Source organism: Hyla sarda, chromosome 2 (assembly GCF_029499605.1).
Source record: "Hyla sarda isolate aHylSar1 chromosome 2, aHylSar1.hap1, whole genome shotgun sequence".
In the NCBI taxonomy this organism is placed as follows: Eukaryota; Metazoa; Chordata; class Amphibia; order Anura; family Hylidae; genus Hyla; species Hyla sarda.
This window is the reverse complement of record NC_079190.1, coordinates 490,963,129-491,208,504: the sequence shown is the minus strand read 5'-3', so window position 1 is coordinate 491,208,504 and position 245,376 is coordinate 490,963,129. Positions and strand designations below refer to the sequence as shown.

Below are 245,376 nucleotides of genomic sequence, written 5' to 3'. Positions count from 1 at the left end.
GCAGCGGAGAGGAGTCTGGGTAATACATGCCGGGAGTTGGCATTTTTCCAGCACATCCCTAATGAGGAATCTCTTCTCGCTCCTTCTAACTTGAGCGAACTTACAGTAAATTCGATTCGTCACGAACTTCTCGGCTCGGCAGTTGATAACTTATCCTGCATAAATTAGTTCAGCTTTCCGGTCGGCTGGAAAAGGTGGATACAGTCCTAGGAAAGAGTCTCCTAGGACTGTATCCACCTTTTCCAGCCCACGGGAGCACCTGAAAGCTGAACTAATTTATGTAGGATAAGTCAACTGCCGAGCCGAGAAGTTCGTGACGAATCAAATTTACTGTAAGTTGGCTCGTCTCTACTTCTAACCACAGGCAGCATTGCTTGACGCCAGATTAAGCCCCGTTATAATGCGACATAACTGCACCTCCGCACTCCCAGCCAAAAGATCCGCAAATCATTCTTTTTTTTTTTATTTTATGCAACATTAAAAGCCGAATATAACGGAGAATTAGGTTTGCTCTGCTGGCGGAGAGGTCCTGGGATGTCTTATTGTTGGGACGTCTGCCCAGTAACCCCTTATTAACTGAACCAGATTTACACCTCAGTGGCCGTGTCTCATTTCTGTGATTTTAGTATCTGAGATTTAATACAATTATTTTATTTTGTTTTGTTTTTTTTACACGTAGTTTCCAAACTTGGGGCAGCCATATTAGGAGTACTCACTTTCTTCATGTATTGTCTATATAGCTCAGTGTTTCCCAGCCAGGGTGCCTCCAGCTGTTGCAAAACTACAACTCCCAGCATGCCCGGACAGCCAAAGGCTGTCCGGGTATGCTGGGAGTTGTAGTTTTGCAACAGCTGGAAGCACCCCTTGTTGGGAATCACTGACCTATACTGTATACTACTACATAGTCCAACATACTGGGAGCTGTAGTTTGGCAGCAGCTGGAGGCACACTGGTTGGGAAACACCGATATAGACATTCATACAGCCAACGGCCATCCAGTCATGCTGGGAGTTGTAGTTTTGCAACAGCTGGAGGCACCCCTGACTGGGAAACACTGACCTATACTATATACTACTATATAGTCCAACATGCTGGGAGTAGTAGTTTTGCAACAGCTGGAGGCACCCTGGTTGGGAAACACTGACCTATACTATATACTACTATAAAGTCCAACATGCTGGGAGTTGTAGTTTTGCAACTGCTGGAGGCACCCTTGACTGGGAAACACTGACCTATACTATATACTACTATATAGTCCAAAATACTGGAAGTTGAAGTTTTGCAACAGCTGGAGGCACCCCTGGTTGGGAAACACTGACCTATACTATATACTACTATATAGTCCAACATGCTGGGAGTAGTAGTTTTGCAACAGCTGGAGGCACCCTGGTTGGGAAACACTGACCTATACTATATACTGCTATAAAGTCCAACATGCTGGGAGTTGTAGTTTTGCAGCAGCTGGAGGCACACTGGTTGGGAAACACCGATATAGACATTCATACAGCCAACGGCCATCCAGGCATGCTGGGAGTTGTAGTTTTGCAACAGCTGGAGGCACCCCTGGTTGGGAAACACTGACCTATACTATATACTACTATACAGCCCAACATGCTGGAAGTTGTAGTTTTGCAGCAGCTGAAGGCACCCTGGTTGGGAATCACTGACCTATACTATATACTACTATATAGTCCAACATGCTGGGAGTAGTAGTTTTGCAACAGCTGGAGGAACCCTGGTTGGGAAACACTGACCTATACTATATACTACTATAAAGTCCAACATGCTGGGAGTTGTAGTTTTGCAACAGCTGGAGGCACCCCTGGTTGGGAAACACCGATATAGACATTCATACAGCCAACTGCCATCCAGGCATGCTGGGAGTAGTAGTTTTGCAACAGCTGGAGGCACCCCTGGTTGGGAAACACTGACCTATACTATATACTACTATATAGTCCAACATGCTGGGAGTAGTAGTTTTGCAACAGCTGGAGGCACTTCTGGTTGGGAAACACTGACCTATACTATATACTACTATACAGCCCAACATGCTGGAAGTTGTAGTTTTGCAGCAGCTGGAGGCACACTGGTTGGGAAACACCGATATAGACATTCATACAGCCAACGGCCATCCAGGCATGCTGGGAGTTGTAGTTTTGCAACAGCTGGAGGCACCCCTGGTTGGGAAACACTGACCTATACTATATACTACTATATAGTCCAACATGCTGGGAGTAGTAGTTTTGCAACAGCTGGAGGCACCCTGGTTGGGAAACACTGACCTATACTATATACTACTATAAAGTCCAACATGCTGGGAGTTGTATTTTTGCAGCAGCTGGAGGCACACTGGTTGGGAAACACCGATATAGACATTCATACAGCCAACGGCCATCCAGGCATGCTGGGAGTTGTAGTTTTGCAACAGCTGGAGGCACCCCTTGTTGGGAATCACTGACCTATACTATATACTACTATATAGTCCAACGTACTGGGAGTTGTAGTTTTGCAGCAGCTGGAGGCACACTGGTTGGGAAACACTGATATAGCCATTCGTACATGCTTTAGGTGAGGGCTACATGGTGACTTTTCGTAAGGCTACAATATTGATTTAACTATTGAGTGACAGCTGTAGACCACAAGATTGTATAGAGCTTAATAAATAGCTTTATACTGCAGCTGTTGCTGACATAAAATCAGCCTACGAAAGGTTGCAGTGTAGCCCGGGCCTGATGGGAATTGTGTTGAAAGTGACATAGTGCGACTGTGACTGCGATAGTGGCACAAAACTTTGATGGATTTGATGCAAGACTTTCCCACCATTGACCCCAGAGCAAGTCTCGCGCAGGTCGCGGCTGTCGCACAAAATATAATTGTGATGTGACATGTTGCCGTGTAGCTCTAGCTTTAACCCCTTAAGGACTCAGGGTTTTTCCGTTTTTGCACTTTCGTTTTTTCCTCCTTACCTTTTAAAAATCATAGCCCTTTAAATTTTCCACCTAAAAATCCATATTATGGCTTATTTTTTGCGTCGCCAATTCTACTTTGCAGTGACATTAGTCATTTTACCCAAAAATGCACGGCGAAACGGAAAAAAAAATCATTGTGCGACAAAATTAAAAAAAAAAACACCATTTTGTAACATTTGGGGGCTTCCGTTTCTACGCAGTGCATATTTCGGTAAAAATTACACCTTATCATTATTCTGTAGGTCCATACGGTTAAAATGATCCCCTACTTCTATAGGTTTGATTTTGTCGTACTTCTGGAAAAAATCATAACTACATGCAGTTTAAAAATGTCATCTTCTGACCTCTATAACTTTTTTATTTTTCCACGTACGGGGCAGTATGAGGACTCATTTTTTGCGCCGTGATCTGAAGTTTTTATCGGTATGATTTTTGTTTTGATCGGACTTTTTGATCACTTTTTATTCATTTTTTAATGGTATAAAAAGTGACCAAAATACGCTTTTTTGGACTTTGTACGCCATTGACCGTGCGGTTTAATTAATGATATATTTTTATAGTTCGGACATTTACGCACGCGGCGATACCACATATGTTTTTTTTTTGTTTTTTTTTTTACACTGTTTTATTTTTTTTATGGGAAAAGGGGGGTGATTCAAACTTTTATTAGGGAAGGGGTTAAATGACCTTTATTAACACTTTTTTAACATTTTTTTTGCAGTGTTATAGGTCCCATAGGGACCTATAACACTGCACACACTGATCTCTCATCCTGATCACAGGCGTGTATTAGCACGCATGTGATCAGTGTTATCGGCGCTTGACTGCTCCTGCCTGGATCTCAGGCACGGAGCAGTCATTCGTCGATCGGACACCGAGGAGGCAGGTAAGGGCCCTCCCAGTGTCCTGCCAGCTGTTCGGGACGCCGCGATTTCACCGCGGTGGTCCCGAACAGCCCGACTGAGCAGCCGGGTCACTTTCACTTTCACTTTAGAAGCGGCGGTCAGCTTTGACCGCCGCTTCTAAAGGATTAATACCGCACATCGCCGCGATCGGTGATGTGTGGTATTAGCCGCGGGTCCCGGCCGTTGATGAGCGCCGGGACCGGCGCGATCCCGCTTCATATCGCGGGAGCCGGCGCAGGACGTAAATATTAAAGGGGTACTCCGCCCCTAGACATCTTATTCCCTATCCAAACGCGATCTCGGCTGTGGCACCTCAGACATCCGATTCATGGAGCGAACTTTTTGGGCCGGGCGAAGGGTCGTGATGTCACGGCCACGCCCCCTCAATGCAAGTCTATGGGAGGGGGCGTGACGGAGGGGGCGTGACGAGATAGACTTGCATTGAGGGGCATGGCCGTGACATCACAAGCATGGCGTGGCCGTGATGTCATGAGCTTCTGGCACTGCACCCGATGCTCTATATGTCCGTCACGCCCCCTCCCATAGACTTACATTGAGGGGCGTGGCCTTTACGTCACAAGCCTCCGGCGCTGCACCCGACACTCTAAACGAACGCCGGGTGCAGCAGGGAGATCGCGGGGGTCCCCAGCGGCAGGACTCCCGCGATCAGACATCTTTTCCTTTGGAAAACTTTTTTTTTTTAAATCAACTGGTGCCAGAAAGTTAAACAGATTTGTAAATTACTTCTATTAAAAAATCTTAATCCTTCCAGTACTTTTTAGGGGCTGTATACTAAAGAGAAATCCAAAAAAAGAAATGCATTTCCTCTGATGTCATGTCCACTGTGCTCTCTGCTGACTTCTGCTGTCCATTTTAGGAACTGTCCAGAGCAGGAGAAAATCCCCATAGCAAACATATGCTGCTCTGGACAGTTCCTAAAATGGACAGCAGAGGTCAGCAGAGAGCACTGTGGACATGACATCAGAGGAAATGCATTTCTTTTTTGGATTTCTCTTTAGTATACAGCCCCTAAAAAGTACTGAAAGGATTAAGATTTTGTTTATAGAAGTGATTTACAAATCTGTTTAACTTTCTGGCACCAGTTGATAAAAAAAAAAAAAAGTTTTCCACAGGAGTACCCCTATAATAGTCAGAAAAGTGTTCACAAAAACAGTGTGCCTCCAGCTGTCACAAAACTACCAGTCCCAGCATGCCCGGACAGCCTTTGTCTATAGTTAAAAGGTCAATATCTGGATGACCCCAGAGAAGAGTAATCTTGTGAAAGATCTTCTGATTAAAGCATCATTCCCCTGGGTCTATAGTATGCTGACCCAAAATTTCTGCCTGTACATCTTCTGTCCCCCGTAGTTGGGGGCGGCAATTGAGTTATCACGTTTCTCTGTTCACCTTAAGATTTTCTTTCACCTTCAAGATTCCTGGAAGAAGTGAGGTCCCACCTGAGCTCCCCATCCTGAAAGACTTTCGTCTGTGGTCATTAAAGAGTACCTCTCATGATCTTGTTAAATGTAATACTCCTCCCAGGTCACTGCCCCCATCATGATAAACCACCCCCTGCCTTTATTTTTATTATTTTTTCGTTTTCTACCTTGATATTGCTCTGTATTTTCTGCTCAGTCTCAGTCAGATTCACAGACTGGGAAGGGGCGTTCCCCAGCAGGCGTGACATCATCTGAAGCCATACAGGGGAGAACTTCCTCCCTCACTCTGCTACACACAGCCCAGAGCAGTTCAGTGTGAGATGAGCTATGATTGGATAAGTCTCAGCATTTCCTGCTTTTGGACTGTTTCCAGGCCAGCAGAAGTCCAAAGTTTGTGCAAAAAAATGGGGGAAAATGCGCTCTGGACAGGTAGGTAGACACCTAGTGGCAGCTTTTTCAAACACAAATAAAACATTGAAAATTTCTTTTTTTTTTAAACAAAGTACATTAGAAAGATTTTTTTTTTATTTACCATAAGGATTGCAATAGCAAACATTAGTGTTAATGAGAGTGCCCATTTAATGTTCTTGGATGAGACACCCAGTGGACTTTCTTTTGATAGATTCCATGTGTTCAGCCACAGGTTAGAGATTTTCTTGACAGCAGTCATCGGTCTGTCCCAAGTTGATAGGATTTGTCTCTGTAAAAGCCTTGAATGGGCCTGACTCCATGGGACTGTCGGAATGCCCAGAACGGACATGGCCTCTCTTAGTCGGCAGAATTTTTTCTGAAGCTTTTTATCTTTTGATAAGATTCTTTTCTCTTCTGGCGAGAAAGACATCTGTATCTCTGCAGTCCGCTGAATGCCAAGGAAGATCTTTGGGTGAGATTGGATTAGATCTGACTTGTCCTTGTCGATAAACCAACCTAGAAAGGTCAGTAACTCGCACGTTCTTTAAAGAGTACCTCTCTTGTCAAATGTTATAATCCTCCCAGTTCACTGCCCCAATCATGATAAACCACCCCCTGCCTTTATTTTTATTATTTATTTAGTTTTCGACCTTGATATTGCTCTGTATTTTCTGCTCAGTCTCAGTCAGATTCACAGACTGGGAAGGGGCGTTCCCCAGCAGGTGTGACATCATCTGAAGCCAATACGGGGGAGAACTTCCTCCCTCACTCAGCTACACACAGCCCAGAGCAGTTCAGTGTGAGATGAGCTATGATTGGCCAAGGCTGCACACACACCCCCCCCCTCAGCAACTCCAGACTGCATTTCCTGATTTTGGACTTCTGACAGACCAGCAGGAGTCCAAAGTCTGTGCAAGAGATAAGGGAAATGTGCTCTGTACAAGTAGGGAGACACCTAGTGGCAGCTTTTTGACACATAAGACACACAAAACTTCATAATTTTTTTTTTTAAGCAAAGTACATTAGATTTTTTTTATTTACCATAAGGAGTGCAATAACAAAAATTAGTTTTAATGAGAGTGCCTATTTAAATATAGCTGGCAAGAAGAATGTAACAGCCGGCACTACTAGTACTAAGCCGTGAAGAGGAACAGAGAGATGCAGCAGAAACGGAGCCGGATCTATTAATCCTGTGGCGGTGGTGCTCAGCCCAAAAACAACGATGATAAAACCAGAAGAAATGAGACGTCACATCCGGCTAGAGGAAGTGCGCATAGCGCACAAAACAATTTGTCCCGGTGAACCCTCCTCCCCCGCCTGCACCTTGTTTGATGTCACCACCGAGTGAATAAGAAGCTAGCCTGAATGGTGAGTGTTGTTTTTTCTCATTTCTTCTTGTTTTATTACCTATTTAAATATATTGTTCTACTTGAGTAGCGGATTCTGCAGCGAGGAGCCGATCATCTAAATATGGCACTATACTGACCCTCTGGAGGTGAAGATGAGATATTGACCTTGCTAAAGATCCTCGGTGTTGATGAAATCCCAACCGGGAGAGCAGAGAACTGGTAGTGGTCTACGTTTTTGTCTTCCATGATAGCGGATCTTTCTGACAGTCAGGATATATTGGAATGTGATAGACGTCACTGTGGTCCAAGGTATCCATGACCACCATTTTCTGTATAAGGGGAATGGTAGACTGAATAGATTCCATATTGAACAGACTGCATTTGATGTACTTGTTTAAAGGGGTACTCCGGTGGAAAAACAATTTTCTTTCTTTCTTAAATCAACTGGTGCCAGAAGGTTAAACATATTTATAAATTACTTCTATTAAAAAATCTTAATCCTTCCAGTACTTATTAGCTGCTGAATGCTACAGAGGAAATTCCTTTCTTTTTGGAACACTGATGACATCACGACCACAGTGCTCTCTGCTGACATCTCTGTCCATTTTAGCAACCGTGCATAGCAGGTGTATGCTAAGGGCAGCATGGTGGCTTAGTGGTTAGCACTGCTGCCTTGCAGCATTGAGGCCTTGGGTTCAAATCCCACTAAGGACAACAATAAATAAATAAAGACTTATTATTATTATTATATTAACGTCAGCAGAGAGCAGTGTGTTTGTGACGTCATCAGAGAGCATTCCAAAAAGAAAAGAATTTCCTCTGTAGTATTTAGCAGCTAATAAATACAGGAAGGATTAAGATTTTTTAATAGAAGTAATTTACAAATATGGTTAACTTTCTGGCACCAGTTGATTTAAAAAAGAAAAAAAAATGTTTTTCCACCGGCGTACCCCCTTTAATGGTTTTAGATTTATAATCAGATAAAATTTCCCATTGAGTTTCTTCACAAGAAAGAAAGGTGAGATGAAAATTCGATCCTGTACCCTTCTTGGGCTATGTTAAAGGGGTATTCCAGGATTTTTTTTTATTTTACTAGGCTACAGTAGCTGTAAAGTTAGTGTAGTTCATAATATAGTGTCTGTACCTGTGTGTGACGGTTTTATCACAATTTTTATGTGATTTTCACCCCACTATTTATTTCTACCAGCATACAAAAGGACTGCTGTCTCAGATTTTTCCCAGCTTGCAATGCGGCCGAGACCTGACTCACTAGTCATCTGATGACAGGGAGCCTGTCTGCTTCAATGGGTGAAGCAATTGCTTGGTGGGAGGGGGGGATCAATCTGCAACTAATGCAACAGCTGTAGGCACCCCGATTGAAAACCACAGGTCTTTTCAATGGATGCAGCTCATTTATGTTTCAATGGGTGGGGTGGCTGATGTGTGGGAGGGAGGAAAATGGAATTGTGGGATTTGTAGTCAAAAAAATTAAAGTCAAACAGGAAATACCAGTTTACAAAAAAAGCTAGCCACAGTGTTCTGGTAATCTCACAACATAGCCATTTAGCCCTAAGACAAGCGCAGATCCTTCCTAAGCCATGTCCATTACTGTCTGCCAGGTACGTACTAAAATCACCTTATGCTGGATAACCCCTTTAAGGATACATGGATTCTGGGTTATTCTTCAGGCTTCCAAATTACCCCAAATTCTCCCCTCAACCTAGACACCATCACTTGGGTCCCCTGTCTTTGGGTGAAGATGTTTTTTTTTCTGCCCCTTTGGCGTAGCACCAGCAACCCCCTTTTCTTTTAACTCTGTATTGTATTGGTTTCAAGGTTGGCAGAAGGGCTCCGTCCTTTTGAACAATTTGCTTTCTAGAAAAAAAATTCTTCTTGTCAGAAGATTTTTTTAAAGACTTTTCTCCGAAGACATACTGACCCCTTAAAAAGGGCTGTCAAATAGATTTTACCTTGGAGATTGTATCCCCTGAACACATTTTCAGCCATAAGGTTCTTCTAGCAGCATAAGTGAGTGCCGCAGACCCTGCAGGGGCGTCCGCTAGGAACCCTGTGTCTTGTCGTAATAGAGAGATTGATGAAATTATCTGTTTCTAAGGAGTCTTCTCTTTTAGATGCAAATTTAGATGGTTTATTTATACATGGACCTTGGTACACAAGTTGCCACAATGTTATTCTTTAAAGGGGTACTTGGGTGGAAAACATTTTATTTTTATTTTTTTCAAATCAACTAGTGCCAGAAAGTTATACAGACTTAATTACTTATATTTAAAATTCCTAATCCTTCCAGTACTTATCAGCTGCTGTATGCTCTAGAGGAAGTTGTGAAGTTCTTCCAATCTGACCACAGTGCTCTCTGCTGACATCTCTGTCCATGTCAGGAACTGTCAAGAGCAGGATAGGTTTGCTATGTGGATTTGCTCCTACTCTGGACAGTTCCTGGCATGGACAGAGGTGTCAGCAGAGAGCACTGTGGTCAGACTGAAAAGCACTCCAGTGTGTTACCTCAAACTGAAGGGTGAAACCAATTCCTAAGGGGCGTAATTTGGGTTTAATGGAATTGGGGGTGACTAGAGCCAAAGGGTGTCTGGGCATGCTGGGAGTTGTAGCTTTGCAGCAGTTGGAGGCACGCTGGATGGGGAAACACTGCCATAGCCTAAACAATGCCATAGACTAAAGCCCCATTTACAGCCGTTAGGTGTCCAGACATGCTGGGAGTTGTAGTTTTGCAAAAGCTGGAGGCACACTGGCTGGGGAAACACTGCCATAGACTAAAGCCCCATTTACACAGTGGAATCTGGCCAAAAAATTCTTCTCAGAAATACCGTCGCAGCAGATAAGATTCTGCTGCACACCGTGCACGTGGCGGAATTTCCAGTGCAAAAATTCCGATTCCACGCTGCACGGGGGTTGTCGTTTCGCAACAGCTGCAGGCACGCTGGTGGGGGAAACTCTCCTCTAAGCATATTTCACCTAAATACAATTTAGCAGGAATAAATGATGTTAAGAAGCAGGTGAAAACTGTTCTCGAAAGGGCGAAAGAGAGGAAAGCGGCAGCGGCAAAATGGTAATTAATCTTGCAGCGCGACAGCTATTCCAGCAAGAGTGCAAATATTATTGCCAGGGGCCGTAATTACCCTGCACTTAACCGTAAATGGCAAAGCTCGCACAAAGGGCAGCACCGAGCGGCTTCTCAGCAGTCGAGAGAGACACTGACTTCAGCCCCGTAAGCTGGTAATTACCGCATCGTCTACATACGAAAAGAGTGCAGATCAAACCACCTTTTGTGTGTCCCAAAATAGCGGCACAATAAGTAGGGATCAATTCACATTAGCCTAAATATAGAACGTATACACAAAAATTACCATTATGTTAAGTATTATTTAACACCAAATGTTTCCTTTCCAAAGCGGTAAACTCTGAGCCGCGTCACTTGTCACATATCCCCCCCGTCACATATACTAAAATGGTAACTATCCATACGACAAACTTTCCATAAAGCAAATATGAGAAACAATGTGATATCTCTGATTTAGAGAAAAATGACTCTATCCTTATCAGGCTCCTTTCCTGCTTCCCCCTCCTAAATTCATCATTCACTGTAAAAAGATGCAAAGTGCACGGAGGGAAAAGGTTACAGCTGCCCATATAAGTCTATGGTGAGAGGAGCCGGAGACAGATACTGCAGATGCTTATAGTGCATATTCACTGCACTATAATGTTTTCCACCCTGCTGCTTCTAAGATTCATAGCAGAAGTATAAGAAGAACAGTTCTACTTATAGGACTAAGCGCATTTAACATAAAACGAGTGTTTTGTTGCACCTGTACATGTTCCCCGCTGTATGTCGATTCCTGAATAAAGCAGGACATTTAGGACTCCACTCCATAGTGCGGGACAATCCTGAATGTTATGTTTCTGCTGCTTCTAATGTTGTGCTATAGAGATATAGGGGAACAGGATCTTGTGTGAGCGCAGTATATGGGAGACATTGTAGAAATTAAACTCCGCCCAATAGCTCAGAAAGAACTGGAAATTAGAGATTGGACCTGCCAAGGGGAAAACTGGTGAAAAATACTATATACAAGCTATATAATGACAAGAAATAGTTCTGCCTAAAATCACCTGAAAGAGCAGATATGCTTAACCGTATTTTTGGCCCTATAGGACGCACCGGCGTATAAGACGCACCCAATTTATAGGTGCAAAATCTAAAAAAATTTAGATTTTGAACCCAATAGTGGTCTTCAACCTGCGGACCTCCAGATGTTGCAAAACTACAACTCCCAGCATGCCCGGATACCGTTGCAAAACTACAACTCCCAGCATGCCCGGGCAGCATGCTGGGAGTTGTAGTTTTGCAACATCTGGAGGTCTGCAGATTGAAGACCACTGCATAGGAGGTAATACTCACGTGTCCCCGCCGCTCCGGACCCGGCACCGCTGCCCTGGATGTCGCTCCATCGCTGTCGCCGTGTCCCCGTCACTCCGGAACGTCTCTGCTGCCGGCCGGGTATCCTCGCTCTCCGTCGCCGCCATCACGTCGTTACGCACGCTGACGCACGTACGCGACGACATGATGACGTGGAAGGAGAGCGCCGGCCATACAAGGGATCCCTGAACGGAGAAGACACCGAGGAGGCAGGTAAGGTCCTTCCAGGTGTCCTGTAAGCACTAACCCGGCTATTCAGTCGGGATGTTCAGGACCGCCGCGGTGAAATCGCGGCGGTCCCGAAAAGCCCGACTGAACAGCCGGATTAGTGTCACTTTCCCTTCAGACGCGGCGGTCAGCTTTGATCACCGCATCTGAAGGGTTAATACAGGGCATCACCGCGATCGGTGATGTCCTGTATTAGCCGCGGGTCCCGGCCGTTGATGGCCGCAGGGACCGCCGCGATAGGGGTGTATTCACCGTATAAGACGCACCGACTTTCCCCCCCCCAGTTTTGGGGAAGAAAAAGTGCGTCTTATTTGGTGAAAAATAGGGTAATTAAAATGCTGCTGTATGAGGGCTTGATGTTGCAGGAGGAGTTGTATTTTTAATGCCACTTACAGGGATACTCGGCCCCTGCGATATCCGGACAACACCCTGGCAATCTGAACATTTTTGTTCAGAACCCTGGGTTTAGGCAGCCTTGGTCTTGACGTCATGCCTCCCTCCATTCATGTCTACGGGAGGGAGCTTGACGAGCGACCACAGCTTTTACACCCCCCTTCTATAGACATGAATGGAGGGGGCGTGGCTTTACATCATGACCACCCAAACCCAGCGTTCAAAAATGTTCATAATGCTGGGGTGCCACTTCGAGATCACGGTGGGTCCCAGCAGCCACTTCTCAGACATCTTATCCCCTTGGATAAGATGTCTAGGGGCAGAGTACCCCTTTAAATTGGGGTACCAATGAATTATATAACTTTTATTAAAATATATAATACATTTATCAAAACCAATTCCACCATAGTTTTTTTTTTGGGGGGGGGGGTTGGGGTTGTTATAATTACTGCAATAGTACAAAAGAAAATGAGGAAAAAAAATACATATTGATATACTTCTCACCCCCCCCCCCTTTTTTTTTTCTTCTTCTTTTGAGCTAGGATATTTGTTTTTAAGGGATTTTCCAATTGATAGGCCCTTTTTATAATTACTGCAATAGTAAGCTTAGATACTTTTTGGGAATAATTTACTAAGACTTTTATTTCACAGGCTCGGTGACATCTGATTTGCCGTCTAATTTATTAAGAGGTGCACGCTTCAGAATAAATCAGGGACTACAGCGGCTGCCCATGCACCTGTATTTAAAATTTAAAGCGCACCCGTCATGTCATAGAAAAAAAAATTATGCTTTAATAAGTTACTCACTGGGTCATGCAGATGTTTACGTGTCTAGCTTCTGTATTTGTCTAACAAATCCCTCTGTTCTGCTGCTCACTTATTCGTCTAATGAATCTAATGCTCCGGAAGGGGCATATCTGGGGCAAGCACTGAGCCCGCCCTCACTCACTATGCAATCACTTCCTCCCTGAGTCTGCTGTGCTGGGTCTCTTCATCCAATCACTGCAGACTGCTTTGTAACCCCCTCCCCTCTGTTTTCATGCTGCAGTTTGATAGGATAGGAGTGAGCATAGAGAAGAGAAGATGATGCTGCAGCCGAAAAGGATTATGTTCTGGATGGTATGGGGACCCCTAGGGGTCTTTTTCATAAGCCATGATTTCTATAAAAAGGAGAACATTTTTTTATGAAGTATATTAGAAAGATTTATTCTGTGTACAATATATTCTGACAGTGCCCATTTAATGCTGGCTCTGATCTTGCATAATGTAACTAATGTAATGCAAAAAGAATAAGCAAACAGCTATAATTTAGTCTTAACTTCTTTTTTAATCCACTAAATCGTGGGGAGGCTTTCTTAGACGCATCTAAAGCGCTCAGAGGCAACAGCAATCATTTTGTACATGACGACGCACTTCATCCGGCCTACATTGGGATGAAGTCCGTCACGGCTGCTGTTGCCTCTGAGTGCCCTAGATGAGTCTTAGAAAGCTCCCCCCACCACACAGTGGATTAAAGGGGTACTCCCACCCTAGACATCTTATCCCCTATCCAAAGGATAGGGGATAAGATGTCTGATCGCGGGGGTCCCGCCGCTGGGGACCCCCGCATTATTGCTTGCGGCACCCAACTGTGTTCTCACAAGAACCGCTGGAGGGTCTGAGTCAGGACTCCGCCCCCGTGTGACGTCATTTAGATCGCAGGGGGTCCTAGCACTGGGGACCTCCACGATCTCCTGTTTGGAACCCAGTACTCCATCACAGGAGCGTGTCATGACCCCCACCCGAAGCAGGAGCCGCCACACCCCCTCCATATAGCTCTAAGATGTTCAGCAATCTTCATCTCTCCCATAGAGCTTTATGGAGGGGGTGTGGTGGCCTCCGCTTTGGGAGGGGGTCGTGATGCGCCCCTGTGCCTGATGAAGCGGAACTTCTGCGAAACACATTGCATTGTGGGAATAAAGAATCATTACTTTTATCCTGGTCTCAGCACTTTCATTACTCTGCTGGTTTTTGGAGGACTTCTGGTTTTATCGTTATTCTTTGGTGCAGAGCAGCTCCAGAGACCTCCTCCATTCTATCCACACACTCAGATCCATGGTTGTACTTGGAAAGGAGTGCAACCTTATCTGGTAAGCACAATTCACACTGTTGCGTTTGTCCCCCTGACCATAAGATCTCACACTACGGAGCGCATTCCCTTGTTTTTCTTTTTATTTGCTCAGGGTGATAGGCAGTGTTGGGTTTAGGCTTCACAGTACCTCTCATCTGGCCAGAGGACCTTCTTCCAAGTTTGAGGATGCCCATATTGCTTGTGGTAAGCTTTTCAAACTCTTCTGGCTCACTTTCACCTGCTTTCTTTTTACCACTCTTGCATAAAAGGCCAGATTTTTCATATACAAGGAAAAGTTGTCCTCTGGCCAGATTCTCCCAGTTTAGCTGCTGATCTTTGCAGCTTCTCCAGAGTTACCATTGGCCTCTTGGTAGCGTCTCTGAATATCTCCTTGCTCAACGTGTCAGCTTGGGCAGGCAATTTTGTCTTTGTAGGTTTGCAGTTGTGTTATATACTTTCCATTTTCTGATGAAGGTTTTTCTTTCTGGTGCTCCATGGGCTATCCAAAGCTTTTTAACACCTAACCTTGCTTTTTACTTCTCCTTTATCCCTGACCTGCTTGGTGAGCTCCTTGGTCTTCATGCTGCTGTATGTTCAGTAATGCTCTCTAACACACTTTGAGGGGGAAGAGTTATCAAAACCTGTGCAAAAAAAAAAAAAAAGTTGCCCAGAGCTACCAATCAGATCGCCTCTTTCATTTTTCAGTGACCTTGTTAAAAATGAAAGAGGCAATCTGATTGGCTGCTATGGGCAACTTTTCTCTACACAGGTCTTGATAAATCTCCCAAGGTCTTCACAGAAGAGGTATATTTGTACAGAGATTAAATCACAGACAAGTGGAGCCTATTTACGTCACGTGCAAAGGAAATTGGTTGTACTGCATCAGAATAAAGGGGTGAAGGAGCTCAGTTTTCAGATTGTTATTTGTATATCATTTTGAATTCCATGTTATTTTATCCCCCTCAAATGATGTACTACTATGTGTTGGTCCAATACATAAAATTTCAAAATTTGCATCTGTATTTATACCATGACAAAATATAAAAAAGTCCCAGGGGCTAAATACTTCGGCAAAGCACTGTATGTGAAAAATGGGAATTATCTTGAATCATCACATCAGCACCACACGAGATTGCCCCCAATGATCCTAAAGGAACAGGAAGCACAAAGAGGTTAAAAGGCCCCTCCTCGGACAACCCTTCAGTGTTTACAAATTACTAAGAAGCACACATATACATAAATAAAACATACATACACTACTTAGGGAAGGATTAAAAAGGGTGCTGATGTGATGATTCAAGAAAACAGAATTATCAGTAAGTCATAACTCCCATTTTTCACTTCATCACCACATCAGCACCACACAAGACATACCAGATAAATGATGTATAGGGAGGGACTACCGCTTCCAGCACTTTCTGTCCAAAGGCCAAATCTTGAGACAAGGCTACATCCAATTTGTAGTGTTTAAAGAAGGTGTGCGGAGTAGACAGTCGCTGCACTGCAAATCTGCTCTAATGAAGCAGACAACTTTTCAGCCCAGGAGACTGCCATTGCTCTGGTTGAATGAGCTCTTAGATGTTCCAGAACTTGATTCCCTGATCTTCTGTAAGCTTCAGAAATAGACAACTTCACCCATTTGGCAATAGAAGCTTTCTTCCCTTTGTTAGGGCACTGGAACTGAACAAATAGATTTAGATTTTTCCTCCAATCCTTGGTTTGTTGCAAAGAAAGAATAGTTCTTCTCATGTCCAATGAGTGAAACATTTCTTTCCTATTTTTTGGAGAATTGCAAAAGGTGGGTAGGATGATGTCTTGAGACCTCTGGAAGTCTGTCACTACTTTTGATAGGAAAACTGGATTTAATTTCAGAATAATTCTGTCTTCAAGTACAGTTAGGTAAGGTTCTTCAATTGATAACTGTTGAATTTCACTCACCCTTCTTGCTGTCGTGATGTTAAGACTGCTTTACAGCTTAGAAATGTTATGTAAGAGTCCGAAAGTGGTTCAAAAGGTTCTTTAGTAGGACTAGTGAGGACTAAATTTAGATCCCAAGGCGGCGAGGGGTTTGTTATCCTGGGTTTCAGTCTTGCCACAGCACCAAAGAATCTTTTAATCCACTTATGGTCTGCTATACCCAAAGATGCTGTATGTACTTTTAAAGTACTGATGGATAAAACCTTTGTTAGTCTTGAAGAAAATTGAGGATTTGAGGGATATTAGAGTTCAAGGGATTCGGAGGACAAGAGCCGCACCAAGAGAGAAACTATCAGTAACCCGTCTGATTTAAAATTGACCGCTCAAAAGCCAGGCTGTCAACTGCAGACTTGATAGATCATTGAAGAATAGCGGGCCCTGCAACAGAACATCTTCTCTTACGAGAAGAGGATAAGGGTGATCTATGGACAGTTGCTGAACCAGGGTGTACCACCCCCTTTTTGGCCACCTTCGAGCTATGAATATAACCTTGGCTTTTCCTATACAGATATTCTGCAGAGTCCTGCTGATCAGAGGGAATGGAGGGAACGCATATAGACTTTTCAACTTTGTTGAAGAGCATCTACTCCATCTGGGAGGTTGCCTGGAAACAGGGAAAATAATTAGTTTACCTCCCGCTTTTTTCGGGTGGCGAATAGATCTAATTCTGGTACTCCCCACTTCAAGACCAGCTCCCGAAAAACTTGTGGATTGAGTTCCCATTCTCCTGGATTGATCTGGTGTCGGTTTAGGTAATCTGCCTGAATATTCTCGCTTCCCTTGAGAGGTATAGCAGAAATTGGCAGTAGCTGGTCCTCCGCCCAAGAAGGGATTTTTTCTGTCAATGCTTGTAGGAAACTGTCTTGTTCCCCTTTGATGGTTTAGAAAAGCTACTACAGTAGCATTGTCTGTGTAAATCTTCATATGATGATTCTGAATGAGATGTTCTGACGCCTTCAACACAGCTTTTAGTTCTCGGAAATTGGAAGAGCGGAGGAGAGTGTCCTCTGACCAGTTGCCCTGGAGAAAAAGATCCTGAACATGTGCTCCCCAACCTTTTTTGGTTGGCATCTGCTGTAATTGTAACTGACGGAAGGGGAACCCAGGATACCCCTTCTTTAGATTTTGCCTTTTTATCCACCATTTGAGAGATTTCTTGACAGTCAGAGGATTCACCATCTTCTTTTCCAGAGAACACTGGGAACGATCCCAGATTTTGAGGACTTGTTTCTGAAGACTTCTGGAATGTCTTTGGCTCCATGGAACCGCTGGAATACATGAGGTCATGGAACTTAACAGGGACATTGCATTTCTGATGGTAGTAGAGTCTGCTTGATAGAGGATTTTGATTTTCTGGATTAGCGCTGAGACCTTTTCCTCTGGCAGGAAAGTCATTTGCTTGTTTGAGTCCAAGATCATTCCTAAACAATTTTTTTGTCTTGCAGAAAGGAGATTTGACTTTAGGAAGTTTATGATCCTGCCTAAATTCTGTAGACAGAGAATTGTTATATTGACATGCTGGGACAAGAGCACTTTGGACTGAGCAATGACCAGAAGATCATCCAGATATGGAATAATTAAAATTCCTTTTTGTCTCAAGGATGCTACTACTACTATCATGACTTTGGTAAAGATCCTTGGGGCCGAGGATATCCCGAATGGTAGTGCCTTGAATTGATAGTGGTAGGTCAGATGGTTTTGTGTTACAGCAAATCTCAGGAATTTTTGATGTGTTGGAAAAAATGGGTATGTGGAAATAAGAGTACCTTAAATCTATTGTTGCCATCCAGGCATTCTGAGGTATTAAAGGAAAAGCTGTTTTGAGTGTTTCCATCTTGACACGATTGTAAGTTATAACGGTTCAGATGTTTTAGATTTATTATTGTCCTGAAAGGACTATTCAGTTAGGGTACAAGAAAAAGGCAAGAATAGTGGCCATGTTCTTGTTCCTCCAAGGGGACAGGAATGATTGCTCCCAGAGCTAGTAGATCCTAAACCCCCTGAAATAACAGTTTGTTTAGACAATCGGAACTCAGATTTGTTGTGTAAAAGGTTTGAGGTGGAGAGGAGACAAACTATCTTGAACCCATTCTTGATAGAATAAACTGGTTTCTTGTTATATCCTTCCACTGATGGTAGAATAGAGTTAGGCTAGGTTCAGACTACGGAATCTCCGTGCAGAAAATTTCTGCCCGGAGATTCCGAGTGCGGCCAGCGCCAACTGAATCAGTCGGCGCTAGGCCCGCGCGGACACTGCAGTTTCCAATAGACTGCAATGTGTTCCGCGAGCATTTCCGCCTGAAGAAAGAGCAACACCATTCTTCAGGCAGAAATTTCCAAGCAGATTTTCTGTTCGAAGTGTGAATTTGTGAACAGAAACCCATTCACTACACTATACATTTTAGGAAGCGGAATTTCCACCAGCGATTTCAAAAACAGAATTGCAGGAGGAAATTCCGTAGTCTGAACCTAGCCTTAGTCTCTCCTCCACCGGAGAAAAGTCACTGCTTTTTGTCTGAATTGTTAACGTTGAGTAAGAAATCTTGCCCCTTACTTCCTCTTTAGGGTAACTCCACCTTCCAGAATTTCCTTTACCTTTATATTCTCGGTTTATTCTTGAACGGACAAAAAATCTTTTTGGGCTTTGTACCCTTCTCCTTGTTGTCTGCTGCTTGCTGTAAAATGTTATCTAATACAGAGCCAAACACCAGTTTACCTTCAAAAGGAATAGAAGTTTAGTTCCCGAGACAGAATGACCCTGCCAATTCCTCAACCACAGGGCTCTTCGGGCAGAGTTGGATAATGCTGCAGATTTTGCTGCCATCCTGACGGATTCAGCTGATACGTCAACCAAAAAGGCAGTGCCGAGTTTTAACATAGGAATAGAATAAAGTAGTTAATCTCTGGGCATTTTATTTTCCATGTGGTTTTCCAGTTGTCCCAGCCATAGAAAGAGAGATCTTGCAACACTTGTGGCTACAATATTAGGATTTAATAATGCAAATGAAGCATCCCAATTTTTCCTAAGTATACCCTCCATTTTTCTATCCATAGGGTCCTATAATTGAGAAGAATCCTCAAATGGGAGAGACTTCTTTTTACTATTTTAGCCACCTGGATGTCTATTTTAGGAGCTTTGCACCATAAATCCCTATCTTTACGATTGAATTGGAAACTTGCTCTGAATTCTTTAGCGATCATGAGCTTTCTATCAAGATTTCCATTCATCCAAGATCAGACCTAAGGTTCTCATAAATAGTGAACATATTTGGTTTCCTAGGTTTTTACCCTGCAAACATTTCGTCTTGTACTGAAAGGGTAACCTGGGGATCTTCTATATTCATAGTACTTTTTACGGCACTTAGAAAGGTATCTGTATCTTCAGCCAAGAAATAGTATCTTTTCTCTTCTAATTTCCTGGAAGTAGAAGGAATATCTTCTTCCGAATCAAAGTTAGAAGAAAAAGCATTCATCTCAGAATCTGAATCCACATGAAAGGTTGGCTTAGATTTTATTTATTTTTTAGCAGGAGGAGGATTACAAGTAGTTGGCGTAGGCAGAGCAGCTGCCACAGAGGCCTGGACCTGTTAACTGATCATTGATCTTAATTCATCCATTAAGGACTGAGTCTCCTGCTGAACAATCCTAGCCTTGCAAGAAGTTCATAGGGATTTCAGCTGCCCTTCAGGGAACTTAAAGCATAAAGCACATTTCTTAGGCTTGGCCTTAGGTTTTTTCAGGGTCTCCTAGTCTCCCTAAAAAGGAGAGAAGGAACACCCATGAAATAAGGGGGGAAAAAAACCCACAAGATCAAGTAAATGAAACCCCAAAGGGTCAGATACTCACTGGGCTGATAAACTTCCCCAGCTCCACAGATTCAGAGCGGATTGAAGAAGCAGCCTCCATTCTGAAAATAGACAGAATAAGGAGGTCTTACCTTTAAATAGCCCAGTTGTTTGAATTGGGCGCCTTTCCAGCGGCATCCGCGTGCAGCGCCGCCCCCGATGATTTTCTAAATTACTGCTGCATGAGGCAGAAGAGGGTCCAGAGAGGCACGGTACAAAGAGCGCACGACCCTGAGCGGCATTAGAGAGGGGGAAATCATGGGAACTGACCTCTACCGCCTGGCTTGGTCCGCACCGATCCTGTCACCAGCCCCATGACTAGGAGATAAAACCTTAATGCTTCCCAAAAGGAACAGGAAACACTGAGGGGTTGTCCGGGGAAGGGTCTTTTAACCTCTGTGCTTCCTGTTCCTTTAGGATCATTGGGGGCAATCTAATTTGTGGTGCTGATGTGATGAGGTGAAAAGGCTTTTTCTTATTTACTGGTGCCAATGGAGAGTGTTTTACCCACGGCATGTTTTTCACTTGTGTGTTTTGCTCACTGCCATCTCTTCCTCCAGCTGCATGAACCACAGCTTCTTGTGGAAGGCAGCGTGATATCATTTTACTTATCCTACAGAAAAGAAGGAAAAAAAAAAAAAAAAAAACTCCAAAAAATTATTTTTAGTTTCAGGTCTACACACATGGGGGCTTGTTTCACATGAAAAAAAATGACATCATTCTGCTTTCCAGGTCATAGCGCTTTATGTACACTCTGCGAGGTCAAGGAGTAGTGAAGAAAACACAGTTGAGGGATAAACTGTACACTTATTTATTAAGCTGCGTTTATATACAGATTAAAAGGGAGTATGACAAAATACATTTTGTGGTGAACGTAATCCTTAAATCTACAGTAAAGAATACAAAAATATGCCACTTTCAGAGGCAAACTAATTGCCACTCAATTCCATTCCAAGGATTACAAAGTAGTAACTTGATAAAGTTTTTTCTTTTTAGACACCAAAAATTAACAAAAAAAACGAAAAAAAAATATAAAAATCTATAACCTCCAATTTAGGACACCTGCAAAAAAGTATTGAACTCTGATGCAGCAGACTAAATCTACAACACCTTTTGTAATTTTTAGTTTTTTTTAAGTAGCATTATAAACTTTTGGCAGGGAAAATTACCCCCCCCCCCCCCCCCTTATCTTACAAAATACGATATTACTCAGCTTTTCTATGGTCGGAGTATATGGGAAAACTATATATATATATATATAAAAAATAAAATAAAATAAAAAGGCAGGTTCTTGTAATGAGGGATCCTAACATGCCAGAAAATCAGAAGTGCCCTAGACACATCCGAGTGCTCAGTGTGAATTGTAACAATAGCAAATAATCAATTCATACAGTAACATTGAAGTAAAGCTGGCTTTGGCATTCAATATACATTTTATATATTTATATATATATGTGAACTAAGAAATATATTCTTTTACTTTAGGTCTCATTTCTGATGAGCAAAATATACGCTGTATATATTGTTACTTTGTATAAATATATTTCAGGATTTTTATTTTTTTTTCAAACAAAAAAAGGGCACGTTGCTAAAAACCTACTTTTGTGAAACTAATGCTAAGTCGACTTTCCGTAAGGCCAAAAAAAAAAAAAAGGCAAACTGAGCCAGCGTCCCCCCCTGCCCTCTATAGCTAAGATCGGACCATTCCTACTAAACGGCACTGAAACCGTCAAAACCTATCAAGGCCTTCACTGAGCAACTTAAGTTAAAGGCATTTGTGAGTCATCTAAGTGACAGAGCGAGTCCCTTGAAATGTAGGTGAACAAGACAACTCCCGGAAAAAAAAAAAAAAAATTAAAAATAAAATTAAATAATTGTTTTAGTCCCAATACATCTTCACCGGAAGTGGAAAAAATTATATGTACATAATTCAGAAAGTAAAAAAAATAAAAAATCATGCCCCTTTGACATGTCGCATGATAGTGTCACTACACATACACTCTACAAAATCTTGCAGAAAAAAATTAAATGCATAGAAAACTGCAAATTTCAAATTCTGTATTTTTCATAAATTAAAAGGAAAAAAAAAAAAAAGAAAAGCAAAAAGTAAAGAGTCTGAGCAGAAATTATTCAACTGTTTATCATACATAAGACTGCATGACTATAATACAAAGGGCGTTTTCTTTCTTTTTTGTCATTTAACGTTACAATATACACAGCAAGTCCGGACTAGATCGTACAATCTGAACACAGGTATAGGTACCTTTTTTTTTTTTTAAATGTTTTTTATTTTTCCCATGCTGTTTCTTTACAATGCACAGACGTCCTGTAACCAAACTGTGTAGAAAAGCAGACAAAACTGGACTGTACTATGATGAAGCTGGTGGTTCTATTTTGTGTGACATTTAGGGGGAAAAAATAAAATAAATGGAAGAGTTGTCATAGGGTACAGACTTTTCAATATATATACCATATGAGGAAATATTAGTGGCCATCACATGGGTAAATTCAGAGTAACAACCTCAAGATCCATTGGAGACTGTATGGAAAAGATTGATCTTTGCGTCAAATTTAGGAAATGTTTTTGTACACTGCAGAAGGCTTTTTTTTTTTTAAATAAATAATTTAATATAGCTATAGCCATTATAGTATAAAATAACCAAAGTAGAAAATCTGATCCTCTTCCCCCTTTAAATGCATGTTAGGCTTTACTCGAAACAACTTTTTTCTAAGATATGGGATCAGGAGTTACTGTCTAAAGAGTCATATCAATAGTAAAAATATTTTCTTAATCCTACCATTTCCCCTTCCCTTTGTTTTACTTTATATTTTATTTTTCCTACCTTTTACTTTCATTTTTATACTGTTTTACTATAATGTAAAACAAAAAAGTAAAAAATAAAAGGTAAAAATATTTAACTGAATTTCCTATTACTTGGTTTCCTACTTTTTCGCTTAAATTATATTTTTATACTTTGTGTTACCAAATATAATATATTTTAAAACAAAAGTAAAACTTAAAAAAAGTTAAAAGATGTAGGAAATTATAAAGTAAATGTTTTACTTTAATTTATATTTAAATTTATATTTTTTACATTTACTTTAAATTGTATTTTTAACTGTTTTAAAAAAAAAAACTATAAAGTAAAACAAAAAAAATTAAATATACTGTAAAATGTAGCCATGCAGAGATTATATTACATGGATAGCCAAAAATCTCAAATTTTTAGCATTTTAAGAGATCAATCTTTTGAATACCTGGAACCAAAAAATAAATAAAAAAAATCTAAAGATTTTTTGTAGAGACCGGTGCCGCCCTGATGTAATGGAAGAGCAGACTTTAGAAAAGTCAAAGATTTTTCTGAACTGAATCAAGGCCTTTGATAGAACATTAAAAAACAGGTAATATAAAATCCAATCATAAGGCTAGTAACCCAAAGTCATTGAATAAAATAAACTGAAAAAAACTACACTTTTAACCTTTTTGTTTAAAAGCGTAACTGTGACATTAGTCTGGCTGCAGGACACCCGTTTAAGTCCCCCGACAACTTAGCCCAAAAGGGACTTCCAGCAAGTCTGATCGCTTTAGTCTTGGGCCAAGACGTTGTACGGAGATTTAAAGGGGTATTTCAGTCATAGACCTCTTATCCATCCAAAGAATAGGGGATAATATGTATGGTCGGAATACCCCTTTAAACTGGTATCCTGTTGCCTGAGTGTGTGTGTTTGGAGTTAAGTACAGTGAAACAATTTAAAGAAATGAAAGATGTAACAAATAGTATGACCGAATGACCCATTAAGAACTTTCAATTAGTCACCAAATCCAGCTGCCTTGAGGTATGTTCACACAGCATTTTTGCAGCTTTATATTTTTTAAACACACTAGTCCTTAAAGTAAAATACTCGTCAAGATCATTGGAAAGCACAGCTGAGATTAAGGCTATGTTCACACAGGCAAAAAAATTGAGGAATGTTGGCACAAAAAACTGGTGCGGACATTCCGCACATTTGACTAACCTGTGGGCACTAGGACGGCACGGAAATGTGCCGTTTTATAGATGCCAATGCATTTCCTTGCTGTATCCGCAGAAAGATTAGACATGTCTATTCGTTCTGTGTGCATCGAAATAAGAATTTCTGCGCTAGAAACATCTGGCAAAATCTGCCGTGTGAACAACGCAGCAGAATCCCATTAAAATCAATGTTGCCGCAGAATGTCCATGCGGAATATTCATGCGGAATTTCACCCGGACATTCTTCTGTGTGAACATAGCCTAAGGCGTCTGTGACACCCAATGACAAAAGTGAGAGAATAAAAATAAAAAACAATATGGTGGTGGTGAACATACTTTTGAGAGGATTACCAAAACCCTCAAATCTAGCTATGCATGATTCTGGCCAGATCTGCTGACCATGTGAAGGATATGGCAGCCTACTGAAAAAACTATTTTTATCGCATCAAATGTAGCGTAGTCATCATGTGCTGTATCCTGAAGAAAAGATACCAATATTACTGGGCAGCCAAAGTGTTCACACACAACTCAAATATTCCTTGTAACCTAGATATGCCCAGAAATACTTGCCCCATTGTGTTAACACACAGAAGGCCCTCCTTGTCCACCACCTTTGTATAACATTTTATGTGCTGGATCCTATCCTGGGGTTATGCACAAACACAGATGTAAAAGTATATTGTATAAAACTGTATTACACTTTAAAATAAACAATAAAAATATAAAAAACTCAATTCACATGAACCCAAATCTCGGGCTAAAAGCAACTCGGGTCTATATGTAACATTCTTTAATTTTTTTTAGTTTTTTTTTTTTTTATAAAAAAAAAAAAAAAAATTGGAAGCCAAGCAATTCCCTTAAAACCTTTAAAAATGATAGAAAACTTTTAATACTCATGAATAATCGCTTTATACCTCTGACAGCCTGAATATTTCGGATGATTGCGTGAGACACTAAGACAAGGTTCATTCAATGTTCGGTACAGAAATTACTGCAGAAATTTCGCTAATCGGTTTTGACAACAGTTCCAGTTTTGTTGAAGCTATAATACAGCCAGAATAGTCAAACTGAAGGGAAAAAAAATGCTCTAATGTACGCCTTGTGTCAAAGTGCGATACTGCTACATTATTGGTTACAGACATCTATGTGCTATAAAAACAGCTTTGGTAACAATAAATTATCAAAAAAAAAAAAAAAACAAAAAAAAAAAAAACATTTTTTGTAAAATTCACAGCATAATTGTGAGGCAAAAAATAAGCAGTCACATAAAATTCTGCATTTCTTTTTTGTCATTTTGTTTTTTAAAAACATTTAAGATGAACAGAAGACATCTTTGTGCAGAAGTAATGGTGGAGATACCACGTGCTTAAAAAAGAAAAAAAAAAAAAGCAAGTCGTTAAACAAAACAAAGGAAACCCCAATTTAAATAAAATGGAGAGAGAGAGAGAGAGAGAGAGAGAGAGAGAGAGAGAGAGAGAGAGAGAGAGAGAGAGAAAAAAAAAGGCAGGAAACGACACGTGTAGCTATTTCCATCGAATGCAAACCACTAGTTATCTGATCCTTTGACCATTGAGGAAGTCAGCTTTATGACACACGCAAAGTGACCTTAGAGGAAAAAAAAATATATATAAAAAAATAAAACAAAAAACCCTCTTCAATTAGTGGGTCACAAAAGTCTATTTTTTATTTTTATATATTTTTTTTTTTATTTTTTTTTTAAAGAAAGGCCTCTTGAATTACCCCATTCTGTGTTTCAGCATTAAGGACTGTCTGCAAAAACATGTCCGAGAGTGATTGCATCTGAAATGGCAGGCTCTTAAAACTTAGAGTCCAATTCCATAAGGCCAAAGGTTATACCAACACTTAGACCTCCCCATGACCGACCGGCTGATTGCTTTTCAGTGCACCTTAAAAAAACATAACAAGACAGGTTGACTTTTTTGTTTTTTAGCTGACTGGACTTCTAATCACACGACCCATGTATTCCCATGTAAAATGGCTGCTTTCTGTTTCCAGATTCGCACTAGGAGACGCTCATAACCGCCAGTTTGCATGTAGACTGTTCAGCGCAACAATTTAACCGTCCCTATGGATTTTGCAGAAGGTCCTTCCTTACAGTACTGCATCTGTCTGCGACCATCTTTTTGTTGGACATGTAAAGAAGGGGTTGTGTGGGTTGGGGGGATACATTAGTTTTATAACGCTTTTTTTAATTTATTTATTTTTAAATCATGTTGGCAACTGACTATGTTCAGTATAACTTACTATGGTTAAAATATACAAATACATATATGTATGTACAAATACATATATAATTTTTTTTTTTTTTTTTATAAAATAATTGCAATGTGTACAGAGTTAAATGGGAGGAGGGGGGTATAGGGAGCAAAAGGAGAGGCGGTAACCTCGGAGCTTTTCCAATAAGGTGGATTTGGACACAGCTCTTAAAAAAATAAAAATTGTTTCAGCTTCATTGTCCCTTTGCAATCATTTCAAGTTTAAAAAAATAGTCAGCTTTTCCCTGTTGTAGCGGTTAAGTGTGTTTATCTCCTTCTGATTAAAGCAGCTTTTGCACTTTGTTTTTTTTTCTCTTTTGTTTTTTTTTATGGAAAAACAAAAAAAAAAAAAAAAGACGCAAAAACAAAAAAAAATTTACACCACTAAAAAGTAAATAAAATGAAAGGAGAAAAAAATAAAAATAAACCACACAAAAAACAAACCTAAATTGAATTTAGTCACGAGCTAGCCACAGGACTTTGCTGAACACAAACTCCTGTCATGGGAGACTCTTCTCTATCAATTCCTTGCCTCATTGTCAGATGTCCCTCATTTACATAGTGGGCAGGGCCTGTATTCGCAGAATATTGGTACGTCGGATGGCTAGCAATGCCAGTCTCTTGGCGAGGATTGGAATAGACTGTTAAATTAACATCCATAGTTCCATTCTGTCCAAAGTCCAAGGTATTAGCAGCCATGGGGCGATTTTGGTAGGCCTGATTGCCTTGGTTGCCAGTAGACGAGGAAGATGTTGAGGAAGAAGTAGTTGAGGAAGACAAAGATGTCATGGAGTGGTGGCTGTGCCCAACATCCATAGAATCTTGGGTGGAGGAGCTATTCGAAGGAGAGTTGTAGATCCTGGACCTCGTCCGGCTACCCAAAGATTGCTGTCCATGATGGTGGTGGGGGTGGTGATGATGGTGGTGGTGATGGGCACTATTCCCATGATGATGTGGTACATTTTGCTGTGAAGGGGGGACATGAAATGTGGTTTCTTGGACTGGGTGGGTTTCAATGGTAACTTGTGTGGGGGCTTCAGTGACAGTCCAACCCACCGGTGGAGGAAACGGTTGTCGAACCTGAAAAAGCAAAAGGGTACAGTGGTTACATTGTAATTCTCTGTAGCCAAATCTTTGCATACCGCCTGAAAGTAATATTGGGGGAATAGGATTTGGACTTTTATGAAGGTTACAGATAATTATAGACTAAATTGAAGTTGAGTACAAGATTATGGGGAAAATGTATCATTCTGTACACCAGTGAAAAATTGCACATTTTATATTTGCTTTTGAAAACTGCCATTTTGAAAATAAATAAATCTATATACCTATCTAGCTATACACAGAAAATCAGCAGCACTCCAGGAACAATTCAAAAGTGATTTATTGTCCCATGCAAAAACAGTGATACAACGTTTCACCGGTCTCTCACCGGCTTTCTCAAGCATCTCAATCATGCATCTCAATCATTTTCTATGTATGCATTGTCTGGAAGGGCTGTGACCGGGCCCTCTCCGCTGGCACCCACTCCCCACCACCTGCATTTTTGGGTTGTGCTGCCAACTACAAATTTTGTGTGGATATTTATCTATCTATCTGCACTGGCGCAGGGAATGATAAGTTTCCTCCTATGTTCATACTTTATTGTTACTTCAACAAAGTATCAACTGAATAGCTAAGCATCAACAGAGGTTAAAACAATTCGTACTACCTGTCTGTATCAGTGCCAGCGCATACCCCCTGTTGTTCTAGGAGCAGAGTTTGTTAGACATGACTGTTCAAATAAATTATTCATCCAAGTGTGACCACCAAGTGTGTTGGGTACAATACTGGTAGATGCAGAAAGTGGAAGAAGCGTTATGTTGCCATCTAGTGTTTAAATATAGTCAATCTGCAAGTTCCTTGCTTGCTTCCTAACTAACTGCTTATACTAGGTCAGTGTTTCCCAACCAGGGTGCTGCCAGCTGTTGCAAAACTACAACTCCAAGCATGCCCGGACAGCCTTTGGCTGTCCGGGCATGCTGGGAGTTGTAGTTTTGCAACAGCTGGCAGCAGCCTGGTTGGGAAAAACTGTAATATGTGAAGAACAGAATTGTATAGATCCAAATTCTCTGCTACTACTACAATTGTTCTAGACCAGTGTTTCCCAACCAGCTGTTGCAAAAATATAACTCCCAGCCTGTCCAGACAGCAGTTTGCTGGGCATGCTGGGAGCTGTAGGGCATTATGGGAGTTGCAGTTTTGCGACAGCTGGAGAGCCACAGGTTAGGGGAACGCTGATTTATAATATTTTACTGTATTTAACTTAACAACATGTACATCTTAGGCTTGGTCGGCGCGTGGTGAGCACTCACCTGAGGACTGTGTGTCTCACAATCCATAGCTTGTACAGCAGCAGTAAAATGCCCTCCGCTATGTCTGTGCTGATGAGTCGGATCAGACCTCGCTCTTCCACTGTTACTTGTCCCAGAAGAGCCACCTGGTAACCAAAAGGAAATATTCTGGATCAGTCTAAGGGAATGTAAGGAACTCGTTTACACCATCTCCTCCGTCATCTGCATAAAGAGCTTAAAGATCATTAGAATCATCATTTTTTTCCCCCTTTCAGATCAGAACTGCACAATGGAGTACACTACCCTGCCCGTCAATAAGCAGAAATCTGACGGGACCAAGCCTCGTGCCAACTCATGGCACAAAAATCCCACTGACTTCAAAGCAGAAGTTATGTGATCACAGCGTTCCAAAATTAATTCTGGAAAATAAATAATATGCACCAACACATAGGACATGAGATAAATAATGCATCATTAACAAAAATTACAAACCCAGTCCAATAGTTTTTCAAGTGTTTCTCTATATTTACATTCAGGGCTGCTTGGGTCTGACTGGGTCCAGAGACCAGAGTCGTCAAAATTATTTTTGGCATTGGTCAGGTTGATGTCACTCAGTATATATTTTATTACTATTTATTTTACTATTTATTATTTAATTACTATATATTCTTTATTTTATAATTTATTTACTATGCTGTACAGAGAAGTGCAGGTTGCACTTTTCTACACAACTGCTGCAACAGATAGTCATACGATTTTTTTTTTTTGCATAGGGGCCAATGGATTACATATGTCAACCTACAAAATACAGTGGCATATTTCTGGGCTTGGTGTTAAATAGAATGATCAAGCCGCAGCGTATCTAAAGACTGGGTTTACACTAGTGTGACACAGATGCATTTTTTAATCCATATTGTAGCTGTTAGTCCCAGCCTGATTGTTGGTCTGTATATTTTGTGACCAATTTTGCTGCTGCGTATTTTTCTACCCAATTAAGGTCAATGAGTAGCAGAATCAGCTGCAGAAAATATGCAACAGATACTCTATGTGGGAACAGACCCTTAGGGTATTTTGGACAGGAAGAATAAGAGCAGGCCGCAGTACTATTGTTCTAGACAAAAATACTGTTAACTCCCAATTGGAACAATCTCCAATACAAGTGAACGGGGTCCACCAGAAGGTGTCAATGAGGAGATTTATCAAAACCTGTGCAAAGGAAAAGTTGTCCATAGCAACCAATCAGATCGCTTCTTTCATTTTTTAACAAGGCCTCTGCAAAATGTGAGAAGCGATCTGATTGGTTGCTATAGACAACTTTTCCTCTGGACAGGTTTCGATAAATCTCCCCCAATAGCTTTTTATAACAGATTGACTCTGTCCAGGAGAGGGACGGGTAAGGGCTGGAGACTATCTTCCATGCAGATTTAGGAGCACATCAAACCTTTATAAATTAAATATTTCTGGCTTTGGGTACATTGATTTACAAGAATAAAAAACGCTGCATAATACACACATGTGAAAATACCTTAAAAGACCCTTCTACACAACGGAATATTTCCCCAGAGAAATTCTGGACAGACATTCCATGTGCAGCAGGTGCAACCGTGACCAACCTGCTCTAGAACTACACGGACACGCATCAGCTAAATTGTCTGCAAGTTTTCCTGTGGATGATCTTCAGCAGAAATTCTACAGTAAATCCACTTGTGTGAATGAACCCTAATACCTACAGTATTTTCTTTGTTGAAACAGGTCATACCTTTTAAAAAAAAAAAAAAAAAATGTCCGCTATGTGAAGAAGGATATAAGGATATTGCTTCTCACAAAGGCCTAGATCAGTCCTGGTCATTGCTGGGATTTGCTGCAGTCACAACAGTACAGAGAGACGAGATTGAACACTCAGGAAGTGAGTGGATCAATATATTATCGTGGGGTAAAAAATTCAGTATAACTAGTTATTTCTTGATGTGACCCTTGCTGTGGGCAGCCGACATATTCAATGTAACTGGTTTCCTCAGAGCGACACAGACTTGTAAATAGGACATGAGCATCTATTTCACCAAATTGCACAGACTGATATCAACACAACTGAAATATGAAAGTTACAAGAAAAAAATTCTGTTAAGTAATGTGCTTTGCCTTAACTCTGTTTTCAAACAAGTGTGCCTTCAGCTGTTGCCAAACTACTGACCGGGCATGCTGGGAGTTGTTTTGCAACAGCTTTAAAAAGGAAAACTGTCAGATATTTTCTCCTACCTTACCCGGATCCGCCCGGCCATTCACCCGCAATTGTAGTTTCATTCTATGTGTATATCTTGCTGTAACTGGCACGGGCGGGGCTTCTGCAGGTTAACTGGCACGGACGTCAGCACCGCTTATGAATTTTTCTCTATCGGCTCCATTGGGGGACACAGACCATGGGTGTATGCTGCTGTCACTAGGAGGTTTGACACTATGGCAACTAAAAAAGTTGGCTTCTCCCAGCAGGATACACCCGCCTCCAGGCCCTGAGCTAATCAGTTTTAGCTTCGTGTCTGAAGGAGGTGGACATGGTCTGGAGTTCTCTCCAGACCAGGTCTTATGTTTTATTATTTTCCTAGTTAGGGATGTGTTTGTTTTTTATTCCTTTTTCTTTCATGTTTTCAGGTGGGGACTCAGGAACCGTGGCTCACTGTTTCCCCATTGTGATTGAGGGGGCACAGACATTGCGTATATGTGCTGTTAACCCCCTCTCGCCAACGGTCAGCGCCTAGGGTTGTACCTCATGGGTCCGGGTCCCCCTATTCCCTGCTCACCTCGCTCGCACATGGTAGCTCGGTGTGATGCAGGTGACAGAAAGCTGACTGAAGACCTCACAGAAGACTCCATTAGGTAAGTTCTTCTGACTGAGGTGAGTATATTTTCCTCCTTCCTCCTTTAGGTGCTGACTTGCAACCTCTGGAGACCCTCAGTTTTTGGCACACCTTTCAGGGTCTAATGGAGTTGGCCTGGACAAGGGGCTTTATCTTTATTTCTGAGGCGAGCAGTGGCATTTTTTGGATGAAGGGGCTCAGTTATTCACATTCACTTAAGTTGTGTATGTTGGGCTTGTACTTATGTGGCTGACAACCGCAGCGTTTATACTGTGCGGGCTTACAAAGCGCCGACTTACTTTCACTTTCTGCAGCAGACTGCTGCCGGGGAATATGAGTCTCGCCCGCTCACTTCTCCGCGAGCGCATATGCGGACGACATGTGCGCTCGGGGCAAGGAGCGGGCGCCATTACTGTGTTTCTTCGGCGGCCCGGGGGGCTTTAGCTCCGCCCACAGGGCCGGAGCTTACTGGAGGCGCAAATTGTCCTCCAATCAGCGCTGTGCGCGCGATTGTAGGTGGCAGGGGTCAATCAGCAGTGCCCCTACCCCTGGCACGCCCCTCTCTGGCTATTGGCTGTTTTTTTTCTCCCTCTGTATCTACACTAGAGCGGAGTTCTCCTCACAGCAGCTGCCATGGAGACACAGACGTGACTCAAGTCTCCCGTGACGTGGTGTCTGCCTTGAAGAGAGCTGCCCTCTAAAGGGTCCCGCTCCTCTTCTCCACATGCTTCACGCTCTCACAAGCGTACTAGGGGTGCTTCTTCTGACTCTTCCATTGAGTCTTCAAGTAGACGTCACGTGGGTGCTCCCCTCATGGGTCCCGCCCCCCCCCCCCCCCCCGTGTCATCTGGTCACAAATGTCGCTCCTCCAGAGGACGTCCCCGGAGTCGCCGCTCTGCCTCCACTCATTCGCATTCTACTGGTGAACTGGCAGATGAGGCTTCCGACTCGGCATCTGACTCAGAGGACCGCTCTGATACAGTTGAAACTGTGATCTCATTGGTTGCGGCCATAAGAGACACCTTTCACTTAGAGGACCCAGGATCTCCGGATGTGACTCCTGAAGTATCCTTTCATCGTGCTAAACCAGCACCTCAAATGTTCAGCTCTCACGCTGAATTTTACACCCTTCTGGAATCTGCATGGAGACATCCGGACAAGAGGTTCCCGGGAATGAAGAAGGTTCAAGCGTGTTACCTATTCACCAAGGACCTTGGTGGATCCACCAGTTCTCTGTGGATCCACCAGTTTCCCGCCTCTCTAAGGCTACTACACTGCCGCTAGCAGACGCGGCTGCCTTCAAGTATCCAACGGACAAGGTGGTGGAGTCTTTAGCGAAGTTTGCCTCTGAAGCAGCAGGCTCTTCTCTGCTTCCCACTTTCGCCTCTGCATGGGTGTCAAAGGCCCTATAGGTGTGGTGCTCACGACTCCGTCAGGGTATTCTGGCGGGATCCTCCCCAGAGGATCTGTCTGCTTTGGTTCTCCAATGCTCTAAAGCTCATAATATGCAAAGCAAAGTATCTGGCATATGCTGTGATCTGTATATCTGGAGCATTTTTATGTATTGAAAACAAAACACCCATTATAAAAAATCCCAGTAAATCCCTTTATTCCGTTCGTACAGGGAAGGGCCAACCTAGACTTATACAACATGTCCAGGAGAGACATGATGGTAATTCACAATGCTTACAATTCATAGCCCTGCAATGTGTACAGACTTCAGTAGTAGGAGGCGATCAAAGAAAACTGCTATTTCTCAAGAAGACCCAGCTGATCCCAAGAACACGGGAGCTAGGACCACAGTCTGAGTGATCGAGCAACCTTTGTGCTCTATGTTGTGAAAATTTGATACATGTTTTTGTTTCCAGTCTTAGAAACATTGTAATTTGGTAATAATAACCATAGCAAATACTAATATTTATAGGAGTGCACTACTCATTCCCCTGATAATAGTTAGAAGTTGTTTTTAGTACATTTTCGATTCTATTCTATGTCTATGTATGTATAATAAAATGTATTTAAAGGGGTACTCCACTGGGCAGCGTTCGGAAAATTTAGTTCCAAACCCTGTGTGCGCGCTGCGGGGGTCGGCCACACCTCCTCGTGACATACCACACCCCCTCAATGCAAGTCCATGGGAGGGGAAATGTTCCGAACGCTGGACATTGGAGTACCCCTTTAAAAAGAAGGAATGGTATAAGGAACAGAAGGACTTGAAGCAGTGTGCGCGTCAAGAAACGGCTGTCTCTTTCCACTGCTCATGCCCATGGCTTAGGGTGCATTCACACCAGGTTTTTGCAATACAGTCCCCGTATCAGTTTTTGATGAAAAACGGATTCCTCAAAATATGACTAAACTGTATCAAAACGTGTGTAAAAATTTCAACCAGTACACAGTTAAAAACTGTATGCGGATTGAAAAATGATATCCGGTTGCATCAGTTTTTTAAGAAAAAAAAAAGTATACTTTTTAACTTTTCACTCCATTTTGAATAAAGTTTCACTTGTTTGATTGAAATTCCAAGAAAATAAAAACTGTGCAAAGTAAAAAAAAAAACGTATGGTGAAAACCAAATGGGACCGTATGCACAGTGCGGTTCCCATTGACTCCAATGTTTTAAAAAAACGTATATGGTTTAATACAGTTTTTCACCCCGACCAAAAAACATGGTAGACTATGGTTTTGGGTACGGGAAAAAAAATACTGACATAACCGTACAGGATGCAAAATTGACACAACCTGACATCACAACACATCGTTTGGCATACGGTTTTCAATGGAGAGTCAATGCATACGGTTTTTAATACGGTTCCGTACGGTTTTCCCATTGAAAACGTATACGGGAACTGTATTGCAAAAACGTGGTGTGAATGCAGCCTTAACTGCAAATATACATTTAATTGTGGATTATATATTACATATAAAAACAAAAGTCTGCTGTGGATTTTCACTCCTTATGCCGCTGTTTTAGAGACAGATTTTAACTCCTTAAGGACCAATACAAATAAACCTGTACGCCCCTGAAAGACCAGGCCTGTTTTTTCAAATCGGGGATGTCTGTCTTTATTAGAGAATAACTCTGGTAATGTTTTGCCAATCACGATAATTCTGACATTGTTTTTTTGTCACAAGTTGTCCTTCATGTACATAGTAAAAGTAAGCCGATATCATTTGTAGTTTTTTTTTTACAATGTAAAAAATCATGACATTTTTACAAAAAATTATGATTTTTTTGCTATTTTAACACTAATAGGTTGCATATATTTATACTTTCTGACCAAATAGTTTATGAAACTTCTACTTTCAGATGTCTACTTTAATTTGACGTCATTTTTTTGTTTTTAATTAACATTTTAAATTAGTTAGAAGCCTAACAATTTAACTTGAAATTTTGAAAATTTGAAAAGTACATCTTTTTTTATGTGCTATGCAAGGTTTGCAGAAATTAAAAGCTAGTAGAACATAGGAACACCCCCCAATTGACCCCATTTTAAAAACTAGACCCCTAAAGGTATTCGCTAGGGGGTACAGTGAGTATTTTAACACCATAGTTTATTGGCAGGAATTATTACAAAGTCAGTGTTGAAAATTCGAAATTTGCAATTTTTCACAAATGCATCATTTGGGGGGCATATTTTTAGTACATCACTTCTAATATTGAAAGAAATGCACCCTATATTTTATTTAGCTGCTTGTCCCATGTTCGGAAATACCCCCGCTTTGGCCATGTTTGGTTCCTTGGCTGCGTGGTAGGACTCAGAAGGAGAGGAGCGCCATTTGGCTTTCAGGGCAGAACAGTACCCCCCCCCACAAGTGACCCCATTTATATACCGCAAAATTGATTTTTAGCAGTAGAAATTCTCGACACAGGCCTGTGCCATGTGAATTCATTTTAAGACTCTGTTCACATTGGACTTTGCAGTTAATGTGTTTTAACCCCTTGGGGACGGAGCCCATTATAACCCTAAGGACGGGAGCATTTTTTGCAAATCTGACCACTGTCACTTTAAGCATTAATAACTCTGGGATGCTTATGCTTATAAATTTGATTCAGAGATGTTTTTTTGTGACATATTCTACTTTATGGTAGTGGTAAATTTTTGTCGATACTTGCATAATTTCTTGGTGAAAAATTCCAAAATTTGATGAAAAATTTTAAAATTTTGCATTTTTCTAACTTCGAAGCTCTCTGCTTGTAAGGAAAATGGATATTCCAAATAAATTATATATTGATTCACATATACAATATGTCTACTTTATATTTGCATCATAAAGTTGATGAGTTTTTACATTTAGAAGACACCAGAGGGCTTCAAAGTTCAGCAGCAATTTTCTAATTTTTTACAAAATTTTCAAAATCTGAATTTTTCAGGGACCAGTTCAGGTTTGAAGTGGATTTGAAGGGTCTTCCTATTAGAAAAACCCAACAAATGACCCAATTATAAAAACTGCACCCCTCAAAGTATCCAAAAGGACATTCAGTAAGTGTGTTAACCCTTTAGGTGTTTCACAGGAATAGCAGCAAAGTGAAGGAGAAAATTCAAAATCTTCATTTTTTACACTCGCATGTTCTTGTAGACCCAGTTTTTGAATTTTTACAAGTGGTAATAGGAGAAAAAGCCTCCAAAAATGTGTAACCCAATTTCTCTCCAGTAAGGAAATACCTCATAGGTGGATGACAAGTGTTCGGCGGGCGCAGTAGAGGGCTCAGAAGGGAAGGAGCAACAATGGGATTTTGGAGAGTGAATTTTGCTGAAATGGTTTTTGGGGGGCATGTCACATTTAGGAAGCCCCTATGGTGCCAGAACAGCAGAAAACCCCACATGGCATACCATTTTGGAAACTACCCCACTCAAGGCACATAACAAGGGGTCCAGTGAGCCTTAACACCAAGCAGGTGTAGTTTCCAAAATGGGGTCACATGTGGGGGGGGTCCATTGTTCTGGCACTATGGGGGCTTTGTAAACTCATGTGGCCTTCAATTACGGACACATTTTCTCTTCAAAATCCCAATGGCGCTCCTTCTCTTCTGAGCATTGTAGTGCGCCCGCCGAGCACTTTACATCCACATATGGGGTATGTTCTTACTCAGAGGGTTACAAATTTTGGGGGGCTTTTTTCCTATTTTCCCTTGTGAAAATGAAAAATTTAGGATAACACCAGCATTTTAGTGAAAACATTTTCAGACTTCTCAGACTGTAGCCCTCCAGATGTTGCTAGGCAACTCACCAGCTTCCGTAGGATCCAGGGAGCCGTCTTCTTCTACCGCCTGCGCCGATCTCAGTCACCCGCAGCCTCCGGAGGGGTAAGTGGACCGTCGGCGTTCGGTCCCCGTCCTGCCCGCCTATTGTGGGTGGGCAGAACGGGGAAAACGAAAGTAAACCCCTCCGCCCCCGATCTGCTATTGGTGGTCGCGTCTAGACCACCAATAGCAGGCATAGGAGGGGTGGCACCCCTGCCACTTCACTTCTATCGCTTCAGGGAGATCATAGTTGTCTTAGACAACCGCGATCCCCTTCTATTCCGGGTCACCATAGACCCGTAATCGGCGCAAATCGCAAGTGTGAATTCACTTGCGATTTGCGCCGATCGCCGACATGGGGGGGTCTAATGACCCCCCTGGGCATTTGCACAGGGTGCCTGCTGATAGATATCAGCAGTCACCCCGGTACGGTCTCCGCCCGGCGGGGACCGAAATTGGAATGGCCGTATGGATACGCCCTTCATCCTTAAGTACCAGGACGCAAGGGCGTATGCATATGCCCTTCGTCCCCAACAGGTTAATGTACGCATTTTTAGATGTTAAAAATATAACATAAGTTAAACGCTGAAAATTTATATTTTATGCCATAGGGTAGATTCCATTTGCCTTTTGGGGCTGCTATTTTAGTGTAAGTTTAATGCATAGCCTGTGGATTTGATGCTGTGTTTAGCTACTTATTTATATCGAATTACACATAATAAAAATCACTGCATCAAATCTGCATCAGTACACAACATTTGCAAACACACAGTCCATTCTAGATCAGCGGGGTTCTCAGTGGTTGGACCACCACCAATCCACAAGTTTAGCCCCTATTTTGTGCCCAAATGAGAATATCCCTTTAACTTACTAAAGGAAAAGAGAAGGGAAGTGTGGCCTAAATGCACCCATACCCAGCAACATTTTGGTGCACAATTCTGATATGAAGTAAGCTAATAGTTGACCTATACCTTGACAAGACAGTCTACAGATTTATTAACTAGCCTGACAATCTGTTCACCTAAATTTGATATCTTTAGTAAACCTGGGCTACTATCTTTGTTTTAGCCAAAGATATAAACTTTCTACTTCTGTTACACACCTGAAATAATAATAATAATAATAAAAAGCAGTTGTTGCAGCATCAGGTTACCTGAGCTAGATGATGTGCTTGAGGTGGTTCCTGACGATTGGGACTGTTCCATAGCTGGACTTGTAGATACACTATTACTTGTGTTTGTACCTTCGTCAGCAGTCTTCTTAAAGAAACTATGTTGCAGAGCATAGTATGGTTGAATCCGTGTCTTAGGATCATAATCTAGCATCCTTAAAATTAGGTCTTTAAACTTCAAGTAGTCCGCTACAGTGTGACCCGATTCCCCTGCACGTCGACCTCCTGGTCCTCCAGTTTCCACTCCAAGGATATTATGAAGTTTCCGGGATCCTGGTGATTTGTATTCCTATAAAGGAAATGCAAGAACAATGCTGATTTTAGTTACTAAGGAAACAAAAACAAGCAAGAGAATTCTGAAATTATCAGCTCTATCACTGGATATCCAGATTTTACGAAGTAGTGAAGCCGCTTTGAAAAAATACATAGAGCAGGGCAGTTCTATTACTAGGTTGTCATTGAATTCATGTAGCAACAATGGAAAAATACACAGAATAATGAATCTAGTAGTTGTTGAAGGAAAGCTGCTTTATTTAATTCTTTTTTATTTTTTTAATAGGGAAAAAGTTATCAGCTTTCCTACTAGTGACTTCAAACTGAACGTACTGACCTGATAACTAGGGTTACAAAGCACACTGCAGTTTATAATAATCTATAGTTGTAGTTTTCCAACAAGGGTGCCTCCAGTTGTTGCAAAACTTCAACTCCCAGCATGCCCGGACAGCACGAACATGCTGTGGATTTGTAATCTGTTGCAAGCTAGTTATTTCTCGCAGAAAACGTCTTCTACATATAATAACGTTTACAGAACCCTTTTCAGCATCACAAATCTGCCATGTCTGAAGGGACCCCAAAAGGGAACTAGCGATCAGGTCTGCTTACCTTTTTTCCGTCTTTGGTCTTCTTTAAGTTCCAAATGCCGTCTGGCATCTTTTCAAAGAACTTTCTGGCTTTTGGTGCTTGGTCGAGGATGTGAGCAGGTGGTATTCCCAAGACTTCCACAATTTTATTCATCTGGTCGACCTAATGAGAGAAGTGCAATTATGGTAAAACGCAAAGTTACAGGACAGTTCTGCCTAGGCAGACACGTTATCCCATATACAAAGGATAGGGGGTAACATGTCTAGGGGCAGAGTACCCCTTTATATAGCATACATAGTCTTAATACCCTTATTTTTCTTGTACCCAAACTTATAAGAAAAAGTATTAATAAACGTTATGTTGTATCATTCCTTGTCATGGATAATTACGGTATTAGCCCATCTGGGTAATTTATTGTATACAGATTATTATAGTATACTCCTATGTATTCTTGGACATAAAATGTGTTGTTTTTGAGGTCACTTGAATAGGACACTGATGCAATTCCTTGCACTCCCACTTTTCACAGGCTCTCGGCAAATCAGCATCACTGACATGGAAACAAGTAGGGCTTCCTACACCTTGCCCCTTCCATGCAACAATTTCTGCTAGAAGCATGTAACAGGGCATAGACCCTTAAACTTTCGCGACTACATAATTCTTCATCCTTGTAGCAATAAAACTTCCTAATTTATATTTTTCTTGATGTCAGTAAGAAGAAATATTCAAATTCAAAGTCTGATTACTCTGTTCTGACTAGTTACTTTCCACTCAGGTAGAAAGACCTCTATCTTGTTATTAGAACCATAGCAGGAGGGTTCTCAAGAACACTTCCATTCATAAACAGCAAGCAGAGATCCTTGTACATGGGGAGGAAAATAAGACCATAAAATAAAATTATTAATAAAATAAGCTTTATTTACCATAACACACTAGAAAATCTTTTTAACCCCATTAAAGACAAAGCTAATTTTTTTTTCCTCCTTGCTTTTTGCCATAACTAGGCTCTAGGACCACAATGCATAGTACAGTGTGCTCAGTGCTCTATTGGTACAGCCTGGCTCTGCCAGCCTTGCATCATGGAAGTGATCATCTGGCAGCAGCAGGCTGGGAGTATGATGAGCACGCTGAGCTAAAAGACGCTTGTAATTAATGCTTTTAGACACAGCGATCTTTGACAAAGGCGTCTAAAGAGTTAATGACTGGCAGTATAGCCGCTGCCCATCATTAGTGGTGAGTGCTCGACTACTGGGAGTAGGCATCACTCGCCTCAAAAAAAGTCACCACTTCATAGTCTCTAAACGCTCCAGAGCGTACACGTTTGCCCCTTCATAGTCGTTAAACGCTCCATGGCATACACATTCGCCCTTGGTCGCAAGTCCCAGATGGCAAAGGCATACAGGTATGGCAAATGCAGTCTAGGGGGTTAAGGTGTGCCAATTCCTTACATGTCAGTTTTGTGGGCTGAATGCGTTTCTTATGGTTGTTGCACAATAATTCACTAGATAGCAAAGCTTTCACCTACAGGGATACATATAATAATATAATTTCTCTTACTTCGTTGGCTCCACTGAAGAGGGGCTCTCCGGTATGCATTTCAACTAAAATGCAACCGAGGGACCACATGTCAATCGCAAGGTCATAAGGCATTCCCAGTAAAACCTCTGGAGACCGGTAAAAACGAGACTGAATATATTGGTATATCTGTGGGCAGGAAAAAAAAAGGAAAAAAGACATCCGATATTATTAAAGCTTTGTCTAATGCTTTAATAGAACATTAAGATATTTTAAGAAGCACTTACCCTTTGCCCTAGCTGGCACGAGCTTCCAAAATCAACAATCTTAATGGCGCTTCGCTTGGGATTACAGAGCAGGATATTTTCAGGCTTTAGGTCACAGTGAATGATACTAAGTTCAGGAGTAGCCAGGAATAGTAGTGCAGTGCACATCTGCTGTGCAAACTTTCGCGTCAGGTTCAAAGAAACACCTCGGAAGTTGGTGTTACGTAGTAAGTCGTAGAGGTTGTATGAAAGCATTTCGAACACGAGGCAGAGGTGGTTTCGGAACATAAAATGACGCTTTAAATGCACTAAAAAAGGGCAGAAAGGAAATATATTGTCAGGAAAAACTCAAAAGGCAATATAAATATCCAACATTATGAACATTAAAGATTCTAGTTCTGTACAGAAGTAAAGGGGTTGTCAACGATTTACAAAAAGGGACTGTTGTTCTCCACCAAGATCACACATTTGTCTAAAGGTCATGTCTAGCATAGTAACTGCATTACCAGAAAACCACTGTAAGGTTTGGCACCCTATTTTCATAATTGGTGGGCATCCCAAAGGTTAGATTGCCACCGATCAGACACATCCCCTATCCCATGGTTCAGAAGAAATGGTTCAGGGGAAATACCCCATATGTGGACGTAAAGTGCTCTGCGGGCGCACAACAAGGCTCAGAAGAGAAGGAGCGCCATTGAGCTTTTGGAGAGAGAATTTGTTTGGAATTAAAGTTGGGGGCCATGTGCGTTTACAAATACCCCCATGTTACCCCATTTATGAAACTACTCCCTAACAGAATTTAATAAGTGGTGCAGTGAGCATTTACACCCCAATGGCGTTTGACAGATCTTTGGAACAGTGGGCTGTGCAAAATAAATTTCATTTTTCATTTTCACAGACCACTGTTTCAAAAAAAATCTGTCAGATACCTGTGGGGTGTGAATGCTCTCTGCACCCCTTGTTACATTCCGTGAGGGGTTTTGTTTCCAAAATGGGGTTATATGTGGGAGGGTCCACTGTTCTGGCACCATGGGGGCTTTGTAAACACACATTGCCTTCAATTCCAGACACATTCTCTCTTTAAAAGCCCAATGGCACTCCTCCTCTTCTGAGACCTATAGTGCGCCCGCAGAGCACTTTACATCCACATATGGTGTGTGTTCTTACTCAGAAGAAATGGGGTTACAAATTTTGGGGGGCTATTTTCCCTTGTGAAAATGAAAAATTTTAGTTAAATTTTTTTTAAATTTTTTTTTTTTAATAATTTTCACATCCAACTTTAACAGAAATTCGTATGGGGCAACACCAACATGTTAGTGTACATTTTTTTTGCTGGTGTAGACCCCAACTTTACCTTTTCATAAGGGGTAAAAGGAGAAAAAGACCCTCAAAATTTGTAACGCAATTTCTCCCGAGTACAGAAAAACCCCATATGTGGCCCTAAACTGTTGCCTTGAAATACGACAGGGCATGCCATGCGCATTTGAGGCCTAAATTAGGAATTTGCAATAGAGACAGACCCGGATGCAAGAATTGCACTTGCCTCTGATACCAAAACCACTACAGCAGTGTTTCCCCAAACAGGGTGCCTCCAGTTGTTGCAAAACTCCCTGCAGTGCCTGGACAGTTAATGGCTGTCCGGCAATACTGTGAGTTGATGTTTTGCAACAGTTGGAGGCTCCATTTTGGAAACAGTGCCATACGAGGGGCAAACCTCCAGCTGTTGCAAAACTACAACTCCCAGCATGCACTGACAGACCATACATGCTGAGAGCTGTAGTTACGCAAGAGCTGGAGGCACACTGGCAGCAAAACACTGAGCTTGTTACTTAACTCAGTGTTCCGCAACCAGTGTGCCTCCAGCTGTTGCAAAACTACAACTCCAAGGATGTTCGGTCTGTTAGTGCATGCTGGGAGTTGTAGTTTTGCAAAAGCTGGAGGCACACTGGTTGTGAAACACTGAATTAGGTAACAAACTCAGTGTTTTGCAACCAGTGTGTCTACAGCTGTTGCAAAACTACAACTCTCAACATGCACGGAAAGCTGAAGGGCATGCTGGCAGTTGTAGTTATGCAACAGCTGGAGGCACATTACTACAACTCCCAGCATGCCCTTTGGCTGTCCATGCATGTTGAGAGTTGTAGTTATGCAACAGCTGGGGGCACACTTCATAGAGAAAAAAAATAAGCCTCCAGCTGTTGCATAACTATAACTCCCAGCATACCCTTTGGCTGTCTGTGCATGCTGGGAGTTATACTTATGCAACAGCTGGAGGTGCATTTGTAGTTGTGCCTCCAGCTGTGCATGCTGGGAGTTGTTGATTAGCAACAGCAGGAGGCAAACAGGCCTCACCTCCTGCTGTATCCTGCGGCCTCCACTGCTCCTGCCACTGCCTGAGGGGACCCCTGCTGATCTATGCCAAAGTAAGGCCCTGATCACCAGTGACCAGCACACAGCAGGACAGTGATTGGTCGGTCATTCCGACCGACTGATCACATGATCATGAGGTGGCACCTGTGATCACATGATCGTGAGGTGGCACCCTCACTCCTGCTGGTAAAGGGTGATAGGAGCAGTCTCGGACGCAACCGGAGACCCGAAATCGCCGGTCAGGACCCCCCAGGGGTTTCCACGGGGTGCCTACTGAATGATTTTGAGCAGGCGGCAGGGACCAGAATTTTACCAGGACATCAGGGTGTACCTGTGAGTCCTGTGTCCTTAAGGGGTTGTTAAAAAAAAAAAAAAAAAAAAAAGACACACTGGGGGTCCCTGCACAATCCAGATCAGAATACTGAAAGGCTGAAGCATAATCTTTGTCCCAGCTGAAGGACAGGCAGTTAGGGTGGGACTAGCACTACTCTGTGCTCACTTCTGTCATATCAGACTTCAGCATGAAAATGAGGAGGGGGTTACAGAGCAGCCTGCACTGATTGGGGAGACCCAGCACAGACCAGACCCAGCACAGAAGACTCTGAAAAAAGGAAGAGGAGTCATGCCGAGTGAATGACACACCCCCTTGGTGAAAAACCAAGTGAGCACCAAAACGAAGGTATTTGTGACAGAAATATAGGTGCCAGACACACACAAATTATTATATTATATTTTTTAACATGGGATATTACAGGTACTCTAATCAAGACGTGCTGAAAAGTTAACACATTTTTCCCTTAAAAGTCTGACCCGGAATCCCACTAATCCTTAGATTCCTGATCTGTCAAAGATGTATGAATGTATGAAGTAGGGACGAGTATGCTTTGCTCCTGCGCCATATAACTTCCTGTCTACAGTGAACACAATGATGGGTATGGATAGAGGAAGGAGGTACCTTTTGCTAGCAATTTTGAGGCCCAAGCAATCCGATTGCACATTAATGTAACATTTATTATGAATGCTGCAGATAAATAGATGACCATGGTTAGAATACCCTTTGAAATGAGACACTATCAGTATAGACAGTGTTTCCCAACCAGCGTGCCTGCAGCTTTTGCAAAACTACAAATCCCAGCATGCTTGGACAGCCGTTGGCATGATGGAAGTTGCCGTACTACAACAACTGGAGACACAATGGTTGGGGAAACACAGGTATACGACAATGAAAAGTTTAAGAAAGTAAACTGAGGTATACAACCATCTTGCAGGGGTGCATCATCCAGGCTCCTGGCAGCTACATAAACATTTTACCTGACGGAAGGCACGAAAACAGGTCTTTAACAGTGCAAGTGAAAACATGGATGGCATATAATGTGTCTATTTCCAAATATTTGCTTTGATGTTATAACCTGCAGCTGCCAAATCAGCCAAACAACCAGCATAGCATGCATATTAACCCCCTGGAGCCATATCCTGTAGACTCCAGCCTATGGGAGCAGATGATCAGAAGAAAGAAGGATGATACATGAAAGCAGCTTTACCTATGTAGTATTTCATCTCAGTGTCATGTTTGTTCATCAGCTCGAGAAGTCGTACTTCAATCTGGGCTTGATTTAGGAAAGCTTTCTTGTTCTTAATGATTTTAATAGCCACCCACTCCTGCTCCACGCGGTCGTATGCCTTCACAACCTAGAACAGATGAGAACACTGTGAGGCTGTGGCAATGCACCGGTGTGCTGTTAGAAGTTAACATTCAGTCCCTTCACAAGTTTAAGTATAGACTGTTCCCATTTCTCTTTAGCCAGGTCTGCAAAATTAATTGCTGAAGTAGCTTTACGTGGCTTGGGCTCTGTTCACATCATGTTTTGGAGTCTACAATCTTAATATATACACAATAATGTATCCTGCTGTACAGGCATAAAGAGATATACCGCAGCATATGCAAACTTAAGGCTCTAAACTTGACAAATGATTAGGAAAATAAAAAAATAAGTGCAAAACAATTCTGCTATAAGCTTTAGTTACAGAAGCTACAAAATCCCTTTAACATCACAATTCCCAGCAATGCACTATGCAGAAACAAAAAGCAAATACATAAAATGTGTCAAACTCTGCACTTTTTAACATGAAGCTTTTACTGTAGCAAAAAGCAAATGCATCATAAAATGCAATCAGAACTGAACCATGTTGGGTCAAAATAACATAGAAAAGTGCAGTTGCAAATAAAGGCATAAAAGATCTTAGAGGCTCAATACAAGAAAAATAATACAATAAATGTACTAAAATCACTGCCGACTCTGCAGTTTGTCTCGTGTATAGTTTACTGATACACAAAACGAAAACAGGTACTATGTGCACAGTCTTTGGGGGATTTATCAATCTGGTTTATGTGGGCAACAGCTCCTGTGGACAAGGTTTGAAAAATCTGCCCCCTTGAGTCCAATCTTTACCTGGCCAAAGGAACCTTTTCCAATCAAAGAGTCTATTTCATAGCGATCCATCCACTTCTCGCCATTTTTCACAATGTAGTCATAGTTGTCGTCGTCGTAACCATCATTGTAAACCTTTCTTTCCTTCTTGTGACTGGAGTCATCGCCTTGTCCTTGTTGATGCCGCCGCTTCTTTTTTGCATAGTAGACCTTGAGGAAAACCACAAAGCAATAAAAAAGTGAAACTCAAGCAAAAGGAGGAAACTAGAAGAAACACAAAAGTTGCGGTGTAAATGAAAGACATGCAGGGGGAAGTATGAAAGATAGCTCTAAACTTTAAATACTAATAAATACAAATAAAATGGGGTACACTTTAGAACTGCTTGAATATCCCCATAAGTTGAGATATTTGTGACACTGACTGAATGACAACTTTACAATAATTTGCTGGTTTATAAAAGAACTGGGATTTACAGGGACTTGCACATTTGCTCTCAGGTAAGCATTCAGAATATTCCATGCAGCCAAAAGCCACTTGACCCACCAATCTGCAGAACCATGAGTTAGGGTACTGAATGACAAATTGCAGTAATGTTATTCTGCCAATTTGTAGCAAGTATGAAGAGTAAGTGGAGCTAGTGGATAGTGCATATGAGAAGCTCTTTTTCGAATGCACTTTGAATGGAGCGCATATCATGCAAATTTGAGATTTTTGCTAATTTTTTAATTCAGTGCATCTTGAACCCCTTAATACAAAGCAATGCACATGCTCTGGAGCTATTCTGTATGTGGCATTCATCATACACACCACCTGCTGATCTACAAGACTCAAATCCCAAAATTAGATAAAATGCTTAGCATGCAGCAATGAAAATGTAAAAAAGCTAATTGCTGTGTCCTAAAAATGTTATTGTCATTTGAAAAAAACTTTTGATAAGTGGCCCAGAAGTCAATAGTTCATTTCGCAATAAGTCTCAGTCCTGCCGGCTCTCTTCACTCCCCGGCCGGCCACCTGATCGGACTTTCTCACTCCATAGACTATTAAAGTGAAAGAGTGGGATTTGATTGACAACTGGGGAGTAAAGCACCCGTGGGCATGTACTTTACCGGCTTATAACTCGCAATCGATGAGGATCTCAGGACTGAGTCACGATGCAAACTACAGTTTTGACATGTTTGGACAACAAGTCAAAAGTTTTTTCAAATTACAGCAATGCTTTAAGATCCTAACTAGTGACCCCCCCCCCCCCCCCCCAAATAAATAAATAAATAAAATAAAACGCTTCCCAAGACATTCACTGCACAGTTGTTGCCATGTTGGGTCTTACCTCATTTATATGTTTGTAAGTTTTGATCAAGTCAACTGACAGTTTCCTCAATGGCGCTGCAGTTGGATCACGAAAGTTTTGGGGCATCCGTCGCTGCAGAAAGACAAAAGAAAAGACTTTACTTAAAAAGTGTACACAGAAAAGAAAAGGCTTTGTACACAGAAGCAAAACTGTACTGGATGCACCATTTCCTACAGAACTAGTATCATCTGGTATAACCCCCTGGGAAAATTATTCTATCTGCCAGACCAGACTATCAAAAGGCAAATGGAAGCTTTGCCCTTAATGTCTTTATATTAACTTGTCAACACATAGAACACTGAAGATTTACATGCAATTCGGCACATTAAACAAACACAATTGAGTTTAAGAACTTGGTGCTCTATTAAATTTTACACTATCATGTTTGCACATATAGCTAATTGATACATAGGTTAGGCATGCATTCATTAATAAGCTGTCCCTGTAAGGGCCCATTCACACTACAATATTTCTGAACAGAACAATTACGCTCATATTCCGATGCAGCAGCCTCCCATTGCTTTTATACTGCTGCACATGCACACAGCAAAAATCAAATTCTGGACTCTGTCGAAAGAATAAACATGTTCATTCTTCCGGTGAAATTTGACACAGTATGTCCACTTTCACTGACTGATTTGGGCGGCACCCGCTGCATACGAAATAGCTGCCCAGGATTTCTCTGGATGGATATTCCATAGTATGAATGGGCCCTAAAGATGCAAATTACAGAAACCTTAACAAAGATTATAGACACATTGCAAATATAAATCTCTCTTCCTGGGAGGCACATTGTTTGCTTCCACCATTCTGGCAAAGACCTCCATTACTAGTTGCTAATTATCTGACAGAGTGTAATCCCATTTATGAAGATTTTGTACATAATCATCTACAGTTTGATCCAAGCATGCAGTGGGAGCTTTGTATCAAAATGCAAGTACTTATAGACACCAATTAGCGAAAAAATTTTGTGTGTTTTTCATCATTGTCACGTGGTAGCAGAGACTTTAGACTTTGAGAAGCCTTAAGCGAAAGTCAAACATGAGACCCTCACTGACACATTATTAAGATATGATCCCAGTAGTTGGGTAGGGAATTCCCCCTATTAAGTAGAAGCCCTCAGATAGATAAGGAAACCTCTCCTTTTAGGTAGAAGCCCCCAGAGGATAGGTAAGAAGGGGATCCCACTATTAGGTTGAAGCCTCCCGTAGGTAGGGAACCCTTCCCTTTTAGGTAGAAGCCCCCATAGTTAGGCATTTTCCCCCAATAAGTCCTCCTCAAAAGGGGAAAAAAAAACACAAGCAAAAACCTTCCTACCTTTGCTCCTACAATGAGGCCTCTCCATTCTCGGCACAGTTAGTGGTGCAGGACATTCTACTTCATTCAGTTATCTGAGATGGAGCAGGACCTGCTGCGCAGTGCAATGACCACATTTCATTACGCAGGAGGTTCTGCTACACTACGAATAACCAGCGAAAGATGGAGACCAGCTCTGTTTACCTATTCCTGGCCAACTCATTTAAAAAGTGCTACACCCAAGATTAAATCTTATCTATTAACAGAATATGTGATAGGCAGCTGATCAATAGGGGGCCTGATCCCTGGGAGCCCTCACCTATGACAGATGGGTCTCTTGTCCGCCAAGTGAATGAAGCAGTGGTTCAGCACGCTTGCTTGCTATGGGACTGCCAATGATACCCAAACTGTGTACTCTGCTATCTTTACCAGTCTCATAGCAAGTGAATACAGCAGCAAGTAATGTGGTATAATTTTGGTATAAACCCTTTAACAGACAGGGATCTCACCTGGTTAGCCAACGGTTGCTGAATCTGGTCATTGTAAGATAAGGCAGATGCTTGTTGGTCATTTAAGTTCTGCTGACGCCGGTCACTGTACTGCTGATGAGAGTGTGGCATTTGTCCAGCCATCTGTAGACCCGCAGCATGGAATGAAAATGAGGGTGCAAGCCGGACAGATGACGGTTTGCATGCTGAAGTCTCTCCTCCTGAAAAGATAGCAAAAAGAAATCAAGTTAAGCATTCATTTATTTCTATAAAAACTACCAATGTTTGCATTAGGAAGAACTTGACACATGTATACAAAAGTCACATGGGTTATTACCACGCTATTTAGTGGAAAGGCAGCAAACATCTTTTCAGCTCTCACAGATCACTGGGTAAACTATGAAAACACACTGATAATTCCAGACTAATAGTGCTTCGACAGTAGTTTTATGGAGAGCTCTGACTGGATTGCAGTTTACTAAGCAGACACTAGATGGCGCTACAGGTCATCTTATTGAAAATCTGCAGCAAGTAGTTAAAGTATGGCAACACAGAGCTATAAGACCTGGCAGACAACTTGTTATAAAGTAACAATGATAGCAGCAACTCTATAGCATGTATACAAATAGTTCTAAAATAATACATAACACTTTGCATCCATAAACATATCATGATGTCTACATGTAAATGCATGTAATCATGAAAAAATTAAAGTGCGAGTCTAGGACAAAATAGCTCCATAGTACTGGCTATGAATAAATCATAGTTTTCCCAAATTATTGATATTTCACAATAGTATAGGGGGCACAAGGACACATTGGATATGCTACAACAGTAGTCTCCAAACTGTACTGCAAATTGGCACCGGGCATGCTGGGAGTTGTAGTTTTGCTGCATATGGAGGTCCACAGTTTGGAGACTACTGCACTAAAGTCTAAAGAGACATCTTACGAGACATATTGATACACAGCAGCCCTGAGCATGAGAATCAAAGCTTACAAAGAAAGGGAACAATGAAGATTTATGCTGTCGACAACTCACACACCAAAGTTCTAATATACAGATTAGAGATGAGCGAACTTACAGTAAATTCGATTCGTCACGAACTTCTCGGCTCGGCAGTTGATGACTTATCCTGCGTAAATTAGTTCAGCCTTCAGGTGCTCCGGTGGGCTGGAAAAGGTGGATACAGTCCTAGAAAAGAGTCTCCTAGGACTGTATCCACCTTTTCCAGCCCACGGGAGCACCTGAAAGCTGAACTCATTTATGCAGGAAAAGTCATCAACTGCCGAGACGAGAAGTTCGTGACGAATCGAATTTACTGTAAGTTCGCTCATCTCTAATACAGATCATACAAATATTCAGAAGTTTAAAACAAATAGACTGAAAAAAACTAAATATACTACATTTATTTTTATCTGTCTGTGCCAGGACACTAATCACAGACACAATTGTTTATCCAGTCAGCTCCGTGCAGGAAGTCCCTATAGTTTTGAGTGACTCCAGATTGATACATTTTGTAACAAACAGGACAGTAGAGACACTTTAATCTGACATCTATGAGGAGTATTAGGGCTGCACAGGTTTTCTAAATTGCCCCAATCACAAAGAATACAGAGATCTTGAAAAATACTACAAGTTGCAGAATTGTAAATCACTCAAATATCATTACGGCTTCTAAACTATCATATTTCTAATTCATTATGGGGATAGGTCAAACATCTTAAGGGTACGTTCACACGCGCTGATTTTTTTTTGCGGGTTTTCCGCTGCGTATTTGAAAGGGGGTGGGCTCTTCTCGACTGTCCGCAGCAGATTTTCCGAGGCGGAATGTACACTGCGGAAAATACGCCGCAAGCCCCATTGAAGTCAGTAGGGACTGTGGCGGATTTTCCGCAGCGTGAATTCCGCCGCGGAAAATCTGAAGAGCCCGCCCACTTTCAAATACGCAGCGGAAAACCCGCTAAAAAATTAACGTACCCTAAACCAGTGTTTTCCAACCAGGGTGCCAGTCCGGACATGCTGGGAGTTTTAGTTTTGCAACAGCTGGAGGCACACTGATTGGGAAACACTGGTCTAAAATCTTACAACAATTAGGATTTTATGGTTACAATCATGCACGCCGCCACTCCATTTATTCTCTATGGGTGCACAATGTTCAACTACCATAGAGAATGAATGGAGTGACTAGTAATAATTACCTGTCGTGTAGACGGGGAGGGGGGGGGGGGGGGGGGACAACTTTACGAGATGGCACAATAAGGCTATTTAGGGTTGAATGTTGATGTAAGGGAAAGCTACTTCCAGTAGGTGGCCGAGGAGAGCACTTTTTTCCTCTTCTGGAAAGCTACTTGGCATACGTCTTTTTTCCCCATAAAGCATTGCATGGCTTATAAGCCTCAGTATACCTGTTTGGTGGTCTCTTCAAGGAGACTCAATTCTGTAAAGTTAATAGAGTGTTTCTAAACCAGTGTACCTCCAGCAGTTGCAACAACTACAATTCCCCAGGCATGCTAGGCATTATATTTGTGCTACTGGTGGACTGTTTTAGGGCGCTTTAAAAAGTACAGTGATCCCTCAACTTACAATGGCCTCAACATACAATAGTTTCAACATACAATGGTCTATTCTGGACCATTGTAAGTTGAAACCAGACTCAACATACAATGTATGGACAGTTCAGATCTGTAAAACGTGTGGAAGAACTGACCAATCAGAATGGGCATTCACTGGTAAACCCCTGTATTACTGAAGTGTATGCACTGACTGGTGTCTGGTAGCGCCCCCTACAGTACAGGGAGGTATTACATGTTCTGTACTCTTTACCTGTCCCAGGGTTACCTGCTCCTTTGGACACCAGGTGAGGGCGACTCCATTACTTTTTTAGGACATTGTGTGTACTGTACAGGACCCTGAAGAAGCTCCTGTCCTCTACATAGACCAGTGTTTCCCAAGCAGGGTGCCCCAAGCTGTTGCAAAACTACAACACCCAGCATGCCCGGACAGCCTTTGGCTGTCCGGGCACGCTGGGAGATGTAGTTTTGCAACAGCTGGAGGCTCCCTGCTTGGGAAACACTGACATAGACAGTGATTACAGCTCCCAGCAGATCTTTATTACTTTTATATGTAGGATTTGCTTTATCTATATTAGTTATCTACTTATTTTTCTTTAATCCTCACTTTTTACTATTCTTGGATGACATTTTGGTGCCTTTAGAACAAAGTACCAGGTTTTCATAGAGTTATGGTCTCAACATACAATGGTTTCAACATACAATGGTCGTCCTGGAACCAATATTGTAACTTGAGGGACCACTGTACAGCAAACACTCAAATAAGCAGTAACATGACTTTCTGCGTGACCTGGTCACATCCTTTAGTTCTCGCGGTACCCGTGACCTCGCATGCCCTTTGGGTACACCACATCCACCCGCACGGGCTGAATACACAGATCTGCCGACACCAACAATGATGACAACTGAAAAGAAGGACCAGAAGAAGCGGATAGGAAACATTTTCTAGTGTATTTCAGTAGACAGTGAGGTAACTGGGACAAAGATCAGAGCCGATACCAGTATACATTCACCTGCTCCAAGGATATGCATTAGTCACTGACTAGGGATCGACCAATATTGTTTTTTTAGGGCCGATACCGATAATCTGTGGCCTTTCATGCAAATAGCTTATACCGATATTCCGGTATAAGTTATCGGCTATATCTCCACCCCCTCAAGAAGCCGCTGCAGATCACTGATTTAAAGGGGGCACTTTAAATCAATGAACTGCAGCGGCTTTAGCTGAATCAGAGACCACCACCGCCGCTAGCTTCTCTCCCCCTGCCTGTCCGGGGGTCCTCCCAACCACCGCCACTGCCCCCCACCCATCCCCTCCCTACCCCCGCACCACACACCGCCGCTGCCCCCCAGCCACCACCCCTACCCGCACACTGCCGCTATACCCCCTACCCCTGCCCCGCACCGCACACCGCCGCCCCATTGCCACCCTCCGAGGTCCGCATTACTTCTGGCTCCCGTCCTGAGCCGTCACTGTGCGCTCTGACTGTGACGTCACTGCGTTGCGCAGAGCACAGCGTAACGCAGGACACAGCAGGAGCTAGAAGTAGTGTGGGCCCCAGACCCCGGGAACAGGTAATTATAAAACCGAGGATAGTGGAGGCAGTGGGAAGGGGGGGGGGGGGGGGGGCGGCGTGCGGTGCAGTGTGGGGGGGGGGTTGTGTCAGCATGCGGTGGGGGCGGCGTACGGTGGGGGGCGGTGCACGTTGGGGGCTGGACATTATCGTATTATTGGCAAGGTAATTGCAGATACCGATAACGTCAAAAATCGTGAATATCGGACGATAATATCGGCCAAACCGATAATCGGTCGATCCCTATCACTGACCATCCTAAAGCTGCACAGCACAAGACAGTAGAGGGACTATGGCAGTGGTCTCCAACCTGCAGACCTCCAGATGTTGCAAAACTACAACTCCCAGCATGCCCGGACAGCCGTTGGCTGTCCGGGCATGCTGGGAGTTGTAGTTTTGCAACATCCGGAGGTCCGCAGGTTGGAGACCACTGGACTATGGTATCCTGTCCCAACAGATTCATCTTACAATATCTGCTCCATTCACTACAAAGTTACATACAATCTAGTGTTCCCTGTTATTAGACATTTTCACTGAAGAACATTAGTCAGGACACCCACATTATTGTCCTGATAATCTCTAAATTCTTCCACATCTTCAGAGCAGAAATCCTAAACATAATACATCTATACACATAGTAAAGAGCCACTTCACATTTTAATGCAGAGTAAAAGCTATTTTCAACATTAAACAGGTTATCCATACATTGCATTATCCAAGAGCTGCACTCGTAATTCGGCTAAATTATTCGAGGCAGCCAGAAATGCTTAACAGCTTCGCTGAGCTTCTAAAATGTAGAGGGACAGCGCAAATTTCCTGCATAATATTATTTTATAGTGCAAATCACCAAGGCAAAATATGTGCAAACAACCATAATACTAGGACCACTGAGGACATTTTACTCACAAACCTGCAGATGAGATACAGGATATAACTCAGGATCAGTACAGGATAAGTAATGTAATGTATGTACACAGTGACCCCACCAGCAGAATAGTGAGTACAGCTCTGGAGTATAATACAGGATATAACTCAGGATCAGTACAGGATAAGTAATGTAATGTATGTACACAGTGACCTCACCAGCAGAATAGTGAGTACAGCTCTGGAGTATAATACAGGATATAACTCAGGATCAGTACAGGATAAGTAATGTAATGTATGTACACAGTGACCTCACCAGCAGAATAGTGAGTACAGCTCTGGGATATAATACAGGATATAACTCAGGATCAGTACAGGATAAGTAATGTAATGTATGTACACAGTGACCTCACCAGCAGAATAGTGAGTACAGCTCTGGAGTATAATACAGGATATAACTCAGGATCAGTACAGGATAAGTAATGTAATGTATGTACACAGTGATCCCATCAGCAGAATAGTGAGTGCAGCTCTGGAGCAAAGTACAGGATATAACTCAGGATCAGTACAGGATAAGTAATGTAATGTATGTACGCAGTGACCCCACCAGCAGAATAGTGAGTGCAGCTGTGGAGTATAATACAGGATATACAGTCAGGGCCATAAATATTGGGACATCGACACAGTTTTAATATTTTTGGCTCTATACATCACCACCACAATGGATTTGAAATGAAAAACCAAAATGTGCTTTAACTGCACACCGTTCGCTTTAAATTGAGGGTATTTACATCCAAATCAGATGAACAGTGTAGGAATTACAACAGTTTGCATATGTGCCTCCCACTTCTTAAGGGACCAAAAGTAATGGGACATTTGGCTTCTCAGCTGTTCCATGGCCAGGTGTGTGTTATTCCCTCATTATCCAAATTACAATGAGCAGAAAAGGTCCAGAGTTCAGTTCAAGTGCACTCTTTGCATTTGGAATCTGTTGCTGTCAACTCAGTGAAGCCATTATTAGGTTGAAAAACAAAACAAACCTGTCAAGAGAGATAGCCAAAACATTAGTCGTGACCAAAACAACTATTTGGAACATGTTTTAAAAGAAGGAACGCACCAGTGAGCTCAGCAACACCAAAAGACCAGGAAGACCAAGGAAAACAACTGTGGTGGATGAGTGATGAATTCTTTCCCTGGTGAAGAAAACCCCTTCACAAGAGTTGTCCAGATGAAGAACACTCTCCAAGAGGTAGGTGTATGTGTGTCAAAGTCAACAATCAAGAGAAGACTTCACCAGAGAGAATACAGAGTGTTCACCACAAAATGGAAACCATTGGGGAGCCTCAAAAGCACAAAGGCCAGATTAGTTTGCCAAACTACATGTAAAAAAGCCTTCACAGTTCTGGAACAACATCCTATGGACAGATGAGGCCAAGATCAACTTGTACCAGAGGGAGAAGAAGAGTATGGAGAAGGAACATGATCCTAAGCATACACCTCATCAGTGAAGCATGGTGGTGGTAGTGTCATGGCATAGTGGGCATGTATGGTGCCAACGGAACGGCTTCTCTTTTATTTATTGATGAAGTGACAAAAGCAGCAGGATGAATTCTGAAGTGTTTCGGGCATTATTATCTACTCATTCAGCAAATTGCTTCAGAACTCATTGGACGACGCTTCACAGTGCAGATGGACAATGACCCAAAGCATACTGCAAAAGCAACCAAAGAGTTTATTAAGGGAAAGAAGTGGAATGTTATGCAATGGCCAAGTCAATCACCTGACCTGAATGCCATTGAGCATTTCACTTTCTGAAGACAAAGGTGAAGGGAAAATGTCCCAAGAACAAGCAGGAACTCAAGACAGTTGCAGTAGAGTCGGCAGAGCATCACCAGGGATGAAACCCAGCAATGTCTGCTGATGTCTATGCGTTATAGACTTCAGGCTGTAATTGACTGCAAAGGATTTTCAACCAAGTACTAAACATTGAAAGTTTGATTTCTGATTATTATGTCCCATTACTTTTGGTCCCTTAACAAGTGGGAGGCACATATGCAAACTGTTTTAATTCCTACACCGTACATCTTGTTCGTTTCATTTCAAATCCATTGTGGTGGTGGAGAGACAAAAATGTTAGAATTGTTTCGATGTCCCGACATTTATGGACCTGACTTTAACTCAGGATCAGTACAGGATAAGTAATGTAATGTATGTACACAGTGACCTCACCAGCAGAATAGTGAGTACAGCTCTGGAGTATAATACAGGATATAACTCAGGATCAGTACAGGATAAGTAATGTAATGTATATACACAGTGACCCCACCAGCAGAATAGTGAGTACAGCTCTGGAGTATAATACAGGATATAACTCAGGATCAGTACAGGATCAGTAATGTAATGTATGTACACAGTGACCTCACCAGCAGAAAAGTGAGTACAGATCTGGGTATAATACAGGATATAACTCAGGATCAGTACAGGATAAGTAATGTAATGTATGTACACAGTGACCTCACCAGCAGAATAGTGAGTGCAGTTCTAGAATATAATACAGGATAGAACTCAGGATCAGTACAGGATAAGACATGTATCTGCATAGTGACTAACTTCCTGTACATTGAACATCTGACCCAAACATATAGCTAAATAAAGCAGTAAAATCCTACGCAAGTCATTACAGCACATTCCAAAGCCGATAGAAGTCCTTGTGCCTTATTCACCTTACAATACAGCTCTGTTCATTCATAAACAAGGGGATGATGCTTTTTATGGAAAAAAAAAAAAAAATGTTCTGAACCACTTTAATCCTGTACAAACACAATAGGCACTTTCTGCACTTGATATCGGTGTCAGAGATGCACCATGTGTCCTTGGAAGTGGTGTATACAGTGTAGGCAGGCAGCCTCCAAACCACGTCACCGACTGACAAACAAAAGATTTTAAACATTAACCCTCTGTCCTCTGTGGATAAACTGGCATACCACTTCATAGATCACCAAAACCTTCTCAAGTCTCCACGAGTTGTATAGCAGCAGTACAGGACAATATAAGCCAAGCCAAAGAATTGTTACAGAATGTGCAGAGGTTACGATCCCAAGAGCGTCCTTGATGTACACTCCAAAACCACCATGGTAGGAGAGGACAATCGCCCTGGGAGGTATACTGCATAAGTTAGAGCAGTGTTCTCAAACCAGTGTGCCTCCAGCTGTTGCAAAAATAGTGTCTGGGTATGTTGGGAGTTGTATTTTGCAACAACTCCCATAGAGAATGAATGGAGTGGCGGCATGCATAAGTGTAACCATGAAACAAGGGTTGCAAGAGTTTAGACCAGTGTTTCCCGACCAGTGTGCCTCCAGCTGTTGCAAAACTACAACTCCTGGCATGCTGGGAGTTGAAGTTTAGCAAAAGCAGGGGGCACACGGGTATGGAAACACTGACTAAGGCTGCATTCACGTCTCGTTATTGCAATACTGTTGCCATATCCAGTTTCTGTTAAAAATACGTATGTCACCGAACCGTACCGAAACATATGAAAACGTATGCAACCGTATATGCCTCCTCACGTTTTTAAACTGTATACGGTTTAAAAACGGATATACGTTTGCATACATTTTAATACGTTTTTCTTGAAAAAAAATAAATATACGGTTTTAAAATTTGTCAACATTTTAAATAAAGTTCTTCTTTTTAATGTACAGTATAGCACATTTTTACCCCTTTGTAGCATTTTTGGTTCAGGGCTTGTTTCCCAAAAGCACAGCATGCTTAAAGGGGTTATCTGGAATAAGAAAAACAGAGCAGATTATTTTAAAAAAGGAGGAAAAAAAACAGAGCTACACCTGTCTTCAGGTTGTGTGTGGATTGCAGCTAAGGTTGAATGGCGCCAGGTTGTAGTGCCAATACCACACAGAACTTAAAGGGTAGTCCAGTGGTGAAAAACTTATCCCCTATCCTAAGGATAGGGGATAAGTTTGAGATCGCGGGGGGGGGCGACCGCTGTGGCCCCCTGCGATCTCTCTGTACAGGGCCCCGGCTCTCCGGCCAGATCGCGGGTGTCGACCCCCGCACGAAGCGGCGGCCGACACGCCCCCTCAATACATCTCTATGGCAGAGCCGGAGATTGCCGAAGGCAGCTCTTCGGCTCTGCCATAGATTTGTATTGAGGGGGCGTGTCTGCCGCCGCTTCGTGCGGAGGTCGACAAGCCCCCTTCCCGCGGGCTGTCGGGGCTCTGTACAGGAGATCACAGGGGGCCCCAGCGGTCGATCCCCCAGCGATCTGCAACTTATCCCCTATCCTTAAGATAGGGGATAAGTTGTTCACCACTGAGTCACCACTGGACTACTCCTTTAAGGAAAGCTGAGGTGCTGTTTGTTATCTATTTATTGATAACCCCTTTAAGGTATAGTGTTTTAGGAAAATCTTGGCATTTTTCTATCAAAAGAAAGGAAAAGGTCAATCTGGATGTCAAATTTGGGTTGAATCCCCCCCGCCTAATTCTTCAGTATGAACCACATGATGGAAAAAAAAAAAAAAATGCAGGGGATAAAATGCCTATAACAAAACCCACCAAGTTTGAGAGTGAAAAAAACCCTACATCTTGGGAGTAAATTTTTGGGGGGCTTTTTTCAGGTTACAATAAAAATTAAATAATGGCACACAAAAGTTGAGTGGACAGGGGGATAAGATGTTAAATCGCAGGGGTTCTACCGCTGGGAAAACCCGCGATCTCCAGGCGGCAGCATATGGAACACGGAAGCTTGCAACTTCTGTGTTCGCCACGCCCCCTCCATTCATGTCTATGGGAGGGGGCGTGACAGTCCATAGCAGTCATTCCTCCTCCCCTAGACTTGAATGGTGGGGTAGTGGCGGCTGGCATCACCAGTCATCGGACAGGGAGCGGAGTTCGCTCCGTGCACCGAATGACCGGGGTGCCGCAGCGGAGATCGCGGGGTCCTTTGGATAGGGGAGAAAATATTTTCAGTGGAGTATCGCTTTAAACTGCAAAATGAGGTGCATGCTGTAAACAGAGAATAGAATTAAGCTAAAATTACATTTTACTGTATGTTACAAACTACACTGCTCAAAAAAATAAAGGGAACACTTAAAGAACACAATGTAACTCCAAGTCAATGACACTTCTGTGAAATCACACTGTCCACTCAGGAAGCAACACTGATTGACAATCAATTTCACATGCTGTTGTGCAAATGAAACAGACAACAGGTGGAAATTATAGGCAATTAGCAAGAAACCCCCAATAAAGGAGTGGTTATGTAGGTGGTGACCACAGACCACTTCCCTATGCTTCCTGGCTGAAGTTTTGGTCCCTTTTGAATGCTGTCGGTGCATTCACTCTAGTGGTAGCATGAGACGGAGTCTACAACCCACACAAGTAGCTCAGGTAGTGCAGCTCATCCAGGATGGCACATCAATGCGAGCTGTGGCAAGAAGGTTTGCTGTGTCTGTCAGCGTAGTGTCCAGAGCATGGAGGTGCTACCAGGAGACAGGCCAGTACATCAGGAGACGTGGAGGAGGCCATAGGAGGGCAACAACCTAGCAGCAGGACCGCTATCTCAGCCTTTCTGCAAGGAGGAGCAGGAGGAACACTGCCAGAGCCCTGCAATATGACCTCCAGCAGGACACAAATGTGCATGTGTCCTCTCAAACAGTCAGAAACAGACTCCATGAGGGTGGTATGATGGCCCAACGTCCACAGGTGGGGGTTGTGATTACAGCCCAACACCGTACAGGAAGTTTGGCATTTGCCAGAGAACACTAATATTGGCAAATTCACCACTGGCACCCTGTGCTCTTCACAGATGAAAGAAGGTTCACATTGAGCACATGTGACAGACGTGACAGAGTCTGGAGACGCCGTGGAGAATGTTCTACTGCCTGCAGCATCCTCCAGCATGACCAGTTTGGTGGTGGGTCCGTAATTGTGTGGGGTGGCATTTCTTTGGGGGGCCGCACATCCCTCCACGAGCTTGCCAGAGGTAGCCTGACTGCCATTAGGTACAGAGGTGAGATCCTCAGAGCCATTGTGAGACCATATGCTGGTGCAATTGGCCCTGAGTTCCTCCTAATGCAAGACAATGCTAGACCTCATGTGGCTGGAATGTGTTAGCAGTGCCTGCAAGAGGAAGGCATTGATGCTATGGACTGGCCCGCCCATTCCCCAGAACTGGAACCGATCAAGCACATCTGGGACATAAGGTCTTGCTCCATCCACCAATGCCAGAGTCTGCCAGGAGTTGGCGGATGCTTTAGCCCAGGCCTGGGAGGACATCCCTCAGGAGACCATCCTCCACCTCATCAGGAGCATGCGCAGGTGTTGTAGGGAGGTCATACTGGCACGTGGAGGCCACACACACTACTGAGCCTCATTTTGACTTGTTTTAAGGACATTACATAAAGTTGGATCAGCCTGTAGTGTGGTTTTCCCCTATGATTTGAGTGTGACTCCATATCCAGACCTCCATGGGTTGATACATTTTATTTCCATTGATCATTTTTTTGTGATTTTGTTGTCAGCGCATTCAACTATGTAAAGACGAAAGTATTTCATATAATTAATTAATTCATTAAGATCTAGGATGTGTTATCTTAGTGATCCCTTTATTTTTTTGAGCAGCGTATAAGGTCAAGCTTCACTTCAAAATAAAGATCTCCCTTAAAAAATCAATTAAAATAAACCAAGTATTTTCTTATAACACTATTCTTTCGTGGAGGTTCTTATAACCTAAGCAATAATTTCACAAGTGCTTCCCTGCAAGGAGGGGGTCCTCCAGTACAAAAGAACATAAAATATATAGGGGGAGATTTATAAAAACCTGTCCAGAGGAAGAGTTGCCCGGTTGCGCATAGCAACCAATCAGATCGCTTCTTTCATTTTGCAGAGGCCTGGTTAAAAAAGAAAGAAGCGATCTGATTGGTTACTATGGGCAACCGAGCAACTTTTCCTCTGCAGAGGTTTTGATAAATCTCCCCTATAAAGAGCATTAATAACACTGGCAACTCTTATGTCGACATTTACAGTCATGGCCGTAAATGTTGGCACCCTGAAATTTTTCAAGAAAATTAAAGTAAAGAAAAGTATTTCTCACAGAAAAGGATTGTAGTAACACATGTTTTGCTATACACATGTTTATTCCCTTTGTGTGTATTGGAAATAAACCAAAAAAGGGAGAAAAGAAGCAAATTTGACATATAATGTCACCAAACTCCAAAAATGGGCTGGACAAAATTATTGGCCCTCTTTCAAAATTGCAGATAAATAAGATTGTTTCAAGCATGTGATGATCCATTAAACTCACCTAAAGCAAGTAAAAGGTGTGGGCAATATAAAAATCACATCTGAAAGCAGATAAAAAGGAGAGAAGTTCACTCAGTCTTTGCAATGTGATTCAGTGTGTGCCACACTAAGCATGGACAACAGAAAGAGGAGAAGAGAACTGTCTGAGGACTTGAGAACCAAAATTGTGGAAAAATATCAGCAATCTCAAGGTTACAAGTCCATCTCCAGAGATCTAGATTTGCCTTTATCGACAGTATGCAACATAATCAAGAAGTTTGCAATCCATGACACTGTAGATAATCTCCCTGTGCGTGGATGGAAGAGAAAAATGTATGAAAAGTGTCAACGCAGGATAGTCCGAATGGTGGATAAGCAGCCCCAAACAAGTTCCAAAGATATTAAAGCTGTCCTGCAGGCTCAGGGAGCATCAGTGTCAGCGCAAACTATCAATCGACATTTAAATGAAATGTAACGCTATGGAGGAGACCCAGGAGGACCCCACTGCTGACACAGACATAATTTTGGCAAAATGTAGTCTTGCTTTTTTACCTTGAGTAACCAAAATCCTTCTGGGAAAACATCTTGTGGACAGATGAGAACAAGATAGAGCTTTTTGGTAAAGCCCATCATTCTACTGTTTACCGAAAATGGAATGAGGCCTACAAAGAAAAGAACACCGTACCTACAGTGAAATATGGTGGAGGTTCAATGATGTTTTGGGGTTGTTTTGCTGCCTCTGGCACTGGGGGCCTTGAATGTGTACAAGGCATCATGAAATCTGAGGATAACCAACGAATTTTGGGTCACACTGTACAGCCCAGTGTCAGAAAGCTGGGTTTGCGTCCGAGATCTTAGGTCTTCCACCAGGACAATGATCCAAAACATATGTAGGGATCGACACATTATCAGTTTGGCCGATATTCACGATTTTGGACGTTATCGGTATTGGCAATTACCTTGCCGATAATGTCCCGCCCCCCGCACCGCCCAGCAGATTATCGGTATCGGCCGTAAAAATCGATATCGGTCGATCCCTATCAAAAAGCCCCCAGAAATGGATGTTAAAGCGCTGGAGAGTTCTGAAGTGCTCTATGATGACACGTGTCTCTGGCACCACCCAGTTTAGAAGAAAATCCCCATAGCAAACCTCTTCTAAACTGGGCGGTTCCCGAGACACGTGTCATCAGAGAGCACTTAGACAGAAAAGAGCAACCTTAACTTCAGAAGCTCATAAGTACTGAAAGGATTAAGATTTTAGAATAGAAGTAATTTACTAATCTGTTTAACTTTCTGGAGCCAGTTGATATTTAAAAAAAAAAGTTTTTTCCTGGAATACCCCTTTAAGTTACCGTATATACTCGAGTATAGGCCGAGTTTTTCAGCACGATTTTTCGTGCTGAAAACACCCCCCTCGGCTTATACTCGAGTGAACTCCCCCACCCGCAGTGGTCTTCAACCTGCGGACCTCCAGAGGTTTCAAAACTACAACTCCCAGCAAGCCCGGGCAGCCATCGGCTGTCCGGGCTTGCTGGGAGTTGCAGTTTTGAAACCTCCGGAGGTCCGCAGGTTGAAGACCACTGCGGCCTTCAACATCATCCAGCCCCCTCTCACCCCCTTTAGTTCTGAGTTCTCACCTCCGCTCGGCGCTGGTCCGGTCCTGCAGGACTGTCCGGTGAGGAGGTGGTCCGGTGGGATAGTGTTCCGGGCTGCTATCTTCACCGGGGAGGCCTCTTCTAAGCGCTTCGGGCCCGGCCTCAGAATAGTCACGTTGCAGTGACAACGACGCAGAGGTGCGTTCATTGCCAACGTACTTCTGCGTCATTGTCAAGGCAACGCCTCTATTCCGGGCCGGAAGCGCGGAGAAGAGGCGCCCACGGTGAAGATAGCAGCCCGGAACCACTATCCCACCGGACCACCTCCTTACCGGACAGCCCTGCAGGACCGGACCAGCGCCGAGCGGAGGTGAGTACTCAGAACTAAAGGGGGTGAGAGGGGGGCTGGATGATGTTGAAGGCCGCAGTGGTCTTCAACCTGCGGACCTCCGGAGGTTTCAAAACTACAACTCCCAGCAAGCCCGGACAGCCGATGGCTGCCCGGGCTTGCTGGGAGTTGTAGTTTTGAAACCTCTGGAGGTCCGCAGGTTGAAGACCAGAGGGCGAATGATGAGAAGAGGATGATGAAGGGGGGGTGTGGGGATGATGAAGGGGGGGGGGTGTGGGATGATAAGGGGATGATGAAGGGGGGATGTGTGGGATGATAAGGGGATGATGAAGGGGGGATGTGCGGGATGATGACAAGGGGATGATGAAGGGGGGATGTGTGGGATGATAAGGGGATGATGAAGGGGGGGATGTGTGGGATGATAAGGGGATGATGAAGGGGGGGATGTGTGGGATGATAAGGGGATGATGAAGGGGGGGATGTGTGGGATGATGATGAGGATGTTAATGACGGGTCTGGATGATGACAGGGGGGGGGGTGAGGTATTTCCCACCCTAGGCTTATACTCGAGTCAATAACTTTTCCTGGGATTTTGGGTTGAAATTAGGGGTCTCGGCTTATACTCGGGTCGGCTTATACTCGAGTATATACGGTAATAATTTTGTCCAGCCCATGTTTGGAGTTTGGTGTGACATTATGTCCAATTTGCTTTTTTTCCTCCTTTTTTAGTTTAGTTCCAACACACACAAAGGGAATAAACATGTGTATAGCAAAACATGTGTTACTGCCATCCTTTTCTGTGAGAAATACTTCACTTTCTTGAAAAATTTGAGGGGTGCCAACATTTACGGCCATGACTGTATGTTATGTGTAGGATACAAACAAGAAAAATAATTGGCAGGGAATCCCCGCCAAAGCAAGGGAAACCATGACACATTACTTCGTTTCTAAGTCAGGGAGAAAGAAATGACATCGGGGGTAGCAGCAACATTTGTATTGTTGATACACACGATATGTACAATTCGCGATACGAGGAGTGTGTCACCAACATAAAAGTTTGGAAAGCTTTGTCCTAAGGGCACATTCACACACAATGGTAACTGTGCAAGAGAAACTGAGCAAATAAAGCAGTCATGATTCTTACGTACAATACAAAACTGTGACAGCAGCAAGAGGAAAAACAAAAAATGAATGTAAACACAAGCTATGTCTTCCCATTACAGCTGCATGCCCCTGTATTCCCATATGACTGTCCAGATGTGTTGGATAATTTTCAGCATCAGACAGAGTGCGCTGCAAGGACAAGAACCACATGGGCAAAACTGCACATAGTTTACCACAAAAAGGGATCAGCTGACGTGCAAATAGTATGTGCAATACCCTCAATCTGCAAAGTGTGAACCCAGGCTTATCTCTATGAAACTCAAAAAGATGTTGCATAACCACAACTTCTAACATACCTGGACAGCAGTCAGCTGTAGAAGGAGATAAACTACCCCAGAATGACTACTTACCCCAGAACAGCAGCTCTAAAGTCTTGGCCAATAGGTTTCATCCTTCCCTGCAAACTGAATATAATATATATATATATAATATATATATATATATATATATATATATATATATATATATATATATATATATATATTTATATATATATATATATTTATATATATATATATATTTATATATATATATATATTTATATATATATATATATTTATATATATATATATATATATATATATATATATATATTTATATTTATATATATATTTATATATATTTATATATATATTTATATTTATATTTATATATATATTTATATTTTATATATATATATATATATATATATATATATATATATATATATATATATATATATATATATATATATATAGCCTGTTAGGGGAAATCCATCTCTAGTACAAGACAGAACAAGACAGGATTGCAGAAAAGAACCTGACTTAGGCTGGGTTCCCATTACGTTTTCCCCCATACGGGAGCGCATATGGCAGGGGAGAGCTAAAAACTTGGGCTCCCGTATGTCATTCATTTCAATGAGCCGACCGCAGTGAAACGTTCGGTCCGTTCGGCTCATTTTTGCCCCGTATGCGCTTTTACAACTGGACCTAAAACCGTGGTCGACCACGGTTTTAGGTCCGGTTGTAAAAGCACATACGGGGCAAAAATGAGCCGACCAAACTTTTCACTGTGGTCGGATCATTGAAATGAATTACATACGGGAGTGCATAGAAAGAAAGGCATACAGGAGCACAAGGTTTTAGCTCCCCCTGCCGTATGCGCTCCCGTATGGGGGAAAACGTATGGGAACCAGCCTTAGGTACATGCAAAACCCGTCTGTCTCCTCCATAAGGGCTATGCTTTGCCTGAATGATAAAATCAAGAATTTCCTCCTCTCTAAACCCCAACAAAAGTTCTGGACAGCTGCCCCTTGTGTAATCACTTGTGTGCACAGTGTTGCTTCTGGAAAGTACAGCCCTCTGCTCCCTTTCTTTAGTTTATCACAGCAGTATTTCACTTTTGTAATGTAACCCCTTCCTTGCTGTGATCCTTTCTGCTTACATAGCACCTTGAAACCCAAATGCATAAATAACCACCTTCACCTACAATATTGGACTACGTAAAAATCCCCAACACAGTGCAGCCTGTTCAGTCCAATGCACTTTCTCCACCTTCATGTCAAGGCATAAGAGAGGAGTTGGTAATGTGCTGTGATTGGCGAAACAAGTAAGCAAAAGGATGTTTAAGTGTGTGCTGGCAAACAGCCACAGCTCTGGTCCTGCCCCCCTAAAAAGGTAAAGAATAATAACTGCACACCATGGATAAGGGCTCAATAAAAGCAAAGAGAGCACTAAAATGACCTTTTTGTTACTCTGAAGGGTTGATCTAAAAATTCATGATCGTTTTTAAAAATCCTTTGAAAAAGCTACACAAATTATATTTTATTAAGGGCACAAATAAGGTTTACTGGGTCGTCACGCCCCCAGGAGGAGGCGTGGCGTCACATCCCCAGTCCCGGAATTTTCCGAAAGTGGAGATTCAGCACCTGCATAGAATGCGGGTGCTGCAGGGAGATCGCGGGGGGGGGGGGGGGGTAGGTGTCTCAGCAGCGGGGCCCCCCGCGATCAGATATCTTATCCCCTATTCTTTGGATAGGGGATAAAATGTTTTTGCCCGGAATACCCCTGTATGAAACCCTTTAGCACAGAGATTTCTATTACATAAAGGAGGAGAGAAGCTTGTACACATGACCAGTGCTAGCTCTGACCAATCACATGCACCAGCTCTCAGAAGTTTATACGACTGGCCAATCAGCGGTCAGCTTGCTGAGCAGTCTGATAAATAATGTATCAGTGTTTCCCATCATTTGTGAGTTTGGAGACCACTGCTGTAGTGTATCCAAAGGGTGTGGGAAGGAAAAATCGTACAGATCTGAGCAGCCATTTTTCAACATTACAGATCAAGTTTGAGAGCATCACAATATAAAAGTCATAGAATAACCATCATATAACAAAACCTAAATTTAGTATATCATCCTAAAACTATGCTTCCCTGGTGAACAGCTGGTAACAGCGGACCCACTGGCTGAAACATTCTGGGTTTGTCCTTGTCAGAAATCACTTTACGACACATATTACAGTATAATAATACTGTATAATAGGAACAATTAAGAACTCAGCAGGTGCCAGATTATCAAGCATTCCGGATTACTGAATGGTCATTAAAAAAAATATATAAAAAAAAATAGCCACACAATACACATTAGATATATGCTTGTGGATGACGACGACCATCTAATATTGTAAAGGGTCTTCTGATTATTCTCTGATGGCAGAAGATGTCGAGGGGACAGGAGGATCGGCAATGTTGGACTTAAAGTTAAAATAAAAATAAATAAAATATGTTTTTTTTTTATTAGAAATTGATGATAGACATGTGAAAAGTTTTCATCGGTTGGGGGTCTCAGTGCGAAGGCTCCCACCAATCAAGAGAAGAGGGGGGGAATGGACTAATATGCGTTTCAGTCCCAGGCCCAATAGTCTTATAATGGAAAAAAAGTTTTTGCTTTTCTTTAATTATTTTTAGTATAAAAAAAATAAAATAAAATAAAAAACAACACACTTTCAGCTCTTGGGGACAGGGTTTACTCTGTTTAAAATAAGAACAAAAAAATAAAAAAAATAAAAAATAAATAAAACAAAAAAGGGTCTACACTGCCACCTATAGGACGCTATCCTGTGAGTCAATGTTTATATTCGGTTATGTTCACACTACGTAATTCCCGCTGAATTCCATGAGCAGAATGCCGCGAACGGAATTACGTGCTGTGAACATAAACATCAGTGTGAATGGGTTTCCGCGAGACCCGTTCACACTGCGGAATTTCAGCGGCGGACAATTCTGCTGCTGAAATTGTTCAGCGCAAAGAAAGAACATGTTCATTCTGTGCGCTGAAGTCCACGAACACTGCATAGCTGTCAATGGTGACGGCGCAGTGCCATGCGGTCCTACCGCCGAAGTATTGCGGCGGCCGCCAGAATGGAATCTCCGCTCGAGGAATTCTGCGAGTGGAGATTCCGTTCATTATCCGTAGTGTGAACATACCCTCATACTCGTTTGTCTGCATGTATTTCTATGGCATCACCCTGACGGCAGCGCTAGCCGCAGTATCAGCTGTTTGGGACTTGCACTTTCACAACAGCTGCAGGTTTGTACGTTGGATACCACCGCCATACATTTATAACTCTTGATAACTGCATAATGCATTTTCTCCTTCATGCGCTAAAAACTTTAACTTCCGTGGATGTTGTGCTGATCCTGCACAACCAAATGCTGGGGCATGATGAGATCTGTAGTCTCTAACTTTTGGAGACTACTACCACCAGGCATATATAAAAGTCAGCATGTAGTGGTCTTCCTCACCATAAGGGGAAAACTTTGACTTCCTGGGACACACGGACTACCTGCAAACAACTACTCCCAGCATGCAATCTGTAGTTCCCCAACCAGTGTGGTTCAAGCTGTTGAAAAACTACAACTCCCAGCATGCCCGGAAAGCCGAAGGCTTTCCGGGCATGCTGGGAGCTGTAGTTTTTGCAACAGCTGGAGGCACCTTTGCTATGAAATACTGGTCCGGACAATGATCAGCTGCCTACAAATTACTACTCCCAGCACGAAAACTGTAATTCCCCACCACTAAGCAGTGTTGTCTGGGCATGCACAAAGTTGTAGATTTTGCAACAGCTGGAGGCACACTGGTTGGAAAACACTGAACTAGAGCCTATTCATAATAGCTATAACCTCCCCGACTACTCTGATTAACTTGCAGAGGGAGAACATAAAAATTTAAAAAATGCTGCTGCAAGTTCCTTGTTTGCTTCCTAACCAACTGCTTATACTAGGTCAGTGTTTCCCAACCAGGGTGCCGCTAGCTGTTGCTAAACTACAACTCCCAGCATGCCCGGACAGCCTTTGGCTGTCCGGGCATGCTGGGAGTTGTAGTTCTGCAACAGCAGGGAGCACTCTTTTGGGAAACACTGGCCTGGACAATGACCGGCAACCTGTAAAACTACCACTCCCAGAATGCAACCTGTAGCTCCCCGCCACTAAGCAGTTTTTCCCAAGCAGGGTGCCTCCAGCTGTTGCAAAACTACAACTTTCAGCATGCCCAGACAGCCAGGGAAACATTGGCCCCGATTTTAACCAGCTACCTGCAAACTACTACTCCCAGCACGAAAACTGTAATTCCCCACCACTAAGCAGTGTTGTCTGGGAATGCACAAAGTTGTAGATTTTGCAACAGCTGGAGGCACACTGGTTGGAAAACACTGAACTAGAGCCTATTCATAATAGCTATAACCTCCCTGACTACTCTGATTAACCTTGGTTAACTTGCATAAAAATAAAAAATAAATGGTGCACATTGGACTGTCCGGGCATGATGGGAGTTGTAGTTTTGCAAGAGCAGGGGGCACCCTGGCTGGGAAACACTGGCCCCAGACAATGACCGGCAACCTGTAAAACTATGCAACCTGTAACTCCCCGTCACTAAGCAGTTTTTCCCCAACCAGTGTGCCTCCAGCTGTTGCAAAACTACAACTTTCAGCATGCCCAGACAGCCAAGGAAACACTGGCCCAGATTTTGACCTGCTACCTGAAAACTACTACTCCCAGCATGCAACTTGTTCCCTGCCACAAAGCAGTGTTTCCCCAACCAGTGTGCCTCCAGCTGTTGCAAAATCTACAACTCTGGGCATGCTGGGAGTTGTAGTTTTTGCAACAGCTGGAGGCACCCTGGTTGGGAAACACTGGCCTGGGTAATGACCGGCAACCTGTAAAACTACCACTCCCAGAATGCAACCTGTAACTCCCCCGCCACTAAGCAGTTTTTCCCCAACCAGTGTGCCTCCAGCTGTTGCAAAACTCCAGCTTTCAGCATGCCCAGACAGCCAGGGAAACACTGGCCCAGATTTTGACCATCTACCTGCAAACTACTACTCCCAGCATGCAACTTGTAGTTCCCTGCCACAAAGCGGTGTTTCCCACAAAATCTACAACTCCGGGCATGCTGGGAGTTGTAGTTTTCACAACAGCTGGAGGCACCCTGGTTGGGAGCCTATTCATAATAGATACCCCCTTCTTACTAAACTGATGGGGGTTAAGAGGGGGAGAACATAAAATAAATGTAAAAAAAAAATGGCGCTGATTGGGCGGACAAAAAAAAAAAAAAAAAATCATGTGACTGCAGAACTAAAATTATCTGCTGGAGTCAACCCTGGTGCCCACCTGTTGCTACCACACATACCCATGCCTGGGCGGTATTTTTAGTTGCATGCCACTAAGGCTGGTGGTGCTAGTGCTGCATGGGTGGTGGTGAACACAGCATTAACCCTCTGCAGAACAGGTCCAGCAATCTTTGGTGACATTTAAGGGGGGGTGTTAAGGTATTTTAGGAGGGGGGGGGGTTCCCCATTTAAATAAAGCTTTATTTGTAGTTTTGTTGGCCGGGGATGCAGTGATCGGTTAAAAAAAAAAAATGAAAAAAAAACTGCTGCAGATCATTAAATCCTCGTTTATCAACGTCTCCCTCTCTCTCTCGCCAGGCAACACACACACACACACACATACACACACACAATGCAGGAGAGCAGCACGCGCGCACGGGCACCCCAGCAACAGCGGCTAATTAACATAGCCTGCCACTCCGACGGCGCGCCCTGATTGGACGAGCCCAGGCGCCAGGCGAGCCAATCCGGAGCAGGCTATGCAAATCGACTTTGCTCCAGTTGCCAGGGCAGAGCCGCTTTGCCGGCTGCCCAATAGGAAAACAAACAATAAACAAGAAATGAAAAAAAAAAAAAAAAAGGAGAAAAAAAAAAACCCGAGCAGCATTGCATTGTTGTCACCGCTTCCTCCCAAGTTTTGCCGTTTAACACTTTCAAGATTGATCTGGGAACATACAGATTTAAAGAAAGGGGGGGGGGGGTGCAGCTGCAAGTCGCGTTGCAATTCATTAGCGGCAGGGCAGGGCAATGCAGTGCGATCATACTAGAGGGGGGGATTTACACTGCTGCAATGAAGATGATGCCCACACGACACATGCATGTCCCATGCCCCCCTTCTCACACCAGGGATCTGCCCACACCGGTGCACTCTACACTTCTTCCTCGGGTATACAGTGATCGTCCAGGAGTAAACAAATCACATATAACGAACCTCCCCATAACGGTTTTCGAACGTTCAGTTATATTTATAAAAAAAAATTAAATACATTGATTTGCACCAACTGTAAAAGAAAAAGAAAAGAAAAATAACGGTCATAGCACAGCTATCACAGTGCAGCTTTTAGGTTGCTAGGGGCAACAAATACACGTTTATAAAAAAAAAAAGTGTCTGCGGGAGATTTCAGAGGGTAACGTTTAGCACCCTGGGGTGGGGGCATGAGATTGGATGCCTACAGAGATGCCCCCCATGTGAAGGGAGGTAGAGGGGCACATCTGAGACAGGTCATAAGCCCTCCAGGTGTTGCAAAACTACAATTCCCAGCATGACCGGAAAGCCTACAGTGGACAGTTCTGCGAGTGTAGATATCATCACAGTGATGGGGGCATCAGAGTCTAAGGACCACAACAAGTGCAGATGTCAGTTCTCTAGTGATGGTGATGGGGGTCAGGGAGGAGCCCCCCACAAGTGCAGATGTCAGCTCTCCAGTCATAGTGATGGGGGTCAGGGAGGAGCCCCCCCCCCACAAGTGCAGATGTCAGCTCTCCAGTCATAGTGATGGGGGTCAGGGAGGAGCCCCCCAACAAGTGCAGATGTCAGCTCTCCAGTAATAGTGATGGGGGTCAGGGAGGAGCCCCCAACAAGTGCAGATGTCAGCTCTCCAGTCATAGTGATGGGGGTCAGGGAGGAGCCCCCCAACAAGTGCAGATGTCAGCTCTCCAGTCAGTGATGGGGGTCAGGGAGGAGCCCCCCACAAGTGCAGATGTCAGCTCTCTAGTGATAGTGATGGGGGTCAGGGAGGAGCCCCCCAACAAGTGCAGATGTCAGTTCTCTTGTCATAGTGATGGGGGTCAGGGAGGAGCCCCCCAACAAGTGCAGATGTCAGCTCTACAGTCATAGTGATGGGGGTCCGGAAGGAGCCCCCCACAAGTGCAGATGTCAGTTCTCCAGTCATAGTGATGGGGGTCAGGGAGGAGCCCCCCAACAAGTGCAGATGTCAGCTCTCCAGTCAGTGATGGGGGTCAGGGAGGAGCCCCCCAACAAGTGCAGATGTCAGCTCTCCAGTCAGTGATGGGGGTCAGGGAGGAGCCCCCCAACAAGTGCAGATGTCAGCTCTCCAGTCAGTGATGGGGGTCAGGGAGGAGCCCCCAACAAGTGCAGATGTCAGTTCTCTTGTCATAGTGATGGGGGTCAGGGAGGAGCCCCCCAACAAGTGCAGATGTCAGTTCTCCAGTCAGTGATGGGGGTCAGGGAGGAGCCCCCAACAAGTGCAGATGTCAGCTCTCCAGTCAGTGATGGGGGTCAGGGAGGAGCCCCCAACAAGTGCAGATGTCAGCTCTCCAGTCATAGTGATGGGGGTCAGGGAGGAGCCCCCCAACAAGTGCAGATGTCAGTTCTCCAGTCAGTGATGGGGGTCAGGGAGGAGCCCCCCACAAGTGCAGATGTCAGCTCTCTAGTGATAGTGATGGGGGTCAGGAAGGAGCCCCCCAACAAGTGCAGATGTCAGTTCTCCAGTCATAGTGATGGGGGTCAGGGAGAAGCCCCCACAAGTGCAGATGTCAGCTCTCCAGTAATAGTGATGGGGGTCAGGGAGAAGCCCCCAACAAGTGCAGAAGTCAGTTCTCCAGTCATAGTGATGGGGGTCAGGGAGGAGCCCCCCAACAAGTGCAGATGTCAGCTCTCCAGTCATAGTGATGGGGGTCAGGGAGGAGCCCCCCAACAAGTGCAGATGTCAGCTCTCCAGTAATAGTGATGGGGGTCAGGGAGAAGCCCCCAACAAGTGCAGAAGTCAGTTCTCCAGTCATAGTGATGGGGGTCAGGGAGGAGCCCCCCAACAAGTGCAGATGTCAGCTCTCCAGTCATAGTGATGGGGGTCAGGGAGGAGCCCCCCAACAAGTGCAGATGTCAGCTCTCCAGTCATAGTGATGGGGGTCAGGGAGAAGCCCCCCACAAGTGCAGATGTCAGCTCTACAGTAATAGTGATGGGCGCATCATAGCCTATGGAGAAACCACCAACTGCAATAGGATTTTGTCATTTGCACTGGTCATTGGTCCATAGGCTCTGGTGCCCCCATCATTGTGCCTGGAGAATGTGACAGAGTTCATCGACTTCCTACTTGTTTTTTTGGTTCAGGGACACAACAGGTTATAAGACTAGGGACTGACCCAGAAACTCTAATGCAGTGTTTTCCAATCAAGGTCCCTCTAGCTGATTGAAAACTACAACTCCCAGCATGCTTGGAAAGCCTTTGCCTGTCCAGGCATGCTGGAAGTTGATGTTTTGCAACAGCTGGAGGCAACCTGGTTGGAAAACCCTGCAGTTAAGGCGCCAAAGACCCCTGCAGAGAACATGTAGTATCATATGCTTGATAGGACAGATGCACTAAAGTGGGAGCTCACACTTGGTAACCCTCCCTGACTAACTGGAGAGCTGGTCCCCTTTAAATCAGAACAGAGGGAGAAGGGGCAGACCAAAGGAGCAGTCAGCCTGGTCATACTGATCCTAAGCCAGTGCTGCATCACAGGCTGTGGGCACCATGGTAGAGTCTCTGATGTCTTCAAGCACTGAGGGCAACAAGGGTTCTGTCACTGTATGGGCACCATAGACATTTCTAATGATGGATACTGCAGACTGTGGTCTATGGCGACACGTACATTAGGAGTCATACTTTAGGGATACATACGAGGCCCCTAACAGACGATAAATAGCAAAACCCATAGCAAAGCAATTCCCACCTGGTGCCAGTGGCTTCTACCTGACCGACCCATCAGGGATCAATCCACATCAGTCAGTGAGAAGCCATTGAGATCACCACGAGGGGCTAGCACAGCCTGCGCTTTGTCGCCAAGGTCACGCAGATGCTGGCAGGCAAAGAGTTAAGCATCCAGCCAACACCAGCGTAATGCAAATAAGGGGGCCGCTTTCATCGCTGTCATCAATAAGACATTTAAAAAAAAAAAAAAAAAAAAAAAAAAAAAAAAGGGGGGGGGGGGGGGGGGGGGGGAAAGAGAGAGAGATTTGAGATTGTGCGGCTTTGGAAATGCTTTGGAGCGCTGTTTTCCTCAAACAGCTGACAGACACAGATTCCCTGCTGCTTGCAAGAGAGGAAACCCAACAGCTGGTGAATGAGGAATGCCCCAGCTCAGATCTGACCCATCAAAGTTATCCTGGTGGAGCTCAGCGTCTCCGGGTGGGGATTGGGGGGGGCTGAGAGCCTTCTTTATGCAGTCACTTGCTAAATCTCACATCCACCTTTGTCCTAATTTACACTTTGGACAGTAGAGGAGACCTGAAGAGTCAATGTGACAGCGGACTTCACAACATGAAGACATCAGACCTATAGACCTAAGCAGTGACGCAGAAGTCCTTATAGACCTGTATGCACAACATGCTGTCGCCTAGTAGCAGAAAGTAAAGTACCTCCATAATATGACATGCATTGAAGAACATTAGGATTTATCTTACAATAAGAATTTGGGGACACACACACACAGACAGTCCGCTTCTGAGATGTAAACAGCTACATATGTATATAGAAAAATAGGCTACAAACAACTACAGTGATCCCTCAACTTACAATGGCCTCAACATACAATAGTTTCAACATACAATGGTCTTTTCTGGGCCATCGTAAGTTGAAACCAGACTCAACATACAATGCTATGGACAGCCCAGATCTGTGAAACGTGTCAATGGCCGGAAGAACTGACCAATCAGAATGGACATTTTACTGGTAAAACCCCTGTATTACTGAAGTGTATGCACTGACTGGTGTCTGGTAGCGCCCCCTACAGTACAGGGAGGTATTACATGTTCTGTACTCTTTACCTGTACCAGGGTTAGCTGCTCCTTTGGACACCAGGTGAGGGCGGCTCCATGTTACTTTTTTTTAGGACATTGTGTACTGTACAGGACCCTGAAGAAGCTCCTGTCCTCTACATAGACCAGTGTTTCCCAAGCAGGGTGCTGCCAGCTGTTGCAAAACTACAACTCCCAGCATGCCGGGACAGCCTTTGGCTGTCTGGGCATGCTGGGAGTTGTAGTTTTGCAACAGCTGGAGGCTCCCTGCTTGGGAAACACTGACATAGACAGTGATTTACAGCTCCCAGCAGCTCTTTCTTACTTTTATATGTAAGGATTTGCTTTATCTATATTAGTTATCTACTTATTTTTCTTTAATCCTCACTTTTTCCTATTTTTGGATGACGTTTTGGTGCCTTTAGAACCAATTACCAGGTTTCCATAGAGTTCTGGTCTCAACATACAATGGTTTCAACATACAATGGTCGTCCTGGAACCGATAAATATTGTAACTTGAGGGACCACTGTAGAAAGGAGACCAAACAACTAACAAAGAACTAAAAGAAGCTAGTAGTGAAAAATAAAATAAAAAATGACTTTTTGGCAATGTAAATATCACAGCAAGGCTGCATCCATACCTGCCTAACATCCTTATGTGACTGTTTAAAGGGGTATTCCAGGCAAAACCTTTTTTTTTTTTTTTTTTTTTTTTTTTTTATTTATTGATTTTTTTTTTTTTTTTAATAAAGATCAACTGGCTCCAGAAAGTTAAACAGATTTGTAAATTACTTCTATTAAAAAATCTTAATCCTTCCAATAGTTATTAGCTTCTGAAGTTTTCTGTCTAACTGCTCAATGATGAGGTCACGTCCCGGGAGCTGTGCATGATGGGAGAATATCCCCATAGGAACTGCACAGCTCCCGGAACGTGAGTCATCAGAGAGCAGTTAAGACAGAAAACAACAACTCAACTTAAGAAGCTAATAACTATTGGAAGGATAAAGATTTTTTAATAGAAGTGATTTACAAATCTGTTTAACTTTACAGAGCCAGTTGATATATAAAAAAAAAGTTTGGGCCTGGAATACCCCTTTAAGTTCCAGATAAAGTGTCTGGGCTCATTCGCACTACGAAAAATGAAAGCAGAATTTCCCTTGCAGCACACTCCCATTGGCTTCATTGGATTTCAGCAACTCTGCAAATTGAGAAATTCCCTCAAGGACATTTCTGTTGATAATCCGGAAGTAAAAGGATCTTTAGGTCAATGTGCAAAATTGTGAACTAACTTTCATGTATCCTATAAAGAGCCAAATACAATGGAATGTTTTTAGAGTTTCCATTTTTTACTCAATATATGTTATACTGTTTTTTTTTTCCATAATAAAGCACTTATTGATTTTCTTTGTTAAAGTTAAATTCATTAAAAGAAAAAAAAATATATATATATAAATATTATATCTATATATATATTAAAAAAAACTGTATGTGGCTTCTTTCCCTTACAATCGCCATAAAGGACATATTTATCCTAAAGAGGATGGGCAGTAACAAAGTTGCAGAGGACAGTAAGCCAAGTATCATCCCGTAATGGTAACATTAGAGCTTGATGCCAACATAAGTAGGTAAAGTAAACAGTCAATGAAATATTAGGCTGGGTTCACACTACGGAATTGCAGAGAGGAATTTAAGAGCAAAAATTTAAAGCTAAATTCCTGAGCATTGCTGTCAATGGGATCCCGCTGCACAGTGCACACTGTGGAATTTCAGCGGCTGAAAGAATAAGCTTTTTACATTCTTCTGGTGAAATACATTGCCGTCTATGTGAATCGGCAATGTCCGCTCAGTCTTCGTGTCAACTGATTAGTTGGCACCGGTCAGCCACGTGCTTAAATCTCCGTTCAAAGATTCCATACTGAGAACCCAACCTAAATAATTCCCACTGATATCAATGGTTCCTAGAAGACTGTAAGTGTCATTTCCGGCAGCCTTTGACAGTGGATGATGACCTGCAGTGGTCCCTAAACTTACATCCTAGGCCATTCCAATGAGAAATCATGTTAAATGCCTTTCCATTTTCCATTAACTTAAAAGAGCAGCAAAGAGGGAAACATAAGAAGTGATTGGAGAGCCAAAAAGCTGCAAACCCTTCCCAAGCACTTACTACAAGAATATTGGATCTCACCCAGTGCTTTGCAGCTTAGACTGCTCAATACTGCTCTATGTCCATCATGCTGCTGCTTCTAAGGGTGTGATCTAGACATAGGGGAGCAGGATTTCCACTTCTGCCACAATGGCTCTGAGACCACTAAGGCTAGGTTTCACACTACGGGATCTCTGGGCAGAATTTCTGCTGGAGATTTAGCCAGCGGCACTAAGACCGCATGGACTGCATTGCCGTCCCCATAGACTGCAATGTATTTTTGGGTAGATCTTTTGGGAGATCTGCTCAGAAATGCATTGACATCTATGGGGACGTCATAGTGCCGCCATCCTAGTGCTGCCATCTTGATCTCCAGCAGAAATTCCACAGTGTGAACCCAGCCTAAAAAGCACAGAGGGGTCCTGCAGAGCAGAAATCTGACAGATTGCTGTATAAAAAGTTATATAATGGACATAAATAATGGTACACCTCATGTACACATACAATAGCTTATACCAAAAAGCAATTAAAATTCCAACAAAAACAAAATCCCACTGTAGTGAATTTTAGCGGTACACAGGTGACATTACTGGATCTACAAGTTCTTGTGGTGAGCCAGTGTTCTCATTCACATTAGCAATATGTTCACACATGTTGGCTACGTTTCATGTAGTTTGTTAAAGATTTTTATAGGGTTACTCTGCTACCCAGCGTCCGGAACAGAGTTCAGAATGATGTGCGCGGTCTTCCATGTTCACACCCGCCCCCTTGTGACATCACACACACCCCCCCCCCCTCAATGCAAGTCTATGGGAGGGGGCGTGGCGGCTGTCATGCCCCTTCCCCTAGATTTTCATTGAGGGGGCGGGATGTGACGTCACGAGGGGGGAAGGTGTGAACACGGAAGACCGCACACAGCATTTCGAACTCAATGTTCCGGACACTGGGGAGCGGAGTAACCCTTTAAGGGATTATCCAGTAGATAAAATGCAGAGAGCAGAGTGGTCAGACTGGAAATTGTCACATGACCAAGGCTAATATCAGTGAACGTAAACAAGCAAACTTCTTACTGATAAATGTTACCATAATCATGGATTAAACCCTGTAAAAGAGCAATCAATGACTAAGCAAAACCCCTCAGATTTAGCTACTTTGGGCCTCCTTTATTATCTGTTTTATACTTCACTATATTATATTTGGGCGAACCAGATGGACCATGTGGGCTTCATCCTGCTCTAACTTCTATGTTTCTCTGGAACATTCCCCATGAAACATGTTAGAATACACAGACTAGAGCATCACAAGAAGTTTTTTGTTGTCACCGACTTCCTAAGTTTAGCAATACAACTGAAACCTAAACATCATAAGACCGTATAGAAACAGAAAGTGAAGGCAGCACCGCACAATTTGATGTACATAAATACTGTACACCAATAGTTCACAATCCAACAAATCACAGAATGAAAAGGTAAGTCGTACAATACAACAGCTGAACAGTCACACAAATACTTGCAACTCGCTGATGATCCTGTTTTTTTTTTATTTTATTTTTTTAATCAAGCTTAGGTGTCTTGCTAAACTACTGGTACCAAGTCCATATAATCGGCATGGGAGGACATCCTTTTTTTTACCCCGATACTGGTGCGTCATTCACATCTCACTAAAATGTCACCATACATGTCAGACATGTGTCATTCCAACCAGTCTATTCTGAAGAGACCAGCCGGCCATCTGAGGCGTACAGGGCAGCTATCCTATGTGAGTGGTCTGATTGGAGGGTTATTTTAAGAAAAAGTTGTTCCTCTCTATAGCAGTGTTTCCCAACCCAGTCCTCAAGGCACACAAACATTCCAGGATTTTAATTTTTCCCTGTTCTATTCCAATGGAGTAACTGAAAAAACCCGGAATGTTGGTGTGCCTTGAGGACTGGGTTGGGAAGCACTGCTCTATAGGACTGGCAGACCGCAACCGTCTGAACGCAGGGACCTTTACCAAATCACAATAATGGAGGTCAACTATCCCAAGTAAAGGAGTAGTTATGCACATACTAGGCCACCACTCCATTAACTATATGGGAACAATGAACATTGCTAATTACTGAGTGTTCAGAAGCCCTATAGACAGTGAATGCAGAGGAGGGAGCATGTGCACTGCCGCTCAATTTATTTAGGCTACAACTGACCTCGGTGTTCGTAATCTATGGACCCCCTGTGGTAGGACCCCCACCAGACTGTTCTCTCCTATGTGAAAATAAGTAATCTCGAGATAGGTTCCCTTGAATGGGTTTGTCAGCATGCTGCCTGACGACAGATCTTTCCCAGTACACCTAAACAGGGGGGAGATCAATCAAGGCTGTTCGGATAGATAAGTCTTCCAGGGACCACCCTAAGCACCAGTGATTCGGGCAGCATGAAAATAATGTACTGTTCCCTTTCAGTCCTTTTGAAAAAAAAGGCATTTGAGAGCTGTCAGTTCAGTGCGCTCCTCCGATCAGTGGTCCCATATATATATTGCGGGGATACATAACACCCCTGAAGTCAGCTCTATGCACCTCATAGATTTATTTTATTTTCAATGAACTACAGAACAAACACAAACAATTGCATAGATCTGAACTATTTAGCTATTATTAAAGAAAATGCACTTTTAGGATACATTTGAGCGAAGTACAAATGATGGCCGGCATTTATTGTTGTAGGTGTAAGTGAAGAATTTTTCTACACTTTTTTTTTATGTGCTGGTAATGTGTAGGAGCAACAATTTTATTAATAGGTAGCAGAACATTTGATAAATTTGGTGCAGGTCGCATTTTCTGAAATTTCTCTCTACACATACACCAAAAAGCTAAGCTAAGTCTGGGCTGGTGTAGTTTTAGAGACTTTTTAGTGGCTCTGTGCCTTTTCACAAAAAGGCGCAGTTGATAAAACCCGTCCATATCAGGTGTATTGCCAAAAATCTGTGGATTGCAACTCAAAATCAGCAGAAAAGTGTAAACGACAAGGCGCAAAAGAGGCGCAAATAAACTCTGCTTGCGCTTTTTTTTTTAGACACAAAAACAGGCTAAAGACAATGATAAATATCGGCCGACGTACGGGGTAAAAATGACTTCGTTTACACAAACAATGATAAATTACATTGTACAGTGTACACTGGCAACTGTAGCGACCCTGGGACAGGGCATCACAGGGGATACAAACTAGCTTCGTATGCTCAGATGTTGCAAGTATTTGGTTCATATAGTGCCAATAGCCAAAGGCTGTCCGGGCAGGCTGGGAGTTGTAGTTTTGCAAAATCTGAAGGCACCCTGGTTGGGAAAAATCTCAGCAAAAGACAAGACAAGTCGGCTCACCTCTCCATACTGTGTAAAGCAGCCATGATGCCAGATTAGTCCAGTTGCTTCCATAGACAAGGAACTGATAGAAGAAAACTGCTCACTAGGAGCGATGGTCCCCCAGCACTTCCAGACACGATTATGGATAAAACACAAACTTATTTCTTCCTTAAAACATCAAGGTGGCAAAAATAGATAACAAAGGCCATCGCGTTTCGCCAATGCAGCCAGGTCCTTGAAAAAGGCTACATAGCCGAAACGCGTCGGTCTTTGTTCTCATCTATTTTTGCCACCTTGATGTCTTTATTAAAGGGGTACTCCGGTGGAAAAACTATTTTTTTTTTCTTTTTTAAATCAACTGATGCCAGAAAGTTAAACATATTTGTAAATTACTTCTATTAAAAAATCTTAATCCTTCCAGTATTTAATAGCTGCTGAATGCTACAGAGGAAATTCCTTTCTTTTTGGAACACTGATGACATCACGACCACAGTGCTCTCTGCTGACATCTCTTTCCATTTTAGCGACCGTGCATAGCAGATGTATGCTAAGGGCAGCATGGTGGCTTAGTGGTTAGCACTGCTGCCTTGCAGTGCTGGGGCATTGGGTTCAAATCCCACTAAGGACAACAATAAATAAAGACTTATTATTATTATAATAACGTCAGCAGAGAGCAGTGTGTTCGTGATGTCATCAGAGAGCATTCCAAAAAGAAAAGAATTTCCTCTGTAGTATTCAGCAGCTAATAAATACAGGAAGGATTAAGATTTTTTAATATAAGCAACTTACAAATATGTTTAACTTTCTGGCACCAGTTGATTTAAAAAAGAAAAAAAAATAGTTTTTCCACCGGAGTACCCCTTTAAGGAAGAAATAAAAGTTTGCGTTTTATCCATAATCGTGTCTGGTAGTGCTGGGGGACCATCGCTCCTAGTGAGAAGTTTTCTTCTACATGGTTGGGAAACACTGGCCTAGGCACTTGTACACACACACACACATATTCATACCGAATACTGAACTTTTTTGGTCCCCACATCATGTCACCTGCAAACGCTCCTCCGCTCATCCTCCCATGAGTTGCGGGTCGCCGGCGCTAGAAATTTGTACTGTACTACAAATAACGTTGCCCGGGCTGCAAAAACAAAATAAACTTTAACTCACCTTCCGACGTTCCCCCGTTACCGGCCTCACGGTCCCTTCGCTGCAGTCCTGGGGATGGGAACGTCACAGAGCAGTCAGCCTATCACCGCCCGCAGCGATGTCCCGCCCCGGCAGATGATAGGCTGAGCCCACTGTCATGTAAGGGAGCAGGCCGACTTCATACATGACCGTGCACTCAGCCTATCACTGGCTGCAGCGATGTCCCGCCCCGGCAGATGATAGGATAGCGGCTCTGTGACTTTCCCGTCCCAAGGAAAAAGCAAGATAACCACAGCGCAGGACAGTGAAGACGGTAAAAGAGCAACGGGGGAACATAGGCAGGTTACTTAAAGTTTATTTTGTTTATTTTTGCAGCCCGGGAAACTTTATTTGTAGTACAGTACAGATTTCTAGCGCCGGTGGCCCGCAACTCATAGGAGGATGAGCATAGGAGCGCTTGCAGGAGACATGATGTGGGGACAGCGCAGCTGATAATTCATTGGGGGGGGTTGAGAGAGGACACATGGAAGGGGGAGGAATACCGTTAAATACCGTGGAACCGCCATCACTTACAAAAATACCATGATACACGTTATTGCTCATACCGCCCAGCTCTACACACATGCTACGCTTGTATTCTTTTCTTTCAGGCTCTCTCGAAGGCTGTCCGAGCATGCTGGGAGTTGTAGTTTTGCAACAGCTGGAGGCGCCCTGGTTGGGAAACACTGATATAGTGCTTCATTTTTGTATGTCAACACAGACGCTTCTATGTACTGACAACAAGCAGACTTGCACAACTACAACTTTCAGCTTGGGGCATGCTGGGAGTAGTGGTTTTACAAGAACTGGAGAGCCTCAAATTGGACACCCTTGATCAAGTGGTTATTCGTTCCTTACCAGCTCAGATACAGGTAACCCCTGCCAGTCCTCTCTAGTGTCACTCATTTTGTATAGGTTACTGCCTATAAAGGAAGATGCGGTGATGTCCTGATACCCCAATAGCCCCGGAACACTCACACCCAGACGCGTCACTCACATCCCTTACCAGACACATGATATTCGCAGTCACATGTGAGACAGCGCACTCTGCCCAACAATTGGGCTATATATAGAAGTTCTATTCCCGTTTCAGCTATTTCTGTGCGACTCACAACAGCGTGAAGACACAGAAGCGTGAACACTCACTTTTTTTTTTTTTTTTTTTTTTTAAACAAAACTCCAGGTTCACATACATAAACAGACGCTAGAAAAAGCAGAAGCACCATAGCTTCCAGTGAACACTTACATAGTGTATCCATCTACCTACAGCCTGGAAGTGAATGCAACGTAAACACTGCACATGGACCCCCTGAAACCATGGTGACACCTTAGGTTGTGTTTACAATGGGGGTGGGGTGTAGAGACACCCAGGGAATTCTTCCATGTAATGGGGCAGCCAGAGGAATAAGGAATTTACAGGTAAAATGCACCAGAAACAGTACGGACTCACTATCCAGAAACATGAACTTAAAAGGGGTACGCCACTGGAAAACATTTTTTTAAATCAACTGGTGCCAGAAATTTAAAACAGATTTGTAAATTACTTCTATTTAAAAATCCTAATCCTTCCAGTACTTATCAGCTGCTGTATGCTACAGAGGAAGTTCTTTTCTTTTTGAATTTCCTTTCTGTCTGATCACAGTGCTCTCTGCTGACACCTCTGTCCATGTCAGGAACTGTCCAGAGTAAGAGCAAATCCCCATAGCAAACCTCTCCTGCTCTGGACAATTCCTTAAACGGCCAGGTGTCAGCAGAGAGACGTGTGATGAGACAAAAAGAAAATGGCTTCCTCTGTAGTAAAGAGCAGCTGATAAGTACTATAAGGATTAAGATTTTTAAGGGGGGAGGGGGTGACAGACCCTAACGCCAAGAAGAGTAACCAAATGAGGCAGTTTTTTTTTTTTTTTTTTTTTTTTTTACTAGACCCCAATTCTAAAATTTGTTCTATTTGTTGATCTTTATTTTCTGATCATTATTATGGTAACCGCCATCATGCATTAGCAGTTTTTAACATCATTTAGTGATCTGCTTTACAGCAAGACCCATGAAAAAAAGACCCTATTCTTTGTATGGGGCAGGCTTGTAAGCATGCTTTGTGACCTGTGCATAGGTCATTCTACAGGGGAGGGGGGAGACTGACCTCCTATTGTCTTCTCTATCTACTAGTGGCACCTTCTCACTGTAATGCTGTACAGGTCACATTCCAGTAGCGTCCTCCTTTTCAGACAGAAAAGGAAGTCACAGCTTAGTTTTAGGCATAGTTGAGAGAATGAAACGTGCAAGATTTTAGGACTCACCTGTCGCCTCTATCCTGGTGTCCCGGTATCTCGCTATGGCCAGCCGAGGTACCAGGGAACCGGGGGAGTGGCGGCAGATAAGCCCTTGTTTTATTTGCAGGTAGCCCGAGCATTTTGGAAAAAAATGTTCTACGCGAGGCTGTGATATAAAAACTTTATTTCAAAACAATAGTTTTAATTTTAAAATCATGGCAAGAGACTCTGGCCGACACAACCCCTCCAATGTATCTCTATGTGAGAAATGCATAGAGGGGGCGGTGTCAACCACAGCTTCAGGCCGTGGTCAACAAACTTCATGACACTTAATATAAAGGAGGATATAATTAATATATATATATATATATATATATATATATATATATATATATATATATATATATATATATATATATTTATTATCTGCAACATTTTATGATTTGCATAATTTTGTAATACCTTTTTTATTGGACTAACAGCATTTTGTAGAGACAAGCTTTCGGGATTCCTCCCTTTCGGGAGGAATCCCGAAAGCTTGTCTCTACAAAATGCTGTTAGTCCAATAAAAAAGGTATTACAAGATACTGCAACATTTTATGATTTGCATCACTGGACTAATATGGCTACTCAAATTTACTATATGTATGTGTATATATATATGTGTGTGTATGTATGTATATATATATATATATATATATATATATATATATATATATATATATATATATACACACACACACACATACACATATACATACACACACATACACACATATACATACATATATATACACACACACACATGCATATATATATATATATATATATATATATATATATATATATATATATATACATACACACACACACACACACACACACACATATATACACACACACACACACACACACACACACATATATACACACACACACACACACACACATATATACACACACACACACACACACACACACACACACACACAGGATAACTTAACTCCTTTAAGGACAAAAGATTTGATATTTTTGCACTTTTGTTTTTCCCTCCTCACTATACAATAGCCATAAATGACGCTTTAAATTTTCTACCTGCAGACCCATATGAAGGCTTGTTTTTTTGTGCCATCTACTTTGTAATTGCATAAACTTATTTACCACTAAAACTATTGTAAAGCCAAAAAATTGTTTGTGGGGCAAATTTGAAGAAAAAAAAATTATAATTCCATTTTAAAACTTGATGGCTTTCATTCCTATGCCGTGCACGTTTTGGCAAAAATGACACTCCAAAGGTTCAAGTGATTAAAGCGAAAATCTTTTATATAGGTTTTTCTTTTAACCTACTAATTTAAAAAAATATATATCCTTTTTTGTACAAGAATTAGTATGCCTAAAATTGATAAACTCTTCTGACCCCATAACACTTAAGTTTCATTTTTTTGTGCTATATTCTGTAGAAGTTTTTATTGGTACCAGTTTTGTTCTGAACATAAAAAAAACATTTGTTTTAAGTTAGTGTAAACTAAGCCTAATATTGAAAATGGCCAGTGCTCCCCAACCTGAGGCTTCTTTAGTGCAAAGCTGCACTTACAGATCGGTGCGGAGAGATGCAGCCGACTATGGGCAGTAAAGATACTGAAGCAGCAGTACAGAACCCAACGAATTCCATTCATGAGCCCTTTTCTGATGAACAGGATTGGTGCACGAAACTCTGTGGCCGCTGTACGGCTGCCTCCGCAACTATACCGCCAATAGTCAGCTGAGTCGCTTCACATCGATGTGCAGATCGGAGAGCAGCTTTACATTCCCTTTACCGCTACAGGGATGAGTGATGTAGCAATTAGAGATGAGCGAACTTACAGTAAATTCGATTCGTCACGAACTTCTCGGCTCGGCAGTTGATGACTTTTCCTGCATAAATTAGTTCAGCTTTCCGGTGCTCCGGTGGGCTGGAAAAGGTGGATACATCTCCTAGGACTGTATCCACCTTTTCCAGCCCACGGAAGCACCTGAAAGCTGAACTAATTTATGCAGGATAAGACATCAACTGCCGAGCCGAGAAGTTCGTGACGAATCGAATTTACTGTAAGTTCGCTCATCTCTAGTAGCAATGTTCCTAAGCCAAGTACCTCTTACATAAAGCGACCCGAGAACTACAATCATACATGGTCCTCCACATTTAAAAGCATATCGTAAGTACAGTGCTAGTTTATTAAGCTACAGATTATTGGAAAACTGCCTAAACAGCAATTCCTGAATAATACAAAGTATTTATCAAACGATTTATGAGGGAGGTTTATGAGAGCCTGTTAAGAGGAAAAGTTGCTGAGTTGCCCATAGCAACCAATCAGATTGCTTCTTTCATTTTTGAAAAGGCCTCTGAAAAATGAAAGAAGTGATCTGATTGGTTGCTATGGGCAACTGGTCAACTTTTCCTCTGGACATCTTTTCATAAATCTCCCCTTATGTGTTTTTTTTCCACGTAACTTTGGTGCAATACTTTGGCGCAGTGTCTTTTTGCACCAAAGTTTGGCGCATCTTCTCCACTGTCATTTTTTACAACTTTCTCAAAATCACACGGTCCTGTATAATGATTTTAACTTTAGTCAGTAATTCATTATTTGCGGCAATCGATCTTTGGCGCAATTTTGGCGCAATTCCCGCCAAGAAATTTTGCACATGGAAAACACACTTGGTAATGTTAGAAAATGTAAAAGGTGTAAAAATACATTAAAGGAGAACTACGGGATTGAAAATTTTATCCCCTATCCTAAGGATAGGGGATAAGTTTCAGATCGCGGGGCGTCCGACCGCTGGGGCCCCCCCACGATCTCCCGTACGGGGCCGCGGCTCTCTGCATAGAGAGCGCGTGTCGACCACCGCACGAGGCGGCAGCAGACACGCGCCCTCCATTTACCGCTATGGGAGAGCCAAAGCGCTGCCTTCGGGAATTTCCGGCGCTCCCATAGAAGTGTATGGAGGGTGCGTGTCTGCCGCTGCTTCGTGCGGTGGTTGATACGCATTCTCTCTGCAGAGAGCCGGGGGCCCCGTACGGGAGATCGCGGGGGGCCCCCAGCGGACGGACCCCCACGCAAACTGAAACTTATCCCCTAATCCTTAGGATAGGGGATACATTTTTCAATCCCGTAATTCTCCTTTAAAAAAAAAGTTTTTTTTGTGAAAGCAGCGACGCCTCCCGGAGCTGCTCAATACTAATCCTGCGACATAGTTGTCTCTGAGGAACCTTCGCCCTCCGTTGAGCCAGCATTGGACATGGCCGCACAGGTTCTCTAAAGGTAAAGCACTAAAGCAGTGGTCTCCAACCTGCGGACCTCCAGATGTAGCAAAACTACAACTCCCAGCATGCCCGGACAGCCAACGGCTGTCCGGGCATGCTGGGAATTGTAGTTTTGTAACATCTGGAGGTCCGTAGGTTGGAGACCACTGCACTAAAGTAAAAAAAATAAAAAAATAAAAAAAACTACCCAAGTTGAAAATAAAATCCATTTCACATGGTGACTATAAACCCCACAAAAGAAAATAACTCATGTCGCTTGCTGATAACTGCAGGAGGGACTCCGAAATGGCTGCACAAGGGGTAAAATACGCGTCCTCTGTGGCGGTAAGTTCTGTGTAAAAGGCGCTGTGAACAGCTCATTTCAACATTTGCGCCAAAATTACTAACAACTTGCACCAAATGATAAATTTGGTGCATGTCCACAAAAACCAAAGTGAAAAAAAAAAGGGGTAAAAAGAAACAGTCAACAGGCAAAATTGATAAATACCCCCCAATATCTTTATAGTATACCTTCAAATTGAGTTTGTGCTATGGGCAGCAATAAAGCGATAAGACCTCTAACTTTGACATCTTGTGGAATGGTTCTCCCAACAATATCATCATAGAGAAGAATTGTAATTCCACAAATACTTCCTTTCCATTTGTATGTGTAGCAGGACTAGAAATCCCACTAAGGCTGGGTTCACACCACATTTTTGAAATACGGTAACCGTATACGATTTTCCGCAAAAAAACATATACGACCGTATCCGAAACCGTATGCATAGAGAATGCATTGTAAACCGTATTCCAAATGTTGTGTACGGTTGCATCCGTTTTGCCTCGGATACGGTTTTGCCGATTTTTCAACCGTAGGCAAAAACGCTGTCGACCACGTTTTTGCCTCCGGTTGGAAAACCTTATGCGGTTCTTTTAACATTGTTGTCTATGAGAACCATACACAGAATTTCAGAATACGGTTGCACACGGTTTTTCTAATCCGTTTTTGGAGTCGACACATGCGCAGATTGGAATTTCAATAGAACAATAGTAACTTTATTAAATTGTTGGAAAACTCATTCCAACAAAATAGCAAAATCGTTGGCAAAAACTGATGCAAACGGATAGAACCGTATGTGGAAAAACCGTATATGTTTTAATTTGGAGTCATACGGTTGTATACGGTTTTTGCCATACGTTTTTTTAGCGGAAAACTGTATACGGTAACCGTATTTGAAAAACGTGGTGTGAACCCAGCCTTACAAGATTTTGAGATTGATCCATAGTACAGCCTCCCAGTCACAGATGCTTGTCGTAGATTCTTTCAACTCTTCATGTGGGACGTTGTATGAAGTGCCAGAAGGTGATGGGTGCAGATGGGAATTTAGGAGGGTGAAGGTGCTTGTCTCCTGTTACCAAGCCTGGGGGGGTGAATGAAAGCAAACAACTCAGGGCACCTACACAGATATGGGTTCTGCCTATGTTAGGTCTCAATATTTATTGCAAATCCCATGGTCCATTCTAGTAATGTGGCTGATTCCTAAATCAGTCACCAATGCATCACAGACAAGGATTTGCTGTGCACCCAGGCAGATCCCGGACCAATAAGTGATCTAGCAAAAGGACTTCTAGAATGGCGGTTCTACTTTTGATACATTATCCAGTAGTCCGCAATACCCTGGGGCAAATAACGACAAATAAGATGTTTTTATTGTTTCTTTGCAATATCAGAAATGTTTATCCAAGAATCTTTATCCGGACAAATTCTGACATCTATGGTGACTTCTTATTTTGAGAAAAGCTCTTTGGTTTTGCATCAGGTGTGAAAACTTCAGGGAGTCTTGCATCATCCAGCAGCATTTCTCGGATCTTGTGCATTATTGTTAACCAAGCTCAAGACTGTTTTTTGTGGAACCTTTTACACTCTCGCCAACTAGTTTTACTTTATGGTAGTTGCTCCAAAAGCTTTAAGAGCGCTAATATTGACACAGCAATAACCAAACAACATAAAAGCAATACAAAGTGTGCGTCACAAACAGAGCTGACTATACATGTTCTTACTCATCCGAATCACACCGGCTACAGACGTGTGCCGTCTAGTTGCGCGATGCCAATATAAATCATAGTATTTTATAGTACGGCACCCACTCTTACTGTGGGAAGAGTATGGTCCTACAGTGCGGTGGTCTCCTGTGGATGGTGTGGGTCTTTTTTTGCCTCAAATTATCCCCTATAAATCAATATTATGGCCTCAGCATTGAACCAAACAGATGACTTTAGAGGTTTAGGTCAGTTTGGTTCAGTGATTAGGACATAGACTGGTAGGGGGGGGGTATTTAACATTAGCGCAGATTTTTGTTTAATAAGAAACCTGAAATGCAAGTGTTTACTTTTGACAGCTACTGCGCAAAATAGCCAGGTTACTCCGTACACCACTATATCAGGAACACATAGCCGCTTATATCAAAAAGCACAATTGAATTTCCAGACAAGTTGGAGAGCGATTATCTGTAAACGTCATCTACTTCCAGCGACAGACCTCCACCACCTGACCTCTCCCTCCTTAGGCCCGCCGTGATCTTACCCCCGGCCAGCCGGACAGCAAGGAGGAGACCGGCTTGAACTTATGACAGGTAAGTGCGAGAGCTATGTGGGATCTCCATCGGGTGAGCAGCGCACACCTATTACACTAACTGTATGCATAGCATAACTTATTCCACACTTTTAAAGATCAGCGCATCGGGTGAACAGCGTGAGCAGCGTACACCTAATAATGTAAAGCATAACTTTTTTACTATACGCATAAGGACTAGAGCATCAGGTGAGCAGCGCGCACCCATCACACTAATTATATGCATAAACATTCTCTCCCTACTCATAAGGAACGGCACATGGCGCCGATGCCATCACCTCATCAGAAGACGGGAATTTATTGTACTTTCACTCCACAGCATTTCTGGAGTTGGCATACAATGCCATATGACTTTCCTAATTTACAGGCTTAGTGTACCTTAATGTGCACACACATTCTTAACCCCGTAAGGACTTGGGGTTTTTCCACTAATTTTTTTCCTCCTTACCTTTAAAAAAAAAAAAAAAAAAAAAAAAAATCATAATTCTTTGAATTTTGCACCTAAAAATCCATATGATGGCTTATTTTTTTGCACCACTAATTCTACTTTGTAATGACATAATATAATAATCGTGTGACAAAATTGAAAAAAAAAATGCCATTTTGTAACTTCTGGGGGCTTCCGTTTCTACACAGTAAATTTTTCAGTAAAAATGACACATTCTCACACAGCCTATAACTATTTTTTCATGTACGGGGCAGTATGAGGGCTCATTTCTTGTGTCGTGATCAGAAGTTTTTATCGGTACCATTTTTGGATTGATCGGATTTTTTGATCACTTTTTATTCATTTTTTCATTATATAAAAAGTTACCAAAAATACGCTATTTTGGACTTTGGATATTTTTTGCGCGTAACCCATTGACTGTGCGGTTTAACAATATATTTTTATAATTGGCACATTTCCGCATGCTGCAATACCACACGTTTGTTTTTATTTACACTTTTTTTTTGTTTTATTTAAATGGGAAAAGGGGAGCGATTCAAACTTTTATTAGGGAAGGGGTTAAATTAACTTTTTTTTTTCTTTTTGCAGTGTTATAGCTCCCCTCTTTTACATCGATCTTTGTTATCTCATTAATGGATGATTCTGGTGCTTGACTGCTCATGCCTGGATCTCAGGCACTGAGCAGTCATTCAGCTATAGGCGACGCAGGAGGCAGGTAAGGACCCTCCTTCTGTCTGACAGCTGTTCAAGATGCCGCTATTTCGCAGGGCGGTCTCGAACAGCCCACTGAGTTAACAGTTAGAACTTTCACTTTAACCCCTTAACGACGCAGGACGTATATTTACGTCCTGCGCCGGCTCCCGCGATATGAAGCGGGATCGCGCCGCGATCGCGCATCATATCGCGTCGGTCCCGGCGCTAATCAACGGCCGGGACCCGCGGCTAATACCACACATCGCCGATCGCGGCGCTGTGCGGTATTAACCCTTTAGAAGCGGCGGTCAAAGCTGACTGCCGCTTCTAAAGTGAAAGTGAAAGTGACCCGGCTGCTCAGTCGGGCTGTTCGGGACCGCCGCGGTGAAATCGCGGCATCCCGAACAGCTGATCGGACACCGGGAGGGCTCTTACATGCCTCCCCGGTGTCCGATCGACGAATGACTGCTCCGTGCCTGAGATCCAGGCAGGAGCAGTCAAGCGCCGATAATGCTGATCACAGGCGTGTTAATGCACGCCAGTGATCAGCATTAGAGATCAGTGTGTGCAGTGTTATAGGTCCCTATGGGACCTATAACACTGCAAAAAAAATGTAAAAAAAAAGTGTTAATAAAGGTCATTTAAGCCCTTCCCTAATAAAAGTTTGAATCACCCCCCTTTTCCCATAAAAAAAATAAAAGTGTAAAAAAAATAAAAAATAAACATGTGGTATCGCCGCGTGCGTAAATGTCCGAACTATAAAAATATATCATTAATTAAGCCGTACGGTCAATGGCGTACGCGCAAAAAAATTCCAAATTCCAAAAATGCGTATTTTGGTCACTTTTTATATCATTAAAAAATGAATAAAAAGTGATCAAAAAGTCCGATCAAAACAAAAATCATACCGATAAAAACTTCAGATCACGGCGCAAAAAATGAGTCCTCATACCACCCCATACGTGGAAAAATAAAAAAGTTATAGGGATCGGAAGATGACATTTTTAAACGTATAAATTTTCCTGCATGTAGTTATGATTTTTTCCAGAAGTGCGACAAAATCAAACCTATATAAGTAGGGGATCATTTTAACCGTATGGACCTACAGAATAAAGATAAGGTGTAATTTTTACCGAAATATGCACTGCGTAGAAACGAAAGCCCCCAAAAGTTACAAAATGGCGTTTTTTTTCGATTTTGTCGCACAATGATTTTTTTTTTCCGTTTCGCCGTGCATTTTTGGGTAAAATGACTAATGTCACTGCAAAGTAGAATTGGCGACGCAAAAAATAAGCCATAATATGGATTTTTAGGTGGAAAATTGAAAGGGTTATGATTTTTAAAAGGTAAGGAGGAAAAAACGAAAGTGCAAAAACGGAAAAACCCTGAGTCCTTAAGGGGTTAAACGCGGCGATCCACTTTGAATGCCGCGTCTAAATGGTTAATAGTGTGCGGCACCACGATCAGAGCTGCCCGCTATTAGCCACGGGTCCCGGCCGTTGTTAGAGGCTAGGACTGACCGGCGTGGCCCTGTGTTATAGAAAGGGAGCGGACTCAGGGCGTACAGGTACGCTCTGAGTCCTTAAGTGGTTTAGCAACCTCAAAGCCATCTTCCATTTTTGCCGACACCAGGACTTATAACATATAGCTCCTTCTGGGTAAACAATTTGCTGACACAATATAATTGTCATCCTGAATGTTGGCACAACAAATGAGGTTTATATACTACATATTTTACCTGTACATTTAAATCTGCTAACCACCAGTAGCCACATAAACGGCAAAACAAACACTGTACACATTGGTATACAAAACTCCACAACATATACCCATTGCGGCAGCCTGCCGGAAGTGAAGTTTCGTCCCCAGCAGAAAGCCGCGGCAGACAATTCCGGCAGACAATAATTTTGCACTATAGATGTCCTTTAAGAACTTTTATTGTACAGTGCATTGTGGGTGATCTGCATGGGCGCTGCAGACACCACACATAAAGCACTGATGTATGTGCATTTTTTATGAAATAATAAATATAAAAATTTTTTAACTCATTTCTTTAGCATTCATTGCCCTAACCATTCTCACCAACACATGCACACATTTACAGGATTTAGCTTGAGAACAGTAATACACTTTTCTGCTACGCAAAATAGATTATGTTGCGCACAACACATCAAAAAAAATTTGTGCAAATTAAAAGGACACCCCTGGATAGTACAGGAAAAATAAAGAAAGAAAGTGAAAAGCTCACCAATTGTAGGTCAGCTGGTCACTGGAGTACATTTGTGGAAAAAAAAATTTGCGCAAGTGATAAATTCAGCGCATTTTGCTAACCACACCCCCTGGAAGCACAACAAGGAAAATGACCAAACCAACGCAGACATAAATAACATTAAAAAAGTAACAAACATGAAAACAGTGCAAAATCAGATAATTTTGAAGAAAGTCAATGTGCAAAATAAAAACACACTGGAGGGGAATTTTTCATTTGCGTAGATTTTTACAGTTGCTGCGCAAAATGTATTATATGACACGCGTCACTTAATAAATTTGCGCAAATTACAGGAAGCCCTTGGATGGTGACAAAAAGGGTGAAAAGCTTCCACACATGCCAATGCCAGCTTGTCACTGGAGTAAATTTGCGCAAACCAGTGCATCTGCTAACTGGGCCCCTGGAAGTGCACAACAAGGAAAATGATTAAAGGGGTACTCCGGTGATAACCTTTTTTCTTTTAAATCAACTGGTGGCAGAAAGTTAAACATATTTGTAAATTACTTCTATTAAAAAATCTTAATCCTTCCAGTACTTATTAGCTGCTGAATGCTACAGAGGAAATTCCTTTCTTTTTGGAACACTGATGACATCACGAGCACAGTGCTCTCTGCTGACATCTCTGTCCATTTTAGCAACCGTGCATAGCAGATGTATGCTAAGGGCAGCATGGTGGCTCAGTGGTTAGCACTGCTGCCTTGCAGTGTTGGGGACTTGGGTTCAAATCCCACTAAGGACAACAATAAATAAAGCGTTATTATTATAATAACGTCAGCAGAGAGCACTGTGCTCGTGATTTCATCAGAGAACATTCCAAAAAGAAAATAATTTCCTCTGTAGAATTCAGCAGCTAATAAGTACAGGAAGGATTAAGATTTTTTAATAGAAGTAATTTACAAATATGTTTAACTTTCTGCCACCAGTTGATTTAAAAGAAAAAAGGTTTTCACCGGAGTACCCCTTTAAGCCAATGCAAACAACAACAAAATAACACAAAATTGGATAATTTTGGCAAAAGTCAATACATACAGTGCGCACAATTTTGCAGATGTACACCAGTTGATTAATTCCCCTCAGAGTCTACACAGAATATATCATAAGGCATACACAGTCAATCTATTGCTGTCAATAAATGTTATACGAATACAGTTTTGCCAGAGCGCATGTCAATCAGATAAGTTCCAGTGGGTTACAAGTCTTTGATGGAATTTCCCACCCAGTGTGTCTCCAGCTGCTGCAAAACTACAAATCCAAGCAAGCTGCCAAAGGCTGTCCCCGCCATGCTGAGTTGTAGTTTTGCAACAGCAGGAGGCACCTTGGCAGGGACACTGCTCTAGAGCAGTGTTTCCCAACCAGGGTGCCTCCAGATGTTGCAAAACTACAACTCCCAGCATGCCCGGACAGCCTACGGCTGTCCGGGCATGCTGGGAGTTGCAGTTTTGAAACAGCTGGAGGCTCCCTGGTTGGGAAACACTGCTCTAGAGTGACGACTGGTCAAACCTTGGGACACTGCTGAATGCCCTTATATCTCGTGCTCCTTAAAAATCCTCAACTAACCAACCAACAAAATTTGTAAAAAGTAAAACATTTCTGAAAATCGGAAATCGCTAGCAGCTACATGACATACAGGAGAAACAGATTTCACTGCTAACAATTCCAAATTTGCCAGTCAAAATTGAAGATGAAGTTCCATGCGTGACAGATGTAGCGGGTGGGAGGCGGCTCACCACAGACACACATTCAGATTGGTGTAAAAAACCCAACAGATTAAGAACGTGAACGCAAAGCCAAAAAATGTTAACCTGTTATATGTATTGTACTGTAGGACTCTGTCTCTGCTTAGACCGAGGCAAACGTTGCGAGTGACCAAACTGCCTCGCCACAGTTCGCAACTGGCCATCATCGCAATAGCCAGCAGGTATGGAGAGTCACACTATGCAGCCATGGTACTATACAAGGAGAGTACAATTAAAGCAAACCAGAAAACACTACATGGTTCTCAAGTGCTGTGAACAACTCCCAGAAAAGGACACAACATTTCCAAATTATGGACACTCGCCATCACTAGCCCTACTGCGCAAACTGTTTCAGTCTGAACCACAGATAAACACAGTGCTTAAAGGAGTACTCCACCCATAGACATCTTATTCCCTCTAAGAATAGGGGTTAAGATGTCTTGTTGCAGAGTACCCATTTAACGTTTCAGAGGAAGTGGTTAGTCCTGGATCAGCTGACTTACTGCCAACTATAGGAGGACATCGCAAATCGGATCTCTTCCGGCTGCTCCCAGACTCCTCCCCTCCCAGCTCTATCTGTATACTGCTGCTATCTCTAGGGGGATCAGGATGTATAGTAGATAAACACCTCCCTCCATCTCTATCTGTATACTGTTGCTGCTTTTTCTCTATGGGATCAGGATATATGGTAGTTATACACCTCACATCCATCTCTATCTGTATACTGCTGATCTCTCTATGGGATCAGGATATATAGTAGTTCTACACATCGCCTCCAGCTATTTCTGTATACTGCTGCTGCTTTCTCTCCAGGACCAGAAGCCTAAATGACAAGGTGCAATCAGGATTTACAGAAAATGTAGACAACATTGGGAAATCATTTCAGTGATGGAATTGGAATCTGTATGGCTGCAAACCCATGCCTGCCACATCATATAAAACTGGTAAGCACAAGGCATATACAAGAACCTACAAATTATTCTCTGATAATACTATGCTGCCTGAGTCTCCTGTCAGTGAAGAACAAAAGGATTGCGCCATTAAAGTCCAACATGCCTGATCCTTGTTGGAGAGGACATAAAACCCATTGGATTGTTGACAGCCATAAAACAAGTAACACAGCAGTCTTCTCCAATCTTGTTGTCCCCTGAAATGTTGTAAAAGGACAACTCTCAGCATGTCCAGGAATGCTGGGAGTTGTGGTTTAGCATTATAAAGGGGGGGGGGGGGGGGGGGGTCACAGTTTGGAGACCACTTTAATAGAGAACATAAATCCTGACATAGGGATCTTTTAACCTAACGCAAAATCTGCAACCCCCAACAACATACAGAAGGAGCAAGTGATGAAGCTTTGTTCTCCGATAACCATAGCAGAGGTGAACAGAATAAGCACTCTCTCCGCATTACAATCCAGAAATGTTACAAGGAATCCGATGGGGCTGAAGCTGTGCAATGACACAACAGGTATATCCTTAGGCCTGTAGATTTACCTGTATGCATCGTCTTCTTTCAAGTCTCATATCCTGTGAATGGAGGGGAGAGTCCAGCAGCAAACCGCAACACTGAAAATAAAATAAAAACACTCAATTAGAAACATTGTATCCCACACTGTACATTGTTCAGTTTTTATATTATATTCTATGCAGATGGCAGTTTTGTAAACACAATATAAAACAATCCTTTTATTGGACCTGAGTTAGCGCCTCTATAAAAACTCAGATCACTCACAATATTGGTGGTTGATAATGGAGACTCAACAGGATTGTTGTCAGACCAGACCCTGCTATCTTATTACCAATGACTTCTCATATTAGACACCACAGAACCTGCCTAACTTGGTTACTGGGAAGGAAAACTACCAAAGCCTCCTACATCATATCACTGACTGGTGTGAAGACGACCCTTCCCAGAATACTAATCACCAGAGCAAACAAACGAGATGCTGGGAAATATACATCAGAGCTGAATTTACAGAGTTGAATTTGGCGCTCTGGAGTATAATAGATATAACTCAGGATCAGTACAGGATAAGTAATGTAATGTATGTACACAGTGACCTCACCAGCAGAATAGTGAGTACAGCTCTGGAGTATAATACAGAATATAACTCAGAATCAGTACAGGATAATTAACGTAATGTATGTACACAGTGACCCCACCAGCAGAATAGTGAGTACAGCTCTGGAGTATAATACAGGATATAACTAAGGATCAGTACAGGATAAGTAACGTAATGTATATACACAGTGACCTCACCAGCAGAATAGTGAGTACAGCTCTGGAGTATAATACAGGCTATAACTCAGGATCAGTACAGGATAAGTAACGTAATGTATGTACACAGTGACCTCACCAGCAGAATAGTGAGTACAGCTCTGGAGTATAATACAGTATATAACTCAGGATCAGTACAGGATAAGTAACGTAATGTATGTACACAGCGATCTCACCAGCAGAATAGTGAGTACAGCTCTGGAGTATAATACAGGATATAACTCGGGATCAGTACAGGATAAGTAATGTAATGTATGTACACAGTGACCTCACCAGCAGAATAGTGAGTACAGCTCTGGAGTATAATACAGGATATAACTCAGGATCAGTACAGGATAAGTAATGTAATGTATGTTCACAGTGACCTCACCAGCAGAATAGTGAGTACAGCTCTGGAGTATAATACAGGATATAACTCAGGATCAGTACAAGATAAGTAATGTAATGTATGTACACAGTGACCTCACCAGCAGAATAGTGAGTACAGCTCTGGAGTATAATACAGGATATCACACAGGATCAGTACAAGATAAGTAATGTAATGTATGTACACAGTGACCTCACCAGCAGAATAGTGAGTACAGCTCTGGGGTATAATACAGGATATAACTCAGGATCAGTACAGGATAAGTAATGTATGTACACAGTGACCTCACCAGCAGAATAGTGAGTACAGCTCTGGAGTATAATACAGGATATAACTCAGGATCAGTACAGGATAAGTAATGTAATGTATGTACACAGTGATCCCACCAGCAGAATAGTGAGTACAGCTCTGGAGTATAATACAGGATATAACTCAGGATCAGTACAGGATAAGTAATGTAATGTATGTACACAGTGATCCCACCAGCAGAATAGTGAGTACAGCTCTGGAGTATAATACAGGATATAACTCAGGATCAGTACAGGATAAGTAATGTATGTGCACAATGGGGGAGATTTATCAATGTCAGTGTGAGGTAGAAATCATTTAAACCCTGTCAGTGCTTTCTATGTTTTGCATGTCTGTGCAAAATTTATCAACTGTGCGCAAGCTTGTTGATAAATTTTGCTCAAACATAGACATTCCTTCATGTTTCTACTGTCTGACACATTGGTACGTGTACTCCTCAGTGTTCTCTATTTGCGCAAAATCTGTTGCCTTTGCACAAAGTTTAAATATCTAAACAAAAAATGCACAATAGTAAATTAGTGTGAAAAGCATTTTTCTTTCTACGGTACATGAGCAGTTAGAGAACATTGGAATATATTCTATCAAAAAAGACGCACATAAAAAGACGCAATGAAAGTCACTTCGCAAATTTTTGCGCAAAAAAAAAATACACAAGAAAAAGGGGTAAACTCAATGATAAATCTCTCCCAGTGAATTCATATACAATACAAGATGTTACTCAGGATCAGTACAAGATAAGTAATGTATGTATTTCTATTGCCAACAGAATAGTGAATACAGCTCCGGAGTATAAACACTTAAAGGGGTACTCCGGTGGAACACTTTTTTTTAAATCAACTGGTTCCAGAAAGTTAAACATATTTGTAAATGACTTCTATTAAAAAATCTTTACCCTTCCATACGCTACAGAGGAAATTCTTTGCTTTATGAATTTCTTTTTTGTCTTGGCTTTATTAAACACTGCTATACAGTTGACATCTAGAAGTAATCTCCATACAAGGTTGAGAAGCTTTGTAAATATATTAAAGGGGTACTCCGGTGGAAATCAACTGGTGCCAGAAAGTTAAACAGATTTGTAAATTACTTCTATTAAAAAAATCTTTACCCTTCCAGTACTTATTAGCAGCTGTATGCTACAGATGAAATTCTTTGCTTTTTTGAATTGCTTTTTTGAATTTCTTTTTTGTCTTGTCCACAGTGCTCTCTGCTCACACCTGATGCCCGTATCAGGAACTGTCCAGAGCAGCAGAAAGTCCCCATTGCAAACCTATGCTACTCTGGACAGTTCCTGACACTGACAGAGGTGTCAGCAGAGAGCACTGTGGACAAGACAAAAAATAAATTAAAAAAAGCAAAGAATTTCATCTGTAGCATACAGCTGCTAAAAAGTACTGGAAGGGTAAAGATTTTTTTTAATAGAAGTAATTTACAAATCTGTTTAACTTTCTGGCACCAGTTGATTTCCACCGGAGTACCCCTTTAATATATTTACAAAGCTTCTCAACCTTGTATGGAGATTACTTCTAGATGTCAACTGTATAGCAGTGTTCATTATTAAAGCAGAGGGAATTGTTTAGGAGAACTACTTCCTTGCTAAAGAAAAAAAAAGTAGAATTGCAAGTTGCATTGGATTACCTACAATGACATTATGCATGCGTGCAAGGATGGCAACCAAACAATTGAATGTACTTTCCATGAACTTGATAAACATACAAATCATTTTGCTTTGTCAATTTCAATTTGTTTGAATCATACAGTTCACAGAGCTACATGGGCTGCCCACCGGCTGAAACTGTCCTCTTGGCTCACATGTAGCACACAGCGAAATGATTCCACTCATACGATCCACAGAGGATCGGATATCGCTCCTCCACATAACACCAGCCCATAGCTCAGATTCTAGGAAAGGGAGACAGACACAAACCTACAAAAACCACACAGTAGTAATGTCTCACACACACACACACACACACACACACACACGAAGATCTCTTCTATTGCCTGCACTGAAACGTGAGCGTGATTTTACTTCTATGAACTCACAGCAATTTTTGGTAAAATTTATGGTATAGTTTGGCTAGAACAAAAATATAAAAGCTCACAAAAAAGTCCGGTTATGTCAGATACTTTGGGATGGGGATCGACCGATATCGATTTTTTAGGGCCGATACCGATAATCTGCGACCTTTCAGGCAGATAGCCGATAACTTATACCGATATTCCGGTATACGGTAAGTTATCGGCTACTTCCTAGTAGCTAGAGATGAGCGAAGTTAAAACAGATTTGAAAATTACTTCTATTAAAAAATCTTAATCCTTCCAGTACTTATTAGCTGCTGAATACTACAAAGGAAATTCTTTTCTTTTTGGAACACAGAGCTCTCTGCTGACATCTCTGTCCATTTTAGGAACTGTCCAGAGCAGCATATATGTTTTCTATGGGGATTTTCTCCGACTCTGGACAGTTCTTAAAATGTACAAAGATGTCAGCAGAGAGCACTGTGCTCGTGATGTCAGAACAGAAAGAATGGCAGCACTGTATCACAGCACCCAATCGGGAGTCCTGAATGGTAAATCTGCCTAGAAGAGCAGTGATTAGAGATGAGCGAACTTACAGTAAATTCGATTCGTCACGAACTTCTCGGCTCGGCAGTTGATGACTTTTCCTGCATAAATTAGTTCCGCTTTCCGGTGCTCCGGAGGGCTGGAAAAGGTGGATACAGTCCTAGGAGACTCTTTCCTAGGACTGTATCCACCTTTTCCAGCCCACCAGGGCACCGGAAGTCATCGACCGCCGAGCCGAGAAGTTCGTGACGAATCGAATTTACTGCAAGTTCGCTCATCTCTACTAGTAGCGCGGATGCCCGGGCCCCGAGAACAGGTAATTATAAAACCGGGGATGGGGGAGGCAATGGGGCAGCGGCGTCGGCGGTGGTGGTCTCCAGCCGAGAAGGCAGGGCATTATCGGCAAGGTAATTGCCGATACCGATAATGTCCAAAATCGCGAATATCGGCCAAACCGATAATCGGTCGATCCCTACTTTGGGATACCTGTAAGCTCCAGGAAGTCAAACATTTAGTTCTGAACACTGGGTGCGAGCTGCAGGGGTCGTGACGTCACAGCCACGCTCCCTCAATGCAAGTGTATGGGAGGGGGCGTGGCGGCCGCCACGCCCCCTCCCATACACTTGCATTGAGGGGGCATGGCCAAGACGTCGAAGCCCGCACCCACGTTTGGAACTAGTGACTAGCAGCATAGGCCATATTCAAATTCCCGATATTTCGCGAATATTTGGACAAATATTCATCCTGTATTCGTGAATTTCGCATAATGGCTATGTTCCCTTTTTTTTCCCCATGCGAAAATTTGAAATGAAATTCGCATAGTGCGCATGCGCAATTATATCTTTCACCTAAAAGAAGGGAGGGAACAGTGTCCAGTCTGGAAGTTACCAATATTCGCATAAATATGTGCATAAAAAAAAAAAAAACACAATACTTGTCATTACAAATAAATATCTATATTCTAAATGTTCGTGGAATCGTGAAGTGCTGATATTCCCGGTAAAAATTTGCATTTCAAAATATTCGCACTCAACACTATACGGAACTAAATGTTCTGTATGCTGGGGCAGCGGAGTACTCCTTTAAAGGGGTATTACAGTTTCAATTTCTTTTTATTTCTTTTTTTTTTTTATACAGGTTTCCGATCTACAATCTACAACCTATGCAGATAAATTGGTGACCCGCAATGACTCTTATTTGCTGTGGATTTTGAATGAAAACGCAAATATTTAGTCTCACTAATGACAATGGCGCCTGTGGCAGAAATCTCAGGGTCAGCTTTGGATCACTACCATGAAAATGCACGTTGACTTATTATGAAAAGTGTGCAGGATAAGTCATCATCTGCCAAGCAGAGAAGTTCGTGACGAATCGAATTTACTGTAAGTTCGCTCATCTCTAGTTATAATAGCTTTGTTATGTAACTGTAAGGAATATAGATTGTTCCTTAATTGCTACATATTAGAATCTAGATATAAAAAAATAAATAAATAGAAAATAATTCTCCCAGCATGTAAACAGGGTTGTATTGTAGAAACCCTGTCAGTCCCATAGACCGTGAAAGGATCTGCAGTGGTCATGCATGTGCACTACCACTCAACTCACACAAGGAATTGGGGGACTTTCTAAATTGAAAGTGGGAATCCTGGTGATCACAGATCCTGTGGATAGGTGTTTGTCATCCACCCCTTTGGGGCATGTTCACACAGCGGAAAGTATGCCGGGAAAGATTCCAAGGTGGACATTCCACCGGCAGAACATGCTGGCCACTCGGAAATGCGCCATCTTCAGAAAGATTCGGCAAAAATAATAGCCAAGTCTATTCATTTTTCAGACAGCTGAGACACCTGACGTGGAAAGTATACAGTGTGCACAGTGCAGCAGAATATCATTTAAAAAAAAAAAACAATGGAACTCTGCTGCAGCAGAATGTCCATGTGGAAATTTTTTGCAGACATTCCGTTGTGTGAACACGGCCTTACTGGGACTGGGTCTGCATTTTGAAGCCATAAAGACTACTGAAAGCCCGATATGGAGTGCAATGAAACCTGGTTTGTCAGTCACGCGGCTTAAAATTGAATTAATTATAGAATCAATGTATGAGGGTGTGTTCAGACGCTATTACTATCAGCGGGTTTCCCACTGCAAGTTACGCTAACATTGATTTAAATGGGTCCACAGACAGTCCGCGATAGTGTCAGATTTGCGGACCTATTCAAATGAATGGTAGCGTAACTTGCAGCGAGTTTCCCACAGCGGGAAACCCGCTGCTAATTACTAGTGTGTGAACGCACCCTTAAAGGGGTTATGCAGGATTAGAGTTCTTCCAAAAACAGCACCATCCCTTGTCCTCAGGTTGAGTGTGGTATTGCAGTAAATATTGAAGTAAATGGAGCCAAGATTTAACACTACACACAACCTGTGGACAGGTGTGGTGCTGTTTTTGAAATAAGATTGCTGTTTTTCTATTTCTGGGTAACCCCTTTTATGCTGTCTCCTAAAGGGTTATAGGCTGAACTTGTAGTTTTACAACAGTTGTCCGCATGTTGGAAACAGTCAACTCCCAACTTCAGCAGTCAGAGAATGTTGAAAATTGTAGTTTTGCTACAGTTGGAGATCCAAAAGGTTGGCAATCAAGGCATTATATAATAGAAAAACAAAGCTAATTTCTTTTGTAAACTGCACCATGCCTGTTCTCAGTGGTTGGCCCGACCACCATAAATTTTACTAAACTTGATAACCCCTTTAAAAGGGGTACTCCAGGGGAAATTTTTTTTTAAATCAACTGGTGCCAGAAAGATAAAACCGATTTGAAAATTACTTCTATTAAAAAATCTTAATCCTTCCGGTACTTATTAGCTGCTGAATACTACAAAGGAAATTCTTTTCTTTTTGGAACACAGAGCTCTCTGCTGACATCTCTGTCCATTTTAGGAACTGTCCAGAGCAGCATATGTTTTCTATGGGGATTTTCTCCTACTCTGGACAGTTCTTAAAACGGACAGAGATGTCAGCAGAGAGCACTGTGCTCGTGATGTCAGAACAGAAAGAATGGCAGCACTGTATCACAGCACCCAATCGGGAGTCCTGAATGGTAAATCTGCCTAGAAGAGCAGTGATTAGAGATGAGCGAACTTACAGTAAATTCGATAAGTCACAAACTTCTCGGCTCGGCAGTTGATGACTTTACCTGCATAAATTAGTTCAGCTTTCAGGTGCTCCCGTGGGCTGGAAAAGGTGGATACAGTCCTAGGAGACTCTTTCCTAGGACTGTATCCACCTTTTCAAGCGCCCCGGAGCACCTGAAGGCTGAACTAATTTACGCAGGAAAAGTAATCAACTGCCGAGCGGAGAAGTTAGTGACTAATCGAATTTACTGTAAGTTCGCTCATCTCTAGTATCCACCTTTTCCAGCCCACCGGAGCACCTAAAAGCTGAACTAATTTATGCAGGAAAAGTAATCAACTGCCGAGCCGAGAAGTTCGTGACGAATTGAATTTACTGTAAGTTCGCTCATCTCTAGCATTGATTGTAGTATAAAATATCAATTGTGTGTTAAATTTTCCTACTGAAAAAATATATATTAATAAAATAAATTGAATGAATGACTGAATGAATAAATAAATAAATATAAATAAAATAAAAAATCTGGCAATAATGATTACCCTTATGAGGTTTATAGATAAAATACAAAGCAGTCTTTCCCAGCCAGCGTGCCTCCTGCTGTTGCAAAACTACAACTCCCAGCATGCCCGGACAGCCTTCGGCTGTCCGGGCATGCTGAGAGTTGTAGTTTTGCAACTGCTGGAGGCACCCTGGCCGGGAAACACCGACACGGACAATGACAAAAATTTTTATAATGCTTAGCAAAGCACACATGTAGCCGGCAGAGAAAGTTCCCTCACTGGAGCCATAGCTGGCAGTGTACATGCGGCCTGCATCCTAAATATGCCAGTCATGCCTATGTTATGTCAGCAGTGCGGAAACATTCCTGGCCTTCAACACCTCACCCCGGTCCCATTTACCCACCGTTTTAATAGAACGGCACATGGGACAAAAACCTGATACGGCCGGCACTTGTTGGCGAACAAACCCTCCACCCCCAGAACTGTGTAACCAAACCCTTAGCTGTGTGAACAAGGATTAGAAAATGGGTTACCTGCTGACCTAGTTATACACTGGTGTTTTTGGGATGAGATGGTGGGTGATTTTTTTTTTTTATCTGCCTCTGTTCACATTAGGGGTTATTTAATTATATAAACTTATATGGTTAAGTAGAAAGACTGAATTCTCATCACGACTTTAGCATCAGTCAAGTTTATACGATTCGATCCTTTAAAATCATACAAAATCGTATATACCAGATGGATCAACTGACGTCTATTGACAAATTGTATCCAACATGTGCATCAGTTTACGTTTATTGTCAAGATCGGAAAACTGCCCAGACACCTTACAGCGCTCTCTCCACCTGCCCCACTATCATGCATGGTGCCTATACACCTTACAGCAGTGTTTCCCAACCAGGGTGCCTCCAGCTGTTGCAAAACTATAACTCCCAGCATACCTGGACAGAGCTGTAGTTTTGCAACAGCTGGATGTACCCTGGTTGGGAAACACTGCCTTAAGCATTCTCCCCCCACCTGCCCCACTATCATGCATGGTGCCCATACACCTTAAAGCGCTCACTCCCCCACCATCATGCATGGTGCCCATACACCTTACAGCACTCTCGCCACCTGCCCCGCTATCATGCATGGTGCCCATACACCTTACAGCAGTGTTTCCCAACCAGGGTGCCTCCAGCTGTTGCAAAACTACATCTCCCCCCAGCATGCCTGGACAGCCTTTGAATGTCCAGGTATGCTGGGAGTTGTAGTTTTGCAAAAGCTGGAGGCACCCTGCTTGGGAAACACTGCCTTACAGAGTTCTCTGCCCACCTGCCCCACTATCATGCATGGCACCCATACACCTTAAAGCGCCCTCTCCCCCACTATTATGCATGGTGTCCATACATCATACAGCACTCTCCCCCACCTGGCCCCATCTGCCTTTGGCTGTCCGGGTATGCTGAAAGTTGTAGTTCTGTAACAGCTAGAGACACCTTAGTTGGAACACTAGGCTAACCAGTTGAAACTAACTGCAAAACTGGGGAGACTACAATCAACGCAACCTTCCAATTGCAAAATCAATAGGAAAAAAATGCATTGATGAACCCTGATTTAAAGGGGGTACTCCGGCACTAAGACATCTTATCCCCCCCTCCATAAACTTGCATTAAGGGAGCGGAGCGAGACGTCACACAGGGGGTGGCGTAGCCGTGATGTGGCCATGCTCCGTCCCCGTGATCGCCAGTAATCAGACCCGGAGCGCGCACGCTCCAGGGGCTGATTCTAACGGGGTGCTGCGTGGAAGATCACGGGGGTCCCCAGCAGCGGGGATACGATGCCTGATTGCAGGGATCCCGCCGATGGGGACCCCCGTGATCTTCCAAGCCGCACCCTGTTAGAATCAGCCCCCAGAGCGTGCTCGCTCCGGGTCTGATTACTGGCGATCACAGGGGACGGAGCATGGCTGCGCGCCCCCCCCCCCCCCCCCCCTGTGTGTGTGACGTCACGCTCCGCTCCCTCAATGCAAGCCTATGGAGGGGGGATAAGATGTCTTAGCGCCGAAGTACCCCTTTAAACCTAGTCAGGATGCCCATAAATGGAATTTTTATATATATATATATATATATATATATATATATATATATATATATATATATATATATATATATATATATGTATATATATATACACATATATATATATATATACACACACACACACACACACACACACACACACACCATATATTAAATGTATTCATCAAGCCAGCACCTGTACTTGTAATAATATGAGGGGGTTGGTCTTTACTGGCAATTAACCAGTACAGCTGCCACCAAGCTAGAATCCCCCTACATGCCATGGCAGCCTCTGACTTGCACAGCATGATGGGACTTGTAATTCCATGACACCTGGAGAGCCACAGGCTGCTAGATCCGTTATACAGTATTATGATAAAAATGTATATACGTCTATAGACTTCTCTCCAAACGCGCACACACACGCACGCACGCACGCACGCACGCACGCACACACACACACCAGGTGTAGGTGGAAATAGAGTCCCACGGATTGGCTGGCGCACAGGAGAATGGCTGCAATACAGGTGATGAATAGTCTGTGAATCATCACTTGTCTCCCTCCAATAGGTGACCTATATAAAAGACACACAACCACTTCAAATGCACAGAATCACAAAAACGCTGCTACGATGGATCTCGGTCCAACAGTGACACAGCATTAAAGGGACAGGATGGTTACAGTGAAATGTAGTCCTGGACTTCATTCCCAACACTACGTACGGTAGACGCTTTTGCGATCAGGATTGAAGGTAAATGTTTTAATGTGCGGTTTACAGGAAGACGTAACAGAGGAACGAGGATACAGTAGTCCCTCAAGTTACAATATTAATTGGTTCCAGGACGACCATTGTATGTTGAAACCATTGTATGTTGAGACCATAACTCTATGGAAACCTGGTAATTGGTTCTAAAGCCACCAAAATGTCATCCAAAAATACGAAAAGATGAGGATTAAAGAAAAATAAGTAGATAACTAATATAATATAAATATAATATAAAAGATAAAGCAAATCCTTATATATAAAAGTAAGAAAGATCTGCTGGGAGCTGTAATCCCTGTCTTTCAGTGTTTCCCAACCAGGGTGCCTCCAGCTGTTGCAAAACTACAACTTCCAGCACTGTCCGGGCATGCTGGGAGTTGTAGTTTTGCAACAACTGGAGGCACCCTGGTTGGGAAACAATGGTTTATGTAGAGGACAGGAGCTTCTTCGGGGTCCTATACAGTACACAGTGTCCCAAATGGAGCCGCCATTACTTGGTGTCCAAAAGAGCAGCTAACCCTGGCACAGGTAAGGAGTAGTACAGAACTTGTAGTTCCTCCCTGTACTGTAGGGGGCGCTGCCAGACAGCCAGTCAGTGCTTGCACTTCAGTAATAGAGGTGATTTACCAGTAAAATGCCCATTCTGATTGGTCAGTTCCTCCAGTTGTGACACGTTTCACAGATCTGGGCTGTCTGTACATTGTATGTTGAGTCTGGTTTCAAGTTACGATGGTCCAGAAAAAAACATTGTATGTTGAAACTATTGTATGTTGAGGCCATTGTAAGTTGAGGGATCAATGTATACAGAATGCTACAGTGCACTGTTCTACACCAAATGTATTTAATATAAAAGCGGGCGGCAGCAGTAACAACCTATTCGGTCTCCATAGCAGAACCTGACTTTACCAATATATACTGATTAGAAGCGGATATTGTTTCTATTTTCTGTTTTTATTTATTTATTATTTTATTACTACATCATTTTGTTATATATAATTATGGGGGCTAAGCTGTTTTTAAAGAATACCTGTCATGATCTTGTAAAAAATTTTATAATCCTCCCAGGTCACTGCCGCCAATCATGATAAACCTCCCCCTGCATTTATTTTTATATTTTTTAGTTTTCTACCTTGATATTGCTCTGTATTTTCTGCTCAGTCTCTGTCAGATTCACAGACTGGGAAGGGGCGTTCTCCAGCAGGCGTGACATCATCTGAAGCCATACAGGGGAGAACTTCCTCCCTCACTCTGCTACACACAGCCCAGAGCAGTTCTGTGTGAGATGAGCTATGATTGGCTAAGACTGCACACACCCGCCTCAGCACTCCAGACTGTGTTTCCTGATTGCGGACTTATGCCAGGCCAGCAGGAGTCCAAAGACTGTGCAAAAGATGGGGGATGTTCTCTGGACAAGTAGCGAGATACCTAGTAGCAGCTTTTTCAAACACAAGTAAAAACATAGAAAACTTCATTTTTTGTTTAAACAAAGTACATTAGTAAGATTTTATTTACCATAAAAGGAGTGCCCATTTAACAGTATTAAAGGAGCAGTGTAGTGAAAAGTAACCTATCCCCTATATATCCCCTTAGATCGCGGGGGGGGGGCAGTAGTCTGCCGAAAGTGGCCTTTCCGACTCCTGCAGATGCCGCTGCAGTCACACCCCCCTCCATGTATTCTCTATGGGATACAGTGAGGGGGGGGGGGGGTGTCAGCCGGTGCTTCGTGCAGCAGAATGCCAGGGCCCAGTTCAGGAGATCATGGGGGGGTCCCAGCAATCGGACATACCGCGATCTATAACTTATCCACTATCCTTTCACTACACTACTCCTTTAAGTGATCTGCTTTACAGCAAGCCCCATGGACATAGGCAACAATAGACAGGACCTGATCCATTCACATTATTTGGAAATATTACAGATCAAGCTCTGTGTCCTCTGCAAAGGTCATTCTACAGTAGGGGAAAGCTGAGCTGTGAGCTTAATCTATTGTCTCAATCTATTTACTAGTGCATTTGGCTGTTTAGGCATGCTGGGAGTTGCAGTTCTGCAACAGCTGGAGGCACAATAGTTGAAGAGCACTGAGGTAGTACAACATTAGGCAAGAAAAGGCTGGAAAACACTGGCCTACGCTTAACAGACCCCTTCAATCCAATGGGAGTACAGGCAACATTGCCAGAGAGATGCAACAAATTATGGCCTTACAATCTCATGATTTCCCCCCCACCCCTCCAAATTGTTGCCCTAAATAGAACACAGAAGATGAGGGTGTGTGGAAGGGTTAGGACTCGTTTTCGAGCTTCATATTGGTTGGGGGGGGTAACCATATTCGGGCTCCCTACCAATAAGGTCATGTGTGACATCTGGCATAACACCCATGTAAGTGCAAATGGGGCGATTCATTAATGTATGTCTGTATGCAGCCACTTCACAGACTTTTTTTGCTGTGTTTTTGGCTTGTGTGCGCCAAATTTATCAAAAAAGGCGCAAGAATTACATTTTGCACAAATGAAAAATCACCTAAGAACTAGCTGTAGGATATCATTTTTCTAAGCCAAGGCAAAAGTGGTACGCATTTTGCACCTTTTTAAAAAGGCGCAGTTAATAAATCTCATCCACTGCATAGTCAAGAGTGAAACACTGCATTTCAAAGGCAATTTTGCCAAAGTTGTCAATTTTGAAATTGCGCAAAAACTAACCGCAAAAAAATAGCACCCAATTTCAGACAATAAAATTTCTGGAAGGCAATGATAAATCTATCCCAAAATCCTTTACTAAATTATATATTTATTATATATATATATATATATATATATATATATATATATATATATATATATATATATATATTTTTTTTTTTTTTTTTTTTTTAAATAAAAATAAATAAAAAAAAACAATTCACTGAATAGTTGCAACCAAAACAAAAAGTTAAGTACAGTATGTCGTGTCAATTCATTACAGATATTAGGGGCCAATAAAGCTGCCCATGCACATTAGATTAACATCATAAGGACACACTGGTATTGGCTAACCATCTAATTTGTATGGTGGCCTCTTGACTCTTCCCCAGATGGCAGCCATGGGAAAAGAGGGTCAGACATGTTGGAAATAAATATATGCCGATCATTTCATTCACGCTCAAGCAAGCCAAGTGTTAAGCAAACTGCTCTCCTGGCATGCTGGGAGTTGTAGTTTTGCAAAATTTGGAGGTCCACAGTTTAAAATGTGCACTGTCAGATGCAAAAACTTTTTATAATGTTGTGCATCTTGGCAAAACATTAATCGTGTGGTTTTTTTCTTTTTTAATGGGAAAGTTTTTTTTTCATAAGAGAAAGGGCTTTTATTAAAAATATATTTAAATGTTATCTTTATTGTGAAGGGGTTAATTCCCTTTTTTTTTTTTTAAACACACTTTCACTTTTTTAGTCCCCATAAGGTACTATTACATGCAATCTGTAGATTGCATACTGATCAATGATATGCCATAGCATAGATCAGTGTTATCGGCACTCCTTTACTAATGCCTGCCATGGCTGGCAGCAGAAATGGAGCGAAGATCGGACGCACTGAGCATGGTAAGGGACCTCCAGCCGTCCTCACAGCTGATCGGGACACAGTGATTACACCGCGGTGATCCCGATCAGCATCCCTGATCTAACTGTCCGTTAACCAAGACTTTTAGATGCCGCGATCAACTGATTGCGGTGTCTAAAGGGTTAATGCGGGTCCCAGTTATGATGTGCGCTCAGCTGCTGAGCGCATTGCTCGAGAGTGGAGGGTGCAGGCAGCTTACCGCACCTCCGTGATACCTGCCAGCGGGACGCCCGTCGGCAGGTATCGGGGACATTTGCACGAGTACAAGTACTCAGGAAAATAACCAGTATCTGTCCCAATACAGTATCAGGACATCCCTATTTCTAATATACAGTACTTAATAAAAAATATGTGGTTATTTCCTTTTTATAGAAATCATGGCTTTGTCCAAGCTGAAGCACAAAGTCCAGTAAGTGGCTAGCACTCCTCTGTGCTCTTTCATTCTGATAGGACAGAAGAGCACAGAAGAGTACTATCAGACCAGAGAGAGCACAGAGGAGCGCCATTAGACCAGAGAGAGCACAGAGGAGCGCCATCAGACAGGAGAGAGCACAGAGGAGTCCTATCAGACAGGAGAGAGCACAGAGGAGTCCTATCAGACAGGAGAGAGCACAGAGGAGTCCTATCAGACAGGAGAGAGCACAGAGGAGTCCTATCAGACCGGAGAGAGCACAGAGGAGTCCTATCAGACCAGAGAGCACAGAGGAGTACTATCAGACCAGAGAGCACAGAGGAGTGCTATCAAACCAGAGAGCGCACAGAGGAGTACTATCAGACCAGAGAGCACAGAGGAGCGCTAGCCCACTCTCAATTACTGGACTTGGTCCATGCCTGTGCTTCAGCTCGGACAAAGCCATGATTTCTATAAAAAAGGACTTTGCCAAGATGTACCTCATTTAAACCAAGTGGTGAAAATATACTGGTTTCCACAGATTTTTCTTTAAGGCATAATTCAGACAAGCGTTTCACATGTAAGTGGATTAAACTCACAGTTAGGCGTATTCTTGTTAGAAATTCTATTTATTTTTCAATCATAACATTTTCAGATCAATTTCAAACAGCAGCAACGCTGCATCACCGCCTTTCTTATAGAGATTCATGGGAAGGGCCACGGTGTCACGCTGCGGCCAACACGCCTCGGCAGAGCCAGGGCCCCGTACAGGAGATTGCAGGGGGTCCCAGCATTGGGACCCGACCCACGGATAGGGGATAAGCGTCTATGGCTGCAGATCTCCTTTAAGCAAAACAACGCTATTTGAAAGGGATATTCCAAAAATACTATAAATGAAAAATAAGAAGAAGAATTTCTAACAATACTCCTAACTGAGTTTAATCCACTTACATGTGAAACACTTGTCTGAATTATGCCTTAAAGAAAACAGTGTGAAAACCAGTATATATATTTTTTTACCACTTGGTTTAAATGAGATGCTGAAAGACCTCTGTCCAAGAGTATATAAATTCTTCCTAAAAGCAGGAAAGAGTTGTGACCACACATTATTTTAATATAAGTTGCCAAGATGTACAACATATAAAACGTTTTGGTATCCGACAGTGCCCATTTAAAGACCACTGCAGTAGGGTACATACTGTATCATGCAGAGAATGATTTAAAAGGGGTGGCTAGGAAGATGACTGCTGAAATCATAGAAAGTTGGCGAGTGAAATTTTGGATGACAAAGTTTCAACATTATAAAAATACTACAACCAAATATAACACTACTAACTATTAACAGCACCGCACTTGTCTAAAAGGTTCTGCAATGGTATTACACCCAAGTACTTAAAGGAGTACTCCAGTGGTGAACAACGTATCCCCTATCCTAAGGATAGGGGATAAGTTGCAGATCGCGGGGGGTCCGACCCCTGGGGCCCCCCATGATCTCCTGTACAGAGCTCCGACAGCCTGCAGGAAGGGGGCATGTCGACCTCCGCACAAAGCGGTGGCCGACACGCCCCCTCAATACAACTCTAAGGCGGAGCTACATTGAGAATTAACTCCAGATAAAGGAATACATGTAAGCAGTCAATTAAACTAGTAACCAAGAACGGTGTTAATCCTATTCACCACACTAGCCCAGTCCCAAAAAAAATAAAATAAAAAAAAAATATATCAATTTTTCTATCTAACAGGGAGATGATAATATAAGCTGGTCTGAGGTGATGATATCGATCAGGGGGTGGGGCTTGAGCTCAAAGACTAGGTCAGTGTTTTCCCAGCTGTTGCAAAACTACAACTTCCAGCATTCCCCGATTCATATCGCGGGAGCCGGCGCAGGAATTAAATATATGTCGCGCGTCGTTAAGGGGTTAAAATTTAAAAAAATAAAAAAAAGTTTTTTTTAAGCCTCCAAATACTATCTTGCTGAAATAATACTTTTTGTGCTTCATAAAAAAAATAATAAAATAAAAATAAAAATCCAGAAAGGTCACAAATGGATGGAATGACTCGGCTGACTCACCCACCCCCGGAAGTGAGTCACACCGTACGTAGATGGGAGCGGGAACAGCAACATCTTTACATCTCATCACAACACGCTGCAGGTTACTCCAGATCATGTGCTGCTCGGGATCTAGCAGAAAGCACATTATCACTCGGATAGAAGAATATACAGCTAAATAAGCCATTTCCCGATAGGATGTATGCTCGTGCCAATACTTATACAGTGCTCCCTCAAGTTACAATATTAACTGGTTCCAGGACGACCATTGTATGTTGAAATCATTGTATGTTGAGACCAGAACTCTATGGAAACCTGGTAATTGGTTCTGAAGCCACCAAAATGTCATCCAAAAATAGGAAAAAGTGAGGATTAAAGAAAAATAAGTAGATAACTAATATAGATAAAGCAAATCCGCACATATAAAAGTATAAATGATCTGCTGGAAGCTGTAATCACTGTCTATGTCAGTGTTTCCCAAGCAGGGAGCCTCCAACTGTTGCAAAACTACAACTCCCAGCATGCCCGGACAGCCTTCGGCTGTCCGAGCATGCTGGGAGTTGTAGTTTTGCAACAGCTGGGGGCACCCTGCTTGGGAAACACTGGTCTATGTAGAGGACAGGATCTTCTTCGGGGTCCTGTACAGCACACAGTGTCCTAAAAAAGTAACATGGAGTCTCTCTTACCTGGTGTCCAAAGGAGCAGGTAACCCTGGTACAGGTAAAGTCTACAGAACATGTAATACCTCTCTGAACTGTAGGGGGCACTACCAGACACCAGTCAGTGCATGCACTTCAGTAATACAGGTAAAGTGTACAGAACATGTAATACCTCCCTGTACTGTAGGGGGAGCTACCAGACAGTCAGTGCATACGCTTCAGTAATACAGGGGTTTTACCAGTGAATGCCCATTCTGATTGGTCAGATCTTCCAGCCATTGACAGGTATCACAGATCTGGACTGTCTGTAGCATTGTATGTCGAGTCTGGTTTCAACTTACAATGGTCCAGAAAAGACCATTGTATGTTGAAACCATTGTATGTTGAGGCCATTGTAAGTTGAGGGATCACTGTATACATAACCTGAGGCTGCCTTGTAGGACAAAAACAAGAAAAAAAACCAGACGAAAAGACAGGTTTAGATGAGCACCAAAGCACTTGTAGAATACCATCAACTGCTCCCAGTTATCAGCCATAATGGCTGGCGAGAGGCAGACTGTTATGTTCTTAAAGGGGTACTCCGCTGGAATAAAGTGTTCCGAACGCTGGAGCCGGGAGCTCGTGACGTCATAGCCCAACCCCCTCAGTGCAAGTCTATGGGAGGGGGCGTCACGCCCCCTCCCATAGAGTTGCATTGAGGGGGCGGGACGCAACATCATGAAGGGGCTATGACGTCACGAGCTCCCGGCACAGGCTCCAGCGTTCAGGACAGTTTGTTCCAAACGCTGAGCAGCATAGTACCCCTTTAATGGCATAACAGATAGAACCTACATAAACATTGAAGGGTATTTACAGAATTGTTTTGCATTTATATTAAAGGCATCGGTCAGAGGCATACAAAAAGTTATTTTCCTATCCAGCTTGTCTCCAGCTGTTGAACTACTACAACTTCCAGCATGCCCAGACAGCTGTAGACATGCTGGGAGTTTTAGTTTTGCAAGACCTAGACGCACCCGGGTTGGGAAACACTGTACTAGTAGATACCCCTGCCTTACACTGCAAAATCAATTAGGATGTACCCTCAGAAAAACATGGCTGCTATTTTCTATTAACAGCACCGCACTTGTCTAAAAGGTTCTGCATGGTATTACACCCAAGTACTTAAAGGAGTAGTCCAGTGGTGAACAACTTATCCCCTATCCTAAGGATAGGGGATAAGTTTGAGATCGCGGGGGGTCCGACTGCTGGGGCCCCCCTGCGATCTCCTGTACGGAGCCCCGACAGCCCGCGGGAAGGGGGCGTGTCGACCTCCGCACAAAGCGGCGGCCAACACGCCCCCTCAATACAACTCTATGGCAGAGCCGAAGCGCTGCCTTCGGCAATCTCCGGCTCTGCCATAGAGATGTATTGAGGGGGCGTGTCGGCCGCCGCTTTGTGCGTTGGTCGACACCCGCTATCTAGCCGGAGAGCCCGGGCCCTGTACAGAGAGATTGCAGGGGACCCCTGCGGTCGGACCCCCCGCGATCTCAAACTTATCCCCTATCCTTAGGATAGGGGATACGTTTTTCACCACTAGACTACCCCTTTAAATACAGCTGGGTGCAGACCAGAAACGAGAGAGGCACAGATTCTGGAAGAACATAGCCATGATTATTTCAAACCTGCAACATATCCTGCACATATTTGATGCTGCATATTTTAATATAAACTAAATGACTTTCAGTCTGCAGCATCAGAAAAGCACAGGATACTGTACATGTGAATAGACCCTTAAATGTTGTTTCCCAATAATTTTATTTATTTTACTGATTAGAGACAGATAATGAGACATGTTCTTTTTTTCCTAGTCTATATTTTCTTAATTTATTTATTTACATTTTTTTGTACATTGTTGTTACTGGGGGCGGCCATCTTGACCAAGTTTTTTTTTTTTTTAACCCCTTAAGGACTCAGACATTTTAATTTTTACGTTTTCATTTTTTCCTCCTCGCCTTCTAAAAATCATAACTCTTATATTTTCATCCACTGACTAGTATGAGGGCTTGTTTTTGGCGCGACCAGTTGTCCTTTGTAATGACATAACTCATATCAAAATGTATGGCGCAACCAAAAAAACACTATTTTTGTGGGGAAATTAAAAAGGAAAACGCAATTTTGCTAATTTTGGAAGGTTTCGTTTTCAGGCCGTACAATTTATGGTAAAAATGACGTGTGTTCTTTATTCTGAGGGTCAATACGATTAAAATGATACCCATTATTATATACTTTTATATTATTGTTGCGCTTAAAAAAAAAAAATCACAAACTTTTTAACCAAATTAGTACGTTTATAATCCCTTTATTTGGATGACCTATAACTTTTTTATTTTTCCGTATAAGCGGCGGTGTGAGGGCTCATTTTTTGCGCCATGATCTGTACTTTTTTTTTGATACCACATTTGCATATAAAAAACTTTTAATACATTTTTTATAATTTTTTTATAAAATGTAAAAAAAAGTAGCAATTTTGGACTTTTTTTTTTTTTTTTACGTTCACGCCGTTCACCGTACGGGATAATTAACATTTTATTTTAATAGTTCGGACATTTACGCACGCGGCGATACCAAATAGGTCTATAAAATATAATTTTTTGCGCTTTTTGGGGGTAAAATAGGAAAAAAAAAAACGGACGTTTTACTTTTTTATTGGGGGAGGGGATTTTTCACTTTTTTTTTACTTCTACATTTTTTTTTTTTACACTTGAATAGTCCCCATAGGGGACTATTCATAGCAATACCATGATTGCTAATACTGATCTGTTCTATGTGTAGGACATAGAACAGATCAGTGTTATCGGTCATCTTCTGCTCTGGTCTGCTCGATCTCAGACCAGAGCAGGAGACGCCGGGAGCCGGAAGCAGGAAGGTGAGGGGACCTCCGTGCGGCGTTCTGAATGATCGGATCCCCTGCGGGCGATCCGATCGTTCATTTAAATCGCGCACTGCCGCAGATGCCGGGATCTGTATTGATCCCGGCACCTGAGGGGTTAATGGCGGACGCCCGCGATCATTGCCGGCGGGTCCCTGGCTGTGATCAGCAGCCGGGATCAGCCGCGCATGACACGGGCATCACTCCGATGCCCGCGGTTATGCACAGGACGTAAATGTACGTCCTGGTGCGTTAAGTACCACCTCACCAGGACATACTTTTACGACCTGCGTCCTTAAGGGGTTAAAGGGTTGCTCAGGTGGAAAACTAATTTTTTCTTTTTTTTTTTTTTAAATCAACTGGTGCCAGAAAGTTAGACAGATTTGTAAATTACTTCTATTAAAAAATCTTAATCCTTCCAGTACTTTTTACGGTCTGTATACTACAGAGGAAAATTATTTTCTTTTTGGAACACAAGGCTCTCTGCTGACATCATGAGCACAGTGCTCTCTGCTGACATCTCTGTCCATTTTAGGAACTGTCCAGAGCAGCATATGTTTGCTATGAGGATTTTCTCCTAATCTGGACAGTTCTTAAAATGGACAGAGGTGTCAGCAGAGAGCTTTGTGTTCCATTCCCTCTGTACTATTCAACAGCTAATAAGTACTGGAAGGATTAAGATTTTTTTTAATAGAAGTAATTTACAAATCTTTTTACTTTCTGGCACAAGTTGATTTAAAAAAATAAATAAATTAAAAAAAAGTTTTCCATGGGAGTACCCCTTTAACAGCATTTAGAGATCTGCCTTACAGAAAGCTCCATGAACATAGGCAACATCAGACTGAAGCTGTCTCATTGACAAGAATAGGAAAGGAGTCTGAGTGTGCTCCGTGACCTTTGCAGGTCATTCTAGAGGGAGGGGAGGCTGATCTGTGAACATCATCTGTTCATGTATATACCAATGTTACCTTACACTGTACTACTGTCTGTGATTATAAGGAGGAGACTGCTGGGAAGTGATCTATACAGAACAGAAAGTCTCAGCTTAGTTTTAGGCCTGATGGCCAGAATGGGAGTTGTGAGATTCCAGGATTAATTTTAAAAATACATAGTAAGATGGAGAAAAAGAAAATCAGCAAATATTCTATAAAATGTTTAGCATAGAAACTTAATTTCAACAATAAGTCATTTTCTGAGGACACATTCTTCGACAGTGAATACAATGAGATTTAGACTTCAGTTTTACTTTTATAATACTGAAACTTTAAAAAAAAAGAATTACTTTCCACCTAATCAACTGGTGCCAAAAAGTTACAGATTTGTAAATGACTTCTATATAAAAATCTTAATCCTTCCAGTACTCATCAGCTGCTGTATGCTCCACAGTAAGTTGTGTAGTTCTTTCCAGTCTGACCACAGTGCTTTCTGCTGACACCTGTTTGTGTTGGGATTAGAGATGAGCGAATTTACAGTAAATTTGATTCGTCGCAAACTTCTCAGCTCGGCAGTTGATGTCTTTTCCTGCGTAAATTCATTCAGCTTTCAGGTGCTCCTGTGGGCTGGAAAAGGTGGATACAGTCCTAGGAGACTCTTTCCTAGGACTGTGTCCACCTTTTCTAGCCGCCCGGAGCACCTGAAAGCCGAACTAATTTATGCAGGATAAGTCATCAACTGCCGAGCCGAGAAGTTCGTGACGAATCGAATTTACTGTAAGTTCGCTCATCTCTAGTTGGGATCTTTCCAGAAAACAAGCAAATCTCCATAACAAACCTCTCCTGCTCTGGACAGTTCCAGACACGGACATTTATTATTTTTAAGATGACCTGTCTGGGGAGAAACGTGATAAAAAACTTGGTGCAACGTACTAGTAGCATCACTTTTTCTTAAATACCCCATGACTGACAATTTACAGCTCGATGTCATACAACACAGACAAATTATTAAATTGGAACACATCATTAATAAATTAAACACAATTTACAATGCCGCCAAGCCACACCCCCTTTCGTATTACAACCACATGTGCTTGACTGACCATGGATCTGATGACCCAGACTTACAACCCCATGACGATTTTATAAGGGCCCATGCACACTACAGAAATTCTGTTAGCGCCGCCTGGAATCCGGGTAAATGTCGCACTGAATTTGCAGCAGAATTAACCCCTGCAATATACAGCGACATTGGGATTTTCCAGACAGAATTCCACCAAAAGAATAGAAATGTTTATTTTTTTGGCAGAATCCTTACTTACCCTGCAAGTTCTGCTACAAAACCTGCAGTACAGTGGTCCCTCAACATACGATGGTAATCCGTTCCAAATGGACCATCGTTTGTTAAAACCATCGCATGTTGAGGGATCCGTGCAATGTAAAGTATAGGACAGCGGTCTACAACCTGCGGACCTCCAGATGTTGCAAAACTACAATACCCAGCATGCCCGGACAGCCGTTGGCTGTCCGGGCATGCTGGGTGTTGTAGTTTTGCAACATCTGGAGGTCCGCAGGTTGTAGCCTGCTGTTAGAGGAAGTTGTACTCATGTGTTCCCGCCGCTCCGGACCGTCACCGCTGCCCGGGATGTCGCCGTCCATCGCTGTCGCCGCGTCCCCGACGCTCCGGCAAGGCCTCTGCTTCCCTGGCATCCTCGCTCTCCGTCACCGCCATGGCGTCGCTACGCACGCCGCTCCTATTGGATGACGGGACGACGTGCGCAGCAACGTGATGCCGACGATGGAGAGCGCCGACGATCCAGGGGATCCCGAAGAGGATGCGCCGGAGCCCCGAGGACAGGTAAGAGACCTCACGGGGCACCGTAAACGGCTATCCGGTGGCAGCTGAAGCAGTCTGCGCTGCCGGATAGCCGTTTATGCGATGGCCCTGACATTAAAAAGCATTGTATGTTGATGCTGCCTTCTGAGAGGCCATCGCATGTTGAAATTATCGTATGTCGGGGCCATCGTAGGTCGAGGGGGTCACTGTAGTGTGCACTGGAGCAGAAACCCACTGATGTCATTAGGATTCTGCTACAAGTCAATAGTGTGCATGGGCCCTAACACAGTCAGTTTGGCCCTCCAGACGTGAGGTCGAGGTAGGACTTGCAGCTGAAAGGTGAACGCAAAAATGCAGCTGTTATGTTGGTGTAAATCTGGCATTACACATTAAATTCAAATCATCTTGTAATATACTCAAAAGTATATGACCATTATCTCCAAACTGTGTACCTCCAGATGAGCTATACACAGGCATGCCGGGAGTTGCTGTTTTGCTACATCTGGAGGTACACAGTTTGGAGACCACCGGTATATGGAGAAGATCACAATGTAAATCACGCAGAACCAAAAATACAAATGTATTAGAGGCTCTCTAAAAAAGGGGGTGCACCCTGAAGAATCCTTTCCCCTCCATTCCAAACAAGGGAACTTTTCCCCCTTGCTGCAAATTGCTCACATGTACTGAGGCGACAGCGGAACTGATGGGAAAGCGGTGTATGTTTCCATGGCAACATAAGATCAGGATGCCACTGGTACACACAAAGATTACCACTATGTACATGGCTGCACCAGTACAGAAACTGGGGGAGCTTTGTCCTGCACCTGCAGAAACCATTTTCAGCAAAATATAACCTAACATTGTGATTGAAAATAAACATATAAACCACACACAACGCCAGAGACCTGGTCAATACAAAATTTAACTACTTGCCTTCAATAGACCGAAGAGTCTGTATGGTTAACCACTATAGGCAGTGGTGACAGTCACACCCCCCCCCCCCCCCCCCAAAACTTACATATGTTGGGAAATCTTTGCATTCAATAATAAAGGGGATTTTCCAAGATAGGATAAAGGATAAGTGTATGAATGTGTGGGTCCGACCACTGGGATCCCCCTGCAATCTCCAGAACGCCTATTAGCTTCCCGCAGCATGGAGCGCAGGACTGGCACGTGCACCATATTGAACATACAGAGCGCATGAAGCGCATGCAGAGCCCACACTCCCGTTTTAGAGATTGTGCAGGAATCCCAAAGGTCAGACCCCACTGCGATCAGACATTTATCCCCAATACTGTGCATATGTTTTTCAACAGTGGAGTACCCCTTTAAACCATATAAACAATGAGGTGGTCGCTAAGCTCAAGAGCATAAGACCCCTTAAACAGCTCATCAGTATGGGGTGCTGAAAGTCTCCCCACCTACAATCTGGTAAGGATAGACCATCAATAGGTCCTACAAAACGACAGATAAAAAGCAAGTGAGTTCAGTTTGTAAAACAGAATAATAGAAAAGTAAAGCTCAATACTGCAGACACCCAAAATAAATAAATCTATATCTATACACACACCCATCTATCTTTATGTATACACATCTGTGTGTGTGTGTGTACACGAGTCTGTACAACCCTATCATTTGCATCATGTTGCTTCTTGGTAAAAGCGGCTTTAGATCTGAACGTATAAGAAGGTACACACAAGGTTTGTCAATACCACTATTCATCAAGCCAATTTCTTCAAAGAACCCAGACAGACAAGGCACAGAGTTCCTACAAGAAAACAAAGGCTTTATAAAAGGTGCAACAAATCTATACGATGAAGACAATAATGATACAGGCTATAATGTAGTATTTGAGAGGATGAAGATATGGCTGACGCACAGCAATGTGGATTGCCAACAAATATCCTTTAGTTAGCAATGTAGTCTTTAAAACAAGCAATTGTTTCCCAACCAGGGTGCCTTCTGTCAGTGGCCTCGGCAAGAATGCTGCTGGTCACGTGACACCGAAGCGCAGACCGAAGACATCAGGCACTGTACACCGAAGCGCGGACCGAAGGCATCAGGTACTGTACACTGGAGAACTGCCCAAAGGCATCAGGCACTGTACACCGGAGCACTGCCCAAAGGCATCAGGCACTGTACACCGGAGCACTGCCCGAAGGCATCAGGCACTGTACACCGGAGCACTGCCCGAAGGCATCAGGCACTGTACACCGGAGCACTGCCCGAAGGCATCAGGCACTGTACACCGAAGCGCGGACCGAAGGCATCAGGTACTGTACACTGGAGAACTGCCCAAAGGCATCAGGCACTGTACACCGGAGCACTGCCCGAAGGCATCAGGCACTGTACACCGGAGCACTGACCGAAGGCACCAGGCACTGTACACCGGAGCACTGCCCAAAGGCATCAGGCACTGTACACCGGAGCACTGCCCAAAGGCATCAGGCACTGTACACCGGAGCACTGCCCAAAGGCATCAGGCACTGTACACCGGAGCACTGCCCAAAGGCATCAGGCACTGTACACCGGAGCACTGCCCAAAGGCATCAGGCACTGTACACCGGAGCACTGCCCGAAGGCATCAGGCACTGTACACCGGAGCACTGCCCGAAGGCATCAGGCACTGTACACCGGAGCACTGACCGAGAGCATCAGGCACTGTACACCGGAGCACTGCCCAAAGGCATCAGGCACTGTACACCGGAGCACTGCCCAAAGGCATCAGGCACTGTACACCGGAGCACTGACCGAGAGCATCAGGCACTGTACACCGGAGCACTGCCCAAAGGCATCAGGCACTGTACACCGGAGCACTGCCCAAAGGCATCAGGCACTGTACACCGGAGCACTGCCCAAAGGCATCAGGCACTGTACACCGGAGCACTGCCCAAAGGCATCAGGCACTGTACACCGGAGCACTGCCCAAAGGCATCAGGCACTGTACACCGGAGCACTGCCCAAAGGCATCAGGTACTGTACACCGGAGCACTGCCCGAAGGCATCAGGCACTGTACACCGGAGCACTGCCCGAAGGCATCAGGCACTGTACACCGGAGCACTGCCCAAAGGCATCAGACACTGTACACCGGAGCACTGACCGAAGGCATCAGGCACTGTACACCGGAGCACTGACCGAAGGCATCAGGCACTGTACACCGGAGCACTGACCGAAGGCATCAGGCACTGTACACCGGAGCGCTGCCCGAAGGCATCAGGCACTGTACACCGGAGCGCTGCCCGAAGGCATCAGGCACTGTACACTGGAGCGCTGCACGTAGACATCAGGCACTGTACACTGGAGCACTGACCGAAGGCATCAGGCACTGTACACCGGAGCGCTGCCCGAACACATCAGATGCTGACCAACGGAGGCAGAACAGGGGATCAGTGTGGGAACGGAGGGGGAGACAAGTATAACAGTGCTAGTGACACTTATGACTGACATACACGGGGGGGGGGGGGGGGGGTCATTAATAGCTGACACACACTGGGGAGCAGGGGACAGTAATTGACACAGGGAGATGAGGGGACAGTAATAACTGACACACTGTGGTGAGCAGGGGACAGTAATAAGTGACACACATGGGGAGATGAGAGGACAGCAAACCACTAACATGGGTGAGATGAGGGGATATTAATAACTGACACACGGGGGGGGGGGGGGTGAGGACAGTAAACCACTAACATAGGTGAGATGAGGGGATAGTGATAACAGCCACAGGGGAAGATGATGGGACATGAATGACTTCTGTCACATAACGTAGTGACATGTTACATGCTTGCTCCTAGATTCATAAATTTGTCAAGCCCAGACCCAATTGCCTCCATATCTTTTTAGCAATCACATGAATCCACACAAAAATATAAATTGCTAAAAACTTCCAACTAGGACCCCAGGGGCGATCCCCCCCCCCCCCTACAATAAAAGGCTTTATATAGTGTAGTCCACCTGCATCTATCAGCGAGTACACAGGCAGCTATAAAACAGGCTGCATTTGCTGACAAAGTTGGTTCAGCCGGGGTATCAGCTTTTACAATGCAGCCCATAGTGCTGAACTCACAGTGAGCTTGGTCAGTGTTTACCAACACTGCGGCCATGTGGGTGATCCAGCGCTGACCCAAGGAGCCCACAGTCATAGGGAATGATCGCACCACACGTATAGTAAGTATAGGTATAGTAAGATAGAAAAAATAAATAAATATATATATATATATATATATATATATATATATATATATATATATACATACACACACACACACCAAGTGTTATTCCATTTTATATACCCTGTGAAGCAGTGCTTCCCATACAGGGTGCCTCCAGCTGTTGCTAAACTACAATTCCTAGCATGCCCGGAAAGTCTTTGGCTGTCCGGTCATGCTAGGAATTGTAGTTTAGCACAGGGTGTCTCTGCTCCACAGCATCCGGAACATTGAGCTCCGAACGCTGTGTTCACGCTCGCCCCCTTGTGACGTCACGGCCTGCCCCCTCAATGAAAGTCTATAGTAAAGGGGCACGATGGCTATCACACCCCCTCCCATAGACTTGCATCGAGGGGGTGGGACGTGACGTCACAAGGGGGCGGGCGTGAACATGGAAGCCCTCACACAGCGTTCGGAACTAAACCCTTTAATGCCAGGTATTTCCTCACAGAATACAGCTGATCACTGGGATCCATAGCAATATCACACTTCTGAAGAGTAGGGATTGTCCAGAAAGTGCAGCCTCTTTAGCAACGATATAAGCAGAGGGCCCAGAGATAAGCAAGAATAAAACATTGGTATAAAAGAATAGACAAGTAACCAGGTAGAATGGATTCCCTTGGAAGGTAGAATTTGTTACTGAAATGATAAAGCACTGATATAAAGAGAGAGTACCATTATTCCCCTCCCCCTAGTGTTTACCCTTTGTAGTTAATACATGGTTTCTAGAGTAGACAAAGTTCACTCATAGTAATGATACTTTCTAACTGGCAACAAAACTACCTTTAAATACTATAATGTTTTTTTTTAGATGTTATCTGTGACAGACCACATCCTTGTACACTGTGTGACATTTGCACTGTAATGTACATAGGTGATAGACCATTTACCTTAAATGGTCACTGTCAGATACAAAAACCTTTGATACGTTATAAAGCATGTATAACCAATAGGTTTTGCAATTGCTTTCATTAGAAAATTCAGTATTTCATACTGAAAAAGCCAGTCAAACAACTGCCCCCCTGCCTGCTTGGACACATACTAGTCCTGCTGTGTCCATGCGTCATCACCTATGTCATGGACACACACTTCCTTGATTGACAGCTTTGAGTGCAGGGCTCACACCTGGAAGAATAATCCTCCCACTGTCAGCTTGTGTCCCGCTACTGTCAGTGAGGACAAGCTGGGAGTTGTAGTTTTGCTAATGCCAGGGGAGATGTGAGCAGATAGTATACTGAGGGAGGGGGCGGAGACCTGCACAGTGAGGCCACGCCCCCTCCCTTTGAGAGGAATTCAGACTAGTGAGCTAAATTAAAAGTGTAACAAAAAAACAAAAAAACAACGGGTGCTAGACACAAGAATGACATGTACATGGTCAGGATTAGGTACGGAGTGATATATTTTAAAAAAATGTTTTGTTGTTGGATCCGACAGGTACGCTTTAAGCTCTTAAGAGAAAATAAAGTATATAGATAATAGAGGATATAACATAGGATCAGTACAGGATAAGTAATGTACATAGTGACCCCACCATCAGAATAGTGGGGGACATTTATCATTGTCTTTAAACCACTTCAATGTTCTAAATGTCCCTGCAAATTCTGCGCAATATTCGGTAGAACATCTCTCAAAGTTGTCTGTTTGGTGCACTGTACCCCACTTTATGTAGGAGCTGTATTTATTATTTGCACAAACCTACACCACCTAATAGGACACGTACAAAAGTGTCAGCTGCCGGAGCACAAAGTTTAAACCAATCTCCGCAGTTCACTGGTTTCTATACTTGCACAAAATTTAGCAAGAGCTTTGCATCTTTTTGGTAAATTTTGAGCAACTGTGCAAACAATACACCAAGCAAACAGGAAAAATCCTTACTACCTTACACCAACATTGATAAATGTCCCCCAGTGAGTACAGCTCTGGAGTATAATACAGGATATAACTCAGGATCAGTAAAGGATAAGTAATGTATGTACACAGTGACCTCACCAGCAGAATAGTGAGTACAGCTCTGGAGTATAATACAGGATATAACTCAGGATCAGTAAAGGATAAGTAATGTATGTACACAGTGACCTCACCAGCAGAATAGTGAGTACAGCTCTGGAGTATAATACAGGATATAACTCAGGATCAGTAAAGGATAAGTAATATATGTACACAGTGACCTCACCAGCAGAATAGTGAGTACAGCTCTGGAGTATAATACAGGATATAAGTCGGGATCAGTACAGGATAAGTAATGTAATGTATGTACTCAGTGACCCCACCAGCAGAATAGTGAGTACAGCTCTGGAGTATAATACAGGATATAACTCAGGATCAGTACAGGATAAGTAATGTGATGTATGTGAACAGTGACCTCACCAGCAGAATAGTGAGTACAGCTCTGGAGTATAATACAGGATATAACTCAGGATCAGTACAGGATAAGTAATGTATGTACACAGTGACCTCACCAGCAGAATAGTGAGTACGGCTCTGGAGTATAATACAGGATATAACTCAGGATCAGTACAGGATAAGTAATGTAATGTATGTACACAGTGACCCCACCAGCAGAATAGTGAGTACAGCTCTGGAGTATAATACAGGATAAGTAATGTAGGAGATTTATTAAACCTGTGTAGAGAAAGATTGGGGCAGTTGCCTATAGCAACCAATCAGATTGCTTCTTTCATTGAAGCTTGGGAAAAATGAAATAAGCAATTTGATTGGTTGCTATGGGCAAATGGTCAGCTCTTCCTCTCCACAGGTTTTGATAAATCTCCCCCAGTGACTCCACCAGGAGAATAGTAGGGGGGCAATGCTAATGCGAATATATTTTCTGGGCTCCAGAGGAGAGACTGATCTCTGCTTAGTTGCAGCAGAAGGATACATTACTTGATGATGACTACATATTACCTACAACAGGATAAGATACTTCACCTGGAAGTGGACCATATAAAGCTAGATCACTAAATTCTTGCTCTCCCCAATTCTCTTACAATGCATATTCATGGCATGTAGGGTTTTACACCCATGTGCTCAGATCTCCTGACTTCCCTATACCATATGCATGCCTGGCTGTGTCGAGCATACATGTCTTTTCAACAGGAAAAAAAAAAACCGAACAAGCATGTCCGAATCTTTATTCTTTTATAGTTGCAAAAAGTGTGTAAATGTACATCTTATGTGCATTACCCCCCTAAAAGACCTACAACAAAACATGGGAAATCTACACAAATTTTACAGCAATTGATGGAAACAAGAGCAAAGTCTGAGTTCAATGATAAAACATAATGACTTATGCAGCATTTACAACACTGCATGTAAGAGGTTTACAGTACAGTGGTCCCTCAAGTTACAATATTAATTGGTTCCAGGACGACCATTGTATGTTGAAACCATCGTATGTTGAGACCAGAACTCTATGGAAACCTGGTAATTGGTTCTGAAGCCACCAAAATGTCATCCAAAAATAGGAAAAAGTGAGAATTAAAGAAAAATAAGTAGATAAGTAATACAGATAAAGCAAGTTCTTACATATAAAAGTAATAAAGATCTGCTGGGAGCTGTAATCACTGTCTATTTCAGTGTTTTTCAACCAGGGTGCCTCCAGCTGTTGCAAAACTACAACTCCCAGCATGCCCGGACAGCCAAAGGCTGTCCGGGCATGCTGGGAGTTGTAGTTTTGCAACAGCTGGAGGCAACCTCTTTGGGAAACACTGGTCTATGTAGAGGACAGACGCTTCTTCAGGGTCCTGTACAGAACACGTAATGTCCTAAAAAAAGGAAAATGGAGCCGCCCTCACCTGGTGTCCAAAGGAGCAGGTAACCATGGTACAGGTAAAGAGTACAGAACATGTAATACCTCCCTGTACTGTAGGGGGCGCTACCAGACACCAGTCAGTGTATGCACAGGTGTTTTACCAGTGAAATATCCATTCTGATTGGTCGGTTCTTCCAGCCATTGACATGTTTTGCAGATTCCAAAGCATTGTATGTTGTGTATGGTTTCAAGTTACTATGGTCCAGAAAAGACCATTGTATGTTGAAACTATTGTATGTTGAGGCCATTGTAAGTTGAAGGATCACTGTAGTAATGTCCTCCCCGCCTTATGTCAAATTATATTGCTCCCTGCCTAAGTGACCCAGCACTTCTCAGAGCAATGGCAGACCCCAATGGCCACCTAATGACTGGGATTATAGACCAACAGTGGATTTTATTGTGTCTCTCTAGTAGGAGCAATGCTAGGAGCTCCCAGCAGCATCTCACAAGTCTTGACGTAAAACTAGGTTTCCTACTAGCAAATCTAAAAAGAAAGCAGACTGTGTTAAAACACCCTGTACAAATGTGCCTCCAGCTGTTACAAAACTAAAAAGGCTGTCCAGGCATGCTGGCAGTTGTACTTTTGCAACATCTGGAGGTGCACAGTTTGGAGACAATGGCAATAGACCCTGACCCCTATCTAAACAAATGGGAAGAAACAAAAAAAAAAAACATTAAAACTGACTTATGTGCATTAGTAGCCAATCAGAGCTCAAGTTTTATATCCTAACAAGCGCTGGTAAAAAGCATGCACTGTGATTGGTTCATATGGGAAAGCAAGTCAGTTTTGCTGTGTCAGACTTTATTTTCCCCAATATGCCATAGAATTTAAGGGGTATCCAAGGAAGAAAATTTTTTTTCTTTTTTTTTTTTTGGATCAACTGGCTCCAGAAATGTGAACAGATTTGTAAATTACTTCTATTAAAAAATCTTAATCCTTCCAATAGTTATCATCTGCTAAAGTTGAGTTGTCTATCAACAGTGCTCTCTGCTGACACCTGTCAGTCTCAGGAACTGTCTGGAGCATAAGAGGTTTGCTATGGGGATTTGTTCCTACTCTGGAAGCTCACGAGACAGGTGTCATCAGAGAGCACTTAGACAGAAAAGAACAACTCAACTTCAGCAGCTGATAAGCATTGGAAGAATTAATTTTTTTTTTAATAGAAGTAATTTACAAATCTGTTTAACTTTCTGGAGCCAGTTGATAAAAAAAAAAAATAATAATAATAATTGAAGGTTTTTCCTGGAATACCCCTTTATAAGTTTTTATCCATCTTTGCAACCATTTTTGTCCCTATTCAACTAAAACACAACAAATGAAATAACTTTGCAGGTAATCTTGATGACAAAACGACCCGCCGTTGTATTAATGCAGCTCTGATGCATACCTTGGGGGGTCTCTATGGTAACAGGATAAAGCCCTGTGTACTATATGCCTGCAGTCATACTTTCTTCTCTGTACCCCTCTTCGGCTGGGTTCACATCACGTTTTTACCAATACGGGACCGCATACGGCTTGGGGGGGGGGGGGGGGGGAGCTAAAACCTTGTGGTCCCTTATCCCTGCCGTATGTAATTCATTTCAATGAGCCGACCGGAGTGAAACGCTGACTGCAGTCGGCTAATTTTTACCCCCTATGCGGTTTTCTACCGGACCTCAAACCGTGGTCAACTACGGTTTTCGGTGCGGTGGGAAAACCACATACGGGGCAAAAATGAGCCGACTGCAGTCAGCGTTGACTCCGGTCGGCTCATTGAAATGAATTATATACGGCAGGGATACGGGACCACAAGGTTTTAGTTCCCCCCCAGCCATATGCGGTCCCGTATCGGTAAAAACGTGATGTGAACCCAGCCCTATTGGAAGACACCAAATTGTGAACAGACTGCAGGATCAGCCTATAACGGGTAGGTTTGCTGTGTTACCATGGAAACACATAGGTCTGCATAGAAGCTGTAGACCCAACACAACATTTTTCAATAAGACCTGAAGCAAAAGTTTCTTTAAATAGTTCATAGCCTTTAGGTGACTACAAATCAAGTGTCAAGACCTCTTGAGCGTTTTAGTTCCCCCAAAATAGCTGGAGAGCTATAATATGGGGATTTTGCAACAGCTGAAGGTCCACAGTTTGGAGACCACTGATATAAAAGGAACTATCAAATGCAATATTATGCCCAGATACTGGAAATGCCCCTTAAAGAAACGTTCACAATGGATTAGAGGAGGGGTGATGCTTTATCTACAAATGAACTTTAAAAAAGGTGCCCAATATCTCTCTACTTGCGAATGAAACTTTCTGCAAAAGTTCAACTCTAGGTAACAAAGTAACAACCAAGATGTAACATCCGCAATAACTCACCCACCTCATGCTGTATCCAATACTTTATTAAAGGGGTATTCCAGTAAAAAAAAAAAAATATATCACCTGGATTTGTAAATTACTTCTATTAAAAAATCTTAATCCTTCCAATAATTATCAGCTGCTGAAGTTGAGTTTTTCTTTTCTATCTGGCATCTGCTGACATCTCTGCTTGTCTCGGGAACTGCACAGAGTAGAAGAGGTTTGCTATGGGGATTTGCTTCTACACTGGACAGTTCCCAAGACAGGTGTCATCAGAGAGCACTTGGATAGAAAAGAGTATCTCAACTTCAGCAGCTCATAAGTACTGAAAGGATAAAGTTTTTTTTTTTTTTATAGAAGTAATTTACAAATCTGTTTAACTTTCTGGAGCCAGTTGATATATAAAAAAAAAAGTTTTTTCCTGGATAACCCCTTTAAAGGTTTAGGTTTGCAGCACAAACAATATACCAGGGACCAGCCTCAAAGACACCAGGTAAATCAAGATTTATACACATACATAAGCTGGACAACACAAGGGTCTATTCGCCATCAGAGATATAGGTTGAAAGTAGAGATGAGCGAACTTACAGTAAATTCGATTAGTCACGAACTTCTCGGCTCGGCGGTTGCTGACTTTTCCTGCATAAATTAGTTCAGCTTTCCGGTACTCCGGTGGGCTGGAAAAGGTGGATATAGTCCTAGGAAAGAGTCTCCTAGGACTGTATCCACCTTTTACAGCCCACCGGAGCACCGGAAAGCTGAACTAATTTATGCAGGAAAAGTCATCAACTGCCGAGCCGAGAAGTTCGTGACGAATCGAATTTACTGTAAGTTCGCTCATCTCTAGTTGAAAGGATTCCTTGACAAATGCCTTCCATATAGGCAAATTTTATAGGTACACAAGTGGTAAAAAAACATATACCGCACTGTATTACTGGATGAAAGTATCGAGTAGCACAGAAGGTGTATAATACTGTATAAACTTTATTTAAAAAGGTATACTGACACAAACCAGACTGACAAAGGCCCAAATTGACCCGTCAGTCATTAAAGGGGTAGTCCAGTGGTGAAAAACTTAGGATAGGAGATAAGTTTGAGATTGCGGGGGGTCCGGGGCCCCGTACAGAGAGATCGCAGCAGGCCCCAGCTCTCGGCCCAGATAGCGGGTGTCGACACCCGCACGAAGCGGCGGCTGACACGCCCCCTCAATACATCTCTATGGCAGAGCCGGAGATTGCCGAAGGCAGCGCTTCGGCTCTGCCATAGAGTTGTATTGAGGGGGCGTGTTGGCCACCGCTTTGTGCGGAGGTCGACACGTCCCCTTCCTGCGGGCTGTCGGGGCTCCGTACAGGAGATCGCAGGGGGCCCCAGCGGTCGGACCCCCGCGATCTGCAACTTATCCCCTATCCTTAGGATAGGGGATAAGTTGCTCACCACTGGACTACTCCTTTAATGAAAAAATAAAAATAAAAAATAAATAAAATAAAAAGTTGTCTGTGGGTGCATTGACTACTAGGTTTCCTACCACCTGGCCAAGACCCAGTGAGCCATGTATAGCATATAGGGCAGTGATCTCAAACTGTGGCCCTCCAGATGTTGCAAAAATTCAACTCCCAGCATGCCCGGACAGCCGTTGGCTGTCCGGGCATGCTGGGAGTTGAAGTTTTGCAACATCTGGAGGGCCACAGTTTGAGATCACTGCTATAGTGGGAGATTTATCAAAACCTTTGCAAAGGAACGTTGCCCATAGCAACCGGTCAGATCGCTTCTTTCATTTTGCAGAGGCCTTGTTAAAAATGAAAGCAGTGTTCTGATTGGTTGCTATGGGCAAATGGGCAACTTGTCCTCTGGAATGTTTTGGATAAATCTCCCCCATAAAGAATATGTAAACAACTGCTTCTTAAAATGCGCTGGCGAAAAAAAAAAGAAAAAAAAAAGTAGTTAACAGAAAGTTCCACATCATAATCCACACCGAAGATTTTTAGAGCCACTAGTTCCACAGCAAAAGTGTTCACAGAACTTTAAATGGGCACTGTCAGATACAAAAACTTTTGATATGTTGTAAAGCATGTATAACCAATAGGTTTGGCAATTGCTTTCATTAGAACATTTTCAGTATTTCATACTAAAAAAAAAAAAAAAAAGAGTCAAACAACTGTCCCCCCTGCCTGCTTGAACACATACTAGTCCTGCTGTGTCCATGCGTCATCACCTATGTCATGGACACACTTCCTTGATTGACAGCTGTGAGTGCAGGGCTCACACCTGGAGGAAAAATCCTCCCACTGTCAGCCTGTGTCCCGCTTCTGTCAGTGAGGACAAGCTGGGAGTTGTAGTTTTGCAAATGCTAGGGGAGATGTGATCAGACAGCATACTGAGGGAGGGGGCGGAGAACTGCACAGTGAGGCCACGCCCCCTCCCTTAGAGAGGAATTCAGACTAGTGAGCTAAATTAAAAGTGTGATAAAAAAAATATGTAAATAAATAAAGGTGCTAGACAGAAAAATTAGATGTAAATGGTCAGGATTAGGTACTGTGTGATATATTATTAAAAAAATAAAAAAAATAAAATTTTGGTGTCTGATGGTACCCAGTAAACAATGGGAGGTGCTCAAAGTTATTTTTCAGATCCCTGGATACAGCCCTATCCCGTACAGATACAAGCTGATAACACATTACAAGACTCAAGCCCTGTCCAGACAGTGAGAGAATAATACTGGAACTTTTACATTTTGACACTTCTTACAAAAACTTTTTAAAACTCTTGTAAACTTTCCTTCTCTGTAGACATGGATAAGGGTAAACCTGGCCTGTGGGCCATACAGTTCTACTCTCACTCCAGTTCACAAGAAGGTTTCTCTGGCTTTATGGGGAAAAAAAATAATAATTTTAAAACTTTAGGTTCCTTATGTTTCAATACTCCCAACTGTGGCTGCCCTGGCATGCTCCGAGTTGTAGTTTTGCAACAGCTGGAGGCACACTTATTGGAATACACAGAGCTAAGCTGACAGATGTTCAGGAAAGTAGGATTGGGCATGTGGGATTTCATCATGTCTCATTCTTTTGTAGAAGTCAGTTTCCCAACCAGGGTGCCTCCAGCTGTTGCAAAACTACAACTCCCAGCATGCCTGGACAGCCAAAGACTTTCGGGGTATGCTGGGAATTCTAGTTTTGCAACAGCTGGATGCACCCTGGTTTGGAAACTCTGGTATAGGTCAATAGTGTCTAACTGGTGATGGTCCGACAACTGGGACCCCTACCCAAACTGAAGTCCCTTGTGTTCCGATTGAACAGATGAGCAATGTGCATGCTTAAAGTGGTACTCCGGTGCTTGCACATCTTATCCCCTATCCAAAAGGATAAGGGATAAGATGCCTGATCGCGGGAGTCCCGCCGCTGCACCCAGTTTGTAATCAGTCCCCGGAGCGTGTTTGCTCCGGGACTGTTTACCGGCGACCACAGGGCGGGCGGCGTGTGATTACCGGCGACCACAGGGCGGGCGGCGTGTGACGCCACGTCCCCTCCCGTAGGCTTGCATTGAGGGGCGGAGCGTGACGTCACACGGGGCGGAGGCGTGACGTCACACGCCGCCAACCCGATGGTCACCGGTAATCAGACCCGGAGCGAACATGCTCCGGGGACTGATTACAAACGGGGTGCTGCGTGCAAGATCCCGGGGGTCCCCAGCAGCGGGATTCCCGCGATCAGGCATCTTATCCCCTATGCTTTGGATAGTGGATAAGATGTGTAAGCACCGGAGAACCCCTTTAACCACCACACCATTTGCTTGCTACATGACTGCTGAAGATAGCCCAGTACAAGGCTCACCTATCTTCGGCTGTCCATAGCAAGTAAAGGAAGCACAGGACAAGTACCTTCTGTACATGTGGTCAGTGGTGGGCCCAGCAGCTGGACACCAGATAAATTATAATCTTGGGATAACTCACAGCTAGTCTCATCTCATTGTGATGGTGAATCGCTAGGTTGGGCCTATCATTTTATTATTGTTGGAGGTCTGAATGATCATAAGAATAAAGGGGGGCCAACGCTGATTTAATGTTGTGCCGGGCCCTATTCACTTGAATAGAGCTGTTCTGTAATTTGTGCAGGTGGCCTGGCACTGAGGCCATAGGTCTGAACCAAATCATCTCCCTTCTTTCCCAGAATAAGTGGGCGATCCCAAAGTTAGGACACCCCCTCCAATCAAAAAGTAATGCCATATCCAAGCTCTTTGGGAGATTGGAACATCCCTCTAAGGCACAAGTATATAAAACATCAGAAACATAGAACATTAAATTGCTGGTCTCATGTGAACATGTCCCACTAATTTGCAGGTGAAGAGGAGGTCATTTATGCAGATGTTGCATTTCTTCACCCATCAATCCCCTTTTCTGAACGATTCTGCATCCAAAATATACTAAACATATAGCCTGGAATACAATTTATAGTTGACTAAAAAGAAACTGGAACGCCAGCACATCTTACAGCAAGGAACACCCAGAATCTCATACCACTGTGCTGCCCCTTCAACAATACAATCATAATACAATACATGCCCCAGCGCATACGAGATTCCCAGACTGGTGCCCATTGCATACTGTACATAAGTGTTTCCCAACAAGAAAGCCTATGGCTGTCGCAAACTAGTGCTCATGTAAGACCCCCACAGACTAGTGCCCACTGCACACTGTATATAGGACAAGACACCATTAGATCTCATGTGGGATCCCCAGACTAGTGCCAACTGCAATACACTACCAGAGGTCATGTGGGATCACTAGACTGGTGCCCACACACTGTATATACAGTGATCCCTCAACTTACAATGGCCCCAACATACAATAGTTTCAACATACAATGGTCTTTTCTGGACAATTGTCACTTAAAACTAGACTCACCATACAATGTACAGACAGTCCAGACCTGTGAGACATGTCAAAGGCCGGAAGAACTGACCAATCAGAATTGGCATTTTCACTGGTAAAACCCCTGTATTAGGCTGGGTTTGCACTACATTTTGTCCCATACGGGAGCGCATACGGCAGGGGGGAGCTAAAACCTTGCGCTCCCGTATGCCTTCGTATGCGCTCCCGTATGTCATTCATTTCAATGAGCCGGCCAGAGTGAAACGTTCGGTCGGCTCATTTTTGCGCCGTATGCGCTTTTACAACCGGACCTAAAACTGTGGTCAACCACGTTTTGAGGTCCGGTCGTAAAAGCGCATACGGCGCAAAAATGAGCCGACCGGACAGAACGTTTCACTCCGGCCGGCTCATTGAAATGAATGACATACGGGAGCGCATACGAAGGCATACGGGAGCGCGAGGTTTTAGCTCCCCCCTGCCGTATGCGCTCCCGTATGGGAGAAAACGTAGTGTGAACCCAGCCTTACTGAAGCGTATGCACTGAATTCCTGTCTGGGAGCGCCCCCTACAGTACAGGGAGGTATTACATGTTCTGTACTACTATTTACCTTTGCCAGGGTTAGCTGCTCCTTTGGATACCAAGTAAGGACTGGATACCATGTTACTTTTTTTGGGACATTGGGGGAGATTTATCAAAGCCTGTGCAGAGGTAAAGTTGTCCAGTTGCCCATAGTAACCAATCAGATCGCTTCTTTCATTTTTCACAGGCCTTTCTAAAAAGGAAAGAAGCATGCTGATTGGTTGCCTTGGCAACTGGGCAAGTTTTACTTTGCACAGGTTATGATAAATCTCCCCCATTGTGTGTACTGTACAGAACCCTGAAGAAGCTCCTGTCCTCTGCATAGACAGTGATTACAGCTCCCTGCAGATCTTTATTACTTTTATATGTAAGGATTTGCTTTACCTGCATTAGTTATCTGTTTATTTTTGCTTAATCCTCACTTTTTCCTATTTTTGGATGACATTTTGGGGCTTCAGAACCAATTAGCAGTTTCCAAAGAGTTGTGGTCTCAACATACAATGGTCGTCCTGGAACCAATTAATATTGTAATTTGAGGGACCCCTTTGTAGACAATAGACTACGAGAGCCCATCTGAGACCCCTGGTCCAGTGCCCACCCATACAGCATCTAGATTTCCACAGCTTGTTTGAGACCCCCAGCCCGTTGCGCACCCCATACTGTACATAGACAATACAATAACACAGCTCATGTAAGATCCCCAGACAGGTGCCCACTACATACAGTATATGAGTTGAGTTTCCCAACCAGTGTGCATCTAGCTGTTTCAACATAGACAATATACATCAGAACTGATGCGAGACCCCCAGACCGATGTTCATCTATACTGTGTATAAACAACACACCCTACCAGAGCTCATGTGAGACCCCCAGACCGATGTTCATCTATGATGTATATAAACAACACACACTACCAGAGCTCATGTGAGACCCCCAGACCGATGTTCATCTATACTGTATATAAACAACACACCCTACCAGAGCTCATGTGAGACCCCCAAACCGATGTTCATCTATACTGTGTATAAACAACACACACTACCAGAGCTCATGTGAGACCCCCAGACCGATGTTCATCAATACTGTATATCAACAACACACACTACCAGAGCTCATGTGAGACCCCCAGACCGATGTTCATCTATACTGTATATAAACATCACACACTACCAGGGTTCATGTGAGACCCCCAGACCGATGTTCATCTATGATGTATATAAACAACACACACTACCAGAGCTCATGTGAGACCCCCAGACCGATGTTCATCTATGATGTATATAAACAACACACACTACCAGAGCTCATGTGAGACCCCCAGACCGATGTTCATCTATACTGTATATAAACAACACACCCTACCAGAGCTCATGTGAGACCCCCAAACCGATGTTCATCTATACTGTGTATAAACAACACACACTACCAGAGCTCATGTGAGACCCCCAGACCGATGTTCATCAATACTGTATATCAACAACACACACTACCAGAGCTCATGTGAGACCCCCAGACCGATGTTCATCTATGATTTATATAAACAACACACTACCAGGGTTCATGTGAGACCCCCAGACCGATGTTCATCTATACTGTGTATAAACAACACACACTACCAGGGTTCATGTGAGACCCCCAGACCGATGTTCATCTATACTGTGTATAAACAACACACACTACCAGAGCTCATGTGAGACCCCCAGACCGATGTTCATCTATACTGTATATAAACAACACACACTACCAGAGCTCATGTGAGCCCCCAGACCGATGTTCATCTATACTGTATATAAACATCACACACTACCAGGGTTCATGTGAGACCCCCAGACAGATGTTCATCTATACTGTATGTAAACACTACAAGAGCTCATGTGAGACCCCCAGCACAGTGACCACTCCATACATGTGTCCCTAAACCTGTGTTTCTCCAGCTCTAACAAATCTACAACTCCCTTTATGCCCTGACATCCTTATAACAAATGATTAAATTGTGAGTACCCTGTATACAGATACACAAGCACGGATAAGATGGGACCCACTGCGTGCAACAGTATTGTCCAACCAGAGACAAAACTAAAACTACCACCACCAAGTACTGACAACCTTCAGCTGTAAGAACATGACATAAGTCAAAGCTTCTGCCACAGCGAATAGGCTGAGGAACATTGCCATACGGTACTAAATGCTATACACAACCAGAGCTCATACGAGACTCCCATTATGAAGACCACTCCATACAGCAGTGTTTCTGAACCTATAGGGTTTACAGATCTACAAAAACTACAAATGCCATCATGGGTGTGATGGGAGCTGTAGTTTTGGGTTGGGGAATAGTGCCACACAGTATGTAACATGAATCCAACTCCATACTGTATATATATATATATATATATATATATATATATATATATATATATATATACATGCAATAGGCTACTACAGCTGACCTAGGAGCCTCAGCACGTGCTCAGTCTATACTGTATATCAATATAATACACTACCACAGCACACGTGGGACCCACAATACGGTGCCTACTCCATACGTCAGTATTCATTGACCAGTGGTTCTTCAGCTATTGCAAAACTATAACTCCCATCGCGCCCCGACAGCTATCGGCAGATGGAACTGGAAGTTACAAGAAAACGTAGGACAGTCTTCTCTATCCTGGGGTCCTCTGGCTACTAGGGTGTAATTGGCAAGAGCCCACAGATTGGCGCACATTGCCATAGATACACTACAACAGCGCACGCAAAACCCCCAGCTCGGTGCTAACTGCATACGGTATACAGATTCCATACACTACTAAAGCACACGTGGGACCCAAGAACGTGCCGACTCGTGTGTGTGTGATATAGATTAATATATATATATATATATATATATATATATATATATATATATATATATATATATATATATATATATATATTATATACACACACACACACACACAAAGCTCAGATCAGACCTTGAAGCACAAGCAGCATTCCCAAAACTGTGGCTCTCCGGCTACTGCAAAACTACAACTCCAAGCATGCCCTGACAGCCTACGGCTGTCAGGGCATGCTTGGAGTTGTAGTTTTGCAATAGCTGGAGACCCCCAACACGTGCCGACTTTATACTGTATATAAATATACGCTAGCATAGCTCACATGGGAACAATCACCATAGATCAGCGTTTCCTAACCTATGACTCTCCAGCTAGTGTAATACTACAACTCCCATCGTCCCCTAACGGTGAAAGCTTGTCGTCAAGGCATGTTGAAAGTTGTAGTTTTGCAACAGCCCACCGGGTGACAAACACTGCCATACCGTAAATAGATAACAGACTACCGCAGCTGTGACGCTACAGAAAAACTACAACCCCCATCATGGGCTATCAGGGCATGATAGGAGTTCTACCTGCATAGGCTAATGAACATTGCCATACTGTATTTAGATACCATACACTACCACAGCTCACGTGGGAGACCCCACATAGAAAACAGTGCACGTGCCAATCCCAAACTGTACATAGATAACGCCAGTGCACGTGGAACCCTTGGCACTCAGTGCCCACTCCATACTGTACATAAATAAGCGAACGAGGGACCCCCAAAAGTGCCAACTCCATACTGTACACAAATAAGTGAACGAGGGACCCCCAAAAGTGCCCACTCCATACTGTACATAAAGTGAACGAGGGACCCCTCAACAGTGCCCACTCCATAGTGTGCCTAAGTAAACAAGAGACCCCCAGTGCCCACTCCATACTGTACATAAAGTGAACGAGGGATCCCAACAGTGCCCACTCCATACTGTACATAAGTAAATAAGGGAACCCCAACAGTGGTCACTCCATACATAAAAGTGCATGTAGAACCCTCGGCACAGAGTGCCCACACCATACCGTATATAGATAACGGTGCACGTGGGACCCTGAGAACACAGTACAGACCCCATGCTGTACATAGATACTGCACGAGTGACCCGACAGTGTCAACCCTATACTGTACATAATTAAGTGCACGAGGGACCACCAACACAGTGCTCACCCAATACTGTACATAAATAAGTGCACGAGGGACCACCGACACAGTGCTCACCCAATACTGTACATAATTAAGTGCACAAGGGACCACCGACACAGTGCTCACCCTATACTGTACATAATTAAGTGCACGAGGGACCACCGACAGTGCTCACCCAATACTGTACATAAATAAGTGCACGAGGGACCACCGACAGTGCTCACCCAATACTGTACATAAATAAGTGCATGAGGGACCACCGACACAGTGCTCACCCAATACTGTACATAATTAAGTGCACGAGGGACCACCGACAGTGCTCACCCAATACTGTACATAAATAAGTGGCCGACGGACCCAACAGTGCTCACCCTATACTGTACATACATACCAGTGCACGAGGAACCCCCCGGCACACAGTGCTCACCTCATACTGTACACAGAATAGTACACGTGGGAGCCCCAACACAGAGATCGCCCTATATTGAACACAGATAATGCACAAGGGACCCCCGGCACACAGTGTCCACACCATTGTATACAGAGGTAACAGTGTACATGAGACCCCTGGCACAGGGTGCCCATTCCGTCACCTAGATAATTACATCTACACACCATGGTTCACAAGAGACCCCCAGCATGGTGCCCACCTCATCTTATACAGTATATAGGTACAATACCTCATACGGGACCCCCATCCCAGCCCATCATTACTGTACTCCAGGACCTTCAGCTGCATCCTGTGCTGCTTACTACTACAACTCCCAGAATTACTTTCGGGACCTTTAAATCCAAGCCCGCCAACTCGCTGCAACAACAACTCCCAGCATGACTACGAATGAAAACCAGCACACACGTGAATAACCAAACCATCACAGATGACATAAACAAACCCCTGTCATACATGTCACCCGACACATGTGAGAGAATGACAGCAGGGAGGGGGGGGGGGGGGGGGGGCAGAGAGATACAAGACCATAAAGAGTTAACAATATTAAAAGTAAAATAAACTACAGAAAGGGGGAAATAAAACTAAAAAAAAAAAAAAAACAAATATAAATAAACTGGAAAACAAACAAATGAAAAAAAATTTTAATTAAAAAAAAAGGTAAAAAAAAAAAAAAGACAGATAAAATATAAAAACAAATTAAGGAAAAAAATAAATAAAAGTGAAGGAAAAGCAAAAAACAATGAAAATACAAAAAAGGTAAAAAAAATTGTGTAAATAAAATATATATATTATCTAAATGTTTTAATTTCTCTATTTTCTTATTTTTTTCTGAACATAAAAAGTAGCAATTACAAGAAAGCTAAAGAAATAAGATCAAAATAAAAATAACAAATAGGGAAGATTAATTATTTTTTTTACAAAGAGAATTTTAAATATAAGTAAAAAGGAAAAAAAATATTTAAAAAACAAAGTGAAGAAAATAGAACTAAAAAATGTTTTCATAAAAAAAGGAATAGAATTATATTTAAAAAAAATTAAAAGCAAATAAGAATTATAAAAAGGAAAAATAGAAATTAAAAAAAAAGGATAAATTTCGTAATACAATTGAATAGAAAAAAATTATATATAAATATATTAAAATACAAAATAAAATTGATAAGATAGAATACAAAAAATAATAATAATATAAATAAATAGGAGAGAAAAAAAAAAAAGAATTAAATGAAAAAAATAAGTGATGAAGTCGGTGGGTGACAAGGGATTCCTGCGGGCAGTAGTGGGTGACACAGCCGGATAATATGGGGGGCTCAGTAGCCACACCTAAGCCCCATCCCAGGGCAGCCCCCCAAGACTGAGAACAGCGCCCCCTCCCCTCTCAGGGGGAGGCCGGTGGTTGCCTTGGCGGCACCTTAAACAAATGTACAGAGAGACGAGATGTCAGCGGAGGAGATGGGGGGTGGATATCCCGGTAACTTCTTACCCGTGTCCTCCCGTGCTGCCCGCCAGACGCTGCAGCTCTCGTCCAGTCACATCGGCGGCGGCGGGGGCCCGGGGCCTGAGAGGAGGAGGAGGCGGCGGTGATGATGGTGCTGCTGCTGCCCGGTCTCCTCACATAGCCCTCCCGCTCCGCATCCCCAGCTCTCCCCGCACCCCGCCGCTCATATCCCGGGGCTGGAGATCCCGCACTGTCCGCCGCTGATACTGCCGCCGCTACTGCTGCTGACACCACTGCTGCTGCTGCTGCGGGGAGGAGGAGGAGGCGGCGGTTGTTCCTCGGGTCCCGGCCGTATACAGGATGGAGGGAGAAGGAAGGGAGGGGGGAAGGGGGAGGCACAAAATGGCGCGCGTTTCCAAAGCTGCGGAGCAAGAGAGGAGGAGGAGGGAAAAGCAGGAGGAGGAGGGAGGACAGGGAAACCACCTCCGCCTCCTCACACACCGACACCTACCAGCAGCACCGGAGCCGTGACAACAACAACACCGCCCGCCCCCACCGCCATCCTGAGGAGACTCCCCGCGCCATCTACACCCCCTCCCGCCTACACTGTAACACCGTCATATTCCAGTCACGACAACCGGTTCAATACCTATATGTCATTTTTTTTAATTTATTTTAGAGATATTATTATTGTTATTTCTTTTAATATCGATGACGTTATGTATTCGGGCGGGAACGGAACCCGGGTTTTGAAGAAAAAAAAAAAAAAAAAAAGCGACGGACAAAATGGCGGCCAGATGAGCGTGTTACCATGGCGACTGTCAATCAGCGCACCAAAGTCCCCCGGATGCGCGATGACGTTGGCAAACTGACGAGAGAGAGAGAAGGGGAGGAGAGAGAGGGGCTGGGTCACGTGAAAGAAAAGGGGGCGGGGATTGAGGATGGAAAAGGGAAAAAAAAAACGGACGGGGCGTGAGCTCGCGAGCTAATAAACAGAGTTATGTAAATAGGAAGCCGTTTTTAATGTTTTTTTTTTATAAATAAAGATTTTTTTTCCTCTTCCTGTGCATGTGTTGCCCATAGCAACCAATCAGGGCGCTGCTTTCATTTTTTAGGAGAGCGTTGGTGAGGATTCGGAATGGGAACTGAGCAGTGATTGGTTGCTATGGGCAACAGAGTGAATCTCCCTATGTCAGTATTTCCAAAGCAGGGCGCCTCCAGCTGTTGCAAAACTACACTTCGGCTGTTGCTGTCGTTTTGCAACAGCTGGAGGCACCCTGGTTAAGAAACACTGACATGGGGAGATTCACTCTGTTGCCCATAGCAACTAATCACAGCTCAGCTCCCATTCCTATAATAATACAGCTTGATATATTGATATTCATCATTAGCGCAGAGTTTTGCACAAAATTACGCGGCACATATCACCTTGTTAATTTGCGCAAATGACAGGAAGCCCACTGGATAGTGTGAAAAAGTAAAATTAAGGGTGAAAAGTTAACACACATTCCTACTCTTGCCGCTCACCAAAGCACATTTGTGCATAAAGTACATGAGAAAGATGACAAAGCCAGCACACACAACATAAAAATGGCACAACGCTTGGCGCAAGTCAATGTACAAAATAAAAAAAAACACTACCCACACAAGATTTATGCGCAAGGCGAAAACCTGCTGGGCAAGTGTGAGGTTTTTCCAGTTGCCGCACAAAGTTTATTACATGGCGCATGGCGCATGTCGCTTCATAAATTTGCGCAAATGAAAGGAAGCCCCTGGATAGTGCAAAAAAGGGTGAAATGCACGCACATTTTCTAATGGCAGCATGCATTTGCGCAAAAAAGTGGTATATTCAGCGTACCAAACAGCGCATCTGCTGTGGTGGCCCAGTACGGGAGATGTTGCCCCGTACCCTTGCTGTCCTGTCAGGCAGCCTCCTTCAGTTTCCCCAGGGCCCCTTGCACCTGGTTCCCCCTGTACATATGTTCTGCAGTGTATTGTATTATAAAATGTGTTGTATCTTTAAAAGATATGTCATTTGATTGTTACCCAGGAGGTACCAGTGACCAGGTGACCCCAAGAGTAACCTATGGGCTCCCTGCTAGTCTCCCCCATATAAGCCCTGGGTGGAGCTTCTCTCTCTTCTGCTGAGATCCAGTGCAGTCTTGTCTAGTGTGTGTGTCCAGAGTGTTGGAGACCTCAAAGTCCAGTCCTGCAGCCGCCATCAAGTCAAGTAAGATAAAGTCACAGCTTTATGAGTCAAGTCAGTCCCTGTCATCTGTCAAGTCAGCGTGGTCTGCATTCAATTGTCCGGTCCTACTACAAGTCCCAGCAAGTCCTTAAGGTCTCTGCGTCACTGGTCACCTCCTTGGGCCCTGGCTGATCTGTATAGACTTTACCATCTGTCTACCCTCAGTAAAGCTACCGTTGTCCGTAACTTGGCGTCAGAGTCTTTATTGCCCCTCGTGCCTAGCCCAGGATCCAGCGGTATACCTTTGGCTGGTTTTAGGCTAAACCACGCCCTGGCGTCATGAATACAAGGCGTTAATGCCATCTAGGGTAAAAACATCTGCCCTCATCACACCCCGCTACCACACATCTGCTAACCCCCCCCCCCCTTACCCCCCCTGGAAGTGCACAAGAAGAAAAAGGAAGACAGTGCAGCTAAATTAAAAATAGCGCAAAAGTAGAACACACATTACGCATGCAATTTTGCAGGTGTGCTAGTTGATAGATTTCCCCCCTGTGCATGGAGCACCCCAATTTTGAAACTGGCGTACACCTGCATAATTGCGCATGTTTGTTTATTTTACGTTCGTTTATTTTGACTTCCATCAAAATTATCATCTGATTCTGTGCTATTTTTATGTCGTCTGCACTGGTGTCATGAATTTTCATGTTGTGCACTTCCAGGGGGCGTGGTTAGCAGATGCGCTGGTCGGTGTGCTGAACTTATCTGTGCAGATTTTGCGCGGATTTACTCCAGCGACCATCTGGCGTGAGCTTTTTACCCCTTTTTATCACTATCCAGCTTCCTGTCAGTTGCGCAAATGTATTATATGACATGTGGAGCATAATGAATTTTGTGCATCAACTGGTAAAACCACACACTTGCGCAGCAGGTTTCGTATTTTGCAATTATGTGCGTCAATAGTAAATTTTACCCTTCTTCCCACGCATTTTTTCAGTAGCATGCCAGTTGCAAAACCTGGTGTGCAACTGTGTGGTTTTACCAGTTGCTGTGCTAAATTTATTATGTAACACAAACCACTTTATAAATTTGTGCAAATAACAGGAAGCCTCTGGATAGCGCAAAAAAAATAAATTTTGAAAACCTCATACATATTCCTACGGCGGCTGGTCAATGGAATACATTTGCGCAAAAAGTGATAAATTCAGTGCACTAACCAGTGCATCTGCTAACAAACTCCTCCCTGGAAGCGCACAAAATTAGAAATGATGAAGCCAGCGTAAACAGCATAAAAATAGAGTAAAATTAGATTATAATTTTGGTGCAAGTCAATGGGCAAAATAAAAAGACACTGCGCAATTTTGCAGGTGCATGTCAGTTGGTAAATACCCACCACTGAACACTCATTTTTGTAGGAGCACTCATGGGGCAAATGCATTATTTTGTACATTGACTTCATATAATTTTGTGCTAGTTTTATGCCCAGGCATTACTTATAGTGCCCCTTCCACACACTGATCAGATAAATAATGCATATATAGATGTGTCATACAGTGCCTAGATAGTACTTGTTTCCTGTCCTTTCAATACACTGACCAGATAAATAATGTAGGAATATCACAAATGAATACTGCTATATATTGTCCAGATAGTGTCATACAGTGCCCATACAGTACATATGGTGCATTTTCAATACACTGACCAGATAAATAGCGTATGCATATCACATATGAATATTGCTAGTGTCCAGATAGTGTCATACAGAGCCCAGACATTACACAGATTGTCTCTTGTCAGTACACCAACAAGATAAATATGTAGAGGAATGAAGGAGCATCCAGCTCTAGGATTTGCGGTAAAAACTTTTTGCTTTATTTAGAAATCCTCAGACAATCGTCACGACAGAGCAAGCCGTCTGACGCGTTTCGCACTTGCGTGCTTAATCGTAGACTCGTAGAGTCTACGATTAAGCACGTAAGTGCGAAACGCGTCAGACGGCTTGCTCTGTCGTGAGGAGTGTCTGAGGATATCTAAATAAAGCAAAAAGTTTTTACCCCAACTCCTAGAGCTGGGCGATCCTTCATTCCTCTACATTCTGGTTTGGCCGAGGGCGGAATCGGCACGCCCGTGCACAGGTGTTGCGGCTGCTCCGAGTGGTAGTGAGCGGTGTTAACCACGTTCGAGCCGGAACAAGATAAATATATACAAATATATATATATAATTATTGTTTTATTATAACACATTATAGCTTGCACATAGTAAATGGTACAATGGTACCAATGGTACACCCGCAATGGAATTTGTTACCGCCATGGTAGCGATAGGTACACAGTAGAACTGGATGGAAGATTCCCTCAATTCCAGCCATATATATATATATATATATATATATATATATATATATCTAGAGAAAAAACAAGTAGAGCAGCACTGCCACACAATGCAGGTCAATGGGTGCCAGCAGTGGAACATCCCGGGTAGGGAGATGTACAGATATCCACACCAAACGAAAAAAGTACTGCAGCACTCCAAAAATAAGGTGAATGAGGTTTCTCAACCTGACATCAAAGCAACGTTTCGGCTGCCCGATTGCAGCCTTTCTCAAGCTCGAGCTTGAGAAAGGCTGCAATCGGGCCGCCGAAACGTTGCTTCGATGTCAGGTTTATAAAGCTCATTCACCTTATTTTTGGAGTTCTGCAGTACTTTTTTTGTTTGGTGTATATATATATATATATATATATATATATATATATATATGTATATACAAGAAAGTAATGCAGCACTACTTAGCCAAATCCAGGGAAGGTGCAAGCGCCCCAGACTCAATCATAGTCCACAGGATACAAAAATAGTAAAAAGCGCAGCACTCCTCCAAATAGTGTAGAAAAAAAGTGTGAATTTATTAGCTCACATAGCAGCAATGTTTCTGTCCTACCATAGGACCATTTTCAAGCTTTACAAGGAAAATGGTCCTATGGTAGGACAGAAACGTTGCTGCTATGTGAGCTAATAAATTCACACTTTTTTTCTCCACACTATTTGGAGGAGTGCTGCTGTATGGAGTCCCGGTTCTCCCCGTGCAGGAGGCGTGTTGGCCGCAGCATGACGCCACGGCCGACACACCCCCTCCATGTATGTCTATGGGAGAGGCGGAGATGCAGCGTTCGTGCATCCCTGCCTCTCCTATACAGCTGAATGGAGGGGCGTGTCTGTCGACCTCAGTGAGATCAACGACACGAGCATTAGCCGCGCAGAGCCGCGGCAGAGCTGGGTCCCCATACAGGAGATTGCAGGGGGGGTCCCAGCGGTTGGACCCACCGCGATCAGACACTGATAGGGGATAAGTTGTCTATCGTTGCAATACTCCTTTAATAAAGGTTATATATCTATCTATATATATATATATATATATATATATATATATACTGTATCTATCTATCTATCTATATAACCAAAGGATAAATTGGCCAGCACTATTGATCCAAACTATTGTAAAAACCTGGCTTGCAGGTGCAAGCTGCTGGGCTAAATATACAGCAACAGGAGAATACAGCAGCACACTGCTAGCACAAAGATATAGATGAAACATGAGTATATAGATAAAACATGAGTATATAGATAGAACATGAAAAGCTATACAGCTGTAATGCAATAAATGAAGATATGAAACTATGAAAATATGAGGTACTTAGCTTGCAAATTTGGCGGTCACCTTACCGTGGTGGGACGGTCCACGCTATTTGGCGCCAAATTTGCAAGCTAAGTACCTCATATTTTCATAGTTTCATATCTTCATTTATTGCATTACAGCTGTATAGCTTTTCATGTTCTATCTATATACTCATGTTTTATCTATATACTCATGTTTCATCTATATCTTTGTGCTAGCAGTGTGCTGCTGTATTCTCCTGTTGCTGTATATTTAGCCCAGCAGCTTGCACCTGCAAGCCAGGTTTTTACAATAGTTTGGATTAATAGTGCTGGCCAATTTATCCTTTGGTTGTATTTCACATACGGGGGAGTGGCTACCTCCATGTTGGCTCCTGCACCCCACCCACCTCTATTAGGTGTATATAAGGTGCCTTGGATGTTTCAGACCTTGCATGCCTGCTGTATTGTTCACACAGAGGCATATTCATAGTGTAGGGTCCGTCCCAGAATGAGGTCACCTTACCGTGGTGGGACGGTCCACGCCATTTGGCGCCAAATTTGCAAGCTAAGTACCTCATATTTTCATAGTTTCATATCTTCATTTATTGAATTACAGCTGTATAGCTTTTCATGTTCTATCTATATACTCATGTTTCATCTATATCTTCGTGCTAGCAGTGTGCTGCTGTATTCTCCTGTTGCTATATATATATATATATATATATATATATATATATATATCTATATATATATATATACTAGCTAAGTACCTGGGGTTGCCCGGTTTTTCCTTCCTAATCCTTGTTGGGGAGGAAAATAAACAAAGGAGGAAGCTTTTGACTTCATATCCCGTCCTCATATATTGTTGTCATATCCCGACCTCCTATCCCGTCATCTTATCCCGACCTCCTATCCCGTCTTCCTTTCCCGTCCTCCTATCTCAACCTCCTTTCCCGTCCTCATATCTCAACCTCCTTTCCCGTCTTCCTTTTCCGTCCTCCTATCCAGTCCTCCTATTCAGTCCTCCTTTCCCGTCCTCCTATCCCGTCCTCCTATCCCGTCCTTCTATCCCGACCTCCTATCCCGACCTCCTATCCCGACCTCCTATCCCGTCGTCCTATCCCGTCGTCCTATCCGACCTCCTATCCCGGTCCTCCTATCCCGGTCCTCCTATCCCGTCCTCCTATCCTGACCTCCTATCCCGTCCTCCTATCCCGACCTCCTATCTCGACCTCCTATCCCGTCCTCATGTCCCAACCCGTAATATGTGTACCAGTTATTGAAATATCTCCAGCCATACAGAAGTTATGTGGGAACATACATTTCCCATTGATTTGCATGGGACTTTAAACAAAAACCCCGACCCTCACAAATGGGGGTAGTTAAGGGTTAAATTAACTATCCTATATTTTAAGTGGACATATAAGTAACATGTGACCAAGTATTATCGAAATATCTCCAGCCGTTTGGAAGTTATGCAGTAACATATATTTCCCATTGACTTGTATGGGACTTTAAACATAAACCCCGCCCCTGGCAAATGGGGGTGAGTAAGGGTTAAATCACCACCTATGTTTGTTGTTGACATATAAGTAACATGTGGCCAAGTTTCATGTTAATATCTTTAGCCGTTTGGACGTGATGCTGGAGCATACACACATATATACACATACACACATATATACACACACACACATACATACATACATACATACATACACAAATACACACATACATACACACATACATACATACATACACACATACATACACACATACATACACACATACATACACACATACATGCATACATACATACATACATACATACACACATACATACATACATACACACACACACACATACATACACACATACATACATACACACATACATACATACATACATACACACACACACACGTTGAGTTTTATATATATATATATATATATATATATAGATATATATAGATATATATTTGGTGTCTGTAACTTTTTTTGCGTCTTCTCACATGTATCTATGACACTTTTTAGTTTCTCTACCCCATTGTTCTCCGAACAGTGTGCCTCCAGCTGTTGCAAAACTACAACTCCCAGCATGCCCGGACAGCCGAAGGCTGTCCAGGCATGCTGGGAGTTGTAGTTTTGCAACAGCTGGAGACTCACGGTTTAAAAAAAAAAAAACACTTCACTAGCCTAAACAAATTTTTATTGATGCATAACTCGAAAAACTTTACAAACTTTTCCTACTGCTACAAAACTTTTGCATTGAATGCATTCACCCGCTCCCCCGCAGGGTTAAAAAGCCAGCCACAAGGTACGCGATTGCAGCATGTGACAAGCGAGGAGCGAGTCACCGAAACATGACATTTCATCAGGTGACGGTAATATGACTTGTGAGGCCGGGACAATGACTCCTTCTTATCCTGTTTATGGCAGTGCCCGGAATGATGACTTTTACTATACACAAGCGGCACCGCTGCATGACGTCTGTGCATCCCTGACTGGTTTACAGGTGAAACGTCGTCACTCGTGAATAGAGTCGATCCAAAAAATCATATGATGAGGCTGTGGGGATCTTTTTTTATTTTTTTTTATTTCGTATTTGAAGAATCAGAGAAATCTTTTCCAGAAAAACGCATCTCCCCTTGCGCCGTCCCCCAGGTGGACTGTATGTACAGAATGTCCTTTTGCTCGCTGTGTTACGGTTAATCACATGATAGGCTGAATTTGGGGAAATTACAGAGAGGGAACAAGCGAACAGTTTGAGCTACAGGCGCATTGCCCTCGAACGTCTCTTGCTCTGCATGCATATCGTACGGTACAGAGCAGACCACAGTGTTCTTGCCTGAAGCTTGTTTTACTGCTTTACATAGTTTAAAGGGTCTGTGGCACTATTTATTTCCCTTAGTATGCTTTTTATGGAAGTATTATATTGAAATTTTCTGTATAAAGATTAATCGATTCCACATTTAGGTGTCGCTAGGAAAAACTTTTTTTTGCTTCTTTTTGGTTCTAAGGTGTAGTTAGGTTCCTTCGAACCCAGAGCTTTCTAAACTTTTCCTGTTGGTGACACACCCCTCACCGTACCACCAATTGCACGTATGATTGTGACGCATTGACACCGTTTTATTTCAACCCTTTATCCCTCCTCCAGTATCAACATTACAAATGTTGCTGCTACCCCCGTATACCATTTCATCATCCCCTTCATCACCCCCTGTGCCACATCATTACCCGCCTTCATCCTCCCCTGTGCCATTTCATTCCTTCCTTTATCAACCCTGTGTCATTTTATTTCCGCCTTTATCCCCCCTGTGCCATTTTATTTCCCCCTTTATCCCCCTGTGCCATTTTATTTCCCCCTTTATCCCCCCTGTGCCATTTTATTTCCCCCTTCACCCCCCTGTGCCATTTTATTTCCCCCTTTATCCCGCCTGTGCCATTTTATTTCCCCCTTTATCCCCTGCATCATTTTATTTCCCCTTTATCCCACCTGTGCCATTTTATTTCCCCCTTTATCCCCCCTGTGCCATTTTATTTTCCCCTTTATCCCCCCTGTGCCATTTTATTTCCCCCTTTATCCCCCCTGTGCCATTTTATTTCCCTCTTTATCCCCCTGCATCATTTTATTTCCCCCTTTATCCCACCTGTGCCATTTTATTTCCCCCTTTATCCCCCCTGTGCCATTTTGTTTCCCCCTTTATCCCCCCTGTGCCATTTTGTTTACCCCTTTATCCCCCCTGTGCCATTTTATTTCCCCCTTTATCCTCCATGTGCCATGTTATTTCCCCCTTTATCCTCCCCTGTGCCATTGTATTTCCCCTTTATCCCCTGTGCCATTTTATTTCCCCCTTTATCCCCCCTGTGCCATTTTATTTCCCCCTTTATCCCACCTGTGCCATTTTATTTCCCCCTTTATCCCCCCTGTGCCATTTTATTTCCCCCTTTATCCCCCCTGTGCCGTTTTATTTCCCCCTTTATCCCACCTGTGCCATTTTATTTCCCCTTTTATCCCCCCTGTGCCATGTTATTTCCCCCTTTATGCTCCCTGTGCCATTTTATTTCCCCCTTTATCCCCCCTGTGCCATTTTATTTCTCCCTTTATCCCGCCTGTGCCATTTTATTTACCTCTTTATCCCCCCTGTGCCATTTTATTTCCCCCTTTATCCCCCATGTGCCATTTTATTTCCCCCTTTATCCCACCTGTGCCATTTTATTTTCCCCTTTATCCCACCTGTGCCATTTTATTTCCCCCTTTATCCCCCCTGTGCCATTTTATTTCCCCCTTTATCCCCCTGTGCCATTTTATTACCCCCTTTATCCCCTGTGCCATTTTATTTCCCCCTTTATCCCCCCTGTGCCATTTTATTTCCCCTTTATCCCCCCTGTGCCATTTTATTTCCCCCTTTATCCTCCCTGTGCCATGTTATTTCCCCCTTTATCCTCCCTGTGCCATGTTATTTCCCCCTTTATCCTCCCTGTGCCATGTTATTTCCCACTTTATCCCGCCTGTGCCATTTTATTTCCCTCTTTATCCCCCCTGTGCCATTTTATTTCCCCTTTATCCCCCCTGTGCCATTTTATTTCCCCCTTTATCCCACCTGTGCCATTTTATTTCCCCCTTTATCCCACCTGTGCCATTTTATTTGCCCCTTTATCCCACCTGTGCCATTTTATTTCCCCCTTTATCCCCCCGTGGCATTTTATTTCCCCCTTTATCCTCCCTGTGCCATTTTATTTCCCCCTTTATCCTCCCTGTGCCATGTTATTTCCCCCTTTATCCTCCCTGTGCCATGTTATTTCCCCCTTTATCCCGCCTGTGCCATTTTATTTCCCTCTTTATCCCCCCTGTGCCATTTTATTTCCCCCTTTATCCCCCTGTGCCATTTTATTTCCCCCTTTATCCCCCCTGTGCCATTTTATTTCCCCCTTTATCCCACCTGTGCCATTTTATTTCCCCCTTTATCCCACCTGTGCCATTTTATTTCCCCCTTTATCCCACCTGTGCCATTTTATTTCCCCCTTTATCCCCCCCGTTGGCATTTTATTTCCCCCTTTATCCTCCCCGTGCCATTTTATTCCCCCCTTTATCCCCACCCCAGTTATCCCCCCTGTGCAATTTTACCCCCCCCCCCCCTTACACCCTGTTCCAAATTATTATGCAAATTATATTTTTTCTCATTTACCTAAATAATTTATGTAAATACTGTAAAAGCCAGCATAATTCTCACGTTATCAACTATTAAGAGTACAATTAAAATTTTATTGAACAAACCTCCTAATGATAACAGTTGTTCCACATTGTTATGCACAGTGGCCCTGATTTACTAAGAGTGGAGTGTTTATTCTGGAGTGATTTCAATATCACTCTTTTTTTTTTTTTCAGGCTTATTTACTATTCTGCAAAGAAATAGAGAGGGCGCTACCTAGCGCATTACCACTAAAAACCAGGGTGAACAGAGGTAATTACAATGCTCACCCAGGATGTTACACTCGCCAAGTGTAACAATGGAAAATAACTTGTGTGTAAGTATGCCGGCAGCCGGTCCACCTTCGGAAAGATGCACAAAGAAAACAAGGAGCCTCCAAGGAGGTGGCGGACATCAGAAGGCGCTGGACACACTCGGAGGGTAAAATCAACTTTAATCACCCATCATGCAACGCGTTTCACAGATTATCTGCTTCATGTGCCATTTTATTTCCCCCTTTATCCCCCCTGTGCCATTTTATTTCTCCCTTTATCCCGCCTGTGCCATTTTATTTACCTCTTTATTTCCCCTGTGCCATTTTATTTCCCCCTTTATCCCCATGTGCCATTTTATTTCCCCCTTTATCCCACCTGTGCCATTTTATTTCCCCCTTTATCCTGCCTGTGCCATTTTATTTCCCCCTTTATCCCCCTGTGCCATTTTATTTCCCCCTTTATCCCCATGTGCCATTTTATTTCCCCCTTTATCCCCCCTGTGCCATTTTATTTCCCCTTTATCCCCCCTGTGCCATTTTATTTCCCCCTTTATCCTCCCTGTGCCATGTTATTTCCCCCTTTATCCTCCCTGTGCCATGTTATTTCCCCCTTTATCCTCCCTGTGCCATGTTATTTCCCCCTTTATCCCACCTGTGCCATTTTATTTCCCTCTTTATCCCCCCTGTGCCATTTTATTTCCCCCTTTATCCCCCCTGTGCCATTTTATTTCCCCCTTTATCCCCCCCTGTGCCATTTTATTTCCCCCTTTATCCCACCTGTGCCATTTTATTTCCCCCTTTATCCCACCTGTGCCATTTTATTTCCCCCTTTATCCCACCTGTGCCATTTTATTTCCCCCTTTATCCCCCCCGAGGCATTTTATTTTCCCCTTTATCCTCCCTGTGCCATTTTATTTCCCCCTTTATCCTCCCTGTGCCATGTTATTTCCCCCTTTATCCTCCCTGTGCCATGTTATTTCCCCCTTTATCCCGCCTGTGCCATTTTATTTCCCTCTTTATCCCCCCTGTGCCATTTTATTTCCCCCTTTATCCCCCTGTGCCATTTTATTTCCCCCTTAATCCCCCCTGTGCCATTTTATTTCCCCCTTTATCCCACCTGTGCCATTTTATTTCCCCCTTTATCCCACCTGTGCCATTTTATTTCCCCCTTTATCCCACATGTGCCATTTTATTTCCCCCTTTATCCCACCTGTGCCATTTTATTTCCCCCTTTATCCCCCCGTGGCATTTTATTTCCCCCTTTATCCTCCCTGTACCATTTTATATCCCCCTTTATCCCCCCTGTGCCATTTTATTTCCCCTTTATCCTCCCTGTGCCATTTTATTTCCCCCTTTATCCCACCTGTGCCATTTTATTTCCCCCTTTATCCCACCTGTGCCATTTTATTTCCCCCTGTATCCCCCTGTGCCATTTTATTTCCCCCTTTATCCCCCCTGTGCCATTTTATTTCCCCCTTTACCCCCATGTGCCATTTTATTTCCCCCTTTATCCCCCCTGTGCCATTTTATTTCCCCCTTTATCCTCCCTGTGCCATTTTATTCCCCCCTTTATCCCCACCCCCGTTATCCCCCCTGTGCAATTTTACCCCCCCCCCTTACACCCTGTTCCAAATTATTATGCAAATTATATTTTTTCTCATTTACCTAAATAATTTATGTAAATACTGTAAAAGCCAGCATAATTCTCACGTTATCAACTATTAAGAGTACAATTAAAATTTTATTGAACAAACCTCCTAATGATAACAGTTGTTCCACATTGTTATGCACAGTGGCCCTGATTTACTAAGAGTGGAGTGTTTATTCTGGAGTGATTTCAATATCACTCTTTTTTTTTTTTCAGGCTTATTTACTATTCTGCAAAGAAATAGAGAGGGCGCTACCTAGCGCATTACCACTAAAAACCAGGGTGAACAGAGGTAATTACAATGCTCACCCAGGATGTTACACTCGCCAAGTGTAACAATGGAAAATAACTTGTGTGTAAGTATGCCGGCAGCCGGTCCACCTTCGGAAAGATGCACAAAGAAAACAAGGAGCCTCCAAGGAGGTGGCGGACATCAGAAGGCGCTGGACACACTCGGAGGGTAAAATCAACTTTAATCACCCATCATGCAACGCGTTTCACAGATTATCTGCTTCATCAGGCATGCCTGATGAAGCAGATAATCTGTGAAACGCGTTGCATGATGGGTGATTAAAGTTGATTTTACCCTCCGAGTGTGTCCAGCGCCTTCTGATGTCCGCCACCTCCTTGGAGGCTCCTTGTTTTCTTTGTTATTTACTATTCTGTCGCACATGTCGGTAATTTTTTTGTTGCACGTTTTTTTGTGTCGCACTAGTCAATTGTGTCGCACAAACTCCGAGCTAAAGAAATTAGTTGTGTGAGTCCAAATGGTTTAGACTTGTTTGTTTAAAAAAGTTTCCACGAATCAAAAGTATTCATGTGTTATAATTTTTCAAACATTCCAACAATTCTCCTTGTTTATCAGCTTGGGTGTTAAATTGATTTAAACCTAATATTGCAAATGTGTTAAAAAGACAAAAAATATATAAACATTAACTATCACATAAGCATTCAATATTTTATTCATAAAAGTGTTGAACTGTTTAAAATGTTTTCAGGTTATAAAATAAGTTACTTTCACAAAAAACACAATGGCAAACAGTCCCTTGTTACAAATCACTCCATTTTTGGAATTTCACTTGGCCTCTTGGCTGTCGGTTATTGTGTGAGGCAAACTCACACTTTTTCTCGAGTGATTTTGGAAGTACTCCGAGTATTTTTTTTAGTTTTTGTTGGTAAAACGCCCATTTTTTTATAAAACACGCCCATTTCCGGGTGGAAAAAAAAACACTCAGAGTGGTTTCTATAGTGTCGGTTGTGTGGCGTAAAATTTGGTTGCATAAATAGTCGCACAGATGTTGCAACTAAAATTTAGGCGCTATAACCGAGAAAAAGAGTCGGTTGGACCTTAGTAAATGAGGGCCAGTAAGTTTCAAAACACTTTATAGGTTGTAAAGAACTGAAAATTGTAATTTGTTATGTTTGCAGAATATTTACTGAAATTTAAAGCTATTTCAATAAAATTTTTAACAACATTTTAACTTTTTAAACATTTGAACAGGTCAGGTCACATTTTAACACGTCACATTGATAGCAGCTGCACAAGTCTTGCATCCATTGAACTTGTGAGTTTTTGGACAGTTTCTGCTTGAATTTGTTTGCAAGATGTCAGAATAGCCTCCCAGAGCTGCTGTTTGGATGTAAACTGCCTCCCACCCTCATGGATCTTTTGCTTGAGGATGCTCCAAAGGTTCTCAATAGGATTGAGGTCAGGGGAGGATGGAGGCCACAACATGACTTTCTCTCCTCTAAATCCATAGCAGACTTTGACACAGAGGTATTCTTTGCAGAATGAGATTGTCATGCATAAAGATGATTTTATTACAGAAAGCATAGTACTTCCTTCTGTACCAGGGAAAAAAGTGGTCAGTCAGAAACTCCACATACTTTGCAGAGGTCATCTTTACACCTTCGGGGACCCTAAAGAGGTCGACCAGCTTTCTTCCCATGATTCCGGCCCAAAACATGACTCCACCACCGCCTTGCTGACGTTGCAGCCTTGTTGGAACAGGGTGGCCGTCCACCATCCATCTGGACCATCCAGGGTTGCACGGCACTTATGAGTAAACAGGATGTTTCTGCTTGTGAGCATTGGTTAGTGGTGGCCGAATAGAAGGTTTATGCACAGTTGCATAACCTCTGGAGGACTCTACACCTTGATGTCTGTGGGACTCCAGAGGCATCAGCAGCTTCAAATATCTGTTTGCTGCTGTGTAATGGTATTTTAGCAGCTGCACTCTTGATCCGATGCATGGATCTGGCAGAAATCTTCCTCAATGTACCTTTATCTGAACAACCCTGTCTGTACTCTGAATCAGCAACAAATCTCTTAATAGTGCACCCCCTCCCATAGGCTTGCATTGAGGGGGCAAGGCGTAACGTGACACGGGGGAAGAGTTGTGACGTCACAATACTCCGGCCCCGTGGTCGTAACGTTGCACACTCGGAGCCTCCAGCGCTGCAGAGAGCTCGCAAAGGTGGGTGCTGAGTGACAAATTGCGCGGGTCCCCAGCGGCGATAGGTGTATTAGGGCCAGAGTACCCCTTTAATAGTTGATAATACGAGAATTATTCTGACTGTTATTTACGTTAATTATTTAGGTAAATGAGAAAAAATATAATTTGCATATTAATTTGGAACAGGGTGTAAGTGGAACTTTAAAACGCAATTCTGCATGTAAATTCATTTGTGCGAACCTGGCCAAAAAGCTCCCCTTTGGACACAGTGAGGGAGATTTATCAAAACCTGTCCAGAGGAAAAGTTGCTGAGTTTCCCATAGCAACCAATCAGATCGCTTCTTTCATTTATGAAAAGGCCTCTGTAAAATGAAAGAAGCAATCTGATTGGTTCCTATGGGTAACTCGGCAACATTTTCTTTGGACAGGTTTTGATAAATCTTCCCCATTGTTTAGTCTCCAATAGGAACCACTGATATTTTCCAAATGGTATTCCAAAGCATTACACAAAATCCTAAAGTTGTGGTAACACAAAGCATTAAAAAAAAAAAAAAAAAAGACTTGGCTGCAGGTTTTTAGACAAGGTCAGGTGTGGCTCCAGCTGGAAGATGGATATGTTTTTCCTCTTAAATTGCCCATTTCCTTTGAATCCACTTCTATCTTTGGCTTATAAGGCATCAAAAATAGCAGTGGTATTTTTTAGAAAAAACTCTGCGTAAAACTCCTTAAGGCGAAAGTGTGGTCGGACGAGGTTAGGGCCGGCACAGTTCACGTTAAAAAAAAATAAAATAAAAATAAAAAAGAGGACAAGTACAGAACAAATATAAACTGATGGGAGAATTGTGACGCTAAGAAGGGGAAACAAGGTGAAGCCTCCTACAAATACATGAAAAAATAACACAGGTAAGTATAGTCAAACATTTTTCAATTGTTGATGTTCCCATGGAAACCGAATCGTTTGCAGCTTTTACTACAATTTAAAAAGCATTTATATATACGTATATCGGGAGAAGAACATCACGTCTTTTTGTGCCATACAGCAAAAAACTCTAATAACCCGGAAGTCCTGATTGTCAGCCATATAAGTTTATAGGGGGTCATGTCAAAACATTCTACTTGATAAAACAGTCTCTTGACTATAAGTTGTTCACATACATGTTTTGATAAATTTTCCTCTTAGGGCCCATTCACATAATAGAATGTCTACCCCGAAAAATTCCAGGGTAACATTCTATGGGCTGCCAGCACTAGGACCACTGGGAAATGCACCATCTCCATAGATGCCAATACATATCCGAGCAGATTCCACAGACAAAATAAACATGTCTATTCTCTCTTTGGGGTCTGGAATTAGAACTTCTGTGGCAGGATGCGAAAATTCTGCTGTGTGCACGGTGCGGCAGAATCACATAAAAACGATAGGAGGCTGCTGCACCAGAATTTCCAAACTGAATTTTTCAGCTGACTCCAATTGGACTCCAATTCCATCATGTGAAAGGGGTCTTAGGGCAAAGTTACACTACGGAAATTCAGCAAGGCATTTCCTTGCTGAATTTTCATTGAAGATTTGCGGCGACCTGCGCCTTCACTATTGATGGCAATGGAGCCCGCACAAACTTCCGCCAGAAGAATAAACATACTTACGTGCTGTGAAACATATCAGTTGATCAAAACGCATCACATGTGCTGTAAAAAAATATTAGTCAATCAAAACTCATTGCATGTGCTGTGAAAAAGATCAGCTGAGAAAAAAGTGTAATTTGCATCACTTAATTTGCAATTTTCCATAGTCTAGGCTTGTCTGGTCTTTAAGTGTCATGCCACATCCACCAAATGGAGAGAGGTTATCACCATAATCAATATTCATGTGACAAAGGGTCAACCGATTCTTCTGCAATTGAAAAACAATAACATAATAAATTGGAATAAGCCCCCGTCATTGTAGCTGCCAACCTGGATTGTTTAAATGGGCACAGAGGAGTGCTATCAGACAGGAAAGAGCACAGAGGGGTGCTATCACACAGGAGAGAGTACAGAGGAGTGCTATCAGACAAAAGAGAGCACAGAGGAGTAGTATCAGACAGGAGAGAGCACAGAGGAGTGCTATGAGACAGGAAAGAGCACAGATTAGTGCTATCAGACAGAAGAGAGCACAGAGGAGTAGTATCAGACAGGAGAGAGCACAGAGGAGTGCTGTCAGACAGGAGAGAGCATAAAAGGAGTCCTATCAGACAGGATTGAGCACAGAGGAGTCCTACCAGACAGGACTCCTCTGTGCTCTCTCCTATCTGATAGAACTCCTCTGTGCTCTCTCCTATCATAGAGGAGTACTATCAGACAGGAGAGAGCAGAAAGGAGTACTATCAGACAGGAGAAAGTACAGAGGTGTACTATCAGACAGGGGGGAGCACAGAGAAGTACTATCAGACAGGAGAGAGCACAGAGGAGTACTATCAGACAGGAGAGAGCACAAAGGAATCCTATCAGACAGGGGGAGCACAGAGGAGTACTATCAGACAGGAGAGAGCACAGAGGAGTACTATCAGACAGGAGAGAGCACAGAGGAGAACTATCAAACAGGAGAGAGCACAGTGTGGTGGCCCAGTATGGGAGATGTTACCCCCGTACTCTTGCTGCCCTATCAGGCAGTCTCCTTACATCTGTCCTCCCATGTTAATATGTTTCTAATGTATTATACCATTAAATGTGTTCAGAAAGTGTTGTCACTTTAAGTGTTGTCACATATGATTGTTACCCAGGGGGTACCAGTGACCAGGTGATCCCAGGGGCAACCTATAGGCTCCCTACTAGTTGCCCCCATAGAAGCCCTGGGTGGAGCTAGCTCTTTCATACCTTACAAGTCTTTGCTGAGGTCAAGTCGAGTTCTAGAGAGTGTCCAGAGTCATAGGAGGCCTCACGTCCAGTCTGCAGCCACAAGCAGCTACAAGTAAGCCACAGTCTCAGTATTGTCAATCATCAGTGAAGTCAAGTCAGTCACAGTCACAATTTGTCAAATCAACGTGGCCTGCATTAAATTGACCTCATCTACTACAAGTCCAAGCAAGCCCTTAAGGTCTCTGAGTCACTGGTCACCTCCGTGGGCCCTGGCTGAACTGTATATCCTTTACCATCTGTCTACCCTCAGTAAAGCTACCATTATCCGTAACTTTGCGTCAGAGTCATTATTGCCCCCTTGCCTAGCCCAGGATCTAGCGGTATACCTTCGGGTGGTATTGTGGATAAACCACGCCCTGGCCTCACGAATACAACGGGTTAATGCCAACTGCCCCTAGGGTGATTCCATCTGCCCTTTGCATCACACCCTCTACCACAACTTTTTGCGTCACGAACAGGATACGGGTGTGCGCCTTATGCGACAAGTCCTCCCCCAGAAGGACTGTGTCCAGTATTGGACTGTGTCCAGTATTGTTAGAAAATCACATGCCGATGTGAATAAGGTTTGCGCTAGAAAGTGTACAGGACTTTGTCGGTGGAAAGTGTTATACCTGAGGCGCTTGTGAAATAGAGGGGGAGGTGAAGAAAAGACTGTTATCTGCTACTGTGAACTGTATAGAGTCGGTACTTGAAAGAAGTAACTTGGTCCGGTGTTTCCCTCGCGCGCGAGCGGTTGCAGCTCCGGCCCGTCAGTCCCCAGCGGTGACATCTCTTGAGTGCTGTGAGGAGGAAGCAAAGAGCTGCCCTGTGTTGTGTCCGACCGGACCAAAACAGGAAGTTCCCTGGGCACAGCTATATTAGAAATTCCGGCTGCTGCGCTCGTCTCTGTTGGTACCTATCAAGCACCCGCTGCAGCACAGACTCTGCAAACATCAACAATTGCCAGTATCCAGGCTCCGGTGTCAGTATCTATCAGTATTAACCCGTTAGTGCCCTCAAGTCTGGTCGCAAGACGGATTATAGCCGGGTGCCTGCAAAATAGAGGGGAAGCATCCATTACAGTACCCCAATCAGTCAACTCAATGCCGCTGCTGTGCTACAGTAAGCATCTTAAAGGAAAACGCACCTTATTTCCCTAAAAGCGACAGCGCACTTAAAATTCAACGGGATGTCAGAACCCAGCTCTCCAGAACAACCAGGCGACAGTGCCCCTTCATCTCCAGCAGCAAGGTCATGATGTGCCCCAGCAGCCAGGATCATGCCAGCCCTGCCTGCAGTCAGCATAAACAGTCCTGGTGTTCCAGCGTCTGCCCCGGTATTCATGGGGAACCCTGTCCTGCCTACCTACAATGGAGACCCATTCACCTTGAGGGATTTCAAAGAGAGGATCCAGAGTTTTTTTTTTTGTCTTTTACTCTTTCCCTCCTAACCAACAGGTGCAATTGCTGACAGGACAACTCCAGGGACCAGTGTTAGAGGACGTCCCCACCTGGCCAGCCTCCGAGAATGCGATCAAAAAGCAGATCTTTGAAGGACTGTACCAGGTATTTGGGTCACATTCTCCATCAGGGGTACGTCTACAGTTGTATGAAAAGCGACAAAAGCCAGGTGAGACCTTGAGAGCATATGCCCTAACCCTACAGAATGCCATAGAGACTGTCCATAAATTAGATGGTGTAACTCCCGAGCAGGGCAACAAGGTGTTAGTGGACAGATTTATTGATGGGGCTCATAATAAGTGGGACAAAGCCCAGCTGAGAATGTTAGCGGTCCAAAACCCCAACATGTCATTCACCACTTTCAAAAGACTGGCTATCCAAGTGATTGAGTCCGGGACTGAGTTAGAGGAAGTTTGTACACCCCTTACACCCGTTCCAGTGCCACTAGGGGCGGTAGCCAGACCTATACCACCACCGTCACCAGCCCCTGCCACAGTATCATCTACTTTGCCAGTCACCGCAGTCTCAGATTTACAGAGTGTTAGGCAGGACATTGAACAACTGACTAAGGCTGTGAAGGAGCTTGTCACCCAGGCCGCTACACCTGACCGTGAACCACCCCTGCCTAGGAAACCTGCCCCTGCTCTTGCTCCCCGCAATTTCAATTACCGGAATCCTCCACCCAATAGACCCTCGGCGACTCAAATTCAATTTTGCACTGTAATAAATCAGGATATTGTAAAATGCAGTGCTGGGATGACAAGTTTCCAAGTTAAAGAAGCCTATCAGTCCGGAATTAATACCAGCTCCTGATTTCGCTGAGGACGAACCATCTGCGGCCTCGGAAGTTCCAAAAGCTCCAGATTCCACCGAGGTGGTGTTGTGTAGATCCCAAAGGACTACTCAAGGACAGCTTCCTGCTAGATATAGGGAGTAAAAACAGTATCATACATAGTCCATCTAATTTAGCTCTAACGTGTCCATTACCAGTCTATATTGTCGAAATGTTTATATGTATCTAAGATTTTTCCTGTCCCCTTGTACAGGGTACTCTCCTGGCCAGAGGGTACCCCTGCAACTTAAGTAAAGCACGTAGAGTGATAGAAATGCTGCATATAGAGGTAACAATGGTGTGTTGTATAGAGTTCTGGGGAGAAGTCTTTTAGTACCGAAGGGCCCCAGTAGCTAAGGCATTGGGTAAATAGCCTCCAGCAGCCAAATCCGCAATTTATGTGTTTCAGTGTATAGAGTGTAATGAATACTGTGTGTCTACCAATTTATTTCCCAAAGGAGCATGTATGGATGTTTCTAAAGTGCTACATGGACTCATCCCCTGTTGTTGTTAACTATCCAGACCTGTGAAGGACATTTTATACCAATATGCCCGCCCCAGGAACTGTCACTAAGCCTCAGTGGCGACTGTTAGTAATCCGCCCTCCAGGACTGGGTGCCAAGGACGGCTGTATTCAAGAGGGGGGTTTGTGGTGGCCCAGTAGGGAGGTGTTATCAGACAGAAGAGAGCACAGAGGAGTCCTATCAGACAGGAGAGAGCACAGAGGTGTGCTATCAGACAGGAGAGAGCACAGAGGTGTGCTAGCCACCCCCCCTCACTTACTGAACTTTGTCTATGTCTGTGCTTGAGCTTGCACAAAGCCATGATTTTATAAGCCATAATTTCTATATAAAGGAAATAACATTTTCTTATGAAGTTGTGGTGGCCCAGTACAGGAGTTGCACCCCTGTACCCTAGCTGCCCTGTCCGGCAGACTCCATATAGTGACCCTCCCCCCTACACTTGTGTTCTACCTATTCCCTTAAATGCCTATGTTATACCATATAATGTACATAAAATGTGTTATAGCGTTAAGACCTTTTGTCATGTGATTAACCCAGTGAGGTGTCAGTGACCATGTGACCTATGGGACCCCTCCTAGTCTTCCCCATATAAGCCCTGGTTGGAGCTAGCTCACTCTCTTGGCTCTTTCTGCTTAGCTGAGCTACAGTGAGGTCAAGTCCTGTCAGGGTTTGTCTGGAGTCCAGAGGAGGCCTAAAGTCAGTCAAGCAGCCACGGATTCATTGCCCCACAGGTTAAGTCAAAGCCTGGTAAGCTACAGAAAGGGTGAAGTCAGTCATAGTCTGTCATACACAAGTCAGTCCAAGTCATCCTGTCTCAAGTCCTGCATCCAAATTGTCCATCCAATTGTCCGTCCATCCAAATTGGCCTGCATCCAAATTTTCCAAGTCCACCATAAGTCTCAGCAAGCCCTGTGGTCTCTGAAGTAACTGGTCAACTCCGTGGGCCAAGCCAAGCTGTATAGACTGTTACAGCTGTCTGACTCAGTAAAGCTGCTGTTGTTCCGTAACTTGGCGTATTCCTTCGGGTGGTGTAGAGGATAAACCATGCCCTGGCATCACAAATATGGTAAATGACTTCTATAAAAAAAATCTTTATCCTTCCAGTACTTTTTAGCAGCTGTATGCTACAGATGAAATTCTTTTCTTTTTGAATTTCTTTTTTGTCTTGTCCACCGTGCTCTCTGCTGACACCTGATGCCAGTATCAGGAACTGTCCAGAGCAGAAGAAAATCCCCATTGCAAACCTATGCTGCTCTGGACAGTTCCTGACACGGACAGAGGTGTTAGCAGAGAGCACTGTGGACATGACAAAAAAGAAATTCAAGAAGAAAATAATTTCTTCTGTAGCATACAGCTGCTAAAAAGTACTGGAAGGGTAAAGATTTTTTAATAGAAGTCATTTACAAATCTATTTAACTTTCTGGCACCAGTTGATTAAAAAAAAAATATTTTCCACCGGAGTACCCCTTTAAAGTATGGTTAATTCTGGTTTGTAAACTTCCGTGCGGATTATAGCATATGCTCTGTGAAAATAAACTTAGTATTCCTTGTCTCTTTGTGGTATCTTGTACTAGACTTGTTCCTAGGTCTTTAGTTTCTTCTTGAGTTTTCTTTCTGTAATATGATGTTTTATTTCATAGTTGCTGCTGTTTTACTTAGTTTGTCTTCTTACAAGTTTCTCAGTTTGAGTATTCTGCTCTGGCTTTTTTTCAGACAGCCTTCAAGAGCCTTCTTGTTGTTTCTGCTAGGGAGACATGGTTAAAGGGGTATTCCGGGCAAAAACATTTTATCCCCTATCCAAAGGATAGGAGATAAGATGTCTGATCGCGGGGGGCCCGCTGCTGAGACCCATTCTATGCGGGTGCTGAATGTCAAGTTTCGGAAACCTAAGGATTTCTGGGACTGGGAATGTGACGTCACGCCACGCCCCCTCCATTCATGTCTATGGGAGTGAAATTTGCAGGGACAGTGTGGCTAGGATAGGATAGAGTTTAGGGAAAGGGCCTAGGGATATATTAGGGATAGCTAGCTATGATCAGTCATTTGCTCCTGCTTTGACATTTAATGCTTCACTAATGTATAAACCATCATTATTTGTCTGTGCCATCGTCAATTGTCTCCAGTTCCAGCCTTCTGTTGTTGAGTTGCTATTCTTGTCTTGTTACTTGCCCGTATTTATATGTGATAGCCTGGGGAAGTAGGGTATATGGGGTGTGCGGTGACTAAAGGGTGTCTGGTTAACCCTGTCTATTCGTGACGCCAGGGTGAAAAGGTGCAAAGTCTCTTAGAGATTGACAGTGGTTGGGACCTTAAGCGTTTTAGAGTCCGTAGACTGATATGCGCTGTTCCACTGGATTTAGGGGATTTCATTTCGGTCCAGTAGTCATGCTAGCTTTAGCGGGGATTTAGTTTAGGACTCAAGGTTTGGTTTAGCGGAGGCCGGCAGGTTTTCGGGCCTAGCTTGTCTTTGAAAGTTGTGCAGATCCGTCCTGCTAGTCCGGCATCCACTAGAGCAGCAACCCAAGAGAGCGATAATTGGCTACAGCTCCCTTATATGGGCAGGGGCTGGACTAGAGCTAATTGGTCCAATACTTCTGTCAATCACCTTTACAAAGGGTTATGGGTAAACATGTCACCCAAGGACCTCCAAAGGTCCTCCAACATACCATAAAGGAATCAACATAGTCACATGTAGTGTTGCTCGCGAATATTCGCAATTCGAATTTTATTCGCGAATATCGCATATTCGCGAATTCGCGAATATTCGCGAATATAGCGCTATATATTCGTAATTACGAATATTCGTTTTTCTTTTTCTTTTTTTTTTTCTTTTTTTTTTTCACAGTACACATTACAGTGATCATCCCTCTCTGCTTCCAGCTTGTGTGGTGTAAAGTAGGCTCTAATACTACTGTGTGAGACCGGCGTGTGAATTTTCGCACATGCGAAAATTTGCATATGCTAATTTTCGTATATGCGAATTTTCGCACATGTTAATTTTCGCACACGCGAATATTTACACATGCGAAAATACAGCGAGAAGATTACGAATATGCGAATATTCGCGAATATTCGTCCATATATTCGCGAATATTCGCGAATTCGAATATGGCCTATGCCGCTCAACACTAGTCACATGACCGAAGGTCCTGCGACGCCAACAAGGGAATTACTCTACTATGCATTATATTGAATATACACATTATTAAATATGTACACATAAACATTATGAAATTAGAAAAGGAAGAGGCGACTAGGGGCTGTCCCACCAGGGGGACGCTACGTGAACGTAGTAACTCTGACTTTGGGGACCACTATACAAGGTACGGTATGCAATACGGTACCGGGACACCACAAACCCCCTTACTTAAAATAAGCCGGCCTCGACATCTGTCCCCTAAGACAGAGGGACGAAGTGATGGTTGCCTTATAACAGTCCTGGGCATAACTTTTTCAAATGTCCATTAGTCAGGCTGTATAAACACTACAAGGTTTTTTTTCAACTTTTTTAAGGTACAAACATATACATGGGTAAAGTCATGAACAGGATTACTTGGTTCATGAATTTAGTAACAGGATGTCATTATTATACATGAGATACATCCTACTTAACATTTTTGAATCTGACTAGATATTTCTAAATCTCACTAGAAATTTGTTGCCATATTTGCCATATTAGTTACCTGTTTAGTACACTGAGAGCTTCACTGGCTTGCCTGAGGCTTTCTACCAATAAACTGGCTACTAGGGTCCATTGGCTACACGCTCTTATCCCTAGAACACAACAGATAAACCTTACCTAGGTTACCTTTTGATTACGTGTATTATTTTTAGTTCACAAGAGCACATGTAAGAGAAAGAAGAGAACAGTTAGTGTACATAACAGTGGCAGGAATTAGAAAATGACAATTCCTAAAGCGTTTACTTGAGTGTGAGATATTTTTGTTGTTTGTTTGGTGTACTAGGTTTAAGTGAGGTAAGTACACTTAAGTGATTAGTTTGAGGTACTATGTGTATAGTAATACGTGAAAGGTCTGTCTTGATAGCTTAAGGGTAGTTTTCCCTGTGTAGACCTTTGAGACCGATGCAACACCACTTCTTGACTCTCAGGAACCTCATCAAAAGACAATTTTCTAGAAACTTCAGTCCCCGAGGGACTGGTGTGACCCATGAGACTTGGTGAGGAGAGTCCTGGAGTACCTGGAGCTGTCACTGGAATACTTGGAGCTGTCACTGGAGCACTTGGAGCTGTCACTGGAGCACTTGGAGCTATCACTGGAGTGCAATCGATGCCAGGCGAGGAGATCAAGGACAGTTGGGCTAAAGCCGGACACAGTACGCCATAGAACATTGCAGGCTGATGAGGGGAGAACAGTGGAACATCCATTGTAGGATGGATTCCCTCTCCTGGAACATACTCTCTCACATCGTCTTCTCCCGATCTTCCTCGGCCATGGGTACTTGCCAGTATCCACTGGTCAGGTCTAGTGTAGAAAAATAGGTTGCGGATCCCAAAGCAGTGAGAGACTCTTCTATCCTAGGAAGAGGGTAGGCATCTTTGTGGGTTACATCATTCAACTTCCTGTAGTCCACACAAAATTGAATGGTTCCATCCTTCTTTTTAACAAGGACCAAAGAAGCAGCCCAGGGACTCTGGCTCTCCCGAATTACATCAGCTTCCTTCATTTCCTGCAGCATCTTCTTCACTGTCTGGTACATCCCAGGCGCGACTGGCCGGTGCCTCTCTTTGATGGGAGGACTATCTCCAGTTAGGATCCGATGCTGGATCATCGTGGTCCGCCCAAAATCGGTGGGGTGTTTACTGAAGGCTTCCTGGAATTGTTTAGCCACTTGAATGACTCCTCCAACCTGGTCCTGGGGAGTATCTTCATCTCCTATCTGCAACTGAGTCCACCATGGTTCCACAGGGCCCTTGTCGGCCCCTTGGGCAGCCTGAGCAGTCCACTGTCTAGCAACTTCTGGACTTCCCCCCCAATGAATTATCAACCCAGCGCTGTGCTGTCCCTCACATTGGGGAACTAATCATATGTCACTTGGAAGCGCTGCTCGCCTTGTCCTCCTGTGAGTTGTGGGCCGCCGGCGATGGAAATCTGTACTACATATTCCTTGTGCCCGGGCTGCAAAAATAAACGTTCTCACCTTCCTATGTTCCCCCGTTGGTCCGGTAACGGCCTCACGCTGGGGATGGGAACGTCACAGAGCCGTCAGCCTATCACCGGCCGCAGCGATGTCCCGCCTTGGTCGGTGATAGGCTGAGCGCATGTAAGGAGTCGGCTGGCGCTGGGCTGATAAATAGGTGGTGGGGTGGGGGTGGGGCTTAGAGAAGCAGTGCCCACAGGTCACATGATGTGTGTGTGTGTGTGTGTGTGTGTGTGGGGGGGGGTGGAAAATACCGTTAAGTACCGTTAAATACTGTGGAACCGCCATAACTTACAAAAATACCGTGATACACATTTTTGGTCATACCGCCCAGCTCTAGGTTCAAGGTCATAATATTTTTACAACTACAGCCTTAGTGTATACACCAAAACCTGCTAATGGGTCCTCTTTAACCTGTAGAGGACACAGGACATACCTGTATGCCCTGGCTGCCTGGTACTTGGCGCTCCAGGATGTACCTGTACGTCTTGAGCCTCTCCGGGACTATGGCTGCTTTCAGCAGATATCAGAAATCATGCTGATGCCCGTCTTTAACCCTTCAGATGCTGTGATCAATACTTATCACAGCATCTGAAGTATAACAAAGGCTTTGAGAGACACATCTGACCACCAACTGCCCAATTACGAGGGTCCGATGAGCCATGGTGGTGGCTGGAGCTCCGCTTGCCTACTCCTGGGCCGCTCTGGACCAGACCATAGAATTAGATCGCCGATATTACTGATAAGTGATGCCTAAGCATAGCACTGAACAGTAATAGCAATCTAAAGCTTTTTTATAAATAGTCCCCTATGGGAACCTAAAAAATGTGAAAAAAAAAAAAGTAAAATAAAGTTTTAATGAATGTGAATAAATCTTTACCCTAATATAAAATAAATCACCAACTTTTCCAACTTTAAGAGCACTACCATTAAAGATGAGCGAACTTACAGTAAATTCGATTCGTCACAAACTTCTCGGCAGTTGATGACTTATCCTGCGTAAATTAGTTCAGCCTTCAGGTGCTCCGGTGGGCTGGAAAAGGTGGATACATTCCTAGGAAAGAGTCTCCTAGGACTGTATCCACCTTTTCCAGCCCACCGGAGCACCTGAAAGCTGAACTAATTTACGCAGGATAAGTCATCAACTGCCGAGCCGAGAAGTTCGTGACGAATCGAATTTACTGTAAGTTCGCTCATCTCTAACTACCATAATAGAAAAGCATTTAAACACAGGTAACTTCTTTTTAATGCCCTGAAACAAATAAATTATTGTTTGCGCCATATATTTTATGGTAAAATGAGCGGTGTCAGAGGAGAAAAAAAAACAAAAACACAAAAATGAAAATTAGTCTTATGGGGTTAATCAGTTGCCAAAAAATCAATCTGTCAATCATTTTGTAGTTCTGAAAAACTTCTTCCATCCATTTTTTATATTCACATTTGTTAGAAAGTGGTAGATATGGTTAGATATTGCTAAAAGAAGTGTCTGATGGTATCATGTTTTCCTTTTGTTTGTTTGTGTTTTTCTAGACCCCAAAAGTGGGTATTACCTGGACTCATACAATGGTGAAAGTGTGTTATATATTGGAATGTTGATACATTTTCCTTTGACTTACCCCTAATGATTTATCTATGCGTGTCTACTTACTAGATGGTTCCTGTGTTCTGGGATGTAGATGTTTTTTGGGTGTGGTGACACGGGGGGGGGGGGTGCAAGGCATACTTGTCAGGTTGTGACGCCAAGGCACCGTTAGCCTATACACGGTCCAAGGTGGAGACAGCTTCTCCTGGGCAAGGCACCGGGCTGTAAACACACCAACGCTGGATTACGGATAACTGTATTTTACTGAGGCAGGTGTAGATGGTACAACTATGGAGCAGAATAGAAGGGATGCAGTGTAACCCTTGGGAGCCCTGTTGCCTTGCTGGGACTTATGGTGCTTTCCACCCACTTGGATTAGATAGACTTGAGACTTGGAGACTAAGAGATATCACACACTGACTAGGGTTCTGCTAAGGTCCAATTACTGACACCTCCAACTCCTGTACGGGGAACACATGCAGAATGGTGGGGCTGACTTGATTAAGAGCTTTTCTTTATGCTTAACTTGGAATCACCTCACACTTCTTCATAGTCCTTTCCACACTGTAGCTCACATGGAGCTCTGCACACAGCAGCTACTAACTCTCCACAGAGCTAGACTAGACTAGGGCAACTCCTCCCCCCCTACACTATATACAGGGCAATTTGGGGATTCCCATTGGGTAACAGGGGTCACCTGGTCACTCTGCATTTCCTTCTTAAGGGTACAGTACAAGTACAGTGGGGATCAAAAGTTTGGGCACCCCAGGTTTTTTATAAATTTGTATTAATGTGCATAAAGAAGCCAAGGAAAGATGGAAAAATCTCCAAAATGCATCAAATTACAGATTAGACATTCATATATATGTCAACAAAAGTTAGATTTTATTTCCATCATTTACACTTTCAAAATAAGCGAAAACTGCAGAGTTAATATCTTGTACTGCCCCTTTTGGCAAGTATCACAGCTTGTAAACGCTTTTTGTAGCCTTATAAGAGTCTTTCAATTCTTGTTTGAGGTATCTTTGCCCATTCTTCCTTACAAAAGTCTTCCAGTTCTTTGAGATTTCTGAGCTGTCTGCCACGTACTGCTCTTTTAAGGTCTATCCATAGATTTTCAATTATGTTGAGGTCAGGAGATTGTGAAGGCCATGGCAAAACCTTCATTTTACGCCTCTTGATGTAATCCCCCGTGGATTTCAAGGTGTGTTTAGGATCATTAACCATTTGTAGAAGCCATCCTCTCTTTAACTTCAGCTTTTTCACAGATGGCATCAAGTTAGCATCCAAAATTTGCTGAAATTTTATTGAATCCATTTTTCCTTCTACTTGTGAGATGTTCCCTGTGCCACTGGCTGCAATACAACCCCAAAGCATGATTGATCCACCGCCATGCTTAACAGTTGGACAGTGGTTCTTTTCATTAAATTCTGTTCCCCTTCTTCTCCAAACGTACCTTTGCTCATTCCGGCCAAAAAGTTTAATTTTAACCTCATCGGTCCACAGAACTTGTTTCCAAAATGCATTAGGCTTGTCTATATTGTCACAGCGTGCGCTGTGACTACGCTCCTGCCTACTCCCTGTGTGCCACACCATATCAGCTGCCAGAGAGGTCAAGTTGTTACTGGGGGATACGACCTGGTAGTTACCGCCGCAGCAAATCCATCCCGCTTTGCGGCGGGCTCTGGTGAAGACCAGTAACTACTTAGAACCGGTCCTCCAGTACAACCCGCCCTATCGCCTCTCTGGTCTAGAGGATCCACTACTAGTCCTGCCAGTACGTGACATATATGTTAATTTGCAAAGTTCAAACGCTGATTTTTGTGGTGAGGACGTAGAAGAGGTTTTCTTCTGATGACTCTTCCATGAAGACCATATTTGTACAAGTATCTCTTTATAGTGGAATAGTGTACCACAACTCCAGTGATTGCCAGATCTTTCTGGAGGGATTGTGCAGTCAAACGTGGGTTTTGAATAGTTTTTCTCACAATCCTGCGAACTGTTCTGTCTGATATTTTTCTTGGTCTTACAGATCTTGCTTTAACTTCCACTGTTCCTAATGACTGCCATTTCTTAATTACATTCAGAACAGAAGATATTGACATCTGAAAAAGTTTTGCTATCTTCTTATAGCCTTTTCCAGCTTTGTGAGCGTCAACTATTTTCAGTTTCAGATTTCTAGACAACTGCTTAGAAGAACCCATGGTGCTTATTGTTGGGGCAAGGTCAGATGAGTCTGGGCATTTAAAACCTTTGAGATTGACATCACCTGGTCTTCCCAGATGATGATTGAGAACAATCCATGACACTGTCAGGTCTCAGCTTTGCAAAGGGGGCAGTGCATGCTATAAATTCTGAAGGGTGCCCAAACTTTTGCAGATGCCATTTTTTTGTTTTCTGTTGTTTTGAAAGGGTAAATGATGGAAATAAAATCTAACTTTTAGTAATTATGAAAATTGTGTATCAGCGCTATTATGAGTAAGTATTTTAAATAAAACTTACTTGATTATTGTAGAGCGATTCATATGCGACACGCTCTAAGCGGCGTTCACTAAAAGAAAAACATATGTCGTGATTGATCTTAATGCTGAGCAACAACAATCCAAGTAACCATCACACAAGTATAAGTTATGCGTACAATATACACAACAGTTTTATCCAATGTACGTTATACTATATTATCAATTTTTATCCATCCATATATTTCTCATAGTCATATGTCCGTCCTGAGTTCAGTACGACTGTTGTTATTATAATAGTCCAAACGAGTGACTGCACGCTGCCACCCCGTATCTCCACAACAATAGTGGCGCAACAAACAGACGCTTCCACTTTAGTACCTTTAGTTGTTACTGTGTTGTACTCCATTCTTCCCTTGTCCCTCCGGGGGTAGGTTTGTAGTCCTGTGGTTGGTAAGATCCTAGATAGCGACCAGGAGCCGAACGCTAGGAGAGCAATGGAGTACAACACGAGGGAAGAACGGAGTACAACACAGTAACAACTAAAGGTACTAAAGTGGAAGCGTCTGTTTGTTGTGCCACTATTGTTGTGGAGATACGGGGTGGCAAAGTGCAGTCACTCGTTTGGACTATTATAATAACAACAGTCGTACTGAACTCAGGACGGACATATGACTATGAGAAATATATGGATGGATAAAAATTAATCATATAGTATAATGTACATTGGATAAAACTGTTGTGTATATTGTACGCATAACTTATACTTGTGTGATGGTTACTTGGATTGTTGTTGCTCAGGAGTAACTCATCAGCATTAAGATCAATCACGACATATGTTTTTCTATTAGTGAACGCCGCTTAGAGCGTGTCGCATATGAATCGTTCTACAATAATCAAGTAAGTTTTATTTAAAATACTTACCCATAATAGCGCTGATACACAATTTTCATAATTACTATTAGTTTTTAACTTTGGAGCGGCAAGTCAGGGACCCGCTCAGTTGTATCATAGCTGCTTATATACCATCAGTGCGCCGGGGCTATACATTTTATTAGTTAAAATTTAACTTTTGTTGACATATTATAAGAATGTCTAATCTGTCATTTGATGCCTTTTGGAGACTTTTCCATCTTTCCTTGGCTTCTTTATGCACATTTATACAAATTTTTACCTGGGGTGCCCAAACTTTTGATCCCCACTGTATATTACAAGAATACAGTAAATACAGCAAACTGCATAAACACAGTAAACAATAGAACAGTGGGCCTATCACAGGAGCAGCAGGCATGCCCAAGGAGATCTGCAGCCTACAGGACAGCTTTTGGATTCTTTTGGAGCGGTTCAAAATTAAGACATTTAAAGGTGACTTGTGGTGGCTTTGTATTCACTATCTTTACATTGAGTTGTATCATTTTTCACTGAAGGCAGACTGTGCATTTTACAGCAGGAGACAGTCTGAATAGCTGCGCTAACTGGCGCTAGACATTCCCATAACATGGTACTGGAAGTAACATTCCTCTCATTCCTGGATATTTCTATAAGAACCTGACACTGACAAGTGGGATTGTATATCAGAAAATATCTGCCTTAAATTAAACTCATCTATACTATATTTCACTGCGTGCAAACTTTTTTTTATATACTGTGGGTTCAAACATTGAACAAAAAATTACCAAAATTGGTTAAGAATATAAAAAAGGAAGAAAACAATATAATTAAATATATTTAAATATGATAAAGTATAACGTAGAATATATGTATTCACTATTCTGCTGGTGGGATCACTGTGTACATACATTACATTACTTATCCTGTACTGATCCTGATTTATTATACTCCAGAACTGCAATCACTATTCTGCTGGTGGGGTCACTGTGCACATACATTATATTACTTATCCTGTACTGATCCTGAGTTATATCCTGTATTATATGCCAGAGCTGTACTCACTATTCTGCTGGTGGGATCACTGTGTTCATACATTACATTACTTATCCTGTTCTGATCCTGAGTTATATCCTGTATTATACTCCAGAGCTGTACTCACTATTCTGCTGGGGGAGTCACAGTGTACATACATCACATTACTTATCCTGTACTGATCCTGATCCTGAGTTATATCCTGTATTATACTCCAGAGCTGTACTCACTATTCTGCTGGGGGAGTCACAGTGTACATACATCACATTACTTATCCTGTACTGATCCTGAGTTATATCCTGTATTATACTCCAGGGCTGTACTCACTATTCTGCTGGTGGAGTCACTGTGTACATACATTACATTACTTATCCTGTACTGATCCTGAGTTATATCCTATATTATACTCCAGAGCTGTACTCACTATTCTGCTGGTGGAGTCACTGTGTACATACACTATATTAGTGACCTTACATTTTTAGTAAACTGACCAAGACCTTAAAATCTCTTTTAGGACTTGCCTGATATCCCAACCTCATTTTTTTATTTAATTCTCCTTTCTGCCGTAAAGAAGAATGTTGGTCAACTTGGATTACATCCAGACGTTGAGCAGCCAGTGCTGTCTTAAGATGCTCATAGACCTGAGATAAAGCTGGACCCTTTTTGGACTCCTGTCCAAGGCTTAATAGTATGTGATGTGTTTTGGACCTCCTTTTAGTATAGCCACACTCCAAGTTCAGGACATTGTGTATATTTTATGTTGGGTGGCTTTTTTAATAATAATAATAATAATAATAATTTTATTTATATAGCGCCTACAGATTCCGCAACGTATAATATGTATCTTGATTATAATACATAAAAACTGTTTTAAAAAAAAAATTACATTTCAGCTATGAATCTCGAATTCTTGAAAACAAAGAGTTTGTGGAGAGAACAGAAGAAAGGTTTTGAGTTTTTGGCTCATGAAATTTTTTTTTTTTTACTCTGGAAGAAAAAACATTTCTTTTCCCTCCTTCTGGAGGATACGAGCACTCAAGCTGTTGAATATTGGCAAAGATAAGAGACGTTTTCCGTTTCCAAGATGTGCAGATGCCCTGTAAGATCTAATAACACAAAAAGCAAGGTAACCATGGTGGCTACAGTCTGAATAATATCACAGCGAACAACCCCCCACCCCCGACTGTCCATTTATATTACTAATGAACTAATACACTCATCATGCGGTAGGGACACAAAAGGAGACTGTAAGTGGGAAGTGGAAGTATGTCTGATATCTATTTTTGGTGTCCTAGCATAAGTGGCTGTCCCGTGTTTGAGGGCTGACTCGGGCAGCCTGGCAGCACAGAGTGTTGGGCCCACTGGCATTCGTTTGTAATATAAATTATGTGTATAGTATTATATAAAATAATATATTTTCCTTAAATTAATTGGTTATGATTTCATGTAATGTATGTAAGTTTAATGTACTAAAGTTGTGGTGTCAGGTGAGGGTAATGTGTGTAATTAACCTTCATGTGACGCCAGGGTGTGGTTGACCTATACACCACCCGAGGTAGACCAGCTTCTCCTGTGCCAGGCACAGGGCAAATAATTACTCCGACGCAAGGTTACGCATGACTGGCTTTACTGAGGTTGGAAAAGTGGTACAATCTGTTACAGCTCAGATTAGCATGAAGGAGATGCAGGGTGAATTTTGGGAAGCTTATCGGCTTGCTGGGACTTATAGTTGATTGTGCTGTATATGACTGACTTGACTTGTATGCAACCCACACTTGACTGTAGTTACTTGGATTTTACTAACTTGACTGACTTGACTTGAATTGATCCCCGGACTTTAGTTCTTTCCGCCAGGCTTTGACTTTCACCCAGGTGCAGGGGGTAACTGGTAGTAGACGTGTGGTTGCAGGACTAGGCCTCAGGCCTCCTTCAGAATCACCTCACAGACTCCTCAGACTTCTCTCAACTGTACCTCAGCATTAAAGGGGTACTCAGATGAAAAACTTTTTTTTTTTTATTCAACTGATGCCAGAAATGTAAACAGATTTGTAAATTGCTTCTATTAAAAAATCTTAATCCTTCCAGTACTTATTAGCTGCTGTATACTACAGAGGAAATTATTTTCTTCTTGGATTTATTTTCTGTCATGACCACAGTGCTCTCTGCTGACACCTCTGTCCATTTTAAGAATTGTCCAGAGCAGGATGGGCAGGAGTACAGAAGATCACCTTATTCTGTACTGGGTCACAACAAACTCCTGGAGGGCAGATGGTGCTGAAGAGTCCTAATGAGTCTATTTAGGACAAACAAACTAGTTCCTGGGGCATTAGTGAAAACATCCATCACATGGCTATATAAGTTTTCCTGGGGCATTAATCAGAATGTCCTTCACAGGGATGTAAACAGTTGTAAGAGTTCATGGGGCATTTATACGAATGTCCTTACATACAACAAGGTCATGAAGAAAGTAACGGTTATTGTAACAGTTTGTTGAAGAGGGTCATTTGTACCTTTGTACCAACACTTAACCCTTATAATACTTATACTGACATTTAAAGCTTATGAGCATTTGTAGATACTCACAATAATATATACATTTATGAAATCACATACAGACTTTTCTTTTGTATGAAATGACTAGACATATTTTGGATGGGGCTGCCAGAGGCTTTCTACCCAGATGCCTGTGCTTTGGGGCCCAACGGCTTTTTGCTACTTCTCCCTGAAACGTAGAATGTTTGAGTATATTGAGGTACTAACAACGACTTCCACTTAAGGTGCTATTTTAACTTACCAGGTTCTCTCTCTGGCCACAAGAGAACCCTGTGCACAGTGGACATGAAAAACAATTAGTATTGACAATACATATTTTGGTATTGATATGGACTGGAGTATAAATATACTGACCATGAGATAACAGTCCTGACTTGAGACATTTTTAATACTGTACACCAACTCACTATCTGTACACAATTTGCAATATATACATTTCTGACTATAATACATTTTACTTACTTTACTTTTCTGACTGTACATGAAATTGGTTAGCATATGTACTTTTTCTTAGGGCTACACAATCCTATTGTAACAATATACATTTTATTACTGACTTGAAATATATACTTATTTATTCTCGATACCTAGCAGGTAATTGTCTCGGAGTAGACCACTGAGATCTGCGCAGCACCACCTCTTGGAGAACAGGATCCTGAGGTAGATCCGAAAGTGGAGCAGGTGTTTCTTCTGGTTGGACAGGAACCATTTGAGCAGGCACCACCTCTGGAGCTTTTGGAGCAGGTACATAGACTGGAGCCAAAGGAGACAAGATAGGTGCCAGAGGTAAACAGATGTACATCAGCTGTGTTGGCAAAAACATGGGGATGTCCATAGAACGATGTATCCCTTCACCGGGAACATATTAACGAACGGGTGCCACGCGTGGAGGAGGTGGTGGTTGCACAAGCACTGGCAGGTCCTCTTTCAGACAGAGTTTGAGAGGATTTAGGTGGACAACCTGTGGTTCACAATCTGGCTTCCAAACTTCGTAGACATCAGACTCAGGGTAGGGAATAGCCATTATCGTGAAGGGTTCCGTCTCCCAGATGGAGTACAGCTTGTCCATTCTAGGAAACTCCTTTAACCAAACGTTGTCACCAACAAGTAAGGGTTTGGCCGCGAAATGGCGATTGTAATCATCCTGTTGCCTCTGTCGAGTTTCTCCCATTTTTTTGTTGACGATCTCTTGGGCCCCATGAATCCACCTTTGATGATCAGATACCTACTCATGGGGTGACAAGGGAGAGTTGTCAGCTGGGGTTGCATCCCAAAGGTCCAGTCTTAGGAACCTTTCTATGCCTCCCCATCATCAGGTAGAAGGGCGTATACCCCATAGAACAGTGGACAGTGTTGTTGTAGATTTCTACCATGTTACGCTATGCGCTCCGGCCTCACACGCTGGCCGTGAGCGCATTGTCCCCTTACCTTCTGCTACGGACGGGGCTGGGACTCGCACTGCGGGACGTACCCACTCTCCGGGTGTTTCCCCTGCCTCTGCTTCCACCTCTCTGCTCCGGCGCACGTGTCCCTGTCCCTTAGGGGGTGCGCGCGCCGGAGCTTTAAGATTTAAAGGGCCAGTAAGCTCCTTAGTGTAACCACCTGTGTCTTGTTGATAAATTCCTCCACCCTCCTCAGTTCTCTGCCGGATCTTTGTTGCCTTATGCCCTAGAGAAAGCGTTCCTTTGTATTGCCCTGCCGTGTACCAGATCTCCTGCTCTTGTGACCTTGACCTTGCTTCTCTGCCGCCTGCCTACTGAACTTCTGCTACGTCCCGAATATGCTACTGTGCTGCCTGCCCTGACCTACAGCTATCCCGACTACGAGTTGTCTCATCCCTCCTGTGCTTCGCATCTCCTCAGCCGCCTGTGTGGTCGAGCCGTTGCCGGGGGTTACGACCTGGATGTCACCTGCAGCAGCAAGCCCATGCTGCTTTGCGGCGGGCTCTGGTGAAGACCAGCGGCACCTTAGACTCAGTTCCCTGGCACGGTCCGAGTCATCTGCCACACAGGTCCAGCGGATTCACATACACCGGAGCGTTACATACCAACTCAGGATGAACACTTGATTGATCTTTCACACAACCCGTTTCCCTGGGGATGGTAGGCGGTAGTTCTGAGCTTCTTTCAATCGTGGAAATGAGTTCTTGAAAAAGTCCACAGTCAGTTGAGCGTTTGTACCCACTTGGAGTAGAACATTTGCGTGGCCGTTTTGGCTGTGAGATCTTTGACTGGAACAACAACAACCCACTTTGAGAAGTGGTCGACCATGGTGAGAGCGTAGGTGTACCCGGATCAGGTAGGAGCCAGTTTCACATGGTCTAGCACAACTGGTTGGGTCTGTTGCTATGGATGGGATGGAGGGGTGCCCTGGCGTCCTCACGTCCATTTTTGGTAACATTTCAAACAGAGCATTCACTGCCCCATTTCTCAATATCACTCCGCATCCCAATCCAGTAGAATCTTCTATGAACTGTGGCTTCCATCTTATGGACTCCGAAGTGTCCTGACTCATCATGGTAGGCGTTGAGGACCATAGCCACATCTCTTCTGGGAACTAGAATCTGATGTAGTCGATCCAAAGAATTGCGAAACAATAGTCCTTTATGGACAGTCGTTTCCTCTGAAACCACAGTCGCTTCAACTCATAGTCACAATGGGCCCGACGCAGACGGTTAGTACCTTTTTTGCCAGGAGGTAATCAATCAGGTCTCCCATGACTCGGCTTTCGTCTCGCAGAGTCTTCCAAGTATAGAGATCCTCTTTAACCTTCTCTGGCCTTGGTTCACCCTCGACAAGGGTAGTGATGACATTCTGAATGACGAACCGCTGATATAACGGAGGCATCTCCACATCCTCCCACTTGTCTTCTTTGGGTGGCTCTTTGCCTGGGGTCATCCGGGATAGCACATCGGCATTGACATATGACTTGCCGCTTCTATACTTGGTATAGTGAAGCTGTAGTTGGCTAACCACGAAGCCCATTGCTGTTCAAGAGCACCCAGTTTAGCGGTGTTGAGGTGCGCCAAGGGGTTGTCATCTGTACAAACTGTAAATGGCGTGGCTGCCAAATAATCTTTGAATTTCTCAGTCACGGCCCATACCAGGGCGAGAAGTTCCAACTTGAAAGAACTGTGATTGCCATCATTCTTCTGTGCTCCTCACAGATTCCGACTGGCATAAGCAATCACTCGCTCTTGACCATCTTGGACTTGGGACAGGACGGCTCCTAGGCCTTCAAAACTGACGTCCGTATATAGCCGAAACGGATATGCCAAGATGGGTGGCTATGTAAGTAGGTGCTTGAGGGCTTAAAACACTGTCTCTTGCTCTTTGGCCCAGTCAATGGGTAGTCTTCCGTTGTAGTTCTCCTTCACCGTCCCCCGCAGGAGGGCTGTAAGGGGCTCTACAATTTGGGGAAGTGTGGGATAAAACGGAGGTAGTAGCCGCCAAATCGCAGGAAGCTCCTGACATCTTTCACCATGCAAGGCGTAGGCGAACTCTTGACAGCATCCAACTTTTTAGGATTTGGCTGAACTCCCTCTGCGCTTACAACAAGTTCCAACTTGAAAGAACTGTAATTGCCATCATTCTTCTGTGCTCCTCGCAGATTCCGACTGGCATAAGCAATCACTCGCTCTTGACCATCTTGGACTTGGGACAGGACGGCTCCTAGGCCTTCAAAACTGACGTCCGTATATAGCCGAAACGGATATGCCAAGATGGGTGGCTATGTAAGCAGGTGCTTGAGGGCTTAAAACGCTGTCTCTTGCTCTTTGGCCCAGTCAATGGGTAGTCTTCTGTTGTAGTTCTCCTTCACCGTCCCCCGCAGGAGGGCTGTAAGGGGCTCTACAATTTGGGGAAGTGTGGGATAAAACAGAGGTAGTAGCCGCCAAATCCCAGGAAGCTCCTGACATCTTTCACCATGCAAGGCGTAGGCCAACTCTTGACAGCATCCAACTTTTTAGGATTTTGCTGAACTCCCTCTGCGCTTACAACATGGCCCAGATAATGGTCTTTAGGCTTGAGCAAGTGACACTTTGACGGATGGATCTTCAGTCCATGCTTGATCAGAACTTTGAAGACATATGACAGATGACCGAGGTGTTCCTGGTAAGACTTAGAATACACAATAGACATATATACATCATCCAAATACAACAAGACACTTTGGAAGTTCAGATTTCCCAGGTACCTTTCCATCAGATGCTGGAATGTAGCAGCGGCATTACAAAACCCAAATGGCATACTTTTAAACTCAAACAAACCCATAGGTGTCACAAAGGCGGTCTTCTCCCGATCCTCCGGGGCCATTGGCACTTGCCAGTATCCGCTGGTTAAGCCTAGGGTGGAGAAGTAAGTGGCAGACCCGAGGGCAGTAAGCGATTCCTCAATTCGTGGTAGGGGATAAGCAACCGTGTGAGTAACTATTTATTTTCCTGTAGTTGACACAGAAACGGATAGTTCCATCTTTCTTTTTGACTAGGACGAGTGGCGCCGCCCAGGGACTCTTGCTTTCTTGCTTTCATGTCCGCTTCCTTCATTTCAGCCTGCATCTTCTTTACATTTTGATACATGCTTGGTGCGACTGGACGATGTCTCTCTTTGATAGGCGGACTATCGCCTGTGAGGATACGGTGCTGGATCATTGACTTTTTCCCAAAGTCCGTTGGGTGCTTACTGAAGGCTTCATGATACCTCTTTGTTATATTCACAACTCCGATAAGCTGGTCCCGGGGGGTAGTGGCATCCCCTACCTGGAGCTGTGCCCACCAGGGTTCTGAGGGATCAGCACTGGATCCACCGGCGACTTGAGATGCTCGCTGTCGGACCACCAGACGTTCGGTCATGACATCTCTTGACTCGAGGAGATACAACTTGGCCACTGGAGTGTACTTGATTAAGACAGTGTCAGAATCAGACAAGTTTACCAGCTGTACTGGTACTTTTCCTTTTGAGACAGTGACGAGACTTCTTGCAGCCCGGACTAATGGGTGGTCTTCAAGCTGCATGGGTTCCAGCAGGGCCTGATAATCACGGTTCTTGACTTTGGGACGTGCATGGCACCATATGGTAGTCTCCGTTGTGTTGGGTTGCAAGGTCACCAACCTGATGTCTTGAATTTGTACTCTGCAAATCTCGCCTTGTTTGTTGGCAAACTTCTGCTCGGCCTGTAAAACTTTCAGGTGGTGCTGCACAGCCTGCTGGTCTGAGGGGGAAATATTGGGAAGAGAAGCATACAAGGCATCTAGAATCTCGGGAAAACAATGTCTCAAATAATGTTCATCCCCAGTATGTAATCAGCAGTTCCATTCTTTTTTACATTAGTTACAATCACTCCCTGCCCTGTAAGTACATGTTCACCCAATTGAATGATTGGCTCCCAGTATCCATGTCTGGGGACCTGTTGCCCGCAATTAAACTGAGATCAAAATCATCAGGCTCACACAACAGACTAGTATCCCAATGCTGATAAAAAAAAAACACGTTTAGATATGGTAGACACTTGTGACTTGGTATCAATCAACGCCTCCTAAAGGTACATCTTCAACAACAACCGTTAAAAGGGGGCAGGACATGACATAAAGTGAGAGTCCTGACTTAGGTTGTTCTGTGGTTGGACCTGATGACTGTTCTCCTGAGGGTCGATCCTCGACCTCAGGGTGAATCCGTTTAAATCCCAGCACTGCTTTTTCCAATGGCCGGGCTTGTTACAGTTGGTGCAGAAGGGCCTACTATTCCCAGAATATCTATTGGGCAGAGGAGTACGGTAACGGGGGTTGCTGGGAGCAGGAGCCAAGGGAGGTTTTCTAGGTAAGGATTGTTCCCAGGAGAGTGGAGCAGGCCGGGTGGGGGCTCCTTGACAGATTTAGTCAATTGTTCAATGTCCTCTGTAAGTCTGGGATTGTGGTGACTGGCAGGGTTGTCTGAACCGGGGCGGGGACAGGTAATGGTGGTGGTATGGGCCTGGCTGCCACCCCTAGGGGTTCCTGAACAGGTGCAAGGGGGTACAAACATCTTCCGATTCAGTCCCGGACTCCATCACTTGTATCGTCAGTCTTTTCATGGCAGGAAAGGACATGTTTGGGTTTTGTACTGCTAACATTCTCAGTTGGGCTTTATACCATTTGTTATAAGCCTCATCAATAAACCTGTCCATTAGCACTTTATTGCCCTGCTCTGGAGTTATACCATCTAGCTTCTGAACAGTCTTTAGGGCATTCTGTAGGGCTACAGCATACGCTCTCTGAGTCTCACCTGGCTTTTGTCTCCTTTCATATAGTCGGAGACATACTGTACCTCTGATGGAGAATGTGACTCAAATACCTGATACAGCCCTTCAAAAATCTTCCTCTAATGCCGGTCCCTGGAGTTTTCCCATTAACAGTTGCATTTGTTGATTAGGAGGAGAAAAAAAAGAGTAAATGACAAACAGGCTCTGTATTCTTTCCTCGAAATCCCTCAGGGTAAAGGGGTCTCCATTGTAGGTAGGGAGTACGGAATTTCCCATGAATAAAGGTGGGGTTGCTGGAACACCCCTGTTGTTGGTGGTGGAAGGAGACATGATGCTGGTCGCTGGAGCAGGTGGTGCACCCGCCACAGGAGGTGGCGGGGCTCTGGTGCCCTGTTGGTCAGTGGTACTTGGTTCAGACATCTGAAGTTAATAGGGTACGCTGTCGCTTTAAGGAAGATGATGAGGTGCGGCAGCACCTTGAAGCTTGCACCTGGACTGTGGGGGTGATAATTTCAGACACTCCAACTCTTTTTGGCAGGTACCCGGTAACAAGATACTTGGTAACAATAGTTGTGGACAGCACAAGGATACCAGCGGCAGGGTGAGGTGCCGGAAATTCTGTGTAGACGCTGCACTGAAGATCCATGAGACTTCCAGGAGTTGCGGTGCTGGGGGACAGCATCGGGGATGGACGCAGCTGCTGGGACCTTTCAAGATGGTGGCGCCCAGGAAACTTCCTGCTTGGGTCCGGTCAAAAGAGTCTTCCCCTGTGCAACACAGGGCAATCCTCTTGTTCCTCCTTGCTGTGCTGGGGAGGCGTTGTTGCTGGAAACAGATGGGGGGGTGGGGGGTGCTGCTCGCATGCACAGGAGTTCCTGGAGTCGATTAACCCCTTCTAGGTAGGACAGCACTATCCTTTGCACACTGCACACGTACCGCTCATTACTTGCATACACACAGGAGGACAACAGCCACAGTTTTTGAACTTTCACAGTGGTAGACAATAAACTTTTCTCCTCCCCCTCTATTTAACAAGCGCCTGTACAAAACTGGCACAATTTATTTCGCACGGACGTGCTTTTTTTCTGCAATATGGACACAGTTCAGACAGGGGGGAGGGGGCAGGTTGTTTGCATAAGGCACTCACCCGTTTCCTGTTCGTAGGATGCCAAAAGCTGTGGTGTTGGGTGAGGGTAATGTGTGTAATTAACCTTTTAGTGAAGCCAGGGCATGGTTGACCTATACACCACCCGAGGTAGACCAGCTTCTCCTGTGCCAGGTACGGGCCAAATAGTTACTCTGACGCAAGGTTACGGATAATTGGCTTTACTGAGGTTGGAAAGGTGGTACAATCCGTTACAGCTCAGATTAGCATGAAGGAGATGCAGGGTGAACTTTGGGTAGCTAATTGGCTTGCTGGGACTTATAGTTGATTGTGCTGTATATGACTGACTTGACTTGTATGCAACCCACGCTAGAATGTAGTTACTTGGACTTGACTGACTTGACTTGATCCCCGAAATTTAGTGCTTACTCCCAGGCTTTGACTTTAACCCAGGCGCAGGGGTTAACTGGTAGTAGATGCGTGGTTGCTGGACTAGGCCTCAGGCCTCCTTCAGAATCACCTCACAGACTCCTCAGACTGCTCTCAACTGTACCTCAGCATTAACTGCACTCTGCTGAACTGAACTCTAGTTACATTATATATGGGAGCAATTTAGAGAGATCCCATTGGCCGGATAAGTCAACTGGTTCACCTTTGCATACTCCCCTAACAACAAAGTTCATGACAACAGGTTTAAAGAGACAAGTACATAGAAAATACCAATAACTTAACCATTGCATAACAGTTTATAATATAGAGTCCTGAGGAATGTGGGCCCAAGACGGACATTGAAGCAGCATCTGCCACACAGGTTGGGCAGGAGTACAGAAGAACATGTTATTTTGTACTGAGTAACGACACTGTGCCTTTAAAATTATGAGCAGCAAACTCCATGTGACCATGTGAGCCAATGAGACCCCAAAAGTCCCCTGTGTATAGTGAGGCACAGGGGAGGTGTTAGTCAGTATGCAGTTAGTTCACCCAGTGTGTACTCCTGAGCAACAGCTAAGCTCAGGTGTGCTGAGTCGTGTGTCCTAAGCAGAGGCCTACTTATGTTTACTACTGGTCATCCTACAAGTGTCACTCGCAGGAGAACTACATTTCCCTGCAGAATTGTCTACAGTGCCTTGGAAGGACCCTACCTACCAGAACCACAAGTTCTACAATTCCGTCCAGTGAAAAGCACCACAAGTCTCAGAACGGCAACAAGACTTGCAAGGAGTATGCTGCACTTTCACACTAAGGCCAGCTGTTTGTGTTATACCACCTTTACAAGCTCAGTAAAAGCAGTTAACCGTAACCTTACATCGGTGTGTTTATTGACTCATCGTGACTGGCCCAGGAAGACTGCTTCCCACCTTCGGACCGTGGATTGGATAAACGTTGCCCTGGCATCACGAAGTGATCAAGGTACGTCCTACTAACACCCAGTGGCTGCCACATATTCCTTCAGAAATTTATTACTGTGAAAAAAGTTTTGAAATACTATGATTGATAACTGTTAAAGCCAGCATAAGCCTATTATCATTAGCCATGCCTAATCCTTATGTTTTCCTTTCCTGACTATGTTTGTGCGTTATCACTGGTGTGTTCCTGACTTCTATTTAGCTAAATCTTTGGACACTTCATCTGGTACTCACTGGCGTAGCTATAGAGGCCACAACGGTCGCAATCGCAACAGGGCCTCATAGCCCGGGGGGCCCACAGCCCCCTGCCACTGCACTGTACTATACTTATATGCAGCAGCTGTCGGGCCCTTGGGCGCCCTATGGCCCAAGCCCGCTGCTGCCAGTACTTTTTTTCATTACCCGTAAATTGGCAAGCGGTCAAATGGACAGGACAGGGGCTGATGGGAATAGACATACCCCCCATAGGCACACACGTCTGTCCCTAACCCCTGACGTTTCACCAGCCTCTGATTCCCATGATATTTATGCCTGGGAGCGGAAGTGACAGTAGCAGCAGCCTCCACGTCCGCACACCAGAACACAGCTGATCACCGCGAATCTCCAGGAAGGTGAGGAGACCAAGGATCGGGTACGGGGGGGGGGGGGGGGGGGTGTTTGGGGGAATGCAATGATCATGAGAATGAGGATGGAGTCCAGGGGGGGGATTGCAATGATAATGAGAATGGGGTCCGCAGGGGTGGGTGCTTGGGGGTAGTGATTGCAATGATGAGGACGGGGTCTGAGGGGGGTAGGGAATTGCAATGATGAGTAGAATGAGGACGGGGTCTGGGGGGAAGGGGGTGTAATGATGAGGAGACCAAGGATGTGATGGGGGGGGGGCTCTTGGTGTGATGGGACATGATGATTTGGAGAATCAGGATGTATTCCGGGGAGGGGCGAGGGGATGATGTGGAGACCGAGGATGGAGTCCCGGGGGTGGGGAGAGAACGGGATAATGAGGAGACTGAGGGTTGGGGTGGGGGATATGGAATGCGGGGGTGAGGAGATGAAGGATGGGTGGGGGTATGGCAGTATTATATTCCGGGGTTACAGTGGGTGGCAGTATTTTTTTCAAGGGGTATAGTGTGTGTCAGTATTATATTCAGGGAGTACGATATGTGGCAATATATTTAGAGAGTACAGTGGTTGTCAGTATTATATTCAAGGGGTACAGTGGTTGGCTGGTTGGCAGTATTATATACTTAGGGTACAGTATGTGGCAGTATTTTATTCAGGGGGTACAGTGGTTGGCAGTATTATATTCAGGGGGTACAATGTGTGGCAATAATATAGTTAGAGGGTACAGTGTGTGGCAGTATTATTTTCAGGGGGTACAGTGGGTGGCAGAATTATAATGAATTACCGGTATAATGATTATTGTCTTTATACATTTATATGATGTCTGGGCATCAGACTCTGCATAGAAGATGTGGCTGGAAGATGTCCTGGCGTCTGGACCAGATGGGGAAGAAAAGGAAAGATAACAGAGAAGATGTCACTCAGGTCAGTGATATCATTGTGTGTGTTACGCCGAGCGCTCCGGGTCCCCGCTCCTCCCCGGAGCGCTCGCTACACTCTCTCCGCTGCAGCGCTCCGGTCAGATCTACTGACCCGGGGCGCTGCGATTCCGCTTCCAGCCGGGATGCGATTCGCGATGCGGGTAGCGCCCGCTCGCGATGCGCACCCCGGCTCCCGTACCTGACTCGCTCTCCCTCGGTCCTGTCCCGGCGCGCGCGGCCCCGCTCCCTAGGGCGCGCGCGCGCCGGGTCTTTGCGATTTAAAGGGCCACTGCGCCGCTGATTGGCGCAGTGATTCCAATTAGTGTCTTCACCTGTGCACTTCCCTATATCACCTCACTTCCCCTGCACTTCCCTGCCGGATCTTGTTGCCATTGTGCCAGTGAAAGCGTTCCTTGTATGTTCCTAGCCTGTGTTCCAGACCTCCTGCCGTTGCCCCTGACTACGATCCTTGCTGCCTGCCCCGACCTTCTGCTATGTCCGACCTTGCTTCTGTCTACTCCCTTGTACCGCGCCTATCTTCAGCAGCCAGAGAGGTGAGCCGTTGCTAGTGGATACGACCTGGTCACTACCGCCGCAGCAAGACCATCCCGCTTTGCGGCGGGCTCTGGTGAAAACCAGTAGTGACTTAGAACCGATCCACTAGCACGGTCCACGCCAATCCCTCTCTGGCACAGAGGATCCACTACCCGCCAGCCGGCATCGTGACAGTAGATCCGGCCATGGATCCCGCTGAAGTTCCTCTGCCAGTTGTCGCTGACCTCACCACGGTGGTCGCCCAGCAGTCACAACAGATAGCGCAACAAGGCCAACAGCTGTCTCAACTGACCGTTATGCTACAACAGTTACTACCACAGCTTCAGCAGTCATCTCCTCCGCCAGCTCCTGCACCTCCTCCGCAGCGAGTGGCCGCTCCTGGGCTACGCCTATCCTTGCCGGATAAATTTGATGGGGACTCTAAGTTTTGCCGTGGCTTTCTTTCCCAATGTTCCCTGCATCTGGAGATGATGTCGGACCTGTTTCCCACTGAAAGGTCTAAGGTGGCTTTCGTAGTCAGCCTTCTGTCTGGAAAAGCCCTGTCATGGGCCACACCGCTCTGGGACCGCAATGACCCCGTCACTGCCTCTGTACACTCCTTCTTCTCGGAAATCCGAAGTGTCTTTGAGGAACCTGCCCGAGCCTCTTCTGCTGAGACTGCCCTGTTGAACCTGGTCCAGGGCAATTCTTCCGTTGGCGAGTATGCCGTACAATTCCGTACTCTTGCTTCAGAATTATCCTGGAATAATGAGGCCCTCTGCGCGACCTTTAAAAAAGGCCTATCCAGCAACATTAAAGATGTTCTGGCCGCACGAGAAATTCCTGCTAATCTACATGAACTTATTCACCTAGCCACTCGCATTGACATGCGTTTTTCCGAAAGGCGTCAGGAGCTCCGCCAAGATATGGACTCTGTTCGCACGAGGCGTTTCTTCTCCTCGGCTCCTCTCTCCTCTGGTCCCCTGCAATCTGTTCCTGTGCCTCCCGCCGTGGAGGCTATGCAGGTCGACCGGTCTCGCCTGACACCTCAAGAGAGGACACGACGCCGCATGGAGAACCTCTGCCTGTACTGTGCTAGTACCGAACACTTCCTGAGGGATTGTCCTATCCGTCCTCCCCGCCTGGAAAGACGTACGCTGACTCCGCACAAAGGTGAGACAGTCCTTGATGTCTACTCTGCTTCTCCACGTCTTACTGTGCCTGTGCGGATGTCTGCCTCTGCCTTCTCCTTCTCTACTGTGGCCTTCTTGGACTCTGGATCTGCAGGAAATTTTATTTTGGCCTCTCTCGTCAACAGGTTCAACATCCCAGTGACCAGTCTCGCCAGACCCCTTTACATCAATTGTGTAAACAATGAAAGATTGGACTGTACCATACGTTTCCGCACGGAGCCCCTTCTAATGAGCATCGGATCTCATCACGAGAGGATTGAACTTTTGGTCCTCCCCAATTGCACCTCGGAAATTCTCCTTGGACTTCCCTGGCTTCAACTTCATTCCCCAACCCTGGATTGGTCCACTGGGGAGATCAAGAGTTGGGGGCCCTCTTGTTCCAAGGACTGTCTAAGACCGGTTCCCAGTAACCCTTGCCGTGACTCTGTGGTTCCCCCAGTAACCGGTCTCCCTAAGGCCTATATGGACTTCGCGGATGTTTTCTGCAAGAAACAAGCTGAGACTCTACCTCCTCACAGGCCTTATGATTGTCCTATCGACCTCCTCCCGGGCACTACTCCACCCCGGGGCAGAATTTATCCTCTCTCTGCCCCAGAGACTCTTGCCATGTCTGAGTATGTCCAGGAAAATTTAAAAAAGGGCTTTATCCGTAAATCCTCCTCTCCTGCCGGAGCCGGATTTTTCTTTGTGTCCAAAAAAGATGGCTCCCTACGTCCTTGCATTGACTACCGCGGTCTTAATAAAATCACGGTTAAGAACCGCTACCCCCTACCCCTCATCTCTGAACTCTTTGATCGCCTCCAAGGTGCCCACATCTTTACTAAATTGGACTTAAGAGGCGCCTATAACCTCATCCGCATCAGAGAGGGGGATGAGTGGAAAACGGCATTTAACACCAGAGATGGACACTTTGAGTATCTGGTCATGCCCTTTGGCCTGTGCAACGCCCCTGCTGTCTTCCAAGACTTTGTTAATGAAATTTTTCGTGATCTGTTATACTCCTGTGTTGTTGTATATCTGGACGATATCCTAATTTTTTCTGCCAATCTAGAAGAACACCGCCAGCATGTCCGTATGGTTCTTCAGAGACTTCGTGACAATCAACTCTATGCCAAAATTGAGAAATGTCTGTTTGAATGCCAATCTCTTCCTTTTCTAGGATATTTGGTCTCTGGCCAGGGACTACAAATGGATCCAGACAAACTCTCTGCCGTCTTAGATTGGCCACGCCCCTCCGGACTCCGTGCTATCCAACGCTTTTTGGGGTTCGCCAATTATTACAGGCAATTTATTCCACATTTTTCTACCGTTGTGGCTCCTATCGTGGCTTTAACCAAAAAAAATGCCGATCCCAAGTCTTGGCCTCCTCAAGCGGAAGACGCCTTTAAACGACTCAAGTCTGCCTTTTCTTCGGCTCCCGTGCTCTCCAGACCTGACCCTTCCAAACCCTTCCTATTGGAGGTTGATGCCTCCTCAGTGGGAGCTGGAGCTGTTCTTTTACAAAAAAATTCTTCCGGGCATGCTGTCACTTGTGGTTTTTTTTCTAGGACCTTCTCTCCGGCGGAGAGGAACTACTCCATCGGGGATCGAGAGCTTCTAGCCATTAAATTAGCACTTGAGGAATGGAGGCATCTGCTGGAGGGATCAAGATTTCCAGTTATTATTTACACCGACCACAAGAACCTCTCCTACCTCCAGTCTGCCCAACGGCTGAATCCTCGCCAGGCCCGGTGGTCTCTGTTCTTTGCCCGATTTAATTTTGAGATTCACTTTCGTCCTGCCGATAAGAACATTAGGGCCGATGCTCTCTCTCGTTCCTCGGATGCCTCAGAAGTTGAACTCTCTCCGCAACACATCATTCCACCTGACTGCCTGATCTCCACTTCTCCCGCCTCCATCAGGCAAACTCCTCCAGGAAAGACCTTTGTTTCTCCACGCCAACGCCTCGGAATCCTCAAATGGGGTCACTCCTCCCATCTCGCAGGTCATGTGGGCATCAAGAAATCTGTGCAACTCATCTCCCGCTTCTATTGGTGGCCGACTCTGGAGACGGATGTTGTGGACTTTGTGCGAGCCTGCACTATCTGTGCCCGGGATAAGACTCCTCGCCAGAAGCCCGCTGGTTTTCTTCTTCCCCTGCCTGTCCCCGAACAGCCTTGGTCTCTGATTGGTATGGATTTTATTACTGATTTACCCCCTTCCCGTGGCAACACTGTTATTTGGGTGGTCGTTGATCGATTCTCCAAAATGGCACATTTCATCCCTCTTCCTGGTCTTCCTTCAGCGCCTCAGTTGGCTAAACAATTTTTTGTACACATTTTTCGTCTTCACGGGTTGCCTACGCAGATCGTCTCGGATAGAGGCGTCCAATTCGTGTCTAAATTCTGGAGGGCTCTCTGTAAACAACTCAAGATTAAATTAAATTTTTCTTCTGCATATCATCCCCAGTCCAATGGACAAGTAGAAAGAATTAACCAAGTCTTGGGTGATTATTTGCGACATTTTGTTTCCTCCCGCCAGGATGACTGGGCAGATCTCCTTCCATGGGCCGAATTCTCGTATAACTTCAGAGTCTCTGAATCTTCCTCCAAATCCCCATTTTTCGTGGTGTACGGCCGTCACCCTCTTCCCCCCCTCCCTACCCCCTTGCCCTCTGGTCTGCCCGCTGTGGATGAAATTTCTCGTGACCTTTCCATTATATGGAGAGAGACCCAAAATTCTCTCTTACAGGCTTCATCACGTATGAAGAAGTTTGCGGATAAGAAAAGAAGAGCTCCTCCCGTTTTTTCCCCTGGAGACAAGGTATGGCTCTCCGCTAAATATGTCCGCTTCCGTGTCCCTAGCTACAAGTTGGGACCACGCTATCTTGGTCCTTTCAAAATTTTGTCTCAAATTAATCCTGTCTCTTACAAACTTCTTCTTCCTCCTTCTCTTCGTATCCCTAATGCCTTTCACGTCTCTCTTCTTAAACCACTCATCCTCAACCGTTTTTCTCCCAAATCTGTTCCTCCCACTCCTGTTTCCGGCTCCTCGGACATCTTCTCTGTCAAAGAGATCTTAGCCTCTAAAAAGGTCAGAGGGAAAACTTTTTTTTTAGTGGACTGGGAGGGTTGTGGTCCTGAAGAGAGATCCTGGGAACCTGAGGACAACATCCTAGACAAAAGTCTGCTCCTCAGGTTCTCAGGCTCTAAGAAGAGGGGGAGACCCAAGGGGGGGGGGTACTGTTACGCCGAGCGCTCCGGGTCCCCGCTCCTCCCCGGAGCGCTCGCTACACTCTCTCCGCTGCAGCGCTCCGGTCAGATCTACTGACCCGGGGCGCTGCGATTCCGCTTCCAGCCGGGATGCGATTCGCGATGCGGGTAGCGCCCGCTCGCGATGCGCACCCCGGCTCCCGTACCTGACTCGCTCTCCCTCGGTCCTGTCCCGGCGCGCGCGGCCCCGCTCCCTAGGGCGCGCGCGCGCCGGGTCTTTGCGATTTAAAGGGCCACTGCGCCGCTGATTGGCGCAGTGATTCCAATTAGTGTCTTCACCTGTGCACTTCCCTATATCACCTCACTTCCCCTGCACTTCCCTGCCGGATCTTGTTGCCATTGTGCCAGTGAAAGCGTTCCTTGTATGTTCCTAGCCTGTGTTCCAGACCTCCTGCCGTTGCCCCTGACTACGATCCTTGCTGCCTGCCCCGACCTTCTGCTACGTCCGACCTTGCTTCTGTCTACTCCCTTGTACCGCGCCTATCTTCAGCAGCCAGAGAGGTGAGCCGTTGCTAGTGGATACGACCTGGTCACTACCGCCGCAGCAAGACCATCCCGCTTTGCGGCGGGCTCTGGTGAAAACCAGTAGTGACTTAGAACCGATCCACTAGCACGGTCCACGCCAATCCCTCTCTGGCACAGAGGATCCACTACCCGCCAGCCGGCATCGTGACAGTGTGTTCTCCTGACCCAATCTGTGGATCTTCAACTGCTACATAACAGCAATTTTCATAATGCCTGAGGCTCTCCAGACATGATGGGAGTTGTAGCTTTACAACAGCTGGAGAGCCACTTGAACCAAGGTGATTGGTGTAGGTCCTATCAGTTGGACCCCCATTATAAAAATGGTCTGTTTATTCTAAAATGCCCGGGCTTATTTTTGGTCCTAGTCCTGCCCTATCTGTAAGTGACTTCTATCACTATGTGACTTATATCATTGATATCTTTGTGCGGCTGAGGCCGAGTAAGGGGGTCATCAGGGGGTAGGGTGGCCCAGTACAACTTTTTTTTTTTTAAACTTTGTTTATTGAATTTTACATATTTTATAAGAAGCAAGAAACACAAAATGCAAATAAGTAAATGCAGTAGAGATAGGCACAGGCGGGTAACGCAGTACCCAGGGTGCCTCAACACAATATTATCATACAGTAGACATATTATTGTGCACAGAGCTGAGCAATCACCAACACCCCTTCCCTCCCCCCCCCCCCCCCCACGCACTCGGACCTTGACTGATAACAAGGACAACAACACTAGACAACATCAAAGGGTAAAAACACAAGGGAAGGGAAACGGGCAAGAAGGACAAATCATAAATAAAAAATAAAAAAGAGTAGAAAGAAAAGGCGTAGGTGAGATTAATCTGAGGAAGAGCAAGGTAGACCCACAACGATATCCATAACGAAATCATTGACCTAGACAGTTAGCCTACATCATCTGAGAGGCGGAGAGGGCCCAGAGTACCGCTGAGTGAGGCCTTACAATACCACTCCGTGTGACGGAAGGCCAGGACAAAAGCCGATATTTGCGATCTGTCAAAATGGGCAGCCATGAAAGTGCGCCATTTGGCAAAAAAAACTTTTTGCATTACGTTCCCTGTGTCTCTCCGTTTCCAACCTGTCGAGCTCCATGAAAACTTTTAGTTCCGTCACCACGTCCGACAGAGTCGGCATGCGCGAGTGGATCCATTCTCTGAGAATAACTCATTTAGCCACCAGTAAGATCACATGGATAAAGCGTTGCACCTTACGTAAGCCTGCCGTCTCGGCAGTCTCGGGATCGACAGATTGGAACAGAAGAGCCTGAGGGGACATAGGGACTCTAAGTTTCCAAAAGCGGGCTACATAATTCACTACATCAGTCCAATAGAACTGTGAGGAAGGGCAGCTCCATATCCCATGAAAAAAATCTGTGCCAGGGTTGAAGCACTTGGGGCATGCAGTAATTCTGTCGGGACATGAGGTAGTGGTCGGGAGATTGAATCCCAGGTAGCCATAATGCATCAACTTGAAATAGGTCTCCCTCCAACGCTCACTGATAACATTTGCTCTAACTTTAGTCCATCCCTCTAAGATTTTCGAACGCAAGTCATCGTCCGGCACTATAGATTCCCATTTTCTAAACACCTCCGTTCGAGAGATCCTCAGAAAATAAGTGTTAAGGCACGTATACAGGTGTGAAAGAGATAATTTACGAGCTTGCGAACCCACCAGGTCCTCAAAAGGTGAGGGAGACACTTCCGAAGTGGGATCACGGAGTCGAGATTTGCAAAAGGAGAGAAGTTGTGAGACCTGGAGGAAGTGGTTCGGGGGCAAAGAGAAAGTTGACAGCAATTCCTGAGGGCGTAGCCATCGCTTTTCCTCGACGTGCATGAGCTGCCTCGCCACCCTAATCCCCCTCTGTCTCCAGCCCGAAAACAAGCCACTATCAACCCCTCGTGGGAACTCAGGATGGCCCCAGAGATCCAAAGGCTCGACAGCAGGAAAGGTAAATTAAAAGCCTTACGAACCGCTTTCCAGGTGACGATAGTGTCTCGTACCACCAGAGAGCGTTTTGTGTGGGCCGGGAGGCGAGGGATGCGAGTGTGTAGACAAGCTGAGAGCTTCCATGGGAAGACTAGATCCGCCTCTGAGAGATAATTAGAATGAAAACTAGATTCATGGATCCAATCTAGAACATGTCTAAACAGGCAAGCCAGATTGTAACTGCGAATGTTGGGAAGCCCAACCCCGCCGTCACTTTTGCGCAACATCAGTTTTTGCAACGCGATCCTTGGAAGCCTACCGGCCCACACAAACCTAAGGAAAGTGGTGTTGAGATCTCGTACGTGTTTATGTTTCAGTAGCAGGGGCAAAGTTTGAAGGTGATACAACATTCTATTGAAACTTATCATTTTCACCAAGTGACAACGACCTAAGAGCGAGAGGGGGAGGTGAGACCAACGGTGTAGCTCATCCATTATATTCTTTAGAAGGGGCGGATAATTAAGGGTGTACAAGGAAGAGGGAAGCTTACCCATTTTAATCCCTAGATATGTGATGTGCGATTTTATAATGGCAGCTGGGACACCCATAGCGGTCCAGAAAGAGGCCGATCTGGGCGGGCCCAGAGGAAGGGCTTCACTTTTCAGGGGATTAATCTTGTAGCCAGAGAATTGGCCAAAGTGTTCGAAGGTGGACATTAAAAGGCCATAGTGATCCCCTGGGTTTGCCATAAAGATCAGTACATCGTCCGCGAAGAGAGTCAGCTTGACCTCTGTACGTTGGATCTTGACCCCCTGGAATAGAGCAGAGTCCTCCTGGTAACGCGGCAGAGGTTCAAGAGCCAAATTAAAGAGGAGGGGGGAGAGAGGACAGCCCTGCCTTGTTCCTTTATGGAGCGAGAAAGGTTGGGAGAGAGAACCTGAAGTATGAACCCGGGCTTGAGGGGAGGAGTACAACCCTCCCAGAAAGGTACGAAAGGAACCCTTGATCCCTATCTTATCCATCACCATCCCCAGCCAGTCCCATCGAACATTATCAAAAGCCTTTTCGGCATCAAGAGCTAAGAGCAAGGGCGTTTCCCCCGGCTGGGGACGGTGATGGACTCTGTCCAGAACAGTAAGCACCTTACGTATGTTGGAAACAGCCGACCTATTTCGCACAAAACCAACTTGCGAGGGACCGATGAGCGAAGGGAGAAAGGCACTGAGGCGGTCCGCCAATATTTTGGTCGCCAACTTGAGGTCCTGGTTAACCCCTTAAGGACTCAGGGTTTTTCAGTTTTTGCACTTTCGTTTTTTCCTCCTTACCTTTTAAAAATCATAACCCTTTCAATTTTCCACCTAAAAATCCATATTATGGCTTATTTTTTGCGTTACCAATTCTACTTTGCAGTGACATTAGTCATTTTACCCAAAAATTCACGGCGAAACGGAAAAATCATTGTGCGACAAAATCGAAGAATAAACGCCATTTTGTAACTTTTGGGGGCTTCCGTTTCTACGCAGTGTATATTTCGGTAAAAATTACACCTTATCATTATTCTGTAGGTCCATACGGTTAAAATGATACCCTACTTATATAGGTTTGATTTTGTCGTACTTCTGGAAAAAATCATAACTACATGCAGGAAAATTTTTATGATTAAAAATGTCATCTTCTGACCCCTATAACTTTTTTATTTTTCCACGTACAGGGCAGTATGAGGACTCATTTTTTGCGCCGTGATCTGAAGTTTTTATCAGTATGTTTTTTGTTTTGATTGGACTTTTTGATCACTTTTTATTCATTTTTTAATGGTATAAAAAGTGACCAAAAATACGCTTTCTTTGACTTTGGAATTTTTTTGCGCATACGCCATTGACCGTGCGGTTTAATTAATGATATATTTTTATATTTCGCACATTTACGCACGCGGCAATACCACATATGTTTATTTATTTATTTTTTTACACTGTTTTATTTTTTTATGGGAAAAGGGGGGTGATTCAAACTTTTATTAGGGAAGGGGTTAAATGACCTTTATTAACACTTTTTTTAAACTTATTTTTTGCAGTGTTATAGGTCCCATAGGGACCTATAACACTGCACACACTGATCTCTCATGCTGATCACTGGTGTGTATTAACACGCCTGTGATCAGTGTTATCGGCGCATGACTGCTCCTGCCTGGATCTCAGGCACGGAGCAGTCTTTCGTCAATCGGACACCGAGGAGGCAGGTAAGGGCCATCCCGGTGTCCTGTAAGCTGTTTGGGACGCCGCGGTGAACAGCCCGACTGAGCAGCCGGGTCACTTTCACTTTAGAAGCGGCGGTCAGCTTTGACCGCCTCTTCTAAAGGGTTAATACCGCACATCGCCGCGATCGGCAATGTGTGGTATTAGCCGCGGGTCCCGGCCGTTGATGAGTGCCGGGACCGATGCGATATGATGCGGGATCGCGGCGCGATCCCGCTTCATATCGCGGGAGCCGGCGCAGGACGTAAATATACGTCCTGCGTCGTTAAGGGGTTAATGAGTGGAAATAGGTCGTTATGAGTGAGGTTGGAGCGGGTCTTTGTTGGGCTTCAGTAACAATTTTATAGTGGCCACATTGGTATGCAGGGGCAGGGAACCAGTATGCAATAAATGATTGAAGCAGTGCGTCAATGGAGTCGCCACGTTGTCCCGCAAAATTTTAAAGAATTCCCCCGTGAATCCATCCGGTTCCGGGGCCTTTCCATTATGTAGATTTTTGATTGCCTGTGTCACTTCAGCCTCAGAAAAATCTGCATTCAGGGCCGAGCGTTGATCAGCCGTTAATGACGGTAGACGTAGCGACCCCAAGAACGCCCCACCCTGGGACATATCGGCCGTGGAATCGGAGTAAAGTGATTGGTAGAAATCCCGGAATATGTTGTTAACCTGTTTCGGATCAGAAAGAACTACTCCCTGACCATCACGTAATGAAGGGAAGCGCTGAGGGGGCCGTCTGCCCTTAGCCAGACGTGCAAGTAGGCGGCCGGCCTTGTTGCCAAACCGGAAGAGTTCAGCCTTAAATTTGGAAAAAGATGCCATACATCGGCGCTCCGACCACAAGTCAAAAGCTGCCTTGGCCTCCTTCCACTTCTGCAACGCCATGGCTGAGGGAGATGCAAAGTAGCTAGTATAGGCCTCTCACAAGTTCCTACTCGATTCCTGGAAGTGGTGGAGGGACTTCTTTTTAACAGTAGACATAAACGCTATCAGCCTACCTCTAAGCACAGATTTCGCTGACTCCCAATACAGGGGGGCATCTTGAACATGGGTAGAATTGTCCCAGGAGAACTCCATCCACCAACTCCGCAGGGAATCAATAAAGTTGTCGTCTTTGATCATGTACGCTGGAAATCTCCACTGATAATCACTCCCCTTCGGATAAGTGTCCGTCAGGGAGAGGGAAATGGGGGAATGGTCAGAAATGACCATGTCATGTATGTCCGCATTATCCATCCGAGAAAGGAGCTCAGGCGAGGTGAGGAAATAGTCTATGCGTGACCATGAGGAATGACTATGCGAGTAGTGGGTAAAGTCCCTGCTGTCGGGGTGTGTCAGCCTCCAGGGATCCCATAGCCCAGACGTGTCCAGGAACACAGAAAAGGTTCTATCACTCTGTCTAATCTGGGAGCGGTCTGCCGCAAAACCACTACGGTCCTCAGCTAGGGAAGCAACTGCATTCATGTCCCCTCCCACTATTTTGTTGGAGATGGGGTCACAAAGAACATGAGTCTTGATATCTTGAAAGTAATCCTTATTATCTCCATTAGGAGCATAGCAATCATAGATACTGTAGTCATGCCCTTCGTGTCTCACGTGAACCCAAGCCCAACGTCCGTTGTCAGCTGTTGCCCTGTTAACCACTACCCCACCGAAGCTTCTACTAACAAGAATAAGTACTCCTGCTGTCACGATTCGGCTGGCAGGAGGTGGATCCTCTGTGCCAGAGAGGGATTGGCGTGGACCGTGCTAGTGGACCGGTTCTAAGCTGCTACTGGTTTTCACCAGAGCCCGCCGCAAAGCGGGATGGTCTTGCAGCGGCGGTAGCAACCAGGTCGTATCCACTAGCAACGGCTCAACCTCTCTGACTGCTGAAGATAGGCGCGGTACAAGGGAGTAGACAGGAGCAAGGTCGGACGTAGCAGAAGGTCGGGGCAGGCAGCAAGGATCGTAGTCAATATGGCAATAGCAGGAGGTCAAGTACACAGTATGGACAAACACAGTAAACGCTTTCTCTAGGCACTAAGGCAACAAGATCCGGCAGGGGAGTGCAGGGGCAGTGATCAGATATAGTCTGGGAGCAGGTGGGAGCCAATTAAGCTAATTGGGCCAGGCACCAGTCATTGGTGCACTGGCCCTTTAAGTCTCAGAGAGCTGGCGAGTGCGCGCCCTAGAGAGCGGAGCCGCGCGCGCCAGCACATGACAGCAGGGGACCGGGACGGGTAAGTGACCTGGGATGCGATTCGCGAGCGGGCGCGTCCCGCTGTGCGAATCGCATCCCCGACGGCCATGACAGTGCAGCGCTCCCGGTCAGCGGGACTGACCGGGGCGCTGCGGGGAGAGAGACGCCGTGAGCGCTCCGGGGAGGAGCGGGGACCCGGAGCGCTAGGCGTAACAGTACCCCCCCCTTAGGTCTCCCCTTTTCTTTGTCCGGTAACTGCCTCCCCTGGGATGAGGACACCGGGAAAGAATGGAGGGTTTCCTCAACGGCAGGCAGTACAGCAGGAGTGGGAATGGGGAGGGAGGGCAGAGGGCGAAGCCTGGCAGGGGGCAGTGTGACACCAGGACGAGGGCCATGAGGAGGCACTGAGGCTTGCCTGACGGGACTGGGAGGGGGGGAGAGGCACTTCCTATGGCAGGCAGAGTCCCAGTTCTTGATCTCCCCGGTGGTCCAATCAAGGGTGGGAGAATGAAGCCGGAGCCATGGCAGACCGAGGAGGACCTCAGAGGTACAGTTGGGAAGGACGAAGAACTCAATGACTTTGTGATGGGGTCCAATACACATCAGGAGGGGTTCTGTGCGGAAACGCATGGTGCAATCCAACCTGACTCCGTTGACCGCGGAAATGTAGAGCGGCTTGACGAGACGGGTCACCGGGATGCGGAATTTATTTACCAAAGAATCCAGAATAAAATTCCCAGAGGCACCAGAGTCCAAGCAGGCCACGGCTGAGAGGGAGGAGTTGGCTGAAGGAGAAATCCGCACGGGCACCGTGAGACGTGGAGAAGCAGACTTTGAATCAAGAGACGCCACACCCACGAGAGCTGGGTGCGTGCATTTCCCAGACGTGGAGGACGAATAGGGCAATCCACCAAGAAATGTTCGGTACTGGCACAGTACAGACAAAGATTTTCTTCCCTACGGCGATTCCTCTCTTCCTGGGTCAGGCGAGACCGATCCACTTGCATGGCCTCCTCGGCGGGAGGCCCAGGCGTAGATTGCAACGGAGACTGTGGGAGAGGTGCCCAGAGATCTAAGTCTTTTTCCTGGCGGAGCTCTTGATGTCTCTCAGAAAAACGCATGTCAATGCGGGTGGCCAAATGGATAAGTTCTTGCAGGTTGGCAGGAATCTCTCGTGCGGCCAGCACATCCTTGATGCGACTGGATAGGCCTTTTTTAAAGGTCACGCAGAGAGCCTCGTTATTCCATGATAATTCGGAAGCAAGAGTACGAAATTGGATGGCGTACTCGCCCACTGAAGAATTACCCTGGGCCAGGTTCAGCAGGGCAGTCTCGGCAGAAGAAGCTCGGGCAGGCTCCTCGAAGACACTACGGACCTCAGCGAAGAAGGACTGGACTGTGGCTGTGGCAGGATCATTGCGGTCCCAGAGCGGTGTGGCCCAAGACAAGGCCTTTCCAGAAAGAAGGCTCACTACGAACGCCACCTTAGACCGTTCTGTAGGAAACAAGTCCGACAACATCTCCATATGCAGGGAACATTGAGACAAAAATCCACGGCAGAGTCTAGAGTCCCCATCAAATTTGTCCGGCAGGGACAAGCGGAGGCTAGGAGCGGCCACTCGCTGCGGAGGAGGTGCAGGAGCTGGCGGAGGAGATGGTTGCTGCTGTAGCTGAGGCAGAAGTTGCGACTGAAGTTGCTGCACCATGGTGGACACTTCCGACAGCTGGTGAGTTAGATGGGCGATCTGTCGGGATTGCTGGGCGACCACCGTGGTGAGGTCAGAGATAGCTGGCAGGGGAACCTCAGCGGGATCCATGGCCGGATCTACTGTCACGATTCGGCTGGCAGGAGGTGGATCCTCTGTGCCAGAGAGGGATTGGCGTGGACCGTGCTAGTGGACCGGTTCTAAGCTGCTACTGGTTTTCACCAGAGCCCGCCGCAAAGCGGGATGGTCTTGCAGCGGCGGTAGCAACCAGGTCGTATCCACTAGCAACGGCTCAACCTCTCTGACTGCTGAAGATAGGCGCGGTACAAGGGAGTAGACAGGAGCAAGGTCGGGGCAGGCAGCAAGGATCGTAGTCAATATGGCAATAGCAGGAGGTCAAGTACACAGTGTTACGCCTAGCGCTCCGGGTCCCCGCTCCTCCCCGGAGCGCTCACGGCGTCTTTCTCCCTGCAGCTCCCCGGTCAGTCCCGCTGACCGGGAGCGCTGCACTGTCATGGCCGTTGGGGATGCGATTCGCACAGCGGGACGCGCCCGCTCGCGAATCGCATCCCAGGTCACTTACCCGTTCCCGTCCCCTGCTGTCATGTGCTGGCGCGCGCGGCTCCGCTCTCTAGGGCGCGCGTGCGCCAGCTCCCTGAGACTTAAAGGGCCAGTGCACCAATGATTGGTGCCTGGCCCAATTAGCTTAATTGGCTTCCACCTGGTCCCTGACTATATCTGACCTCCTCCCATGCACTCCCTTGCCGGATCTTGTTGCCCTTGTGCCTAGTGAAAGCGTTTTGTGTGTCTAAAGCCTGTGTACCAGAACTTCTGCTATCCACCCTGACTACGAACCTTGCCGCCTGCCCCCGACCTTCTGCTACATCCGACCTTGCTTCTGTCTACTCCCTTGTACCTCGCCTATCATCAGCAGTCAGAGAGGTGAGCCGTTGCTAGTGGATACGACCTGGTCACTACCGCCGCAGCAAGACCATCCCGCTTTGCGGCGGGCTCTGGTGAAAACCAGTAGTGACTTAGAACCGGTCCACTAGCGCGGTCCTCGCCAATCCCTCTCTGGCACAGAGGATCCACTACCTGCCAGCCGGCATCGTGACAGTAGATCCGGCCATGGATCCCGCTGAGGTCCCTCTGCCTTATATCTCTGATATCACCACGGTGGTCGCCCAGCAATCCCGACAGATCGCCCATCTAACCCACCAGCTGTCGGAAATGTCCACCATTGTGCACCAACTTCAGTCGCAACTTCAGCAGCAATCATCTCCTCCGCCAGCTCCTGCACCCCTTCCGCAGCGAGTGGCCACTCCTAGCCTCCGCCTGTCCTTGCCGGACAAATTTAATGGGGACTCTAAGTTTTGCCGTGGCTTCCTTTCGCAATGTTCCCTGCACATGGAGATGATGTCGGACCAGTTTCCTACTGAAAGGTCTAAGGTGGCTTTCGTAGTCAGCCTTCTGTCTGGAAAAGCCCTGTCATGGGCCACACCACTCTGGGACCGCAATGACCCCGTCACTGCCTCTGTACACTCCTTCTTCTCGGAAATTCGAAGTGTCTTTGAGGAACCTGCCCGAGCCTCTTCTGCTGAAACTGCCCTGCTGAACCTGGTCCAGGGTAATTCTTCCGTTGGCGAGTACGCCATACAATTCCGTACTCTTGCTTCTGAACTATCCTGGAATAATGAGGCCCTCTGCGCGACCTTTAAAAAAGGCCTATCCAGCAACATTAAAGATGTTCTGGCCGCACGAGAAACTCCTGCTAACCTGCATGAACTCATTCATCTAGCCACTCGCATTGACATGCGTTTTTCTGAGAGACATCAAGAGCTCCGCCAGGAAAAAGACTTAGATCTCTGGACACCTCTCCCACAGTCTCCACTGCAATCTGCGCCTAGGCCTCCCGCCGAGGAAGCCATGCAAGTGGATCGGTCTCGCCTGACCCTGGAAGAGAGGAATCGCCGTAAGGAAGAGAATCTTTGTCTGTACTGTGCCAGTACCGAACATTTTTTGGTGGATTGCCCTATCCGTCCTCCACGTCCGGGAAACGCACGCTCGCACCCAGCTCTCGTGGGTGTGGCGTCTCTTGATGCTAAGTCGGCTTCTCCACGTCTCACGGTGCCTGTACGGATTTCTACTTCAGCCAGCTCTTCCCTCTCAGCCGTGGCCTGCCTGGACTCTGGTGCTTCTGGGAATTTTATTCGGGAGTCCTTGGTGAATAAATTCCGCATTCCGGTGACCCGTCTTGTCAAGCCACTCCACATTTCCGCGGTCAACGGAGCCAGGTTGGATTGCACCGTGCGTTACCGCACGGAGCCCCTCCTAATGTGCATCGGATCTCATCACGAGAAAATTGAATTTTTGGTCCTTCCCAATTGCACTTCCGAAATTCTCCTTGGACTACCCTGGCTTCTACACCATTCCCCAACCCTGGACTGGTCCACTGGGGAGATCAAGAGTTGGGGTCCCTCTTGTTCCAAGGACTGCCTTAAACCGGTTCCCAGTACTCCCTGCCGTGACCCTGTGGTTCCTCCTGTATCCGGTCCCTCTAAGGTCGTTAGGGACTCTGCCTGCCACAGAAAATGCCTCTCCCCCCCTCCCAGTCCCTTCAGGCAAGCCTCTGTGTCCCCTCATGGCTCCCGTCCTTGTGTCTCCCTGCCCCGTGCCAAGCTTCACCCTCTGCCCTCCCTCCCCATTCCTACTCCTGCTGTACTGCCTGCCATTGAGGAAACCATCCATTCCTTCCCGGTGTCCTCATCCCAGGGGAGGCAGTCACCGGACAAAAAAAAGGGGAGACCTAAGGGGGGGGGGTACTGTTACGCCTAGCGCTCCGGGTCCCCGCTCCTCCCCGGAGCGCTCACGGCGTCTTTCTCCCTGCAGCTCCCCGGTCAGTCCCGCTGACCGGGAGCGCTGCACTGTCATGGCCGTTGGGGATGCGATTCGCACAGCGGGACGCGCCCGCTCGCGAATCGCATCCCAGGTCACTTACCCGTTCCCGTCCCCTGCTGTCATGTGCTGGCGCGCGCGGCTCCGCTCTCTAGGGCGCGCGCGCGCCAGCTCCCTGAGACTTAAAGGGCCAGTGCACCAATGATTGGTGCCTGGCCCAATTAGCTTAATTGGCTTCCACCTGGTCCCTGACTATATCTGACCTCCTCCCATGCACTCCCTTGCCGGATCTTGTTGCCCTTGTGCCTAGTGAAAGCGTTTTGTGTGTCTAAAGCCTGTGTACCAGAACTTCTGCTATCCACCCTGATTACGAACCTTGCCGCCTGCCCCCGACCTTCTGCTACGTCCGACCTTGCTTCTGTCTACTCCCTTGTACCTCGCCTATCATCAGCAGTCAGAGAGGTGAGCCGTTGCTAGTGGATACGACCTGGTCACTACCGCCGCAGCAAGACCATCCCGCTTTGCGGCGGGCTCTGGTGAAAACCAGTAGTGACTTAGAACCGGTCCACTAGCGCGGTCCTCGCCAATCCCTCTCTGGCACAGAGGATCCACTACCTGCCAGCCGGCATCGTGACACACAGTATGGACAAACACAGTAAACGCTTTCTCTAGGCACTAAGGCAACAAGATCCGGCAGGGGAGTGCAGGGGCAGTGATCAGATATAGTCTGGGAGCAGGTGGGAGCCAATTAAGCTAATTGGGCCAGGCACCAGTCATTGGTGCACTGGCCCTTTAAGTCTCAGAGAGCTGGCGCGCGCGCGCCCTAGAGAGCGGAGCCGCGCGCGCCAGCACATGACAGCAGGGGACCGGGACGGGTAAGTGACCTGGGATGCGATTCGCGAGCGGGCGCGTCCCGCTGTGCGAATCGCATCCCCGATGGCCATGACAGTGCAGCGCTCCCGGTCAGCGGGACTGACCGGGGCGCTGCGGGGAGAGAGACGCCGTGAGCGCTCCGGGGAGGAGCGGGGACCCGGAGCGCTAGGCGTAACACCTGCCTTGTTCCCTACTGCTGGGACCCCAATCACCTCTCCCACCCACATCCTCTGCATACGAACCAGATCCTGGGCGGAGAGATGGGTTTCCTGCAGCAAGGCCACTTCCGGCCACAGTCGTTTTAGATGTCGGAGAATTTGGGTTCGCTTATTAGGCGAGCGTAAGCCCTTGACATTCCACGAGATCAGTCTCATCTTGAAGGCGCCCCAAGGAAAGAGACCTAGAGAAAGATAGAGAGAAAAAGAGGAGAGAGAGAGGAGAAAAAAAAAAGGGTAGGCGGGTAGGAAGGGTATCGGGGGGAACAAATAGGACGAGGCACTCACTCAAATTCCACTCGTGCTACTCACTGGCACTAGGCAAGCCAATTAGGGCAAGTAGGTGAATCCCACCAAGAGGAGGAGGGGATGCACCTAGGTACCGAAGACACGTGTACTATGGCAACACAATTTATGCCTAACACTGTGTTTGGAACTTCCTTTTTTCTACCCTTACTAGAGAACCCCCAACCCCCGGCCATAGGAAACTGCAATCGAGCGGAACATCAGCTAACATGTAGAAGGCAACCAAGTTTAAACCCAGCCAGGAACTACCCCTTGTCACGATTCGGCTTACAGGTTGTGGATCCACTGTGTCAGCGAGGGATTGGCGTGGACCGTGCTGGTGGACCGGTTCTAAGAGACTACTGGTGTTCACCAGAGCCCGCCGCAAAGCGGGATGGTCTTACTGCGGCAGTAGCAACCAGGTCGTATCCACTAGCAACGGCTCAACCTCGCTGACTGCTGAGAAGGCGTGGGACAGAAGGACTAGGCAGAGGCAAGGTCAGACGTAGCAGAAGGTCGGGGCAGGCGGCAAGGTTCTTAGTCAATGTGGATAGCAGGAGATCAGGTAACACAGGCTTGGACAACACTAAATGCTTTCACTGGCACAAGGCAACAAGATCCGGCAAGGGAGTGCAGGGGAAGTGAGGTGATATAGCCAGGGAGCAGGTGGAAGCTAATTAAGCTAATTGGGCCAGGCACCAATCATTGGTGCACTGGCCCTTTAAGTCTCAGAGAGCTGGCGCGCGCGCGCCCTAGAGAGCTGAGCCGCGCGCGCCAGCACATGACATCCGGGGACCGGGACGGGTAAGTCACTTGGGATGCGATTCGCGAGCGGACGCGTCCCGCTATGCGAATCGCATCCCCGCCGGCAATGTCAGTGCAGCGCTCCCGGTCAGCGGGTCTGACCAGGGCGCTGCAGGGAGAGAGACGCCGTGATCGCTCCGGGGAGGAGCAGGGACCCGGAGCGCTCGGCGTAACACCCCTCTTGACTCTTAACTCCACATTGTCTTTGTCCACCCCATTTATAACAGATGGCCCTAAACACACATCAGGAACCCAAGGTAATACTTTGTGCAGCTAATGAGGGACAAAAAGTTAGACCAAATCAATAAGTCACTCCGCTCTCCGGGCACCCCCTGAGCGGGGAGATCGTATGGTGGAAACCGCTGACGCATCCCTTTGGGAATGGAAGTTCCGTCCCTCTTGGGTTCCTCGGGCCGGACTATGGAGTGCAGCCTCCGCAGCTGCCGGACTGTGAAAAACTGTGGAAGTCCCATCATCATGATAGATCCTGAGAGTGGCCGGGTATTGAAGTTGAAACTTCAGCTTTCGCTGGAACAGTTCCGTGCACACTTTACTAAATTTGCGCCTGCGCTTCGCTACAGGCGCCGAAAAGTCTTCAAAAAGAAGCACCTGACATCCTCTAAGCAGCAGTGGAGAGTTGCGTTTTCTGAACGCGTGTAATAGAGCCTGACGGTCGTTGTAATCCAGGAGTTTAAAGATAACCTGGCACGGTCTGTTACGTATATTCGCCGGCGAGGAGGGCTGAAGCTGTTCTTACGGTCCACGTTCTGGACCCAATCGGTGGGCTCTTTCAACTCTGCAGTAATAGTCCAGGCCCAAAGCCTCCGAAAGTTCCACCTCACATAACCTTTGTAGATCCATAGGCTTAATCCACTCTGAAAGCCCCACTAGTTTCAAATTGTTACGCCTGGAGCAATTCTCCAGGTCGTCTAGCTTAGCCCATAAAACGGCATTTTCCTTTTGCAGTTCAGTGATATCATCGGAGTGAGAAAGAAAGTTCTGGCGCAGAGACTGAACATCAGTTTGAATGGTCACCACTGTAGCGGTAGTAGCCGCCAAGTCATTGCGCAATTGTTGGAAAGAAGCCTGCAGCGACGTTTCCAGGGAACTCTGAATGCTGGGCATAATCCTGGCTGTGACTTCAGCTGCCAGTTGTTTAAAGTCCAAAACTGATGGTGAGACCAATGGTGGGAAAGCTGGGGCAATAGAGGGGTGAGGTAGCAAGCCTGCTCCAAGGGATTCATCAGAGTCCAAGTCCTGTGGGAAGCTGGAAGTGTGATCTCCCCTACACCACTGGACTGCAGTATGGCAGGGGTTAAGTCCCAAGGAGGTGAGTCCTCTCCCTGCTCCCCAGCACCTCTAATGGGGGAGACTGCTGGCAATGCCGGGGGAGAATCATTTACAGTGACCTGGCTTTGATCAGGTGGAGCAGATGGCTGTGCAGCGTGGCTATCTACCCCCCGCCCGTCAGAAATACCGTAGTTCAGCTGACAGTCCACGCTGCGATCCTGCAGCTGCACTGTCGCAGCGCACTTGGAGTGGGAGCCGGAGATAGCCACCGGGAGAACATTGCTGGAAGAAGCAGGCAGCTTGGCAGGAGGAGCCGGTCCACGCGCAGAGGATTCGCTTCCCTCCCGTCTCTCAGAATCGCAACAGCGCAGCATGACGGCCGCACCGCGGTCCTTGGGGAGCAGATCCGTCGCCATTTTGGGAGCGGAGGCCCTCTGGCGGGAGAGGAGCGGGGCCAATTCCTTCTGGGTGCTGCGGAGAAGATAACGCTCCAGCCAGACCTCGGAGCGTGCGGGGAGGCGAGGTGAGTTCCCTGGGGTGTCGCAGGGCCACACTGCCGTTATATTGTGCAGGTCGGGGTCGAGGTATGCGGGGAGCTCTTTCAGCCGTGTCTAGCCAGGGCAGCGCCGGAACCGGAAGTCTCCCAGTACAACTTTTTACATCAGGGCTCTGTGGTTTCCACCTACGCCCCTGCTGGTACTTGTAGTGCATTTCTGGTTCCTGACCTTTACGCTTTTATTTAACTGCTTGGATACTATGTGTAATACTTCTCCAGTTCCTAACTGTAATTGACCCTTCCCTTGACTACACTGTCTCTGTTTTTGCTTCCCAGCGGTCAGACCCCCCGCAATCTGAAACTTATCCCCTATCCTTAGGGGCCCTGTCCTGCCCTGGAAACACCCAGTAATGCCCCTAAAACACCTACGTATGGATTCCCACAGTTCTGGTTTGTAGGATTGTTCAGTGAGTATCAGGATCATTTGCAAGTATGGTACAACAATAATGACTGGTGATTGAGAATGACTTGTAATTGTCTAGGATACTACTGTAGTTTATTTGCGTAAATTATGCCATAGTGTCCAGTGTGACATTCTCTGACACCAGAGTCAAATGCTGTTTACGTAGCGCAGTGCTCAGCGAGTGCCATACTTAGAATGCTATAGAATGCCCACATAGTGTCATGCTCATCACACTGAGTATCTGGCTACTATTTTATCTACATAGAAAGAATACTTGGAATGGGATGGACAGCATTAGCAAGTTAAAAAAGGGTAATCAACTATGTCTACAATACATTTCTGTGGGCTGGAGGGTCACTTTAACCTCTATTCTGTATTAACCACTAGGCCATCAGACATATTTTGTACTAGTCCCTGGACCACCAAAGATATTCTGTATTAGCCTCTAAACCACAATAGATATTCTGTATTAGCCTCTAGACTACCAGACAAATTCTGTATTAGCCTCTAGACCACCAGAGATATTCTGTATTAGCCCCTAGACCAGTGATGGTGCACCTTTTTAAGCCGGAGCGCCAAAACCGTAATGCACGTCAACTTTTATTCCCTCAAAGTGCCAGCACAGCAATTAAATCAGAATACAGAGGTTTAAGTTTAGAAAAAAACAACTCATACAGTTTCCATAACAAATTAACATCTTTTGTTTTAAAAGAAGTAACAGATTAACCCCCAGATTAACCCCCCCCCCCAGTAGGCAGGTAGTATCCCCAGATTAGAGCAAACAGAGAACAAAATCACACCTGCACTCACCGCAAGGGTACCGCAATTCTGGCCTCACTCAAACGGTGCCTTCAATCCACGATCGGGCTTATCAGAAGTGGAGCGCTCAGAGAAGGCGACTGCCGGCGGTTTCACGCAATTACTATGCGCTTCATCAGCAAGATGTCTGGCTCTCATGTTTCTTTTATGCAGGAAAGGAGCTAAGATTAGGAGCACTCTCTTAATTGGGCACTCTCATTAAAACTAATTTTTGCTATTGCACTCCTTATGGTAAAAAAAATGAAGTTTTCTTTGTTTTATTTGTGTTAAAAAAAGCTGCCACTAGGTGTCTCCCTACTTGTCCAGAGTACATTTTCCCACATCTTTTGCACAGACTTGGGGGGAGGGAGGTACAGCCTTAGCCAACCATAGCTCATCTCACACTGAGCTGCTCTGGGCTGTGTGTAGCAAAGTGAGGGAGGAAGTTCTCCCCTGTATGGCTTCAGGTGATGTCACGCCTACTGGGTTACGCCCCTTCCGAGTCTGTGAATCTGACTGAGACTCAGCAGAAAATACAGAGCAATATCAAGGTAGAAAACTAAACAATAAAAATAAAGGCAGGGGGTGGTTTATCATGATGGGGCAGTGAACTGGGAGGATTATAAAATTTAACAAGATCATGAGAGGTACTCTTTAAAGGGAGTGCTCGTAATCTCAGCTTGTTAAGCTTCTTTCACACTGCTGTTGTGACACGGCAGTGTGATGTCTGTCGGGAAATCCGGGGAGAATAGTGGGAGAAAAAATACATCATGTGACATCTTTTTCTCCCGCTACTCCAGTCAAAAATCAACGGCGCCCGACAGACCCCATAATAGTAAATGGGAGCCACCGGGATCCATTGTTGCCCATTGTGCCCTGTCCGGATGAATGCCCGTTAAAGGCACACAAAAAAGTGCCTGACAGACGATCTCTGATGGGGCACAACTGCAGTGTCCTGTCCACAGAAGCATCAATCAATCAGATTCTAAACTCTCCACTATGGCCGAGACCAAACAGCTGTCCAAGGATGTCAGGGACCAGATTGTAGACCTACACGTGGCTGGAATGGGCTACAAGACCATCGCTAAGCAGCTTGGTGAGAAGTTTATTATTTTAATACCTGTCAATCTCCCTTCGTCAGGGGCTCCATGTAGGCTCTCAACTCATGGGGTACCAATGATCATGTGAATGGTGAGGAATCAGCCCAGAACTACACGGGAGGATCTAGTCAGGGCAGCTGGGACCATAGTCACCAGGAAAACAATTGGTAACACACTACGCTGTGAAGAACTGAAATCCTGCAGCGCCTGCAAGGTCCCCCTGTTCAAGGAAGCTTAAATACATGCCCATCTGAAGTCTACCAATGAACCAATTAATCATTCAGATGTTCATTGACAAACTTCAGATAGGCCTGTACATGTGTTTTCTTGAACAAGGGGACCTTGCAGGCGCTGCAGGATTTCAGTCCTTCACGCACAGTGTGTTACCAATTGTTTTCTTAGTAAATATGGTCCCAGCTGCCTTGAGATCATTGACAAGATCCTCCCGTGTAGTTCTGGGCTGATTCCTCACTGTTCTCATGAGCATTAAAACCCAACAAGGTGAGATCTTGTATCGAACCCCAGACTGAGGGAGATTGACAGATATTTTGTGTTTCTTCCATTTGTGAATAACGGCCCCAACTTCTCCCCAAGCTGCTTGTCGATAGTCTTGTAGCCCATTCCAGTCTTTTGTTGGTCTACAATCAGGTCCCTGACATTCTTGGACAGCTCTTTGGTTTTGTCCATGGTGGAGAGTTTGGAATCTGATTGAGTTACGCCATTTACCGTGTGGGATCATAAACATTAGATTTTATTGGTTCGTACATTTCTGCACACTGCGATGACAAGTATGTTGAGGATTTTTTGTTTGTTTTCTTTTACTTTTTTTATGGAAAATTTTTATTAGGGACTTTTATATTCAGTCATTAGATTGCTATGTACTGTTAAGTACTATGTTATAATAGAGTACTGGTCAGTACTATCGGCAATCTTCTTGTACAGCTTGCACAAAAAGATCAGCACATCTGTGTGCCAGAGGAAGGTAAGAAACCACTGGCTGCCATTTACACTTATCAGACCCCCACAACAGCACTGCGGGGGTCTGATGAGCCTGCCATTTTAAATATAGATGGCAATCATTATGGCATATAAAGGGTTAATGGCAGATGTCCACCAAGCGCAGCTCCTGTGCTTACTTCATAGCTGTGCTCTAAATATTCGGCACTGTACACAAAGTACCTGTGCACTGTACATTTACAGTGAATGTCCTTGTGTTGGTATAGCCCAAAACACGAACTCAGCCCCTTTTGTGGTCTGGTCTGAAGGATTGTCTTGCCAAAATCAGGACTGTTGGCAAGTACCCGGGGGTCAGCCATATTGGTTGTGACTTTGCTTTCTGACACTCATACCTCCCAACCCTCCCAGATCTTGCGGGGCAGTCCCGAATTCTGGTCACTGTCCCCAGAGGTTTGCCACATATCCCAATATTACGCTGTGTTCACATTCAGTAATACATAGATAGATGCCTGCAGTCCCACAGTTTGTTCAACTGTTCTCAGTGATGTCTCCGCTGATCTCTAGTGAATGGATAGGCTGTATTATCAGTGATGTCACCGCTGATCTCTAGTGAATGGATAGGCTGTATTCTCAGTGATGTCACCGCTGATCTCTAGTGAATGGATAGGCTGTATTCTCAGTGATGTCACCGCTGATCTCTAGTGAATGGATAGAATGTATTCTCAGTGATGTCACTGCTGATCTCTAGTAATGGATAGGCTGTAATCTTAGTGATGTTACCGCTGATCTCTAGTGAATGGATGGGCTGTATTCTCAGTGATGTCACCGCTGATCTCTAGTGAATGGATTGGTTGTATTCTCAGTGATGTCACCGCTGATCTCTAGTGAATGGATAGGCTGTATTCTCAGTGATATCACCGCTGATCTCTAGTGAATGAATAGGTTGTATTCTCAGTGATGTCACCGCTGATCTCTAGTGAATGGATAGGTTGTATTCTCAGTGATGTCACCGCTGATCTCTAGTAATGGATAGGCTGTATTCTCAGTGATGTCTCCGCTGATCTCTAGTGAAGGGATAGGCTGTATTCTCAGTGATGTCACCGCTGATCTCTGGTGAATGGATAGACTGTATTCTCAGTGATGTCACTGATCTCTAGTGAATGGATAGGCTGTATTCTCAGTGATGTCACTGCTGATCTCTAGTGAGTGGATAGGCTGTATTCTCAGTGATGTCACTGCTGATCTCTAGTGAGTGGATAGGCTGTATTCTCAGTGATATCACCGCTGATCTCTAGTGAATGGATAGGCTGTATTCTCAGTGATGCCACCGCTGATCTCTAGTAATGGATAGGATGTATTCTCAGTGATGTCACCGCTGATCTCTAGTGAATGGATAGGCTGTATTCTCAGTGATATCACCGCTGATCTCTAGTGAATGGATAGGCTGTATTCTCAGTGATTTCACCGCTGATCTCTAGTGAATGGATAGGCTGTATTCTCAGTGATGTCACCGCTGATCTCTAGTGATGGATAGGCTGTATTCTCAGTGATGTCCCCGCTGATCTCTAGTGATGGATAGGCTGTATTCTCAGTGATGTCTCCGCTGATCTCTAGTGAATGGATAGGCTGTATTCTCAGTGATGTCACCGCTGATCTCTAGTAATGGATAGGCTGTATTCTCAGTGATGTCCCCGCTGATCTCTAGTGATGGATAGGCTGTATTCTCAGTGATGTCTCCGCTGATCTCTAGTGAATGGATAGGCTGTATTCTCAGTGATGTCACCGCTGATCTCTAGTGATGGATAGGCTGTATTCTCAGTGATGTCTCCGCTGATCTCTAGTGAATGGATAGGCTGTATTCTCAGTGATGTCACCGCTGATCTCTAGTAATGGATAGGCTGTATTCTCAGTGATGTCCCCGCTGATCTCTAGTGATGGATAGGCTGTATTCTCAGTGATGTCTCCGCTGATCTCTAGTGAATGGATAGGCTGTATTCTCAGTGATGTCACCGCTGATCTCTAGTGAATAGATAGACTGTATTCTCAGTGATGTCACTGATCTCTAGTGAATGGATAGGCTGTATTCTCAGTGATGTCACTGCTGATCTCTAGTGAGTGGATAGGCTGTATTCTCAGTGATATCACCGCTGATCTCTAGTGAATGGATAGGCTGTATTCTCAGTGATGTCACCGCTGATCTCTAGTGAATGGATAGGTTGTATTCTCAGTGATGTCACCGCTGATCTCTAGTGATGGATAGGCTGTATTTTCAGTGATGTCACCGCTGATCTCTAGTAATGGATAGGCTGTATTCTCAGTGATGTCCCCGCTGATCTCTAGTGATGGATAGGCTGTATTCTCAGTGATGTCTCCGCTGATCTCTAGTGAATGGATAGGCTGTATTCTCAATTATGTCACCGCTGATCTCTGGTGAATGGATAGGCTGTATTCTCAGTGATGTCACTGATCTCTAGTGAATGGATAGGCTGTATTCTCAGTGATGTCACTGCTGATCTCTAGTGAGTGGATAGACTGTATTCTCAGTGATGTCACTGCTGATCTCTAGTGAGTGGATAGGCTGTATTCTCAGTGATGTCACTGCTGATCTCTAGTGAGTGGATAGGCTGTATTCTCAGTGATGTCACTGCTGATCTCTAGTGAGTGAATAGGCTGTACAGTGAACCCCCCGGCCTACGATCGCGCCAACATACGATAATTTCAACATGTGATGGCCTTTGAGAGGCCATCACATGTTGAAGGCAGCATCAACATACAATGCTTTTTTATGTTGGGGCCATCGCATAAATGGCTATCTGGCAGCGCAGACCGCTTCAGCTGCTGCCGGATAGCCGTTAAAGGTGGTCCGGTGGGTGTCACTCACCTATACCGGCGCTCCGGACCGTCCTCTTCGGGATCCCCTGCATCGCCGGCGCTCTCCATCGTCGTCATCACGTAATCGCGCACGCCGTCCCGTCATCCAATAGGAGCGGTGTGCGCAGCGACGTGATGACGGCGATGAGGAGACGCAGCAGAGACGGTCCGGGGACGTGGCGACAGCGATGGAGGGCGACATCCAGGGCAGTGGTGAGTGGCAGGGACAGGTGAGTGCTGTATAACCTCCTATACCAGTGGTCTTCAACCTGCGGACCTCCAGATGTTGCAAAACTACAACATCCAGCATGCCCGGACAGCCGTTGGCTGTCCGGGCATGCTCGGAGTTGTAGTTTTGCAACATCTGGAGGTCCGCAGGTTGGAGACCACTGTATTATACTTTACATTGCATGGATCCCTCAGCATACGATGGTTTAAAATAATGATCGTTCATTTGGAACGAATTACCATCGTATGTTGAGGGACCGCTGATCTCTAGTGATGGATAGGCTGTATTCTCAGTGATGTCACCGCTGATCTCTAGTGAATGGATGGGCTGTATTCTCAGTGATGTCACCGCTGATCTCTAGTGAATAGATAGGCTGTATTCTCAGTGATGTCACCGCTGATCTCTAGTGAATAGATAGGCTGTATTCTCAGTGATGTCACCGCTGATCTCTAGTGAATGGATAGGCTGTATTCTCAGTGATGTCACCGCTGATCTCTAGTGAATGGATGGGCTGTATTCTCAGTGATGTCACCGCTGATCTCTAGTGAATGGATAGGCTGTATTCTCAATGATGTCACCGCTGATCTCTAGTGAATGGATGGGCTGTATTCTCAGTGATGTCACCGCTGATCTCTAGTGAATGGATGAGCTGTATTCTCAGTGATGTCACCGCTGATCTCTAGTGAGTGGATAGGCTGTATTCTCAGTGATGTCACCGCTGATCTCTAGTGAATGGATGGGCTGTATTCTCAGTGATGTCACCGCTGATCTCTAGTGAGTGGATAGGCTGTATTCTCAGTGATGTCACCGCTGATCTCTAGTGAATGGATGGGCTGTATTCTCAGTGATGTCACCGCTGATCTCTGGATAGGCTGTATTCTCAGTGATGTCACTGCGGATCACAAGTGAATGGATAGGCTGTATTCTCAGTGATGTCACCGCTGATCTCTAGTGAATGGATAGGCTGTATTCTCAGTGATGTCACTGCTGATCTCTAGTGAATGAATAAGCTGTATTCTCAGTGATGTCACCACTGATCTCTAGTAAATGAATAAGCTGTATTCTCAGTGATGTCACCACTGATCTCTAGTGAATGGATAGGCTGTATTCTTAGTGATGTTACTGCTGATCTCTGGATAGGCTGTATTCTCAGTGATGTCACCGCTGATCTCTAGTGAATGGATAGGCTGTATTCTCAGTAATGTCACCGCTGATCTCTAGTGAATGGATAGGCTGTATTCTTAGTGATGTCACCACTGATCTCTGGATAGGCTGTATTCTCAGTGATGTCACTGCGGATCCCAAGTGAATGGATAGGCTGTATTCTCAGTAATGTCACCGCTGATCTCTAGTGAATGGATAGACTGTATTCTCAGTGATGTCACCACTGATCTCTAGTGAATGAATAGGCTGTATTCTCAGTGATGTCACCATTGATCTCTAGTGAATGGATAGGCTGTATTCTTAGTGATGTCACCGCTGATCTCTGGATAGGCTGTATTCTCAGTGATGTCACCGCTGATCTCTAGTGAATGGATAGGCTGTATTCTCAGTGATGTCACCGCTGATCTCTAGTGAATGGATAGGCTGTATTCTCAGTAATGTCACCGCTGATCTCTAGTGAATGGATAGGCTGTATTCTTAGTGATGTCACCACTGATCTCTGGATAGACCGTAGTCTCAGTGATGTCGCCGCTGATCTCTAGTGAATGGATAGGCTGTATTCTTAGTGATGTCACCGCTGATCTCTGAATAGGCTGTATTCTCAGTGATGTCACCGCTGATCTCTAGTGAATGGATAGGCTGTATTCTCAGTAATGTCACCGCTGATCTCTAGTGAATGGATAGGCTGTATTCTTAGTGATGTCACCACTGATCTCTGGATAGGCTGTATTCTCAGTGATGTCACCACTGATCTCTAGTGAATGGATAGGCTGTATTCTTAGTGATGTCACCGCTGATCCCAAGTGAATGGATGGGCTGTATTCTCAGTGATGTCACCGCTGATCTCTAGTGAATGGATAGGCTGTATTCTTAGTGATGTCACCGCTGATCTCTAGTGAATGGATAGGCTGTATTCTTAGTGATGTCACCGCTGATCCCAAGTGAATGGATGGGCTGTATTCTCAGTGATGTCACCGCTGATCTCTAGTGAATGGATAGGCTGTATTCTTAGTGATGTCACCGCTGATCTCTAGTGAATGGATAGGCTGTATTCTCAGTGATATCACCGCTGATCTCTATTGAATGGATAGGCTGTATTCTCAGTGATGTCACCGCTGATCTCTAGTGAATGGATAGGCTGTATTCTCAGTGATGTCACCGCTGATCTCTAGTGAATGGATAGGCTGTATTCTCAGTAATGTCACCGCTGATCTCTAGTGAATGGATAGGCTGTATTCTCAGTAATGTCACTGCTGATCTCTAGTGAATGGATAGGCTGTATTCTCAGTGATATCACCGCTGATCTCTAGTGAATGGATAGGCTGTATTCTCAGTGATATCACCGCTGATCTCTAGTGAATGGATAGGCTGTATTCTCAGTGATGTCACCGCTGATCTCTAGTGAATGGATAGGCTGTATTCTTAGTGATGTCACCGCTGATCTCATATAAATGACCGTTGGGCGGAGTTATAGGCATCTCCTAATGTAAATAATTTGTCGCAGCGGTCGTCCCTCCCACCGTTTTCTCACAGTTCTGTGGGTTTCCCACATTGTACACCATTTATAGGTGACAGAAGAGGACAACTCAAGGACTTTTAATATGCCTATGTGATATATTTTCTTAAAGATTGGATAAATCTCTATAATTTGCTCATCCTCTTCCTCTGGAGAAATAATTCTGGTTTTTTTTTTCTCCTCTGCTCTCCAGAACATGTAGTGAAGCAGTCTTAATGGGCAGATCCAGCAGTTACTGGGCAGGAAGTGCCGCAGACACTTCCTACCAGCGAGCAACTAGTTAATCTGTCCAAAGCGCGCTGTACAACAAGGCGGGAAGAGATTGGCCGGCCACGCCCACCTCCGCCGAACGCAGCCAATCAGCATCGCCGCTCAGATGTCGGCGACCAATAGGAGCCGCCGGCTGGGTAGTTGACAGGTAAAGTCGACACCTGAGGCTACAGCGCAGCCTCCCCTGTTGCCTCACACGCAGTGGCGCTCTTGTTTACTTCAACGTTAGGTCTGGGGAATAATAAACCTGCGTCACGTCGCCGCTTACTACGTCAATCAGCTGCCCGCGTATTATTTACTATGGATGAGGTAGAGGGGGGGATATGTAGCGACCACGCGTTAGCAACAATCGCCCGTTGTGAGGCGATTCCGGATGGGCAGTGTGTGGTAAATCATGAGTCAGCAGAGTACACGGTTTTTCTCCCGCGCATTTCTAATTTAACTACGCCACCAGCGTGACGTCACCGCCGATCTGTTGGCATGACAACCCTGGGGAGAGGTGGGACGAACGGCAGGATGTTGATATAAAGTTCGTTGTTTAAAAAAAAAAAAAAAAAAGCAGCGAGCGCTGAGGGTCAGGTGACAGGAGGCGGTCATGTGTTCAGCTAGTCATGTGACTTTCTTCTTCCTCAGGAAAAGCAGTAGAGAAGGATTGAACATGGGGACAGTGCTGGACATCAAGATCAAGAGGGCCAATAAAGTCTACAGGGAGGGGGTAAGAGTCACAGTGCACACTCTATTGCGCCCCCGTGTGGCTGGAAGTGGGGAAAGCCCTGTTCGGAGATGGAGCTGTCAATCTTTTGTGTCCTGTGCATCCTTGGAGTCTTCATTATTGCGATGTCATTTGTTGCTGGGTGTAGTGTGCCCACCATGTGGCAAGTAGGGTTGTCATCTGACGGGTATTTTATCAGCACAGCCGGTATTTTGGCCACCCAGCCGGTATTTTTATGTTAAAAATACCGGCAATGCAATGGACTGTATTTATCCAAGCAATCCTTTAACTCCCAGATTGTTGCACCATATACTATACCAGTGTTTCCCAACCAGAGCACCTCCAGCTGTTGCAAAACTACAACTCCCAGCATGCACGGACAGCCAACGGCTGTCCGTGCATGCTGGGAGTTGTAGTTTTGCAACAGCTGAAGGCACCCCTGGTTGGGAAACACTGATCTATACTATATACTACTATATAGTCCAACATGCTGGGAGTTGTAGTTTTGCAACAGCTGTAGGCACCCCTGGTTTGAAACACTGACCTATACTATATAGTCCAACCTACTGGGAGTTGTAGTTTTCCCTTGGGGCAGCTGCTGATCCACAGGCTGTATCAGGGCATGCTGGGAGTTGTAGTTTTGCAACAGCTGGAGGCACCCCTGGTTGTGAAACGCTGACCTATACTATACTACTATATAGTCCAACATGCTGGGAGTTGTAGTTTTGCAACAGCTGGAGCCACCCCTGGTTTGAAACACTGACCTATACTATATAGTCCAACCTACTGGGAGTTGTAGTTTTCCCTTGGGGCAGCTGCTGAGCCACAGGCTGTATCAGGGCATGCTGGGAGTTGTAGTTTTGCAACACCTGGAGGCACCCTGGTTGGGGAAACACTGCAATAGACTATAGGCCGCTTTTTATGATAAATACGACGGAACATTCTGCGGGGAAGATATTTATGAAGTGATCCTCTCTTTTCTTTTCTTGCCATAGAGTGATTGCTGCTAATGTATTATGTAACCTGTCCTTGTTCCCTCCAGGAGGTGTTGTCCGGCGTTGTTGTCGTCGTGAGCAAAGACACAGCTCAGCACCAGGGCATCTTCCTTACCATGGAGGGATCTGTCAGTCTGCAGCTTAGTGCCAAAAGTGTGGGCGTGTTTGAGGCGTTCTATAATTCAGTGAAGGTGAGAAGAAGACATAATCCAATCTGTCAGCAGATTACATTGCTGAAGTCCATGCTCAGACCATTAGTGATTTCCTGCATGAAGACATCTACAGAACAATAAAACCTCTCGGGCACTGCTCAGAAATTTCTTTTACGAGAAAGCTCACACAACATGTACCACACTGCCATTATATATATATATATATATATATATATATATTTATTTTTTTTAAATCAACTAGTTAAATTAGTAAATTACTTGCATAAAATTTTTTTACCCTTCCAGTACTTATCAGCTGCTGTATGCTCCAGAGGAAGTTCTTTATTTTTTTTTTATTTATTTTTGTTTTGTCCACAGTGCTCCCTGCTGACACCTGATGCCCGTATCAGAAACTGTCCAGAGCAGGAGAAAATCCTCATAGCAAACATATGCTGCTCTGAACAGTTCCTGACATGGACAGAGGTGTCAGCAGAGAGCACTGTGGACAAGACAAAAAAGAAATTCAAAAATACAGCTGCTAATATGTACTGGAAGGATTAAGAATTTTAAAAAGTAATTTACAAATCTGTTTAGCTTTCTGGCACCAGTTCATAAAAAAAAAAAAAAAAAAAAAAAAAAAAAAAGTTTTCCACTGTAGTACCCCTTTAATCTGAATGGACTAGATTTCTAGTAATAGTAGTCTTTGAGTAGTTCACAAAGTAGTTTCATTGTACTGTGTAGGCTTGTCATTTTGGAGATCATTGGTGTCTTAAAGGGGTATTCCAGGCAAAAACATCTTATCCCCTATCGAAAGGATACGGGATATCTGATCATGGGGGGCCCGCCGCTGGGACCCCCAGCGATCTCCCTGCAGCAGCCCACATTCTATGCGTAGCTGCGTCTGCAGTTTCAGAAGCCGCCGGATTTCCGAGATGGGGACGTGACGTCACGCCACACCACCTCCATTCATGTCTATGGGAGGGGGCGTTGTTTTTGCCCGGAATACCCCTTTAGGTAGAAGTTCACCAATCTTTCCACATGGATGTGTGATGTGACAGATGATTATTCTGACTAAACCTTTCTTGATTTTCTGGAATTTTTTGTCAAGAAATAAAAAGCAAACACCACACACTGTAAATGCAGACCCTAACAATAAATCAATCATTGTAATGAAAAAATTCTATAATTTTATTAGTAAAGCCATCACAAACAAAACAGACATTTAAAAACTATTTAAAAGGATCTCATATGGGGGACACCACAAACAAATCTGGAGGGTGCAAGACACTCTCCCTCCTGGAGCACAGAAAAAACACCAATAAATCAATCAAATTCCAGAGTACAGAACAATTATATAATCTTCACTGCTCTCTAAATAATGGGGAATATAATATATAATTCCTAGCACCCTCTAGCCTTATAGCAGTAAAAGTAAATAAAGCACACAATATGCAAAGTGACTAGTGCATAGCATATAAGATATAGCTAACACAAGTTCCATCCTAGAACATGGCAGATATCAATCCATGATCTTAAACCTGCAAACTGTGGCATGTAAAATGAGTCCGTGCTCCAAAGGGGTATTTTTTACACTCTGTTGCACCCCTGCTGATTGATAATTCAGGCTGAGCCCCCCACCTGTTGTATTCATAGACCTAGTGTCCTCAGGATAGGTCATGAGTAACTGGTTAGTAGGGCCCTAAAACCCTGAATCCCCACTAACCAGCTGCTTGCTAGAGCGGCTGCTCTGAATGTTGTGTAGTGGTCATGCTGCAGCTCCAAAGTAAACAGAATGAAAGCTGAGCTGCAGTAAGGGTACCTTCACACTGCCGTCGGACTCCGCTATTCGAAGCTCAGTCAGCAACCCAACCCAGTCAGTATGACGGGCGTTTAGTAGAGAAAAAAATAGTGCATACACAGACCCTGGACGGGATGGATGTGAAAGTAACCTAACCCAGCAGAGCCACTACACAACCTTCAGAACTGCCTGCTCCCGACTTTATTCTTTGGTTATGCTGGTGCTTTGACTCTGGGAAACGGCTGATCAGTGGAGTGCCAGATCTCACACCACCTACTGGTCAGATTTTGGCATCAATAAAAATGTCTCATAACCCCCCCCATCAAGTTTTCTGACTGGCGAGTTATATGGGGAGAGACAAGCCCTAGTTGAGGAAATCACAGGGTTCCCAGCAGTTGGAAACCACAGTATCTGCTCTCTGTTGATCTATTGAAGCTAGGGAATCCAGTGTATGAAATTTTACAATAATGTCATTGCAGTAAGTGAACGGCCTCTTAAAGGGGTATTCCAGAATTTTTATTTTTTATTTGACTATGCTACAGGGGCTGTGCAGTTAGTGTAGTTCATAATATAGTGTCTGTACCTGTGTGTGACGGTTTTCTCACAATTCTTCTGTGATTTTCACACCAATATTTATTTTTACCAGCAAACAAAATGAGCCTGTCTGCTTCAATGGGTGGAGCGATCGCTTGGTGGGAGAAAGATCAATCTGCAACTAATGCAACAGCTGTAGGCACCCTGATTGAAAACCACAGGTCTTTTGAATGGATTCAGCTCATTTATGTTTCAATGGGTGGGGTGGCTGATGTGTAGGAGGGAGGAAAATGGAATTATGGGATTTGTAGGCAAAGGAAGAAAACTCAAACAGGAAATAAGAGTTCACAAAAAAGCTATCCACAATATTATGGTAATCTCACAACATAGCCATTTAGCCCCAAGACAAGCGCAGATCCTTCCTAAGCATGTCCATTACTGTCTGCCGGGTACGTACTAAAATCATCTTTTCTCAATCGGCTCCATTGGGGGACACAGACCATGGGTGTATGCTGCTGTCTCTAGAAGGTATGACACTATTGCAACAAGAGAAGTCGGCTCCTCCCAGCAGGATATACCCGTCTCCTAAGGTAATCAGTTTAAGCTTAGTGTCTGAAGGAGGTGGACATGGTCTGGATTTCTCCAGACCAGGTCTTATGTTTTATTATTTTCCTAGTTAGGGATGTGTTAGTTTTTTATTCCTTTTTCTTTCCTGTTTTCAGGTGGGGACTCAGGAGCTGCGGCTCACTGTTTCCCCATTGCGAGTAAGGGGGCACAGACATTGTGTATATGCGCTGTTCACCCCCCCTCTCGCCAACGGTCAGCGCCTGGGGTTGTACCTCATGGGTCCGGGTCACCCTATCTCCTTGCTCGCCTCGCTCGCACGTGGTAGCCCGGCATGATGCAGGTGATAAAGCTGGCTGAAGACTTCATGGGAAGACTTCACGAGGTAAGTTCTTCTGACTGAGGTGAGTATATTTCCCTTCCTCCTTAGGTGCAGATTTGCAACAGCTGGAGACCCTCAGTTTTTGGCCCAATTTTCTCATGGGTCTAATGGGGCTGGCCTGGACAGGGGGTCCTTTATTACTGAGGGAATCAGTGGCAGTTTGGATGGGGCACAACTCTCTACACTTTATTCATATATACTGTGTGTGTTTACTTGTAAGCAGCTGACATTCGCGGCGTTCTCTATGTGGGCGCTCTGAGCGCCGGTCCGCTCAGTTCCCCGCGAGCGCACATGATAGATGATAGCGCGGTGCTGCATCGGCGATCCCGGTGGTCCCCAGCAGCGGGACCCCGGCGATCTGACATCTTATCCCCTATCCTTTGGAAAGGGGATAAGATGTCAGATTGCCGGGGTCCCGCTCCTGGGGACCCCCGGGATCGCCGCTGCGGCACCGCGCGCTCATTACTGCACAGAGCGAGCGAGCGAGTAATGACAGCCGATACAGGGGCCGGAGCATCGTTGCATCGCGGCTCCGCCCCTCATGATGTCACGGCCCGCCCCCTCAATACAAGTCTATGGGAAGGGGCGTGGGGGTCGTCACGCCCCCTGCCATAGACTTGCATTAAGGGGGCGGGCCGTGATGTCACAAGGGGCGGAGCCATGATGTTACGCTGCTCCATCCCCTGTATAGCCCATCATTACGCACAGAGCGAACTCTCTCTGTGTAGTAATGAAAGCGCAGTGGCGATCCCGTGGGTCCCCAGCAGCAGGACCCCGGCGATCTGACATCTTATCCCCTATCCTTTGGATAGGGGATAAGATGTCTAAGGGCGGAGTACCCCTTTAAACTTGACTATGGGATTCTGCTAGGGAAATCATGTTCTATAATAAATGCCCCTTCCTGGATCCTCCCACTGCCCTATCTTCAGCAGCAGATCAGCACACAAACTGTTCAATACAGTAGACTGTTGGCTTCCCAGCCAGTAGTCCTGTGGTAATGACATGTATGTTGCCTTTCTTTCCTTCAAGGAATGTATAAAATACATTCACATATTAATACAGAGGAGTCGGGGAGTCGGAGTTGGAAGCACAGAAAACTCCGGAGTCGGAACATTTATCTTCCGACTCCACAGCCCTGGCGCGAACTGTACTCCATTCAGCGCTGTGCGCGCGATTGGTGGCAGGGGCCAATCAGCGGTGCCCCCTGCTCCTAACATGCCCCTCACTTGCTATTGGCTGGCATTTCTCCTCTTTGACAGCCGGCAGACCACCAGTGGTTCGAGTCCCGGGGTGGGACAGAGTGTTACAGTTTTGTGGTTTAATTTTTTAAATAGGCCCATTGTGGTCTATGGGGATCTCAAAGGCATGTTAAACAGTAAGATAAGCGGACTGTATCAGCAGTGAATTGGAACAGTCTTGGGTGAGAGAGGCCCAGAACGGCCTCTCTCTAAACAGTTAACTGGAGTGTTAACCACTCCTTTACTCTGTCAATACTGCAACTTTAAACTGTCTGGTTCTGCCTGCTCCACTGCTCTCCCAGACCCCCCCTGCTAGACCCGGTGGGTTCGGCCGCCCCTCCAGCCTGGGTTCCCTCCCTCTCCCAGTCTATATCCGACTTGGCTCAGGTCTCCCGTTATGTGGTGACTGCCTTGGAGAGGCCCTCCCTACACCGGCCCTCCGGAGGGTCCCACTCTCCCCCTATTCTGATGCTCTTGCAGCATCATAGGGGTGTGTCATCTGACTCATCCCCCGAGTCTTCTGGCAGGCACGGGCGCTCCCCTCGCAGGCATCGCCCCGTTACTCCGACCTGTAGCAAGCGTCGCTCCTCTAGAGAATGCTCCCAGTGTCGCCGCTCTGGCTCTCCAGACCCGCGTACCAGGTCAGTCTCCCTCTCTCTTCCAGAGCCGCCTTATACGTTCCCATTCACCTGGAGAACTGGTGGAAGATGTTTCTGTTTCGGCCTCCGACTCAGAGGGGCGCACGGATGTGCCTAATGTGGTGTACTCATTGGTGCGACCATAAGAGACACCTTCCAGCTAAAGGACCCAGGAACATCGGACATGGTCCAAAAGTTTCTTTTCATCGTGCCAGACTTCTTCCAGGGCTGCCTCACCTCGTTCCTATTCACCTGGAGAACTTGTGGATGAGGTTTCTGATTTGGCCTTCGACTCAGAGGACCGCACGGATGTTCCTGATGTGGTGTACTCAGTGGTTGCGGCCATAAGAGACACCTTTCATCTAAAGAACCCAGGAACTTCGGACGTGGCTCCAGAAGTCTCCTTCTCTGTGCCCGACCGGTACTCAAGACTTTCAGCTCACACTGAACTTTACTCCCTGCGGGTATCCGCCTGAAGTCGCCCTGACAAGAAGTTTCAGGAAACGAAGAAGGTTCAAGTGCGGTATTCCTTCGCCAAGGACCTCATTGCTCTGTGGACCTCCTCTCCAACTGTGGATCCGCCGGTCTCCCGCCTCTCAAAAAAAAAAAAAAAAAAAAAAAAAAAGGCGCCCCTACTCGGCCGTTGGCTAATGCGGCTGCCTTCAAGAATACAGCGGACATGAAGGTAGATATTTTGGCAATCTCTACCCTTGAGGCAGCAGGTTTTTTCCTGCTTTTGCTTCTGCCTGGGTGTCAAAGGCCCTTTTTAGTATGGTCTTCCAACTCCGCCAGGGTAGTCTTCAAGATCCCTCCGGAGGATTTATTTAATCTAGCTCTCCGATGCTCTGCAGCCGGAGATTTTTTTTTTCTGTGTTCCGCTTCCATGTGCAGCCACTGTGCTGCCTTTACCACAAGCTACCTGGTCCCTTCATGTGGCTTTAAGCCTGGAATGCGGACGCCATCTTCAGGAAGTGAGGCGACGGGCGGAAAAAGAGTTCTTTATTACCTCTGGTAAGACTCACAGAACCGCTTCCCGACGTAAGTTCTCCTTCCGGTTCTGCGGACCTTTGGTACCAACAAAGGGTCCAGCCGGGCGCCTTCATGGGAAGAGAGCTCCTTTTTCCGATCCCATTCCTCCCGGAGGTCGGCTATCCGTTCCAGCCGTTTGGCGGCACCATCAGGCCTCGTAGGCCTTCCTCGGCCTGAAGGGTCGCCCCCACCGCCGACCTCTCTCGGGTGGTTGGTCACCTCTCACCCTCCGGGATGCCTGGACATGCAACTACAGGGGAACGTTTTCGAGGTTTATTCCAACCTCTCTGTGGTCTCGAAGAACGTTTCTGTTCGCCCAGTCTTTCTCGAGTATCTCAGCCAGCATCTTGCGTTTCCATCCTGAATGGAGTCTCTCCGTTCGGTGCTGGCGTCCATGGTTCAAGGGGAGTTTCGTTCCTCGGTGGACATCAAGGATGCCTGCCTCCACTTCTCATTTTTTCCCGGTCATCAGCGGTTCCTCCGCTCTGCAGTTCCGGACGGTCATCTTCTATTGTGGCTATCCATTTCGGTCTGGCCACTTCTCTGGGACCTTTACCAAAGTCCTGGCGTCTGTGATAGCCTATTTTACGGACAATAGTTGTTTCCGTGATAACTTATTTGGATTACCTCCTGATCTGAGCTCCAGCCAGGACCCAGATCCTGGAGAGTCTTAGTCTCAACCTCCAGAGCTTGTTTCACTTCGGTTGGATGGTCATTTGGGACAAGCCCAACCGCTCTCCTGGGGCTCCAGTTCGATGCGGCCTCTGCCCGCTTTCGACTCCGCCGACTCTTTTGAAGAGTCTGATGCCTTCGGCTCCCTGCTCCAGTTTCCATTCGCTTTTGCATTGATGTCCTGGGTCGATTGGCGGCAGCCGTGGAGGCTGTGCCATTTGCCCAGTTTCATCACCGACCTCTTCAACTGGTGATTTTCTTCCGGTGTGACAGGTCTCCATTGTCTCTCAGCCGCAAGATCGTCCTCTCTCGTCAGGCTTGTTGGTCCCTTATATGGGGGTTTCGTTTTCCCCCTCATTTTTTTCGGGGGTGTTCCTTCCTGTCCATACCTGCCAGTCTGTCAGACTGGGGAGGTGTTTTCAGGGACCGCCCGGTCTGGGGTCTTGGCCCCCTGTGAAACTTTTTCCCCTTCAACATTTTGGGGCCTAGGGCAATTCTTTCTTCGCTTGCTTCTTGGGAATTTCCCTCCTGGGCGGAACTCAGGTTTCCAGCCATCTCGGTTATCTTCAGCCTGGCCGTCCCTGGGATGTGACCTTCTCGGCCGGTCCTCAGTCGTCCAAGGCACTGGACCCTACATCCAGGGGTGTTTGCTGTGATCTGCAACCCCTGGGGTGCTCCAGGCGTGCACCTCTGCTGGTCCTGCCACAACCGAAGCGTTCCTCTCTCTTGGTCGAGCCTTGCCCTACCTTGTCTATTTGGTGGTCGGGCTTTGCCCTCCCTTATTTGTTTTCTCCTTTCTTCTCTTTTCGGGGTCTTGAGGAAACTCTCAGTGGGACGTTTCCGCCATTCTAGTGGCCCAGCCTGGGGCCGGCGGGCGTGGTACGTCGTCATGGTCAGGCTCCTGAACGACTTAACGTTGCGTCTTCCCTATCGTCCAGACCTCCTATCTAAGGTCTCCTGTGCCACCCCTATTACCGTCCCTGCTTTGACGGCGTGGCGGTCGAGACCGCGGTTTTGAGAGCCACGGTTTCTCTTCCCAAGTCATTCACACCATGCTCAAGACTCATAAGTCCTCCTCGGCAAAAATTTACCACCGTATCTGGCGGTCTTATTTTAGTTGGTGTGAATCTTAGGTCTTGTGTCCTGTTACCTTTTCGGTTTCCCGTCTTCTCTTTCTTGCAGTCGGGATTGGAACTGGGGCTGTCTCTCAGTTCCCTTAAGGGTCAGGTTTCGGCCCTTTCTTTTCCAGCGTCCTCTGGCTTCTAATTCTCATGTCCGGACCTTCCTTCAAGGAGTGGCGCATGCTGCCCCTCATCGGTCACCGTCTCCCCCTTGGGACTTGAATCTGTTTCTGGGGGTACTCCAAGGTGAACCTTTCGAACCCCTTGGGGAGGTGTCCCTGCGCCTCCTTTCTTGGAAAGTGGCATTTTTCTTATCTCCTCCATTCGGAGAGTGTGTCTGTCCTGAATTGGCAGCTCTCTCCGGCCATTCTCCGTTTCTGGTGCTTCACCAGGACAAGGTTGTCTTCCGGCTAGATCCTTCCTTTTTGCCTAAGGTTGTTTTGGCCTTTCATCTCAATGAGGACATTGTTCTTTCATTCTTTTATCCTGCTCCTTCTCATTCTAGGGAGCATTTACTCCACAAACTGGATGTGGTTTGGGCTGTTAGGTATTACCTCTCTTTCTCTTCTTCGTTTCGTCAGTGCGATTCCTTTTTCGTCCTTACGGAAGGTCGTCGTAAGGGACAACCTGCTTCCAAGGCTACCACTTCTCGGTGGATCCGGTCTGCCATTTCGGAAGCCTATCGCTGTAGGGGGAAGATTCCTCCCTTCAGGGTTGTGGTTCATTCTACCCGTTTCTGTTGGGGCATCCCGGTCTCTCCAGAACAAAGCCTCGGCCTCGCAGATCTACAAGGTGGCTACTTGGTCGTCTTTGCACACTTTCTCGAGGTTCTACCAGGTTCGTACCTTCGCATCGGCTGATGCTAGTCTGGGCCGTAGACTGCTGCAGGCGGCAGTGGAACAGCCGTCTGCCTGTCTGATTATCTGCCCACCCAAGGGACGGCTTTGGTACGTCCCATGGTCTGTGTCCCCCAATGGAGCCGATAGAGAAAAGGAGATTTTTTTTAACACTTACCGTAAAATCTCTTTCTCGAAGGATCTATTGGGGGACACAGCTCCCGCCCTTTTGGGTTTCTCTTTGGTTCTCTGTCCGAGGGTGTGTTCATTTATATATTTTCATCTGGTTTTCGGACAGTACGTGTTTTTTCCTTGACCTGTCGGTCCTCGCCTATTGCTCTGGTACTAAAACTGATTACCTCAGGGCCTGGAGGCGGGTATATCCTGCTGGGAGGAGCCGACTTCTCGATGCCATAGTCATACCTCCTAGAGACAGCAGCATACACTCACGGTCTGTGTCCCCCAATGAATCCATCGAGAAAAGAGATTTTACGGTAAGTGTTAATAAAATCTCCTTATGGTGGATAACCCCTTTTAATTTATTGCAGCCGATACAAATCATCAGCAACACCGTGGAAATGGTGAAACCTGGGAAACTCCCCAGCGGTAAGACTGAAATCCCTTTTGAGTTCCCACTTGTTATGAAGAGCAACAAGGTTCTGTACGAGACGTACCATGGAGTGTTCGTGAACATTCAGGTAAGTGCTAGGATAGTGCTGGGTTTTGTTCAATGCTTCTAAAAACAAAATTATGCATCTACACAAATACTATTGATTAAAAAAATTTTTAATTACATAACTGCATTGGACTTCACAAGGTTTTGTTTAAGATGCTTTGGCCCAATTTTAAAGCGTTACTTTCACTTTAAAAAAATAAAAAAATAAAAAATTTTTGACATAAACTCTCATACAGACGTAATACTACTTTAATATCCAGCATAGACAATCCTTCATGAGCTAAACCTCTGGTCTCCAGACTGATCCACCATAGCAAACTATCGGGATCAGAGGGGAGATTTGTGCTGCTAATGTTTTGTTGTATTTTTGGGTTGATTGTATCTCATGTGCTGTATTTCTGCACACAGTATACTCTCCGCTGTGACATGAAGAGATCTCTGCTGGCAAAGGACTTGACAAAGACCTGCGAGTTCATCATTCACTCACAAGTAAGTCTTTTGAGCGCGTGCAAGGAATACAGTGATGTCAAGCAAGGGGTGTATAGGGACTTCTATAGAAAGAGGCTGAGCTGTATTGCTTAAGACCATAACATTTAAGCAGTTAACCACTCTGGATAATTTGTTTGATCCCCTGCAGATCACAGAATGTCTTGTAGCTAGGATCAGCTGTGATCTCTGGGGTATCTCATATTAAGTGTGCAATTTTCCCACAGCACCTCTGCAGGAAAGATGTAGCATTACATGTTTCCCATTTAAATAAATAGTCTGTGTGAAAGTCGTGAACTTTTCTTGCTATCAAAGCCTCTTCGCTTCCCCAACCAGCGTGCCTCCAGCTGTTTCAAAACTACAACTCCCAGTATGCCCGGACAGCCAAAGGCTGTCCGGGCATGCTGGGAGTTGTAGTTTTGCAACAGCTGGGGGCACGCTGGTTGGGAAACACTGTCTTAGCTGATGGTATGCTGAAGTCCCTAGATGCTTTGTTGGAAGACCGGCAGTACTCGCAGCGCCCCTTTTGCACATTTGCAGCTACAACAACTTTATTCTTCTCTCCTGGGCCAACGCAATTTACACCGTAGTTTGACTCCACTTGAGTGTCTATGTATGGCCTCCTTGCACCCTCTGCACGCCAATCCCATCACTTATGGATTATTGTTATGGTCTAGGTCCCTCCTGGCATTCTGCCAAGCATGGGAGTCTGTACTGGGCAAAACTTTTCCTCCTGATCAATGGACTAGATGTTTCTTTCTGGCCCATAAAGCAGTGATTGCTACGAAAGCTCAGGAGACCAGTTATAAAATTCTGTCTCGCTCATAACTGGTGCCGGTGCTCTTTTATCGCTGGTTCCCTTTAGTGCCAAGCTCCTGTTGGCGATGTGAATCGGCTGAGGGTACAATGACACGTCTTTGGGGGGGGTTGCCCCGGACTAGCCTCCTTCTGGTGTACCGTCCTTCGTGTCATTTCTGAAGTGACGGGAGTTTTGCGTCCCCCACACTTTGCTTTGCTTTTCATGTTTCCGATGCCCCAGTCTAAGTACAAGAAATCCCTTGTGCAGCCATCTCTGGAATGATCCAGACTTTTATTTACCTATCAAATTATTATAGTCCCTTTAAAGCAAACCTGTCACCAGACTTTACCCTCTATACCTGCCAACCCGTTATATAGGGTAGAACCTATGTCCTCTAAAGTGCCAAAGATGAAGTTTAAAAATGTCCTGGCCCATATGCTGATCAGCTGCAGGTAGCCATTAGGGTTTACAGCATCTTCATGTAGACACAGAGCTCCGGGGTCTAATCACTCCCACTCAGACGTGATCGACCGCCTGAGCACCTACGACCTCACTACTCTACATCCAAAGGATAGGGGATAAGATGTCTGATCGCAGGGGTCCCACCACTGGGGACCCCCACAATCTCTCATGCAGCACCCACCTGTGTGTGCTCCGCGCAGCGCTGGAGGCTCAGTCTGAAGCCTGACGACCACGGGGCTGTAGTATCGTGACGTCACGTCCCGCCCCCTCAATTCAAGTCTATGGGAGGGGGCGTGACAGGTGGGTGCTACATGAGATTGTGGGGGTCCCCAGTGGCGGGACCCCCGCGATCAGACATCTTCTCCCCTATCCTTTGGATAGGAGATAAGATGTCTTGACGCCGGAGTGGAGTACCCTTTTAACCCCCCCCCCCCCCCCCATTGCCAACTCATATTTGTGGCAGCATGTGGCACTTTTAAAAAAAAAATGTTTTATCATTCTGGTAAAATGACATATTACAGTGGAAAGTGATGGACCCTGTTGTGAGTCATTAGGGACCATCAGTCGCAATTGTTGTAAATTATACAACAGATCCATCAGTTTCATTGTTCAGCTGTTATGAGGAATCAAAATGAAGCCATTGCCTCACCCAGATATTAACAGAGCCTCACACCCTGTCCTGCATACATCTCTGCTTTATGAATGACTTGTAAGGTTTGGTCCGTGGTAATGCAGTGTGTAATGTGCATCAGAAGTACTGACAGTATCCTCAGACTTGTGTAGCAATATTTGCACACTGTTGACCATATATTTTGTGGTGGTTTCAGATAAGTTAGCTATTCAATATAGCTGATCCACGTCCTCTATTTCCAAAGTGCTGTCGTCGGGAATACACAAGGAACAAGACATGTCAGTTTATTGTAAATTGGAGCTGAAACAATTGCTTGTCACAATACACAAAAAAAACTATAGCAAATATTACTATTGAAAACATAGGGGTTGCATTGCATGTGTTTATGGAGCATATAAAAATGCTGTGTGAATCAGGCCCAACAATAGTCTCTGGTTCTGAGTTTTACTTCTAATTTACTGGAACGACAAGAATATAGGGAGGAAATCATCTTTTGGCTGTGTTCACACGTTGAAATATTTGCACGGAAAATCTCCAGCGCTGGGACCGCATGGGCAGGTACAGGTTCATTCTTTGTGTACACCGGTATCTGATTTTCTGGGCCAGAAACTGTACCATGTATACAGTGCAGCAGAATCCCATTGAATACAATGGGACTCTCCTGCTGACGAATTCCGCATGGAAATTCCGGCGTGTAAACATAGCCTTAATAGAGACCAACCAGAGAAAAGGCTGTGCACAATAAAATAATGAAAACTGTGATGTAATACTTTACAATTAACCCCTTAATGAAGGCTGCATTCTGACTATATAGTGAGCTCAGGAGCTAAGTTCGCTTTGTAGATGGTGGGTGCCAGCTGGTATCTGCAGCTGACACACGTCGCCAGTGACTGACCTCAGCGATCACGCTGATGTTGGTCATTTAACCCTTTTTTAATGCTGCGATCACAACATAAAAGTCAAAGTGACAGGTGCTGCTACTGTCTGATGTCCTATCGCCACCCCAGCAACGCAATTGATAAAAAGTTGTAAGTAAATAAATAATATAAAAAGCCATTTCTCGGCTCCATTGGGGGACACAGACCGTGGGTGTATGCTGCTGTCTCTAGGAGGTATTACATTATGGCAACAAAGAAGTCAGCTCCTCCCAGCAGGATATACCCGCCTCCAGGCCCTGAGCTAATCAGTTTTAGCTTAGTGTCTGAAGGAGGTGGACATGGTCTGGGATTCTCCAGACCAGGTCTTCTGTGTTATTATTTTCCTAGTTAGGGAATGTGTTAGTTTTTTATTCCGTTTTATTTCATGTTTTCAGGTGGGGACTCAGGAACTGCGGCTCACTGTTTCCCCATTGCGATTGAGGGGGCACAGACATTGCGTATATGCGCTGTTCACCCCCACTCGCCAACGGTCAGTGCCTGGGGTTGTACCTCATGGGTCTGGGTCCCCCTATTCCCTGCTCACCTCACTCGCACATGGTAGCTTGGCGTGATGCAGGTAACAGAAAGCTGACTGAAGACTTCATAGGAAGACTTCATGAGGTAAGTTCTTCTGACTGAGGTGAGTATATCTTCTTCTCCCTTTAGGTGCTGACTTGCAACCTCTGGAGACTCTAATTTTTTGGCCCACCTTTCAGGGTCCATGGGGCTGGCCTGTTTTTATTCTAAAAAAAAAAAGGGGCGAGCAATGGCATACTGGGAATGAATGGTTTACTTAATTATTGTGTGTGTGTGTGTGTGTGTGTTATACTATGCGGTTGACAGCCGCGGCGCTTACTATGCGGCTGACAGCTGCTGCGCTTGTACTGTTCGGGCGCATGAAGCGCCGACTTACTTTCACTTTTGGCAGCAGACGGCTGCCGGCGGATATGTGTTTCGCCCGCTCACTTCCCCGCGGGCGCATATGCGGCTGACATGTGCGCTCGGGGCAAGGAGCGGGCGACATTTCTATTGTTCTTCTCGGCGGCCGGGGCGTTATAGCTCCGCCCACAGGGCTGCCGGAGCTTACTGGAGGCACGAATCGCCCTCCAATCAGCGCTGTGCGCGCGATGCAGGTGGTAGGGGCCAATCGGACAGTGCCCCTGCTCCAGGAACGCCCCTCTCCAGCTATTGGCTAGCCTTTTCTCCTCTCTGATAGAGCGGAGTTTCCTCACAGCAGGGACAGAGTGTTACAGTGTTGGGGTTAAAACTTTACTACCACAGGGGACACTAATCTGTTCCTCCCTCTAAACAGACAACTAGACTGTTAATCTCCTATTTTGTCTGTATGACATGTAATTCCAAAATGCCTGGTTCTGCTGAGCCCACTGCTCTGCCTGCTCCACTGCTCCCCCAGACCCCCTAACTCCCCCAGATGTTACAGTTCCGGTGGATTCGGCCGCCCCTCCAGCCTGGGTTTCTTTCTATCCCAGTGTATGGCTGACTTGACTCAAGTCTCCCGTTCGGTGGCTGAGGCCTCCCGTGACGTGGTGTCTGCCTTGAAGAGGTCTGCCCTGCGGACCCTCTGGAGGGTCCCGCTCCTCTTCTCAACAAACCCCACGCTCTCACAGGCATACTAGGGGTTCTTCTGACTCTTACATTGAGTCTTCAGGTAGACGTGAGCGTCCCACCCCCCCCCCCCCCCCCCCCCCCCCCCCCCCGTGGGTTTCACCCCCCGTGTCATCTGGTCACAGACGTCGCTCCTCCAGAGGACGTTCCCGGAGTCGCCGCTCTGCCTCGCCAGAGCCGCGTACCCGGTCAGGGTCGCCCCCCCCCCCCCCCAGGGCTGCTTCCACTCGTTCACATTCTCCTGGTGAACTGGTGGATGAGGCTTCCAAATCGGCATCTGACTCAGAGTACCGCTTGGATACAGTTGAAATGGTGAACTCATTGGTTGCGGCCATAAGAGACACCTTTTCACTTAGAGGACCCAGGATCTTCGGACGTGTCTCCTGAAGTATCCTTTCATCGTGCTAAACCAGCACCTCAAAAGGTTCAGCTCTCTCGCTGAAGTTCACATCCTTCTGGAATCTGCATGGAGACATCCGGACAAGAGGTTCCCGGTAATGAAGAGGGTTCAAGTGCGTTACCCATTCGCCAAGGACCTTGCCTCTAAGGTGGTTTCCCCTCTCTCGATGGATCTACCAATTTCCCGCCTCTCTAAGGCTACTACACTGCCGCTAGCATATGCGGCTGCCTTCAAGGACTCGACAGACAAGAAGGCGGAGTCCATAGCGAAGTTTGCCTTGAAACAGCAGGCTCTTCTCTGCTTCTCACCTTCGCCTCTGCATGGGTGTCCAAGGCCCTTTCGGTGTGGTGTTCAAAACTCGGTCAGGGTATCCTGGCGGGATTCCCCCCCAGAAGATCTATTTTGCCCTGGTTTTCCAATGCTCTAAAGCTGGGGACTTTCTGTGCACAGCTTCCATGCAGTCAGTCCGTTGTGCTGCCTTTGCTGTGGGTCTACTAGCGGCCCTCCGCCGCTCCATGTGGCTTAGGGCGTGGGATTCGGATGCCGCCTCCAAAAGGTCTCTTACAGAGTTTCCTTTTACTGGTACCCGTCTTTTTGACAAGCGCCTTGACGAGATTATCTCTGAGGCGACGGGGGGGGTAAGAGTTACTTGTTGCCTCAAAATAAGGCTTGTTTTTCTTCCCAGAGGAAGTCCTCTTCCTTTTAGTCCTTTCGGACCTTTGGCCCCAATAAGGGGTCTTGGCAGGTGCCTTTGTGGGACTAGAAGTCTCCCTCGTTCCGGGCGCGTCCGTCTTGGAAGTTGGACACCAACTGTTCCGGCCGTTTTGCGGCCAAATCGGGTAACACTAATCCCCCTTCTGCATGAATTGAAGCCCCCGCCCGCAGATTTTTCTCGGGTGGGAGGTCGTCTCTTAATTTTTCGAGACATCTGGACCGCACACATTCAGGAAGTCCCGAGCCCCCCGGTCTCCTTCTCTGGCGAAGTAGTTTCGGGAGGCCCTCCAGTCCCTGCTCAGGGAGTCATTGTCCCCGTTCCTCCAGGGGAATGTTTTCTGGGTTTTTATTCCAATTTTTTTGTGGTCCCCAAGGAAGGCGGTTCTGTCAGACCGATTCTGGACCTCAGGCGTCTCACCGTCATCTTCTCTGCCACTTCCGAATGGAATCTCTCCGTTCGGTAGTGACATCCATGGAACAAGGGGAGTTTCTTTCTTCGTTGGTCATCAAGGATGCCTACCTCAATGTTTCAATATTTCCCGGCCATCAGCGGTACCTCCACTTTGCGGTTCCGGAGGGGAATTTTCAATTCATAGCCCTCCCCTTTGATCTGGCCTCAGCTCCTCGGGTCTTTACCAAGATCCTTGCACCAGTAATAGCCCTGTTGCGGTCGAGAGGAGTCTCAATGATCCCTTACCTGGACGACCTTCTCCTCAAGGTTTCCACCAGAGTCCAGACTCTAGAGAATGTGGATCTCTCTCTAGACCCTGAATCGTTTCGGGTGGATGGTCAACCGGGACAAGTCTGTCCTCTCTCCCGCCCAGTCTCTGATTTTTCTTGGGACTTCAATTCAACTTGGCCTCTGCCCGAACTTGCCTTCCGATGGACAAACGTCTGACGCTCCTGTCAGGAGTCCGCTCTCTTCGGGCCCAGGCCCCAGTTTCCATCTGCAATTGCATGGAAGTCTTGGGTCGGATGGTAGCGGCCATGGAAGCCGTACCCTTTGCCCAGTTTCTTTACCGTCCCCTTCAACTGGCGATTCTCTCTCGATGGGACAGATCTCCTCTGTCTCTCGATCGCAAGATTACTCTCCCTCGTCGGATCCGTCAGTCTTTGCTCTGGTGGCTCCGCTCCCCCCTTCTTCTTCAAGGGCGATCATTTCTTCCCCTCCACTGGCTGGTAGTTACAACGGTAGCTTCCTACTTGTGCTCAGGGCTTGCATTCGGGCTCGTGGTGGCAAGTGCTGAATACACAACTATGCAAAACCATACATTGACGTACCAAGCGGTTTGAGTTGTTCCGTACTTGAGATTGCACCTTACATACAAACCTATGCACCTATATAAAAAGAATGACTGACTGAAGCGGTTGCGTTGTGCCCATAACCGCATATGAGGGCACGCCTATAGAGGGCAAAAATTCAAGAAGTAGAATTAATAACAACATTCCTGACCATAATAACCAACACCACAACTAGTCAGATCTATCTTCCCCTAAACTGTTCTTGCTAGACTCAAGAAACCAAGAGAGTTGTGCCTGCCGGCTAGCGACCACGAGGCAGTACCTGACTCTGAGAAGATATGGTGGTGACGCCTACCGCGTCCGGCCCGGCACTGGAACAGGACCTGACTACGCGCTAGCTGATTCATTCATATTGACATACTCTTAACATTTCCTCCTGTCCCTGCTGATAAGTGGCAAAATCTCCATTGTTAGTTAAATGATATGAAGAGTTGACTGGACTGTGCCGTGAGTCATATCCTCACCTGCCAGCATACCGTCAGGAATATGGTCTCAGGAGTAATGACCTGCAGCGAACGACGGGCCTCCTCATCCTGACCACGCCTGCAGAGTCGACAGATGTCAGTAACAATTAAGCCTAAGGACTATCATGTTTGCAGACAGGCATCAACAGAACCACTGTGTCCACAGACATGACCGACCTCTCTGTGACTATCGTACCTGTAGATCTGACAGGTCTTGCATGCCCTCGTGACTGTGGAAGGCCTCTATGTGACTATCATACCTGTAGACTGACAGGTTTGCATACCCTCGTGCCTGTGGATGTGGCAGGTCTTTGCGCAACCGCTGTGCCTGGAATGGCAGTCTGACTCGAACCTCGTACCTGTAGGCGTGACAGGTCTTTGAGTAACCCTCGTGTCTGTGGAAGTGATAGCTGTTTGCGTGATGCTGACATGTGTGGACAAGACAGATTAATGTGTGAAATAACCACCTATGAGTCGTGAAATTGTAAGCCAATGTTTCCCTAACACAGGTCATAGAGTAAGCCGTGAATCTCCCTGCAGGCGTGGCATGTGCAGATGGTATGCAACCCCTGGGTTCATTTTTTAAAATTTTTTTTATCTGTGACTGAGCAGTTACTATGGTAACGAGTGTCGGCTACGGGGTCCAATAGCCGGTACAGACGTGTGTGCGGAGTGACTATTTGTGATTGTACCGTACAACCTGAGAATATCTGTACAGCAAGAAGCTGCGAGTGTGTGTATGGTATGCCGAGTAAGGTTATGCGTATGAACAGTACTAACTATGAGCATGTGTGCGGTAACACAGCGAGGAGCTAGATACGACAACAGTTATGAGCGTACGTTCAGTGCAACCCGTATGCGCACATGTGTGGATGCAGCAGCACACATGAGTGCAGTATGACCATGACGGGCACAATGCGATGCTAATAGTATGAGCGTTCGGCACTACAACTGTACTCAGTGTGGCGGGATAAGCGTATGTACTGTGTGCAACGATGGAACTGTACCCACTGCATGGAAGATTATCATATGAACTGTACACAATACTATAGCTGTACTCACTGCATATAACATTGTGGGCGTATGTGCTGTATACGACAATGTGACTGTACTCCCTGTATGTAAGAGTATGAGCGTGCGTACTGTGTGTGTGTGTGTGTGTGTGTGTGTGTGTGTGTGTGTGTGTGTGGTACTATAACTGTACCCACTGCCTGTGCGGGGGGGGGGGGGGGTCGGATGGTGGGCCGGACTGATCCCCAGCTACACCCTTGTGGCAAGGCAGCCGGGGACCCCCAGCTGAGACACTCCCAACCTGGGCTTAACGTGAGTGATATAGCCTTTCAGGGCAGCTACGTTTCTGCTGGCAGGCTGCGTGTGAGCTCTGCCCCGTGCACATCACGTCCCGCCTGCCTGAAAAACACGTACGCCCTGCCTGTATGTTGCGGGGGCGTTTTATAGTGGTGCCTCCTGCATGACAGCCTAAAGGCTTCCTACTTGTCTTCTTCTTTGGGAGTCCCTGCTTCAGTCCCGCCCTGTCTGCGTCCAGTCGGACAACGCCACGGCCGTAGCGTACATAAATCGGCAAGGCGGCACTCGCTGCTCGGCAGCCATGGCCAAGGTGACAAAGGTTTTCATCTGGGCGGAAAACAAGGTTCCGGCCATTGGGCGATTCACATTCCGGGTGTGCTCAACTGGGAAGCGGACTTCCTCAGCCGGTCCTCAGCCAACCCCAGAGAGTGGTCCCTGCATCCAGAGGTCTTCGCGCAGATCTGCGACCTCTGGGGCATTCCAGACGTGGACCTCTTCGCGTCGGAACTATCGGAAGATCCTTCCATTTGTGTCAAAGTTCCGGGACCCCCTGGCTCTAGCCGTGGACGCCCTAGTGATTCCTTGGGCAGGGTTTGCTCTGCCCTATCTGTTCCCTCCCCTTCCGCTCCTTCCCAGGGTTCTGAGGAAGCTCAAAGCAGAGGACGTTCCCGCCATACTGGTAGCTCCAGATTGGCCCCGTAGGTCGTGGTACGCCGACGTGGTCAGGCTCCTGGACGACTCTCCATTGCGCCTTCCACTTCGTTCGGACCTGCTGTCTCAGGGTCCTCTTTCCCACCCCAATTTACAGTCGCTGCATTTGACGGCGTGGCGGTTGAGACCGCGGTTTTGAGAGCCCGTGATTTCTCTTCCCAAATCATTCACAAGCCCTCCTCGGCGAAAATTTACCACCGCACCTGCCGATCTTATTTTCGTTGGTGTGAAGCTCAGGTCTTGTCTCCTGTTACTTTCTGTCCCCCGTCTTCTCTCCTTCTTGCAGTTGGGATTGGAACTGGGGTTGTCTTCAGTTCCCTTAAGGGTCAGGTTTCGGCCTTTTCTTTTCTTTTTCAGCGTCCTCTGGCTTCTAATTCTCATGTCCGGACCTTCCTTCAAGGAGTGGCGCATGCTGCCCCTCCTTATCGGTCACCTTCTCCCCCTTGGGACTTGAATCTGGTTCTGGGGGTACTCCAAGGTGAACCTTTTGAACCCCTTGGGGAGGTGTCCCTGCGCCTCCTTTCTTGGAAAGTGGCGTTGCTTGTTATCACCTCCATTCGGAGAGTGTCTGAATTGGCAGCTCTCTCCTGCCGTTCTCCGTTTCTGGTGCTACACCAGGACAAGGTTGTCCTCCGGCCAGATCCTTCCTTTTTGCCTAAGGTTGTTTTGGCCTTTCATCTCAATGAGGACATTGTTCTTCCGTCCTTTTGTCCCGCTCCTTCTCATTCTATGGAGCATTTACTCCACAAACTGGATGTAGGTCGGGTTGTTAGGTCTTACCTCTCTATCTCTTCTTCGTTTTGTCAGTGCGATTCCTTTTTCGTCCTTACGGAAGGTCGTTGTAACGGACAACCTGCTTCCAAGGCCACCACTTCTTGATGGATCCGATCTGCCATTTCGGAAGCCTATCGCTGTAGGGGGAAGATTCCTCCCTTCAGGGTTGTGGCTCATTCTACCTGTTTCTGTTGGGGCATCCTGGGCTCTCCAGATCAAAGCCTCGGCCTCGCAGACTTGCAAGGCGGTTACTTGGTAGTCTTTGCGCACTTCTCGAGGTTCTACCGGGATCATACCTTTGCATCGGCTGATGCTAGTCTGGGCCGTAAACTGCTGCAGGCGGCAGTAGAACAGCAGTCTGCCTGACTATCTGGCCACCCAAGTTACGGCTTTGGTACGTCCAACGGTCTGTGTCCCCCAAAAGGAGATTTTTTAACACTTACCGTAAAATCTTTCTCGAAGGATCCATTGGGGGACACAGCTCCCGCCCTTTTGGGTTTCTTTTTGGTTCTGTCCGAGGGTGTGTTCAGTTAGATCTTTTCTTCTGGTTCTCGGACAGTTCGTGGTTTTTTCCTTGACTTATCGGTCCTCTCCTATTGCTCTGGTACTAAAACTGATAAGCTCAGGGCCTGGAGGCGGGTATATCCTGCTGGGAGGAGCCAACTTCTTTGTCACTGTCCATTTTATTAACTGTCCAGAGCAGGAGAGGTTTGCTATGGGGATTTGCTTGTACTCTGGACAGTTTCTGTTATGGACAGAGGTGTCAGCAGAGAGGACTTTGGTCAGACAGAAAATAAATTCAAAAAGAAAAGATGTCCCTGTGGAACATACAGCAGCTGATAAGTACTGGAAGGATTAAGATTTTTTAATAGAAGTAATTTACAAATCTGTTTAACTTTCTGGCACCAGTTACTATAAAAAAATTGTTTTCAACTGGAGTACCCCTTTAAAGCTACTGATAATGTAGCCCTCATACAGTCCTGTAGACTAATTGGGGTCAGAATTTAGCGATTTTTGGGAATATTTTTATTTTTTAACAGTAGTATAATAAAACAAAAGCAATATCTATTGGATTTCACTGTAATTGTACTGACCCACAGAATTAAAGGGGTACTCTGCCCCTAGACATGTTATTCCCTTTCCAAAGCATAGGGGATAACATGTCTGATTGCGTGGGTCTGGCTGTTGGGACCTCCCGTGATCTCTGAGCTGACACTGCAGCATTCATGAACACTGAAGCCAGGGGCTTACGTTTCGGGGCGTGACGGCTAATACACAGTAGTCACACCCCCTCCCATAGACATGAATAGAGGGGGCCTGACGACAGGGGTAGCCCGTCATCCGGCACGGAGCGGAGTGCGCTACGGAGATCACAGGGGGTACTAGCGGCCAGACCCCCCATAATCAGAAATGTGTAGAGGCGGAGTACTCCTTTTAAGATTTCATATCAGTTTCACTGTAAAGTACTGTGTGAAATTGAACCTAACCTACCCCTAAAAATGACCTTTTTTTTTTTTTTTTTTTTTTTTTATCGATCTCACAGTAAATAGAATAGTAAAATAAAAGCTGTCATTACAAAGTACAATTGGTCCTACTGAAAACAAGCCCTCATATTGCGCTGTAGAAAGACAAATTTGAGTTTCAGCTACACGAAGATGAGGAGGAAAAACTAAAATGCAAAAAAAAAATGAAAACTGGACTGGTCGTCAAGGGGTTAATCTAAACTCTAAAATTATCTATTCATAGGCAAGATGACATAGGCTGATCGGTGGGGGGTCTGACTTTTGTTCGGGGAAAAATTGTCCCCCGGATGAATGTAATGCCGCAAGCACCTTATTAAAGGGGTTATCCAGAGGTGATTTCTTCTTAAATGGGCACTGTCATGAAATCTAAAAATTGATATGTTGTGGTACTTAAGTACTACAACATATCTCTAATATACTTTAATAAAAAAAAAAGTGATTTAAACAAGTTTAAAATCACTTATAAATTTGGCCACTAGGGGTCGCCCTCCTAGTGTCCGAATGCATTCTGCAGTGACGTCACTACTGGATTTCAACTCATTTAAGCCTGGCAATGAATCGAAATCCAGTCACTGCGGTGCTCGCTCCCGCCTGTCAATCAAACAGTCGAGAGCGAGCACGCAGATAGCTGGGGCTGCACGCATTGGCCAGCTCCACTGGTCTCGCGCGCGGCCCCACCCGCCCCCGTTACCCTGTCCGGAGGCAGCTCATTGATCCTCCGGTAAGTCTGCACAACTAGAGGAATGGGGTGGGGGAAGTGGGGTTCGGGGGAGCGCCACCGCTCAGCACTAGAGGCATGGGGGTGGGGTGGGTGGGGAGTGGGGTTCAGGAGAGCACCGCCACTGCTGCTGCTGCTCCCGAAGTAGCACTGCTGCGCTGGTTAAACAAAGTTATTGTTTGCACCACAGGGTGCCTCCAGCTGTTTCACCACTACAACTCCCAGAATGCCCTGACAGCCAGTAGATGTCAGGGCAAGCTGGGAGTTGTAGTGGTGAAACAGCTGGACGCACCCTGTATAGTGAGCTAAGGGCGGAAGTGCCGGCCCCAGCAGGCATCAGTGACGTGGTGCCTGCTGGGGAAGTCTGCCTGGTAGTGAGCACACTACCAGGCAGACAAAAAGGAATTTTAATATAGTAAAAAAAAAAAAATGTAAAGACAGGGAGGGGGTTAGGGATAGATGGGCAATAGGCAGGGACAGAAAGAAAAAAAAATGGATGGTGGGAGCTACCCTTTAAATAAAATAAAATAAAAAAAACAGCGCCACTCTGTCCTCCAGGTTGTGTGTGATATTGCAGCTCAGTTCTATTGAAGTGAATGGAGATAAGTTGTAACACCACACACAACCTGAGTATAGGTGTGGTGCTGCTTTTAGAAGATATTTGCTCTTTTTTTCTATCCCTGGATAACCCATTTTTAAAGGAGCATTAAGGGGGCGTGGCCGTGACATCATGAGCCTGCACCTGACGCTCTAAACGAATGCCGGTTTGGATAGGGGATAAGATGTCTAGGGGTGGAGTATCCCTTTAATTCTCTGTGGGACTCCTATGAGAGCTGTAGTAGCAGCCATGATGGTTGTTACAAAGCTTTCAAGGAAACAAGGCGCAGGGCCAGATAGGGTGGTGTATGATGCCGAAGTTCAAAGAACAAATAAAAGAATCCTCCTCGCCCGCACTAGTCATAACAGTGCATCAATTTTGTCTGAAGGGTTCCTATAAGATGATGCCAGACACTGATCTCTAGGGCAGTGTTTCCCAACCAGTGTGCCTCCAGCTGTTGCAAAACTACAACTCCCAGCATGCCCGGACAGCCAAAGACTGGAAGTTGTAGTTTTGCAACAGCAGGAGGCACACTGGTTGGAAATAACACTGCTCTATGGGTATAATCCATGCTAGCTCATGTTACATCCATAGGGGGCAGTGTGTTGGTCCCAAGCATCAGCAGGTGCCCACAGTTGAGTCCTCTCAGTGCAAAATCTGACTGTCTGCTTTCTCAATGATGTTAAATTATGTATGAACTAAATCACTTTATCCGGCACAGAGCCTTCCCTCACTGCTCCTTCTTCATCCTCCGCTGCCAGGGCTATAGGACTTCTTAGGCTGTGCCCATAAACCTGCCAGCATGCTGTGTGCCTCCATCTAGTCCTGTGATAGTAATAGAAAAGAACACATTCTGCTAAATCTAATGCCTTCTCACCATGGACACCCTCATAATTCACTTATTTAAATGGCTGTCTATACCCAAAATCCAGTGTATTGCAGACTTAAAAGGAACGGCAGTAAACAGGGACTATTTATTGCTCCCTTAATTCAGTTTGTTCCCTACTATCTTTGTATTATCGCAATCTTGCGCATACACTATGCAAAACTTTTTCTGGTATATTGTATATGAAAAGTTCAACTTGCTAATATACTTTTGAGCTTCAAATCCTCAAAGGGTTTAATGGAGTGTTTTCCAACTAGGATGCCCATAGTTGTAAAACTACAACTCCCAGCATCCCGGGGAGTTGTAGTTTTGCAACAGTTGGAGGCACCCTGGTTGGGAAACACTGGTCTAGACTTAATATATTTTGTCAAAATGACTGGAGAAAAAATTAAGATATTATTAAATAATAATAATAATAATAATAATAATACGATGTACACATTTATTGTATTAAAAAATAATAAAATAAAAATATTTTAGATTTTTTTTATTAATATAATAAATGTGTGTACATATACAGATGTTGGCACTCCTGAATTTTTTCCTAGAAAAGGATTGCAGTAACACATATATTGCTATACACATGTTTATTACTTTTGTGTGTGTTGGAACTAAACCAAAAAAGGAGGGAAAAAAGCAAATTTGACATAATGTCACCAAACTCCAAAAATGGTCTGGACAAAATTATTGGCACCCTTTCAAAATTGTGGAAAGATAAGATTGTTTCAAGCATATTATGCTCCTTTAAACTCACCTGGGGCAAGTAACAGGTGTGGGCAATATAAAAATCACACCTGAAAGCAGATAAAAAGGAGAGAAGTTCACTTAGTCTTTGCATTGTGTGTCTGTGTGTGCCACACTAAGCATGGACAACAGAAAGAGGAGAAGAGAACTGTCTGAGGACTTGAGAACCAAAATCTAGATTTGTCTTTGTCCACAGTGCGCAACATTATCAAGAAGTTTGCAATCCATGGCACTGTAGCTAATCTCCCTGGGCATGGACGGAAGAGAAAAATTGATGAAGGGTGTCAACGCAGGATAGTCCGGATGGTGGAAAAGTAGCCCCAAACAAGTTCCAAAGATATTCAAGCTGTCCTGCAGGCTCAGGGAGCATCAGTGTCAGCGCGAACTGTCGACATTTAAATGAAATGAAACGCTATGGAGGAGACCCAGGAGGACCTCACTATGGAGGAGACCCTGGAGGACCCCACTATGGAGGAGACCCTGGAGGACCCCACTGCTGACACAGACACATAAAAAAGCAAGACTACATTTTGCCAAAATATACTTTAGTAAGCCAAAATCCTTCTGGGAAAAAGTCTTGTGGACCAAGATAGAGCTTTTTGGTAAAGCATATCATTCTTTTGTTTACCGAAAACGGAATGAGGCCTACAAAGAAAAGAACACAGCACCTACAGTGAAATATGGTGGAGGGTCAATGATGTTTTGGGGTTGTTTTGCTGCCTCTGGCACTGGGGGCCTTGAATGTGTACAAGGCATCATGAAAACGGAGGATTACCAATGGATTTTGGGTTGCACTGTACAGCCCAGTGTCAGAAAGCTGGGTTTGTGGCCAAGATCTTGGGTCTTCCAGCAGGACAATGACCCCAAACACACATCAAAAAGCCCCCAGAAATGGATGGCAACAAAGCGCTGGAGAGTTCTGAAGTGGCAGCAATGAGTCCAGATCTAAATCCCATTGAACACATGTGGAGAGATCTTAAAATTGCTGTTGGGGAAAAGGCGCCTTCCAATAACCCCTCACCTGCCTACGTCCATCTCCCGGCATCGTCTGCTCTGGTCTGAGATCGAGCAGACCAGAGCAGAAGATGGCCAATAACATTGATCAGTGCTATGTGCTATGCATAGCCCTGAACATTATTAGCAATCAAATGATTGCTCTAAATAGTCCCCTATGGGGACTATTAAATTGTAAAAAAACAAAAGTAAAAATAAATTTTTTAAAAATCCCCTCCCCCCCCAAAAAAAATTTTCCCCATATTACCCCCAAAAAGTTTTAATAAACATTTGGTATTCCTGCGTGCGTAAATATCCGAACTATTAAAATATAATGTTAATTATCCCGTATGGTGAATGTAAAAAAAAGTCCAAAATTTATGCTTTTTTTTTTTTTTTATAACCTTTTATTCCATAAGAAAATTGCTAAAAATGTTTTATGTTTTATATATGCAAATGTGGTATCAGAAAAAGTACAGATCATGGCGCAAAAAATTAGCCCTCATACGGCCGCTTATATGGAAAAATGAAAGTTATAGGTCAGCAAAATAGTGATTTTTAAAGGCACTAATTTGGTTAAAAAGGTTGTGATTTTTTATTTTTTTTTAAAAGCTGTACAATAATAGAAAAGTATGTAATCATGAGTATCCTTTTAATTGTATTGACCCACAGAATAAAGAAAACATGTCTATTTTACCATAAAGTGTACAGCGTGAAAACAAAACCTTCCAAAATTAGCAAAATTGGGGTTATCAATTTCCCCACACATAGTATTTTTTATGGTAAAATGAGTGATGCCATTACAAAGGACAACTGGTCGCACAAAAAATAATCTCTCATACTAGTCTGTGGATGAAAATATAAAAGTTATGATTTTTAGAAGGCGAGGAGGAAAAGACAAAAATGTAAAAATAAAATTGTCTGAGTCCTTAAGGCCCAAATGGGCTGAGTCTTCAAGGAGTTAAGTTAAGGGTGCCAATAATTTTGTCCAGCCCATTTTTAAAGTTTAGTCTGATATTATGACTAATTTTGTTTTTGTTTTTTTTTCCTCCTTTTTTTGGTTCAGTTCCAATACACACAAAGGGAATAAACAGGTGTATAGTAAAACATGTGTTACTCCAATCATTTTGCTAAAAATACTTCATTTTCTAGAAAAATTTCAGGTGGGCCAAGATTTACGGCCATGCCTGTAATGTTTCTATATATGTGTGGATCCAGTATGGCAAACTGGTGGATACTGTGCACCGCACTAGAGGCCATCCTGTGTTGATTCCTCTACACCTTAAATAAATAAATATATATATTATATTTTATTTTTTATGGAATGTTATGAAACAGTAAGTGTATAGATGTTGACATAGAAAACCTGAATTGTGAGTTTTTAACGTATTGTTAACCCTTCACTTACCGTATTTCAGCCACAGAAGGGTAAACAGAGCCCAAGCCCGGTCAACTTCACAATAACACCAGAGACGTTACAGAATGTTAAAGAGGTAAGTGTGACGTGGGGAAATGCTGGCTTGCAAGGATTACGGCATCTTGTAGGGTGTCGTGAAAACTTCAGATAAATCTTCACGTGGAAAAGACTTGGGGGGAGATTAATGAAAATCTGTGCAGAGGAAAAGATGCCCATAGCAACCAATCAGATCGCTTCTTTAATTTTTCAGAGGCCTTTTCAAAAATGAAAGAAGCGATCTGATTGGTTGCTATGAGCAACTGGTCAACTTTTTCTCTACACAGGTGTTGATAAAATCTCCATCCAGGTGCCCAGGTACTTCATGCACCTTGATGGACATTTATGTAATGAACGTGAAGTGAGCGCAGGAGCTTCACTCTTATTTCACGGCAGCTATCAGCAGCCCGGACCTCGCCGCTAATGGCAGACATCAGCGAGCACACTGATACCCGCCATTAGCCCTTGAAAATGCTGTGATCACTGCTGATCACAGCATCTAAAGCAATTGTGGGCTTTGGATACACTCATCGGACCATCCGCAGTCTGGTTGCAGGGTTCCGATAAGTGAAGGTGGGGGCCAGAGTTCTTACCACTTCCATGCAGCTCTCAGGGGACATGCCTGTATAGTCTGCCGACAGGCCGAGGGGTGTTGGGGTGATTGGATCACCGCTATATGTGCCATAACTATTTAAGTGCCGCAATTGCAGCATTTAAATAGTTAAGATGAACATTCCTGGCAATGTTCATTACTAACGGCAGATGTCAGCTGTGTATGGCGCAGGGCTCCCGGGCACGCGTCATAGTCCCTCACCCGACCCCACAGCGGTATGCTGTGATTTAGTGAGCTGAGGCCCATCATCCCAACAATGGAAAAGACTCCAGTACCAAGACCACCAGCTCACCTGCTTCCGCTACATTCTGACCTTCCTCTTTCTTCCAGCCTCTGTCACTTATCTCGCTTCAGTAAAGAGCCAATGAAAGGGGATGGCCAGTTCTGAGCCTTCTCATTGGCTGAATCTCATTAAGAGAAATACAGGACCGGTAAAGTTGTCCATGTTGAGAGTGGGACAAGGGCTGACAAACTAGAGGGAGACATTCTCAGTCTCCATGGCAACCTGGCGCCTAGGAATTGTCGAGCCCTGTTCTATTGGTATATCACACGAATGCTGTGGACTCTTCAAATAGGGAGATGGACTCCTTCTGATCTAATACTGTTCAGTTTCAGAAGATTGAATAACCCCTTTAAATGGGCATTCTCATTAAAACAAGTTTTTTCTATTGCACTCTTTATTGTAAA

At 44.8% G+C, this 245,376-nt stretch overlaps 2 protein-coding genes across 11 annotated transcripts in view; one reads left to right on the top strand and one right to left on the bottom strand.

The window, feature by feature from the left end:
* Positions 1-22,199: 22,199 nt before the first annotated feature.
* DYRK1A (dual specificity tyrosine phosphorylation regulated kinase 1A) lies at positions 22,200-141,138 on the bottom strand. Its single transcript, XM_056559633.1, has 12 exons — positions 140,397-141,138; positions 95,807-95,878; positions 48,559-48,758; positions 46,733-46,825; positions 45,426-45,614; positions 44,517-44,664; positions 40,627-40,913; positions 40,382-40,528; positions 38,846-38,986; positions 37,946-38,252; positions 28,720-28,844; positions 22,200-27,445 (listed from the first exon to the last, which is right to left on the bottom strand). Exons 2-12 carry the CDS (start codon positions 95,814-95,816, stop codon positions 26,825-26,827), a joined length of 2,268 nt encoding a protein of 755 aa, XP_056415608.1. The 5' UTR covers positions 95,817-95,878; positions 140,397-141,138; the 3' UTR covers positions 22,200-26,824.
* Positions 141,139-205,375: 64,237 nt separating this feature from the next.
* Positions 205,376-245,376, top strand: part of VPS26C (VPS26 endosomal protein sorting factor C) — a 58,313-nt gene continuing 18,312 nt past the window's right edge. Inside the window, exons 1-6 of one of the 10 annotated variants that reach the window (XM_056559629.1) lie at positions 215,344-215,368; positions 215,854-215,935; positions 216,975-217,118; positions 226,440-226,589; positions 226,976-227,056; positions 244,042-244,116. In XM_056559629.1, coding sequence (XP_056415604.1) covers positions 215,879-215,935; positions 216,975-217,118; positions 226,440-226,589; positions 226,976-227,056; positions 244,042-244,116 — 507 coding nt within the window. In that variant the 5' untranslated portion in view covers positions 215,344-215,368; positions 215,854-215,878. The other 9 variants (XM_056559623.1, XM_056559625.1, XM_056559627.1 and 6 more) reach the window with 9 other exon arrangements.

What these genes read in the sequence shown, in the direction of transcription:
- DYRK1A (XM_056559633.1), bottom strand. An exon ending in AAGCACATCATCTAGCTCAG is followed by an intron (nt 28,845 to 37,945) that starts GTAACCTGATGC and finishes TTTGGTTACCAG; the next exon opens with GTGGCTCTTCTGGGACAAGT. An exon ending in GTGAGACACACAGTCCTCAG is followed by an intron (nt 27,446 to 28,719) that starts GTGAGTGCTCAC and finishes TTGCTTTTTCAG; the next exon opens with GTTCGACAACCGTTTCCTCC.